This window comes from Lutjanus erythropterus, chromosome 4 (genome assembly GCF_056507025.1).
Source record: "Lutjanus erythropterus isolate fLutEry1 chromosome 4, fLutEry1.hap2, whole genome shotgun sequence".
NCBI lineage: Eukaryota > Metazoa > Chordata > Actinopteri > Lutjaniformes > Lutjanidae > Lutjanus > Lutjanus erythropterus.
The window spans coordinates 23,697,321-23,985,678 of record NC_139320.1 but is presented as its reverse complement, the minus strand read 5'-3'; the positions used below and the strand labels follow the sequence as shown (position 1 = coordinate 23,985,678).

Below are 288,358 nucleotides of genomic sequence, written 5' to 3'. Positions count from 1 at the left end.
GGAAACCAGACATTAATGACATTCAACATAAATGACAACCCCTTAAAATATGTATCTCCACAAATACTGAACATATTATCATGGTATTTTATTTACACCCGTTCTTGAGAACTGGAACAAAAAACTATCATAAATATAAAATGATAGCATAACATATCATAAAATAACTATCCTATCAAAAAACAACTTCAACCAATTTAAAAATGTGTTAAAACTAACAATACCTACTGATAATATAGGTATAAAAATGTGCATCATCTTGGTTTTAAAATCAATATTTTATGAAAATGTTGGCCCTTTAAAGTTGTGTCCCAGATTTCTTCAAACTCAGATTGAGTCAGATTTTTATTTTTAATCAGGCATATGAAGTTAAACCCTAAGCTTCTGTCTCACTTCCTGCCTTTAAAGAGGCAATACTTCTCAAGTAATGATAAGCTTTATATTTTTCAACCATTCATTAAATAATATTGCTATCAGATGCATCTCAACCATGACATGTCAACTCTTATGCTGTGAAATGAAAAAATTAAACATTCTGTCACTTCTGTAAGACGTCACTACTGTCAGACTTTGTTTATGTTCAGTAGTAAAAATCAGTCACTAGTTGTTTGCCGTGTTACAAAGTTTAATTGCCAAAGGTTTGACCTTTTGAAACATATTTTCTGAGCATGACTGAAGAGTAAAAATCAACACCCCCTAAAAAAAATATGGTTTTGTCCCAATTCTCAAGAATGAGTTGTAATATTTTTGATATCCACCATCTTATCATGGCATATTTTATAAATATTCACTGTCATTTAAGATGGTTGATTCCTCAGGATTTAGGAGACACCATGACCTTTATTTAAGCGACACTGTCAGGTTGAACTAACACATATGATGAAGGGGTGTGGTGGTGCATTTGCAGCTGATCTGAAAATAGAAGAGTGAACTCTCAGCCTCGTTTCAAAGAGGTGGATAAACTGACTTTACTGGGATTTACCCCCCACTACACCCCCACGTATCACGTATCAACAACTACAGCAGAAATATATATGTGCAGGAATTCATGGTCCCTATAGAGCGGTGGTTCTCAAACTGTGGGGCAAGCCCCCTTGGATGGACATAGAGCCACTGTCAACAGTTATTTATAAAACCTCATTTTATGTGGAAATGATCTCAGTCTGGATTTGAGTGTTTTTCCTGCTAGTTTAGTCGAGGTATTGCAGCCAGTGGTGAACTCTGCGTTAGCTTTATTTAACAATGTGATAAGAATTAACAATTAAAGGCGTGAGGAATTAATTGTGACACACTCCCAAGCAAGGTGTCTGTCTTTGTTTGTCAACCTGTTGATTAGTCCCCTGAGTAATATTGCCCCATCATTCTCTACACGTCAGAAAACATCTTTCTTTCTTTTTACAGAACCCTGAATAAAAATAAGAGACTGCTATCGTTTTAATGTTTTTCAATGAAAATATGACAATATGACAGTAATGATGTAAAAATGATCCTTTCCTCTAATATTGCAAATCATATCACAATTGCAATACCAGTCAGAATAATTGCAATTAGATATTTCTTCAAATGTGTTCAGCCCTTATCCTGACACCCCATTCTGGTGCCACAACCAGACAGTTTCCATTTTAAAACTATATGAAACGGATTTACGTTTTGTGAAAACTGGCTGACCACAGAGGACGGTCCCTTATGACTTTGGACACCATGTGAGTCTTTCACCTTCCAGCCAAAATGTCAGCTTCACACACAAGACTCCTCGCAATTTAAATTCCTTGACTACAATTACATTGAATTGCTACATGGCGTCTATGCGGACGACCCCTTTTGATTTGAACGACCCCTCGGCTGTTCATCTTGCGCTTCCCTCAGGACATTTTAAGCCCGTCTAGCCTCTAAAAATAATAATAAGAATAAAAAAAATCCTCAGTTTATTGTTTGTTCTGTCCTGCTTTTTTTCATAATGCGAGGCGTAATAAACAGCATAGCCTCTCGGGGCCACGACTGAGGCTTTAGACCTTTAGTCCTGTTGTGCTGAGATACTATAATGAGTCGCTGTCATTATTTTTGTGAGAGGCCTTTATCAGTGACATTTTATTCAATGTCAGTTGCAAAATGAACATGTTGCTTTGTACAAAAACAGTAAAAGTGAAACACCTTTACTTGAATGAATGAATGCATGCTGTATGCAAACATTTCTTGCAATGCTTCGAGCACAGTGGTCAAACTGAATTGATTTAAGTCAATTATTTTTCAGTAAAACGTACTTTGGTACAGTACATGAAGGGAGACAGACTTCATGAGGCAATATCGCATTGATCTGGGCAAAGTTTAATTTGGACAAAGTTTATTTCGTGTCAAGGCCCACTATCATGTAACTGGATGAAACCGCCTGCAGCACTGAAACACACTCCCAGACTCACAACAGTGTCAGTGTTTGTGTGTGTGTGTGTCTGTGGTGGTGGTGGGTGAGGAGGAGCTGATAGTTCATTGTAATGCTGCAAATATGTTTTTATACAAACTCAATTCCAAAAACGTTGAGCTGCTATGCAATACAAAGTTAAATACAAACAGAATGCAACAATTTGTGAATTATTTTCAACTTGCATTCAACTGAATATAGTAAAAATCCCAGATATTTAATGTTTAAACTGATTAAATTTATTTATTTATTTATTTTTGTAAATATACATTCATCCTGAATTTGATGCCAACAACATGTTTTTAAAAAAAGCTGGGACAGGAGCAACAAAAGCCTGAGAAATGGGAAAGTTCAAAACACACCTGTTTGGAACATTTGATAAGTAAACAGGTTAAGTGGTAACTGGTGACAAAATCAAGAGTTGGTATTAAAGGAAAGACTCAGTTGTTCAAATTTTTGTGAAAAACTCCGTGTGGAAACAGTGTAACAGTTTATGACGTCTCTCAAACTGCAGGAACGTAGTGATTTCACCATCTAATATCCATAACATCAAAGATTCAGAGAAAATTCTGCACTTAAGAGGCAAAGCTGAAAATCAACACTGAACACTCCTGACCTTTGACCCTTCAGCCAGCACTGCATTTTAAAACAACATAATTGTATAAAGGATATTACATGCACTCAGGAACACTTTGGAAAACCCTTGTCAGTAAACGCAGTTTGTCACTGCATCTGTAAATACAAGTTAACACTCGACCATGCAAAGTGAAAGTCATACAACATCAAATATCAACAACATCCAGAAATGCTGCAGACTTCTCATCTGAGATGGACTGATGGAGAGTGGAAAAGTGTCCACAAAATGAGTCCACAATTCAAACTGTTTTCAGAAATAATGGACGTTGTGTCTGCCAAGGTAAAGAGGAAAAGGACCATCCAGACTGTCCTCAGCACCGACTTGAAAAGACAGCATCTGTGATGGTATGGAGGTGTGTTAGTGCCCATGGCATCATGACTGTGTGACACTGTGAAGGCCCCATTAATGCTGAAAGGTACACACAGGTTTTGGAGCAACATATGCTGCCATCCAGACAACGTCCTTTGCAGAGATGTCCCTGCTTATTTCAGCAAGACAATACCGAGACATATTCTGCATGTGTTACAACAGACAGACCTGCCTGCAGTCCAGATCTGTCTCTCATTGAAAGTGTGTGGTACATCATAAGTGCAAAATACGACAACAGAGACTCCGGGCTGTTGAGCAGCTTAAGTATAACAAGCAAAACTGGGAAAGAATTTTGACTTTAACTTTGACAATTAGTGTCCTCAGATACCAAACACTTCCTGAGTGTTGTTAAAAGAAAAGTTGACGTGTTACAGTGGTAAACATGTTCCTTTCCCAACTTTTTAAAATCATGTTGCAGGCATCAAATTCAAAATCAGTGTATATTTACAAAAAACAATGAAGCCCATCAGTTTGAACGTTAAATGTCTTGTGTTTGTTCTTTATTCAACTGAATATAGGACAAAAAGTTATTGCAAATCACTGTATTCTGTTTTTATTCGTGTTCCCAACTTTTTTGGAAAAAGGGTGTGTATACAAATTTAACCTCCAATTCACTTCACCTGCACTTCCTTCTTTCCTTTTAACCTGCATGTCTTCCTCTAAATTCAGGGCTCACACTGTTTTGATCTTATTGTCTGTGGCCTCAATAAGTTTTGCCACAAACCACTTCACAGAAGTGGCAGGAGACCTAAGTTAATGGACTCAAGAAGGATAACCTTGCTATAATTCAGATTAACTCCCTCTCAGAAAAGGCTGATAAATATGCATGGTGACTGAAGAAATAGCGCAGCTCTTGAAAGTGTTGTCCTTGTCACAAAATAAAACTGTCCCAGCTAAAGGTCACAAAGGGAGTGTCAGTCTAAAGAGCCATCTGTTGGTAATAGATGAAACAAGTGTGTTACTGTCCACCCCAGAAGGTTATGCCAATAAATGTTGTCTCTGTGATTCACAGCTAAATAACAAATATTTACAGGGCTGTGTGGAAAGACACGGTTTCCAATGACAACAACAGACAAAAATATTAGATTTTATCTGAGAGATGTTGACTTGATGAGCTGAAGTAAGCAGCTGATTGATTTTATCTGGAAACAGAACGCCAAAATAAGCAGAAACTACAATCTATATTAGCCAGGCGATCTGTTTGCTTCAGTTAAACCATTTTCTCAGCTGTAATGGATAGATGTGCCATCCTACATGTAAAATCACAATAGTAAGAAGAGATATTTGTTTTCCCAGCAGACGTCACAGACAGAGCCATTATTTCAGACACAGCCTGTCTTTGATCACAGATGCAGACATACATCACCTGTTAGCTAGATTATTAATCTGCCCCCCAAAAATTCAGCTCACTCTGAGACTGAAGAGACTAAACAATAAAGAACTAATTAAGATGCACAAATAAAGAATAAAGACTTTTGGCTGAAATATTTTCCCACCAAAAACAAGAAAAAGCAGTTCAATCTACCGTTTATTTTTATGAAATGTATTTTGTTCCACAAAGTCTATAGAGACCTAAAGATCACTGCACTGATGATACAGGTCCTTTTTATACACTAAGACTGCAACAATAAAGATTAATTTAATCTAAGATTAGCTCTGATCAGAGTTTAGCAAAACTAGGTTTAAATCCAGAGTAAATTAAGCAGAGCTCTGTTGCAGAATTAAAAATTAATCTCAGTTTAGTGAATACAAATTTATTGATGTAAACTGAAATTAAATAAATTTGGCTTTTTTATGTTAGGCTTGCTTACCCAATTTCAAATGGCCATATAACCAGGAAGTAAACCCAGAGAGAACATTTCTAGCTTATATACCAGATAAGCAATTCTCATTGGACTGAATGGGCACCACCTGTGCGTACACTATCCAGTTCCTTACCATATATCTATGGTAAGAACTAAACCAAGGTTACATTTAATATTTCTTTAAGCTAGTTTGAAGTTAAACCATGATTTAATTGGGTTTAATCCTTGTTGGTGCTGATCTTCATGTTTCTAAACACAAGTTAGCTAACAGACCTCCGAAGGGACAAACACTGCAAAATTATCACTATATCAACAGGAACGGTCTCAAAAATAATAACACAGAAAATATGACTCACACAACAGGGATATCAGACACTGTATCACATTAAGAGCTGACAAATAACACTACTTGTCATGTGGACTAATGTAAGCCCACTTGAATCAGAATTTGCAGAGCTGTTGCTGTGGCTCTGCTTCACTTGTGTGGTTATTGTGCGGACTCCCACATTAGAGACACATTATGTTACTTTCTCTACCAAAGAAATACATTAACAACATGTGAAAAACAGAAGAAAAAACACAGTATATTGATATGTACATGTCCAGAAATAACATGTGAGATTATTCTGAAGTTGACAAGCTGTTGCTAATGTTTTTTTTTTTTTTTGCACTTCATATTTGTACACCATGTACTGGCCATGTTTCGAAGATGATCAGCCTGTCTGATATTATATGGTATATATCTGGTATATTTTCACCACTCTGTGAAAAACTGTGTGGGCAAACAGCGCAACAGTTTAAGAATGTTTCTCAACACAAAACTGCAGGAATTTCGCCATCTATGATCCACAATTTTATTAAAAGGTTCAGAGAGTCCAGAGAAATCTCATGCATGTAAGAGACAAGGCCAAAAAAGACAACAATGAATGCCAGCAGGTGGTAATGACACTTAGAAATGGCATTAAAAATCCTACAATTGTATAAAGGATACTACATGGGCCCAGGAACACAACAGCTCAGTTTGTTGCTGCAACTACAAATGCAAGTTAAGACTCGGCCGTGCAGAGTCTGCAAAGATGCAGGGCGACTTCTCTATGGCATGGCAGGGCTGACTGTCACATCTGTGAGGGTCCCCGAGAGGTTCAGACAGGTTTTGGAGCAACATATGCTGCCACCTGGACAGCATCTTCTTTTTCAGAGACGCCCCTGCTTAAATCAGCAAGACGATGCAAAGACACAAACTGCATGCGTCACAGCAGCGTGGCTTTGTAGTAAGAGTTCAGGTACTGGACTGACCCCGGACTGTTGAACACCTGTAATCAAATTTCACTTTCAAAACTATGAAGGTGATGTATCACAGCAGTAAACATGCTCCTGTTTGCAGACATCAAATTCAGAATGAGTATATTTACAAAAAACTATATTCAATTGAATATAGATCAAAAAGTGCAAAACTTTTATGGAACTGGGTTTGTATAAACACATATTAGTTATATACTGAAAGAATTCAGTTTTCTGAACAGGGGAACGTAGAATAGAAGTGAATAGGAGGTGAATATTTCCGTGTGTTAATTTCACACATGTATGACCGTGCCTTCAGACATTTTTTCATGACAATATTACAAAAGCATTCTGAATTTACAACCTGTCATAGGATTAAAGATCTCTGAACGAACCATGCCTCCATTCTTCCCATTCACCCGGATTTCACCCCAACAAAATTTTGTTTCCTTTTTCCCCAAGACACCATGGTTACAACCCTGGGTGTCTGTAATTTATTCGTTCAGAAGAATTCAGATTATGTTGATGATGAAGCGTTGAACATTCCCTCCCTGTGGTACTGGACTGTATGTCCCTGTGCACGGTCCCACTTTAGTAGGACAGAATATGTTAGATGCAAAACACAATTGAAATGCCAATTTTGATTGCGAGAGTGATTTTAATAGAAGCCAACGCAAACAAGCTTCTCGTTCGGCTAAATTGATGTGAATATACAAGCATGCTACACTGATATCATTTGTAATGAAAAAATACAATTAGTCTTTCAATACCTGTAATTATTCATCAAAGCATTATAATGCATCCAAGCTGAGAGAATTACTTCCCTGTGTTCAACCTCCATAAGACACCGCTAACGCAAAAGATTATAGCTGCTGGAAGCTGGAAGATTGAGCAGGGAAGCCTGTGAATATTAAAAATGTAACTCTAAATGTTTGCATAGGAGACATTAGTGTCATATGACTAGACAGACATCGTATAGTGGCTGCAGTGATTTATTTAACAATTCAAAATATTTAAAAAACACAGTGATGCAGGCATCTTAGCAGCAGGATCTCAGTGCTAATGAATTAATTTACTGATGTTGACAGCCTAGATAAATAAATAAAAGTTAAAGAAAAAAGAGATGAATCTCTGAAAGTATTAAGAGCATAATTTTACACATTCCTGAGGTGGAGCAATGCAACAGAGGTTTAAGAAAATGTTGAACTTGAGACATGAAAAAGCTGCCGCACTCCTTTGTTCCATATTTTTTGTTTGAAAGAGTCTGCAAGAGAAAATGTTTGATTAATTTTGAGGATTGCCATTCATGTATCATTCGCAGACAATGGCGCTATTTACATATAAGTAAAGAAAAACGGCTTTTCAAAATATCTTCACAAATGATAAGTTGACAGTTTGATGTGGAAATGAAATGCTAAATCATGTGCAATGTTTCTGAGGGTCATGAGAGGAAACTATAATAGGCAAATAAATGAGCACAGAAAATAAAAAGACAGTCACTACGCTTGGTTTTACTGATATTTGTTAGAATATTTAAATTTATATTACACCTTTTGTGTGTGTTACATGGCATATAAATGTATATTCACTGTGATGTTCACTTTGAATGTGTGTTTAATATTTAATGCTCATGTGCTGAGTTGTTTTCTCTCCTGTCAATGAACCAAAAAGGCATGAGGTTTATTTACGTGATTATTTTGTTTGTATATTTAGGTGGTTCAAAATATATTGCACATGTGAATGATACTTGCAGGATCCATTATATTTACTGTGTTCACCTTTTCATGCATTTCTTTTTTCCTTTTTTAAATTTGGTTTACCATTTTGTAGTCACATGACCAGGGTGAGAGGATGTCCCACTGGATATAAGATGCATCCCTGAATTTCTTATGCCTCGACACTGTCGTTTTTGGGCCATCCCATTTTCGTTAACGCAATACCTGGAAAACGCCTTGATAAAATTTCCTCAAACACAAATTTCCACTTGGACTCAAGAATGAACTGACTCAGTTAAAAATGTAGTTGTAATCCATAATAGTTACTGAGGAAAAAAAGGGCATATCGGCTGATAACAGCAAATTGACTGTAAAACTAACTGTTCAGAATAACTGTATTTTAAGAGTAAAATCATTTACTATCACGTCTCCAGACAATGTTTCAGTTGAAAACTGCATACACCCATATTTGTATAATTCTGTTGTGACAGTTTTTTGAAAAACCTTTATAAAACTGACATATAACTTACATATAATGGCCAGCAGAGGCTGCAAATCATCAACAACTGCTAGGCTAAAAACAAGAGACTAAGTGCAAGTAGTAACATATAACTAGTCCCATGTAATTAAATTACAAAATAAATGTAACTGTAATCCATTACAACTACCAACAATGTAAATTAATTACAGTTACCAATCAAAATATCAGTGATTACAAGGGTCTGCATCTAAATATTCTTTTTGGTTTGCCTGTGAAGATCTGCAGTCTACTGAGGAACCTTTTCTTGTTTTGTTTTGTTTTTTTTTTGTTTTTTTTAATATTCTTGTCTTTTATCTCATGCATGGTTTTGTAAACTTTAGGATATTTTTAGTAACAGATAGCAGAAAAAAGTGTAAAAAAAAAATGTACCTGAGACCCATTAATTGCAGAAGCAAATTAACACAATATTTCCAGATGCCAACCAAAAGGCAAAGAAAAGAGGATAGATCAATTCAGTGTCAATAAAGATAAATAGTGGACTCCTCTGCCTCTAATTTAATCCATATTTGGAGCCAATTTGATTAATTTTCATAAACAAGAAAAGCCTGTGTGTGTGCAGCACTTGATTAAGATTAAGATGATGTATTTTTGGTTGGGGAATAACCGTTTTTATGTGACCGAGTGTGTGTGGACACTGCGTCACAGCAGCAGCCTACGGAGGAGAGATATTTTCAGAGGAGCAGGTTGTCAAAACAACAGACATCTCCCAACTCTAGCTGTCAAGACAGGAGTAGAGTCAGCTCTTCTGTTTGTGAATCGGGGGGGGGGAGGGCTAATTTATTTGCATCAATGCAAAATGAATCAATCAAACTAAACAAAAGCATAAGGCAATGGTTTCTGGAACTGCATCCATCCAACAACATAATTAGTATACATTCTCTGTGTCTCAAATTACTGCTGATTTCAGAGTCGGTGGAACTGAATGTTACCTAATTCCTCATCAGACAATTAGCTTCAGACTGTTTTGTGGTTTATAGTCTATGAACACCTAAAAAAAGCTATGCACTTCATGATGCATTTTCTTTGCACTCTGACAAATAAGGGTTCCAAAATGGTTCTTCCTGAAGGTCTTAGATTCCATCCAGAACCATCTGCTTCTGAAGAACCCTTTTTTGAAGAAAGGGTTTATCAAAGGTTCTCTGTAATGGAACCCTTTTCATCCAAGAACCCTTCAAGTATTGTTGAAATCTCCTCGTCAAGTTCATCAAGGATGCCATAACATAAAAGGGTTCTCGGTCGTACCTCCAGAGTGGGTTCTGAAAAAAAAAAAAAAAACCCTGAAATATAAAAAGGCTAATTGTAGAACCTCCTGGGTGCGTTCTTGATAAAACCTTGGAATATAAAATTGTTCTTGTATGAACCCCTAAGGGTCTTCTAGATAAAATCCTTGGAATATAAAATGGTTCTCTGTATGACTCCTGGCGTGGGTCCTAGAAAAAACCTTTGGAATATAAAAGGGTTCCCAGAATAATCTCTAGAATATAGAAGATTAAAAAGGTTCTCTGCAGAACCCCCTGGGTGTATTCTAGATAAAACAATTGGAATATAAAAAATATTTAGGGTGTGTTCTAAATAAAACCATTAGAATATAAATATGTTCTTGGTAGAACATCTTGGTGGGTTCTTGTTAACACACCCTGGTTAGAATCATTATAACATAGAAGGGTTCTGTGCAGAACTTCTCATGGGGGCTTCAGGGTGAAACCTTTAACAGATGTTTTTTTAGGTGTAAACCTTTATATTTGGTTCTAGGTAGAACTCTCTGAAAGGGTTTCAAGTGGAACCTTTACAAAAGGCTGTAGCACAATCCAAAAAAGGGCCCTCCTATTGGGACAAGCCAAAGTCTTTATGGTTCTAGCTAGCACCTTTATTTCTAAGAGTGTGTCATTAAAAATGAAGCTATATGAATAGAAGTGCTCATATTGACCCACTGTAACAGTAAGACCAGATGGAACTATATGATAATTAAAATAAATTAAACTCAGTAAAGCAATATGATCCAGGCCCGACACAGACAATTTCTTGCTGCTGGGGATCAAATGTCAGGGATCAGTCTGCTAAAATATTGCAACTCATGTAATTCCTCAGACAGAAGGACACCACTTCTCCATGAATGCTAGTGAGTGAGAAGGTTAACACCGGGCAATAAAAAGGGAGCCAGAGAGGGAATGAAGCTAATGAGAGGCGATAAGATTCACCCCAGCCTTCAATTTCAAGTATGGAGGAGCCGGGATCTCAGTGAGGACCAGAGACTGACACAAGGAGAGAGATCTTTAATGAGAGACATTAGAGACGGTGGAAGGAAGCAGCGATATCAGTGTGTACGTGTGAGGCAGAACACAAAGCATGTGCTGACTGTGCCCACCAGGTACATGAATGTCTTTATGGAGCTGAGATTTCCACATGATATGTCTCTCTCATCTCACTCATATATGAAAAGACTCATTGTGTGCTACCTCTGAATAATTCACCAGACCGCTGAGGATATGGGCAGTGAATGCAGCAGAGTTTAATGTATGTGATTCAGAGTGGTTTCCTATGGTTGACGTCAGAGTTGCTGATGTAGGTTCAGGACATGAAAAGGTAAGCACATAAATGTTCAGGAAGGGTTCTTCTTGATGAATCATTTACTTCTGTAATCAATTACTCTTTTTTTGAAGACATGGTTTGTCAAAGGGGTTTCATTAAGAACCATTTATGTACAAAAAAAAAAACTCCTTTCAAGAGAAGAGTTCTTTAAGGATTGTTGGAAACTACATCTTTAGAAGACAGGTGGTTTAAAGCTTAATAAAATAATATATATAGACTCTTAGAAGATGGAAAGGTTCTCGATAGAAACCCCAGAGAGACAGAGTTCTGGCATCCATTACACTATAAGAGGGTTCTCTGTATAATCTCTTATAGGGGATTCTAGGTGGAACCTCTCACAGATGGTTCTGGGTATAATCCCTTAAATTGGGCTCTAGGTAGAACCCTCTGATAGCGTTCCAAGTGAAACCTTTACAAAGGTTCTACCAGAAACCAAAAAAAAGGTTCAATGGTAACAAACTGAAGAACCCTATATTGTTCTAGTTAGCACTTTTATTTCTAAGAGTAGTGAAAACCTTGTATTTGCTAAATGCCAACTTCAAATGACAAAAGGTTCTCAGAAGAGCCCCCTGAGTGGGTTCTATCTGAAATCTTTGGAATATAAATGGGTTCTTGGTAGAATCTCCTTTATAAACCCTTTATATTATATATATATTTATATGTTCTACTAGGAACCACAGAAGATTCTATGAGGACAAGCTAAAGAAGTCCATCTTGTCTGAGTTAGCACACTTATTTCAACAAAGGGTTCTCAGTAGAACTCCCTGGGTGGGTTGTATATGAAACCTTTGGAATATAAATGGACCCTCTGTAGAACACCTTGGGTGGGTTCTAGATGAGACCCTTGTAATATAAAGGGGTTCATGGTACAATCACCTGGGTGGGTTCTACTTAGCAGGTTCTGGATAGAAACCCCAGACAGGCTTCTGGGTAGAATTATTTAACCACAGAGGGGTTTTCTGTAGAACCTCTCATAGGAGGTTCTGGACAGAATCTTTTGCATATGGTTGTAGGTATAACCCATATGCTGGGTTCTAGGTAGAACCCTCTGAAAAGGTTCCAAGTTGAACCTCGACAAAAAGTTCAACCAGGAACTGCAAAAGGTTCTATGGGGATAGGCCAAGGAACCCTATATTGTTCTAGTTAGCACTTTTATTTCTAAAAGGGACAGTGAAAACGTGTGTCAACTTAAAACAACAAAGGGTTTTCAGTAGATTGTAGATGTAACCATTCATGTTGGGTTCTAGGTAGAACCCTCTAAAAGCATTCCATGTGAAACTTTCATAAAAGATTCTACCAGGAACGGGTTCTCCTATGGATAAGGAACCCAACATGGTTGTATCTGGCACTTGTATTTCTCAGAGTGCAGGGCTTGTTTCGCCACACTCAGGGTTTTCAGTAAAACTAATTTATGAATTTCAGACTAGTCAGCCCATTCAGAAGGAGTGAATTGTTAACACCTGACCTCACACTATAACGGGCCAAATGGTTTAAATCAAGCAGAGGGGCTCAGGGGACGGCGTCAAAGAAAGAGGGTGAAGAGGCCAAATTTCAGCCCAGGATTGGTGAACGGAAGTCAAGGTTTCTTTCAACAGAAACAAGGAGAAGACTGTCGAATGAGGTTAGAGAAAAAGAATTACACTGGCCTCTCAATATTAAAGAAAATATTTATCCTGATGACTAATTCAGTACCTGCTTTAGTCATTACCGGTTTGCATGTCACACCAAGAGAATACCACTTACCTCTTAGCTTCAATCCCTCAACAATCACAATCCTGCTGTGTCTAAAACTTGCAGAGTGATACGCTGTCTGATTATGTTGCAAATCAAAAAGAGGATCAGTCCATCTCCTGAAACAGTAAAGATGACAGGGGGATATTTTTCTGTGAAAATACTGCTTGAGATCAGGCTCAAGAACCAACATAACCCATATTTTTACTCAACAGCCAAACCTTAAACCCTCAAACAACAGTGCATTAGATCATACTGTACATGTTCCAATTTTCATTTTGTTGCGAAGATGAAAAGAGGCTTTCAAACAATGAATGAATGATCGGTATTCACATTTTGTTCACAGCGGGAGTTTGTGTCTCCACAACCTTTCAGGATCAAAACTTGAAACAAAAACAATAATTCTCAGTCAGGACAAGAGACAGAAGTGGATTCATGCCTGACCTGGGCAAAAGATCATTTTGTATTTTAGCTTAAGATGCAAAGCGAACCAAAATAAAAAAAAAAACATAAGTGAAACAAAACAAATATTCAGCCTGAGAGAGCTGCATATTTTTGTTTCTTTTTTGTCAAAAAGAAGACGTGAGCTCAAAAAACCTTGGTGTGGCGGGGAAGGATGAGAATTTGCAGCCTTCTGATCGTCTTATTTGAATATTGTGTGGAAATGGTGTTTTGACTGTAATGTGATAATGAAGTAAAATTTTCACATTAGGCTGTTCTCCTTTTAAGTTCCTTTCACAAGTCTTTAAACCCCAAAACAGTGATCAATTTGAACCAGTGAACATTTGCATTAAAATAATTAACTTAAGAGGCACATAATGTTCTTCATTAGCCTCAATGGATGCATGAATGCCTTGAAGATCTGAATTCAATTGAGTTTGTTAGAGTGCCTATAATTTCACTGAACATGTCCATTAATATATATAAGGTAGGCTACATCATAACCTGCTCAGTCAAGACCAACTGTCCCAGCTCAAATACTCCCATTAAAAGGCTACCTTAACATTTTCATATTTTATTTCATCTGGCACTTGTCACATAGAGAGAACACGTTGGTATTAACATGGCCTGAATGTATCATTAAAGGCAATTACAGAAAGAAAAAAGCTGTCCGGCGATGCAGAGGTACCCATCAGTTTTAATGAAGAATGTTGGAAATCAGACTAATTTTTTATGCGCATTATAAATGAACTTCAAATCTGCACTGATTCGGTCCACAATAACATATTTTCTGATATATTTACACACAACAAAGAACTCATTTGTGCTTTTCAAAATTTATTTTACCCCAAAAAACTGAAAACATCCCACAAATATTTGCTACAGTAATCCACACAGGCCTGGTTAAAGCCCTGTAGTGTACACTTCTAACTCATCTTGTTGTGTTCAACTGTGTACAAAGTGTTGGCTGCTTGCCAGGGATATAAAATCATATTCATTATTTTGTATATTCATTTACCTTTTTTATTTGAATTACAACTATTCTCTGTCACTGACATTGAAATACCACCTATTTTACAGTTAGGAGATATAATGGGAGGAAAATAAGTGAAAATGACTTCAAATTGTTCAATTATTTTGTCCTAAAGATATTCACAAATTATTAATTATTAATGTTAGACCTTAGTTTCATTTTTTCCCTAATGAGTTGAATTTAAGAGAACACTAAAGTGCATAAAATCCAAGGAAACCCAGACATTTACAAGAGAATATTGCTAAAATAATGACTCACAAGCAGATTTCATAAGAGTAGCTGGCTGATGTAAGCTAGTGCTAACTCAGTTCGAGTCAGCTGAGAAGCCTCCAGCTGATGTTTTAATGTTTCCATGAGACACGTTTTAAAATAAGAACCCTGTGAAAGTATTTATGTTAAGTTGCATAGCAGCTGCATAAATGACTTAATGTTAATGCTAAACAAGGCTAAAGCTAGCTTGCATCTCAGCAAACATTGGTCGGATGGTGAAACACGGTATATCATGATAGATGACAGAAATACACCCATTAATGTGGGAAAAGGAAGCACAGCGCACCATGGGCCGGGTCACCCTGCCAGACCAGCTGGACTGCAATCATGAAAGACAGCTGAGATAAGAGCTAAGCTAACCCAGCTTAGACCTGAGACAGCGAGCCAGGACAAGATGCATCGTCGTTGACCCACTTTGATTCTGCATCAGCTCATATCCTCCTCCTCAAACCCCCACAGAGCAAAAGCAGATGCAGCAATATCTCACAAGGTTGTTTGCAGGTAAAGTAACTGCAGCTAATAAGCTAGTGCTAGTTAGCCTGACATGCTAACGATCACAGCTTATGTTTGAGCAGTTGAAGATGGAGTTTAATCCATTCACCACACGTGTGCTCTTGTGTTTCATGTTTTTGAGAGACAACAGAAAAGACGTCACTGTCCAGACTCATGAAACACCTCATGTATCGCTGTCCTCAGAGCCTCCTGCAAACCACTTCACCATGTAGAAAAATGGAAAGCTTGACCTTGTTACAGTTGCTAACCTATGATTGGACAGGTACTGTTTGGGGCGGGGTTTAGCAAAGGGTCAATTCAATGGAACTACATGGCCCCCAGGTGACCCACAGTGGAAAAGCAGTAGAAAGTAGTTCTAGTAGATAAAATAGTTCCTACATTAAACTGCTCACAGCAAGGTCCGTGGATTATTTCCAGCAACCAGGTCATGATTTTTGGAAAGAGAAACTGGTTTTGAATTTTTCAAATATATTTTTTTGGTGCTTTGAGCACCACAAGCTGGGTGTCATTTAGTGACATACTGGAGAGAAGTTGGACATCTCTGCAGCTGGTATCTCCAAAACTCTGTAACTCACACCAAAAAAAAATCTAGATGGATAAACAGCACTACTGGTCGGAGGAAAATATGTATTTTTGATTTGGAGGTGAAGTGCCTCTTTAACTGCCTCATTAGCTTAACACACTTACCAAACTAAACAGAAACAAAATAAAGCTGTATTACCTGTGACTGCCTTCTCCTTCTTCTTGTCCCTGGAGTCAGTCCTGGTAAGAGCTGCTATAAATCCTCTATTCCCTGTCATCAAACTGGTATCTGTTAAGTCTTGTAGTCTTTGTTTGGTCCAAAGCTCCTGTGCTAGCGATGTAAACACGAAAACTGCTCGGGTGCTCGACTTCCCGAACAGTCCAGTCAGACTCCAGTCAGCTAGCTGCACAGCTAAGCTAAGCTAGCTCGCTAACCGACGGCAGTTAACCATAACTCCGCCCCCTGTTTGTTTAGAGAATTGGACAGGTGGCCATTTCTAACCCGTTACACCTTTATTTAACGGACGTTTTTCTAATTTATGGGCCGTGTAAACTTTTTCTGTCTAACCCTGGATGCATTTTAAAAAGCTGCCGTGTAACAAACTCTTTTCAAACACTTCCTGCCATCACCAGCGCTGCTGCTGCCGCTCCTGGTTTAAAAGCCAGCCTGCCTTTGGATATTTCAACCGTTTTGCTTCAGGACGACTTTTTGGAAGAATTATCCCAGTAGGAGCTCCATGCTGCTGGTGTTCCCTCCATTCATCAGGTGTTTGACTTCTGTCAGCAAGAAAGGTGAAGTCGAGGCCAGCAACATTAACTGGAGTTTTATGCCCTGCTGTCATCTGCTTCACTTCAACAAGGTAAGAGCTGCTCATGGTGCAATATTAGTATGCTAATGTTATGATGCTAACGACACTGTGGGTTGTTGAATGGGTTTGATATGGTGAAGTTAGCTGCTGTTGTTATGTAACATTTTGCAGTTTTTGGTTTTAATGGCTAAATTTCTTGTAAGCCACCTGCATTGTGATAATACTGCTATTATGTAGTCGTGAAATATGAAAACTCATTGAGTATGAAGCTTTATGGCCTGAAGGAACTTGTTTTGGGTTTTTTTGTTAGCTCACTATAATCCTGGGTTTCTGTTTGAAGCTGATATTATGTATAAGCACATGGCTGTTATAACCAGGCCTGGGACTAGTACTTTAAAAATGTACTCCCATACAGTTACTATCACTCTCCATTGATCAATTAGTTGTTTGGTCCATAAAATGGTGAAAATGTCAATCAGTGTTTCCCAAAGCCAAAGATGACTTTTAAGAATTAAGAATTTTGACTTTTTTTTTTATTCAAAAATGACTCAAAATTATGAATCAATTATCAAAACAGATGCAGATTGATGTAACAGTTAGTTAATAATAGATTTTTCATTGCAGCTGTAAATGTTTTATGTTTGCTGTAGATTTATTAGTTTGTCCAGCAATGCATTTGTTGTGTGTGAAGGATTTTTTTTACCTAGAGGCCATTGAATTGGCAATTGTATATGCAAACTGTGCATGATAGTATGACGTCTTTATTTTAAAATTGTAATCCTACTAATATCCCCATACTTAATGTATCTGTAATCTGATTACACCTGTTTATCTGTAAGTGTAATGGAATGCAGTTACTTTCTTTTTGTATCCGGATCATGTAATCCCCTTACATTTAGTCTGTTACTTCCCAAGCCTGGTTGTAACACAGTCATACTGTGTCCTTCATTATATACTCTGCAAAACTTTAACTTAAAAAATTGAAATAGTTCACTTCTGGTGATACACCATAATCTGTGACCCATCAGATTCTGTGACCTGAGTAGGATTTTAAGGGTTTTGCATATGGAAGTCATCTGCCGCTTGTCAAAATTTGACTGTCTGTGAAGTTTTGTGATTTTAGTAATTTATTGAATTAATAATTTTCTTAATCAGTTGCTTTAGATGTAGTGGTGGGATTAAGTTTATCCATCTTAATTCTGTAATATATTCCCTCATGGTTCCCACAGAGTCCAGGATCATCAAGCACAGGGAAAAAAGTCAATGGGAGTGGGATTCATAATAACAATGGGTCAGTTTTTTATGAAAACATTTGAGATACTAAGCCATTACTTTGAGATACGGAGCCATTAATTTGGGATAGTTTTTTCATTATAATGAATTATTATAATAGATTCTTTTTTCATCCCATTGGTGGAAATGGGCTTCCATAGTAGAGACAGTGCATGGACAGCACAGTGAAAATACAGACGGCTCATAGAGGAGAAGAGTGTATACAACACAGATCTGACTGTTTGTCACTGTTGCAGAGACCAGCTTGCAGTGTAAACCACAGAATTGTAGAGTAACACTAGAAAGTTTATATCACATGAACATTTCTGTTTGTATTTGCATTTGTCTGCTTGAGCACATTTTGTCTCTCTCGCTCTCTGCTACAAGTTTGTATCCCCCTTAAAAAAACAGATTGCATGTCATGGTTGTGGCCCTAAACAACTGAGCCTTTAGGGAAGAGTCTACATGGTGGTTGATTCCTTATAGTCTCTCCCCAGTCTCTGCTGCGGTGAGCTCAGTTTGCTGGTGTGGAGAGTGTAGAGGTCAGTGCCTGTATATCAGCAGATTTTAAGACTTCAGCACACAAGCTTAATAATAAAATAACACCGCATACTAAAATAAAAGAAATTCACTACATCACAGGAAACCAAAAATATTCTGAACAGTGAGTTAAAAGTGATAATGAGTCATGTCTAGCCCTCGGCCTTCTCACACGCTGTTCAGACGTCAAGGGATGTGAGAGCAAAAAATCCAACTGCCTTTTTGTTTGAGTCTATATTGCAGAACAATACACAGAACTGCAGAGAGGGCCATATTACAGCTTGTGCAGTTGTGAAAAACACTGCTCATAACAATGCTTCGTGCCTCTAAAAGTAATCAGTGTGTCCTTGTTAAGCACCAAATTCAAATTCTGAGAGAAAAGCAAACAAATCTGGTTTTGCAGAGACTAACAGCATTTTATTTCCGCTAATAGAAAGAAGCATGACTGTGCACTTTTTCTACCTTTTTAGCACATTTAATGTTGGTTTCTGTCAAACACCACTCCATAATGGCTGTCATTTCAAATCAAATTGAAATGCTAATTGAAAATGAAATTTGTGGAGATTGGAAGGCCAATCAGATCAGCTTTTTTGTGCAGCTTAAATTTAACCCATAATGCTTTTATTGATGATTTATCTGTCAGGCCATTTAAAAAACACCAGACAACAAGCTTTAACATGGGAAATACAAATAAGAAACCCTCAGAGAGAGAGCAGACTGGAGCATGCACATGATCAGGATTGACACCTCATCAAATCACAGTATTGTATCTCTAATCATCAATATTCTCACATAGTTTACAGAAGTTATAGCCAAGTGGGAACATATACGAGGAAAAGTAGATAGGACCTAAAATTGAACCCTGCGGGACTCCACAAGTTATGTCTGGCAAGGAGGATGATGAATTGCCTACAGTGAAAGAAAAGGTTCTATGGGAAATGTAGTAGCTGAGCCAGCACAGTGCTGTATCTCTGATACCCACCCAGTGCTGGAGGCAGTCAATTAAAATTGCATGATCTACAGTATCAAAAGCCTCACTGAGGTCTAAAAGGATTAAGATCGAACATTCCCCAGCATGCACTGTTAAAAGAAGGTCATTTGTTACTTTAAGAAGGCCTGTCTCAGCGCTATGTAGCACTTTAAAATCTTTTTGAGTTTTTTAAGAAAATGTTCAAAAGAGCAACTGGTTTAAAATTTCTGTTTTTAAAAATTATAAAAATTTGGAGAGAGAATTTAAAACCAAACTAAACAATAAAGTGCTCTACACTCTTTTAAATAAAGGTTCTCACTAGAGCCATATAGTCACCACAGAAGAGGGCTCTACCTAGAATGCAGCATAAATAGTTATATCTAGAGCCACCTAGAACTCCCTATGAGAAGTGCCATAGAGAACCCTATTAGAGGTGTCACATTTTCAATATTAAATCGAAAATTGATCAAAATCAGTTTTTGCCTTTCCAATTCGATTCTTGAAATCAAAGTCTGTGAGAATTCGGTTTTCTTTCCACCACCCGCCTGTTTGCAGCACTACACAGTGTAGCCTAACAGTTGTAGCACATTTGATTTAAAGGAGAATATTAAAGTGTAAACGACAGTTGTCAGGACATAAAACCAACAATATGTTAATCTAACTGAAGAACCTTTTCTTCCACTAAAGTTTCTTTGGATGAAAAGATTCTTATTTGAACTCAGAAGCAAATTCTTCTTGGTAGAACCTCAGGCCTTTGGGAACCTTAATTCTAAGAGTGTATATAAAGGTTGAGTACGAGGTAAATGAATAACACCACATACAGAAGGCTTTTGCAGGAGTCCAGGTTGTCAACCTTGTGCTCTATTCAATATAGTCTACTTTAAAAGCTGTTTTGAGATAAGGCCCAAACACCTGAAAAAAGAATAACCTTCTAAAATAGTAAAAAGCTCTGGTCAGGACTTTGAATCTCATGTTTTTGACATTTGGTTCTAAAAAAAAACAGTGAGCCATAAACACTGTGTCATAGCTGGCACAGTAGTTAACTATGAGGTTGTTTCTCTCAACAGGACTCCTGAAATGTGACAAGTCTTTCGTTATGCCATAAAAGACAGTTTAATAACCTTCCATTTAAGTTCAGCTTTTGCACTCATACTTTAAAGACCTCCCTCTGTGGCCTCATTCTACCATTCAAATTTGCTCGGCTGCTTTGAAAGAGGTATATTACAAAGAGTGATATATGATTATCTCCACCAGTCTCAAGTTCAGGTTTGCAGAAGGTGAATTAGTTGTCATTTCCTCTTTGCCCCCTGGACCAATGATTTGTTCGCAAGGCCTCTCTGACAAAAAAAAAAAAAATTAAAATGGTTGAGGTCACAGGAGTCAATGCCTAAGTGGTGCAATGAAAAGGCTTTACATTTTTGAGTTTTTATTTTGTGACAAAGAAAACAAGGTTGCACATGCATGGCAAAATAAGTGCTAGAAACAAGTGTGCAGGTCCTGATTGTGGTTTTCATTTGACTCCATAGTAGTACCGAGAAGTGCTATCAAGACTTCTGAGAATAGCGGCGTAATAGCAGAGGTACAGCTAAAAATAAGAATATGTGGCAGATGGTACGTGCTTAATTGTAGGGCTGAAGTGAAGCGGTAACAGGTGCAATTGATTTGTATTCAGATTCACAAATAATCTGTGGTTAAAAATGATTAGAACTATGGTCAAAACAAATCATAATGATATCGCTTTTTATAGTATACTCCTTTTTACAGAATAATAGAAGTATTAGGACTCTGCAAGGTGCAAAAAGAAAGAAAAGCAAAAGAAAGCAAAAGAGTGAACGCTCAGGGGTGTAAATACAGACAGTGCACCAGGTGCTCAGGAGCCTGTGGGTGTTGGGGGATCCATAGAAAAAACAGACCCTCCAACAGTGTGTTAGTTGGAGAGCGGGCTTGGAGTCTGTTTGCCACCTTGAAAATACACCTGTCTTCAAAGAAGAACTTCTGTTGAATTAAAAAATAGTACCATTTGTGGTGGTATTATTTGATCCATTTCACTTCACTGGCTTCACATAAAACAACAAATATATGCTCAAACTATCAGGCATATATTTCCTCTGATGTCTTATAATCAATCAATCGATTACTCTGGCTTCAACACTCCACACTGACCAGCTACAGCAACCTCAGAGGGTCAAAACTCAAACTCAGAATACAGCTTTGAAAGGACAGTTATCAAGTTCAACTTCACATGTGTAAAATGTTGTCTGACATTATGTTGCATTCCAACCATTTCAGAGCAACCGGTGGCGTCTACGGCTGCAAGCTATTAAATGTGTTGACTGAGTGAGGATGCAATCAAAACTGCTCATGTTTGCAGCGGCCCATTGACAAGCTGTTGTGGTCCGCTGTACTTTCGTTGTCAAAATGTGCATGCAACTTTCTCATTGTTTACAAACTGTAAAAGGGTCTATACACCTTAGGTGACAATTTGTGGGAAATATGAAGGAGGTCAGGGGGGTTTTCCCTTTTCTATTTTGATAACCCCCCTGTGGTTATCCTTTTTTTTTTTTTTTTTTTTTTAAATCCCCAGTAGGGATCCATGTTATTCCTGCTTCTGGTCAGGCGGAATAAATTAAATACTTCTCCTTTGCCCATCAGTAGAAGGTGCAAGTTGATAAACCATGCCAGCTATTACAACAAGGCATTATGGATATATGTTACATATGTTACAGTTACAATGATGACTACACATCACGCTCAGAATGACATGATAAATCCAGTTCTTTAGTTTGTCACTGCCATTGTCAAGTTAGTTTTTATTACAAACAATAATAACTACCTTAGTATTGATGTTCACTGTCTATGAAAAGTGAATATATGTACGACATGACAATGACAAACAAAAAAACAAAAATTTTTTGTGGGGAAAATTCAAAGAAAAAATGACAATTTGCCTATATTATAGCAAATAATAAATGACAATTGTATTTAGGAAAATGTCCCCCTCTCTGTTTTTCTCCCCAAATTGCACACTGTATACACCTAATGTTGTGTGTGTGTCTGCCCCCCCCCCCCCGAGGTGTGCGAAGAGGTAAAAGCCCATGACGACGCAGCACATTGTAGCCGACGCCACTAGTTAGCTAACTAGACTTGCACCAATTTCAACTTTCTTAGCCGATTCCGATTTCCGGTTTTTGTGGGGTCTGACCTACCGATTCCGATTTTGGCCGGTTCCGATTTTCAGTCTTTCTAAGAACTGTAATTGACAGCATTCACAAACATTTTTGCAACTTTTCTTGTAAATATGTTCATAATAAGACATTGACTATTAAATATTCATTTAATACTTTATCCAAAATCATCCAGATTACAACCAGGCCTTATTATAATTTTATATTAAGATTATGAATTGGGTGAACGTGATCTCACGGGATTTCGTGGGACGCGATTTCACGTGATCTTTTGTGGAAGTGGATGTAAACAAACCGGAGACTAATGCGGTGCAACAGTTTGAAGTAAAACTTTGCCGTGAGAAAAACAAACACAGAAGTTAAAGGAGTCTGGATGAGAAAATGTTTGAGGAGACGCATCAACACAGGTTGTTTATTCTTCAGCCAGAACAGGAGGTGAGATTTGAACTGTCCCTCTGTGAACTGCAGTCTGCTGCTAGCTTGCTAGCATTAGCCTGAAGTGCGAGAGAGTTTACGGCTGTTTTGCGACATTGTCAGCTGCTCTGTCTTGTTGTAGACTGTCTGTCTTCTCTTTATCCTGTTCTTGGAATCTGTCTCTGACACCATCTTAAAGCAGACGTGTGTCTGAGTGTGTAGCTGTTATCAGCGCTGTGTTGATGTCACGGTCAGTTTGTCTGCTGCGCGCATGACGTGACCATCGTGCAGAACATGTGTGTGACAATGACGGGCACAGAACCGGATTTGTGACGCTGACCGGCCGGTCACCGGTCAAGGCCAGTCACGTGAAAACCGGCCCAATTCCGAGCATTGCCGATTAATCGGTGCAAGTCTATAGCTAACCTGCAGTTTCTGACACCATGGCAAATGCAGATAAAGGAAACGCGGCACCGGAGCTTGAAGCCACTCCTGCTTCTCTTAAATCACCAGTTTGGAAATATTTTGTGTTCCCGGTGAGTAGAAGACCACAGTGTGTAAGATATGCTATGTGCGTGTACCATACCTGGCCACGGGAAACACTACGAACATGGCAGGACATATTCGCCGGCATCACAAAGATATACATTTGACAACTGGGAAAACACCATCACTGGTCCAGCCAACTATTCCATCCTCATTTGCAATAAAACTTCCACAGACCTCAGCTCGCGCAAAAGCTATAACTAACAGCTAACTAACTATAGCAGCAGACCTGCAGCCTTATTCGGTGATGGAAAACGCTGTATTTAAACATTTAATTAGCGTACTTGAGCCATGCTACAGTATGCCCAGCAGGTCGCATCTTACAACAAAAGTGTTGCCCTCCATGTATGAAGACATTAAAGAAAAAGTTTTGGGGGGTCTGAGCAATGCAGAATTAGTTGCCTTAACAACATATGGCTGGACCTCAGGAGCAACTGAGAGTTACATCACCGTCACAGCACACTACGTTAATAATGACAAATCAAAAATAACAGTTGTCTTGTCTGGCCATAAATATGTAAATAGTTAATATTTTGATAACTCAAAGAGCATCTCTCTCTCCAGATAAAGATAACAACATATCTTTGTTAAAGAAAAAAACTTGAAAGAAGAATGTAAAAATGACAAAGTCATTCTCAGGGGACAAAAAAGTCCAAAAAACTTATTAGGATATAGTTTGTTAAGGCTCTAATTGTTCCATGACTTTGGACATGACTGTTATATTTTTTATTTATTTATTTTGTTTTGTTGCACATCGTTATTTTATGAGTAGTGCACACTGCTGAAACCAAAGAGTCACTAATAAAACCAATGATTGTAGACTAGACTAGTCTAAAAATGGCATAGGCCTCTGTGCTGTAAGAAAAAGAAAAAAAAATCGAGAATTGAATCGAATCGTGACCCTGCAATCGAAAATCTAATCGAATCGAGGATTTGGAGAATCGTGACACCCCTAGTGTCTGCTTCGTAACTAGTAACTAGCGTGCACTAGGAACTGTCATAACAGCTTGCACTGTGGCATGTCATAACTACCTTATGCCACTGTGAGTGCTTGGAAAATTTAATCCAAGACTTAAGTTTTTTAAACAAATGTCACACAATTTCTGTACAGTTACAAAAGAAAAAGGGAAAAACTAAGTTCTGTGTATAGAAATTAGCTACTTGTTGTTGAAGGGAGCAGCAGTAGCTCAGTCTGTAAGAACTTGGTTTAGGAGGGTCGCTAGTTCAAGTCCAGTATGGACCCACGTACAGAACATGGACTGGTAGCTGGAGAGGTGCCAGTTCACTTCCTGGGCACTGCTGAGGTGAGCTTGAGCAAGGCACTGTACCCTGAACTGCTCAGGGTGTCTGATTATATGTATGTATATATGTGTGCAGCCCCCTCGCTCTTAGATCTCTCTGATGCCTGTCTATAGGTCCTGTTTGTGTGTGTGTGTGTGTGTGTGTGTGTGTGTGTGTGTGTGTGTGTGTGTGTGTGTGTGTGTGTGTGTGTATATTTTGGGCTTGTGTGTTTATATAAAAGAATTACAACAGAGTGAATTAAAAATAATATTTTCCACTGGGATTAATAAAGTATGTCTTCTTTTTCTTGTTCTTCTTCTTGAAGCGAGGATGTTACTCTTGTACCTGTCCATCCATACCTTTTCACCCTATGGAGGGATGCAGGGAAACCCTTGACAGGTCACCAGTCAGACTGATTCCTTCCATGTCTATGGACTGGCGAAAAAAAAACAAAAAACTGGAGCCAAAATCCACAATTTGATTCCCTCTTTCAATTTAGACTTTTTTTTTTTTTTGTATTTGCTCTGACAGCTATGCAATTGTTAGACTATCAAGTCTTGATTTGTAAAGATGAACAGATTATTGGTTCAAACTTGTTGGATCAAAAGATAGTCTTTGTGGTGATAAAACAACCGGTAAACTACACCATCATCAACTAAGTGTTGTTTTTTTTTTCCTCGGACACATGCCAGACACCACAAGTAGGTGATTGTGGAGAGGAAAAAAAAAAGGAGTACTGGGAGAATTGGAGACTCTGCCTTTGATTTTGATTGTTGAAGTGGAAAGTTCATTTCAATCAGTTTTCAATTTAACATTGAACTTAAAACACCCCTTCAAGTTAAATATATAGGTTTAATATTAGTTAATGTCGTAATCTTTACCTTGATAAATACCAGGAATCTAATTTGTTTCTGTCTTTTTCTTAGGCTTCACAGTTAAGGTTGCACAGTAGTAAACAAATAGTTACTGCTGATTGCACTGGGAATCACCTGGACTGTGTTTGTTGGTTAATTACTGTAGCTGTTTTTAGGGTCAGTGAGCTCAGCTGAGGGTTATAGCTCTTGGAGAAAAGGAGGTTATACTCGGATGACTCCAAGCATCCTTTTTATGCTTAGTTCTTGGCGTTAATACCAACTCAAATTAATGCAGGGCCATAGGTACATTTTGATGTCAGCAATAATTTTGTGCAGATTACTGATGGCATCATTGTTTACTTATGTGTGTCAGAGATGATTCTCAAAGACAACAATGTTACTGGCAGCAGCAGCGGCGTTAAGTATCTCTGTACCATTTATTCAAATGAACACCACTGGCGAGCAGTAATGTACAGCTGACAGATTTATTAACCAAAACAGACCTTTAAAAAGCTAGAATAAAAAAAATAATAAAAATCTTTGTTCTGGGAGAATACCACCAAACAAAGGAGGCTTTAAAATCTGATCTTTGTCTGTTATAAATATAGCACTAATAGTAGTTAAACATGATGTTAGATATATAGGAAGCTGTTATTTCATAATTTGTGAGAATACATGTAAGACAATTAAATATTCATATGGAGAGAATCATGCTCTGCAGAAGATTCAAATATTATGATTTTGCATATGTAGTTCAGTGTAGATCTATGTATGTAATGAAAAAAAGTCTCCGGGCTCTCATTAAAAAACTGTGTTTGCAACTGCTTTGCTCACAGAAACAACACACTGTAGTTAACTGAGGTGATTTTATGGCTAATTTTCTGTTTCTTAACCGTTTGAGCTACTGGAATGAGGTCATTGCTCTGAACTGCATGTTAGTCAAGGGTCAGAGAACTGTAGTAGATGGTGCTTTTAATGGTACATTAGCATTCCATTAATATGCGGGTTGTATATTAATGCATGCATACATCTGTAAACTTTGATTAAGGCCTAAAATTGAGCCAGAGGTTGGTTTTGATGCTCTGATGGCTGAGGTTTGTACCTGACTTGGGCACTGTTGTTGGAAAATGTTCTATTATTGTGAATGCTTTTAACATGTCACCAGATTTGTCACTATCAGATGTGTTGACAGTGTTTGTCAGTCATAAGGAGTCTGATTTGTTACAGCTGTCAATCAAAAGTCTATCAAGTTATTTTGTCGACTTATAAAAAGCCCCTTTTTTTCACAAATCACTACAAGATGATCTCTGTCTGATATGAAGCATTTTAATGCAGGAAGTATCCTGCAGTTTTTGTTGTTGTGCGTTGCGTTTTGTTTTGAAGTTCCTGCGGGTCACGGTTGTTTCAACAAAACAATTGTTTTTGATAAAATACACAACAGGGTTTTTGAAACATTTACAATGTTTTTTTTCTTCTTCTTGCTAACAATAGAATGCCACACAGCACAAGAATAAATCAAATTTCGTATTTTAAAGAAAAAATTGTAAAGAGAACGATGCAACTTTGTTTAAAAGAGGTATGAAATTTAAGGAACAGTTCACCCCCAAAATCAAAAATACATATTTTCCCTCTTACCTGTGGTGCTATTTATCCATCTAGATTGTTTTGCTGTGAGTTTCTGAGTTTTGAAGATATCAGCTGTAGAGATGTCTGCCTTCTCTACAATATAATGGGACTAAATGGCACTCGGCTTGTGGTGCTCAAAGTGCCCCCCCCCAAAAAAAAAATTCATTTGAAAAATTCAAAACGAGCATCTCTTTACATAAATCTTGACCTGGTTACTCAAGACAATCCACAGACCTTATTGTGAGCTGTTTCACGTAGGAACTATTTTCTGTCTTTGGTAGAATCTATAAATGTAGTGTAACACTTTTGTTCAGTTCAGATCCGATTCCAAAATATGAATTTGGATATCTGCCGATACCGATGCTATACTGATACTGACGCCAGGGCTCTTTTTTCTTAATGCACATGATGATGATGATGATGATGGTGTAGTAGGAGTAGTAGGAGTAGTAGTAGTAGTAGTAGTAGTAGTAGTAAGATTGCATGAGGCTGAAACTGAACTTGGTTGAAAAAAATCAATTTGAATTGATTTTCCCTTGCGTGGTCCTTGGATTGCATGGTGGTTGGATCATAAAATCTTAAAATCTTAACATACCTGCCTTTTCTCCTGTGGATGTGTGATACAGCCTGCAGGTTGACCACTATATGGCCCCAATCAGAGAAAGGACAAAACTGGTGCCTTAACTGAAATATCCCTAACCGAATCGATATATAATCGAATCAAGACCTTGTGAATTGCATGAATTTAGGAAATCTGAATTGATACTCAGCACGACTGAAAAGCTTGTGTAGTTTGTGTAATGTCACTTGTGTAATGGCATCCTTCAACCATTGTGGGGTGCTGCAGGGTTCTGGCTTCTGACATTCATGTGTGCAGCTGAGAGACGGCCCCCATTTGCATAATTTCCCTTGATGCATTACTGAGTTTAAGTTTGTGATTTTATGTTACAAAATGCAAACGCTACTGTTTGTAATGTGTTTGTTAAGAAGGTGATGGTTTGTGGTGTTTGTGTGGTGTTGGTTGTACATTTCTTCACTCTAGCTGTATTGCAAGCCTACAGTTTGGAACATTCATTCATTCATTTTCTTTAACCGCTTATTCTCTAAGGGTTGCGGGCTGCTGGAGCCTATCCCAGCTGACATTGGGCGAGAGGCGGTGTACACCCTGGACAAGTCACCAGTTCATTGCAGGGCTGACACATAGACAGACAACCACTCACACTCACACCTACGGGCAATTTAGAGTCACCAATTAACCTAGCATGCATGTGGGAGGAAGCCGGAGAACCCGGAGAGAACCCACGCAGACACAGGGAGAACATGCAAACCTCGAAAATCGAACTCAAGACCTTCTTGCTGTGAGGCGGCAGTGCTAACCGCTGCACCACCGTGCCGCCCCAGTTTGGAACATTTCTTCCTTTTATTACATGCGACTGCAGAGTGAAGTTGAAGTTGAGTTGAAGTTTTGGAGCTTCAAACTCAGCAAACACAGTGCCATCTGGTGGTTAGAAGAAGAAGTTACAGCAGTTCTTCAAGACTGGGGCCGACGCCAAATAATTATGCTTGTCCAAAAATCCTAGATGTAAAATATTTCTGCCTCTGTGGGCTCATGTTTTTAAACATCATCATCGAAATGTGCGTGACATTTCAAAATAAATTGCAGTGTGATCGTGGTTGTGATATTCATTAAATTAGCTGGTTACTTTTATTACCTCATCACTTGGTATCATCAGGAAACTACTCATGATTATGTCTTTCTAATGTTCTTTACCACCTTTCTCAGTTATTCTCCTCCCCTCCTGTCCCACTAATGTGCCAACCACAGAGTTTATCTGTAAAACCTTCAAAACTCTCAAACTGATGAAGCGCTTTCTGAAACACCTGTGATGTTTGGTGATGAACTGTCCCTTTAAACATAAAAGCTGTTTCTAAATGTAAAACTACGAGTTAAAATTTGTCCAAACCCCTCAGATACATATCCATATATAGACATGTATAGAGAGTGTGTGTGAATCTCTGCTAACAGCCCAATTAATGGCGACAGCATTGTTGTGCAGATGAGGTGAAAGCAGCCCATTATATGTCAGTCTGACTTTGCCTCCTCCTCTCAGTGCCCCAATAGGGCTCTTCTCTGTGCAGACCTGTTTTGGAGTAATGCCACAGATGGTGATGAGCCTGTGTAATCCCTGTAGATTTCCACGGTTTATAAACAGCAAGACAAGCAGCAGGTCTCTCCGATCTGAACAAACACTTCTAAATCAGGGGGTGTTTATCATGCCTGTTTGGGGTGGAGGTTGTAATTATTGCAAACAAGAGCAAACATGCAAAGAGAAATGGATTTCACAGATCTAATTGATTGGGGGAAGAGCAGCAGATTTAGATGCTGTAACTGGCTCCCCCTCCCTGCCACAGTGCTGCATGAGACTATTAGATTTATTATAGTTTATAGCACCTGAAGTATTCATCATTTCAAATGAGATGAGAGGCGATATGGGGTGCATTTCATTTCCTAGGGCTAAATCTGAAAAACTTAAGCACAGTTGGAAACGGCTCATTGCTATGTACCTCACAGAAAACAACAGATTTCCGGCTCATAATAGTCGAGACCATGAATCTAACCCTGCATGCACAGGCAGAGAGAGTGAATCGAGATAATTGACAAATTCCTTGGCGAAATGAAATGCTGTGCACGCTGAAAGTAACATCAGTGTTTGCTTTCTGTCTGGCAAAAGAATCACAGCATTTTGATGTATTGCCTCACCCCTGCACAAAAATACATTCTTTTTTGTCAGGTGAATTCCTTCCCAATTTTCCAGGCAACAATAGTAACATCAGGAAATTGGTTTGATCCATGACATGTTGACATTTCATTTGGAGAAATCAATCAAAATCTAGCAGCAAAAAAGGGCGCATGAGATGTGTCAAATGAAACTGCTGAAATCAAAAGTTTTATGGGAATGGTTTTGGAATATTTATCACGTAAATGAGATATATCAGAGCGCCACACAAATCACAGGAGAACTAATCAAGATTTTTTTTCCTTGCACTGTTAGTGAGAGGTAATACCCAGGGGAAATTATTATTATCTGCAAGGCTAGTTTTGTTTTCTGGTGCTTTAATGTGAGAAATTTAACTGTACGAAAATTACAAATTGGAAAACCTATTTTGATCGACAGCATGAGACATTACAAATCCTCCCATTGTCACTGTGTGCAGTGCAGAAATAACAGGCTTTACGTTAAGTATGCTTTTGTTTTTGTGGTTCACCTTGTTTTACATGTACAGCGACTAGAGAGTCATCTAAAATTAGCTGCACAGTTTGAGTAACAGCAGGTAGTGCACCCTACTAATAGACTCTAGAGGTGAATTAGCCATTAGCTGAAAAGGCTAATTCACCTCCAAAGCAGATGTCTTTGTGAAAGTGAAAAAAGTGAAATTGTAAATGGAGCACTGAGAGAAGTGCTGAGAGAAAAAAGGTGTTGATTGGACCAAAGTAAATGTACAACCGTGTAGTGCAGCCACTGTAAAATACTCCACTTTTGAGCCAGTGTAATATATTTGGTATCAAAAGGTTAATATCTTTACAGGTGATATAAAACGCGAATATGAGAGTAAATATATAGACTCATATAAACATAATCCCTCTCAGTCATATCTTATGACCCACTAGAAGTGTGTGTTGGTGTCTGTATCTGCAGAGACCCTGCAGCCCTCTGCCTGTATTTTATTATTTTCTCATATTTTGCTGTTCGGGACATTTCTGGGCTTCAGCCTTTGGGCAGTGGTGTGTAGCCCTCAGCCAAAACAGTATTCAAGTTTTGACGTCAAGGCTCTATGAAAACATAGTGACCAACACTTACATCATTGTGTCCATCTCTCGCCTCAGCTCTCTATCTGTGAGAGCTGCAGAGAGGTGTGATATGATTGTAATAAGATGCACAAGTGACCCTAAGTCCCGCCCCCTTTTTATCTGTGCTGCAGATGAGAAAACTTGGTACCGTGGTTGATTTTCTACTGTTCCTGTAAAAGCAACATGTAGGGTCACATCTTAAGATAGCTAATGTTAGCAAAATGATGATTGATGTAGATTATCTAGCTGGTTAGCAAGCATTTCGCTAACATGAGCTAATTCAGGAGAAAAATGTTTATAGACCAGGGCATTTCTGCAGCACTACAGCAGTTCATTATAATGCTGCTTTGTCACACACAATTTTAAAAAATTACAGCTCTAGAATATGATTTGTAGGGCAGGACATCTCTGCAGCATGAATATATTTAATTAAAAGTGGTATTTTGACACATTTTGTCTTTAACAAATATTGACCTCCTGTGATTTGAAATTTGCACTAAGCCATATTGCAATTTAAATTAAATTTCAATTAATAGTTCAGCGAGGGGCAAAGGAGGGGCAAATTTGAATGGTGTGTTTACAAACAGTCCTACATATTCCACATTTAAAGAAGCAATATGTAACAGTAACACAGCCAGAAATGTATACTGCAGTCCAAATAGTGAGTTGGAGCCCTAGATGGTATATTAAATAGTTTGAATACCTATTTAATATTCAGTCTATGGTTGAAGCTATGTACCCCCACCCCACCCCACATTAATGATTTTTACAACTCATAAAATCATTCAGTGAACATTCTGCATTAATTTTAACTCTAATTAATGTGAAACAGGCAAACAAAAACACAAGTTATGGACTGGAATAGAAATTTAAAAGGAGATCACTGTGGCTGTAGCACTGTTGTCAGAGAAGCAAGTATTTCAGCTTAGCATTTTTCCATGATATCTGACATATCATGGTGATGTTAGGATTTATTGGATTAAAAATATTACAGATTTCTCCTTTAAAGTTTATCATTTGAAGTCCAGATCATGTCTGTCACTTGATAATTCTCAGTGAGGCTTTCTCCTGGCAGAACGCCGCCTTGTCCTCTGGGGTCTGGCATCGCCACCCTGGCAGATTTGTTTTGACCAAAGAGGACATATCGAAACACTCTCTTTAGGGGAGAGGTGCAAATGCCTCCTAATGGGTCTGGCGTGGCACCTGTCAGGTCTGCACACGGAGCCACGATTAACACACAACACAGCCACACACTCTAATCACCCTGCTGCGGGCTGACAAGCTATTTGGGAGACACATCTTAAAGTTTGAAAAGATGAGTGCACTTTCACGTTCTGGTTAAGTGTGAAAATCCAAACATCAGCAGCCTGTTATATACTGTATTAATTTGTCAGTGGGGTAGTTTGCTTGACCAAAAACATCATTATACAGCTTAGCCTGAATGCATGTTTCCTTACGTACCATCACTTATTTATATCAGTTTATTTTACTTTGATGTGAGCAAAGCTTGTAATTGCGTGTACCTCAGTCATCATGTTTCCTTGATGAAATTTTTATCTGTGTATAAATTATGTATTAGTTATGCATAATGCACTGATGGAATTCCACTTTTTCTCCAAAACAAAACTTATGAAAGTAATTTTTTTCATTTTCACTTGGTAATAACTTCCAATATATGTGATGCTTGTATTTTAGCAAACTCTTTTTCTAAATCACCATAATATTATTTGCAAACAGTCCTGATCAGAATGTTCCAGAAGAAGCAGAACTGTGTGTTCAGCGTGGCGACTGCAGTGTATTACTGCACCCACATGCATCACTCTGTTTAGGTAGAGATGTTTTACAGTGGTCTTTCACTGGTTTGCAAAGAGTGTATTAGTCATTCCTTTAAAAGCCTGAGGCGAGCAGCAGAGTTCTTAATACACTGGAGTGGACGCCAAAAGAAGTGGTGAGTGTGGAGGCCTGTCAAGGAACAGGTACAGTAATGTGCTGTGGGAGAAAATAAGGCTGTGGTTTAAATCAGACAACATGCAATCTTCTTTTCCTCTCTGCAACACATGTAAATATTTGGCTAAAGATTATTAATTTTTTTTTACCTGCAGAGAGACACATCTGGTGATGAGTTGACACACATCAGAACTTGATAATGATTCTGAGTAACCTGATTAAAACGGCTCGCTTAGGGTTAGAATTTAGTTTTAACAAAACACTTGACAGAAAGCTGCACTTAGGCCTATTGGAACCACTGGAACCATAATTTATTTCCCTGAATTAGACGGCTGCTCAGTACAATGAAGTAGTTCCTGAGAGAAAGCCGGTGGCGGAATCTTTTTTATACTTTGTTGCACATTTGTGCCCACAGACAGAAAACCACAGACATGCCAAGTTAAAGGGCGTCAGATTCATGGATTAATGGTAAATGAAGGTGTCCAAAAGACAGGAATCAGGGGATGACATGCAGCAAAGGGCCGAAAGCTGGAATCAAACACAGGCTGCTGCAGAGGACTGATAGCCTCAGTATATCAGTTGCACGCTTCTACCAAGAGCTACTGGGAGCCCCAGCACCTTAAAGTAATTGCGATCATTGTTTTACCATATTCTTGCCTGCACAGTTATTAGGGCTGGGTATTGGTACTCAATATCTTTTGAGGTATCAACCAAAATAATACAGTATTAAGTACTATTGAAACTTCTCCGGTCAAATGATAGCCGCATTTAGTCCTTTGTCTGCCCAGATCTAGAAAAAAATGACTATCTGTATGGTTTTGCTCGCAGTCATGGACCTCAAGTGTTCTTCAAATTAATGTGACACTAATGCAGCATGTGGCTCTGCCACTGCAGCTACAGCTCACACTGTCTTTGGTGTAGTGAAGTTGCCGAGATATGGCCATACTACACACCTGAGGCGTCTAATAAAAATGCATGTATAAAATGTGGAATAACCGCTACTGAATGAAGAATAATGACAGGTATCAGTATTAGAAGTACTCTATCAGTACCTCTCAATTATAAGGTACTGGTATTGTCATTTTTTAAATGATACACAATTGAATTTAACTCTCGTTAAATTATTATTTATTGTGCATTCGATCTCTTTTTTTTGATGAATGAATTACATTCAAAATACAAGTGTACAGAGCATCTGCAACCATAACTTCACAAAAATGCACAAAAAATGCAATTACATTTGGATAATGAAAAGAACCTGATGAACTGTTACAAAAGCATACAGTAAGTTCAAAAGGCAGCAGATTATTTACACATTATTATTATTAGTAGTATTATTTTTATTATTATGTATGTATTATTGATGTGATACAACTGTTTCATTTTATAAATATCATGGTCAATACCAAAATCTCATAACTCCCCTAATAGCAATTTTTTTTTAATCATTCCACAAAACAAAAAAACAACAGTAGTTAACAAAACTGTGTGACTTTCTTTTAAATCACAAGGAAAACTGCTTTCAGTTTTCCTCATTTGCTTGAACACATTTGTCCATTGAGTGGCTGCATTTTCAAAACAAGCCTAAACTGAAAGATGCTCGCCAAAATTTCTCATTTTGGTTGCAAAATGCTCCAGCACTCGCAAAACGCTAAAAACATGCAACAAAGCAAGTACTTACATCAAACAGCACTCAGTCATTATTCAGTGGACAACAAAATACTAACTACAGCGATTGATATGAAGCCACTATTAACTTGTGCTTCATGTCTGTGCCATGTGTTGATACCTTACATCTTTATAGTATGTTCGAAAAAGACAAGCAAACAAATCACAGCCTGAATTATCACAGTATTCTTTTTTCCAAAGGTGATTTTATTAGAGATCAACAAACCCTGCTGCACTCTGCATATGCAATTTTTACACTTTTTTTGATATGACCTGTTGAAATACTTAAAATACTTTTTTACTTTTAAGAAATGTTTTCCTTATTCATCTTATCCTTGTGTGCAGCTCTGCCTGTATCCATGACTCAACAAATCTGGACATTTGGACATTCTAAAGTAATAGAACAGTTGGTGTCCATCTGTCCTTACTTTAAATGCTAATAAATTGTTGTTTTGTATTCTAAATTATCTTCCGTTCAGCGTTAATCCTTATTTATGTCAAATAATATTGGTTGTCATTTTTGCAGCACAGAGCCAGATGCCAATTTATAAAAAGTTCAAAATGTGTGACACAAACCAGAAACTGTGTGCGCCATACTGCACGCCATACTTATCAAGACTTCTGTTCTGCAGCTCTATTACACTTAGACTTGTGTGTCTGTGTGTGCGTGGAAGAGAGAAAGATGACAGAAATGGAGAGAGGAGGAGAGAGAGGGGGAGAATATGATATCAATACTAAGATTGACTCTGTGGGGGGAGGATGTAGAGGCAGAAGCTGGCACGCTCAGAAGATTGGCAGCAGGGAACAGATGGTCAGGAGGAGAAAGGAAACATGACCAGGATGTGTAGTTATGCAAAGATAAGCAAAGGAGGTGCTGGGAGTGCTGATGAGCTGTGAGACACAGGCATCATAATTCTGTGTATAACACAGAAATTCAAGTATCAAAACTTTTGGTAACGCTCACCGTGTCGGACTGCAAAAGACGCCGTGCAACGCCTCTAAAACTCGGTGCTTATTGTTCTTCATTTTGTGCATAATGAATAAAAGCTCATAGACACCAGATGTGGTGCTCTTTCTTCTTCTTTTGGATTGATAGAGCTGTTTTGGATTCATTCACTTGAATGTAGATCATCAATATATACAGCAGATATAATTATAATTTCAGTATCATTTAGATTCATGCTGTAGCTGCTAAATGTTTTCTTTTTTCATTTCTTTGATGAATGTGATGCAAAGACCTTCATGTTTGAAGTTACATCTTATTTTCTGCCTGATCATAACTAGAGCTGCAACGAATAATTATTTTCATTATCGATTAAACTTGTCGATTATTTTTCTCAACTAATCAATAAGTTGTTTGGTCCATAAAATATCAGAAAATGGTGAAAAATGCTGATCAGTATTTCTCAAAGCCCAAGATGTCGTCCTCCTGGGAGCAAAAACAGTTCACATTTGAGAAGCTGAAATCAGAGAATTTAGACATTTTTTCTTAAAAAAAATTACTCGATTATTAAAATAGTCGGAGCTTAATTTAGTAGTCAATTAATAATCAAGCAATCCATTAACTGTTGCATCTCTAATTGCACTCTAAGGATATCAAATGGGTTCTTCTGAAGTTCTACCCAGAACCATTTGCTTCTGAAGAATCCAGGTTTGTCAAGGGTTCTTTGTAGACTAGGGGTTAAGAACCATTTCCATCCAAAGAACCCTGTTTGGAAGGAAGAGTTCTTCAAGGATTGTTGAAATTCTTGAACTCTTTCATCAAGGGTTTTGTCAAGGGTTCTGTGTACCATAATACAAAAGGGTTCCCTGTAGAACAGCCTGGGTGGGTTCTAGATTAAACCCTTGGAATATAAATGGGTTTTCTGGAGAACCCCGTAGGTGGGTTATAGATATAACCCTGGTTCTTGGTTAGGGTTAGGGTTAGGGTTAACCCTTTTTTAGTTATAGTTATGTGTATTTCTTCAAGTGTGGAACTTGAATCATCAGTTCAAATGTAACATATAATAATAATATTAATAATAACTTTATACTAATGAGCAGCATAATAACTGTTAACAGGTAAACGGCAGCAGCAGTGAGCAGCACGTAACAAAACTGAAACCGGGGACCTAAAATCTTGCGCAAGTCCATATCAAAGTGATTCTGGCCCCAATAAGCAGCGAGTGAGAAATTCACCACGGGCAGCTAAATCCTGAAATCAGCCCATTTTCCATGCAGTGGTCTGTGAGAACACCAGCTGCTGTGGGCTATCGTGGACGTGAGCCCTAACACAAAGCACTTCGCTCTGCATAACCGGGGCGCCGGGTTCTGTTTGTGTCGGCGGGGACGGCGAGGTGGAGAGAGGAGCGTCTGCCTCCGTAGGGGTCCCAGGGGGCTGGCTTGTGCCCTTGAAAAGATGCTCGGTTTGTAAAGTTAAGACAAAAAAGCAGTATTGATTGAATTATTACAGCTCCACACTCCTGGTGCTGTGCATTAACGATACAGTAATTACCATGCACCTCTCCTTGGCCCACAGATGACTCATCTTTCTAGAGTAGTTCAGTAGAAAATAAGGTGGGGGGGGTCTGTTGTGTCACCATGTTTATTTAACATTTCATTTGTAATTAATGAGCCATACTATGGCTCAGCTCAGTAATTCTGTGATGTGAGTAATACAACAGTGCACTGTGCTACTGTGCTGGGAATCCTTGTAAGCACTTCTACATTAAATGATGCTGAAATATTTTACTCAAGCGCAAACGCTCTCACAGCCGGAGCTGTGATATATGTTGTGTTACTTGAAAACCGAGGGCAGCGTTGGATAATAGGGCTTTTAGGGAATATTGTGCAAATATTTTTACTCTGGTGTGGTCGAAGAAAAATCTCAACCCTCATTATATATTGAATAAATATAAATATAATATAAATAAATACTGTTTGAAGTTTTGACTTGTATTATTGTTGAGTTATATTTTCAATAATCTTGAGCGGCAGAGAGCACTGAAGGTTAATTGTTTGAATGGAGAATATGGCTGTCCTCTGGCCTTTCTCAGCACACCAAGTTACTCAGATAACTTTTCAGAGTAAAACGCAGAACAGGTGCTTTTAAGTCCATGTTGTCAGATGTGAGAGACTCAGCAAAAAAATGTTTTGGCTTTAGCTCAGGTTTTAAACACACTTCTTCTCAGCTGACTCCTGCCTCCTTTAAATCCTATATGGAAATTTGAGCTCATCTATAAATATAATTATTATTATTTTTAGATATTTAAAGACTTTTGCTCTGGTGTAGGGAAGACAATTGTGACTGAATCACATGTCACAAATGGACAGTGGTGGAAAGAGTTAGAGCTGCCCCTGACTAAAGATTTTCCCAGTCAACTATCATCCCAGGATTATGATATTATTTTAATTATTTGCTAACAACAAAAGCCATAATGTTTCACAGTGTGTTGGAACAACCAGCAACATTTTGTGAATTTATTTCAACACAGTATAACCTTGTTCAAAACACAGCAATAAGTAACTTCCAACTCCGCAAAAACAAATACTCTTATAAACATGATGAATGAAGTTATAAACTCGCTCAACCGCTTCAAGCCTTCTGTTCCTGTCTGAATCCACTGAGTTTTCATTGTCCTCAGAGTCTGAGTCCTGGACATCCGTACTTGCCAACCTTGAGACTTCAAAAATAGGAAGGATTTTAAAGAATAAAGAACAAAATATTAAGTACACTGCAGCAGGGCTTGACACACACTTGAAAAATAGGTCCCAATATTTGGAGTTTTCCTGTCTTTCCTGTAACGATTATTTTCAATATCGACCAGTCTGTCAGTCATTTTGATGATTAATCAATCAGTTGTTTGGTCCATAAAGTGTCAGAAAATGGTGGAAAATGTTGACCAGTGCTTCCCAAAGCCCAAGATGGCGCCCTCAAATGTTTTGTTTTGTCCACAACCCAAAAATGTTCAGAGAGAGGAGTAAAGAAATCAAAAAATATTCACACTTATGAAGCTGGAATCAAACCGATTAATTGATTATCAAAATAGCTGGCGATTCATTTGATGATCGATTCATAATCAATTAATTGTTGCAGCTCGACAGTTCAACAGGATTTTTATGTCAAATACTTTTAATTCTACTTTTAATTCTCAGTAAAGAATACAGAATTATTTTTTCCTCTGCCGTGAACTTGCTTAAACTGATATTCATCATTTTTCTGTCATTCATTGTATTTTTACCCTGCCTCTGAAAGAAAATTGATGTGGCAGATTTTACAAAATGCATCTCCTTTTCTTTTAAAACGAAACGAAAAAAAAACAGAATTCTTCACAGGAAGTCTGGGTTGGTGTAGCTGTATTGTTGTCTGTGTGGACAGAGTAGTGTCTGTCATATAGGGCTTATACATGCTGCACAGTGTCAGGTTGTAATAATGACAAGGGAAAAAAAGGTGTGAAAATTTGTCAGAAATATGAGAGAATTGTGACCCTGGGAGGAAATAGGAAGAGGGCAATTAAAAAGTCTCCTGGGAAAATCGGGAGGGGTGGGGAGTATGTGTTCGTCACCATGGTAACGCTCCTGTATTCCCTGTTGTCAGACTGGCCTCCGTCATCTGTGAGGCTGGGTCCCAGTCTAATAGCTAATGGCAGCTACGGCACAGACATCAGCGCTGCACGGGTGACTTCAGGGGCCTAATGACAAGGTGCAGCTCCTGAAACAAATTTGAGTTTTTGGGGGGTTTTCTCGCAACTGACAAATAAATGAAAATGTGGTCAACTAAGACTGTGTCACCGACTATTGGGGGGCAGAAACTTTTGATGTTTAATGCATTATCAGTAGCAGGCATTCAATTTAAAGGAGGTTCTGTTTCTCTAAATCTTCCTATGTTGTTGATCAGTGGTCACCTTCACTGCTTCAGACCTGTGCCTGCTGCAGTGTTGTTGTTGTTGTTTTGTTTTGGGGTTTTTTGTCTGTATGTCATGGTTTTCATTGGCCTGTTTCTGATTGTATAGCCTCATTGGCAACAACATTGCAGATGAAAGTTTTGGATATTAGTTCAAGTTTTTAGGCCTGCTCAGTAGCAAATTATGATTTTAAAAGTAACCCGGTACATTAATGAGTGCAATACATGTTTAAATGTGAGTAAAATGACAGATTCGAAAAAAAAAAAAAAGTTACTTAATTATAGTAATCTGAGTAGTCATAATTTGGGTAACACTTCAGTTTCCAGGTCCCATAATTTAATGGTAAATAGGTGGTAATTACCAAGTTATATTTCATGGATAAGTATGTGATAGTACCATTTTCGTGTAGTCGATCGTAATTTCAAAGCAGCATATTTGAAATTTCTCTGAATTTACCTACAAATTATGCACAAATTTCATAGTAAGTGTGTGATAATTTGCAGATGTCGTTTTCATGCAAATAGGTGGTAATTACCATTTCACATATTTGACCTTTCTTTGAAATTAACCACAAATTTAGCCCGAATTTCATGGTAAATATGTGATAACATGATAACAAGTACTACTTGTAGTAAAACGACACTTACCGTGAAAATTGGGGATAACTTGTGAGTAAATTGGGAGAAATTTCAAATACATTGCTTTGTAATTACCACCAACTACATTAAATGGTATCTGCTAATTATCACATAATTAACCATTAAATGTGGGGGTAATTTAGAGGTAATTTTGGGGTAGTTTCTAAGAATTTTGATATATATTACTTGGTAATTCCCACCTGTTTACCATGAAATGATAGGACCTGGAAATTTAAGCGTTATCGTAATTCGTTACTTTCGCCCTCAGAACAGCTTGTTCCTCTGTAAAGTTAAAATTGTTCCTTTTTGTGGAGGATGAGGGATGATTTCTTGAAGTCTATTAATTTAGGGCACTACTGTGTGATGTTTTTGTCCTGCATTACATTATATTGCAAACCATATACATGATATTTTGTCCCTCTTTAGCAGCTCAAGATTCAGCTACACTAGTTTGAAGAATAGTAATAATGAAAGACAGGTAAACTACAAAATCAGAATTCACTCGGGGAGAATTTATTTTTAGCATTATTGTAGAAAAATGTGCATGAAATGATTTTCATGGCCGTCTGATGAAGCCTCTTTGTATAAACGCTGTTTAAGGTCTAATGTTTCCACAGAGGCTTTGGTTTCCTTTCATCTCTGTGACACCGCCACACAAAGCTGCTTCACTTTTGATTTGATTGTCACTCGTCCAGCTGACTGATGCGTCAGCTTGTTGGCAGCATATGGTCGATATGAAGAATGCATTTTTTAGGACAGATAGCTGATCAGATTAGACGAGCATATGGTTGCACTTTTATTGGAAAACCGTAAGCAGAACCTGGATGTTCAACAATCAGGACATGGCACACTGTGAATATTTGTGTATACTTAATGCTGGAATTACGTGAGGTGCATGAATCTCCAGACAACACATTTGAGTGGTTACTTTTAATTCTGCAGCATGTAATGACATCTATATAGTGCTGACTTGCATGTTCTTTGGTACAGAAAACTCATTATCAAATGTAGCAGCTCCCAATGTCCCATCAATAAGGCAATAAACAGATGGAATTGTATTCCCACCAGCCATCAATAGCAAATATTCTTACAGGGATAAGGAAAAGCACAGATGACATAAAACTCTTCTCAAAACACGTTGTTCAAGTTCAAGCTGTACCAAGCTTGGGAGAGCAGGTTTTATTTCCCAGTGGAGCGCCGACAAGAAAATAAGAACATGTATGTGTCAGATGCACCAGATTATTACAGGATCATATGGAGAATGGTATACAACGTGCGACTGTTGTAGTGTGAGCGTGAACCTCAGTTCAGTGGTGAAAACGCACCGTAGATCCATGAACAGCAGTGTTACTGTTTCTGTCACCTTTAGTTAAATGAGTACAACCTTTGGAAATAGTGAAAATAATAATTATGTGGGTCACATTTATTGTACTGTACACTAATAGGAGGCAACAAGTACTGTGTTTGTATTAAATTAGACAAAAACTAGAAACAATGTGTTCTTTATTAGACAATATTAGACCCTTTATTAGACTCTATTAGAGGGTAATTAGAGACACATTACAACAGAAGTGTACTGTGAACCAAGTGTATTATTTTCCACTGTCCCACTTTTGTCCTTTACGTGGTTGATCTGTTTTCTAATAAATAGTCTAATACTGTCTAATTCAGATCATATTATTTCTATTTTCTTGTCTAATTTGATACAGCATGACATGCTGTTAGTGTACTGTAAAATAAAGTGTGACCATTATGTGTTATTTTGATACAATATGGTCATTTAAATGTGCCTTTCATATATTGGCAGTGATACAGAGAAGCTGTGATACCGTTTACACATCATTCAGAGAAATAGTGTTAACTCTAAATGCTCCTCTTCATCTTCAGTCTTCAGCGGCGCATTGCAACACATCATTACACAGATGCATGATGCAGGATAATGAGAATGATTTACGCGTGGACAGAAATATTAGTGCTTATCTCATTGTGATAAAGTAGCTTAAGACTAATTAAAATACTCTGTCTTTCTTAAGCATGCTGATATTTGTTACCTTTTTTTTACATGATGATCAAGACCAGGGGAGCCCAAACATTTTCCATCGGAGGGACAAAGCTGAAACACTTTGGTGGGCCAGGGCCAAAAGGAAACACCTATTTTAATTAATTGTTAAGATGCAAATTGGTACCAGGATTCCAAGTTCCCTTCACTCTGCCCACTATACTTAGATTCTGGAAAATAACAACATATTTAAAGAGCATTTGTACCTTACAAAAACACATAAAAACTGCAAAAACATCTGGCAGGCCAGCTTGCTTGTGAGCCCAACTTTTTGCAGCCCTATCTATTATTATTATTATTATTATCATTATTATTATTATTATTATTTATTTATTTATTTTTAATCTATGCATACATAAACACTCATACACCCAAATAATTTCTACTAAAGTTCAGATGAAATATTTCATCCTATTGCAGGAAATAAAAGAAAATCAAAGGAAAAAGCCAGCTGACTAACCCCTGATATCATAGAAGTAAGTGTTAAATTATTGATGTATTATTAATTATTACTTTTGTTATCCATCTAATCTGGTAATTATTTTCTCAATTCATTGTTCCATCAAATCTCAGAAAGAATGGCCATCACAGTTCCCCAAAACCCAGAGTGATGCCTTCAAATAGTTTATTTTGTTTGATCAACTGCCCAAAATACACAGTACAGTTGCAGAAAATATCTGTTTCACAGTATATAGTATGACTCTATTATTAACAGTTAATTTATTGTTTTGCCACTGGAAGTACCTGGTGCGCCTTGTTGAATCTTATGACGGCCCACCTCTGGGCAGCCCTGATTAATAACGTATGAGGTGAATAACAAATTAAATTAATATATCACTAACACTGCTGTATATTCTCAAGTACAATATTCTGCATATGTCTGTTCCAGTTTTCTGAAATGTTGCACTACACTGACTCATTCTCATCCTCATTAAAAACTCCAGCATCTGAACTACATCCCAGAACAGTCAAACATGCCAGGAAACCTTTCAAAATAAAATAACTAACAACTGTCAACAGAGGGAGACAGAAGTGCTTGAAAATGTGTCTGATGAAAAACAGGATTAAAAGTCGTAATCTCAGTGACAACATTTGCATTATGTATTTAGCAGTCTGTTACAAAGGGACGAGAGGCTGGCGAGGCTTCCACACTCATACTCTTTGTATTCCTAATGTGTAAAACACAACTGTAAAACTCCCTCAAGGTAAGAACCAAACTGCGATGCTTTGGTGAGTGATACTTTTAATTGAATCTTATGAATTAATTAATTAAGGGTGTTTTGGGAGCTCATTAGTATGAAAACTGAACATTTTAATCTCAGTGCTTTTCAATGATATTTTGAAGTCAGAGCAAGACACATTCATACTGGGAACACACTGTTTAACACAGAATTTTCAATTATGCGCGTGGCTCTTCTGTGATTACTCATTGCGGAGTTTTATACATCTTGTTCAAAGCAGGTGGATTTACAGTGACCTTAAAATTTTAACAAATCAAATGCTGAGCTCGGTCAAGTTTAATCTAACAAGAACTCTTTAAGTATAAGTGGTCCACCTCTTTTTTTTTATTTGAATTTTTAGCTTAAAAATACATTTCTAATGTAATCAGCACTGTCCAGCTATCTTTGTTTGAAAATATGGGTTTGAAAGAGAATCAATGAGGATATCCCAGGCCTCTACAGTGGATGCTCGTACTTTATTACAGGTAATGATCTTTCGATGAGCGCAAAATCCCTAAAGTGATTGAACCATTCTTTTATTGCATTCATGCACTTTTTAAAAAACATTAACAACCATAGTTTTACAAAGAGTTTTACAAATAATCTGACAGTGTACAGCCTTGAAACGCTGTGTTTTCAACAACAATAAAAGATATGAAATAGCAACTTTCCTGACATGGAAGACAAATATCAAATGTGTAATTAATGGCACAGTGCAAAAAGGGAAAAAAAATATTTGTCTCTAACTGTTAACTACCGTACATTACAGATGTTCCTGACGACTAATTTCCTTGTCGATTAAACGCAAAATTTAATTCAGACTAGTCGACTAGTCTAATACTAAGAAGACACTCAGAAAGCAGGTAAAACTGAGCAGAATTTATATTAAACACTTTCCGACAGTGCTGTGTATTAAGAGCCATTTGAAGCTGTTAATCAGAGTCTACAATCGCCAAATCGTACTTTAAATGCCGCTGAAATGCACGCTATTGTGCGCTGCGCAATGCAAAACTTACACATTAATGTACAAAACATGACAACAACTCTCTAAATGGTTCACCTTTTCAGACTGAAGAAGATCACAGTGTCGGCGGGTAAATGACCCAGAGCTGACGTTAGCTGCCAACCCGCTACACAATGTCGCTAACATTAGCAGTGCTCGCCGCAGCAGCTGCTCTGCTAGCAGGTTAATGTCTGTGCTTAATGTGGTCACATGTTGCTCCAGTCGAGTGGTTATATACCAGTTTTTTCTGTCAGTCTACATTCAATGTAATTTCCATTGTCTAGATTAAAACACTACCAAACCGTGAAGGTTTTACAAGCTGTCATCTATCTGACTGTGCTGATATAAACATCCGGGGTTGCCTGGGCCATTGGGGCATATGTGCTTACGGCATACAGCGAGAGGGGTCGCCGTTTGATGGAGCCACAGCCCCAACTAGTGGCAGGCGGCTGCATAACATCTTAGAGGCAACAGATACCTGAGATTGTGCATGAATGAAATATTGATAAAATAGTTTAAACGACTAATATTTAAACGACTAGCGAGGGTGACAAAGTTTAATCATATAGTTGACTAATCACACAGATCCCTCCTGTACATATTTCTCTCTCCCATGGTGGACGCTGGAAGGGGAGGGACTTTGCCTCTCCATAGTGCACTCATGTTTTAATCAACAGGTCGCTGGTGAGCTTTCTGACCATAATATCTGTGCTTCCACCTGACTGCTTCCATCCACTGTAACTGTTGTTAAAAACACATCTCAAAAATACATCCCCTAAAAATAAAATGCTTAGACCAAGGCCAGGCCAATACCAATATCAATATTTGAGGGTTAAAAAGTCAAATAACTATATCAGTTGGTATTTTTATTATAAATGACAAACATTTTTGATATAAACCCCTTAAATGTGGGTATTAAAGGTCCAGTGTATACGATTCAGGGGATTTACTATTAGACTATGGCAGCAATGGAATATAATATTCATATGTATGTTTTCATTAGTGTATAATCACCTGAAAATAAGAATCATCACGTTTTTGTTACCTTAGAATGAGCCAAGAGCACAGATCCTCTTCTAAGGCACCACCATGTTGCACTGCCATCTTTCTACAGTAGCCCAGAATGGACAAACCAAACGCTGACTCTGGATACACCCTTTTGCATTTTTTGTGAAGAGGTGAAAAGACATAAAAATTTCATAGCTTAATTATAGTGACCAAACTTATCATAGTTATTATGTTTTATTGTGATGTTGTTAAAATGTGCTAAAAATGTACTGAGACACTGAAATCATTTCACCAAGGTTTATATTGAAAACCTCTCAGTGATATAAAATGGCTTCATGTCCTTTGTGATGCAAATATTTTCATCGATGCAAAATGAATCCACGTTACTGCCGCACCCACGTCTCAGCTTTAGTTGATGCAGGACAGTATTTACCATGAGTTCTTCAAAGGATGGTAATCAGACTCCGCTATCATGATTATTAAGACTTGAAACAGTTGTACTAATCTAATTTTCAATCAGAGTGTATTGTGAAACTTGTAAACACTCTCTGGTGGACCAACTAAATAATGGAGAGCCTGTTTATTACCTCAGATATCTTCAAACACGTCAACAAATGTACTGTACAATTTCTTGCAACTTACAAGCCGATATATTCTGCTACTGATGTATTGGCTATACTGTAAGCTCATATATGGCTGATTTATCAGTCAGGCTATAGAGGCTACGCTTCACAGTCTAACCAGAAGAAAATAGTGCTGCAGACCAGCTCTTTTCATTTACAACATACAGTATTTTACAATGCCAGCCTGTCATGCAGTGACCTCTATATCAGTGACTGTGGATTCAGTTTTTATGTAAGGTTTTGTAGGATGTATATGGTCATTTAATAAAGTAGAAAAGGTTCCAGTTTCACTTTGAAATCTTTATTTTTCAAAACTGTGTTATATTCAGGATGAGTGCATACCAAGGATATAAATCATAGTTGTTATGAAGCTCCTGTTTAGGTGCTGAAAAATGAAATATGAACTCAGTCACACTGAAGAAAAATCCAAAATGCAAAATCTTGTACCTGGATCCTGAAGTGTGTGGTACAGTATTTACTGCTCAAATGACAAAGAGATTGACGCAGCCCACATCCTGATCCTGTGTGCAACACTTCATCACCCAGAGTGGTCCATTTACATAAAGCGCTCAGCCTTCACGACTGCTGTCATTCAGGCCCATCCTGGAATGGATTGTGCACCTCGTGTGTCTGGATGAGTTGTTTTTCAATCAGTGAGGAGGATTAAATGCTATCTGTGACAGGTTAATGCATATTAATGTCATTCAGCTTAGATTAAACTTTTGTCTTTTGTCTTTGTTTTGATTCTCTCTGATGGGATTTGCAGGCTTGAAAATCTCATGTTCGAATTTTCGGTGGAAACTCAGTGTTGTCAAAGTTTAAAGGGATAGTTTGGTTTGTTTTTTTTTAAGCAGGGTTGTATGAGGTAATCAGTATCAGTAATCAGTGTATTCAGTGATAAAGGGCAGTGGTGGCCTAAAGGTTAGAGAAGCCAGCTAGTGACCGGAAGGTGGCCGGTTCAGTCCCCTGACCGGCAGGATAAATCTGGGTGGGGAAAGTGAAAGGTAGCACTTGCCCCTCCCTCATTACCATTACTGAGGTGCCCTGGAGCGAGGCACTTAACCCCAACCGCACCAGTAGAGCTGCTCAGTGGCTGGCAGATAAGACTGTGGTTATACTGGGCAGCTTCCAGAGGTGTGAATGTGTAACAGTGTGAATGTGATCACGGTGTTCCTGCAAAAGAGAGCATCGCTCTCAGCGTACCTACCCTGAATAAATAAAGGTTAAAAAAATATATAGCAAGGCTGTTACTTGACAACAAGAAACCTAACCTAACCTTTTTGAAACATTCTTTTTTTCTTGTTAGATCTGACCTTTATAAATAACAATTATCTAGTTAACTAATCTTGGAAATTAAGTAAAGTTAATAGAGTCTGTCAGAGAGAAGAGAGTGAGACAGTGCAGTTAGTACCAGTGTATCGATACTGTGGAAAACTATTTCAATTTTCCAGAATCGACATGCCTTGATAAATTGATAGTTTTGACCACTGCTGTGGACAGGATAAGGAGCAAATTGTATTTTAGCCACCTAAAAAATTGTCCATCTAAAAAGAAATATATTCGTTTTAGTCTATGCTATATTAAGATTATTTTCAACTCTTTACTTTGCTGTCAGACAGCCTTTTCTGATGGGAAACTGCTGTTATATATTCCAAATATCATTCTTTCTCGCTCAACCTGACTCCGTTGGCAATCAGTAATTTTACCTTGCAGAACATGGGGGTTGCTGGTCTACTGCTGTCTGGATCTTTTAGTGTGTTTGTGCTATTGTGTGATTCTGCTGAATCCAAACTAACCTTTTAAAACACAGAAGTCACACAATAACACAGACAAACGGCAGCAGTCAACCTGCAGCTCCTGTGTTCTGAGGTAAAATTAGTGATTTTGTTGGTTTGGAGAGAGGGATATTTATTTTGTTTAACAGTGGTTTCCCGCCATAAAGAAGCTGTCTGATTGCAGAAAATATTCCAAATATATGGTACACTTAAACTGATATTGACTTTTTTAGGTGGATTTTTTTTGGCTAAATACGTTTTGTTGCTGACCCTGTCCACAGCAGTACATCGCTTAGCTTCCTACACCGGTACTCCTGTTGCTTCTTCAAACTGGGGGTGTGCTTACTGCAATCTACTGTAGGAAATACATTCATTATGGATAAGTACCTCTTTCAATCCCACTTCAAAAAATCTGAAATATCTCTTAAAGGATCCAAACAGTATGAGATAAAGCCTTTTTGTATTGTGTTATAGTTTGACAGGTAGATTCTCAAGTGCAGCTGGTGACCTTGTTAAATCTGGTAATGCACACAATTGAGCATTTGAACTGATACAAAGCACAGAGGAGTAGTATACGCAGTCGAATAATGTCCCAGAGATAAATGCTGCTCTGCATTACAGATCTGTGTCAGCACCCGGCGCTTTTCCGCTGAACCCACATGGTCAATAAATTCTCACTGTTTAAAAGGTACATGAGTAGAATTCTACTCTCAAAGATCTAATGAAATGACGAGGAATTGACCTTCAGGACACATGGGATTGATTCTTTACCACCATCCTCATGGTAATTGGCTTTGTATAGTTCTGCTCTGAATTATAAGTGAGTTGTATCGGTAATGTATGTCACACAAGAGCGCTCAGTCCTTCAAGGTTTTACAGTTCAGGAAGGCAACAATGGTTCCGCAGGGAGTCGAGATGGTTCCAAGTTAAAAGGCTAAAACGCAGCATCAGCATACAAAAGTGAGTGAGTGCACATCTTAGTAAAAGGTCCCCATTCAACCCATTCTGATTAAAAGCCGTAATGGATGTGAACATGCTGAAAACTGCTGCATTAATTTCTTGTTTGGTGATGAAAATTAGTGATCCAGCTGACTGCTTGTTTAGATAACAAATGGCAGAGCTTCACATGTTATTTACATTTATCCCCACTGAGAGAAAAGCCTGTGATTTCTAAAACCCTGGAATATATTTTTGTAGCACCGCAGCTTTTTCTCAGGTGGTACGGCCAGGTCAGCAATTTGATTTGAAGTGGGAGTGGCGTGGAAGGCCACTGTGCAAAATTGAACCAAATTCGACCGGCAGCATGTTAAACCATGTGTAAAATCCTTGCGATGGGCTTAGAAAACGATCCCCGGCTGGAGCTGCCGCTTTCCCCCCACCTCTGTCTTTAGGGATGGTCACACTCATTTCTGTGCAGGAGCCTTTGAAGGAAGAGGGATGTCCAGGAGCCCATTAACCCACCCTGTGCCTGTGCACTGATTCCTGACACACACCCAGACACCAGGTCACAACCTCTGGGAAAGCAACCGCCTTTTCACGCGATGCAAGCAGGTCTGCCTTTGGCTGCTGCATGCTGTCCTTTTTATTCTATTTCCAAGACTCTGAGACAGATACAAAGTGTGCATGGTAAAAATTTAAAAGTAACAATGAGGGTCAGTTTTGCAGTGACTGTAATTGGGAATTAAAGGAGAAATCTGCAATATATTTACTGCATTAAATCATAAAATGACCATGATATCAGATATAAAGGAAACATGCTGAGTTGAAATTCTGTGACAACAATGCTACAGTTGCAGCTCCTTTGAAATGTCTATTCGGTTCTGTAATTTGTGCTATTGTTTGCCTGTTTCATGTTAATTAGAATTCAAATTGATGTTGAATATTTACCAAATGAGTTAGTGTCTGTTTATGAGTCGTAAGACATCATTAATAATCTTTTAGAAGGAGTAGATGTTTATAACTGTTCAATTGAGCAAAATGTAAATGGATTCTGGCAGGCAGTAAAGCAGACAGTCACTGAACTCAAACTCCAGAGTGTGTATTTTCAGAGCAGTGGGCTTTTGTTTTCAGGGTAACAGGCTTAGCTTTGCAGGGCATGAAAGACGGAGTGGTGGCAGAGTTATAAACAGCCGATCAACTTACAGTGTAGGACTTGTTTTGTATTACAATCACTGTAGTTTTTGTGTAACCAGTCAACCAACTCAAAGGCCTGTCCTTCTTCCACGCTATCTCTCAGCCAGCAGAATCTCTCTAGTAGAGTCTCTCTCTACCACTTTGTTTCTCTTTTTTCTTTTATTCACTTAATAAACATAACATTAGGTTTAACCAGCTTTGTTTTGTCCTTCATGTTGCTTCCTGAGAAAGGATAGCAACATATGGAGGCTCATCCGAGATCCGATCTGGGATCCATTTGCGCATTTTTTGAATATTTCTCTAGATTTTGTTAGTTTTCTGCTTTGTTTGGTTTCCTGGTGTTGTGTGAACGTAGATAAGAACGAGCCCCATATGTTACAACCCTGGCTCAGGGGAAGTAACGTGAAGGACAAAACAAAGCTGGTTAAACCTAGTGTTATTTCTATACAGTAAATAAAAGAGAAAGGATAAAAGAAGTTATGTGGAAGAATTCTAATCCTGCACAGTCTTCTGGCTGAGAGAGAATGTGGAAGGAGGAGGAGGAGGGGCCTTTTGTTGTGCATAGCTCAGGTGCAAATGATTAGAGGAATGACTTGGTTGATTGGAACCTCCTGAATAAAAAAAAAAAGGTAAAAGAAGCCAAGTAAGACTACAGTGGTTGAAACACTTGTTATTGTCAAATTACAGTGTTGCACTCATCTTGCACTCCTGCAGTTCCCCTGCAGCCTGCCTGAGATTCCTCAAGTCTTGGAGGAGGGGGCGGGGGCACAACTGGCTTTAAACATAGGTCGTATATTAAATAGTGCTTCTATGGTTCCGTTATTTGGATTTCAGTACTAATTTTTGGACGTGTAATTGTTTACCTGTTGCTCCTGTAATTAATCATTTTGAGTTTATTTCCCCATGTGGCATTTTACTTGCCCCAGGCAAATTATTGGCCAGGAACATCCCTAATCACAGCTTTCATATTAACTGAAAGAAACTACTGAAAATATGATGATGTGACATTTGTCATGGTCTGTACTGAACAAACATGTTTTCTTACATCTGAAGAACATGATGTGTAGACTAGGACACCTCTGCAGCACTACAGTACTTCACCATAATGCTGTTTTGTCACAGTTTCCCTTTTTCAAAAAATTGCAGCCTTGATAATTTTTCAATTAATTGTGCAGCTCTGGTGTGCAGCACAGTATTTATTGCTTAAATGACACAGCCCATATCCTGATCCAGTATGCAGCACTTCATGGTGCCAGGTCACCACCTCTGGGAGAGCAGCTGCCTTTCTGTGGTTGCTGCATGCTGTCCTTTTTATTGTATTTCCAGGACTCTGAGACAGATCCTCAGTGTGCATTGTAAAATTTTCGGAGTGATAATAAGTGTCAGTTTTGCAGTGACACTTATTTTGAGTTGTCTAGTGTTGACTGCAGGCTTGTTTGTCTGCTCATAAAGCTGTTATGACTGTGGGGCGGCTGTTCAAAACTGTCTAAAAGTGTTAAATTAACTCTGCTAGCTGTGGGCATATTTTAATACATTAAATCACTGGCGTGGTGATTTTTGCACTCTCACAGTTAAGACTCACACTGACAAAAACATAGAGCAGAGAGCATCATCATTACTCCCTTTCAAAGCCTCAGAGAGGGTCTGTGGGGGGACACAGTGGCCCCTTATGACCTTATTATATTTTATTATTATTTTTATGATGGGTCTAAACTATCATATTCCTGCAGAGACTTAGGGGAGAACAGGGACAAAATTATTGCCAGGACATCTGCATTATGGACCTTTTCTCTTGTGACGTAGAAGGTAGAGTGAAGGTAGAGTGAAGTCGACTCGAGGTACTTCCCCTGCAGCCGAAAATCAGCCTGATCTGAGCAGTAAAGTAGACTGGTTTTGCACACAAAAAAAATACAAAACAGAAGTGTTTTCAGCTCTGAGGGTAATGTTTGTTCGTTGAAGATTGTAAATGTATCATCTGTTAGACCTATCTGCAGGCTAAGAATCAGTCATGGTTTAATATATCACGTTAGCCTGTCTGGGGTACTAGCCAAAGCAAAGTAGACAAAAACGGGAGGGACGAAAGTAGCATGGTCTTACTTTTCTCTTGCTGTTATTAAAAATATATTTCTTTGCTCATTATATTTGCAGGGAATGCCCAGGGTTAGGTTGAGCAAGGTCAACAGAGGTCTCACCAGTCTAGATGTGATTGCTGGAGCACGTCAGGCTGTTTTATGTGAGAGACAGTCCTAAAGAGGTGATTATGCAATAAGCTGAGTTTGATGCATTGGAATCCCCCCCCCCCAAAAAAAAAGAGACACTGCATTTTGAGTACTGCTGTCCAAATAGTGAATTGGAGCCATTAACTGTATATTAAATAGACTGAATCTCTGTTTAATGTGATCTGTGGTTGAAACGAGGTGTTTCCCTCAGCCTCTCCGACACAGACTCAAAGCTCGGGACAGGAGACACAGGTTGAGGAAAATCATTTTGACAATAACAAGCAATGACAAGTCCTACACAGTTAGTTGATCAGCTGTTTATAACTGTCAATTTTCCATTGTTGTAAAGTTCAGCCTGTTATCCTGAAAACAAAATCCCATGGCTCTGAAAACACACTCTGGAGTTTAAGTTCAGTCACTGCCTGTCTCACTGCCCGCCAGACTCCATTAACATGCTGCTGAATTATATTGTTATAAACATCTAATCCCTCTAAAAGATTATTAATGATTTCTTATGACTCATAAACATAAACAGGAAAAATACATATAATATCAGACTCTCTGGCCCAGAATGGAAATTTCAGAGGAGAACTTGCTGGCTGTAGCGCCATGTTCTGAGAGGCCGGTATTTGACGGCATGTTTGCTTAATGTCTGATGACATATCATGGTCATCTGATGGTTTAGTGCAGTAAGTATATTACATATTCTCCTTCAAACTGATAAATTAAATTCAGAGTAGCATGGTCATTTGCTTGGGACCAACTGAAGCATGAATGGGATTATATGCCTGAAATATTAAATACTCGCTTGTTTTGTAGTCAGTTTGTTCAACCTTTCATCTTGCACCTGTGGTACTTTTGTCCCGACAGAGAGACGCAAAAGTGTGTCAGTGTCCGTTTCCAGTCTGAATGAATCTGACTCATTTATCCAAAATTCAAGATAAATGGTTGGGAGTGGTAGAGGACATTTGTAGGGTTCAACATTGATGTTCCTTTTTCACTTCCCTGGTAGGGCAAGTCAGTCAGAAATCTACCTTCCCGAGGTCAATTTTAACTTGTCCATGTACAAACTCTATGAACTGTTAACTTTATTAGCAGTTATAAAATAATAACAAAGACTAAATTTAAATGTCATGTTTTATTTAGAGCTGCAATGCCTGAAAAATGTCCATCACAGTTTTTAAAGTCAAGGTGATGTCTTAAAACGTCTCATTTTGTTTGTCTGATATCCGAGTCTGAAAACAGAATTTTCTGTCATTTTTGCATGAAAAAATACCTCACCAATTAACTGATTATGAAAATAGTTTCACTAATTTTTACCACTTGCCTGGTTGATGCAAGTGAACTGCCAGATTTACTGGCCCAACCTGGGAGTTTACTTGCCCAGGACAAGCTGGCAATCCTTATCATTGAGCCTTGGTGTGTATTTTGGTCACAGTAAAATATAGTTACTCTAAATAAATGCGTCTCTGTGCAAAAGGGGAAATTAAAAAAAAAAAGTTATAGGTTATTCTTGTCCCTGCTCTCCCCTATTTTTCTGCTCTGACATTGGCTAAATTCCCCTCCTAAAATTGGTCACATGATTTCAAACGTACCCCACTGAATTGTATGTAAGAAAGTCACCTTAATGTCAGCCGGTGTAATTGTTTTGACAGTTTAGCAGAGATCAGAACTATTTCTAGGTGTTTTCCATTGGTGAAGCGTCTTCATTAGTCAAAAAGCGTGGGCGGGACTCTTGCTCGCTTGCTCTCTGCAGCGAGTCAAAGAGAAAGGCAATAAAGGGAGACAGGAGCAGCACTTTGCCGACGAGCATCTCTGCCGTCCTGCTACACTACAGTAACAGCACCACTGCCTGCCCCCGGAATCTGCGATATATACACAGGGACCCCTCTGGAAAAAAGGCAGAGTTCATCAATGTAACTCCGCTCAGTGCAAACTGCGCCGTTTACCTGGATAAGTCCGTGCATCCATCCCGACGAGAAGAGACAGACAGAGACAGAGGCGAGTGGAGTGTCGACGTGAAGCAGTGAAGGAAAAGAGAAGAATATGATCGTCAAGCAGCACCTGATCTTCATCCTCTCCAGCCTGTGTGCAGACGTGTTTAAAGGTGAGCGCTGCTGGATGTTGCTGTACAGACGGGCGTGGTGTGTGTGTGCGGGAAGGTGGTGCGTGGCTGCGCGAAGTGCAAAGATCATATGTGATCGTGTCACACGTGAGTTCAGCGCACACAGAGTAGATTTTCCCGTGGAGATGAGGTGTGTGTGCAGCAGTTGTGACCGGAGCTCGGCCGTCTCTGCTGCCAGACCGGGATCTCTCTGTGCTGGAATGCCTGGAAGTTGAATTGTGCGGCGCAATGAGAAGCAGAATGCGGCTGCACAAGTTTTAGTGTCGGAGACAACTTGGATGATGCCCTTTTCTGTGATAGAAGTGACAGATAAGACATGAGGCTGCAGATGAGTCTCCTGCAGCCTCCCCCTGTGTCCAGCTCTGTCCCCTGGAGCTGACACCGGGATGCACGAAAGGTTACTGGCGTGCGTCCTGCTTGTTGTGAGCTCGCTGTAATTGACTGGATCATGTTTATCTCACACTGTCAGGCTCTCTTACACTTTAAATCAGAGCATCTGCAGATGTGACTTGACGTGGCTGCATCTGAGTTAAGCTTTTGTCTCCTGTGCGGCCAGTTTGCGCACTGTGTGTAAGTGTGTGTGTACGTGTGTTTGTGTGTGTGTGTGTGTGTGTCGGTATGCATGTAGTCGCTCATTCAAAGTTGGTGCTGTTGGGATGAGACGCAGGTGAGGACGCCTGTGTGCAGCCTGTCTCTGCAGCCAGCCGAGCATCATCAGCGTCTCCTCATGACAACTCCCCTCAACTCCCCACAGACCGTCCCGCTCTTGGACATGCTTGCGCAGCCACCGCCCTGTAGGCGACCAGTGCGCAGATACATAACGCCTACAGCAGGAGGAGGAGGGGTGAAGGAGGAGAGGGGGGTGTCGGACGGTTTCATGTCAGGAACTCCCAAATCAAAGCAAAGAACAAGAATCCCCTCTGACCCCAATTTAACCAAGATTCTGTCCCACATGATCAGAAGGAGGATTTTTATTGTATTATTTATTAATAAATTATAAATATTATATATAAATATTATATTTATTTATTATTATTTTTTTTGTCTTTTCTGATTCAGTTCACTGTAGAAAGGAAATAATAGTGAGTGAGTGTAGTGAGAGTGACCTATTGTTCAGGCTGATAATTCTACTGATCTGGAGTTAATCTAACTAGAATCATAACAAATTGCCATTGTTAACTCAGAGACATCTGAAATGTGACTCAGACCACACTGCTTTCTGGTTTAATTTTGTTTGATAACATGTTGCATTTTAAAAGCTTGTTACATAACCCATTGTGCAAAATAATAAAAGTGAGTAAGCGCTCAAATAACTGTGGTGGAGTAAAAAGTACAATATTTCCTCTGAAATGTAGTGGAGTGGAATTATAAAGTAGCATAAAACAAAAGTATTCAAGTAAAGTACTTTTAAACACAAACAGCAAGAGCAGTTGCAGTCATGCACAAAACATATGATCACTTCCCTGACATGATGCTGCTGTTTCCTTACAATAGACAATAATGAAAACGCAAATGCTTGCAACCAAAATGGTATGAAAAAGGAGGGTATTTTAACTGACCAACTTATTACAAGCAGGGCTAACGTTGGCTAACTTAACATAGATGTCAATAAAAATGTCTGCCTGGTTTCTTGAGGTGGACAGTGGGTGGTTTGTGCACTTAAAGGTATAATATGCAACATTTTCCTAACAAAAAAAAAGTATACTCTCATAAACTTAATACCCGTCAATCATCATTGACATTCTCATTATTTAGTTGTGTTTGGGACAATTTGCCAACCAAAAACCTGAGTATTTGACATCCTGGCATCTACAGCTCAGACAAATCCTACTGATTTTAACTTTTAAAAGAAAAAGAGTATTTCTTTTAATTGTTTTGTAAGTTATTCCCCAAACAACCCAATAATCTTTCTGACATTCCCTAATTAATTTAAGGGTGGAGTAACTGATGTTAACTCTGAGTATTTATTAAAGTAAAGCACTAGTCAGTATCAATCATCTTCATCACATTACCTCTGTCTTTTCCTGTTTTTCCTTCCCTTATCTTTTTTTTTTCTTCTGTGGGCACCAGAGGACATGATATATTGCTTTTAACAACACCAGCATGTTGATGGCGCTGGGTTAGTTAGACAACGCAGCAATGGGCAAACAAGGTAGACACTGAATAAGTTGAGGGAGCGCTGAAAGAGAAAGCCAGTGAATCAGAGAAATTGCACATTTTCTGATTGTTTCACAGCGGCTATGTTCTCACAGATAAACACCTACCACCCCGCCATGAAATGATAGGGGTCTATAGGGTTGGGCAATGTCTACCAAACTTGCATATGATGATGAAACATCACAATAAATGATGATATTGTTTTATCGTTGTCTCACATGTCTGCCAGGCCAGCATCTGATTTTCATCTCTGTGCTTAAAAGGGTCTTCATCTCAGTATAACATATCTCCATAACTTAGTTATAGCTATAGTGAAGAAGCAGGCAACATTGGCACAATTGAACGATGGTCAATCACAGTGGCCCACAGAAAAGCAACACTGCTATGATGTAACTGAGCATTTTGGGTTCACCAAACTGGGCGGATTTAATAAGAAAATAATAAATGGAACATAGAAACGTAATATTAGTGCGATGACCAGCAGCATCAGTGTGTTAGGATGGTTGAGGGCTCAGCCAGCGTCAGTGGATGATAGCATCGTCCATCAGCCCTACCCTTGCAGCCTATTAAAGTAATATTAGTAAAAAACAGGCCTAAAAGTTAATTATTTTAATTTTTTTTCCTTCCCTTATTTTGGGTGCCCCAAGCATTTTCCTACACTGCGTATTTGCCCCAGGCTAGCCCTGTCGAAACTATTTCTCTTGAGGCGCCCCTCAAGGAACCAACACAAACCATCAAACCAGTAAGAAACCTATAGTGTGAGTCTATATAGGCTGCTCATGTAATTTCCTTGTTATATCATCACATCAAAAGTCACCTCTAAAATTTGTCATGTTTCAGTGTCAGATTTGTCCCGCCATGCGTCAAATATCTTTAGTCCAAGTGTCAGACCTTTACTGTTAAAGAAAATGCACAGCTGGGACTCAGTTTAACTCAAATCATAGGCAGCTTAATGGTGTTAAATCTTATGAGTCTGACTTGTAAATTTCTCTTTAAAATAAAATTACCATTTTTTTCTGCCTTGATATATGTTGCTGTTGGCAGTCTTGTCTTTCCCTTTGGCAAGTTTCCTCCCCACATGTTCGTTTCATCTCACTGAGTTGTCCAGCTCCAGATGCCATCAAGTGGTGTGTATATCCAGCTCCTCCACCTCGCGCCGTGCCCTCTAAAGACGTACCCCCTGCAGAGTGGTTCATCCATTAACCATGCAGCAGGAACACTGTAGACATTGCATAAGTGCTCCTCGTATGGTTTTCTACCATCCATGCAGCTACTACAGTGTCAGTCCATGTCAGTAATGTGTGGAATTTAACTTTCAGATACTTGGACCTGACTTTGAAAACCTTTCGATGCTGCATGCAAATATACTCCGTGTGCACTCACAGGCTATGTTGCAAGAAAAGCTATGCACTACAAAAAGTAAATATCAATGATGTTAAAAGGATGGGAATGTGAACTTTAAATAAAAGGTGAACGCAGACTGAACACCCCCAAAAGGGAGAGTTTTCCAGACAGTTCTTGCTTTCAAAGCATTATAAGACAAAAAGGGAAAAGGCATAGTTTGGGTTATTTGAAGTGAGATTGTATGAGGTACTTGGGGATGATCAGTGTATTACCTACAGTAAACGCCAGCTGACACACTTTCAGTTTGGCGAAGCAGAGAGGAGTACCAGCACGGAAGCTAATAAATGTGTTGCTTGTGAACAGGGTCAGCAACAAAAGGCATTTTAGCCACTTTGCAAAAGGTCTGCCTAAAAAAATCAATATTAGTTTAAGTCTACACTCTGTTTCGAATATTTTCACCGCTTTTTTTTTGCAGTCAAATAGATCTTTGTAACAGGAAACCACCATTATATAAGCCAAGTATCGCTCTTCAAACAAACCAAACTCCACAGATATAATCAGTAATTTTACCTCACAGAACACAGGAGTTGCTTGTCTACCACTGCTTCGATCTATGAGTTTGTCTGTGTTATTGTGTGACTTCGGTTAATCCAAACTAACCTTTTAAAGCACCAAAGTACTAATGTACAGATCTCGGCAGCATTAGACCAGCAACTCCCATGCCCTCCAATGTCAAATTAGTGATATCGCCTATAGAGTTTGGTTTATTTGGAGAGAGTGATATTTAGCTTATATAACGGTGATTTCCTGTCAAAAGGCTGCCTGACAGCAAAATTAAGAGGGGGAAATGTTCTAAATATAGCCTTCACTTAACCTGATATTATTTATTTATTTAATAAAACAAACTCCACAGGCAAAATCAGTAATTTTACCTTGTAGAACATGGGAGTTGTTGGTGTATGAATGCTTCAATCTGTTAGTTTGTTTGTGTTATTCTGTGACTTAATGGTTCAGATTCATCAAAGTCACACAATAACAAAGTTGGCTAAAATACCTTTTGTTGCCGACGCTGCTCACAGCAATTTGTTGCTTTGCTTCCTACACCTGGACTCCTGCTGCTCCTCCAAACTGGGGCGTGTGGACTGGCATCTACTCTAGCTGATACACTGACTATCGATAAGTACTTAATTCGACCCCACATCAAATAATCTGCACTATCACTTCAAGCACGTTGAAGTCTCTGCAGGACGATTTTAAAGCTGTGCGGAAATGAAGGGAAACAGCTTTGGAGAATGGTAGGAAGTTGTATACTGCATGTGAGTTAATGGACTATATGGAAAGCCTCCGGTCTGGTTCTTTAAGGTTGGTGTGGGCCCGCCTGGACGCTCCATCTCAGTTCCATCTAGACTGAAGTATAAGTATTCATAATAATGAATAAAATATTGAAACATGTTTATATTCAAATGTCAGATGCAAATCATGGCTTTAAAATTAGGGTAGAAATACCAACAGTCTAACTTAGAGTTTTCCATTATTGCAGGCTTGAGGTGGTTTGCTCTTAGAAAGGACAGCATAGTTAATGTCTGCTTTTTCCCCTTTATTGGACATTATTAGTGTGAATAGAAATGATCTTTTTCCTGCTCTATAATCTATCTATAAATACTGTACAATGAGCTCAAAAGTTGCAAGGATGAGCATATGATTTTGTTGCTATAAATCTATTAGCATCAGTAGCTAACAGAGCAGTGGTATCAGTGTCAGATGGACAGCAGAAAGCTAGCCCATTTTGCAGCAGATTTGGGTTCATGACATCCTGCCAGCGAGAACAAGGCACAGAGATTTATCATCGTGTCCAAGAGCTCTGCTAAGATAGTGCCCACTTCAAGGGCTCCTTAAAATATTTATGCTATGTGCCTTAAGTTTGAACACATGAAGTAGGAGTGCCTGGGGCAGTGCCCCAAAAGTCTGGGTGGAAAAGCACCACACATCTCCAATGAGGCTGCACAATCCTACAAAATGTGATGTAAAAATGATCAGATATTTATTATCTGCATTGGAATCAGGATATACCCAAGGGCTGGGAGACATGGCTGATACAGAATATCTCAATATACAATATATATATCTTGATATATACATTTTCTCTAAAATAACACACTGTAAATTCTCAAATAGTTCAAACAGATGATGATCTTGTAGAATATGGTGCAGTGATGAAACTACTCAGCAGTATGTGGCGGGGATTGGGCAATATGGACAAAACCAAATATCACAATTAGAGCAGCAACAATTAACTGATTAGTTGTAAACTCTTAAATTGATGGCCAACAATTTTGATAGTCAGTTGATCAGTTTGAGTAGGGATTTCAACTTCTTTAATGTGAAGATTTTATGGTTTATTTAGTCTTCTGTGACAGTTAACTAAATATATTTGGGTAATCACAATATTTTTGACCAAATACTTTGATATCTATCGATTTTGATCATCCGAATCATCAGTAATGTAAATATAATGACTAAGAGGGTAAAGACAAAGAACAGCACAGATAGAACAGGCAATTGCATCATTTTACAGTAATGCAGCCTTTAAAACCAGGAAAAGACACTTCTGTCATATCATTATATAACCATATCCAAAATTAAGACTATGTACTCTCATTTCACAATATGGATGGAATATTGATAAATTGCCTATGATAAAAGGGCTCAACAATAAGGATCACTTGCAAGTTAAACACCATGTCAGGGAAGTAAATCTGGCTGCTCATTTGCTTGACCGTGCAAGTGGTAAAAAAACAACAACAACACATCTATTCAAGTATTTTGATTATTGATTAATTGTTAAAGTAATCTTTCATGCAAAATGGCAGAATGCTGTTTTTAGCCTCTCAAATATGGAGATTTCAAAATTTTCTCAGTTTACTGCCATGTTAAACTCAATATCTTTAGGTTTCAGACTGACAAAATGAGGCATTTGGGGACATCACCTGAGACTGAGTTGGACATTTTTCATAGTTTTCTGAGACTTTCTGAGATTTTTTGAGATGTTGCAGCTCTAGATTGAACATCACACTTTACTGTAGTCTTTGTTGTTATGTGATAACCACTAATAAAATAATATGTACAGGGGAAAGTAATAATTGACTTTTTATAACACAGTGATGATTTTTGATAATCATCAGTAAGATGGATGGAATGACTAAGTGAGTAAAGACAAATAATAGAACAGCTACAACAGTCTTGTTAGTTACATGACTTTACTGTACTGCAGCTTTTTAAACAAGGAAAAGACATTTATGTCATATCAAGATATAACAACATCCAAAATCTAAGACAATATCTAGTCTTAGCCCCACATAATGAGCTAGATTCTTCCTTTCAAATAAGAGCAGTGTTTTGTGGCAAATATTCAAAGAAGCTCCTCTCCTGCAGTGCTAACAAGTCCTTTTAATAAACTGCTGACGTGCATCTCGATCTGGCTCTGCACCAGGCCGCGACTTAACCTTTCACAAGATTTCATTGAAACGTGTAAACAGTTTTTGTGCTTGCTAACAGACAAACAAACCAACAGACAGGACTGAAAACATCACCTCCTCTACGAAGGTAATAAGGTGCATGCATCTTGTGTGCGATCACAGCTTAATCGACAGTTAAATTGCTGCGCGCCGCATCGCACACACTGCAGCGATACTGTAGACAAGACTTCAGTCTCAGCAGCTCTGTTCATGCTCCATAATGCCCAGAGTCATTTCATGCAGCCTCATCCTTCTTAGAACAACTACACTATTAGTATTTTGCTTAAATGCATTGCTGGACTCTTATCTGCTGCTGCAGCCTATGGAGAGCTACAGCGGCTAAATGTTTAATATGCTGTAGTGACAGAAAAGATTAATTCTCATGTTCAGTTACTGTATATCTCTCCTCTCCTCTCTGTTGTGCTCCTGCTCTGAGTAGGAGGTCCTGTTGTGTCCGTCTGTGCACCAGTGGGAACTTATGTCACCCTGTGAGGTGTTGCTGTATCACTGCATCACGGTCATCACAATATATTTCACCAAAGGCAGCTTAATGCAGACACCTGACAGACTTGTCACAGCCGGTTAGCAGGTTAGCAGGCGGGCAGGCTAGTAATGCTAATTAGCCATGTGCTGCGTCTCTTTGCAGACCTGTGGGTTTTATGATATATGCATTTGCTTTGTCGGCCGCAGCTCCTCTGGTTCACTCTGACATTCTTTCTACTCAAGTGTTTCATCACTTTTTCTTCTTACGGAGTCCAGAAAAGCTCCCATTCCTCCAAGGGAACTTTTCTTTTGTTTGAGCACGGAGCCTTTCATCATTTCTTATCTCGTCAGACATTTTGGCAAGTACAACCTGCAGGTGACATTTGAGCGTTGGTGTGTGTGTTTGACCATAACGTGTGGGGGCAGTAATGAGGAGGGCAAAGCGAAGGATAAATGAAAGTGGCTCTCTTTCTTATACAGCATTTAATCTGGTATCAAACCCGCAGACATCAAAACTACAGACAAAAGGAGACAAGGAGGTTGACGATGAATAATTCCCTCATAATGTAAATGAAAAATTTCATCCCTGATTGGGGAGGGAATTGAGGCATGTCATTAAAAATGCAAAGTGTCTGAAAAATATTTGATATTTCCTTTAAACACTGGCCTCAGAGAAGCCCCTTCCACTGTTGAGGGTTAAGACCCCAACTTTTATTATTAATGGAGAAAGCTGTAATATATTTACTCTACTAAAACATAAAATGACCATGATACTTCATCAAAGATTAAAGAAGCATAACAAGTTCCACTTCCAGTGCAGAACGACGGTTTTTGTTTGCCATTGTTTCACATTTATTAGAGTTCAAATTAATACCAAATATTTACAGAATGTGGCCTTTACATTGACAGACAACTGACATTTATAAACAGTTAATCAACTCACAGCGTAGGACTTGTCATTGTCAAAATATAATGTTGAGCTCGTCTTACGCTCCTTTTTTAGTGTTCCTGCAGCCTGCCTGAGCTTCCTCGATTCTGGGGAGGAGGGGGCGGGGGAAACAGCTCGCTTCAATCATAGGTCGTACATTAAATAGGGATTCAGTCTATGTAATATACATTCTATGGCTCGTACTTGGACTGCTGTACTCATTTTTGAATGCCAGGCTGTTGAAATTGAATTTATAAAAAATGCTGTAATCATCAAAACATGTCAGAAAAATATCCAATCAAGTAAAACTACATGTGACAGAACACCGAACTAATTGACAATACTTAAGGTCTCATAAAGCTCTCAAAATGACTGTCAGTGACAGTAATCTTCTGACATGTTATGAACCAAAAAACGAATCGATTAATTGAGAAAACAGTCAACGGATTGATCAACTAAAAGTAATTGTTAGATGCAGCCCTAAGAATGATATTCATACAGTATTACAGTACAGTATCAGTTACAGTATTACAGTTACAGTATTAGTTTTCATTTGTGTCTTTCTGCAGGAAGGCCACACTGTATTTGAAACACATACTGTACTGTACATAGTGTTTGTCCTGGAATTCCAATCAAAGCTTCATGCTCTGTACAATACATGCATACATACATATTAATGCATACAATATGTATTATAAGATGCTTTGAATTATTTAAATGTTTTCATTTGCAGTCACTAGGATGGAAATTCCATCAGATAAGTAAAATAAACTGAATGTATATGAATTTCAACAAGGTCTGGATACATACTGTGTGGTTAGGATTCTGTGTAGGATGTCACAAAATCCAATCATCTTTCAGACTAACAATAGTGTAAAATATTCATTATGTATAAAAACAAAATTAAACACAGCAGCAGCGTTTCAGAGGATCAGGATTAAAATCAAGAGTGTCTCCTTTTAGCTTATTTTTTAAATTTGTCTGGAGCAGAAACCACATTGCTGCAGTGAAGAGCAGCCATTTCTAGCAGGGCTGCACACGCACACAAAAAAAAAATATATATATTGTGATTATTCTGACAGATATTGCAGTTGTAATATGATTCAGGATTATTAGGAATGATCGCTTTTGAATAACAGTTTGAAAAATATGAAAAATATGAAAAAACACAATTATGTGACATTTGTTGGTGTTGAATGAACACATTTTCTTACTTTTTATCATAACAATTTCAGCTTCTGTGATTTAATTATTATTATTATTATTATTATTATTATTATTATTATTATTATTATTATTATTATTATGCAGGAAAATTACATATGGTAAAATCAGTTACAGTCTTGACTCAGTTAAAACTGGTTTACAGCAGGCTCCTGTTTTGCAGAAAATATAAGACAAAATCACAAAATAGAAACGGAAACAGAAACAAAAACAGAAACATGACATAAACAGCGACCCAGACACTCAGACGGACTTAAATTAAGTGAGTAGATAGTCTGGGTTAAATCAGTGGTTGCAATTGTATCCTTCCACCAGGTAGTGGTTGTATCTGCCTGTTTGTGTAACACAGGTTATTGTTCTAACATAATATGGGATCTCATTCCAGTGTTTGGTGCATGTGTGAAAAAAATATCTCAGACCGTAGCTGTTTTTGTAAGCTTGTGCTTGGATAAGTGCATGGGAGACTGATCTAGTGATGCGTTAGTTTTGTGCGTTTTGTCTCGACTACAGCAGCAAGTGTTGAAGAGGAGTTATTGTTTTGGATTTTGAGAAATCCTGGCGTTCGAATGTGAAAGTGCAGTGATGCGTCCAGGTGGGAAAGTTGCCATGGATCTTATAAGTCAGGGATACTCGACTTGCTTTGCCTGGGGGCCACTTTCACAAAATGACAGAAGGCCAGGGGCCAGTTAATAAACAAACAGTAAACATGTTATTTATCAGATAAAATGATCTAGAAAATCTTCATGCTACCAGGTGGGCCACAAGATGAGTATTACAGGCTCTATTTTATAGTCTTTACTATTGGTTAAATGATTTCCTTTGTGGTGAAGGATATTGAAATTGACCATATTGCAATTTCAATAATATTTTGATTAATTGTGCAGCCCTGGAGCTCTGAGCCCAGCGGCAGCTTCCACAGCACTCAGACAGCGAACACAGACGAGAATAACTGTCCTACCTGCACAGTGGATTTGTCATGTAGTGAACTATAGGAGACAGTTGGTGGATCTCCTCTCAGCTCTTTTATGTGAAAATGGAGTTCTGTTTCAGCTCTTGAATTGAATACATATTGGGCCCAAGCGAAAGTGAACCCCAAAATGTCACATATTGTGAGACGCGGGGAGCCTGGGAGATGTATGCATGGGCGCATCTCCTGTGGGTTGGAATAATCAGGCGGCGGGAAATAATCTGGCCGAGCTGAAGGCTAGGTATGGCAGAGGGAGGTGGTTTACATTCAAGGATACCCGTTTCCTCGCACTGAGGGTTAGCTTATCCCTGCACAATGTCTCCCAGCTGCCAAGTGCCAACTCTGGTGCGGCGCCGTCTACCACTGCAAATGAATAATCCAGTAAAGGGGACAAATGTGCTCCAAAAGAGCCACTGCTGCCCTGCCTGCGTTCTGTTGACAGATATACATCTGTAGGGATAAGCTTCGAGCCAGAGGCAAATGTGCTCAGACAAGTGGGGAACGGGCTTAAAGATTAGCTGCTCGCTGCCCCAACGCCGCCGCGTGCTGTCAGTCTCCCTTTGCCACGCTCTTTGTCACAGCACTGTTACACGCCATGCCCCTTCTGAGCGGGTATAAGCTCAGCAATGAAGATGATAGACTGTGAGGGCAATTACACCATTAAAGATTATTTTTACCCATATTTGAGCTAAAGAGGTTAAGAGATGTTTCTGCTCGCCACCGAGGCCGTCTCAAGATACTTGTGATAAGTTGAATGCCACAATTGGTCACGCAGGAAAGTGGTTAAAGCAGTGCTTACATCCATCTCACCGGCTCCTGAAGAGCCACCTGTGTTCACACATCTTAAAGGGGAAATCCGCTGTAAAACATAATTTAAATGTGTTTTAATCTCGGAGAGCCGAGTCAATATTTCGGCGGCGAAGCTGAAAGCCATCGAGCCGAGTGTTTCATTTATCATGTCGTCAGGTAGCAGCAGATACCGAGTTAACAACACGGGCAGAGCTTCTGTGTGTTTCAAGTTTTATATCTGTGTGAGATGGACGTCACAGTTTATATTCTCATTTGTAATTACTTTGATTCAAACCTCCTCTGAATGGAGGCTGATTGTTAAAACAGTTGGAAATTTGTGATGCAGCTCATTGTGAGTCTGTTCGGAATGCACATGTATTTCACAACACCCTCTGAAGCCCCTTGAGGCAAATTGTGTTTTGTGAGTCTGGGCTACATACATGAAATTGACTTTGATTAATGCTCAAACATATGGAGAAAAAAAGCAAAAGCAAATAATAAACAATAATATAACTTTTTTTTTAATATAATAATGGATAAACCTTCTTTATTAACAATCGAAATAAACAACCAAGATGAACTTTCTGTTAACCATAAAAACATATTTTGAACTATTGCAGCTCTAAGTCATTGTGTTTACACTGTGGCTGTCAAACAAGTAATAGAAATAGAAAATAAATAAATACTTTTTCAGACAGCAATGCAAACTGGAGTGACTCAAAGCTTGAATATTTCAGCATTGAACCCTGTAGGCTATACTTTATCTTTTTAGACAGTGTTTGATTTAAAACAGCCGGATGTCAAAACACACTGTGTTTACTAATGTGATAATGTCTTAAAGGGATAGTCTGGATTATTTTAAGTGGGGTTGTATGAGGTACTTATCAGTGTATTGGCGGCAGTAGATGGCGGTTAGCATGCTCCTAGTTTGGAGAAACAGAGACGTGTACTGGGACAGAAGCTAAGCAATGGACTGCTCTGGACAGGGTCAGGTCTACCTAAAAAAAACTGTACGCTATTTTTTCCCTTTTTTCCTTTAGCTTGCAGAACAAGCTAAAGTTGCTGGTCTACCGCTGACTCAATCTGTTAGTTTGCTTGTGTTTCTGTGTCACTTTGGTAGATTCCAGTTACCCTTTAAAACACCAAAGTTGCACAATAACAAACAAACTCACAGACTGAGGCAGCAGTAGACCGATAACTCCTGTGTCCTGTGAACTAAAATGACCTATTTTGCCTGTGGAATTTGGTTGGTTCAGAGTGATATTTGGATCATATTATGGAACTATCCTGTTGGAAAAGTCTATCTGACGGCGTATGTCAGATATGTACCCACGTATTCAAAATATAGTGTGCTTAAACAAGTATATATATATATATATATGTGTGTTTATATATATATATATATATATATATTTATACACATATATATACATATATATATGTATAGGCCCCCTTTTAAATGGCATAAGTAATATTTTGTTGCTGACCCTGTCTACAGCAGTTCATTGCTTAGCTTCCGTGCTGGTGCTTCTCTCTGCTTCTCCAATCGTATAACCCCACTTAATATAAACTATCCTGTAAACACTGCAGAATTTTCACTATTTTTATGATGCAAATATATTTTGTCTTAGTCTTAAAACTCCTCAACATAAAACAATATTCTCTAAAAAAAAGCAGCTGGATGTATACTGTAAACAGACCTGAAAAAAAAAAATCTAAAAATGGACTCCTACCTTATGTGAATCTGCAGAGAATGTAATAAAGCACATTTCTCATTGAAGTTTTGATGAATGAGACTTGGCTCTACTGTTGGAAAGGTGGTAGGCGTCTGCTCTGTGAGAGCTTTATGCATTCCCTACATTTTAGTATTGTTCCCGAAATGAAGCCTATGCTTCATTTTATGCCCGTTTGCAGTGTTGACCTTTACCAATCTCTCTTGGCCCTCATCTCTGTTGAAGTGGGCTTTGTGCCCGACTATGGATGAGCCTCTGAATCTCATTTAGCCCGTGTGATGATCTCGCTTTTCTCCTCATGCTGCAGTCTTTATGAACAAAGTTAATATTTTTTGTTCAGAAATGACAGCCATGCACCATTCCACGACCCAGCGGGCATGTAATCTGTTTTTGTCTTTTTTTTTTTCACCAGTTATGTCACCTTTGTTTTTTATCATATGTTCATTGGCCTTTCTGATGATTATCACAATAGTGGAAGACGCCCTCACAAAAGTAGTCCTCATTCCGCTAAGAAAAAAAATAATAAATAAACAAAGTGTGTATGTCAGGGAGGTGTTGAGTGCAGAGTGTTAACCATGAAATATTGGGAGCATCATTATGTGGTTGCCATAATAGATGTCCTTCTCTGCTTCTGCTGTGCATGTTTGGGAGGCTTCCAGAAAGAGTGATTGACTATCAGAGGTATCACACTGCAACCAAACACCTGGCAGCCTGACCAGAAGTGACCATGCTTGTTTTGAGTTATGTCAGGCTCTTTTGCCAGAGCACAAACAAAGCTGCAGGAGGAACGATGAGCTGGACAGTCTTTGTTAAGTATCGGCCTGTCCATATTTTATTCAGATGTGGTGACTGATGTATGTTCTATTCACATAACATTTCCTTTCTGCGGTTTCATTTGTAAGTAGCATTCTGATCCTCTGAATGTTTGTTTTAAAGCACATGTCCTTTCTGCCGCTCTCTCAATCTAAACAATAACAAAAAATGATATTTGATGACGTTTGTGAAGCAGCGTGGGATCATGGGAGTTTTTGTCTTCATTGTTTGTAAATGCATCATTCAAAGTTGGCCCATCCTCCCTGATTCATCCAGCTACAGAGATGGAAAGAGACATAGTGAGTGAATTAAGTGAGTGCCATTAGCGAGAACAAAGCAAACAACAAACAATGCGATTCTCAGTCTGCTCTGCCTGTGTGTGTGTGTGTGTGTGTGTGTGTGTGTGTGTGTGTGTGTGTGTGTGTGTGTGTGTGTGAGTGTGTGTCTCTTTTCCTGGAGCTCTCACAGACAGAGAGCACAGGAGAGAGATGGAGAATGGGATGTAACCATGTGCTGTATTGGCTCGGGGCTACCAGGCTTAAAGGTGTTATGATATATCAGGGTATTAAAGGCGTCATAACATGGAAACCAGAGTGCTATTTATTTCCACATGTCGACATGTTTCCTGGAAAAATAGGCAACTAGGGAGGGACTTGTTGCATCAGTTAACACCCCAGCCCCACAGTTACTGCAGCAGCTGTATGGCTGCTGTCTCCTCCCAGACAGGGAGGCTGCGAGGCTGGAACCAAACACTGACAGAGGTTTAACTAATTGGAATGCAGGTCAAAGGTGGTTTTCTTGCCAGATTTGGCTCCTGGTGCTCTTGTGCTTAGTCAGCCAACTCGGTGTTAGCTGCACGCCTCACCAAGCTTAAAGTGGTTAACAGTTAACTACTTTAGCAACAAGAACATGTATTGGGATGACATCTTAGAAGACACACCGCTGTGTCATACTTTTGCTCGTACACTGACTAATAAATTGGCTTTGGTGCTTTACGCTGCTGAGAGTTGATTGCTGATTGACTGATCGACAGCTGCCTGTCATGATATAAATAATATAAAGCAATGGATTTTAAAAAAGGCAGATTTTTTTAATTAGGTGCTTGGGGATATGATGTAAAAAAAAATGCATTTTTCATTTCAGCTCAACTTTAAGAAATCCCAATGGTATTATTTTCAGTACCATCAAAAATACAGACACTCCTCTTTCTGTTAAACTTACTGAGATGCAGTATTGAAGTGATGTATTGAAATGCAAGGACTCAATGAAAAATGGCTGTGGGGTGAACTCCCCATGATAAACCTTGCAAACACTGCAGACTACAGATTGGTCATTGGAGCATAGCATAGTGAGTTATGTTGTCAAAAATATTTGAAATGATTTCAATGCTGATTTCTTTGTGAGTGGGCCACTGTTGTGGTGCCCATATGATCGCCTCTCCTCCTCCTTTCTCACAGTAATGTAATTTTCTTTTTTCTTTTAATGAAAAACAAAAAATGTATGCCCTAAATTTTGAGACAGTTTTTCCCATGGTATCAATATCTTTCAAAGTGTTGTATCAAAATTATAATTCTAGTATCATGACAATATTAGTAGTGAGCTCGTAGCTATAGCGAGCGTGAGAGAGGGCGAGTGGCAGACTCTTAACAGTCTGTTATGGCAGAGAGTGACAGTGAATGTGCGATGAGTGAAGGAAATGTGAGCAGTTGTACAGTTTAGGTTTGAGTTTGTCAGCAAATAAAGGCAGCAGAAGCTCCTAAGTGTGTGTTATTTCCTCACCGCAGGAATAGCGTCTCTTTGACAGTCATCTCCACCTAGAGAGAGGATCTGCAGTGGAGTCGAGTTGTTTTACACGACTTTTACACAATACTGCCACAATACTGTAATAATACCCTGGTAAAATGTCAGGAAGGCACATAGTGTGTGATTTCTGTTCCTACGGGTCTCTCAATCAAAATAATAAGAAACAATAGTGTTTGATGACAACAAGAAGTCGTGTGGAATCATGGAAGTTGTTGTCCTCATTGTTAAACAGAACAAAGCACAAACAGCAATGAATAAATGTGTTAACAAGTCTTTTTTTTTTTACATTTTAATGTTCAGATGTGACGTATTATACCTTTAAAATATAACTGATTGTTGTTGATATTAGTCCATTTGTTGTAATTTGTTTATACTTTCACTGGCTGCTGGTTTTAAATGTTTCTATTTTTATGTGTCAACACAGAATTCCATCAGTCTCACACAGTCAATAGGATTTTGCATCTCTGGGTTGCTGTGCTCATAAAGCCCCTTCAGTCGAGCAGTCAGGCTGGACGTCTGAGCTCCAGATAAAGGAGGCTCTGTTGCACTATCTTTGGAAATTTGATAGCTTGCTGGAATAAGTCATGCATTTTCATAGACTTGTAAGCAGCAAATCACGGCAAATGTAGTTATTTATTCCAGGGTAATGTTTGGCATTTTATGGCTATATGATTGGATATGCTTTGTGCACAATACAAAATTAAAGACCCTGAAAATAAATAAAAACGATGGGAAAGAAAACCTGCTAAGAACAGGTTGTTGACTCGCGAGAAAGGCTTGTAAATGATTTGTTGGAGCAAAAATGAAAACATTCACATTCTCAGCTCACTGAGTTCTTCTCAGGGTCACGAGGAGCTGCAGTCTTTCCCTGCATTCATTTTGCAGGATTCAGGACAAGGATGGACAGACACTAACCTTCATGTTGCCTGACAATTCAGTGCCTCCAGTCCACTTCAGACTTTAATGTCTGCAAATTTGTGAGGAAACCCGCAGGAACCTGGGGAAAACATGCCAACTTAAAGAGCACGCACTGTAAAACTTAACAAAGAGGAGGCTAATTAAAAGTGTCTTCAAGTCTGGCAGTATTTCAGAGTATTTCCTGACATTTTCCCATGTGCTTTTGGTTTTTCTTTTTTCCCCAGTGTTGTTATCACTGCAAAATAAGTAAAGTGACTGTTTATGTGCCTGAGAGCATCCTAGAAAAAAAAAAAAATATCGCAGCAGTCCAACCTATTTATTTCTTACAGCAATTAAATTTGACAATTTTATTGAGCAAACTTGCTTGTAGTTATCAGTAGACTAATTCCCACTGCATATGCTGTCTGAAGGCAGCAGAAACATGCAACAGCATCTTCAGTCACATTATAGAAGCAGTCCTCGTCGGTTTTTAAAGGAAGCTAACAGCTGCATCTGTGAGAAATAATGGTGTATGACTGTCAATGAGGAGCATCCTACACATGAAACACAGCTATTCATGATAGTTCTCTCCTGTCCATGGTAATATATCACAGTATATGGACAGACGAAAGATCCATATGATGCTGTGTAGCCTTTATGTAATGCTGCATTAAAATGTGCACTGCTTTAAAGAATGAAAGTCGCAGATAAGTCTGCCCTGTATAAAATGTCCAACATAATATACGTAATCGCATTTTTATCAAAATCACAATATAATATCACAAGAGTTGCAATATTTGTTAAAGTCAAAATGTGCCTCAGAATTAGAGCGCTCATATTTATTCATATTTATTCATAATTATTAAAAATACCAGTGAAAGTTTACTGTTTCACTGTAAACTGTAAATGATCCTGTCTACATTACACACACCACTTCTGAGGGATCATTACAAACAAATGTTTATATGTGTATGTTATACACTGTATAAAGTGAAAAGTCCAGTGTTGGTTGGACTCTAGTCAAAACACCATTGTAAAATTAAATTAGAGATGCACCGATAGCAATTTTCTTGACTGATCCCAATTTTCTTTCATTGTAAGAACAAGAAATAACAAAATAGGCAAACATTTTTGTAACTGTTCCTTAATGAAATAAAGTTAAATCATATGTTCCTAATAAAATGTTATCATAAAGAGCAAGAAACATTTAATGTATTTGGCTCAGTTGTTTCTGTCTCTTTCTGGTTCTTTGAGGTTACTGATCCTCTTTAACACTGATGACATGCTGCATGTGACCAGTGTTGTTTAATAAGACAGTGACGTTACTGTCTGTGTTGTCGTGCACATGACATGGCTCCTGTGCAGAGCATGCATGTAAATATGACCAGTACAGAACTGGATATCTGACGTTGATCAGGCTTATTCTACAGACCAGGGAAAACATCTTTATTTGGTACAGACACTATAATCATAATGTTTTTTAATGAAAATGAGAATAATGATGCAAAAATGATCATACTCTATATCGCAACTGCAGTATCAATTAAAATAATTGCAATTAAATATTTCTTCAAAACCGTTCAACCAGACATACACTCTGTGCAGATCAGTTTTTAATTGCGTATTCCCACTGATGGTATTCTGTTAACCAGTTCTGCTCAAGCTTATACAAATGTTAAATTTAAAATTTCATCACAAGGGTAATGTGGTGAATTCATTTAAACAGGTAATTAATGTCACTGCTCAGAGGATCCTTAATTTTAAAAATGAGCAACAGTTTTATCGCAATTTTTTTTTTTCTCCCAACTAGTGAAGAAAGTTTGTTTTATAGAGGCAATGAAAAAACAGAAATATTAAAAATCTGCATCTGCTTCAGTGTAACAACTTGAAAATGATTTTGTTCTCCATCACTATCCCAAAAATCTAACTTTGGAATAAAGACACGAAAAGCACAAACTTAAGCTCATGCATGTTTATACCCTTTTATTGACTTCCTCTTTAAAGGCTTCCCACGGGTCTCTAAAGCTGGAGTGTAGATACTGAATGCAGGCATATTTGCAAGTGAAGGTGGGGGATAAAAGCATTGAAACTCATGTCCTCATAAAGAGGGATCAGCAGTCTGTACGGGAGCTGCATACCGATGCAAGAGATGCCAGTGCTCAGAGCCAGAGAGCATGCTTTGCTGGAAAAAAAAGAGCCTTAAAGCTGCTAAGCTGAGAGCAAGAAGGGGAAAGGAAGAGAAGGTGTGAAGCAGGAAGGCACACAAACTGCAAATAGCAGAGAGAAGTGTCATGGTGTAATGTAAGATGCTGTTTCCTTCACCTGCCACGACTGGGAAATTTAAAAGGAGTTGCAGTTTTTAAATAAAGGTTAAAGCATTACTTGTGAGAACACACTGTTAGTTCATAGATTAACTCCGATTCAGTTGGTTTGTGCCTTCTTTTTTTTTAAGAAAAAAAAACATGCTTTTCTTTACAGATTTGTGTGAGCTTAAGATTTGTAAGGTAATTAAACATAAAGCTAAGTTTCACCGAGCTCACCGTCTTCAGACGAGCATTAAAATGAGTAAAGATAGATGACCTCCTCTTCAAAGAGACTGCATTACATTGGGAGTTGTCTTTTATGGAAAGTGTTTCACCACCTGCTGACTGCTGCATGAGCGTGGCATTCTGAGGGTGTGTTCGAGCGTGTTTGGAGCAGTTTATTCCAACCCTGAGGCATTATTATTTCAGTTTGGTTTGTTTTGGCAGGCATGAACTGTGCCTCCACTCTGCAAGTAAAGTAACCACTCAGAGAATGAAGATGCCGTTATTGTGCGACAATCTCGCACATTTTTTTATTTATTTTTTTCATGTTAGTGAAAGTGGAGCAAACAGCTTCTTAAAATTACTTTTCATTATGCACAAGGACTAACTGTTTGACAGTTTGTGTCTTCAGTAGAGTCAAAATGACAGAGTATAAATCCATAAGCGTCATATAATTGGTCCTAGACGGGGGTAGGGAACCAATTTAAGGCTCCAGACTGTGACCGTTTGGTCACATTTTACGACCATTTTTGGAGACTGTACGACTAAATTTTATAACTAGGAGCACCAGTGTGACTGTTTTATTTTTTAAAATCACCATCTTATATCAGAAGGGGATCAAGATCTGGCCTGGTGTGTGTAAACAGTTTCTTATTTATGCTGATGACATTATTAATGTGTCTCAGTCTGTTCTGTATAGGTGGAACAAACTGTTTAAAAGGAGGGAGGACTGTAGTGGGAGCACTGGGAGTCAGGTGTGAATGTGCGGCACTGACCTCTGGTTTACATGTCAGGTAGGAGAATTTTGCTTAGGGCCTTGGTGAGTTGCATGTCGATTGAAGCGGTGATCCTAAATTTTGTGCTGGTACTCCTAAAATTTTCAGTAGGTAGCAGCAGTGGTAAAAGTTAGTCTGGAGCCCTGCAATGGTATTAAGCCAAATACAAAATTTATAGCATCTCTACTCTAAGTGTTGGGAGGAAGGCTGTTTTGCAATATATAGTATCTATCTCGATATACACAGTTTCTCTAAAATAATACACCATAAATTCTCAAATAGTGCAAACATATAATGATCTAATAGTAGGGCTGGGCGGTGTGGACAAAACCAACCTCTTTAGAGGTATAACAGACATTACCTACAGAAAACTAGAGATGCCAAGCTCCTCACTGAGTCAGAAAATGCTGAAAATGAGAATCCAGGCGAGTTTGTTTACAATGTCATCTATAGGAGGAAGATTTTATTTTCCTCAATCCACTAAAATTCACTGCAGCAGAGGAGAGATTTGCCCGACTATACCGTTCGTTGTCAGCTGTGGTGTTGTGAGCTGCAGCATCCTGTTCAACAGTCTTGATCTTTCAGGAAAGATGTGGTGTGACTAACACAAATTATTCCACATGGTTCTTTCAACATATACAAAACACGACTGGTGTTAATTGGAAAGTGATTCAATGTTTTTGCCTGAGCATGGATGAAAAATGCCAACTTCAAGCTCCATTTGCTGTTGGAGCTGCAAACACGACGTCCATATGTACAGTGTAAAAATAACCTACAGCAGGATTAGGCCAGCAGGGAGCTTTAGGAAACGTTTCTCTAATTTGGCTTCTATTGATCTATAGACTTCTTAAAAGAGGGAAGAGGAGGGAGACTTTCTGCAGTATTTTATTTTTTATAAATAGTTATGATCTTACATGAAATGGTAGACAGCTGTGTGGACCATACGTGATGATACATTGATTTTACTGTGTGCACTGAAATAAAGGATTAAATGTGCAGTTTATTTTATACAGACCACTGTAGTGAAACTATACATTCTGTGCAGTTCAGTTAATTCAGTTAATTTGCATATGTTTAACTATACCTGCTGGTGTTTAAACAAATGTTGGACTTAAGTACATGCATTCATTAATTTATATCATTAGAGGGGTTTGCTGTATAATTGTTGAACAGCCAATTATCACCAATGTGTCACAAGGTCCTTCAATTTAAAATTGGGTCACTGACCTTCTGGTCTGAATATCTAAATCAAACACCCGCAGATGTGCCTAGTTATAGCAGGGTCATTATCTCTCTAAAAAATGGCAAATTAGGACACTTGTTTTTGCAATTATTCCTTCAAAGTGACTGTGAGCAGAGCTTGAAGTCAAAATTACTGAAGATGTTCCAAACTCAAGCACATATGGAGAGTAAAGAAGGAAACGAGAAGGTCAAAGTCAGACCTGCACACACAGGTGACACTAGATGCTGTAGTGCCAACACTGATGGTGTTGAAACAGAAAAACCTACTTGCTTTCAGAAAGTCAATCCATCTTTTTTCACATAATGTTGCAGTGTCAAAAGCTTGAAATAGGCTCTAATCCAAAGGCGTCACAGCCTGCGGTGGTTTCTGTAGTTTCGTTGCGCCACCTTAACTTTACCCACAAATTTGTAAGTCTTGACCACTGGCCATAAATAAAGATGGACGACGCGCCTCTACTTCCTCCCACTGTACAAAAATGAAACCCAAAATAGCCCGTATACGAGCGTTGCCATCTTGTCTTGCCGTCTTGTTACGTCATTTGGAGTGCGGAGTAGTGATCCGGGTGGAGCTGCGGCCGACTCAATCGTCAGCTTAGCTGTCAGTCATAACATGAAACCCCATTTTTATATCATCAAATAACTAACTGAAACCAAATTGATCAGAAAAATGAACAGTTGAACAAACATGAGCAGGATAAGAACTACCTAAAATGATGGAAACCATCTTTGGGAAATATTTATTTGAGGTGTACTTTGATGTTTTAGTATCCAATCAGTTTAGATGAATAGGGCAGGATTTATGACCTGTACTGCAGCCCGCCACCAGGGGGCGATCAAGATGTTTTACCATCATTTCTAGGGAGCTGTCATGTCATCCATTGTTAGAAACTGAAATAGTCTTGACCTAAGCAGCTGACAAAGATGATGGTGAGCACTGACTGATATATGATGTCATGTCAGTGTTTGCTTTATTGAGATGACATTATGATGTTATTAAGCTCAGTGTGTTGTGCAAAACGGGATCTCTCCTGTATTCACCAATGTTTGTTAGAAAAGCACTTAATTTTATCAACTGTCACCCCATCCCTCAGCCAGGGTTTCTGTCCCCTGCTGGCCAACATATAAAAATCTAAAATGCTGTTATTAAGGACAGTATAGTGCAGAATATTGTAATTTCTGCTAGTCAGGGCTGCAGTTAACAATTATTTTCATTAAAGTTTAATCTGCAGATTATTTTCTAAATTAACTGATTAAGAAATGTCAAAAAATAGTGAAATTATGTCCATTAGGATTCTTCAAATGTCTTCTTTTGTCTGACCAACATTCCAAAACTTGCAGTCTGCAGTGATATAGAACAGAAAAGCACAAATCCTCACAACCTAAATGCAGATAATGATTGAAGCTTTTGCTTGAAAAATGACTAATTATCTCAGCTCTAGTGCAAACCTTTGGTTGCTTTTCTTGATCTACCTTTGAGGTAGAGCTGCAAATAACAGTTATTTTTCTTATCAAATAAACTGCATATTATTTTCATGATAATCATTAGTCTATAAAATGCCTTAAAATTGTGAAAAATGCTCATCACAATTTCCCGGAACCCAAAGTAATGTCTTCAAATTGCTTCTTTTTTTCCAACCAGTCTAAAACACAAACACAAACCCAAATCTTTCCATTTAAGAAGCTGCAAATGTGTGACCTTCTTACTCAAAAACAAAACAAAAAAAATTACTAAAACGATTAATGAATTATCAAAATAAAATAGGTGAATAATTTTCTTTTGATCGACTATCTTGACCAATCTTGACCAATCATTGCAGCTCTAATTTGAACAGCATTGTGTGTAATAACACACACTGTTGACATGTTTACTCCAGATGCATTTGATCTGTAAAATAAGACACAGAAAAAAAGAGCATTGCTTCAGCACCAACTGGTCGGGGAAGTACTGGTTTGAAGAACAGGAAACAGTGGAACCAGTGGGACCAGTGATGAGAGCCGACACGAGCTTTGCTCTCAGTCTGAAGTTTGAGCCCGATGAGAGTCCTGCCTTCACCGTGGTCAGCTATACCCGTTCTCTGTTCTAATACCACAGGAAAGATGTACTATTTTGGATTGTGCTGCTGAAATAGCAGGATATAAAGCCAGGATGGACCCTACAATAAGCTCTTCTAATGGCCAGTCTGGACAGACCCTTCCTTTTGTGGGCTCAGAGATGATTACACATTTAGTATCCTCCTATACTGCTGAGTGTGAGGACATCCGGCGTGTACCAGGTGACCTTAACTACTGGAGCTGTAACATCCCCCAGATAATGACCACTCTGAACCCCAGGAGCAGGCCTCATCACCCCATAAATACAGGGACCATATGGACTCGCGGTGGAAAGCTGCAGACAGTCACTTTTCAAATGGACGCATACTTGTAGGAGGCTTTTGTGCCGGGAAAAAAGACTTGGTTGGCATTTTCACAGGTTCATGAAGACTGTGTTTTGTGGAGGCCGTAGTTCAGTTCGACTGGCCAAATGGCAGATGTCTCTGAAAGTGTAATGCAGTTTCTCTGTTGTGTCAACCTGAAGAAAACGATATGGTCAGATATACAGTACTGTCTAAATGTGTGCTTGTGGAAAAAGTGTTTAAGTGCCTCGTTCAGGGCAAAGTCAGGGTCACTGTGAAGCAGATAATGCAGAATTTCTGTTTTCCAACTCGGTAAGTTTACCAAAATAGCAACTGATTGGAGTTTTAGCACATAAAATATATTTTAGATTTTTAGATTTTAGATTTTCTTTGACAAAACATTAAAACAAAACAATCAAAAGTAACAAATGAACATAAACAGAAAGCATTCAGAAGAAATAAATAATTCATGTCCATAAAGGAGCAGGAAGAAGTGGATACTTATCATGCCCTACCAGTGTTTTTTAGATTTCATTGATAAACTTAGCACTATAACTAACAATTATTTTATCATTGTCAATTAAACTGATGATTATTTCCTCAATTAATCAATTAAATAATCCTTTTAATCCTAATCTGCCCGTGTGCTCCTCATGTTTTGACTTATTTTTCAAGCCCTTTCTGTAATGATCATTTTCATTGTCAGTTAATCTGTCAATCATTTTCTCATTTAATCAACTTGTTGTTTTGTCCATAAATTGTCAGAAAATAGTGAAAATTGTTGATTGGTGATTCCCAGAGTCCAAGATGACGTCCTCAAATGTCTTATTTTGTCCACATCCCAAAGATATTCAGTTTACTGTCAGAGAGGAGTAAAGAAAACTGCAATCAAAAAAATGACTCTTAATGATTAATCGGTTATCAAAATAGGTGGCGATTAATTTAATAGTCAATTCTGAAATGTCTGAGTATTCCTATTTTTTGCCCTTATTTTCACCAAACACAACTCAATCAAATGTTAACATTCATAACACAGCAAGAGCAAATAATCAGAATAAAACAAGACAAAACAAAATACAAAAAGGAGGCGTTCTGAAACCCAAAACGTGGCAGCACAGGCGCCGTCAGGAGCTCACACACGCTCAGCACGCAGATATTTGTCGACGGCACAGCAGCAGCACACGGCCCACAGGTCAGTGAGCCTCGGACATGATGCTTGGAAAGAACAAATTCATCACTATCAAACCATTCAATTTTCAGAGCTTGGAGATGATTAAAAATTCAGATGCTTTTTCTTTCTAAAGGGCAGCGAGGTCTACGCAGTTCTTTCTTTTTTCAGTACGTAGTTTCAGGCCTGGCTGAAGGATCACTGTGGGAGGCGCAGCTTCATGTAGAAGGAGACTCTCTGGACAGAATTGCTTTTTGTGGCGCAGACCAACCAATTCTGTGAGGCTTGAAGCACTGATATGAGTCAACCAGGGATTCCAATCTAAAATCTGAAGGTTTGTTTCATATCTGTAAAGAACCCAAAGACACAGAGTTCTTTATTACACCAAGTGAATTATAAGGTGGTACTTGGATAACATTTGGTTGCATTTTTTTTACCTGCATTGGTATCTGCATCAGGAATATAAGAAAATAATAAGGAAAATATTGTTACAACCATGACATCATAGTATCATGTCACAATGATCAAATAAACATTTCAGAACATTTGAGATTCCTCTATAATAGTTTTAGAATACTTTTAGCACCATACAACCCTGTCTCCTAGAAATTATGCTTGTATATTATTAATTGCTTGTCATAATTACTTTGGTGACAATGTGAATCCTGGATTATGTTCATGTTCAAGTTTCTTTGAAATTATATATATAAGCTAAATAATATGCTGGATTCACTCGGAGCTGGTTGGGGTACAAATATGAGGACTTAACACCACAGTCTGGGGTTTGTTTCAATTAATGTAAAGAAATATCATAATTTTTGCTAGGTTTACAGAATAAAAGCACTTAATTTCGATTCAAGGAGAAACGTGTAATATACTTATTGTGCTTAATCATAAAATGACCATGATATACTGAAACACTGGCTTCTCTGACTACAATGCTCCAGCCAGCATGTCCTCTTTCTTCTCCTGCTTTAACCTATTTTAATACAGTCGATGGCTCCAGATCACTATTTGAGCTGCAGTATTCATTTTTGAACGCTTTGAGTCTTACACGTTTCCCCTCTGCATATTAATAGATACATTTCTTGAATATTGCAGTCACAACAAGTGGACAGTGTATTGCTAAGTTGCAGTTTTGTCAGAAAAGCAAAAAATATGTTGTTAGTGAACATTTCAGTGAAAAGCTCAGTATTAACATTTTTGTGACTTGCCTTATTTGAGCTGTCAATCAACAATTCCTTGTTATGTTAATAGAAAACGTATTTCGATTGGTTTTTTTACGTTTGCCTCAAAATCTATTCGCTGTTGCAAATTACAGTAGTTGTAAAGAAATGTCATTTATAAGAGACGGGCTGCACCATAGCAAAAAAAAAAAAAAAAAAATCCAACTGATACTAATTTTATAGGACGAAAACATATTTGCACTTGTTGCTTTGCTGATAGAATGAGCTCGTGATCAACAGAGAGAGGAGACAGTGTGTGTTTGCGTGTGAGCATTTGCATTGGCACCGTCTGTAATGTGTGTGTGTGTGTGTGTGTGTGTGTGTGTGTCTGTCGTAGTCTGTGCATGTGTGGGTAACCTGGATAACATCACAGCGACTGTAGTCAGGCTTACATCATTGATGCAATCTTGTGCTCGACCGAACATAATGCAAACTGGATGCAACAGTCCCACGACTAAACTCTGTCTGACCTCATTTACAGCTGTATTAACATCTGCCTCTGGATACATTATCAGGGTAACAACATCTGATCACAGGTCTCTGCAGCTCACCTCTCCGTTAGCGATCAGCTTATCTTGATTTTGCCCACACTGTGATCGGATCTCGGAGTGCAAATAAGGTGGGTGGAGCTAGGTGACAATAGGGGAGACCAGGGGCAATTGTAACATTTTTTTTCTGACTATTTGAAATACACTACTCATCTTTTGATGTAAGAAACATAATTATGTGCAGTAATTAATAATACAATTGATATTTTTTTTACTAATAAGGACAGTGAGTCATATTAACCTACTACATCTTAAATAAAAGCACACATTGTAGTAATCGGATTACTGCTGTAGTACCTAATAATGTTACTGAAGATTATTTTGGTATGTGGTTCAAACTCTTAATGTAGATGTCAGGCATCATATCCATTCAGTAAAAAAGATTTGATCTTTTTGCAGAAGTTGAGGCAACTGTTCTAGTACTAACTAGATTTTAATTATTGTTATTGAGTTTTATTAAATTATTTTTATTATTTTATTGAGTTAAAAGTAATTTTACACTTAAATATAAAAATTGTGTCATCACAGACAAAAACAAAAAAGGTGCTTACAGTGGGTCATGCTGCAGGGGAACAACCGTGACAATGTTACAACTGACCCCTCCTAGGTCCTGCGCCTTTACGCTCTGTGCTCCAATGACGGCTGAACAAGCTTGGTACCTCGGCCAGCTGTCTCCTTTTCTGTTTTTTTGGACTTCAGTATGCTATGTGCTAGGCTCATCTATGTGGAAAAGACAGCAACATTTAAAAAACATTGCTGGGGAACCTGTAAAAGTGCTCCAAGTGCCATATTTGTGCTTTGAACAAAATCACTGTATGTCTGTTACACTTGCTCCCGGTCTCCCCTACACTAACATGGTGCTTTCCAGGCCAAGTGAAGCGGTGCTGCTTCACTCAACGCACTGCTTGTTTTTCCTGGGGGGTGGGGGCATTTCTATGTGGTTATCTGTATGTCCTCATGACTACAGTTCGCCATCCTTGTTCACACTCAGCAAAAAAAATCCATCCCAGTATACCCAGAACATGGAGTAAACTCCTTCTGAGGGTGGATAAAGTCTGTCTCTCTCAGAATATTTTTTTTTACTTGTTGGCAAAGAGTGAGCCGAGTTGTTGGAACTTGAGGATGTCCTGCTTCCTGCTGAGTGTTTATGTCAGAGTATAAAAAGGAGATGGAGAAACAGAGCAGGGAGACTATTATATCTAGTGAAATATAGGCCATTAATACAGTTTAGTGAGTTCTAAGAGTGAACGTTTACTATGCTTTCATATTATTACAACTGGAAAATATCACAATATTTCTATAAAGTCTTTTAAATACCATGACAATTACGAAAACAAATCCAAAGTGATTCTTGACACATCATCAATACGATCACAAAGAGCACAAGACAAAAAGGACTGCAGCACTGAGAGGACAGGATTCAGGTCAGTTTCAGTACCGACCTTTAATGTATCCAAAGAGTAACACAAAAATGGAAAGCAATATGTTTCATCACTGGGATTTATCACGTGAAAAAAAAGTAATAATGTGCACAGTGCGAGTGTAACTGATGATTCTTGTAATTGTCTCTGACTTTAAACCGTTCTCGGTGCTCCACTTTTCCCAGTTTCCAAACACAATCAGTGAAACACAATCAGGATATTTTAAGATATTCTTCTCGAACACTCTGCACTGGGCTGATCCTGAATTACTTACACTTTTGCCAATGGCAACACAGGAGCACTAATAGGAAATGTGGGTTTTCAAGATATTCTTAGCTCCGCAGAGGCTTTGTCGAATTTATCCCAGATTGACAGACTCCAGTGGGATTTTCACATTCACTGAGACTATACCTGAAACTATAACCCACTGTCATTTCTTCACTTTGAGGCCAGATTTAACACCGAAAACGGCGTAAAGTCGATACACATTTGATCAGCTGCCAACGCCTCGCTGAGGATCATGGAAGAGAAGTTCAACATTCAAACTCTTCTACAGACTTGATGAGTCTGAGTCTGGATCTTTAACCGAGTTTTACCATGATGTTAAGGTTGTACAGGGTAATGTTAGCTAGCTAGTTAGCAGTACACAAAATTCAGGTTACAGAACATTTGCAACAGCGTTCATGGAAGAAAATGAAACAAAATGAAACTGCACGTCCTAAGCTTTCATTAGACATTTTAGTGACGCTTACAAGTGTTTAGAATTATTCCAGAGACTTGCCAGAGTTTTGCACTTGAGGTTTTTCAGGTGGTCTCAAAAACAAACCCAAAGATTTTTCAAGCATCCATCAGCTTTTGGAAGTCATGGCACCTCTTTCCTCTTTTCTAGTCCTGACCATAACAGCTGAAGGCCACGCTTTTTGAGAAAAAGGTGTGGCGTGAGAGATCTTCTGGTTACTGAGTTGGACATTTGGACAGGATGTCAGCTTGCTTAATTGTAGCAACAGGATCTTGGCATGCTCATCAGTCTTAACTTTTTATTTAGGATTGCTACTTGGACAGTATCTTGACTGTTGTCACATTCAATGATAAGTAAATATATAATACAAATATAAAACGTTAATAAGGGACTAATCCAAATGTCACCTGGGTCAGCTTCATCATTTTGTATACTCCAGCTTTGCTTTTAAATTATCTGATGAATTAATGGAACAAAACCAAATGCCTAATCATTAGTAGAGTCAGGTACTTCTTCATTTCCAGAGTGACTGTCATCAAAACACTTCAAATATTAAAGAAACCACTGCTCCGCACTAAACTTAAGGTCTCTGGTGAGCCTATAAACTTTTTAGAGAAAGACATGATAAAAACAATGCTTTTATCATTTTGACATTTTGACTCCAGCAGCACATTTTTCTAACAGATAGTTTGAGGAGTTGAGTACTTAATTGAATTAAATGAATTAATTATACAGATCGTAATGTAGTCCCTGAATGGGGGGTTAACCTGATATGTTAAGATATTTTACGTGATAGTATTTATTTATGTAGCGTTTAAATAAAAGTTTTATGACAGAAAGAAAATTGTGATTATTTCCTGCAGTGATAAATAAGCTCCACACTGAGAAAGTTCAGTTTTTAACTCAAGTTAAGTCAGCTTTATTTATGTAGTAAGCTTCACATGGTGGGCGTAAACTCAGCGTGTTTTACAAAGTGCTTTTCTGCAAAGTATGTCAAGTTATTCTTCTTATTGATTACATTACAGCACAGGGATGAATGGGAAACATGTCCCAGAGTAGAAAGTACACACGTCACGGCATTGACCTCACCCTGCCGTGCACACACGCACACACACACACACCCTGCTGTTTGATATGCCTGGTAATGATGTGACATTTCGTGAGGGAACATTACATTTATTGCATGAAAAGTAACACGTTTTTGACCCACAGTCTTCAGCAGCAGATGCTGTGCTGAATGGCTTCCATACAGTATTTTGGCCTTTGCAAATTATTAATAGCTGAGGAATTCTTTGCTTTTAGAGGGAAATAAGTTAATGCATTATTGCTGTGAATTAACAGAAACCATGGAAACAGCAAGATTCTGTCATGAAGTCAAAGAGCAGCTCTTCAGAATCATTTCCATTCATTGACTTAGTGCTTAAACATTTTAACAGATCTCTCCAAAGAACAGATCAGCCACAAGCAGCAGCGTACTGTAGTTTGCTTTAATTACTGACTGTACCATTATTTTGACTTAATGATTTTCTTACCTTTATGTTATACTGACCCAGTTATTTGCACGAGCTCAGTATTTCAGTAATTGAAGCTGTAAAGACTGGTTCGACTGCTAATTTGCATTAAAATGAAATTTACTTTTAAGTGAACCTCTAATGGTTGAAAGGTTTGAAAATACAGTATAAAGTATGCAGATCGCTGATTATATCAAACAGTGCAGAGCTGCAGCGAATCCTCAGAGGTCGTTCAGAACAGGGAGGATGAGAAAAATACAACTGTGCTGTTTTTTCCTCCCATATTTTACTTGTATAGCATTAATGAAAGTGATGGGTGTGGGAGAATATAAAGGCAAAAGTAGTTAAGATGATAGATTGTTTAATCATTGCTAACATTTAATGTACCCTACAACACCTTGAAAAACAGCAGATTGAGGCTGTCGGATGATATGAAACCACAAACATTAAGCGATGGTGTTTTTTTGTTTTTTTTACACTCTGCTTCAAATTGACAGAATCTGCATCTAATGTCAGTGTAATTCATGTAAATTAATTTCTTGTAAGTACAGTATGATCTGTAAATTTATACACCACATTGAGTTAAGTGTAGCAGCAGTGGGTCTGCTGGGCGCTGGGTTGTACATAATGACACCGCAACAGATTAATACCAAAATGCATCTCTGAATTTAGAGGCGAGCAGTCAACCTTTTCATTTACTATCAAAACAATTCATTTTATGTATGGCATTAATCAGGACTTTAAGGTCCTGCCTCAGAATATGTGGCGGTCTTATGGAAATATGTTGCACGTACAGTGTAAATGTTTAAGTCCTGCACAGAGGAGGACACGTCGTGCATGAATACTCATCACTTTTTTTGTGATGTTGCATTTCTTGCTTTTTGGTGAATATGAATTGCATGGGATCATCACTTTTGAATGAATTAATAGAGAGACACTAATGAATCAGGGACTTTGTATGCATTAACAGATGCCTTGTGGGTGTGCCTTTTCCTGATATATTTTTTGAAAGTTTTAAATAAAGGCTTTGAGCAAAAAAAAAAACGAAAAAAAAAAACAATCCCCTGAATGCTTAGTCAGTAGCACACAGCCCATGATGCGTTTCTTCATGTTTTTGATTTCACATTAAGAAAAATGCGGCATTTTAATCTTCTTAAAGAGTGACTACAAGTCTCCTCTCTAAAGCCTTATTTAAACCACCAGGGTTTTCTTCTGTGGGTGTTTTCACACCTGTAGTTTGGTTCATTTTGTACAGAGCAGTGGGAAAAAAAACAGCATCAGTGCATCATCAGGACTCGCGTGAGGAAATCAAACCTGTGACTGACAAGCAGCTGTTGTTGCATCTGATCAGGTAGAAATAAAAAGGAGGCGTCTTGTACAGTGATGATTGAGGACTTATTACAGTGGGATCACTGTCACACGCTTTTTAATGAACTTAATGAATGCACAGAATACACAGAAGAGGATACAAGCACAGCAGTGATTTCTAAAGGAACCGTCAAGTACCGGCACTCAAAAAGTGGCTACTGAGGTTCAGAATCCAGTCATGTTTGCTTCTGTAACATAAGCTAACTTTGCTTTCATTACAAACACAATTTCATTTTCTTCACAATTTCGTTGATCTTGCTGAAACTGAATGCATAATTCCCTTTCTGCATCCACACTTGAGTGCCGTGTGTAAGATACATGTGCTTGGTTTAGGTGCATCACTAGTTTTGATGCAAGAAAAGCCTTTCGGATATGATTTTGTCAGAATTTTTAAGGAAATGCAGTGACAAAAATACAAAGGCGGTCCACCTCTGAGTTACATTGGGACAGTGGGTCGCTATTATTGCTATTATTTAAAAATGCCTGTTTGTGCAGGACTTCCTGTGTCACCCAACCAATCAGTGGTCAATCGCTGATTTTTTAGTATCGACTCAGCTTACTTGTGGGGCTTTTCTATTGTCGTTTTTTGCCGTGTCAATTCAAACCATGTTGCGCTGAGTAGAGTCGTGCCTGAGATGGACCCTCTTTGGAGTGGGACCAAAGCTGTGCAACTAGAGCTAAGCTCATCTTCAGTTAAAAGACACACCTTTAAAGCGGGTAGCCCTGTTGTAATGGAGATACAAACCAAGCCACCAACGTGTGATGGGGTATTGGAATCTCAACAGAGGTACCAGGTACTATCCCTAATGGAAAAAAAAGTGAGTACAGTCGAGAGAAGCCATACTGTGCAGTGTAAATGTGGTTTTAGCAGATGTAATACAGTAACAAAGTTTGGGTGTGTCCAAGTCGAAGTCCAAGCAACACGTTAAACTGCTAATTAATCAATTTATGATATCATATTCATTCTCAAAGCTATTTTTTACAGCTTTTTTTTTCTTTATTATATTAATTCACACTTATTTCTCCTGCCCGCACCAAACCCCCATCAGAGCTGCAGTCTGCTGCTTTTGTCTCCTCTGATTGTGTGTACACACACACACACACACACACACACACACTGTAGCTGTTGAAGATTCCAGCAATCTTTTGTCCTGCGTTATTCAAAAGAAATTGTTTCTGTTTTTATTCTATATACATTTATAATCTTAAGACCATAAGAAAAGAACTGGGACATTTGTTTAGATAGAAACGTAGTCTGTCTGAATGACATATATCAGAACTGATGGAAGATGTCTCTTGCATTAAAGCAAACAAGCCCTCTTCTTTTCCCCATTTGTAGCAGATGAGCGGCTCCTCTGTGAGATGAGTAGACCTCGTCATTCTGTGGTGCACACTCAAATTCTTCTTCATATTACATTATAATCAAATCGAGCATGTATTTCCTTTGCTATATCCTTAAGGACACGGACAGGAAGGATCTATTTTCATAATCTCTCAGCAGGTGATCATGTTACACCTTCACTTCCATCTTTCTTCCATCAGAAGCCTTAAAGATAAATTGATTTACCTGAAAGCGCCCCACATTTTTTAAAATACATTTACAGTAACGCACCTTCCAGCGACTTTTGTTTCATTCATCTGTCACTGTAGGGGTTTTGTCATTTCAGTAAAGATAAAAATACTTGCTTGAGAATTTCTTCCCAAATTAGAGTTGACACCATTGCAGAAATGTAAATACTGAACTTGGAGGTCACGTAGCCTCGTTTGTGCACACAGTAGATGTTTGACTGTGAAAACAAAACCTCTGGAAGTGCTAATGACTGCAACTTCTGGTGAAGTTTTCAATAACTTCCCGATTCTGACTCTTCTGTTACCTTTAGACTGGCCACCCACATGGTGCTTGAGGGAAATTTAGTTTCTTATTGGTTTGTTTGGGGAGCTATCTTACAGTCAAGTGAGAAACCCTGAACACACAGCAAGGAAAAACAGTCTCTTTGTTAGATTTGGTGGCAAACAGATCCACAGAAATGGTGATAGTGGGTCATAAAAACTGAACCTTCAACAATTGTTACATTATTCCTAAAAATCAGGGTGCTTAAGTGCTCTTCGCTCTGACTTGCTCCGTTTGAAAAGCTGCACACTAGCAGCCTTACAGGCCTGTTTGTGTTCATCAGTTACATAATTGGCCTGCATTCACCAGAGGTTACAGTGGGGTGCCTGTTGCTTCAGGTTTTCCTTCAAGATCCATATAAAATGTATGTTAGGCCTACATGTGGGGATCTGAAGTAACACCACTCACAGTAAAAATAATTATGTATGTACTAGGGACGCCATGGTGAGGAAATTTCCCCACTGGTTGAGAAACTAGACATTTTACATGAATCAGAAGCAGAGTTTATTATGTAGGTTTTTACATACCAGGAATTTGCTTTGGGTGTATATCAGGCATGTCCAAATTTTCATTAAGGGCCGAGTGGCTGCAAGTTTTTGTTCTAACCAATCAACAGCACATCTGATTTGACTGCTCAGCCATTTGAAGACTTAAATCTGTTGATTAAATGAGTCGAGCCTGATGTGCTCTGTAGGGTTGGGCGATTGGGCAACTATATCGCAGATGGACTGAATCCATCACCGATTGCTTTTTTTGGCTGATTTTTTAGGGCGATATTTGCCATTTTATTCTGCTATTTCGAGGAGTTAATGAGCCAATTAAGGTCGTCTTAGTTCTGTAAAAGAGAGAAACTTGAATTCAAAAGGTATACAGTTGTATTTCTCTTTGTAAAATGCAAAATAAGTGTGAGAACGTGTAATTTCTAGACACTTTGTGAGTTTATTTTGAGTACTGGGTGTAGTGAACGTACGTGGCATGTGTAACATAGTGAATTCGTCACATGCGCACATCTCTCAGCTGAGATGGGAGGAGTGGGGGGATACTGATGGATGGGTTGACAATGATCATTTGGAAAATTTTAGCATTTCACCCAAGGAATGAAAACCTGCAGCAACATGGCCCTTTATGGAATAGTTTGGACATGTCTGGTGTATAACAAGTCAGGAAGTATAAATAGAAAATAGAATTAAATAACAAAAAATAAAGTAAAATAAAGCAAAATAAATAAAAACTAACAAAAAAAGAAAAAGACAATATGTACAATATGGCGCAACACGTTCTCACTCCTGCCCCATCAAATACAGCTGCTTGGACAAGTGGCCCTGCAGCTTCCTCTGTGATGCTGTAGTTACGGCTCTAGTGTCAGTTTTGCGCGTTCAGGGCTCCGCGGTCAAGTTAGCAATAATAAATATGTAACGTTTGGGTAGACTTTCAAAGTAAAAGGCTTGGTGAGGTTAAGGAAGAGATTATGGTTTGGGTTCAAATACATACCCTTTAATAAAGCAAGTTGGGTAATGTGTAACTTCATGTAATGTAATCTAGCATAATGTAACGTAACACACTCAAGTTCCATAAAGTGCCTAAGTGATGTTACCTAACTTAGACTTAACTAACTAACTTAGAAAGAGAAATGTTGACTTCAGGGGACACAAAGGTCCAGGTCTCCTGTGTTTGTTCCTATCCATCCACTCCACCTCCTCCCAACCTAGACTCTCTCACTCTTTATACTGCTGCTATACTAAAACGTAACTCTGGAGGGGCACCTCCAGAAATGACGCTACCTACAGTGTCTTTCTTTGAAGCACAGGCAGAGAAATCTGACTCCTGTCGCTCTAACTTCATTCAGACTAACTTTTAGTTCATAATTGCAGCATTTGTCAAACTAAGTATTGATAACACACTTAGTATTTTCCAAGTAGAGCTTTTTTAATTCAAAGAATGTGGGCGCTTATGTGTAAAATTGAACTAAATGGGTTTTATTACTATAAAAGAAATCAAAACAATGGTGGGGGCGGTGGGCAAACACACTAATGCAGTTGTGTATGCCCTAATACTGTATAACACTGTGGTAAACCACTCAAATAAATATACTTATCCTTTGAAGGCAGCTATAATCCAGTTATATGCTTTATTAATTGTGTCCTAGAATAATGAAAGATGCTTTTTGGATATAACTATTAGATCTTAACATTAATATGATCCACCCTAAGCCAGTTAAATCTGAAAAAACAGATCTTTTTTCTCTTCAAAGTCCACATTCTTCAGACCTCAATTTTATTTGGACAGTTCTTTCCGCAGTGGATCAGTCTTATACTGGCTGCATGTTTAGTGTGAATGGGCAAACAGTGTTTTTAGGAAAAACAGATATAAGCCTCCTCGGTCAGGTGCTCTGTGTCAGTTCATTTGAGATGCCAACCGTCTGTCTCCTTTAACCGGCTCTGTGGTCACTCATATCAACTCATGTCAGAACAGGAGTTGTCATCAAGCTGTTTTTACATTTCTTTTGTCAGAGGATGGATGAAAAAACAGTGATTTGAATGATGTCTCTGTGCAGCAGCGCAGGAAACGCTGTTTACCTCAGTCCCGTTTCCCAAAAAAAAAAAAAAAAAAAGTGAGCACTGCTGCGTACCTCCAGACTGCAAACAATGTCAGTGTCACGTTTCTAAAATGACTGTCACTTGTAAATTGCAGACAAACTCCCTACAGGCCTCTCGTATACTCATGCCTGTATCGCACATGTGACGTTTGTTTAGATTAGTGAGATGTGTGAAAATGAAACCATCTCATGTTGCAGATCGCAGCCTGCATGTTGAAAAATTGGTGAAAGAGGCCCCCGGTCGACAGCCGAACAGAGAATGTCAGAATCAAAATCAGAACAATCTTAATTGTCAGAGTATCCGGCTACAATGAAATTTCGCTTCTGTCTTTGCAGCCAGAATTACAGAAACAAATAAAAGAAAAGCAGAACAAGACAAACAGCAGTAATAGCAGCAGTATTTATATAAAAAGATTAATTTTCTTTTACAAAATTGCAGGGAGGTGACTGGTAAAACTGGTGAATGAGTCGAGGTGCAGGTGACACTAAAAAGCAGGGGGGGACAGAGTGGACATTTAACCAGCTGAGACACAGCAGATCCTGTATGACTGGATGATATTTGTTCATCACAGCCCTGTTTCCTACAAATTATGTTACACAACTAATTTGCAACAGGGAATACTATTTGATGAAAAACATGATGTCTACCAAAATATGTTTTCTATTTACAGGATGAGGAAATGTTGTTAATTAATCTACTCGGCAAGTTGCAAAGATGTTGATACTGAACATAACAGTGAAATATTATCTGACAATGTTTTTCATTTGTTTCCTGCTAAAACAGGTGATCTTGCAGCACACTTTCCAGTCATCGTGACTACAGCGTTATTCAAAAGTCAGCAGTGATTTGAGACGTGAGTTTTCTTACATATAACCTTTAAATAAACTCAGAAATCATCGAGGGCTCATTTAAAATGATTTTAAAAATACAATATAAAAGCAAAGACACAAATAATAATAGATAAAAGGTAAAAGGAAGCCGTTAGAACAAACATATGAATACTGCTCATAAGAGTGCAAAATACTAAATACTAAAACAATTCAAGTAACACAACTACAAACAGAAGCGGTGTGGTTATTGATCATGGATTTGATTTCACCTAAAATTCATACCAGAATATTGATTTTTAGAGTGTTTGTTGTAAAAAAAAAAAAAGTTCCAGATGGTCAGGGCACAGAGACCTTTTTTTTACTTTAAATTTATTAACTAAATTGCCTTTGTTGGCTAAACTTGGCCAAAATCACAATATTTCCTTACCGTAACCAAAGCACTTAATCTGTGCAGGACTTGTGTTCTCACAACATAACTAATATACAAATATAATTTCTAGTAGTCAGGGTTGTGCTGATACCAATATGTGATAAGCAAGCATGTTAATATAACAAATATTGATCTATATATGCATCTAATTTTATTAAACAATATTAATGATGTTATCTGCTTTAAAACCTCTGTGGAGTCAAATTCACAATAGGCCTCTAAATATGGTACAGTTACATCATAGGAAGCATCTGAAAAGTATTAGAAATTAGTTGAACCCAAAATTGAAATATTTCCTGCGTGGGGTTTGAATTGGGTGTGCTTGTGCTCAGACATTTATTATGAAAATTACATAATTAATTCCATGAACTGATCATAAAAAGTAAAAAAATCCACATCAGTTGCTAAGTCTCTGTAACAAATGTTTGCTGCTGCTGCTGCTTTCTGAGTCTGAGCCAAGTCGACACCAAGGAGCTGAAGCCGCTTCGTCACTCCAGACTCCTTTGACACAAACAGTAATTTTACCTCACAGAAATCAATATCAGTTGCAGCGTACACTGTATTTAGAACATTTTGCCGCTTTACTTTCCCGTCCGACAAGCCTTTCCAACAGGGAACTGAAGCCGCCGACTACACTCTCCTCACAGCCGCAAGACCCCTTTGAAATAGAAACAGTAATTTTACCTCACAGAACAGAAGAGTTGCTGCTGTACCACAGCCTCGACCCACTGAGTGTAATAAAAACTAACATGTTAAAACACAATAACACAAATTAACTGATCAATGGAGGCAACAGTAATCCAGTAACTCCTGCAGTAAAACTGCTGTTTCTGTCGAAGGAGTCTGGTGGCGTTGAAAAGAGCAAAGACGGCCGCTTCAGTTCCCTGTTGAAAAAGGCTGTCTGCCGCCAAGGAGCTGTGAAAATGTTACAAATGGAGCATACACTTAAACTGATATTGATTTGAAAAATGTTTTGCTGCTGACTGACATCTACAGCAGTCCACACACAGCGGTACGTTGCCTACATAGTCTTGAGAAAAGGTCTAAACAGGTGTCTTTTGAACTAGATTTTCTAATAGCTATGAATGCCTATTTTCGCTCAGATCCTCGTGGATGCTTAATGACAAACCAAACTTTATCAGATATGTATTTTTACTATTTAAATGCACATTTCCAGAAACTTGGGTCAATCTGTGATGTTTCATTGTGGACATTTTAACCAAAGTGATCTAAACGCTCATTTTATAAACACACACATAAACAGTGTTTTCAAATCCGCAGTACAAAAAAAAAAAAGACTCTGGTCATTTTTAGAAGTACTCTGTGTGTGTACTGTGTGTGTACTGTGTACGGCGAGATGCAGACAGTCCTAAGATGTAAACCAGCTCACATTCAGCGCTGCATTGAGGGTCGTAGAAAAGCTCCAAGCAATATCCATGTTGGTATGCTCATTATTGCCACTGCTCTGAGTTTCAAGAGGGTGCTTATGCTTATCAAAGAGTGAATTATCAAGCATGACATAAACAGGCATAATTAGACCATCAATCAAGTAAATTAGTTATGGATTATCTCTCTGTAATTGACCCTTTTGTATCAAGGGTTCAAAGTGAAACTTAGCTGAAGGTTTTAAAAGTAGGCTGCGTGGCTGTGATTTATGTTTTCCTTCCTGCCTCTTATTAATACAGTGGAGGGTATCCTTTTGTATATGCTCATCAGATCCCAGCAATTACAATCTCTCCGGGCTACGCAGCTGTTGTTATTTTGTCCCCGCTGTATTCCCGATGACGGATCTCCTTGAAATGTGTCTGAAGGCTTGCAGAATCACGCAGGAAAAGGGGATGGATGTATGCTGGCTTTTTAAAGCTGAATTATTTGATCATGAAATGGGGCTGGAGTCGGGTTTAAGTGATGAATCACGGGCTAATACTCAAAGGCAACGCTTGGCTGTGAGCAGTCAACGCCAATATGGCACTTTCAGGATCCTGGAATGCTTTCTGGCCGGGCTTCTCTGAGATCTCTAAATGAACTTGACGTACTGTATCAGAGGAGATAACAACAAAAGAGCTGCCAATGTGCCGAGGTGATTTGCATCGAGGCACTGCTGGGCTTTCTGCTATACCTGAGTGAGCTCTCAGACAGGTTTCTAGACACTCTTTGGTAAAGCAAGCAGCAAGCCGGTGATTGTGACGTCTTGAGATGTTTACTGCAGAGCCGAGCAAGAGGAGGAGGCGTGGGGGGGGGGCAGTCGTGTGTCTCATCCTCTGTGTAGCCCCACGAGTCTGTGACTGTTGCTCGAAAAATCACTTGACCAGAAAGTAGAATGAGAGGAGAGTTGAGTGAGCACTTTGAGATCTGGGTGACATTTATTCAAATTGAAATGTGTTTCCTGGTGTAGCGGTTGTTGTGTTGACTGTGTACATGTATATTTGCTCAGAGACGGGTAAAAATGCATTTAAAAAAAAGTAGATTGTTACAAATACTCATCAAATTAATCAAAATAAAATACAAAATACTGTTGTGAGATTGTGTAAAAAATAAAATAAAATAAAAGTAATTTTTAATTTTAAAGCACAAAAATACATTCTTCTAGAAAGATAAGGTGATAAAGATTGTGATTTCATTGATCTGAAGTGGCCAGTCAGAATAATATGGTGATGGTGGGAGGTTGCAAATTCAGGATGCATGCTGGTTAGTTGTTGTACAGTTTTGTTTCATTTTAAAACTGTCTAATTTCAGAATAAATTGACATTAAATAATATATTTTAAGTATAAACACTCAAATAAGAGCTGCAAAGATTAATCAATTATTAATCTATTATCCATCGATTACTAAATGAATTGTCAGAGTTTGAGTAATTCAAGCTTCTTAAATGTGACATTTTCTGATTTATTTACTGCTTTATGACAGTGAACTGAATATCTTTGGATTTGGACAAAACAACACATTTGCTGACATCATCCTGGTCTTCGGGAATCACTGATCAACATTTTTCACAGTTTTTTGACATTTTATGGAACAAAACAACTAATCAATTAATGGAGAAAATAATCAACTGATTAATCAGCAGTGAAAATTTTGTCAGTTGCACCTCTGACACAATTACAAGTATTTTGTTAGAAATAACACCAATTTACTGCCCAGCAAAATACCAATCACTAAATAGTAACTGAATATGTATATTTGATCAATTTCATTGAATTACTGCCCATCCCTGTGTTGTGTGCGAAGCATATATATAAATAAAGTCTGATTGATTAATTTAAACACATCACATTATTAAAACACTGACAGGACCATTTAACTGCACAATGAGCAGCAGAAACATGATTCTCCAAAACCACAGTTCAATTTTAATGTCATGATTCAATTACATTTTTAGATTAAAACTTTTTTTTTTTTTTTTTTTGCACTGATATCTTTCTCATAGTTAAATTATCAAGTCTTGATTTGTTTATGCCCTGACATCTGTCATTTATGTTTTTTCTACATGATATCAAGTGGGAAGCTACATTGTGTCGTCTTCGAAATGTTGCTTGGAGAGAAGAAAAAATATACTGGGAGAATTGTGGGTTTTGATTGTTGACATTGAAAGCTCATTTTGATTTCAGTTTAATATTGAAATTGTGACGCCCCTAATAAACCAGTTTTAATTAGGGCTGCACAATTAATTGCAACATGATTGAAATTGCACTATGACCAAGTGCAGTATCCAAACCACAGCATTATAACATAATGTTGTCATAACAACAGAACCAGGACCAAATCCCTTAAAAAAAAAAAAGGTAAAATGTGTGAGAAAACAGTATTATAATGAAGCACTGTTGTGTTTCAGAGATGCTCCTGCCTAAAAATCTTTTTCTCCAGATAAAAGAAAAAAACATGTTTGATTTAGACCCCAACAAATGTCACAACATCTCGATTTTAATAGCTTTTTTTTTCAAGTAAAAATGAAAATTGTGATCATTTTCCCCAATTGTATCACATATCAGAATCAGTTTTAGTCGTAATAATTGCATTTTTTTTTTGTTTTTTTTTTAAAACCACAGTCTTGTAGCCCATAGTTTTCATCTATGTTGGCTCACTATTTTGCAAGATCCAGTTACTGCTTTCTGGTAGTTAATCTTACTGGTTAAATGCTCGTGACATGTTAACAAATATGTGATGAACCTTACATGTAAACATACAGCTGACGGAGAAGACGAAGTACGTTCTATAAGGAATGAAAGCTGAGGCTTAACAGTACAGTGGGCTCACTATTTGGCAAGCAACAGGTCACTCATGCCCTTTTTATCTAATGTCTTGTAACAGATAATTTCTGATTTATAAAGTATTTACAACCTAGTTAATAACCTGATTATAAATTAATAATTTGTAAAGGTAACTTTATGGTAAAGTGGTAATTAATCAGCTGATCAAAATATTTTTAAATCCTCAAATTGAATGTATAGTACACCGCTCAATGACATTTTTTCATAGAGCAAAAGAAATCCAAAAATCTGGACGACAGAGGTCAGGAATGGGAGGTATCGGTGGACCAGCAACCATCACAGCTGAGTGTAATAGCACGAGACGGCTGTCAGTCAAGCAAACACCACCACAAACACTCCACTCTAGATGCATTATTATCCTGTGAGCAGAAAAAGAGACACATTAGAAGAAGTGGCATTAGCTATTCAGAGCCGAGCTTCTGCGGGGAAAAAAAAGAAAAAAACAGTTGACTTTGTATTTCTAGAGAGAAGCTGGAAGTTTTCCCATTCACTTCAAAACAGTTTTATTCAGAGCCAGCATCTAGCAGCCATCAGGGAGCTGCATCTTAAGGCACTTCCACATTAATTTCAACATTCAGCCGTGGTTGTTGGCACTCTAGGCTCGGTATGGCATCTGTGGACCTTGGCATTTCTTCTTGTCCTTTCACGATTACCGAAAGCTTCCAAAGTTTGGGGTTTAAAAGTTCAGCTGCAAGACTTTTGACTAAATTTTGTCTTTTGTTTTAATTTTTGAATTTTAGTTGCATTATATAATTTTTTACCAAGCATACTCTGCCATCTTTGTTGTTGCATAAAGCCAGATTTCGATTGCTTGATGAAGTCCTGGTGTGTGAGCCCACAGTAACACATACTGTAAGACAACAGATTGTCATTGCACAGGAAAGTTTTCATCCCTCAGGCTGCTAGTAGGGCTGGAACTACAGATTATTTTTTATTAAAGATTAATTTATTAGTCATTAGTTGTTTGGTCTATAAAATGTCAGAAAATGTCTTGTTTTGTCCACAATCCAAATATGTTCAGTTTACTATCAGGGAGGACTAAAGAAACCAGAAAATATTCACATTTAAGAGGTTAAAATCAGTGAACTTGGAGTTTATCTCTCAGTGCCCAAGACAGCTGTGGCCAGAGGCATCATGTCTTCTGGTTGTCCGTCTGTCCGTCCGAAATCTCAAGAATTCTCGACAGAATTTCTTCAAACTTGGCACAAGCGTCCACATGAACTCAAGGATGGACTGATTAGAAATTGGGGTCAAAGGTCAAAGTCACTGTGACCTCACAGAACAAGTCAAAGAATTCATAAGCAAAACTAGAAGGCAGGCAACACATGGTGAAGCACTGACTGCCACCACAACTGTCAGATGCAACCAGCAGAGATTTGTTAAGTTCCACCAACATTTACATGACCATCTCATAAGCTGTTCTGAGCTGCAACAAGATTTCAAACTGAAGCAGTTGTTGATCACTTGCAGCCCCCAGTGGCCAGTTAAGAAGAGTGAGAAGTCAGCTGCCAATATAAAACAGAGGAGTCAGAAAATAGAACTGCTGCCTCGCAGTTGTGTGTCTCCAACCAGTCAAGCTGCAGTTTACATCCATGTCTGTTCAAACTCATATAATGTTTGTAGTGAAGACTCTGAAGGGATTTAATATGGAACGTACCACTGACCACTTGAAGAAACTTAATAAAAGGAATTAGGCTTTTTTTTTTTTTTTTTAGCAAAATGAAAGTTATCACTATACATGTGTGTTTCCAGTGAATAATGTCCAGTGAGAAACATGTTGTCTTCACTTAGAGATTATTTTTACAGAGGAGTACAGAGGACTGACAGAGAGCTGAACATTTTCATGTCACAGTAAACTTGACCTTTGACGTTTTTGGATGTAAAATGTCATCACCTTGTAATTGTATGCTATTAAATATTTGTGTGTGACTTTGTCATAATGAGCACATGAATTCCTGAGTTATGGCCAAAATGGGTTACTGTTACTTTGACCATCAAAATCTAATAAGTTCATCCTTGAGTCCAAGTGGATGCTTGAAAGTTTTGTTTTTCTCTGAGATCCTGCCTTCATGAGAACGAGATGGACATGAGGTTATCGTGACCTTTCACCTTTTACCTTTCACCTTTGACTTTTGAACCAGCAAAATGGAATCAGTTCATCCTCGAGTCCAAGTGATCATTTGTGTCAAGAAGTTCTCTTAAAACGTTCTTGATATTTGGTGCTCACAAACAGGGTTTCCAAAAATTCTGAATCACAGATGTCCTTCAGTGTGTAGTCATGAATGTGCACAAAAAAAATTAGGCCGATCGGTCCAGTAGTATTAGAGATTAGCGGCAGACAAGCTGCAGGTCCGTTGATCACTTACACACACACACACACACACGCACGCAATTGCATTTATTTGCAGCCCTCATTGCAGTGAAAAGTAGTCATTCTGGTTGTTTTTAATACATTACACTAGAAGATTTTCTCTTTTTATTAGTCTGTGGCCTCTTGCTGTTAATTGTGTTACCAAAAAATCTACAAATCATATCTAAGCATAACAGCAGACAGTAGCAGCAGGAGCCAAATAAGAAGTAGTGCAAGACTTCAGTCGTTTTTTACAGAAGTCTTCTCAGTGTCTTAATTAATTTTGTTTATTCTGCTTTTTATTAATGCATCCAGAAAGTGAAGTATTCCTCTGTCAAATCAGAACTCTTCAGCCCTATCAGCTCTAACAGACGCGATCGAGCACTTTTTATATATCCGAGACAGGCTGACATTCAAATCTAAATGGCATGATGATAAAACTCGGTATTTGTTTGTCTGTCATCATGATGCATCTGTTTTAGAAAAGTGATCCCACGCATAGATCAAAACTTCTGCTTTAAAAAACCCCACACTGAACACATTCCACATCTGTTGACTGACTTAGAATTATGTTCCCTTCAGATAAAAACAGATAATGACAAGCACGTCCGGTGACACATCAGGAACCGAAACACAAAACCCGTCATTTCAGACTTTCTTGTTTTAAAAGCGCTAATTTCATGGTGTGACCTATTTTCCGTTTTTACCGTTTTTACATTCAGTGTAGCATGAGGTAATTGTGGAGTGCCAGTGTCTTCAGTATTGGATAACTGCTGTCCTGTGTTCCAGTTGTCAGAGTGGTGACGGTGTGTGTGTGTGTGTGTGTGTGTGTGTGCAGGAGCCTGCAGGGAAGGCCCATGCTGCGGATATCTGTCACTCACATTTTCCAAAGAGCTTATCACAGAGGGAACATTTTCTGCTTCACCAGTTATTTGAATTGAGATTTTTTCTGTGTGTCTACGTAATACAGATTCTTACAGGATGAAATTGGCAGTTTTAATATGCAACTTTATACTGTGGAGATATTAAATACCAGATGTGCTGTCATTTGATGTGGAAATATTAACCTGTTATAAATTCTTCTCACACTGCTTAAAAGCATGAATGAATGGATGATGTCAGCTGACAAGTGTTTCTAATTTTACACCAATATGAATCTGGAACTTTTCAAAGGTTACATTATTCTGCAAGCTAAATGCGTTTTCTTTCTTTCTTTTTTTTTTTTTTTTGTTCCTTCGGTGTATTTGTGTCATATCTGCGAGGGAAGTGCTGTCTACGTGGCGCTTCAGTGTTCTCACAGTAGGCATTAATGTCAAAGCCATGAAGCAGCAGATGGCGAGGAGATGCCTCAAGTGAAAGTCCCTTAAAGGCATCTGTTAATTGTTTTTGAAGACGAACACGAGTTGCCGCTGTGTGCAGGAGCTGTTACTGAGCGTGACATCTTTCAGAGTTTGATTGCATTATCACATCAGATGACCAGCTGCACTTTTTTTATCAGCATTAAGCATGATACGGGTGTCGTGACACTCTGGTATTAACGATTACCGTGATATCTTAAAAAATAAAATGTTGATATCATGTTTGCAGTCTTTGTACAGTTATGGAGTTTCTGTTACACACTCTCTCTCTCCACCTCCTTACTCCTTATTTATTTGCCAAATAACAAAGCACACATTGAGTTAAAGATGAATTTGACTAAAAGCTTTTTTTCTTTTCAAAAAATCCCATAGAAATCACAGTAATATTGTTATTGTCTTGTAGTGAAAATCTGATATTGTGTGCTTTAAATGGTTAAAGGATGCTGGTAATAATCTGTAGTTTTTACAGCCTTAACTTAATCTGTAACGACATAGTAAAGTCGTAATCACTATCTGCTACTCAGCTTTTCTTAAACAGAAATATTTTTAATTAACAAATTATCATGGCTGTATTGTGGCATTCATGGTCCACTTGACAAATAGGGGATGCAGATTTCACTACAACTTGCTTAATTCTGAGACAATTTTCGTGACATTTGATTCGTGATATGATGCATGTGTGTGTGACCAACGGGGCTGGAGGTTGTCTGCAGCTTATCTCGTATGTTAGTGGACCCACCAGCCTGATATTTTTTGTGCGCATTCATGACTGTATGTTCAAGGACCTCTCATGGTTGCAGTGACTCACAATTTTTGAAAAAACCTTGAAAAATCTCTTAATAATAATAATAATAATAAGCTTTATTTATATAGCACCTTTCATACAAAGCATGCAGCTCAAAGTGCTTCACATAATAGAGACTATGAAGAATAGGAGTAAAAAGTACAAATATATATATATATACATACAATAAAAATTAAGCAAGAATAGCACAATTTAAAGAAGATTAAAAAGAATATATATGTGCATATATATATATATATGTATATATATATATGTATATGTATGTATATATATATATATATATATATATATATATATATATATATACACACATATATATATATATATATATATATATATATATATATATATATATATATACACATATACATATATACACACACATACACACATATGCAATACACATAATGATGATACTAAAGATAGTATAAAATGACAATTTAGAAAAAGCCATTGGGCATGGAGTAAAAATAAAATTAAAAAAATAATAAATAAAAAAAGTAGAGGAACTAACTAACTTAGCCTTTCTACTATTTTCAAACTACTGTGAAGGCTCGGTTGAAAAGATGTGTCTTGTACAGCCGCTCTTCACTCCAGGAGAGGTCAAAAATTGCTACACCAAAAGCAAGGCTTGACCAGTCTTTTGCAGACCATATTTTGGCCTGAATGAGTTGAGGCTCAAGAACTAACATCTGTAGAGACGTTTTGTTTTGTCTTAAACCAGAACATCTACAGATTAATTCTACATCCAGTATGCTAAAGTTAGGCATGATACCAGATGAATAAAATCTGCGTTCTCTGCTATGTATCTGTGCAGTCGCCATATTGAAGCATTCTATGTATGAGAAGAGGCAGATTTCATGTCTAAAATTTACTCGAACTCACTTAATTCTGAACTGATTCTCATGAAATTTGGTTTGTTATAACCCTGAAAAAATTATCATGACAGTGGTGGAATTACATTTAGTTACTGGAGGTGATTTAATCAGCACTATGTCAAAAAAAAAAAAAACCTTCTGGGCAGCCACAACTTCCACTGGGACAAACAGGCTCCAACCTCTGAACAAACAGCTTCAAGTGAAAATTATTTAGAAATTCAGCTTTTGTGACTTTCACCAAAAATGTGGATTTGTATATCTATAATATTGTTGCTCAGCTGCCTGGTCACTTGTAATCTTCTAAAAAACAACAACAATAAAATAGTAATAAAAGAAGTTTGGTTACAATTTAAAAAACCCCCTACTATTCTGTGCATCCTAAAGAAACCTGAGATGGCACTAACACTATTGAAATCTCAATCTGATTGCATCTGGCAGTTGTGGTGGCATTGCAGTAGGTGCTTCGCCCTTGGTTGCCTGGCAGAGATCTGCACTGTACTGAGTGACCTCTTCTAGTGCGAATTGTATTCGCAGGATGTGCTAAGTTCCATTGGCAGTGGCTTAACAGCGGCTGAAAATAACGGCAAATGGAAGCAAGTAGAAATAATTGCTGAATAAAACAGTATTTCTGTTGAAGAGAAACTCAGCGCAGCAGAAGACGACATTAATATCATGTTGTACTTATAGTTGTACTCTGGAACAGGTGTGATTCTTCACTCACAGTTTGCACATATAAATCACTTTTCTTCCGCCTGTGTGCTGCTCCCTGTGATCCTCTCTCTGAGCTGATACAGTATGTCTGTCAGCTCGCTCGTCAGATAATCACAGCTCTAGTTAGTCCCTTCTCAACTTCAAACGCACTCAAAATAATCTTAAAATAAATCTTTAATATTTATGGGAGTTCAGCTGATTTCCTCAAACGCGTCTTAGCAGTGATGAAATGAACTGCCTGCAGATCATCTCACCCCACAACTGCATGGAGGAGGTTAAATGGTACTGATGTGCAAAGTTCATCGGGTCTGGACTTTTGAAGAAATATCAGATTTAATGTCTGTCAATGCAGTGGCAACCCTTACTCGTGATAGATGTTAAGCAAATAAAATAAGAGGCACATCAAATTATATCCTGACGTTCGTGATATTTGTATTTTACGTCCCACCACTGCTCAAATTCATTGCCTGCCACACATCGATTTAGCCTCTGTATGCACCGGCAAACCCCATACTAATTCCTCAAGTAAGATATTCAGCCATTGCCCTTTTTAACAGCCCAAAGTTTCCTGACCAACTTCGCGTTAATAACCAATCGGCCCCAGAGCCCGTCGTCGTGTTGTTGCCTGGAATTTATTTGTCCTCCTATAAATTATTCAGTATTTTGCATCGACTAACTGCCATACCTTTAAGGTTGCGGATCCAAGACCTTGGCACACCTTGCATGTTAATATGGCCGGACTCACAAGGTGAAAGACACTCCCAAAATGACCACAGCTTTAGTGGAGTTACCCTGAGAGGTAGAAGTTTTGTCGTGCTTCCTTATGGTTCGTCACAGAGATATGTACGTTAATGTTCCAGCCCTGTGTGTCACACTCACAGCCTGTTGTGTAACAGCTTGTTGGGCAGAACGTCAGATTATTACACTGTGGAATGCTCCTTTGTTGTCGGGCCAGCATAGTGTGAGGTATCACGGCCTGTCACCATCAGGATGTCAATGCAGATCCTCAGTCCATCTGTCTATACACATCTACTGTGAGGGCACATCCCATCCCCTCTGACACTCAATGTAATTACAGGCGCCTGGTGGAGGCATGGCAGCCTGCGGCCCAGATAGAACGAGCTCACTGCGAACCATATTGCTTACATTCGATCTCGCTGCTTGTCAGGAAATGAAGTTGAACCCGTGCATGGCAGTTGTCATGTTGTTGTGGGCCCCTCAGATAACCATCAGCTAAACTTGTTTCAGAGGAGACAGGCTGCTATAGTTTGTCAAGAAACCCAAATGCTCTGTTCTGAGGAGGAGGTGGACATGAAATAATTTACTAAGATTATAGATTGTCGCAATTCTCATGTGCAGCGTGATTTTTCACGGTTAAAATGAGAAGCATCTACGGTACCAAAATTAAGTTTTATTAAAGGTCCAGTGTGGAAGACTTTGACAGAATATGGCTGAAACTGAATAATTTTTATCTTTTGATTAGTGTTGATGCGCCATTTATCTCTATGGAGGGCACAGGTCTTCATCTGTGGAGGTCGCCGTGTTGCACCGTCATGTTTCTACAGTAGCCCAGAACAGACAATCCAAACACCTGCTCTAATTACAGCCTTGTGCATTTTGTACAAATGTTTGTCCTCGCCATAGGTTCTCCTACACGCTCAGAAGAGGATGGTTTGATAAGTTGTTTGCAGTCTGCCAGCTCATGGCGAGACAGAGGTCATGAAAATTTAAGATTTATTTATTTATTATAATGAAAACTGTTGCAGACTGCATACACCTCTCTAATCTTACTGATATTTGACATTTTATGGTGATCAATAACAAGCCAAGATTCCAGAGCATGCAGTTGTTACCGAGTAACATATCTGCATAGTTTAACTGGTTATATCACATTAACATAACTTTTTTTTTTATTGGTTTTGTAGCAATAGATGACTTGTGGTGGTCGTGACAGACCTTGCATGCTGCTGTGGTTTTCTTACTACTATCACCAACAACATAATACTTGAATCCAAACTATTATTAATTAACTATTATTTAGACTAGTCTCCTCCATGCGTTGGTCTCTGCTGGTTTGCAGTGACCTCATATTTTACCAGATTTACATGCATTGCACTTTAAATCACCCAGTCACGTTTCAAGACAAAACATAACTTTTCGAGTCATCTGTCAAGTCTCAGGTCATAAATACCAAGTCAAAGTCTAGTCAGTGTTTGTCAAACAAGTCTCAGGTCCTCAAATTTGAGATATACAAATATTTTCATTATCTTATGTTGCTGTTTGGACAGTGCAATCTAAATGATTGAATTACCATCAGTAACCTTTAGCTTTAAAATCCAACTCATTCTGTCATGGACTAATGTAATAAAATTTTCTCACTGGCTCTGACAATAAACAAAACCATTTCATCAACACCTTAACTGTCGATCAGATCCTGAAGATACAACTAATCTGTTTACTATTTACTGTTACTGAAGTCAAGGCGTGATGTGGTGTGATAATTTACATGTAAAATAAACCCATCCTAGCGGTCACCGTTACAACTTGGAGATGAAATGGTGGACATGAACATCCCTTCCACATCATCAATTAGATCCTCTTAACTTGACCTGTTAGCTTAAACTTAGAAATCAAGTTGAATCTCTGGTGCTGCTCCAAGCAGCAGCTGCAAGGATCTTATTGAGAGAAAGCTGGACACTCCGGCTAAAATATTCCTCTTTCACCATCTCCTCTACCACCTGCCACGAAGAGGAAATATTCTAGGTCAGAGTAATCTGCCGTTTACTGAGGTCATGTTAGATAGCGGGTAATGAAGACCTTCAAACTTTCAAAAATTGAAATGGCTATCTCCTGCCGCCACCTGGGGCTACCAGAGTGCCAAGTTTCCTGCTGCAGGTCTTAAGTGATGTAAAGACCTACTGATCAGCAGGTAATAAGTGCTCAGGAGAAGTATTTGCACCTAAGCCTTAGCTGTGAACGTATGGTGATGATTGAATAATTGCCCTCGTGTGTATGTGCTGTAGCTGCTTATGTGTTACAGGAAGGTGAGGTGATAAGACATCACAAGTCTGAGGAAATACTGGCTGCTGTAGGTGCGACTGCAGAAGTCAGAGTGCTCAGAACAGAGAACATACAGCACACGTTAAATCCAGATTTACCCTGATGAGCATCGGTCATGAACAGAATTCATGAACATCTTGTTTATTTTCCCACATTTTTTTCGATTACCATGTTGGGTGGCTGCGCCGTAAGAAGTCTGACTTGTTCTTCTTTAAACCTGTGAAATTTTGCTGTCCAGTCCTGAACAATGTGTACTCAAATATGGGAATGAGTCCTCTAATTATAGCACCGTAGCACCAGTTAATTATTACATAATTACATAATATTTCCTCTCAGTCAATATCCATGATTTTTAATAACCTATTTTTAATAAATACCAAAGGAAAAAGGTTGATTTTAACCACTTTATTTATCAAGGCACACAGGTCATAGACTTAATAAACATTAAAGGGATAATTTATCTGATTTATCTGTAGTCCTGTTCATCCACCTAGATAGTTGTTGCACAGTGAGGCGCAGGGAAGCATGATGAGACTTGAAGAGGACAAAAACATGACGCAGGCAGGGAGTTAAGGCCAAAACGTACTAAAGGCGTCTGACCCTCGCGATTTGAAACGCACCCATTGTTCTAAATGGCAGAACACGCACTGAAAGCATCTTGACGTGCGTCAAAGTGACTTGACGCTCGCACTCCGAACTTGTTTCGATTTTTGGAGCATCAAATGAGGACCAGGGCTTTTTTATCTGCAGCTGCATTTCGAGTTTGGGGAGAGTTACATGGAATAAAAAAAGGCATGGACATGAGGAGCGGGTGCTGATGGAGCTTTAGCTCCACCTGAAACCAGGTAAAAGAAAAAAGGGAAAAAAAAATAAAAATAACCCGCAGGAGAGAGGGAGGGAGGGAGAGAGCGTGTGAATATGGACAGATGCGCCAACTTGATATAAAAACTTTTTATGATCATGAAACATAATATTGAACACTTTTCTTTTGTGGCGTGTGAGTTTTTTGCTCTAAGTCCGATTTGTTTACTTAATACTTAATTACTCCCCGCCGATTGATCATAACTGCGCAGGAGGAGAGAGAGGGACAGCAGAGAGGAGGGAGAGGGAGCGTGTGTGACGTGCTGACTGATATAAAACTTTTTTGATGATAAATCCTGATGTTACTGTACAATTCCCTGACTAAAATATCTGTCTCAGTAACAGACAGACGCTCGTCTCCTCCATGAAAGCTTTGTCACTTCGCAACATTATTTTAAATCATTATGAAGTGTCCACACTCTGTGTCTCCCTCTTCATCTCCTCTGTGTGTGTCGGTGTGCAGTTTGCTGTCTGCTGTGGTCTAAAACATCCTCACAGGTGTAAACTGGGCGAAACTGATGTAAATTATCCTGCTTTCTTAATACAAAAACATTAATATCGTGCACCGTTTAGTCATTATATAGACGGACCTGAAAAAAGATGAGGATTTTTTTCCCTCAGAGGACAATATTTTATTAAAGACATAAACTATTATTAATAGTTATACTAAATAATTAAACAGATGCATATAAATAACGACCTTTTCCTAAAATACTGCTGGTTTTATGGTGATGGGATGTTAAATCTGACGCCTGCAGTGCGCTATAGAAGCTTCATTTGACGTGCGTCAAATGAAGATTGCAGTGCGTTTTGGCCTTTATGCTGAAAAAACTAGGCAGACTTTTATTGTCAGTCTCAAAAAAACAAAAACAAATTAACACTACACTTTTGCTCTCATTACTCAGCTTAGAACGAATCTGGTGCTGATCTTCTTAAGCCAGTCCAGTCTCTCTCTCAGTGCTCTCACATATGTATCATGAAAGCCCGTCTTGCCAGTTCAAACTGGCCTATCAGGTCAGCTCTGAGGAAGGAGGGTTGACAAGATTAACCACAAATATACCTGGTTTTTCTTAGCTTGCCCATACCAACAAAGCCTCATTTCATTCTTCAATGTGTTATCATGAATACCATATGTTCAAAATAAGCAAATCATTTGAGTATCACACAGTATTTGTCTTAATTACCTGTCATTTCATCACTCATCCTTTGGCCAATCAAATCTGAGAATCCGCCTACTCCTACAGCACATAAAAGGGCTATTGTTCAGGCGTGCTTCCTCTTTAAACACCAGCACAAGATGGCCTCCACAAGGACTCAAACTTTGACAGGTTATGGCTTTGATTACAGCATGACTTTAACACATTCTTAAGAAAAGTGTGCTTCTAATGCTGAGTGCAATATTTTATATTTCTCAGTTAATATTGAACTAAAAATTTAATAAAGAAAACAAAGAAGTTGTGTGAGAGAATCTGTCCACCTTGCTAAACAGAAAACAAGGGTTTAGCAAGTAGAGAGGGAATTGAGGCTTCCTCACAATAGTTTTGGTGCGAGTTGCAGAATTTTGGAAAAATCAACCCAAGAGATGTCTCGTCAATTTAATTACACAAGCATGTAGGAACTGTTTTCCTTCTTTGATAGAATCTACTAGAAATACTTTCTTTCTACTAGAAAGAAAATAGCTCCTACACAAAACTGCTCACAAGAAGGTGTGTGGGTCATGAAGAGACACTGGTGTTGCATTTTTCAAATGTAGTTTGTCGGCTCTTTGAACACCACAGACTCAGTGCCATCTACTCCCATGACACTGGAGAGAAGGCAGACATCTCTACAGCAGCTCACGCCAAAACAATCTAAATAAGGTGATCCAGCATGGTGAGCTGACCTTTCTTTTTTTATTAATAATTTCCTCACGGTCTGCACTCATATTGTAACTCCACACTGTTTGTGTTAATGTGTGTGCAATGGTGCAACTGAACAGCACACTTGTTAAATGACTGGCTGTTTGCGTATCACTTGTTGTGCACTGTTTATGAGCAAGGACGTGTTTGTTGTTAGTTTAATAGCGATTTGCATTAGATGCATTTAAGTGCATAAGTGTAACATTTTATTGAACAATTTTTCTGACGTGTCTGCTAATCCCTATTGTTTTATTGCCCAGGCCTAGCACCTCTCTGTAAAACTCATGAGACTTCATTAAAAATAAGTTGTACTTTTTTTGCCGAGTTGAAACTTTAATCATAAACTCAGCTCAACTAAGTAGAATCTTAAATACACAGCAGAACTCTGAGTGGTACTTATTAAAATATTCAACTCTTTTATAGCTTCATTAAAATGACCCTTTTATTCTTGTGAAAATGAATAAGATTTCAGCATGTAGTGTGCATAAAAGTCTGATTTTTTAAAATATTGTTCTTAATAGTTGAGACAGTTTTAACAAGTATATTTGAAACTAAGTTTGCAGACATAGTGCATGTGGTTATTGTGGCAAAATATTTTTATCATTATGCAACGGATTTGTATAGATTTTGATGTAGTTCCATCTTTGATACTCATAAAAACACAACATCTAAAATTAGAGACGGATTGGCTGAAGAGATTTGAAAACTGTATAGGACAAATTATTCTACATGGAGATGAGGATGAACTGAGAGAGGAAGCTGCTCTTCAGTCTGATGTTACAACAGTGGATACTTCTGTATCTCTTGGCAGATGGCAGCAGGGTGAACATGCTGTGACTGAGGTGGGTGTTGTCTGTTTTCTCTGGTCTGTGAAGGCACCTCACCTCCCCAGTATCGCTGGTATTCGTTGATGGATACCAAAGATGTCGATGACGTTTGTCTGTTCTGGGACGTGGCACAGGATTTTTGCCTTCTTATGTTTCTTAGAAATACAGCCATTTCTGAGCCGTCCTTTCCAGGATGGAGATGTGTGATGTCCATGACAAGTTCTCTGTGATGTTGGTTCCCAGGAACCTAAAACTGTTCACCTGCTCCACCTCAGCTCCACTGATGCAGATAGGGGTGTGTGTCTTTGCTTCTTTTTTCCAAAAATTAACAATGAGTTTCTTTTTTTGGCAGATCTTGAGCAGTAGGTTGTTTTCTGTTCACCACTCCGCAAGACTCTTCATTTCGTCCCAATATGAAGTCAAACTGCAAGTTGCAATATTATTGAAATCACAGTATAGCCAAGTGCAATATCCAAATAGAGAGCCCTACAATTTTTTGACACTGTTGTGCTACAGAGATGCCCTGACCTACAAATCTTGTTCAACTGCTTTTTCTTAAGTTAAAATCAAAATTATGAAGCAAAACATTAACGTTCCCTCTAATTGTATCTGTATTTGTATTGTACTGTTGAACACTAAAGTCTATTTGTGGACAGTTTTAACACAATTTAGTGAAGGTATCAAATTTTTTTTAATGATTCAGGATTAATTACGAGTACAGTTTTCCTGTTGGTGGATCTAAGAGCCATTTGATTTTTTCAAATTCTGATCAACATTAATATTCAAGTTTATAATCACCTTTTCCCCTTCATGATTAATGAAGACTTGTCACAGTATTTCTGTCTGCAGCTGTAGTTTTGCTTTGATTTTTGCTCTGTGAAGTTTGTTAAACTGTACAGGCTGTTTTTGTCTTTGTCAGTGGCCATCACTGCCGAGGCTAACAGGTCAGCTCTTGTAATAATCCCAGACAAATCACTGCTCCTACATCTGTAATGTAAAACATTTAATGCCTTACATCTCACAGGATTCTTCCTGGAAAGACCTACCTGACACTTGCTGGGTGTTCAGAAAATGTAAATATAAGAGTTCATCTGCACAGGATGATTCACCGTTGTTTGAGATCACAGAGTGGTAAAGCAGGGATGTATTCATGTGTAAATATTATGGATTATCACTTTAGACTGTCTCTCAGTCCCTCATTGAATGAGAAAACAAGTGAGTCTTTGTGTTTGAAGCACACAAACACTTTACTCAGATCCCATCAGTCTTGAGGATAATAAAAGTTTCCACTGCTGCAGGTAACTGTGTGAAGATCCTGCTGGAAAAGAAATCTGCAAACTTTCAGAGCATTTGTATTGAACTAGCGAGCGAGTACCCGTCTGACCACTTGCAGCCTCGATGTGCTGACATCAGCCTTCTCGCTTCTTTAAACTGCCTTTTAGCTTAGCTACAGTAGTGCTGATGTGGTGGCTGCGAGCAGACCCGTTTTTCCCTGATCTAAATTTATGCAGGCTGCTCACCTCCAGTCGCTCCACACCTCAGATTCACAACACAGCCACACCTGGGAGCTGCCCAGTACAACTACAGTCTTACACTGCTGATCACTGAGCAGCTTCTCTGAGCAGCTGAAGGTTACGTGCCTTGCTTAAGGGCAGCTTTAAGGTGATCATTCAGCAGACTTTCTCAGATGACATGTGGATTTGAACCAGTGACCCTCTGCTTATAATTCTGTTGCCTTTTCTGCTGCCTCTAGTATAAACTTATAGGATTATATTTACTGTATATTAATGTATGTGTTCTCATCACGAAGCTTGACAAAGTACATTAATCAGCTTAGTGAATCTGGATGTGATTAACTTGAGACCTGTTTAAAATGCTCGTTCTGATCTGTGGTGCATTCGTGCAAAGTTGTGTTTATGATGAACAAATGATAACAAGGGAGTCTCAAGCTAAGGCTGATGGGAGAGTTATTAGTTTGCAATAAAGGGTCATAAAGCAAAATATTAGGCAAACTGACTTTTCATGTAGTGCCTTCATCAGGTCTGAGTTACTGCAGTTTTTCCTGAGGGGATGATGAATATCTTTTTGAAATTTTACAACAATCCGACCCATGATTTTACTAAAATATTATCATCATGGTGGCACGAAGAGAAAAGCCAGGCATCACCAGAGTCGATAGGATTCATCCTCTCAAGACTTTTCATAATTGTCAAAATTTCATCCAACAGTTATCGAGAAATTTCACACAAAACCATAAATGGTAACCTCATGTTGGTGTTACAGGCTAGCATGGCTAAAAACAATTTTATCATTCAGCCTGAAACTTGCTGAAAATGTTTGTTTGTCTAATGTCATCAAGAGTGTTAACTGAGCACAGTTGCAAATTTTGAATTTTGAACCTTTTCAGGGTGCTGTATTATGCAAAGTCAGTACTCACTCAAAATATATAAAGACTTACAGCATATTAAGGATAAGATAACTTTTATTGTACAAGGACAATGAAATGCCATTTGAAGCACGCCTGTAGATGCCAATTCAAGAATAAAGACAACAAGAAATATATAAGACACTGTACAATATAAGATATACAGGATAAAATATAAAATAGATAAGAATAAATCCTATATGTACACAGAGTTAAAATGACCAGTGCTGACAGCAAGTGAAGCCAGTAGTGTAGTAATTTCCACTTGGACTTGGGCTTATTGTCCTGAGGTTTTTAGATAAGATTCTTTTAGACTCCTGCTGTCACCCCAATATAGAGGAGGTGAATGAAGCTCAAGTCCAATATCAACTCATAAAATACCAAAATTGATCTTTTAATATGTCTTTTTTCCCGTGGATGTGTGATACAGCCTGCAGTTTTAACCCCATTAGTCATGTGACCAACCTTTGACGCGTGATCTTGTGGAGCGATCAAGCGCTGCGAGGAGGTAGGAGGAGGCTGACTACCACACGGCTCCGGTCAGAGAACAGAGTCAGGAGTTGTATTTCAGTTCTTTACGGCATATCTGTGACTTGTTACCGACAGCAACATTAACTAAACCATGTTAGCACATTGTGTGTTCACAGTAATATAGAGTAAATTAGTGCAGCTAGCCAGTTAGCTTATCACTTGGCAAGGCAGATTTTGAACGATCTTTACAGACATCACAGCGGTCCAGTAAATACACTGAGACAGAGCAACATCATGAACAACCGAGTTAATGAGCTACATGAGCCTGACAGCACACCGTCTGTGCCTTCTAGTCTGCGACAAAGCCTAAAACAACAGAAAGGAAAGAGGGAAACAAGTGCATTCTTTCAAAATAAAACTTCAAAATAAAGTCTCTGAAAAAAGTCTAAAAATGAAGAATTCACACCTTAAAATATCACTATATTCAAATATTTTGCTTCGTGCGAGCAGAGTGAGGGGTCCCGTAGGGCGAGTGGGCAGGCCACCACCTCGAAGCAAGAGTAGGGGAAACATTGTTAATGTAACAGCTTTGGTGACTCTTTTTAATGTAAACATGAATATTTTTAATAATGCATCAAGTTAGAGGGTTCCTTGTACAATTTACAGCATTAGTTCTCTGAGAATCGCTTTCATTTCCAAGCAAAATTGGTATTGTAACTGAAATACCCCTAACAGAATCAAATTGAATTGAGACCTTATGAGTCTAATCAAATCAATCTGGGAAATCTGAATCGATACCCAGTGCTAGTACTCATACAGTTAATTAATTTGTGGTTTGGGAACTACTACTCGCTAAAACTTTCTACTTGCAAGAATGGATGATTGCAAGGTTTTTGGATTATTCAGAGTACACAGGACATTGTTTTTGGGAAAGAACTTGTTTTTTTTTTGAGGAGCAGAAAATTACTTTCACCTCCGTTGTATCGGGGTGGCAGCAGAAGGTTTCACAGACAGGCGCCTCACAACTTTTCCACTTAATGTAAAAACAATCTTCCTGCCTGCATATTGCTGTTGATATATGAGACAGTATGTTTATTTTTTTGTAATATGAGTGAGCTGACCCTTAAAGATTTTTACTCTTACAGATTCATAAATCACTTGAGGCCTGGTGGTACAGAATTCACACAGTTCACAATCCATGTATCTGTGTTTGCTCACCTCTGTGTGCTCTGCCAGTTTGTTAAATGTGCTAAACAAGATAACCAACAAAATTTGCAAATAATCCCCATGTGGCACAAGAACTCGGCAAAGAAGAGCACTCACTCAGATAAAAAGGAGGTGTCAGAGGAGGCAAGAGGAGGGATTATCAATTCAATCTGATCTCACACACTCACTCATTACAGCAAAACTATGTAGTGTGTGCATCCTCCTGCACAGAGCTTTGTAAGAATCACTTAAATTCACGAAGATAATCATTCTTTGCCGGTTTTGGCGTTGAGGCTCTTATTATAAAAGATGATTATCCAGTAAAATGTGACATTTTCAGCAATTAGAAACATTGCAGCAGCTCTGGGGAACCAGGGATCGGCTGGTCTGACAAAGCAGGCCTGACAGTCGACTGTGACATTTATACATTAAGATTTAAGAACAATTCAGAGAGCTTGAGAAACGAAGTAAGTCTCTTTGTAAGTATTCAACAAGTTCAGCATTCATCTAAATACTTATCTGCGCAAGGTTAAAAGCTTGATGGATTCAAACTCAGACAAATCGCTGCTTTTATTTTGCTCAACTGTGAGTTTGTCTCCATTATGCAGCACTGGCTGGAGTTTGAGCTGAAGGCTGCCTGAGCAAAGTCCCGAACATATTCAAGCGAAGGACAGCTTTTCAACAAACTAGACAGGTAATTATGTATTATTTCTAACAACAATTATGCGTCTTTGAGTCAAACTGAACTCGAGACATACAGGGGCTGACTTAGCTCTTAAGTGTTAATTAGGCTTCCAGTATCAGGCTACTGTGAGCCCTTAATGGGTCTCACTGAGCAAAGAGAATACGCCTAATCTTTCTCTGTCAATATGCTCCAGCAGTGTGGGCTTTTCTGATTACAAACAGTACAAATTCTTCAAATTAATCTGTCATTATATCAGACTTTTATATATATTTTTTTATTTATTGTAAATCATCATGCTGGGGATTTTTACTGAAAAAGGTGGAAATGGAGGGAATTCACAGATACACAAAATTAACATTTGTTTAAAATCGGAGTCTGTGTAAAAGGGATTCAGAGGTCTTCTTCTAAACACATCATACGTTTGAAAATAATAGCAGAAAACATGAAAAGAATGGAAATCATGTTCTACTGGATTGGGGAGTGAGACGGCTAAACTGTTTCTGTGTTCAGAATTTTTGGGGGGGACCTGAAATCATAGCTTGATGACTCTCGTAGTCATCCTAACAGTAGGGATGTGCACAATTAGTCGACTACACGGTTATATGTGGGCACCAGAAATAACGTTTAAACTATTTATAAGAATTTCAGTCATGCACAATGCCAGTTAACTGTTGCCTCTATGATGTTATGCAGCCACCCGCCACTCGTCGGGGCTGTGGTCCCATCAGACGGCAGCCCCTCTCGCCATGCACCGCGAGCACGTATGCCTTGATGGCCCAGGCAACCCCAGATTTTTTTGTCAGTGAAGTTGGACAGATGGCAGCTCATAAAACCTGTGCGGTCTGGTCGTGTTTTAATCTAGAAAATGGAAATAATGTTGAACGTAGACTGCGACAGAATAAGCAGATATATACCCACTCAACTGGAGCGACATGTGAGCACATTCAGCACAGACATGGACGTTAACCTGCAAGCAGAGTTTGTAGGTTAATGTGTAATGTTTTTATTGTACATTGCAAAGACATTGTAGACTGTGATTAACAGCTTCAAATGGCTCTTAATACGCACAGCATTTTTTGGACAGTGTTTAACATTATCAGTTAGTAAATTGTGCTCAATTTTAACAGCTGTCTGAGTCCTTTCTTACTGTTAGACTAGTCGACAAGTCTAAATTAAATTTTGTATTTAATCAACAGAGAAATTAGTTGCCAGGAACATCCTTACCTAACACTATAACAATTAGAGTGCAACTCTAATACTCTACTCCCTACTTACTTTCGGCCTTCATCTCCAGGACCACATTTTGCCATGACACACACCCACACACACGCACACACAGACTCGCAAGGTGAAAGCAACACCAGCCACATGCTGTCACGGCTGGTAATAAATAGCATTTCATTAGGGCTACACAATAAATCACATTGTCATCAAATATTAAAAAGGAGTTATTCAATGAGTGCAAATGCATTCACAAATCCTGTTAGAGGCTCTAAACTGTTGGCAACATCAAATCAGCTCCCACACACATACTGCAGAGCGAACAGTCGATATGAAACTGTTCATAAAAGCCTGGTTCAGATGTCAGAGTGGGAATTATACTGAGATTTATGTCATCAGATGTCAGCTCCGGTGACACGCATCAGTTTGAAATCATTAAAAACACATGAATGATTATAAAGCTTAAAAATTGTTTCGTTGATGACAATATTTTTAGGTTTATGTTTTATATTGTCGTCAGTGTTGGGTGGATGGTATCAGAGAATTATTTTTAATTAAAAAAACATATTGTAGTCGTTTGTGTTTCAGAAGTAAAGCTTTGAATATTATGAAGCAAAGAAACTGTGTATGAAGTGTTGTTTGTTTGTGCTGGAAACGCAGGTGAGCTTTTAGTATTTATGCTAAAAACTACACTGCTGTGCAATTAGGTCTCATTAGCATTTTGATGTAATGTAAATTGTATTATTTCCACAGCTTCCTGTGCATTATACATATCATAATGTAATCAAAATAAGTTTACTTCAGTGCTGATGATGACTGACAGCACTGAATTAAAAAGAAAGTTTGTATGTCTCTGAAGACATAGTTACAGCAGTGTGATAGTCAGTGTTGAGTTGCTCATTTGTTTTATGTGTCAAAGTAGCATGTTAAATGCAAAAGCAGTCAAAGCCAAGAGAAAAACAGGAGAGTTTCTAAAGTTACAATCCCATGTGTCCATATTCTCCTCAGTTTTTACAAGGATAACATGAAAAAGAACTACAAGAAATCCAGATGAAAAATAAAATAGGAAGGAAAAACTGTTTTAAAGTGTAGCTCCAAATAATGTATACACGGCATTAAAACAGCTCCCATAAGCATTTTCTGACCTCATTTTCAATAAATTGCAACAACAAAACCCTCTTATGTGCTCACTCTGTAAAATGTAAACAGACCAGGACTGGATGCATGGTAATCAGTTTCAGGGTAGAGAAGAAGGTGGCTGCATTTGCAAAAGAAAATAAGATTTTTTGTCATTTTTTTATTTTATTTTTTTTACAGTTTCCAGGATCCAGAAGGTGTTTCAAAGTTGTGTGCCACGGAGAGAGGAAAAAAAAATGCACTGTTGTGTTTGTGATTATACAAAATTTTTGTAGATTTCGCTCTCTGGGCTGCAGAGTTTGTGTGGAAGTTTGTTTTTTTTTTTTGAACAAAACTTTTCACATTGCTCTTTAATATTAAACAGTGATGTGTACTGGGAGCTTCAACAATTTCAAATGAAACAGTCCCTGAGCAGCAGGGAGTCGCAAAATAACCACAAACTTATTTGAATTTTTCACTGTAAGAATGTAAATATAGCACTGTCAGTAATAATCAGGATGTGGGTACAGTGGGTACATAGGCACAGACAAATAATGCTAAAAGAGCTCCTGAAGATCAATCTTTAATGTGTACGACTGTAAACATCTGCTGGAGAAGAAAATCTTTTGTTATTCTGAATGCAGAAGTGTTGAAGATTACACATCGGAGCCCCGTCTCTCGATTTATAATTCCCCTGTTCAGCTATCAGATAATTGGTTAGTAAACTAGATGCTAATAAACAAGATATTTTTTTCTTCAATTCGTCATGCTTCCTTCTGGTCAAAGTCAACTGAACTGTCAGGAACCTATGAGCTCATTTCCATATTGTTTGCAGTTGTATAATGACTCAAAATTAGCTTCTAATTAAATCTGAGGAATTCACACTTGAGTGCAGACAGTGTGTGTCTGTATGTGTGCACATCTTGAGTGTCTGTCTGTGTGTGTGTGTGTGTGTGTGTGTGTGTGTGTGTGTGTGTGTGTGTGTGTGTGTGTGTGTGTGTGTGGCGTCCGCGTCCGCTGAAAATCATTTAGAAGTTCTTCACAGAGGAGGCAGAAAATAACGGGAGATACTCTCATGCGAGAACACATCATCAGGGATCAAGTTTACTTTGAGCAAAGTTAAATGTTGTTCAGATGTCAGATGAAGATTTAAAGGTACAGAATCCGACTTTTCTCAACAGAAAACAAATGTACGTTTCTTTTACGGAGTAGGAAAAAGTGTCATCTGAACTCACGCTGCTCACAAAACTCAGATCAAACTGCGAAACTGGGCAGTGCTGATCAAATATGGATCAGGTTTATGTTATAACATTGCTTATATCTCACTTAAAATGTTTTCTGAGACATATTTTAGTGCACTGTTTAGCTGTAATTACAGATATATTACCAGGCACCTGCCATTTTGGCTCTGGTTTCCAACTGAGACTCCTGAAACTTCAGTCAAACTGTCAAACTAGACGGTGCTGATGAAATATTGTTCAAGATTCTGTTGCTTTTTTCTCACCAAAAATGTTTTCAGAAACATATTTTAGTGCACTGTAGTATGAGAAAGACTTAAATCAGACAGTTCCAAAACTCAAATCAGACTGTGAAACTAGTCAGTGCTGATCAAATATGAATTAAGAATAATGTACTACATTTCCCATTTCTCACATAAAATGTTGTCACAAACTTGTTTTAGTGTACTTCTTAGCTGTAATACAAGAAATATTGTGACCAGGTGGCCACCATTTTGGCTCTGGCTTCCAAAAGAAACTCCAGGCATTGCTGATCAAATATGAACCAAGATTATGTTACAACATGTATGTAACTAGTTCTCACCTAAAATGTTTTCAAAAACATGTTTTATTGCACTGGTTAGCCGTAATACAATGTATAGTGTGCCTCAGCGGCTGCCATTTTGGCTCTGGTTTCCAATGGAGATCCCCAAAATTCAAATGAAAATGAGAAACACGGCAGTTCTGATCAAACATGGATCAGGATTATGTTTCTGCATTACTCACTTGTGCATAAAATATTTTCAGAAACATATTTCAGTGTGCTTTTTAGCTGTCATACAAGAATCATTGTAACCAGGTGGCCGCCATTTTGGCTCTGGTTTTCAACTGAGGCTCAAGAAACATTGTCAATTTAGGCAGTGCTGACCAAACATGAATCAGGATTGTGTTAATACATTACCTATTTCTTGCCAAAAATGTTTTCAGAAACATATTTTAGTGCAACGTTTCATTGTAATAAGAGATATATTGTGACCAGGCAGCCGCCATTTTTGGCTCTGGCTTTCAGCAGATATTCCTGAAACTCAAATCAAACCAGGCAGCGCTGATCAAAGATAGCTCAAGATCCTGTTACTACATCGCCCTTTTCTTACATAAAATATTTTCAGAAACTGATTTTAGTGTAGCGTTTAGTTCTAATGCAAGAAGACAGAAAGAAAGAAAGAGAAAATGTTGTTGCTGGGTGGCCACCATTTTGGCTCTGCTTCCAGTGGAGACTCCTGAAACTCAGGTCAAATTGTCAAAATAGGCAGCGCTGCTCAAATATAAATGAAGGTTATGTTACTTTGTTGCTTATTTCTTTCTTAATATGTTTTCACAAAACATATTTTAGTGAACGCTGAGCTTTAATACAAGAAACATTGTAATTATTGCAGGGTGGCAGCCATTTTGGCTCTGCTGCCAATAAGGATGCCAGGAATTCAGATGAAACTGAAACCAGCAGTGTTCATCAAATATGGTTCCTAATTATGTTATTATGTCACTTATTTCTCACTTTAAATGTTTTCAGAAACACATTTTAGTGCATTGTTTATGAGATATATTGTGATGAGGCAACCGCCATTTTGGCTCTGGTTTCCAAATGTTAAACTATATCTGTACTCCACTATATATTTACAGAGGAAGTAGGCTTCATTGTTTGCTGACATTTGATGAGGCTGAATGTTGTCTATTTCACCTTTAAGGTACAAGAATGATAGTATTTGTTTTGTCATTTTTTTGTTGTGATTACAATAAATGTAGAAGTAACTGAATGAAAACTTGTGTAAGTTGCCCAAAGCTGCCTGTGTATGACATGGTGGAATATGTCTTCTACATATTTGACAGGTCTGTTCTCAAAAAGCCTTTAACAAGTTTGACACAAAGAAATTGTAGCCTGGTTTTAGTCGTATCGATTCCGTTATCCATGTTTCTACACCCCCAGCATTTCAAATGTGGTTTTCCTTCACTTTGTCTTATCCTGCCAGCTACTGCGTGGTGCCTGGCCTGAAAAATCACTTATCAATAAACGCTATGTGTTGGCGCCTGCTATCAATCAACAAACATGTAGGATGCAGCAAAGTAAATACAGCAATAGTTGGTGTTTTTCCTCTCCTTGCAGGGTTCTGTGGCAAACTCAAAATTGCATTTATCACTATTCAACCAGCTTCTGTTGTCCCTTTTACATGAGTATCACTTCTTGATGTTCGGTAATTGCACTGTAAGCTCATCTAGGCAATTTGCTAATTTACTGCACAATGTAAGTGCATTCCTGTAAAACTATTCAGCTACTTTGGCTATACGGAGGCAGATGGTTTCATTTGTATGTGGTCGCTAAACCACATGTCCTCCTCGCTGATCGGTTATTTGAATTTGCATTTAAATGTGTTTGACCTTGAGACTTTGCACACGCTGCCTCCTCTTTGTTGCTTCACACCTTTAATTGGCTAATTATTTTGGGTTTTGTGCTCAGCCTGCTTCATTATACTTTGTTTGTTTTTGCTTTCTCATGTGTTGCTGGTGAGAGGTGATTAGGCAGGAGATTTGTAAGTGTCGGGATTTTCCCAGTAATTTTGTTTTCAAGGATTCGGTGGAACATCTTAGAATTTGGGGTCTGAGATTTGTGATAAAGCTGTAGGTCCGGTCTGGCCTGTCCTGCTGGAAAAGATGGCCAGATTAGAAGATTAAAGGGGTAGTTTGGATTATTTGAAGCAGGACTGTATGAGGTACTTGTCTGAGTCAGTGTATTACCTTCAGTTGATGGTGGTTGGCAGACAAGCAGTTAGAAGAAGCAGAGAGGAGCACCAGCACGGAAGCTAAGCGATGAACTGCTGTGGAAAGGATTAGCAACAAAAGACATTTAAAAAGGCCCACTTAAAAAATCAATATCAGATAAAGTGTACATTATATTTAGAATATTTTCACTGCTTTACCTCTCTGTCAGACAGCCTTTTCTGATGGGAAACAAATAAGGATGCACTGATCGACCAGCCAGAGACTGGAACCGGCTGGTTTTCACCGTGACTGGCCCTTAACGGTGACCGGCTGGTCAGCGTCACATATCCAGTTCTGTGCCCGTCATTGTCATACACATGTTCTGCATGATGGTCACATCGTGCGTGCAACATACAAACTGACCGTGATATCACACCCACCACAGCACTGATCACAGCTACACACACTCAGACATATGCTAGCATGAAGTTGGTGTCAGCGACAGATTCCAAGAACAGGATAAAGAGAAGACAGACAGTTACAATGAGCAGCTGACAATGTTGTAGAACAGCCGTAAACTTTGTTGCTCTTCAGGCTAATGTTAGCCAGCAGCAGACTGCTGTTCACAGAGGGACAGATAAAATCTCGTTGATGTGTCTCTAATGTTTTCTCATCTAGACTTGTCTGACTTCTGCGTCTGATTTTCTCATGGCAAAGTTTTTCTGCAGCAACCGCATCTGTCTCTGGTTTGTTTGCATCTGCTTCCACATGAGATCACGTGAAATCGCGTCCTGCGAAATCCCGCAAGATTCTATGATCTCGTGATATCGCATTTCCCTATTCATAATCTTGATATAAAAATATATATAATAAGGCCTGGCTGTTTCCTGGAGGACTTTGGAGACAATGTAAAATAGTATTTAATGAATATTTAATAGTCAGTGTTTTATTATGAGCATCCACAGTGTTTCCTCTACATTCATTTAGGAGTGGCGGCCCGCCACTCCTAAATCCTAGCCGCCACTCCTTCAAATTTCTTTCTTTTTTTTTTTTTTTTTATTGTTGACGCAAATACACCACCGCCGCATCTCTCCACCTTCAAAACAGACTCCTGTCGGGTACTTACGAGCACTAAGGTACTGCAGATAACTATCTTGCTCAGTATGGAAATATACTTGCGCGTGCTCATTTGCATGATGCTAGCGTTGTTTGGGGGGCGCGGTCGTCAAGCACGTCAAGCACCTAGGCGACAGGGCAGAGTCAGAGGAGCAAATCCCCGAATTACAAATAAACAATAAAGCAGCGAATTACCGGCCGGAGAAGAGGTAGATGTAAGTTATTAGCTTGAGATAACTCGACATAGATTTTACAAGTTAAACAGACGTTCACAATATGTTGATGACCAGCTAACGTTACGTAACTTATCAGTAGTTTAAGTTAATTTGGCCCGGTGCCAACTCAGTGTCGCTAACGTGAGTAAACTAATTGATAGTATTAGGCTAACGTTAATATCTACACACCATTATGTAACAACTGACTGCATTTTTCAGATGAGTATATTGAAAGATTTCTCTAAGAAGAGAAACGGAACGCCTGCCCCCGCTGCTGAAAAAAAATCCTAGAGGAAACACTGATCCAATTAAAGTTTTACAAGAAAAGTTGCGAAAATTTTTGTGAATGCTGTCAATTGTAGTTCTTAGACTGAAAATCAGAATCGGACAAATTTGGAATTGGCAGATCAGACCCTTCAAAAAATCGGAATCGGTCAAGGAAATTGGAATCGGTGCATATCTAGAAACAAAGCCAAATATCGCTCCCTCCAAACCAACCAAACTCCACAGGAGAAGTTATTAAAAATTACTGATTTTGCTTGTGGAGTTTGAGGAGAGCGATATTTGGAATATAACAGTGCTTTTCTGTCCGAAAAGGCTGTCTGTTTCCACCATAATAACCACAGAATCTAATGGCAGAAATAAAATTATATAAATAAAAAAATCCTCCTCCCTCTTTGTAACTGACTAAGGTACAACTCATTGCAAGTTTGGCTGTAAAAATGTAAATACGGGCTTGTTTCATCTGATTTCAGGGAAAATCTGAGCCGGTGGCAGACATAAAGAATAACTATGGAATGTCTCATTAACTCAATAAGATAAAATAAGTACAACATGCAACTTCACATCAAATAATCCAAACTGTCCCTTTAACATGATCTAAACTGATAAGCTGACTGTGAGGCCTGTAGCTCAGTCTGTCAGAATAAAAGAAACGTGATAAATAGTCTCTCAGACAGTCTGTGCAGGGGCCACGGTAGATGAGTTTGTGCAGCAGGCCCAGTGATTGCAGCACAAACAGAGTACAGGTGGCAGGTAACAATGTGAGCCAAGACTGAAAATGCTGTGTGAAATTAAACAAATATTGGAGTGTTGTCGTCTGTGTTAACATAGGCTTTTGAAGCTTTGGAGGCTTTAGAGGCTCTCAGAGGCAGAGGTGCTTTGCTTGCTCATCAACAACACAATAATTTTAAAGATTCTCAAACCTGTCAAGTGTTAGTCATAGTAATTGACAGTTACTGACACACACTCTATTCATTTTGCCGTATAGCTCACCTGTAGCTGACGGATGATGGCATTTGTCTTGTGCATTAGATAGAATTGCACATGACAAATCCTGCAGGAGGAGCCTGTGATGACAGAAGCTTTGCGATGCTGCAGAAAAACAGAGAAAAAATGCCTCTTAACCTTAAAGCTCAGCGTTACAGCATATCTGTCTGAGTAACAAAGATGAAGCCATTTTGAAAGAGAACAAAGGGGCTTTTTTAATCTAAGGCTCAGGGATGCTGTGCTGAATATCTGAGATTTCGTCTGATAAAACTTGCAATTCTATTTTCCAGGTTTAGATTGTATGTTGTTCGACTGTCACTGATGAAGGCCGACTAAACCACTGAATGAACAAATGTTAATTTAGCTGAAAAACACTCAGGCCTGCCAAAAAAAACCATGTAAATGATTAGCTTGTTGATGCATCTCTGTTTTCTGCAACAAATTACATTTTAATTTGACATCACACGAGGCTTTTCAGTCACCTTGGAAGCACTCTGCTCCTCCCCGTCAGGAGCATTAGCCTGCCGTGATGATCCCTGCAGCCTTATAATGCCTAATGCCAAAGAGCTGTCACATCACAAAAACAGATTGTCATTTTGCTCAGCCATCCACCTGGGCACAAAACGACGGCCACAATGAGGAGTGTTTACATCCCAGTAAGCCGATGACACTGATAGGCAAAAAGTTGTTTGATGAGGAGGCGCGTAAACAATCGGGTTCGTTTTAGGTAACATAAATATTCGGAGCAGATGGAAATTGGCCTCTTGAGGATCAGTGATGAAAGCCGTTGCAATGGCTAAGTGCAGTTCAGGAGGAACTGGTCTCTGTCAGATATCGGCGCACGTCTCTTTTCACGCCCGTCATATCTGGCTGTCTCTGTAGATAAGATCCAAACAGAGATTGCAGTTTTGAGGAGCTTCTCAAGCTTCCTGCCTGCTTTTATTGAAGCTAATTGGTGCTTGATAGACGGAAATACAAACTGGTTTTGTGGAATGCGTTCACATGCATGCAGTGTTCGGAATATTATAGGGTCCCTGCGCAGAATGGGAAAGTATGGGATTTAATTTTAGTAATTTACAAGCCTGGATGGAAAAAAGAAAAGACTATGGAAAAATATTTGTGTTTCCAGATTATTGCTGCTACAATAAAACAAGTTGAGGAGTTGGAATATATTCAGTTGCAGCAATTTATTTTTCAAGCACCAAAATAATGACAAATTAGGTTCACAGTTTTTGAAATACAGATTTTTGGGGGGTTTATAAAATTCAAAGTTCAACGTTTATCTAAAGAAGAATGGTAATGTAGTAGTTACAGGTCGACAAAACTTGTTTTAGTTTATTTGAAAAAAGAGTTTGACTGAAAAGTCAAACATTTAGTGAAGCTAGGTGCCCTGAAATTATGAGTTTTCTCAACTTTTTACAGGGTTTTCCAAAAAGTTATAGCAAAGTATAAAGTTCTAATCTGTAAAAATATCCAAAACTAAAACTAATCATATAAGCATTGTGTTTTTCATGGTGTTTGGAGCAGGCAGCCATGCAGCCAAAAATGTTTACCACTCTGTGAGAGAGTGCATACCAGAGTGAGCTTGATGCTGTCAAAAGCAAAGACAGCGTGTGACTGAATGCACACTCAGAGCATACAGAGCTGCTTCTACGACTGAATGTCACAGCCTGTAAAACAACTCTGCCCAAACAGCCTTACAAGTGCTCTGAATCCAGACATCTGCTACCAAATTACTTTGGAAAACAATGCGTCAATATCTGAGATTTACTGATATACATAGCAGCACAATTAACCAAATATTTGGTTTGTTGTCTGAACATTTGAGTTATGCAGTGACGTAGTTCTCAGAAAAGTAAACTGACTGTATTTTAAAGAAACTTTTGTCAGTTCCATGGACACAGTGAATAAACAAGGCTACACAGACCCCGTGAAAATTAAATTATTTAACTTTTCAACTCATTTTTGGTTCTTCTTTATAAAAGAGACTACGAAATATGGAGAGAATGGTAATAAAATATTTTTTATTCACTAAAGGGAAAACTAAGAGTGCACTCAGTAGAGTGCAGATCTCTGCCAGAAAACCTGAAAAGAATATTTGGATGTAACCACTTTATAATCACAAACATTACTAACTGTAGTTTAAGTACATATTTTCTCAGTAACTGTAAATGATTAGAAATACTACTTACATCTGAGTCTTTACTTTTCAGCGCCGCTTGTGTGAAATTATCATAATTTGTGTATGAATTCTTGAGATATTGTCAAAAACATGTTGTTTGAGGTCAAAGTGACATTTGACCATCAAAATCGAAGCAGTTCATCCAATGAGTCCAAGTGGATGTCTGGACCAAATTTAAAGAAAGAGATATATTTACGTGGGTGCAATGGATGTGAGGTCACAGTAACCTTTGACCTTTGACCACAAAAATCTAATCAGTCCGCAAGAAGATGATCCAAAAACATGGTGCCTCTCTTATGCCTCTCATGGAGGCATGAGAAATCAGTTTTTAAGGAAATCAAAAATTCTGAAATGCAGAGGTCCTTTAGCAAACAGTCATGAATGTCTTCAAGTAAAATAGGCTGATGGGTCCAGTTGTATGTGAGTTTAGCTGCTGACAAACTTTAGGTCTGTTGATCACACGCACACATACGCACACACAAGTACATGCATGTGATCACAGGATAATAATAGGAGTATAGGTTGCCATATGCAAGCATTAAAACACTGTTAGAGCACCTCTTCAGAGTCACGTTTTTGGCTTAACTCAAGGTGACACCAAGACCAACCACAACATCTAGGTACCAAAAAGTCTGTAATATTGAAACTGAACATGTGTGGGACCTCTGACATTAGCTTATGGACTGTTTCGTGTTCCGGTTCAGGTGTTAGTTTGGGTGTTCTAGAACAAGACAACACAATCCAGATAAGGTGCTTACATGCCACAGTCTTGGGAGTAATGCAGACAAAACCAAACGGCTTTTGTATTCAGGGTTTAGAAAAAGATGGCTGGAGGCTAATCCCTGCCGCTGTAAACTGGATGTGCTCCTTTGAGGCGGCAGCAGTTAAACAGAGCTCTCCTTGTGTTACACGCAAGGGTCAGACTTGACCATCAAAAAGATATCAGCACATAATATGAATTTAAATACAGTATGTTCATTTAGAAATAAAAATGCTAATAAGCGGTCTTTATGGTGGCTAAAGGACAAATGTTAAAACCTCTCCCCATTATGTGATGCAGGCCTGGTGAAGAATAACTAAAATTTAAAATGTCAAGGCACCTCTTCATCTTATTTCAGCTTTTATTAGACTTTTATTAGAAATCCATCTCCTGCAGGATGGCAATTTCAAGCTGCATGAAGAGTGCTCTTGATGTTCTTTTTAAGTTTGCTTTGGGTTTATTATTCTGATTGTGCAGCACATTGTTGCTTTGCCTTTTTAAGGTTTTATGCAATACAGGCAATATTTTATAATCAAGCTTAAGGATCCCTTTGATAGATTGGTAGATGCCTCTTCATCTTGTTTACTCTCAGTCCCTCTCAGTATTGCAGTTGCGAGCAAAGACCATCTGGTTGTGTGGAAACAGTAACCGGCTTACATTTCAGCAATACGGGAAGATTCCAGGAGAAAATAATTACATCTTTCTGAAATGAGTTTCCACAGACAGCTTTCAAAAGTCTCTGTTTGTGCTCCTAATTACACCAAAGTTTCGGGCCTAATTGATGTTTTTACATCCTGAAATCCAATATTTGAGGTACATGACCTTACAAACTTATAATAACTTCACAGTTAGGGTGCAGCAGTTAAAGTAGCACAGCGGAGGATGGCATTTAGTGGCTTTAATGGTGAGTCTTCAGATGAGTAGCAGTGTGATCACACTAAGTTAAACAGAAGAGGTGGAACATCAGATATAATTAGATTCACCGTTTGACTTAAAAGGTGTCTGAATTTTGATTTTGTTCTGCATTCATGATTGTTTTTCTTAATACTTATTCGGGGATATTAATCATTACAGCTGCTGGGCCCTGGAGCTGTCATGTTTAATATCATCAGAAGTGGTGAATTTCTCTCAAAACAGACATCAGATCACCAAAATGTTCCACACTTAGAACAAGCACTGTAAGAAAATGCAATAACAAATGAAAGATAGATGTGTGAGACAAAGCCGACAGATAATTTTGTCACATTTCCATATTTCCATGGAGGCGATGCTCTGTTCCTCCTTCAGCACAAAGCCGTGAAGGGGAATCACGTTTTTGTCGCAACATCTGATGGTACGAAGAAAACAATATTCTCCTCCATCTCACTAATCTGTGCTCCACCTGATTTTGGTTTTGTGTTGTTCCAGTATTGTAACAATGGAAGGCGCAGGCTGTTTAACACAACTAATGGAGAAGAGCATGACCCTATTCTCAGGGGGCCGTGAAGTCCCAAGATCAACAACATGAAAAAATAATGAGTTCAGCCTCTAAAAAGGCAACCACAGCAGAGTAACATAATGATACAGGAAGCTGGGGCCACTGTGCATACTGGCTGCTCTTTATGGCCAGCATCACTCCCTCCCCTGCACCCTGCATCCCACCACAGCTCTTTATTAAAATGACCGTGAATGATTAGCAGATGTACAGAGCAATATACTACTGTAATGCTGATACACATGGAGGACTCCAGAGTATGAGATGAGCTGGTTGTATATATTATAACAGGATCCCTGTAATAGAAATCTGATCATTTTGCTGCTGAAACATTTGATTGATTTTTCTGTGTGATGTGAAGTTGCTGGTTAGCAAATAATAGTGTCAAGTCAGGATGTCAGCTCTGCTCTCATGGTTGCAATTTCCTCTGGGGACACTCAGGGGTTATATCGCTCATGCTCTCACAAATCCAATTTTTACTCTGAACTTAAAACTTTAGATACAACTAGAAAATGTCACTCAGTAGAGTGTGGATCACCGCCGGGCAAACCACAGAGAATATTTGCATGTAGCCTCTTTTGCAACCACCGACCTTTTGATTAGTAAGTGTCATTTAAAGGTGGGAAATGCGATTCTGGAGAAAGATTGTTTATATTTGAACTCAACAGCCAAACAAATCCGCCTTCAGTGCTCCTTCAGAAGATTTACCGTCACTTTCACTCCCCCCTCCCCTTCCTCTTGTCCTGTGCACCGGCACAAACGCGACCTGTCGCTGATCGGCTTGAATAGTGTTGTGTGGCTCACAGGTCTGAGCCACAATTTTGTTTCCCATTTACAGAGCCAGGGCTGTGTGGAAACATCTGATTTCTTTTCAGCGCACACACACAGGAGGAGGAACCGTGAGGAATATAGCTGAATATCACACCCCACCTTTCATTACATATTTTTCCACTGAAACTGTCACAGATTACAGGTACATTTATTTGGTATTTAATTTGCTCATGTATTCTTGAGTTATGGCCAAAAATGTTTTTTTATTTTATAATTGTGGTACCATTGTGACGTGACCAAGATGAATAGTAAAGAGTGGAATTAACAAAATGGATAGAAAAGATGTAAAGAAAGGAAAAAGCAAACAAAACAAACACAGTCATACGTGAACCCTAAGCAAAGTTGCTAATATTATATAGAAAATAATAAAAAGTGACATACTAAATTCTCACATTTATAAACCCCTGCACACCCAAACTGATTCACCCCCAGATCCACACAACATTCAGTCCATGTTTACATCTAACTTCATGTTATTCACCTTCCTGATATGGAGATATCTCATTCACAAGACTGGGATGACTCAAAAACATAATGTCTGTGTCTGTCGCTGGGGTGGACCCATAAAAAAGGTTTTTCCAAAATTCTGAATCACAGAAGTCCTTCAGTATGCAGTTATGGATGCACACAAAAAACTGGCTAATCACTCCAGTAGTGAGCGAAATTAGCTGTGGACAAACTCCAGGTCCCATGATCACTAACACACACACACACACACACACACATAATCGCATGGTAATAATAATAATAAAATGCAGTGAAAGGACATTTTTCAATGCACACAGTGGCACTAGATTTGCTGCATGAATTGTGGTAGTAACTCATACTCTTTAACTACTACAAAGTGTGTTTATCATTATTCTGTATATAGAAATGCATGAAGCCACATTTTGATAACTGTGTTTTGGGGTTTTTGCCTGGCATGTAGGACACATCGACATGTCTAAATGTGTTTTCCACTCCTGAAACAAACCGTGCATGTTTGACTCTCTTGTTAGTGCATTAGAGTCGATGTAGCACCACTACAGCCGCTAACAAATCTAGTGTGAGTGTCAAAAAGCAATTAATTGCATTTGAAGTAAATCCAGTAGAGTTTGATAGAGTTTCAAAAGGTGAAGGGCTCAGAGGTTTTTTTTTCACCCAAATTAAATACTGTTGAAAAGTATGAAAATTACACAAAATTTGAAATGATATTTTCACTTAACAACAGTGTTAAACATTACTGAAGCTATTCATTAGAGATGCACAAGATGGACTTCTTTCAGCTAATGCCTATAGCTGATGATTACCTGCTTTTACCTGCTTGTATGTTAAAAAGATGTTGATATAATCTGCAGTTAATGGGTAAGAAAGGCTAAAATGTAGTGAGAAAGATAGATGATTATATCCTACAGCTCTGCCTGCACCGAATCTAACTGACATCACTATGACAACAAAAGAAGAACAGAGGAACAAATTTAGTTTCGCTTTTATTTAGCATTTCATCTTAGATTTCAAATGTAATACTTTGACATGATCTGTGACAACAGATAGCTGATATTTATTGGTTATAATTTCATTAGGAGAATATTAAATAATAATAATAAAATTCCCATTATCAACTGATGATATATTGGAACAGATATTTACTGTGCATCCCTACTACTTACACTCTGTGGGGGGTTATATGAGTCCCTGCAGCTCACAATGAAAGGATGATTAGACAGTCTGACTATGACTTGTTTAATTACAAAGTGTGTTTATTATTATGATGCATGAAGCCACATTCTAGCACCTTTGTTTTTGGCTTCTGTCAGGCCCATAAGACACTTTAACGTGTCTAAATGTGCTCTCCACTTCTGCATGTTTGCATGCTAAGTCTCGTCAGAGCATCAGAGTCTGTGTAGCACCACTACAGCAGCTAACGAATCTAGTCTCAAAGTGTGTCAAAATGCAATTAATTGTGTTTGAAGTAAATCCAGTAGTTTTCAGAAGGTGAAGAGCTCAGATCTCTTTTTTCTTTACACAAATACTGTTAAAACATGAAAATTACCCAGAATTCAAAAATGATATTTTCATTCCACAGTAGTGTTAAATCTTACTGAAGCACAAATTCACACACATTTTTTTTCCATCTCTGGTATCTCACATTTTCTAGCCAACTTGTTTTACTTTGGTATAATTCGATTATGAGATGATGGATGATAAGCGTTGGAGATTTAAGGGTAAGGCAACTGCAAATTCTTGATCAGAGTTGTAGAGCAGTCAAAGCCTTATTAGCCATATTATCAGTAATTTGGTAGGATTAGAACGACACTTGCCTTTTTGCCGATATTTTCCAACTTATTTTGGCTGATTGCCAGCACTGATATATGCACATATTTCTTCACCTAATTGCAGAAAACATCGAGTCTCTCTTGTAGTGGATTTAATATATTATTCTGCCTACTCTTATCATGATCGCCCACTGGCAGATGCAGATGTAAAACACAATGCTTTTTAAAATGGACACTTTCACTGGGCAGGACAAGACAACTACTGCTGACAGGATTTTTTTTCACTGGTGCCTGTTTCTCTTTGTTCTTCACAAATAAGTCATGGTGATAAGGATGACGGCTCTTAAAATGGGCAATAACATTTGTAGTTGTAATTCATTGAAGGAATGTGACTTGGCTCCTCTGACGACTGACAGAGAAATAATTGTAAATTGCAACTATTTATTTCGGACAATTCAGAAAACCTCCACACTGCAGAGATTCTTGCGTCATGTGAGCATATTTAAAGCTTAATTTTAAGCAGAAATGTTCATTTTGGGCTGCTGATTTTACAGCACATCCTTCCTCTATAATGCATCAGGTCATGCAGCAGCGCTACAGTAGCTAACAAATCTAGCACGAGCGTCAAAAAGCAGTTATATTTTAAGTCAATCCAGTAGGTTGCGATAGAGTTTCAAAAGGTGAAGGGCTCTGAGATTTTTTTTTTCTCACCCAAACTGAGTACTGTTAAAACATGAAAATAAAAATTTGAGCATGATATTTTCGCCTCACAACAGTGTTAAACATTAACTCTAAGCTATTCGCACGCTATTTTTCCAGCATCTCACATTTTCTGCCAACTTGTTTTACTTTAGCATAATTTGTTTGACACCCAGTTCTCTTCATGAGATGATGGATGATAAGATCAGAGATTTCAACGGCAACTGCAAACTCTTCATCAGAGTTGTAGAGCAGTTAATTACCACTTCTAGCAGCATTATTAGCCATAATACCAGTAATTTTGATAAGATTATAAATGTCTTGATCCTGTGGTTCTCCGTTTCTTATCACAGTGTAGTATCAAAAGTATTGATGTATTGATAAATACTAATACTGAATGTTTGACATGCTTTTAAAAACTCTTTTTATTGATACCTCAGTTGCACTTTCTCGCTTTTTCTTCTCTCCAACAGCAAGTTGACACACACACACACACAACTGCAGTGGCCACATAGTCCCGCCTCCTCTCATTTACCCACAGTGCTGTCTTCTTCTCGTCACTCGTCTCATTTGCCCTATCTGTTGTTATGTTATAGCCATGTTATATTTATCTTTTAATAAAAATATAACTATTGAATATATTACAGTTATCAGTCAAAACAGAATTAGATGTTTTTTCTCGCTCAGCCCTTGATTAACTGAAATTTTCTAAATAATCTGATGACTGAAAATGAATAAAATGTTTGCATTGACTAACATGAGAGTAAAAAGCTCAGACTGTTAGTCAACTAAAATTGATCAAAGAAAACAGGGTGTGTTTGACTAAATATGATAAAGGACATTTGACACAAGAGTAAGACTAAATAAAAAAATTGCAATTTGTACTTTTTTTTTCCTGATACAGAGCTGCTGAAAACAGCTGGTGGTGAATATAAATTTCTTTGTATGATCTGTGTCAAAGGTTGATGTCTAGCAGAGTCAGAGCGGGAAAAAAGTGTTCTGAGAAATAAATCTGTTGTAGGGAAGTGAAATAGTGCTGAACAAAATGCCTGTAAATTGTTCCTTTGAGCAATTTTTCTTTAAAAACGTTCTAAAGTGACTTTTATGTCAAATGGTTCAAAGACAGAAATGCCCGCCTCCATCCCCTCTTGAATTATTCCCTGTTGCAGTGGATATTTTTGCACAACGCTCGCACGTAATTGTATCCTTACAGCTTTGATGGATGAGACTCAAGAGTTAAAGTCTTATGGATTTTGTAGGTTTGTGTAGTGTTATTTTAGCAGTCTCTTCCGGCTTTCCCTGTTCTTTTGAGTAGACGGATGAAGGTAGGTATGGGCACAGTGAGGGCAATGGAGTGTGGCTTGCCTCAACCCTGTCACTTTGATAGAGTGAATACATTGTGAGAGATAATGGAAACTTTCTATTCAGCGAGGGCTGGAATAAAGAGAGCCTTCCTACTCATTCATCAACATTGATTACTGTACTGCTCATGGCCTGGAAAGAGCATGGGAGCACTACTTCTCACAAAGACTCTGCTGAATTGCAGGTAGAGGAATCAGAAAACAACAAAAGTGCAATACTGGCCTTTTAAGAAACATCACCCCAATTTGTTTTAAGGTGAAGCTGTACAAGTTCTGAAGCACTGAGCTTTAGGGTTATAAGGAAGGCTGTACTGTATACAGCACTGCACAAACAACCTGCAATAATGTGGCTCCTGCTATTGATACAGTAAAAAAAAAAAATGTTTAAATTATATTACCTTTATTTAAACTAAAAAAAAAATCATTGAGGGCTGGCTGTCATTTTCAGCGGTGTCTGATAAACAATAATTACAAAGATACAATGTAAAAACAAAGAAAAGACAATAAAAGATCCGAGGTGAAATGAAAACAAACAAACGTGAATACTGTTCATAAAAATACAAGATACAAATTACTAAAACAATTAACATTAAACAGAGGCCGTGTGGTTATTGATCATTGAATCCATCAAGGGATACCAAAATATGGATGTAGGGTACTTTGTTAGTGTCCAGACTGTGTTAAAAAGTTCAGTTGACTGAATATGAAAAGATATTACAGTAGTTGAGGTTTTTTTTGGTAATGATTTAAAACAAACTTTACTGTCAAATAAACTTGACATTAATTCAGTTGTACCTGAGAACATTAAGTTATTAATTAAGAAACAACAAAAGTTAGATTAACTTAAATAAAACTTCTATATTTATGTTAAGTCTACAAGAAAAGATTAGACAAAAAACTAGAGATTTTAACATAAAAATGTTTGTGTCTGAGCTGCCTTAAAATTTAAGTTGAATTTAACTCGTTAGTTATTCAGTTGTACTTGATAAAATACATTCAGTCACTTAAAGATAATACATTGAACCAACAACTGTTAAGTCTCACTGTTTCAAGAGTCAGTTTAGACTTATCTTAGAATGAATTAGAGACAAACAGGAAGTTTCCATCATATATGTTTTATTCAAACTATAGAAAATAATGTCTCAGTGAAGTTTTAACTCTCACAATATGCATGCTGGGAAGTCTGCTTTTATGCTGATCGTTTGTTCGTTTGTTGAAACTTTATTAAATTAGTTGATTCTGACCTCTATAAAGTACATTCTTTGAATTGATCATTTCCATTACTTAAAGTTAGAAGAACTCATTTTTATATGTTCTGAAGTGTTCTGAAAGTTGAATTAATTCACTTAATTTCTGTTAAGTCAGTGAGAAAAGTTGATTCCACTAAAGTCTTGTGTGATCTTTGTACAGTGTAGTCTGCAGTAGCTAATATTTTATTAAATGCACATTTAGCAAAAATAAAAAACAAAGTTAATGGTGCATTTAGTGAAATTTAACATGTGAGAGGTGCTGTCTCACATTTTCACTGAATCTTTAACGTCTACTCTTGCCTGTAGGAACACCATTAACTCATCATGTATGTATGTTATGTTAATAAAGTCTCAGTGAACACATTACATGATATTAGCACTTCACCCCACAGTGATAGTCTGATAGCAGCTCTGCTTCCTCTCACTTTGGCATCTTGATAGTAGTATTCATATTGAGTTGTTAAGACAGCTGGCCCCTGAGGACATTTTACCATGTCACTCCGTCTTTTCTCTGTGGTAGATTTTCACACGTTACTGATCAAGGTCAGTGCTTAATATCATCATTTGGGAATTTTTAATTTTAAAGTAGAAAAAAGCTCGAAAGAAACATTTTTGTATTTGTACATATATAAGATAAGCTTGAATTATCTTTTTTGACTAACCTTTTCAGAATTAAGTGACATTAAACTTAAAGAAGCTGTTATAACATTGCATTAAAATGTCATATATGGTCGGTTTGGACACTGGCCATCATAAGACCATTGTAATGCCATTATGTCATTATAGTGACATGAATAGTTTTCTTAACCTCGAGTTAAATGGCACAGTTTGGGCTTGTCATAAACATGTAATTAAATTTTATTACACTGGCAAATGTTTTTGTAACAGTGTCATGAATAATTTCCTGGACTTTAAGTAAAGTGGTACATTGTGGAGTTGTCATAAAGATGTCATTAAATGTTATAAGGCCCGTCTGACAAAGTGCTGCACCATTCAGGCCCGTTCTGGCTAGATGAAATAATGTCAACTTTACATAAACATTTACATAAATAAATGATTGACAATTTAAGACAACCATCATAACCATTCATAAAGACTCCTTCATGACAGGTGTCATAACATAGTTATGACAGTGTAATGACAGTCCTATGCACACCCCTTCAAATAAAGCACTACAGACTTTTTCATTATCTGTTTTGTTTTTGATTTAACTGTAAAATCACGTTCCCAGAGCTCTAGCTAACATCTTCAAATGTCTTGTTTTTTTTTCTGACCAACAGCCCAAAACTCAAAGATAATACATTTACAATAATAGAAAACACAGAAAAGCAGAAAATCCAAACAACATTTGAGAAGCGTGAACCAACAAATATTGATTTGATACATGACCTTGGTTTATCTGAGTTGTTGTGTTTTTTTCTGGTGAATAGTTAATTGTTGCAGCACTATTTTCAGCTGCAGGTGACACAGTTTAGAGAACAGTTTTTAATGTCGCTCTGGTGTTGGTGGCCCTTGTGAAAGGCGCTCCACAGTCGCCGCACCCCCCCATTTTTTTCCCTTCAGTTGGAGTCCTTTCAAGCAAATCGGATAAGACGGGTGGTATTCAACATCTGTAGTGTTGTGTGTGGAGGGTTTGCAGTCTGAGCTGCTGAATGTGAAGCACTTCAAGTTTCAAGTGACAATCAGAAACAATCCTAAAACAGTTTTTTTTTTTTCCCCTCTGCTGCTTGATGAGGCCGAGGCAGCAGCGATAATTGTTATTATATTATGAGCTGCTCAGTTTGCTTCGACACACTCCAGTGGTGCTTGCTTGTCAATATTTTCCCTCCTCCACCTCCCTGGAGCAGGTACTGTATATCGCTCACCTTTTGGTTGAGCACCTTGTGTTCCGCACCTCATTTAGAATCTGTTCCGTCAGCATTACTCAGGTGTCGTGTCATATCACACAGCGAGTTGGCTATCACCTTAAAACTGTTTAAGCTTAACAGACCTTGTTTCCTTATTCATTTGTTTGGGCCCCAGAGTGAGAGCAGCTGACTGCTGGCAAAGTCTGCATCGGTGACTCGCCTTCTCAACTCCCCCGGGGTGATGTTTTTCAGTCCATATCCAGTGGAAGTGAAACTCTGGTATGATTAAAGAACAGATTATCAGGGTTTTCCCTGGATGTTTTTTGAGACAAAGGTGGCAAAGGCTGGAGAACAACATGTGAAAAGACTGAGAACTGTGTAGTACTGAATTCTGGAGTTAGATCATTAAACAGTTGCTCACAGTTTCTGTGTTCAGGATTTTTTTTTGTGCAGACCTGAATCATGGCTCGGTGGCTTGCCGGAGCCACTGTTCCCCCAAAACTATATGAGCCCTGTGAACTGACACATGAACGACACCGCCTCCACCTCTCCTCACCCTCCGTAAAGGTCAGTTATGAACGTACCTTCAGCCACTCTCAGTCCATTTCAGCCCAGCAGTTCACTTCAGCTCACTTCAGTTCCAACAACCCAACACAGAAGAAAAAAATGTCTTCGTCCTCTGGCTCTGGCGGCTCAAACTAGACAGAGCGTCCACGTCTCAGGTCATAGTGGTGTTTGACTCCGAGACAGCGGAGTGGACATTCCCTCAGCATTTTAGATCAGAGAAAACTGCTTTTTCCTGATGTTGAGACATCATTTTATATACATATCGATTTGGCTGGGTGGTTAATAACACTGTCTGTGATGTAATAAACTGAGACCAAAATTAGTTTTGCTTTACATGCCTTTTATGTGACAAGAACCAAATTTGACAAATAAAAGTGTCCACTGGCATTTAAGTTTCACGCAAAAAATAAAAAAACAAAGATTGTGTCAAATGACGCTGTTAACTTCAGCACAGGAACCAACACAAAACACACAGAGCACACTGTGATATCTCTCTGTGCACATTTCACTCTCCTGGCTCTGTTGTTGTGATAAAAGACGAGAATAATGAAGGAAAAGAACTTCCCAATGTGAGCAGTGAACAGGTACGAACAATGGGTCAAACAGATGCTGAATTTTAATAAAACATTTTAATATAAACTAGAAGAATCTCCAAAATCCAATAAAAAGAGGCGTGTCTAATGTGTCCAGTGTTGTGTGCCTAATAATGTTTGGTATGAATTTGGAGTCACTGGGTCACAATTTGAAAAATCTTTAAGGGCATATTTATGCAAAATAAATTAATTACACATTATTAATCAAAATAGGTGTGCTACATGAGACCAATTTAGTCAATTTTTTTAATCATAATTTTCACTAACAGAAGAGGATCAGCACAGTGGTATTAATATAAAAATTTAAGTTTTGCATTTTTGTATTATTGTTTGAATTTATAACATAGGTGGCAGCCAGTAATACAAAGGTGGCCCACATTTAAGTTAGATAGGCAGTGAAACCCTGATTATGTTGTAAAACATGAAAAAAGAAAGATAATAGAATGTTGATTCACACATTTACACCACTGAAGCCCTTGGCACACAAGGACTCTAAATTAAAGTAGTTTGTAGCGAGCTACAGTCTTAGGAATAGCTATTTTCTATCAAGTGGCAGTTAGCTTGATAACAAGCCTGGCGTGTTAGCTTAATATCATTTCAGCACAGTTGTCTGGAGCATAGTAAAGGCTCTGCTCTGCCACGGCTCTGTGGCCAGAGGCCTGTGATGCATACTGAACGATTTAGAGAGCAGCGCTATGAAAATACAAACAGAGATTCTGGCAGTGCTGTGAATTAAAACAAAAGACAGAAACAGCATCGCTCCAGACTCTTCAGCAGTGTGTGATAAAGGACGGCTGTAAAAACAGACATCAGACATGAAAAGTGTCACATATTTCACATGCACATGGTCCAGTTTGATAAAGCAAAAATGCATCATTATTACTCCTGCAGGCTTTGTTTGTGCTGACATTGTTTTTCTCACTCACTTGTTCTTGAACAAATTGAGGTACAGTACTCGTGTTATCAGTATGTAAAGGCCTGTTTACTCTGCATTTACTGTGCGACGCTCGCCTTGACAGATATAATTACACACAGCAGACGCGGACAGGAATGGATGAAAGTTAGCAAAATGCATCTCTCCCCTCACGATTCACTGCGTGCTGCTAAATTTCAAGTTTTCAGTCTCTGTGAGGGGGAAAGCTCTCCCGGTGACATGTCTCGGCGGCAGTGCAATAGCTTAGAATCAGAACAATAAGAAATCCTGCTGAATAAGCTGTCGTGTGTTCATATGAGAGCAAGACCCGTCTGCTCTCCCTGTTCAGCTGGAGTCTTAGCATGAAGCTGACCCACTGAAAAACCTTTTCAGCTCAATCCAGGCGAGCTTCTGAGGTGCTTTTGTTGATTATTCAGTTGATAGGTATGGCAATCTCACAGCAGCAAAGTTATAAATAACAAAGGCAGCTGCATAGAGCAGATTATTTTTAGTACAGCAGTCAGTTTGTTTAATAAGACCAAATGATTGCACAGATTAGTCTTACAATTATTTTCATGATGGAAAAATCAGACGATTATATTGCCATTAATTATTTAGTCCATACTGTTCATACTGTCTTAAAGGGGTGAGGTTCCCAAAGCACCGTTTGCTTCTGAAGAACCCTCTTTTGGAGAGAGGGTCCATCAAAGGTTCTTTTTAAACCTAAGGGTTCCATTAAGAACCCTTCTGGATTGTTGAAGACATGGGTGTTAAAAGATCCTTACCCTAAAATATTAAAATATTTATCCATGTTTCAAATCATATTTTTAAATGTAGATTTATCTAGAATTCCCTTAAGGAGTTCATTTTACATGTGCTCTCATATTTTCGCCTCATATAAAATATGCTTCTTTGTAGAACCCGTCAGAAGACAAGAGGATTTTAGGTGAAACCCTTATTGAAAAAAACAAAAAAAAAAAAACAATTTTTAAATTGCAGTGCTCATTGCAATTTCCCAGAGCCCAAAGTAACGTTTTCAAATTGCTTCTTTTGTCAAACAAACACTCCAAAATCCAAAGACTCTTCATTTACTGTCAGAAATGACCGAAAAAAGCAGCAAATCCTGACATTTAAGAAGTTGGAACCAGCAAATGTTTGACATTTGTGCTTGAAAAATGAATGAAACCAATTAATTGAATATCAAATAGTTGCCAGCTAATTTTCTTTCAATTGGCTAATCTTTGCAGGTCTAAACTGATATGTTGGTGAAATTTCTGTACTAAATACAAGATAGGACACAAGTGCAATCCAGCAGCCAGAGCCCTCGGCAGGTAAACAAAGATGTGATATGAAAATGAAGACTGATCCCTGTTACAACAGCCGGTACTTGCATACAGTACATGCATCGGCCTGATTGGTTTGACTGTTTAGCATAATGCAAGTATTGCAAGGTGGCAATTCCCCGGGGTGAAATTGTTTTAGAGGAGATGGCGGCCAGATGTGTCTCACCAAGCATGGTGTGTATGCAAAAGATTCAAATGTGGTTGTCTGCAAAGTGGGTGTCAGCTCACTTGCATAAATACTTCCAAACAAACAGTGAAATGGGAACAGAAAAGTCCCAACATAACAAGCGCTCTGGCACAGTTTTTGCGAAAGTTTTTAATCCCAACATACCTTTAGTTTAAGAACGCCAGAAGCACTCTCAGCTGGTGAGCGGTTAAGCCAGATCACCCAAATGTTCCCTTCAGCACCAGAAATCTATAGAGCGGGAGTTTTTCCTGCCATCCATGTGATGATGCTGTGATATGAAGACACAGGACCAGAGTGAGATATCGTGCTTCCATACAGCTCACGCTGTGATGAACTTATGAAGTCTTATCTGGCTTACCAGGATATAGAGATCGACTTCCAGGCTCGGGTACTGTGACATAAAGAATTGTATTTGACCTTGAAGGCAGGGGAATGTGGCTCAATATAACAGAGTCAAATCCATTTTAAACCAGTCTTCAGAGCTGATACATGTCCTGTATATCACACAGCAAAAATGAGCATTATTTACACTAATTATATAGTTATTTGTTTCATATTGGTCTTTATCTTTGTTTGGCAATAATGTACACTCTTAAAAGTGCAAGTGCTAACTAGAACCATAAAGGGTTCTTTGGCTTGTCCTCATAGGAGAACCCTTTTTGGTTCCTTGTAGAAGCTTTTATTAAAGTTTACACTTGGATCCCCTGTGGGCCCTTTTCCTCCAAATTAGTGCTGGTTCTTGAACAGGTTCCATTGAAGATTCTTTGAAACCTTGGTGCTACCTGAAGCTATCTTTGTAGAATGATCTGTAGAATATAACACACCTGCTAACTGGCAACCAACTTTTGTGGTTCTGGACCAGTTTGTTTTAATGTTAACGCTCAGAACGGCTCAAAATTAATTGCAGGAACCAGGATGAGCTTGTTCCAGGCTGGTGAAAAAGGCCAATCAGAGAGTTCTACCTAGAACTGACTGGGTATGGTTTCACCCAGAACCCCTATGGGCCCTTCTCCACCAAATAAGCTCTGGTTCTTTAACCGGTTCTGTACAGATTGTGCACTGTGAGTGCCCTCTGTTGTTGAGTGTCTTTTATTACAATGCTTTTGCTCAAAACTGGTGAAAATTTGGGCTGGTTTCAAGGTTCCAAGAATTTTGAACAGAACCAGTACAAGAATTAGAGCCAATTTGGTGGAAAAGGGCTTACAGGTAAACCTTCTATGGTGTAATGTTTCCACCCAGAAAGGCCTTTTCCATCAACATGGAAGTTCTCTCATCTAATTTTGAACCAAAACAGTTGGCTGCAAGCTGCAACCAGAAGATAGGTTTTTCTTGGGAACCAAATTGGGCGTGTCACATTCTATAGGTAGCTCTGCATTGTGGAGCATCCTTGATCACAATGGTTCCACTCAAAATTGGTAGAAACCCACCCCTGGGGACTCCAAGAACCCTTTTATATTCCAAGAGTTTTATCCAACAACCTTTTAATATTACGGCAGAAAGAACCCCTAACAAACCCTTCACTTCCAGAAGGGGTTCTTTGGATGTAGAGGGATCTGAACGGAACCCTTAGTCTAACAAAGAACCCTCGACAGACCCTTTCTTCAATAAAGGGTTTTTAGGAAGCAAATGTTTCCGAGTGTATATGAATCCTTTTTATTATCTCTAATGATTCATGTTTAAAAGGCAAAGAGAAGCTGCGTGTTTTTCACTGCAGCCTGTAAATGCTGCAGTCAGATTCCAGCAGGCTACTGTGGGTTTATTAAACATGTTGGATACTGGGTGGGAAGACAAATATGTCCTTCACACAGAGGATTAGATATTATCAGCTTGTGTTTCCCACAGCGAGCCCGGCCCACTCAGTGTACACCTCAGGACTGCATAGTTAAGCAAACAGAGAAGCCTGGAGTCAGGCGTGGTCGCTGGCACGCTGATGAGGATGAGCAGAGGAAGGCAGGGAGGGCAGGAATATACCTGTTTATCAAGGCATCAAGGTCATTTTATTAACATTACACAACAGGGTTGTACGTCCTTCATGCTATACAGACGTATAACATATATACAGATAATTAATCCATTAATAACTAACAATTGTATTTAATATTTATTTGTGGAAATATAAGAATCACTGTGGAATCTTTGTCACACTATTCTTAGTCTTTGTCACACAGGGCTACTCATTTTATTATTCTTCACAAAAACTCAAGTGAAAATACAGGTTCTCATGATCCCCTGTGACTAAGGACTAAAATAGAGGCTCATACTTTAATAAATTTGAAAACATTCAGTGGATTTCTGCTTAGTTTCACTGGTGCTTAAGCACTGTAAAATAAATTAAAATTAAAAGTCAACTGTGGATGTGTTAATTAAATTCAGAGTAGAATAGGATAACATATAAAATGAAATATAATAAAACATTCAAGTATATACAGTTATTTACTATACACTATACTATACATATACATGTATACACCAAGGAAATAATACTGTAGTGTATTTTTTAAATTTTTGTCAGGTTGAATGTAAATGGCAACAGCAAAATAGTGATGATAATATGGTGGATGTCTTCACATGAAAAGTTTGACATATGGGAAACACTGTCCATCGAGTTTGACTGTGTTTGCACACAAAGTAGTAGTAGTAAACACAGAGTCCTCCTCCCTTCGTCCTGCTGGAGTCTTGCATGTTGTGTCCTATCAGCTCACAGCTGGTTTTCCTGTCGAGCGCAACTCCTTCGTCTGCCATCCGACCCTGTGAAGCGGGCCTCTTAGTCCAGTCTGAGTTAGCATGGCTCTTACCTGCTCACTTCCACTCTTCCTGGGCTGGTCCGCGGTGGTGTGTCCAGCTGATCTGACAGGGTGGTTGAAGGATGCTGTATGCACTGTTAATTTTCTTTAGATTATGCTCCCTTTTCCCCACACCTACAAGTGTATTTCTTCTCTACATGTGCCACTAATAGTCTGTTGTGATTAGGTCTTGCATGAATCTCCATTTTGTGTGTGTCTTTGTGTGTGTGTGTCTGCATGTGTAAAAGGAGAAAACACTCAGATCATAGCTGTTTTATTGATTTACTTTTACTTTCAGTGAATCACTGTTTAATTATTCAGTCAGACTGCCACCTTCATTTTTGTCAATATCATTATGCACATGCTGCTGTCATGGATTTCTGTTGGTTTCTCACTCAAGTAAAATGCTTAAAAGAAAAAAATACTAACACTACTAACTACTTGCAGTACATTAGTTAGGTATTTTATTGCTTTCTACCTGAAGCCTCACTGCCTGTGAATTAAACCGGATACACACAGAATGTGTCACTTATCGTAATTTGTGAGGAAATGCATAAGAACAATCCTGCTGTTATGAACTCTTAACATTTATTGCAAGCTAATTTCTATCATTTGTCAACAAAGCCACACCAGAGGCAACCTCACAGAAGATTTTCTGGTATGTGGTTGGCCAGGAAACAAGGAGCTATAATTGATAGTGCAGGTCAGCCTATCCTGGTTGCAAGCTAGGCTGGTCTCCATAGATAGCAGCAGCATACGTTAAGCTCTCTGCAGACTCTGCAGAGTCGCTAATGGCATGTATTATGTGTAAAAAGAGAATTGTGGGGCCTGGTGGAGTATTGTTACTGTCATTCTCTCAAGGCTTACAGAATACCCTCCTTATATTTCCAACGTAATGATTGAATTAATGATTTTCTTTTCTGCGAAGAGGAAAAAAAGCCAAGAATTCGGATTACCAAACCTGGAACTGCCAGATTTCACACATTGGTTCCACATCTTCAGCCAGACACTTAATATAATGTCAAAAATAATAACAGTAATAATAAAATAATCATCCAGCATTTAAAAATACTGCCTAATGAGCAATTTGCAAGAGGATGGGAGTGATTAGTTCTTCTGGACCTTAAGATGATTTGAAAACTGCTTTATAACAAGAATAATAGTAACACTAATTGCATGCCAGTCAGAATCAGAAATACTTTTTTTGAGGGAAAATTGGGTTGAGTCACAGTTAGCTTCATTCAACAATAGTTCAATCAGGACAGACTTCATTCTGAGTGTACGAAATATATTTATTTGACATGTGCACAGTCTGAATGAGAAATGTGGAAACTTTGGAGACTAGACTCCATCGTGACATCATCACGTATAAGGGGGTAGTGAAGCCGCGAGGTTTGCAATAATTCTGCACTGACGTACTGAAATGACAGCTGACAACAGCAGAGAGGAGAACAGATTTCAAAGTTTGTCTGCGACGACATAATTGGCTGATGGAGACAGTAGCTACATCCGATTGGGTAACTGACAAGTGAAGACCCATAATCAGCTGATTGAGAGAGTAAGAGAGCGCTGTGAATGAATGAAGCATAAAGATAGTCTTCCTGATTGAACTTGTGCTGAGCTTCATAAATATATATTCAGGGAGACATGATAAGAAAATAGAAATAAAGTATGTAAAATGATGTGTAATAACAATCATTCAGAAATGTGTAAAAATATGTATACAATTAACACATGCATAGTTGAATTATTGCACAGATTTGCTGTATTCTTAGCTCAACATTGAACTTTTTTATAGCACATTTCAAAGGCCCCTTTACACACGTGGACCTCACCAAATACATTTTTGTTCATTTGTTCATCATTTTGAATTTCTGGTTCTTGCTATGATTTCCATTTGATTGAGGGTTCTGAGATCAATTTAAGGCAATATCATATGCTCATTTAGCACATTCAGTTACATGGGGACTTGGAAAGCTGAGTGTAACAGCTGATCATCACAAATATGAGCAGTCAGTAACAGGTTTGAGTGGCGAAAGTCAGGGAAAGGAAGGAGGACAGTGATACAGTTGGTTTCCTGCCATCAGACAGGGCTGTCTGTGTGAAACAGAAAATCATCCCTCGCTCTCTTGCTTCCTGGTTGATCACTACCTCCCTTCACATAAAACAAACAGTAAAATTATTGTGCTTTATTGATTCACATGCAATCCCTGCTGTGTGATTTTTAACAAGAGTTTTGTTGAGAGATGAGATTAACTATCACTTGGTTCCAGCAGCAGCACAGCCCTACAGGAAGCTGTAATTTATACCTGTAACTCTTAACTTGCTTTACGAACGTCAGACTAGGAGCTAATAGGGCTACAATGTGGTGATAGAAAACTTAAGTCGCAGGTAAAAAATGGCCAGCTACATTGTCACTGAGTCGCCACTGAAGTGTTGCTGGGCACTTGTTTAAGTCAATGATTGCTTGAGTGTAAAGTCAGTGAACATGTAACGTCAAGCTGCATTTTTTTGTTGATGTTGGCGTACAAAAAACTGTAGGGTTAAATAAAGCTGGAAAACTGATTAAGGCAAGTATAGTTTTTACCCCATTGTTTACACAACACAGGAATTTTGGAGAAACAGGAAGTGGAAGTGGTGAAACAAAAACATATGATTGGTTGATGCATCATCACATCATTTGAGCACTGAAAAAAGTTGAGGTCAGCAGCTGAGGCTTGTCAGTTTCTGGCTTCATGTCATCAGCTTCTATTGAAAATGACTTGTAACCCGATGGTTTGTCGTCTGTAATGCAAACATACCGGCAGCAACACAATATCCACCTGATCTCATGCCGGTAACACAACTCGGGATGAGGAGAAAAAAAAAAGAGTTGCTGCAGCAACACAGTTGTTTCCACAAAGAAATTCAGTTGTCAGAAAAATCTTTACATCTTGATAAAAAAAAAAAAAACTGAAACAGACGTGGCAACATACAAAAGATGTAAGTGTACTGTATGCTGTTTGAATGTTTACATGAGCTTTAACAGAAAGGGTGACACAGTTGCGCAGCATTAGAATTTCACAATAAAAACTATCTTAAAGATGATGATAAAGATTGACGTTTTCACTTTGAATTGATTGTATAGGATCATTGATCATTAAATCGATGTATCAATCCAGAATGATGGATTGATGGAAGTACAACATGTATCAAGATACAGGGGTTACAATTCAATATATTGCATGTATTGCAAAACCGTAAGCAAGGTGATATATTACTATTTCATTATCTATTCACTATCTAACTGTCATTGCATGAAGAACACACCACCATATGCATAAAATCTTAGTTATAAAACTTACTTTTTGTGAAATCAGAACACTGAAGATAGATAATGCTGCAGCAGAGGAGGACAAAATGAACCGCTGCCAAGAATCTTTGCATTTATGCACGTTTTTGAGAATTGACACAGCATCACAAAACATAATATTGTGATACTCAAGTGTATCCTTTTTTTTCACCCCTATTAATTAGGGAACGCAATTGCCTGAATGATGATGTGAGTGACACAGGTGAGGACGAGGCTAAACCTTGTAAGTTTACTATACTAAATCTTTGTGTCTGCAGGCGTAGCAGCAGGTACACCGCAGCGCTTTCTTCCTTTCTAATTAAGTTTGTTTGTTGCGTTGGGATCTGGGGCTCGCCTGTCATGACCACCCACTGGAAATGAAACTTGTCATACTTTCTTCAATGCCACATTCACTTGATGAGACAGAAAATGGAGCGAACATAGGTGCAAAGACTTACTAAAATAAATCTGTCTGAACTCTCCCATTATGTGCCAAGTGGGACGGAGATTAAATCTGCTGTTGACTCATGGGTTTATCAGCAGTCACATTGCCCTTGGCGAGGCCTCCTGTTGCTTGACTTAAGCACCGCTTGTGGCCATGTTTGTCTTTCTTGAAAAGATATTAGCCTTTATAATTGAGATGGGAGAGCTGGCATCCAGGCCTTGATGTCCTATTTCAAGGCTATTTCTCCTCACTCCGCTGAGCAAATTAAGTTAATTTTCTGAATGTAAGATTGCAGCCATAAGCATTATGAGCACTTAGCTCTCAATCTTTGTGTAAATATATAATCAAGTTGTCATACATATGAAAAGCTTGCAGAAAAAAAACAGCTTATTACATACTAATTTATTACAGAATGACAATTGTCACATAATTTAAAAGGTTATGGGTTTGTCAGCAGCTGCAAGTTCTCACAGTTTGTCTTCTGTCAAGTTTATGAAACCTCATCCTGACTGCTATAGTGTTTGTGTCAACAGTCATTAGATAAATATGGACACTGACAGAGTCGTTGCATCTCAGGGAAAAAAAAATATCTTGAGCAGATTTTACATGATCAAGTTTTTCATATTCTGTTTTTAGCTGCAGCGGTCATTTAATCGCAGAAATGATTGTCGTTGATTAGAGTCAAACGCTGATATTAGTCAGTGGCGGCAGACAACAGACGATCTCTGCCTTACCTGATTGTGGGAGGCTTATATAAACGACCCCATTATAATCAGGGAGATTGAGCAAACTTTAGATTTGTGTTGAAGTTGGAAGCTCCGTCTCCATTAAGTGTGCATTTTGACCTGAAAATCACCAAAAAATCACGCTTGGAGGGCTCTCAGAAAACGCTGCATAACATCTTATGCAATTTAAGGAAGGCAGCTCCTCTGCAGCTCAGGTGGAGGCGCAGATCTTTATCAACACAACTGAAATTAATACGACTGTAGTCAGACAAGGTGAGCCGCTCTGTTTTCTGATTGTCATTAAAACATCTAACACTTCACACCGATGGACACACACCACAAAACACTGTTGAGTACCTTTAATTGAACCAGTGAGCATTTCAGTAAATTATTTTGACTTGAATTGTTTATGAAATCGGAGCGCCAGAGGAATGCAGTGCTTAAATGATGACTGTCTCAACATAACTGACTCCATGATGTTTCATGAAGACTGTTGGTAATTAAGGGTGTTTTTTTGTTTCCTTTTTTGTTATGTTTTTGTTCACAGTATCCCCTCAGTTGTTAAGTACGTTGGAATAACTTGCTTACTGCCAAAGAATTCTGCACTATGCAAGTTAAGCAAGTGTGAGAAAGAAAAATTGAGATGGGAGAAAGGAAAGGAAGAAAAGGAGCACGCTCAGCCAAGTTTGGTCAGTTATTTTACAGGTGTCATAATTAACATTTTCCAGTATGTGGTGAATTTAAGAACAGGAATATGTTGTATTATAATGCCCTACAGTGTTGTGCAAGTTCACACTTCACAAGGCGGAGCTCAAAGTTCACCTCATATTTATTAAAATGAACTAAGTTCACATTCATGTTTTACAATTTTGAATTTTGTTCACAGCCCCAAAAAATGAACGAGTTCATGTTCATTTCTTTCATTTTCTCCTACAGTGTAGTCAAGTACAACTCCGTCTACTTGTTCATGGGAAACAAAGGTAAGGTTACACTGAAAAAAGGAGAATTGTTGGACCAACTTAAAAAAATATATATGTCACTTAACTTATACTTAAAATTAGTAATATGCAAATTTAAGTTTTTTAAAATCAAGTTAACAAGTTAGGTGAACACAATTATTTTAGGTCAGAAAAACTTAATCTGATTGCTTTCAAACTAACAGTTTTCTTCATTAATTAATTAATTCATTCATTCATTCATCCATTCATTCAGTTTGCATTTATGCATCTTAAATTTAAAGCATGTCAACTTAGAAGTTACCAATTTTCCAACTCAGTTATTTGTTTTACCCAAAAGTTTAATACTTCTCCTTTACTGTGTATAGTATGGTTTCAGGGGAAGTAAACTTTTCTTGTAACTTCAGTGTTTTATTTTAGATAATTTTAAGTTAAATAAAGTTATAAATAATTAATTAAGTCGTTGAATAATTAATAATCAATAAACATAATTGGTAACATTAGCCTGATTGAATGTGACAAACACACTTTAGTCAGTTCAGGTGGACCATCTTATATCTGACATAATGCATTATTATTCACGAAATATGATTTTGTCTTGCATTAGGCTTAACCTTCTTTCCAAGCCTTCAAGAGAAAATGGCGGCTCAGTTGCAGGAGTGAAAATCTGAAAAAGACGTGGACGTCATGATGTCACATGCAAACATGCATATTAAGATTAATCTCACAAACTCACGTGTACTGAAATAATAAGAGCACATGAAGGGAACAGGATGTAATTTCAAGTTGTTATAATCCACAAAAACAGACTGACATTACTAAAGCAGAGATCTGAATGAGACTCAGTCAGAACAATACATTACTTCAACAACTACATTTTGGGTTGGATTTGGGTGATTTTTAAATTTTATTTTTGTGATCATTATTCACTCGCAGATATTGTCTAAGACTGGTAGGATGCTTTAACTCGATGTGTCGTTTCCAATTTGTTGTCAGCGTGGCTGACATTCGCACTTGTGGTGCCTAAACCAAAATAGTCTGGGATGTGTTCATGTAGTAGATGCATCCTCTCGTTAGTGTGAGTCTGCAGATAGACCTGCTTTGGCTGGCATGCAGGCTGTCGTAACACACAGTCAACATAAGTGTCGTTAAGGATTTTAAATCCGCATTCGCATCCATACACATCATGGCTGCCTCCCGTTTCCTGCGTTTGTGTGGAGGGCTGGTTGTGCACATCCTCAGAAGTTAACATTCATGTTCATTAGTTGCAAACATATGTTTAGTTCCCAGGTCATAAAAAAGAAAAGCCTGCTCAGTGGACATGTTCTTTCAACACTTTCACACTCACAATTATGACTTATATTTAAATGTGAAGATACAGTTGTAATAAACTTTATTTACATAGCACTTTACTTAACAAGGTTACAAAGTGATTTACAGAAAAAACAGTAGACAAAACAAATGAACACAATAAACGGATCATTAAACACTCAGAAAGTTAAAGTTAAAAAATTAATTAGAATTTAAAAGATGTGAATATGTAGCCTGGCAGTGTCACCTTTTGTCACAAGCCAGGATCTAAGAACAACCAGCAAAGCTGCGTCTGAGGGAGCGTACTTTTAATGAGCTACACACTTAGTTATTACAGTGTCATAACCTCTTCATGAGGGATTAATGATGCATTATTTTTAATTTTTGCCGTGCTCGCGATGCTCTTATGTGTCATGCTGTTAATTGAAGCACAGTGTTGTTCAGCACAGTGTTAGTTAAAATGCTCTCTCAAACATCTAAAGAAGTGAGAAACTGAACTGTAAATCATTTATTTACCAAAATAATTTAAGGCTCCTCTGAAGGAGGAATAAAGTCAATATTTTCACTGGCACTGATACAATCTTCCAGATTGTAGAATTGAACATTCTCATTCATTAATGGATGCTAAAAGATAAATAAACATTTAGTAAAACACTGAAGGAAACAGACCACAGACTTGTTGCGGTCTGAAGTGATTGATGGATATTAGATCACAGCACAAACTGTGGAGCCACATGAATCTTCTTTTGACCCTGTAAAGACTTTAAGGTCACGTCTGTTGTTCTTAAATGAGTTAAAGTGTCTTACTGAAGTTGCCGGACAGTTTACTGGAAGCCCAGTGAATAAAAGCAGACAGATCTGAGATGAAATCATGGCGCAGAACACCACTTTATATTTTGAATTTATTAAAGACTTTGAGTTATCCAGTTTTGACAACGTGACATTATCAAGGAGTTCAGGGAGTTCATCCTGTAAGACTTTTAAAGTGTTTTACTATCTGTTTTTATCTCTGTGTATTTTTTTGTTTTGTTTTTTCCAGTGTCTAACGCACGTGCCAGAGACAGCATCTGTCTGTACCATTTCAGATTCGGTGCCAGTGGCTGGCAGTTTAGTTACAAGGGCACTGAAGCTGGCCAGAGTATCACTGCAGTCCTTTTCAGACTAGACAGATGGATGTGAGTCATAAGCCGGAGATTACGCCAACCAGTGGTCGATGAAATGGCAGAAGGGTGGGAACTTGTGAAGCATCCCATTAGCTATGTGGTATAACTGTTATCTTCCTAATTACTTTTTCACTTTGGGATCGTTAGGCCTGGATGTCACCATTTTTAGCTGAAGAGGTTGCAGGAAAAAAAAAAAGACTTCTGGGATCAGTGTTTCTGTAATGCAACTCTATTCATTTAGCTACCATCTGAAAGAAATCCATCAGTAAGTTGCTTATGTCCTGATGTACATTACATTCTCTTAAATGAGACTATTCATATAAATGAAATAAATAAATAGGATAATACAGCTCGAATACTCAAATTATCAGCATTTAACTGATGTATGTTTAAAAACCTTTTGTGCTCCTTATTCAATTAAAGCTGAATTGTCAGGGGTATGTGGAAATGATAGTCCACTGATGTTGAATAATTAGATTAGGACAATAATAGGATTCAATATATTTCTTTGTCCTCTGTGGCAGATATTTTAATAGGAGTTGAGACCCTACCAGGCCATTAGCCAGATGGGTCAGAGCAACTTAATCTCCAAACAATGTCTTCAATGGAGCAGATGACCTAATTAGCTTCATAATACAGGACATACCACACAGCAAGTCGCAAATGAAGAAATTGAATTGTAGTTCTCTATTAAGTGCAATTATACATGTTTTAAGTGACAGCAGTAGAAGAGACAAGTTGAAGAGACACACACGCTGTCAAACCAAATACTCTAAAATATAATGAAATTGCTCTTAGTTAGGAGGAATATTCTGATTGATAATTATTTTTCTCTTTTCACAACTGTTGACCCTTTTGACAAACTCAGAGACAGTCGAGGATAAAAGCCTCTAAAATAAAACCTTTCCTCTCCAATCTTCTCACAGATTTGAATAGAGGAAGACTGATTAAGAGGTGGTAATCTGCTCAGTTAACCTCTCTTCTTCGTTAAGTGATTTCCTAAAAGGAGTCTTCTCCGTAAAGTGTCTCAAACCCCTGCGGGTGCCACAGCGGAGTTCTGCTCATCTGGCGATGTAACATGGATCATTTGTTTTGAGATACAACTGATTAGCTTTTATTTACTGGAATTCAGTCTGCTTTGACAAGCTGCTCTGTTGATACAGGAAGTACAGTGTGGCGGGCTCGACGCATGGCGGGCGACACGAGACGAAGCCTGGCGGTTTGCGCCGCTCTGTGCGATGAGTCGGCTGGTGATGGATGCTGGTCCAGAGCAGGTCAAGTTGTGTTTGTTAAACGGTTCACTTTGAAGAAGAAATAAAGATATTGCCATGTATTTGTGAAGAGTCTTCAATTAATTAGAGTTAATAGACTGCTTTTCCATTGCAAGAAGACGTTTGCCTTTTTTTCTGGTGTGTGTTACATTTGACCTGATGAGCAGGCCTGAAAACAGGGTTATTAAACAGTAGAAAGCAGCATGGAGCCCAGTGACAAAATTCTACTCTGGTTACTTCATTATATCTTTTACTGCAGTCGAAGTCAGCGCTGACTAATTTGGAACATTGTTCAAGTGCTGCATGAATGGAGAGGAATGGAATTTGTGGCTGTAATGAAAAAGAGCCACAGAAGGCAGGTGACTCACAGGTGACACCTTCATAGCATCGGGCTGAAAGGAGGATTTCTGCAGGTTTAAATTTAACACTCTTTTAGACCTTTTTAGAGCCATTATGAATGTAATTTGCAATCTATTTTATGCTCGTAGTCTCAAAAACAGGGCAGCAAGGTGGTGCAGTGGTTAGCACTGTCGCCTCACGGCAAGAAGGTCCTGAGTTTGAATCTCACAGCCGGCTCGGGGGCTGGGGAGTTTGTGGCCAGGGCAGGGTCTTTCTGTGTGGAGTTTGCATGGACCTGTAGAAACCTTGGTGAAAAGGGCTAAAATTGTAAAACTGTGTATAGATGGAAACCTGAGACTTGGTTAAGATCTGCGTAGGTTTCGGAACAAAAAACTCGGGGAAAAGATAATGATTACAAAGATCACTCCCACTGCTGATCGGAGCTGGAGCTGGTAAATAAATAACTGTGAGCACTGCAGAGTCGTTTGATCCGGGAACAAATGCTGATTGTACCCTTTCCCACTGAGGACAAAAGCCTGATGTTTGTGGGTTTGTTGTCCGGTGTAACAGGGACTTCCCGTCAGTCAATGTAACCTCTACTGATGGGTCAATATCAGGTGCAAATTGTCAGAAGTTGAAAAGATTTCTACTGTGATAGGTTTTTTTGCAAACCTAGACGTTATGTGTTCCAGAGCTTTGAGCAAATGACTATTATTTTTGTCCTTTTTGGAGACATTGTTGCCTTTTTTGATAGTATATAATGGCAGCACACTGGAAACACGGGGAGAGACAGACGGGTTAATATGCAGCAGGTCCCTGGCTGCATGCAGACTGGGGAAGATGCAATTACCTGCTATCTTTGCCGTTGTTTTACTGAAACGAACACAGGAGAAGAGGCTTTGCCTACTGTGTCTTAATCCCCCCCTGAATTATATGCACCACACACACATTGTGCTCAAAAAGCTTTTTGAAGGGAACATCCACAACCAATAAACATTTCCATTCAAACACAGACAAAAGAGTGAACTTTTTTCCAGATTGAAGACGAAGTGATTTACCATCAGCTGTCGTCCAAATGAGGTCAGCTGTAATTCAACTGCAGTTATCCAATTATAACACTGGAGGTGCTGCAGTGTGCACCTGTTCTGTAAATCTTCAGAATGCACATAACCATAAAAATAAGCACTGAGGAAGAGAAAGTGTGTGTGTGTGTGTGTGTGTGTGTGTGTGTGTGTGTGTGTGTGTGTGTGTGTGTGTGTGTGTGTGTGTGTGTGTTTTCATGACCGAATATATGTGTGTTTGCAGCTAATAATCCAGCGGCACACAATGGCTGTGATACTGACTGACAGTGGCTATCAGTCCCATTTATGAGCACAGGGGATTGTGGGAATTACACATCTTTACACTCAACTAACAACCACCCACAGCCTTGTTTGACATCACCTCATGCGGCCTGCTGTTAGTTATGAATGAATTGTGTTTAACTGGGGAAATGGCGGCTACGTTTGTGCAACATTTGTGAAGAGACATTATTGGGCCTTGCAGGCAACCTGGATGTTCACAGAGTAGGTGTCATTTCCAGTTGAAGTGGCTATTGTGAGATGGCTTTATTGTGTCCCTGTGGCTGCCTTTGTGGTTTGCCTCTCTGTTTCTTTGAAAGACCAGAACAGCAGCCAAAAAAAAAAAAAAATCATACAAAAATCAAGAGATGTTTCTTGTTTTAGGTGCTACATACTTGTGCAGTAGAAGAGACAAAATTAACAAACAGTTAAATGTGAAATTATTGAATCATTAGTCAGATTTTAGGGAAGTCATGTTCAATACGTCAGACTTTAGTGCTGGTTATTTTTTGAAGTAATTGGTCAAATTCTGAAAAAGAAAAAAACAGCAATACATGTTTTGAGGGGGTGTGTCATAAGACTTTAACTATACTGTTATAACCATGTTATGAATTGAAGGAGACTTTATGAGTGTTTATGACTTTCAGTCAGTTATGTCATTTTTAATGCAAAATTGACATTGTTTTAGGTCTTGGTGATGGAAGTATTAACCAAGACAACATAACCTGTCAGAGTCTTGTTATGACAACTTGATATTATCAAACTTAAAGAGACTGTTTAGCTTATACTGTCATATATGGTTGGTTTTGACACTGGCTGTCATGAGACCATTATAAGTGTGTTATGAATATTTTCCTCTACCTCAACTGAAGTGGTACATATTGGACTTGTCGTAACAATGTCATTAAGTTTTATTACACTGTCAAAAGCTTTTGTAACTGTGTCATGAATAATTTTCCAGACTTCAACTAAAGTTGTGCCATTCTGACCTGTCATAAGGATGTCATTGCATGTTATAAGGTGAGTCTGGTAACAGAGCAGTACCGAGGTGATTTAACTTACAGAGTTAGCTGATGGTCAGATAGCAGTTAGCTATTTTACTTGTTGCTAAAAAAGGCTAACCGCTGTCTGATGGCATTAGCTAGTTAGCTTGGTTAGCCATCAAGCTAGCCACTAAATTAGCTGAATCAGACAAATTATGTTGTCTTGGTTAATGTCAAGTTGTTATAACAAAGACATTATTGGCTTGATTGATGTCAACAATGTCATAGTAAAAAAATATGTAACTGACCAAATGACACTTAATGACAAGAGTCAAAAATATTCATAAAGGCTCCTTCATGTTCCTTCAAGCATCATGACATAGTTATGACAGTGTAATGACTAGTCTTATTGACTCACAAGGAGAATACATTTGAGCTATAAATGCTTGAGTGAACTGTAATTAAAATAAATGTGTTGTTTCATAGCGTTTTCTCATGAATAACTTACAGGTAATAGACATAGTGACGTCATGCCCTGGTATTTCTGGTATTTCTTTCATATATTAAATGTACATGCGAGTCACGTCCATTGTCCTGAGGCATAAATCTAAGTGTGAATGATTGTGTGTTGAAGCCTTATGATTAACTGTTGAGCTGTCTGTTGTGTTTCCTTGCCTTTTGCTCAATGTGTGCTGGGATTGTCTCTGTGACCCTGAATATCAATAAGGGGGTGAATGAATTATTTATTATATATTGTTCATTTTCCCATCTGATTGAAGCAGCTACGTACAGACCAGAGCGTATTTTGGCTGTGATGCATCGTCCTCGCAGTGAATGATGGGGCTTCCCTCTCAGTCCCATTAGACAGACTCCATGTCTGATGTGTCCTCGGTTGACAAGGAAACTTCTGGGACTTTTGTCTTTACTTTCTTTGTCTTTTTTGTACTTCAGCCATTGGACAGCATGCCAAGTCTGCTGTTGGTACTGCGTGCAATGCCAAAAAACAAGCTGTAGAGGTTTGACCTCTTTCACACTAAACAGAGCAGAGTTTCAGCCCTGACTTTGATCAGGGTCATTCTGAGAGTCCACTTACTTCCAACAAGTCCTCATATTTAAACCACAGAAGAGGTCGAATGCCAAAGACTCCCAAAACAACATTCTGGAGAGAACCAGTGACAGGCATACCATATGCATTATTTTTTGCAGGATGGCGAAGGCATGATCAAAGTATGTCTCTGATTGGCCAATCTCACTCCTCATGCCTAAACCTGACCAACCCAAACCAACAAAGACAATGAGTACTAGCCAATCAGAATTGCAGTAGGGCAGGTAATGACTTTGCCATCCTGGAAAAAAATAAGACGTACTTTATGTTATGTACTACATTATATAAGTTATGTGACCTTAAACTTGGTTAAGAGGAGTTTGGTTGGATTTAATCATGCTACTTGGTTAGGATTAAGAAAAGATTGTGGTTTGAGTTAAAATTAGTATGTTGCGTATGTGTGATGGAAGTCACAGAAGTCACATATGTAACATAAGTAACTTAGTGACTTGACCGTTGATTAGTACCGGCAGAAACAGTCGTACCAGACCTTCAGTACGTTATACCTTAAATCACATCCCATTAAACACATACGTAATGTTGTTTGCAGTTTGGTTAGGTTTAAGCACCAAAACTACTTATTATATCAGCATGCTACGTTTCATAAGTCCTCTGACATTAGTCACAATGTTGATGTAAGTCATGTACATAACATTATGAAAATTAAAGCTTAAATATGTAAATGTTGATATTTTGGTTTCACTTGGGACTTAAACACCAGTCTCCTGATTGAAAGTCCTGTGTTTGTTTAAGCCAGCCATCCACCCCACCTCCTTACACAGACTTTCTCGCTCTTTATACTACATCACCTGACTTCCTCCTTTGCTACTGTCATAATTACTACAGCCACTAGAGGTCACTAAGTTTCAATAAATGTAAGTTTGGGTTGTAATAAGCTGTTTATTAGAGTTACAGTATATGAGGTTTATTTCACTGTTTGAGTTGCTTGAACATCAGCATCCTTAAAGGTTATTTTAGTTTCTACATAATGTAATGTTGCAGTTTGGTATAATGCCATTATTTCTGCTGCCAAAAGCCATTGATGTATTTTTTCCTTTTTTTTTAAATCCAAAAGTAAAATTGCTTTGATTGTCACGCTTATGTCTGTTGAGATTCCACAGTTCTTTGTCAGTGTTCCCTTTTTTTCATTTCATCCATGGATCATAAGTTGTTTGTTTTTTTTTTGTTTTTTTTTTAGATATTTTGAAAACAAGATCCATTTGTTTTGACAGATGCTTGTTCTGGGGCAGCGGCCAAAGCTCAGCTTGATTTTCTGGATTGTCACGCAAGACTTGTGGTTTATACTTTGTTGTCAGACAAACAAAATTGTTCATTTGGCACATTGGTGAATAATTATCTCCCTTCAAAGAGATGTAATTGTTGAACTTGTTTTGGTTGGGGGGGGGAATGCAGGACATTGATTTTTGTCCGGAACAGCCAAACAAACAAGTAGGCCAAAGCACTGTCGTATAAAGCCCAGATGCAGCTCTAGTGCCGTTTTTAAAATACCGCAGGAAGATGAATTGAGGATGGATTCCAGGGGCGTTTGTGTGGTGTAATCACAAGAATAAAAGCAGACATATTTTGAAAGATTGAGGAAGTTTTCATTTGCTTGAGGCGCGCTGCTTTAGTTTATGTGTCTGTGTTTGCAGCAGAAGAATTACTTGTGGGAGATTCAGGCCGGCCGATCAGGAATCCCTTGAGATTTGACAAGTCATGCCCTTCATGCAGTAGCTGTTAATTATGTGTTTAATCATTTAGGATGTCTTTACTTTCAATCTTAATAACTCACCCTTTCCCCTCAAGCACTTAGCAAACGCAGTAGATTAGCACTCATGTTTGAAGGTATATCTCTAAAGGTGACGGCAATGTCATTTTTCACGGGGCATAAAAATTGGCGGCAGGCAGAGATTTTATGTGGGTTTATAATAGAATCAAAATGCATGTGATTTACAAAGTGGAAAGGGGAAGTAGAAACACATCTATTTACTGTTGCTGCGGCAGCCCCGAGTGATCAGATTTAATCCTCGTAGGTAGCTAATAAGCTTTTATCACAGAGGAGGTTTGTTCCTCTCTTTCTTTGTGTGGGGATGGAGCTGTTAACGAACACACTGCTCTCCTCGCTGACAGGGGTGTGTTTATTCAACTGTTTAACATCAATTCAAAGGTCCTGCCTGCTCTAAAAACCTCTTAACCGAACAACAACACACAATTGATGCTGGGGTTGGATAAGCTTTGAAATCAGACAACCACTTCGTAATAATTTCTTGTTTGCACCGTTTTTCTACAGTCAGTGTTTCCCTTTCTTTTTTTTTTCCACGCCTGGTGGTACACACCTAAAAACCCCTTGACAGACGAGGGGCGTGGGGTGACATGTTGCAGTTGGCCTTGGTCAGATGGTGCGTCATGTGACCTGTGGTTTTGTTGTTCACTGGTATATTCAAGTGATCAGAACGAACCTCCTTGGCTTGTAGAAAGAAATGATCCTGGCATCACGATATGGAGATATTGCTTTACATAATAAAACTTGATTACAGTCATTTCAGGAAGTTGCAATGTTGCAGGTTCAACCTGTCCTGATGAATTCTGCATGACCTTGCAATTTTGTTTAATCACTGCAACACAATCTTCTAAGCTTCGTGTGAGTTCCACCAATCATAGCAGTCCCCCGCACATACGTGATACATGTACGTCTGCATGACCTGACTCAATGTTTTATTATTTATCATGTTTTTGTGGGTTTTTTTGTTTGTTTTGTCACAAGTACTGAAAAGGACACAAGGCTTGTTATTGACATTTATCGATGATCTGTGCACTTTCATATTTTATAATTTTGTGCTTTCTGTTTTGATTTTGCTACTTCATGAAATTACCCCCCCAGGTGCAACGCTTTTTTAATCCTGAGCCTTTTAGTCAAAGTTACATGGAACACTCAGAACAGAGGGTGGTTCAATTCTCCATGGAAGAAGTGTCTTTTGATTTTTAATGAAAGTAAACAAAAAAAATCTAAACTTTTTTGTTGTTTTCTGTTTGTTTTTTGTGCAATTTTCACTTGCCCCTGTGATTTCATTGCTAAAAACATTGCAACATGCATCACAGCTGTTTAGAAAAGCTACTATGAAATCAGGCATTTTAGGCCACAACGATCCTCAAACAATGCTCATGAAATCCTTGAGGTACTGCAGTTAGAACAAAAAAATGTGAGCTTAACACATTTCCAATTGTTTCAAAATGATATGAGAGTTCTGTTAGTTCTGATACCGTACAACCACGGGCTAGCTTATATTTGGGGTTCTTCAGCTGCTGGTTCCCAGCCAGATTTTTGGTGTTTGCCTTTATTTATTCCGACTGGCTCTCACACTTCTTCCCCATCTCTACTGTTTTTGGGCTCCAGAGTTTTGGAGAAAAACATAAATATATCTGGTTGTCTGTCCCCACAGTCAGACCTCATGCTCACGTTAGCTAACCTGCATTCTATATGCGCGTGTTCCCCAGTAATTTAAAGGTACAAATAATGTAGGTTACTGCTTCTAATTTAAACTATCCAGTCATGACGTGCACCCTATATCAATTGCACTTATTTTTTTTTTGTAGGCGACTGGACTAGATAATAATATGCATAGAATATGAGATGAGTTTACAACGTATTTATTGTGTGTCAATACTCTGTGTGAAGCAGAACATAATGCACCACCCCTGGGCGACATACCAAATTTTTACGGAGTCCCAGTAGCTGTGGCACTGACATCCAAGAAATCCCCAGGCAACAACACCGAGGTCGACTCCCGCTGACTGTTGGTGGCCCACCAGGCCTGTACACTTAGGGGAAACATTGCTGCAAGCAATAATATTCCCCAGTTTCTCAAAAGTAAAATCTTCTTTATTTAGTCAGGGGGTTTATTTTTCTCCACAGTTTACAGCCTAAACAAAAATTCAACATTACCTCAGAGAGCATCGGGAAAATGTGTCGCAGCCACAGTTCTTTTCCCACCAGTTTTGGATTGAACGCCGCTTCATCGTTTGAGCTTTATTTCTTCGGCTTTGATAACGCTGAATTGTAGCAAATGTTTTCATCCACACAGATGTTTGCAGCAGCAGTCAGTAGTTAACAGTTCACACAGCCCTGCTCCGGCAGCTGGCGTTACCTCTGAGGACTGTTTCAATCACAGGAGGCTTTCATGTGTCAAAGAATTTGAATAGTGACCTCTGTGACTGGGTGGCACGCCGGAGATGTGTTCTGCAGGTTGCAACGCTAATCTTGGCTGAAGTCTAAACAGGGAATTTATTAGCACTGCTGCGTACACGCATAACAAATTCCCATCTCAGCCACATTTTAAAAGCTTTTGAGTATTCTGGAGGTGTCGGCAAGGATATTTGGAGGTGAGTTTAATTAGAGCACAACTCCCCTCTGCAGTGCTGGCAAAAGAATGCATAATAGCTTGAAGACACAAGAAAGCCGCTTTATAAGCTTGTCATGGTTTTGATTTCTTTACTCCTTACTTTATTTCTTTACTGTCCTAGAGGGTGGGTGTAGAAACTAAATAACTTTCTGTTACAGGCAAGACAAGTATTATGGCAGACATTAAATAACCTTTTTCACTTTAGATTCTGATGTAGTGTAAGTTAACCTCGGGCACTCAAAGTGTTCCTTACAAAAAAAAAGGATGTCTCTTTCTGTGTGTGGCTTGTATGTAAATGCAGTGCTCAAATATGAAGCAAAAACAATTGATTCTTGGTCTCCCCTGGGAATGAGCCGGCAAGAGTCTGCAGCATGACAACTCAAAGGAAGGGTAATTGTTGGTCACGTATATCTTGGCCAAACGTTGGCTCTTCAAACATCGCACTAAGTCATGGAAGTGGGCCAAAGAATAATTCATTGTCATGCAGCTGCCAAAGTCATTGCAGACATGGCCTTTAATAATATAGGAACAAATATGTTACATTTAGTATTATGGGGTCGCACTTTATTTTACAGTACATGAATAAGACGTAACGAGCCGTACTTTGTATTAAATTAGACAAAAACTAGAAATAATATGTTATTTATTACACAGTATTAGAGCATGTGTTAGACCCTTATTGGACTTTATTAGAGGGTAATTAAGACTCATGTTTGAAGGTATATTCATTACTGAACTGTAAACTGTAAACTAAAGTTTATTATTTCCCACTGTTAGATTGTTGTTAGACTGTTGTTAGAGTCTACCTTGGGGCACTTAACAGCAGATCTGCACTGTAAACTAAAGTGTATTATTCCCCCATGTTAGAATTAGAATTAGAATTAGAGGGTACATAGGGACACAGGACAATAGAGATGCACTGTAAGCCGAAGTGGATTGTTCCCATTTGTTAAACGCTTATTATAATTTATTAGGGGATAATTACGGGCATATTAAAACTGAATTGTACTGTAAACTGAAGTGTATTATTTCCCACTTTTAGAGTGTTGCTAGACTTTATTATAGTCTAATTTTGGGCACATAATAACAGAACTGTACTGTAAACTAAAGTGAAATATTTCCCATTGTTAGACCATTATTAGAATTTATTAGAGGGTGATTAGGGACACATTTCAGCAGTACTGTACTGTAAAATAAAGTGAAATTACATATCTGCCAAAATTATAGAGGTAGTGGAATAAGAGGATGCATCTCAAGTAGTAGTCATTTGACTTCAGTTTTGTTTACAGTTCACTTCTGTTATAATGTGTCCCTGGGTACCCTCTAATAAAGTCTAATAAGGGTCTATAAAAGATGAAATACTGACTAATAAAGAACATATTATTTCTAATTTTTGTCTGATTTGATACAAAGTACAGCTTGATACGTCTTATTAGTGTACTGTAAAACAAAGTGCCACCAAATTATTTATGTCTTGGTGTTCAGTGTGTAAATAGGTGATGATAGATGATTGTGTTCACGCCTCTTTTTAGTTACATTCATTTCCCCCCGACCTTACAGCGCTCCACCAAAAGCAGAAAACTGGGTTAATGGAGTTTTAACACGATCAGGAAGAAGATTTCCCCTGTTAAAGACTTTGTGTGGATTGAGCATACCTGTGAGAGACAGTTTTTAGTGTGAATGACAATCTTATTCTCAGATTAGTCAGTGAGGATTAGCAGCAATGAGCTCTTCCTCTCAGCTCAAATAAGGAGACGGCAGCGTGTCGGTTAGTGAGAACAGCCCGTTTCTGAGCACCTTTTATCCTGATTCAGGGCAGCGTGTGTAAGCGCTTTGACAACGCCCTGATGTTATTCACCTTTTGAGGATCTGTTTTAAAAAGCATTGCAGTGAGAAGTGTAAGAATCAAGGTTTAGTGATACTTTGCAGGTTAATAAAATGTTACAGTCAAGGACATCAGTTTGGTTCTGCCACCAGCCCTATTTTAGCATATTAAAGGTACAATAAGTACTATTTTTACTGTCCCATGGCACAAAAAATGGCCTTAATACTGTATGTCTGCAGGGTAGCTAACCCAGTCTTACCAGTGACTTTGCTACAGCCTGGGATTCCTTATTTTCAAACCTAATTCTTCAGCTCACACTTTCTGAAGGCAGAAATGCAAATGGAAGCAGTATTTGCATCATAAAATATGTATATTTCTTGCAAGTGTCTTGCAAGTGATATACAGCAGACATACAGTGGCTCCACTGCAAACTGTAAGCATCTGATGGTGGTTCAAACTGTGAACCATCAGTGCAGAGATACTGGCATGTTAAAGGGTCTGTTCACACAAATCACAAGAAAACATGATCCATAACTTAGGTAAGATTTATCTGAGATTTTGACTTTTTTTTCTCTTACATGTCTGCCTCTTCTCCAGTACAATGAATGGTTAATTACATTGTGATAAAAACTGTGATTTTAGTGGATCGTTCTGGGATGTTGTTTGTTGTAAGACACTTTGCAGTTTAAGAGTCAAAGTACAGCCAAAAATGCATTCCCCTCCATTGTATTGGTTTGGCTTTAAAAAATCAACTTCAAAAATCTTGCATCTACAAGGTCAGGTTTACATTTCTTAATGATTTAAGTGAACTGTTCCTTTAAGTGGAGGTGCATGGTATACTGAACTATTGGTGATACTTTTTTGTTGAAATCGGTTTGATATTAGAATTTCTCAGCGTTTGGTACTTGTGGGTCTATACTGGTGTGTTGACGCAGAAAGTGAAACAAATCTTCATGTGGTTCTGTGTTCGGTTCAGCCTCTGACTGAGCTGCGCGCCGAGACTCTGCTTCTTTCTCTAATGTCCCTCCAGTCTCTGTTTTTCTCCTCTCTCCTCTCTGTATGTCTGTGTGGTCATGAAGTAAAGTACGTCAGATCAGAACAGAATCTGATGTGACTCGGGGTGTTTTAGAGAAGCTCCGACTCCCTCTATCCCATGGCTCCCCAAAGCTCAGTGGTTGTCTGTCAGTGAACGGCGCCTCTGTCCCTCCGCCCTGCCTGGTCCACCCCCCCACCGCACAAAGCAAAACCCAGCCGTACATTAAGATTTTTAGCCCAAGTTAAATATTTTCAACTCGCGCTTAAAACAATGTCGCAAGCACTAATTAATTGCAGTTTTTTCAGGGTCTCATTTAGATGCTTTTAAAAACTGCTAATAGCTAAATAGCATAGGGTTACTAGCACCAGGTGTCTGTGGTGTCTCTGCAGTGTCAGACAGAACAGCCCGTAAAACAAGGCACACCGACTCCCACAGTACATTTAGCAAACATAACAGTGCACATAACGGGGTGTTAAAGTGCAAATGGCCTGTTGGTAAAATCACGGTGTGCAGTTTTGGAACTATTCATGCAATAATACATGAGCACTGTGCAGGATAGGTCTGTCATACATAATATATAAACATGAATAATAAATATAATCATAGATTAGCAATCGCCCTCATATCTGTGAAATTAAAATGAAACAGTTCAGATTTTATTAAGTGTGTTTTGTACCCTCTGTAGGTCTCACTGTTTTGCAGCAGCATGCTGTATGTCCAGGGTTAATGTCCCTTCTGTTTTTGATCTGTTACGTATTAAATATCGCACCAGTATCGATTCAGTCTGAAGAATCATTTTGGTATTGAGTATCATGATACTAAACTTGTTACTGGTATTAGTCAAAGTTTTAGTATTGTGAGAATACCTTTAATATCGCTGTTTATTTGGCATGCGAGGCCTACATTGTACAACTTAACTTTATACTGTATAGAAAAATAAAATGCCTCACAGCTTGTGTTTTTCAGCATTCCTTGTTTGCTCCCCAGGAAATTAAAAGGGAACAAAAATGAAACGGTGACCAGCAGGCCAGTCCTTTACTGAACCACATGAGGTGAATATAAAACCAGAGGTTCCATTATTCTCTTGTGTTTGTTCCAAGTCTCTGCCTTGCTCGACAGCGTCTTTATTTCACATGTAAGTCATGGAGTTAGGAAGGACTTTGAAGGGGGATTGAGGGCGCCGCTGTTCTCTGTAGTGAGCACTCAACATGGAAGCAGAGCAGAAGGGTGACCTCTCTCTCTGCCTCTCTCTTGATGTGGCGTTCAGGTATGAATCAGACAGCCAGCTGTGACGGCTGATCATGGAAGCTGTCAGCCAGAGAACTTTTCAAGGCAGTCCAGGTTCATCGCCAACTGCTTCCAAGCAAGATTGATGCCAGGGCTGCGCTGAAGGATTGCTCCGTGGTGCAGTCATTGGGCACGGAGATTGAGGCTCACCCACGGCAGAGCAATGGTGACATGACTCATCACCGGAGAATTATATGGAGAGAAGGGAGATGGAAAACACAAGGCCCCTATTCAATCAATCCTGTTTACTGGAAATTCAGAATGAGCACCAAATTGGAGGATCAGAGTACAGTAAACAGGCAGCCCGGAGCTGACTTGCTTTTTATTCACAGTGCTGCCGTTTGTTCGACAGTAGATTTTGTTTTTTTTTTACTGACTGTTGCTTGATGTGCTGAATAGCACAGCATCCCAGTGGTTCACAAACAAACCAGCAAAAATAATGGCTTAAACAAACAACGGCAAAGCCCAAATTCCCCATGCATTTCTCTATTTAGTCCAACGATGGACGATAGAAAACCCCAGTTAGATTCTCTCGATGGAGGAAAACAAGGAACAGGGGCCTGAAAAAGTGCATTTCAGCAGAAATCTCACAGTTTAGCTGAAGCAGGATTCTGAGTGCACAGTTGAGTCCACAACAGGCTTGTTTAACAGTGCACGGCGTGGGGGTGGAGTGCTGCAATGTCATGGTGCTGCACAGAAATGTCAAATGCTGTGTTAATATTTGGTGATGGTGCATCCATAATGTGGCTCTTGATAAGGAAGGCATTTGTATTCTCAGTCTCAGGCTGATACAGAGTTTGTTGTGCGACTTTTATTCAATAACAGTTTTTCATGAAAGATAAAAGCGTTGTCATTCTGCACCGGCACAGTTTAAAAAATGGCACACACCCATATTTCTTGCTTCATTTATTTTTTTTATGGTCTATCATTCATTACTTTCATCCCCTCATCGTTTTATTTGACTTCACAAAAGTGACTCGTGCCCAATGATTTTTTTTGAAGTATAGATGGGCTTTTCCAGACAATTATTTTACTGGTGTGAATGATTAGCTTTCTAAACAAATTCATCTACCTATTCCCACCAAGGAGGACTGAAGGTCATCCATCTGTCTGCCTCTATTTTTCCTGCGCTTTGTTGTTGAGTTGCTTTTCCAATATGTGAGGAGAGTCATTCCGTTCAATACACCGCCTGCCCCGGCACTACTGCTCGGCACAGTGATAAATCACAACACAGAGAAACAGAACTTTATTTGCATTCAGCTTCCATCCACTTTTGAAGCCGCAGATTTGGAATTGAATTTTTTCCCCTCCCAGCTCTCTCTTTCTCTTCAGTAAGAGGCTATGATCTCAGAGCTCTGAGCTATCTACCTTGTTTTTCCGTGGAAACCTGATTCAGCTTGAATCTGTTAAAGCACAGCAAACATTTGCATACCCATATAAATGCCACTCGCAGGTCGCGTGTTCTTGGCTCAATGGCAGGAAATCCATACGGGAAAAAATCAGTTTCAGTGCAGTCGCCTTTCAATCGAGCACAAACATTAGAAAGCGCCTGGTCATTTATGTCACCATAAGTTATGGTGATTACGGTGAGAGGAGGGCGACTGGGGCAGGCCCAGAGGATGCAACCCGCCACCAGATTTTGGAAGATAAACAGCAGGGCATGTGGCAGGATGTTGACTGGCTCCCTCCTGGCTTTGCAGGCTGCAAAGGGAATCTATCACGTCAAAGAGGCCGTAGCCTCCAGCACACTCCAGATTGCTCCCTCTGCATACATACGCACACACACACATACACACTCACACAAGCGTGCCTGCTCAAGGGCTGGCCCCTTCCACTTGACCGCTCTCGGTGGCAGAGAGGGTATATACTCCCCGTGACAGTGGCACTCTGTTGTCCTCCTGGAGACGGAGCTCAGCCCCTCCAACCTGCCTGACTGCCGAGAGCTGGCCCACGCCGCGCCTCCTGTGCTGTGACCTTCATGTCCTACAAGCGGAGGTGAAACGCTGAGCGATCCTGGAGCGACACCTTCCATCCAGCCTCGCGCCGGACGACGCTTCCTCTATTTGTGTTTGTTCCGAACGAATTAGAGTTAATTTTGTATTCATCTGTGAGTCAAATGAGTCGCCGGTGTAGAGCCAGGCTAATCTGCTTTGCTCCATCCTGTTTGAAAATGACTGACAGCGAGCTGATAAAGCCCAGACAAATTCAGAGCTCCGGCCTTTGGTTCATCTGAAGAGGCCAGGAGATTGTTCCTCCTGGACCATTGTTAGGAAACACAGAGAAACACTGTGACCTCTCAGTGTGTCTTCAGCTTTATTTATCTTATTTTGGCTGTTCAATCTTTAACCACACTGTACAGCACATTCATTTAACTCATCATTTCAAGTCAAAACATTTCAAGTCTGAAGAACTCGTGTTTATAAATGTTCTGGAAAAAAAAATGAAAGTTTAATTAGCTTGAATAAATAAAATTTGCATATTTATGTTAAGTTACTGAGGAAAGATTAGTTGATTCTGCTAAATTCCTGTATGATTATTTACAGTGCAGGGAGTCACTAAAGGCATGATGTCCATTTATAGAAAAAAAAATCAATAATTAATGAATTAATAATTGAACATATTAACATAGTATATAATCACCATGGAAATATGTAAAACCCCAACAAGAACAATCATGTATTTTCTAAAACTGTGGATATAAACTAATGCTGTGACAGAACTGAGTTTCAGTTTTTGCTGCACATGTGCCATTTGTAAGTCGCATGAAAAATAAGGGATTTCCTCAAATCTCAAGAGACATCAGGCTTCTAAAACTACACACTATTGTGGTGGGACTGCCTGTTGCTGCTGCTGCTGCTGCTGCATGGATTTACATTGTATTACCATAGTCAAGCACACAAAGTTTTACTGGAACAACTTTTTCCCTTTTCAAGAGTTCAGTTTTTTTCAGAATACAGTGAGAATGAAAGTTTAAAGCAGATACCAAACTTCAATATACCTTAATGCTTGTATATCTGTTTCAGTGCAGGTTTTTCTAACAGATTTTCCCATATTTATATACTAAAAGTTCATGTCATCAAATACTGTAGCATGATATTATGATTGGGATTATGTATATGTGTTCAGTGTGCAGTCCCCTGAGAGGCAAAGTAAAATTTGCAGTAGATTCAAAACTGACTGACCATATGGTGTTATTTGTGTTACTGACTTTACAGCCAATAACAGCTAATTAGCACACATAACATACCAAACAACTACTTTCCCTGTGACAGAGAATACAAACATGAGAACTTTCTGATTAAGATTTGGGTCAAGTAAAAGTAATCAATCAGTATCAGATTACAGTTATCATAGTGTAGTATTGCTGTAAGAGCATTGTTGTGATGGGATGGTTTCCCTGTTCTTTTTTTTTTTTTATATATATATCTTATGGATGCACGTGAGGATGCAGTGCAGTGATACATCCTCCCATCAATGGTTTCACACTATTCCATTGATCAGCAGTAGTGCTGCAAAGTGCCATACAATGGAGCAACGCACCAAGAGGAAAGAAGAAAGTTGCTCGTCAATGACGCATAAATGTAAAGCTCTGAGCTTTTTTGCTCTTCATCACTATTGGAGGTGGAAAGTTATTTGAGAACACAAATGTTAATGGCAGGGGCAGGTCTACTGGGGTGGCAGGTTATGGCAGCTGCCACCCCTAAAAGATGCCTTGCCTCTCCAGCTGCCACCCAGGTTTTGGACAATCTAATTTAAAAATACATGTGTAATGTGGGTATCAAATTTAATGCATTAATTTAGATTAATTTAAAAATCTAATTTAATTTAAAAAGGCACTATGTAGGTAGCTAGAAATCAAAATCATGTCATCTGAGATATCAGACAAGAGCGAGACACTCTACCCACCCCCAAAAAAGTTAGCACACCAGTGTGAGTTTCCTGGATTATGCAAAAGGACAAAAACGCACAATAAACAAAATTAACGATGAATTTGTCAGATTCGGACAGCATTATTTTTTTTCTCAAGTTTTCTATAGATATTGTGATAATATTGTTGTCTTGAATTCTTTTGTAGTGAAATGACAGGAAGTAAGATTTGAAATAAAATTGATTTATAATGCCACTTTTAGATATTTCTATAGAGTACTTTACTCAAGTGCTACAATAATGTGTTAGAGTTGAATTCATTTGTGGGCTTTTCCAAGCAAATATTGAAATATATGATTGATTGCATTTAAATTGGCATTTCTATATATTCTGCCACTCATAAAAGTCTCCACGCCACCATCTTGCCACCTCATGAATATTTCTCTACCTGCCACCTGAGTAAAAGGGATATTCCCACAAACTGTCAAATTAACAACTTAATGAAGACATTTCTTTCCTTTCTCTAATAGCAGTGTTAATTTATGCTTTAAGCTGAAAGATGTCAGAATCATGAGATCATTATAAAGGACATGTAATCCTATAGAACAATATTGATTTAACACGATGCTGCATGGTAGCAGACCTGTGACAGAAATGACTGTTCAGAGTAATTAGAACTCTGAAAAGTTTCTTGATAGGATTCCACTGTGTCAGCACAGCAGCTCTGGTTATAGGGTTTACTGAGGAGTCACAAGTTACTTAAGTCATTAACATCACCACCTCCACATACATGGTTTTATGCACTGCTGGCCTTAGCACCATTAAATACATTAAGCATGCCGTGATTAGATCTTGAGTGAAGGCATTATGTGAGGAATTGATTTGATCCTTTGAATAATCATTCTAGCCCTCTTTAATATAGTCAATACAGTGGGCAGTAATGAGTAGCATGCAGGATTGCATTAGAGGTCCTTCGACACTTCGCTGGGTCCCAGATTGCTCCAGGCGCAGACATCCCTCCTTGCTAGGCCTAATGAAGCATTGTGCACTCCTGTGGCAGCCTACTTAATCTCCCCACCATGGCTGCATTGTTTGAGGAGAAACCCTGTGTTGGAAGGTTGGAGGTGTGAGCCCAACTTCCCATCAGGAGTCCGCCGAGTCGACACAAGGTGCCATCTGTTTAGGTGTGACAACTGAGGTTCAGTCGGAGCTGAATGTCGTCGGATTAGTTGTTTCTTTGTTTCCAGACTTTGTTTGATTGTTGATGAGTGTGATTCACTGATTTGTGTCTGCTGTCTCTCAAATAAGTGCAGTTGTAAGGTCTGTGGAATGTGTGTCTTTGTTCTCTGCTGTCTTCATTCTTAGAAAAACAGGGTTCTTCCTGTGGGGCTGAGGTTCTACCCAAAACTAACTGGTTTTGAAGAAGGGTTTGTCAAAGGTTCTTTGTAAGACTAGGGGTTCCAATAAGAATCCTTTTCATCCAATGACCCCCTTTTGGAAGAAAGTTCTTCAAGGATTGTTGAAAGCATGGGTGGTACAGTTTTTTTTCTCAATTTAAACTTTGGTATCTGTAACACTGATTGTTGGATGATGGATTAACACAATAACTGAGTAAGTTTTTGCCTCATCTGCAGAATAGAATATGGTTCTTTGTAGAACCTTCAGAGGACAAGAGAGTTGTATGTGAAACCCTTATAATGTGTTATTTTTAGATCCTCCTGGGTGGGTTCTACATGAAACCCATGGAATATAAAAGGTCTTTCATTGCATTCTATATGAAACCCTTGGAATATAAACAGGGTTCTTCATGTCCGTACCCTGGACCTGTGGAAAGGTTCTGAATAAGAACCACCAGAGAGGGTTCTTTGTGAAACCATTACCCCGTAGAACCTGGAGAACCTCTTACAAGGGGTTCTGGGTAGAACCTTTCACAGACAATTCTAAGTATAACCCTATGTCAAGGTTGGGTAGTAATGGATTACATGTAATCAAATATCAGGACATAATCAGACTACAAAAAATAAGTAAATGTAATTATCTTTGATTATTATTATTGTTGTTGTTGTTTTTATGTTTATTATATAGTATATTATTGCCAAGTACTACTTGATTACATTTTTATTACATCTTTAAAATATACTGGCACTGAAAAGGTTTTGAGTTGTTTACAAACAAACAAACAAACAAACAAAAAAGAATATTTGTGGAATTCAATTATTTACTGTAAGGTGTAATACTTTCACTGTTAGATTTTGAAGTTATCCAAAAGTAATCCAAAGTATTAAGATTAGGTTACATATTTTTGTATTCCAATGGATTACATTACTTGTTACAAAAACTTGTAAAAGGTCATTTGTATCAGTAACTGATTACATTTCAAAGTAATCTAAGCCAACCCTGCCCTTTTTCTTGGGTTCTAGGTAGAACCCACTTAAAGGGTTTCAGGGTTAGCTGTTATAAAAGGTTGTACCAGAAACCAAAAAGGATTGTCCTGTGGGGACAAACTGAAGAACCCTGCATGGTTCTACTTTCCCTTTAATATCTCTCTGTTGCTGCATTGTTGCTCTCTTTCTGACTGGTACGATTTGGAGAATTAAAATTAGCTTCCCTGTTTGGGCACCAGCATATAATGAGCTGGCACGAGCGGCAGTTCTTTGAAAGACTTCGGTTTTGACGGACAAAATAACCATTTACTTCCCTCTAATCTACAATAGTTAAGAGGGTTAGAGAGGAAGCTGCAGTTCCAGTCGCAGCACTGCTTGGATGATACAGAAGATGAGATACAGAAAAGAAGAGGGAATTTTGGTTGATGGCTACCACTGTAGGTTGGATCGGCTCACTTGTCACAGTTTGCCACACTGGAAGCCAGCAGCGCGCATCCAGAAAAAAAAAGTTTGACAGCTTCTTTGTCTGTGAAAATGCCGGCGCCCTGACACCGCTGAACGACGACTCGCCTTTCTTCTTTATGATTATAGAGTCAGCGAGCGCTGCACCAGATGTCATCACACTGTTCTGTTTATGTTGGCATGTTGAGGGGTGAAACATTGTTATAGAAATGCATTACCACCCTTCATTAAACTGAGACCAATCGCAGGCAGGATTATGTAAATGAACCCTGATATGAGAATCAGTATGCCCAGGACAGAGAGCCGGCAGTGCCAAGAAGAGCTGGCTGGGAAGCTCTCACTCAGAGCCAAGAGTCTCTGGCTCCAGCAGTGGAGAGCATGTGTTGGTCTCGATGTTGGAGTTACTTTGCATTTTTGCTCCTGACAGTCTTCATCATCCGTTTGGAAATCGTGGAGGTAATTGGGGAATATGTCAGCGCCGAGATAAAAAGGTAGTCATTAACTCTTCTTGGAGAAAGCTTTCTTTCCTTATTGTTCTACAAATTCAGTGTAATGGTCCATTTATAAGAACAATCACATTGCAAATCAATCAAGTAATGACCTTAGCCATCTGTGCATCTCCCTGTTCTTTTATCACATCAGACTGCCTGGTTACAATCTGGCACGGGCACATAGGCGCATACATACAGCCACAGAGGAGGAGGGTGACACCCAGTCATTAGCAGCATATTTTGGGAGAAATCGCTTCTGTTCTGTTGCTGGAACTGTTGCAATTAATCTACACTACTTGTTACTTCACAAAGAAATCTGAGCCTCCATGATAAGCCGGCCGCAGACTCTGTTGAAACAAAGGAAGGGATAAATTAAACACATATTCTTAGATGCGACTGTAGACAATTGAAACAGTCCGGTTCAGCGTTTTACAAAAACATTACGTGGTCTCCGCGGAGTGAGACTAATCCTGTCAGCTCGGGGAGGGAGTGGTACCTGCGCAGTGTCTGCTCAAGTCCCCGCACAATAAAGATGGACATCTTCCCAAGTGGGCACCAACAGGCACATTTTTAATATTCTCACCGTAAGGAAGAGCCTTCATAAGGAGCATCAGCATCTCTGAGTGTGTGGCTGTCCCGGGAAGTAAACCTCCACAGGGCTGAAGGTAATGGCCATATCGCCTGCAGCTCTACCAGGGGAGGGATGAGTGTTGCCGGAGGCCACTGTCAGGAGAGGAGGGCTGAGCGCGGCACTTGTCACGGCACCTGTATAAGCACCACTTTGAGATCCCTGCTACAACTGAGAGTTTCCCCAAGTATTGGTGGAGGAAAATCCCCCCGATATTAACTGTCGTCACCGCAACAAAGCTGTGATGTCTTCAGCGTGAAATGATGATCAGATGACAGCAGCTGGAGACACGCTCTGGTTTGAAAATTAGACCGTATCAATTATTCAAAGATTCACCTGGCTTCTTTGCTCACTTCCTTGCCCTAAGATTCGGTGACGCTCCTGTCAAATCTCCCTGGGACGTTCACGACGTGGCAGAGGCAGCTTGTATGGATGGCTGTGTAAAACAAGAACAACATTAACTTTGACTGATGTCCCGTGTATCCATAATTAAACCGAACATCATCCCCAGGGCTAGATATATATCAGAAAAGATGAGTCAGGCTATGGGCCTGTGGAACAGCATGAAATAATGCCCTTGGCTTTTAGCACTTTGTCATGGAGCCGCAGATCACAATGTGCAGACCCCATGGCACCACAGACCACCACTGGGCAGTGGACATTATTACAGAATGGCCTGTGGTTCTGATGTGATATAGAGTTTACCCTGAGGATGTGCTATACAGACACAAGAGCTATTTTTCTTTTGTGGTCAGTCTGTCAGTGATGTATTGTACATAATTCAGAATGAGTGGAAATGTGTGGCTTTCTTTAATAGCCTTTAGCATCTCACAGTGCAGACTGTTGGTTTACTGATGTCTTTTTAAGTGCGCAGGCTCTCTCAGTTTCTTTGATATCAAATTGTGTGTTTGCAGGATTGTGATGAAAGCCAAAATGGATCACAGCACATTTCTAGTCTTTTTTCCCCCCATGCACCATGTTCAATATATTTAGGTTGTTTGCAGGTAGTATTTACAGTCTGTCTTCCCCAGCTGGTGACAAACACCTTGCCTATAGCATAAGGAGAGAGGAAGGAGAGAAAATGGTTTTGACGGACGCATCACTTAGCGCTCCAGAGGACCGTCTGAGCTCTCTGTGAGGGATTATACTGAGGTTAGTGTAAGAGGTGCTTCTCACGTCAGCTAAGCACTTATGAGACCAGGCAAATGTTGTAAGATAGTGTATGTACAGTACAGAACCAGTTAGGGTTGTCACTATACCGGAATTTCAAACTTTGATACAATACTATTATAAAAAAAACATTCCTTTGTTTTCAATACCACAGCAAAAGGAAAAAGAGTCCTAGGCACACATAATAGGATATTTTTTTTGCCTTATTTAAAATTAACAACCTGCACACAGTGCTGGTACAGAAAAAGTCCCTGAATACTGTCTGGATTTTCTGAAAACCAAATAATTTCAAGGAGGAAAATAAAGACTGAACTGAACTGATGTTTTGAATGAGCACTCAGATCTATTCTTTTTTTTATAGCTTTGGTACTTTTGATATTATTGAATGTTAGTACTGCAGGATTTCTCCAAGCAAAGCTGTTGGCCTGGCTGTAGGTAGGGTGGGCGGTGTGGCCCTGAAATAATATCACAATGTCAGGATCTCTGCAATAGTAATATTCTTGATGATGAAGTTCTAATAGATGGTACTAGGCTTGCACAATACACAGGGGAAAGTATTGATTCTTTTGACATTGCATTATGTTTTCTGTTTGTTCGTCCATCACATTCTTGTGAATGCAGTATCTCAAAAACACCTTGATGGACTCGAGAATGAACTGATTAGATTTTGGTGGTCAAAGGTCACTGTGACCTCACCTCTGGCCCCATTCTCAGGAAAGATAAGCGATATCTCAGGAACGCCTGGATGGAATCTCTTGGTACAATCGTCCAATTGGACTCAATGATGAACTGATTAGAATCTGGAGGTCAAAGGTCAAGGTCATTGGGACCTCACAAGACATGTTTTTGGCCATAACTCAGTAATTCATACGCTGATTCTGACAAACTTTTGCAAAAAAAAAGTCTAATAGGATAAAATCATGAGGTGATGATATTTTATATCCAAAAGGTCAAAGGTCAACTTCACTGTGACATCATAATGTTCAGATTTCTGTACTCCTCTGTAAAAAAAAAAATAGCCTGTATGTGAAAACAGCATGTTTCTCACTGGAAATTATTCACTAGAATCACACGTGCATCGCAACATAGAGACAACTTTGATTTTGTACTTAATACACTTTTTCATTAAATTGCTACAAAAACTGGGACAAACAAAACTTGACTAGTTGGTGGAGGTGTTAGTTCTTTTTTATTGTTGTTGTCCACCGTTGACTATCAAACCACCGGTCCTTACATTCTAAAGAAAAATGTAAAACTTTAGGAAAGCCCAAGGGTTGTACCATTTATAGATATCTCATCCCTGGCATAATCAGTTAACAGAGGCGTTTGGCTTTGAGAATGACAGTTAAATCTAAGGTCAAAGAGAAGAAGGAGAGGAAGCTGTGAATTCGGTGCAGCTGAACACTCCACGATGCCAACATATTGGGCAGCTCTGGTTGCTCTTTCTGGAAGCCTCCTGGGCCCCTCCGGGAGCAGAAACATGATCAGATTTATAGGGCAACAGCTGCCACCCTGCTTTCTTCAAGCTACTTGGCTGCAGGGAGATTTGTTAGTATTCATTCTCATCACTGATAATCTGATACCCATTTCTGACCGAGCAGTATAATGATGATAATTCTTAAGAGTGTCAGCTTATCCTTGACTGCTTCAGTAGACCAGTTAATTTAAGAGTGTGGCTTCCTACACTCGTACAATAGAGGCGCATGGTGTGTGTGGGTGTGTGTGTCTGTATGGATATTCTTGACGCAGCTGCAGGATTTGAGTATAGGGAGGTGCTGAAGTGGGGTCATGCGCCGTAGCCATCCTGATGCACATTGATCTGTCTGCACAAGGTTCATTGACTGTACAGTCTGCGGTTTTTCAAATGCTCACGGCGCACAAGTCTGTTGTAGATTTGGTAAACCTGGGTGGTATTTTGTTTCAATCAATCCATACGCTGATTTGTCTGTGAGAGGTGATGAGACATTTTCCATCAAGCTTTGGGACGACTTGCTGGAGCGATCAGGCTTGTCAAATCCTATAACTCCGCTTCAAAAACCCTCACTGCTCCAGTCTTACTTTTTAAAATGTCTGTTCCTCCTTCCTTTAAGGGCTCTTGTTTGTCTCTGTACTGTATTTTATTTAATTCCGTTCCCCTCGGTTTTTGTCTCGTATGGCTGAAGTGAGACATTATCACTTAGTTTCATAAGCGGTGGCAGACTGTGGTGAAATGTAGCCAAGGACATTTATTTAAGTGCCGTGCATGGGGACTATTTTAAGATACTTGTACTTTACGATGCCACCATGTGCACACAATTTCAGAAAGAATATGGAACTTTATTAATCCAGAAAGTTTATTTGACAGCTAAAAATACTTGTTTCTGCCAAACAAAATATGATGCAACACTTCATACAGTAGTTAAAATCGACCAATTGACCAATTTTAAGATTAAAATACTATGGGAACATTATTTCAAAATAAGCTAATAAAATAATTATCTAATGCAACCACAACCTTTTTCAGCTCAGGACCCAAAAGAGATATTTGGTGTCTCCATGAGACCCAAACTTACAAAAATACATCATGAATTCCTATAATATCTACATATGAAACTGTCTAAAAAAACACAACAAGCTGTGAATTTAAATGAAATGTAACTGTCTCATTGTGAAAGTACATCACAGCAATACTCTTATTTGCTGAGAGCTTTTAATTTGAAACAAATACAGGAAGTGTCGCAGTGTAACAGCGTAATGCTGTAATTTTAACAGAGCAAATGGTAGCGGATCAAAAAGATGTTTTCTTCTAAAATATTACAGTGACTGCCCATATTTCCCATCATGCCTGGATCAAATAGTCTCCATTTTATGTTCCAAATTGCAAATATTACTTTTTGTTCATGTTTACTCCAACATGGTTGTTTATGTTGGCAGCCTATTTGTCATTTTTGTTCTGGTTTGTAGTTTTAAGTGGCTGTTACATTTCTTGAACCCAGCTGTATTTTGCCTCTGTGTTTCAGTTCTTGTCTTCTGCGCTGGATGCCCTTAATGGTTTGACGTTGCTGAAAGCTGCTTTCTGTCGCTATTTGAGAAAATATTGTGTACATTTTACTTTGCCAATTGACAAAACAATACAAACAGGACCTCAGCTCTCTTTGGGTAGCAACCTCAAGTTTGGGAAATGCTCATCTTATAATATAACGCCTTGAAAGATGGGATTCCTATGACAGATCAGGACTTGATTCACTCTCCAAGAAAAAGAGCGAAGAGAGGAAGAAAATTAAAAATTCTGCATTTCACCCGATTTTTGTTTCATGTCTGTGACATATTCTACAGATGTAGAAACACATGTGAAAGGCAGCATGCTGCTAAGATGATGTCAATATGATTCATAACAGATAATTTTAACTGTCTATTTTTGCTGAGAACTGTGCGCATCATGTGGAAAAAGTAGGTGAGATATAGAATCTGTAGCCGAAGCATTGCTGTAGTCATGTGTGACACACGTGTGAGCCTCGCTGCATGGCCGTTGAGCTGCTATAACCTATTAATATATGCGCCAAAATGAAAAGCAACAGATTTCATGCAGCCAGTGTGGCCCGGGCATTAGAGGCCTGAGGAGTAGTTCATGTATCTCCTGCACCTCAGATATATCATGCTACACTGTGGAGGTCCCACTCTAAGGGTGACTTTTTCCTCCACTTATGGTTAAAGAAGTCACATTTGTAGCAATAATAGGACAAGGAGCTGCAGTTGTACCATTAGAAATTATAACTAATCCCTCCAAATAGCAGCAACTACATGGAGAAGGAGATCTGAGTGTGGTGCCATACTGGCTCCATCGTGTCAGTCATCTGAGTGGTGCGTTTGGCTGGAGAGTTGGAGGAGTTGTTGTAGAGAGTTACTGCTGTGAATCCTGGAAAGCCAAGGCTCGATAGTTCCAGTGAAAGTGAACGTTCATGCTGAGCCGATGATACAGTCTACTGGAACTCAAGCGATTTTTGTGCCCCTGTCTTCTGCCTGTGCTTCCTCGCCAAAATTGGATACCGTCCTTCTGTCATGAGTCATTGGTTCTTTTCAGAGATGTTAAACCTGTTCAATCTGGCTCCTTCTTGTGTGCCGATGAAATTGAATGAACAGACCGCTTGTAGAAACAGAATAATGTGTTACTATTCATGAAACAAGTGATAGCTTTACCCCAAGTTACGTTTTTTTTAACTTGTAAACAGAAACTTGTAAGCTGGGAGCCAAATTTAGCTGGTTGATGTTTGAAAAATGAACCACACTTTTACCTCGCCTTGACCCTCCTTAAACACACACACACACACACACACACACACACACACACACACACTGGCACACACAGAGGAACTGATCTGGTGTTTCCCCAGTCCAGTATAACTGAGACACTCATTAGTTCTCTTTTTCGGCATGTATTCTGGCCCAGATGCTTATGCTGTAGTGGTTCTGTCAGGCCAAGCTGCTGGTGTCAGAAATAATGGTACTGTAGGTGTATGGCTAAGAAAAGTGCGACGAGTGCACTTTCTTTCTCTCTCCAAAAGAGGAATAATGAAGTACATGGTCCGTGTTCCCCATGGGAGGTGTAATTTCGTTTGCACACCTGACAGTCTGTGATGTGCATTCCGTTCTCAGGAGCAGAGAACATGATTTATTTGCTCTGCTATTTTTGTTTGACCTAATTGGACATTATTCTCACATTCACATCAATGACAAGTGTAAATGTACCAGAGGAATATCAAAGTTAAATATTATTCCCCAAAGGCTGGAAATATAGACATTCAGGCTTCGCTGCTGAAATACCTTGTGCTGGCTGTCCTTGGTTAGTGTTATATTTCCAAATTCTGTCAGCTAAACCCCCGAACACAGCATCATGAATTAACTGCTAGACAACACAAACAGCCACAGAGAAATATTGTGACAAATCCAGTCTCATCTTTACACCTTTGTCGAGCTTGATTGCTTGATCGTAGCACCCTGGCTGTGACCACATGTGGCCAGATAAACTGATGTGCTGTCACCCGTGTCGACAAATCATTGTAAAACCTCGGTCCACTTTTGATGGTTCTGAAGCTGCTCCAACCTTCACTTTTACTGTAGTTCATGTGTAAAATGCTGTTTGGGCCGCAATCTGCCGTCCAATATCTGCTGCCCTGTAAAACCGGAGCAATCTCTCCTTGTGGCTCTGTTATGGGATGTTCATCTCACAACAGATGTGCCAGTAATGTGGCCCAGATACTGGAGCTGTTGGTATTATAGGCTGGTATAAACTGAGGCCTTGTAAGTCACGCTCAACTTCATTCGGGATATCATCTATGACCGGCCCATCTTGAGACGATGATTCAGTGCCACTTTAAAAAATTTCATCCTGATATACCATTGAACCAGTGCCGGACTATCAGTCATTAGTTTGCCTGGACGTATTTTTTAAGAGCCATTTTACCCTGCAAAAAGAAGCTGATTGTTTGATTTTTTTATAGAGAGGAACATCTTAAATGTTTTGCGATTGTCATGATTATTTGAGTGTTTGTTGGATGTGATGCAAAGCAGTAGCATGAGCATGCATCAGAGGTGCGTTTGGGCTCATTAGCTGCTGAGAGCAGAATAAAATTTTACAGGTTTCCTCTTCGCCAAAAGATATACTCTGCATGTTCACCACATGGCAAAGCTGCCACTGAATAAGCCTGTCTTAAGCTCCAAATCACGGCTGCTCCCAAAGTGCTACAAATTCCAACAAGGAGAAAGTGGCTATTTCATTTTTCCAAACAGATTTATGACCAGATTGGATGGTTAACATTACCTTACAGTTTGTGTTGCACTTTCATTTTTGTGGGTGGCTAGGTTACTTAAAGCCCCATTAATTATTTCATATTAACAGACTCAAATGACTTTGTGTAATGTGAAGGGGATTGCAGTTAGTGGTCAACCTGCTGAGAATTATCAACAGTCCACCTCTTTAAGTTCCCGCTATTGGTTTTACAGCACATTTACTAAATCAATCTCATCACACGTGTTTACTGTGAATTCCAACAGCAGCAGACATCTTTTTTCAGCAAACAAAATCTGACAGCTTTCACCATTTAGATGTGAAGCAGCTACAGAAAGCAGTTTTTATTGATACTCTTGAGTATCACAATATTATGTTTTGTGATACTGTATCAATTCTCCAAAACACATGCATTTATTGCTGTAAATGCAAAGATTCGTGGTGGTAGTTTGTATGTAAGGTTAATAGCTTTAGCTGATTCAAAGATGAGTCAGCCAAAGTTGTAGTCTATTAATAGAGAAGTGTTAGTGCTAACTCTCATTGCAGCTGCAGAGTTCAAATACTATTGCTCTGTAATCTCAGCTCATATTCCCATAATATTAATTTTTCATACTTTTATTTTCAAACAACTCTGTGTCTGAGGATATATAACCATAATCATCTTCTTGAATTTTTGCAAATTAAGATAGTAAACTTTGAACTGCCTTATTTAAATTCAGTTAATTTCTAAACCAGAACAACAATAATACTGAACGCTTTTGTTTGGCACAAAAACTTTGCTGATTTCCCAGTTCAAGTGCTTCAGACTGCTTGATTGCTGTTGCCAATTTGAAACTGTCAGTTAAAATTTACCTCTCTTATTATTAAGAATCATACGTAATGTATAAAAATAGAGAAATATGTGAGTTTCTTTGATGTGTGGCATTTAGAAACTACGTCTCCTGAATTTCCAGCTGTATGCGTTGGCACATGTTCAGGTTGTGACAGTGATTGCACCGCTGAGGATGTGAATCCATGCAGACCGCATCCATTATGAACATAACAGGCCATCATCAATGAGCCTATAATCAAGGATTGGTATTAATTATGTGATACAGATGACATGAATCTCAAGCAGGTGGAGTTTGGCTCGTTTGAGTGAAGCGAGATCAATAGTTAAACTGTGTAATAAAAAATGTAAGAGTGTCTCACGTCTGATATGTGAAATTTTTGTTTTTGTGATGCTCTGTTGAATTTCAGTGAAAATGACAGTTGTGACATTTGAAACATAGCAGGGATGAGCTCCTGTTTGACATTTTGTTGGGGTCAAAAGATAAAGGCAACTCTTAGTCTGCTGAAGTGCAAATAATCAAAAATCTGTGGCATGTAGTACCTAGAAATTAACATGTATCTCTGTGCTGTCAGTTATGTAGTTCATCACATGGTGCTTTTACAAGTCAAAAGGAAGCAGATCTTCACATCTCTCAAAGCCTTCAGAATAAAAACAAAAATAAATGTTTTGACTCAAACAAAATAAACTGGTTGAATTTAGTCACAATATTGTTGTTTGTATTTCTCTTGACTCATTAAGGGGTTTATACGCATGGAAAAAAATCACATTGGAAAAAAAACATGTTGAGGGACATTATTCAAAAGATGAGCATCAATTTAATTTGGCCCATTTTAATAATGAGCTTCATAATCACTTTGTATGTACATAAATAAATAGACACACAGTAAAAGATGAAATGACTGAATTATTAGCAGGTTTTAGTTTAGTCAGGTTTAGTAAGCCAGACTTTAGCTTTGGTTATTTTTTTGATTGATAAGATTGCTAATATACTGTCATATCCATGTCATAACATCTGTCATGAACAAGAACATTCTCAGTTATAAACACATTGATTTTCTGGAGGTGATGATAGAAGTAACAAAGAAGTGAATGGTTTTGTTTCTTTCTCACCTCTGTTTAGAGCTGCAAATGCGCAGTAACGATCGTCACTTTCTTCCGCCATGCTAGCATTGTCAACGTCCAGCTGAGGCTGACTGGACTGGAGATCCTGGCTGGACCGGGACTGAACACAACCTTCAAGACCGACAGTGACCAGACTGAGAACAGGGAATACAGTACTGAGGTGGTTTTCAGGCTTGGCTTGACTCCTGCAGCTGCATCAGCTAATTTGGTGGCTAGCTAAACGGCTAACCGAGCCAACTAGCTAAAGCCAAATACAGATACCTAGCTAACCGCGCTGTCTATCAGCTAAGTCTGTAAGTTAAATCACATTGGTATTGTATTTTGTCATCAAACTTTGCTTATAACATTTAATGACATCTTTACAACAAATCCAAAACGTACCGCTATAGTTTAGGTCAAGGAAAATATTAATGACACACTTATAATGTCTCATGACAGCCAATGTCAAAACCAAATACATATGACAGATTTATGTCATGTTAAAACATAAAGCTAAACACTTGATTTAATGTTGATAATGCCAAGTTGTTATAACAAAGACATTACTGGCTTGGTTAATGTCAAGCTATCATTACAAAGACATCTCAATATTCATAAAGATTCTTTCATTTTCATGACAGGTGTCATGATATGGTTATGACCGTGTAACCACAGTCTTATGCATACCCCTTTAAATAAAGTGTTACCCGCCATAAATGCATAGAGGGGTCAGGGGTGAGTGAAGCTGTATGTTAGTCAAACTGTAGAGAAGAAAAAGTCTTTATTACGTTAGCCTTGATAACCTAAACATTCTTATTACCCTGCTTATTAGATTTGATAGAAAAACGTATAAAGACGCAGGTAGAACCTTACGTTTCTAAGCTCACAAGGTTAATCCCTCCCGACAGCCGACTACGGCAATCAGTCTCTGCGAAGGAAGAGTATTCTCTCTGTCCATCTTGTGAGGAGTGTGATGGAGGGCTCAGCCAGGGACATCACTTAGCTGATACCCCACCTCGACTCTGCCCTCTCTCCAGGGGCTGAAATGATACTTCAGCAACGGTGTGTGAACAGCCGCTCCCCACACCACTCATCCATCACTGCAGACACACTGCAATCCAGACGCATTAGTCGGAGGTGATTTTATTTTAATTGCAGAGATGTTGCTTGGAGGGTGGGTTCATAAAAGTAGGGTGAACGCAGCCGCGAGTGGCGTGCCTTTTTCTTTGTGGCATGTAGTAAACAAACGCATGAGTAATAGCCTGCGCCGAGAAGCGTTTTGTAGTCAAGGGCGTTCGGTGTGGCTTGACTGGGATGACTGCTGAACTGACAACGCTGATAAAATTGAAGCTCTTGTTTTTCTGTCAACATGGGGACATGAGCAAATCTGATGATTGTTAGTCTATGAAGGAACTATCAGCACGACTGTCATAGATATCAGTTATGACAGTGCAAAATTACACATCGCACAGGAGGCAGAGCAGTGAGTGAAAGAGACACTTTTTTGGACAGCGGGCTGAGATCAGAACATGTTGAAGTTGTTGCGTTGAGAATGTGAGAAGCTTGCCTTGGAAACAGCAGTCAATCGTTATGTATTTCCTATTTCCTCTGGAGTGAAGAGTAAAGCCATGAATACATAATTGAACAAAGGCAAAATAGTCCAGTACAAACAACAACTCCTGCAAGACCCATTAGTATGAGCTGCTTGGGCTAAACAAAAAACTAATTCCACTTTCTCTTCAGTGTTGCTGCACGGGGAATACGAACGGGTGGCAACATGAAATGCTTTCAGAGCAGAAACTTGCCATTAATACACAATGGATCAACAGTTTCCATGTGATTGCAAAAAATCCCGAGCCATATCTTAAAGCAGTGTCTTCACCCTTAGACCCTGGCAATTGGTGGATTAGAGAGCTATAATTATCGAACATGGTGTGAGAAAATGGTATTTATTGGCATTATCTCAGTTCATGATGTCAGCCTGACTCGATTAACTCCTCCAGTGAAGAGTGAATGAGGTTATGAGCCTTATCAGGTGGGATTGTGCCTGTGAGCTGTTTGCTGTTTGCCTGTTTGCCTTTGTCAGTCATGAAGACCTTCTTATTGATGGCTGGGGTCTGGGAGGCTAAACCGATATTACAGTTTTTAATGGCAGCCGTGCAGATACTGTGCTCCCCGTGCAGCGCTGTGAAACCTTTGTTCTTCCTGCCTCCGAGCAAACATGCCTTTAATCAACTCCTAGACCCTGTGCTGGAGAGTAGCTTTAGAGATCTGTTAATGAAAGCAATGGAGAAACACATACCCCGCGTCCATATAGGCGAGGATTGACGGTTCAACACGTCGTGAAGGATGTTTGCAAAGCTATCATCCTAACAACTTATGTCTCCTTTCATACTCTGTGCCATCATCTGAGGTGGACAGACTGAAATGGTGCAACACAGGCCTGATGACAGATGAGGTGTTTGTTCTCAGCTGAAGATATCTGTGGCCATCTTGGCAAAAACAACAGTTTACTCATGATGGATGAACAGCGTTGACAGCCTCTTTGAGTGCAGCCTCCAAAAAGTCTAATAAGTAGAATGCTGACATCCATTTCTAGAGGGGTCAGTAAATCTCTTCTTATCATGGGTTGTTATGAAAAACCATAACATGTTGAATGCACCTTAAAGGGACAGTTCACCCCCAAAACAAAAATGTGTAATTTTCCTCTGGCCTGCAGTGCTGTTTATCCATCTAGATTCTTTTGGCATGAGTTTCCAAGTTTTGGAGATATCAGCTGTAGAGATTAGAGTGCGTGCAAGAACACTGGATTCATACTTTATCCACAACACTCCTGGGTTAAATACTGGCAGAGATGGCATCGAATGATGGATTTACCTTCAACAGCTGGCTGCAGAGAAATGCGCCTCTCACTTAAGAAAAGCGTCCAAAATCTCCCTAATCCAATCCAGCCTCACAGCAAGTGAGTGAGAGCTTTTTAACTTTGAGTGATCACTGTCTTTATCAGGCCAAATATCTCTAACACTGCAGAGTGCACGGTCACAACATTGTGCCGTAGTTGCAGCAGTCGTCTCTGAACGCAAACAGAGTATGGCATCTATCTTAACTTATTAGAATGACTTTGAAAATGCCAACTGACTTGCTTTAATTAATATAATTTTCAAGCCTTCATTTTATGCTTATAATATGAAGAACTGCTAAATATAATTTCCATGAGGCTGTTCAGACAGTGACAGATCACATGCATGAGCATGTTATGTTCACTCTAACATTGATTAATGTTGAAATGGTGTTCTTCAGCCTCAATAATTATTCATACCACCAGATCACACACTAAAGCCATCAGGTTTGAAACCTACATTTCTCTTCTCTGTTACATATAGTGTTTCCTGACATATAAATGTGTTTTGACAGAAGCTGAAATTATACCTTAATTAAAAACATTTCACAGGATTCCCATAATAGTGTGCTTCTATTTTTGGGACAAATATTAATCCCTAGTTGAGATGTCTGCCTTCTCTCAAATGTAATGGAACTAGAATGCACTGCTCAAGGTGCCATAAAATTTGAAAAACTCAGCAGCAGTGTCTCTTTCCAGAAATCATGACCCGGTTACTCAAGATAATCCACAGACCTTGTTGTGAGCAGTTTCATGTAGGAACTATTTTCTGTCTATTGTCCACCAACCGCATCACTGTGCAGAAGGAAGCGTGGATCTACTCATGGATGGAAGGCTCGTGTTCATCGCAGCACAGGATGTAAACATTCATGCGTCCCCCTGTCTTCTGTAATATGTTTCACTGCATCTGCCTGTGAAAAAAAAAAACTTTCTGAACCTCACAAGCATATAGCGGGGCTGATTGAACAGATTATAAGACACATCAAAAGGTGGGAGGAGAAGGCTACGGCACGATCTATCAATAATTCTGTCAAGCACAAATTAACTGAATGGAAATGGAAACAAAGGTGTTATAGCACATTTCACAATACAAACACCAGTAAAAACTGATGAGATGGTAATTCTGCTCGCTGCTTGTGTGTGCACTGTCAGCGAACTCGGGCTAGATGGATCTTTTAATTTCTGACTTGGAATTCTGGCTTAATTGGATGTTCCATTGCACTTTTCCATGTCAGAGGTCATTTTTTTCCAAGTTCTGAATACAATGGATTGCAGCATTAAGCCACTTTGACATAGTGGTCAAGCTGTGTAATGACAACATCCTGTTTTGTGCTGCAGTCCAACAAAAAGTATTTTTGACTCTGGGGTGAATTTTCCCTTTATACCAGACATGACCAGACAGGATGGATGCATGAAAGGAATGCTTAGCCGGTGACTCATTTCCAAGACTGTTCATTACAGAGAATGTGGGAATAATCATGAAGGCATGGCAGACGTGGCGAGCTCCTTATATGTCTGCTGTTTGGAGAGAAGTAAACAAGTGGACTCAGCTGTTTGATGCCACGGTTATCTTCATACATATGGATCTCTCAGCTGCTTCTGAGAGCATTGTTCTAGCCCATTTGAATCATTGTCAGCTGCTCCTTCCCATGATTGGGACGGTTTTGCTCCTGCTCGGAGATAAGAGGAAGTTTAGGTTAGCGTGCGAGGACGTGGTCTGAATAAATACATATTCTGTTAATCAACAAAATAAATGTGGATGTGCCCTTGCAGTTCGCCGAGGCAAATTCCCTTGCATTAGTTTCCCCGGTCGTGGGTTATTCAAAGTATATCCTGTTACTGAGACGCTTTACAACTGTGGATGGTGCAGTCTCAAGGTGAATGCATGTCATTTCTCTTTCTATTCGCTGTGACATGCTGCAGAAAGGCTGGATGCCCTCAGAGCACAACTTTGATGATAGCTTGTGATGGCCTGCCCAGGTGCGAGAATAACATTAGACCTGCTGGACAGGTGGCAATGCGAGAGAGGAGGGCTTGGAGGCTCAATAATGAGGGGTATGCCAGCTAGACCCCCATCTGTTGCCATGCACAGAACTCTGATCCATTAAATTGCGGCACACTCAAGTTTTGTCACAGACGAGAAAACGTCTACCCCTCCAAAGTGTGATCGCAGGGCTTCTAGCACCTTGAAGCCATTTTAAGTCACCTGTGAAAGCACATATTTTAATGGACCATCTTTTGTCTTCTGCTTGAATAATATTTGCATTGACAGCTTTGTTCTCCTGAAGAATACCTTCATTTGAAAGACAGAGACGCTAGATGTATTTTTTTTTCTCACAAAGGGCGTATCATATTCTTCTCCCTATACTGTACTGGCTCTGTACCTCTCCATGCTAATCTACAGGGAAGCTATTTTTAAAGAGCCCACTCAGCCTGTGTGCTCACTAATTAGAATATGTGGCAGTGCTCAGAGGAAGATGCCTCATAGGCAGTGAAATGCAGTAATGCCAGAGATAAGAACTCCTTAAAAACAGTTAATAAAACAGGTAGTCCTTCCTCTCAAACCCATTTTAATTCTTAGAGGATCAGCTCGGCCAAATTTCACAGATATATTTTGGATTGCTGACACCACTCCAGTACAGTGCAGGTGAATGCAATTTGATCAGTGGTGCTCAGAGCTACAAAAAAATAAATTAATCACATTTATGTTTTACTGTCATATTTATATTACATCTACAGAAATGCATTTAAATTCAGCAGAAATGTCTCTTTCAAGAATCAGTCAGTGTCTGTATTACTTTGGATAATCTACAGAACACACTGTCAATAGTTTTATAAGGACATGTAAGGCGTGTAAACCCCCTTTCTTTAAGGAACATTATTATGTTTTTGTGTGGGTGGAGCTTAGATGGAGGCTGAAACAATCTCTAACACTTACTGGCAAGTTTTGGTGGCTGAAGAGTGGAAGTGGCTGAGTTTTCTAAATATGCACGGTCACTCGTTCTCTGGACCCGCAGCGTCGCTCGAAAACCAGCAGGACCGGCTGGTCGACCTGTGCGCGCTCACTCAGTGGATGGACGAGCTTTCTGCAAGTGCCACAGGGTCAGGCAATCCAGTCCATCGCTGGTTATTGTTGGGGATTATTTAGGAAATTTCTGTCATTTTATTTAGCTTGTTTAATGGTCTGCTGAGTGACAAGCGCTGCTCTGGCTCAGGATGCTGCTGTTGGCCGGAGGAAGAGTGAAAGTAAAACTGCCTGCATGTGGAAGGATTTATTTTGACCCATCCCGAGTCTGTGATTTTTGGAACAGAGGAAAGACTGACGAATGCATTCTTGGTGACTTTTATTTTCTTGAGGCAATTAAAGCTCGCCTTAGTTTGGTCAAAAAGAAAATTTAGAAGGTGGTCGTTTGGATTTTTCTATTTCCTTTCTTGACATTTTGTGCGTTCATTTTATTTATTTTGTCACGCCTCGCACATATCTCCCAGCTTTCATTTTTATTGTGTTTAACCACAGTTGTCCTCATTTTTAAATTTGCTTTTGGCAGCTGGTATGTGATAAAATTTTGAGCTATGACTACCATTTGATTCTGGCACCCAGTATCCCAGCAAGATGAAGTTTTAGCCTGATTATGGGGATACTATTCTGTGTTCGCCTCTAATTTTTTCTTTGTTTCGTATTCACACCATGATGAAATCATGATGTCAGCCCAATGTCTAAACATCGCTGATTTCGCCAAGTGGGATGGAGGCAAAAATCAATAAATATTTCAAAACCTCAGCAGAACGTATGCTGTTTTGTTATTTGGATGAACTAGCCCTTTAAAAAATATAAAACACCTGATCTGTCCATGTTTCCTTGACTGGAAACCGGTACATCTTTCTGTAGATGCTTTGATGTCTTATGATTCTGTAATTTCTTCTTTGTTTTCATTTTATATTGTTTCATGTTTGTCTTATGTCTGCAACCGTGTTATCCGTGCTGCCGCTGGACGTCTTGGGCCAGGGGAAGGAGATTTTTAATCTCATCGAGTCTTTTACTCCTGCTTAAATAAATTTTAAAAAAAAGTAAAATTTAAAAAAAAGATGCTTGAAAGACATGCTGTGCTCATGTGAAATGTCCATCTGGGAAGGTACGGGGTGACGTGTTGAAGTCATGGCTGTGGGAGATTTTGCACATCTAAGTGCGTGTACATGCTCCGCGTTCTGCTTTTGTCACTCTGAAAATCTACTTTGACAATTACACAGAGGATGTGTCGTGAATAATCCATTGTATCCATAGGGATGACTGTGGATAAGTACGGCCTCATTTGAACCCAAACAGTCCCTTCCTGCTTTTCTCTCCCTCTCTTCTCTGTTTCTCTCTCAGACTGTGTCCTTTATTGCAGTAAATCCTGCAATACACATAATAAGGCTGCTGAACACGAGGCTTGTGTTTTGTCTCTATTCTCAACGCTAAGATATTATGCATTGTTTTAGAAGGGAAAGAGAGAGTCTTTTAGGGATTTAGAGTAAATTATGGCACTGGGAACTGAGCTACTGGGAATGACCCTGTCGACGGGGATGTTTGCGAGGCGAGCGGTTTCCTTGGATTTTTCCACTGTCGGCCAAGTGGCGGCTGTGTTGCCAGAACCTGCGGTGTGCCTGGTGTCAAAGGAAAGTGAATTCCCACACACTCTGCCTCAGACCCAGTCTGGGGGCTTCAATCAGTGGGTCTTTTGGCTCATTTCCAGCAGACACATCGTCTCATCCGCAGCAGGGCGCGTCTCTGGTCACGGTGGTCATTGCTTTCACCCCGTCTCCTTTCATCCCACAGCTGACTTTACTCAGGTCCAGCTGGACTGGACTAGGACTGAACCATTTTGAAAATATATCTAACGGTGATTTATTTATTTATTTATTTTTTTTTACTGATGTGGTATAATTTGCAGTTTTAGAGGGATTGGGTATCATAGGATTTTATTGGAACAGATGCTGATACTGATTATCAATATAGATCAATACTTTATTGATATATACTGGCCATTAAACTACTTTCCATGTTTTGCCTTTAACAAATCTTGCACCTACTGCGATTTGAAAAATGTGATAGGCTTTATTGCAATTGTGATTGTGATTAAAAATTTTAATTAATTGTTCGCCCCAGTCTTGTGTGGACTGGTCTTTACCAGCATGGAGGTTTCTCTGAAGACAGGTCGCGGTAAACATTTGATCAGTATGTTTTCAAAACAGTGATATTATGCCATCATCTCATTCAAGTATTGATCATACTGCTGGATTGTGTGTCCAGTAGTGTCACAACAATAAGTGCCAGTTCTGAATGAAGCTGATTTCTCATAGGTACAGTTGCACGGACAGTGACACTGGCAATAAAAATAAAAACAGTAAAATGCGTCTTCGTCTATTGCACACATTGCTTTTTGTCAGTTTAACTTTGCGACTGCTTCAGATATTGTAAATTGTGTTCCCTAACCCAGATCATTATTATGCGTGGGGTAAAAAGTAGATATTAGTTTGCATTTCATGATTAAATTGCTTTTTCTCATTCACAAAAATAATAGTTCCTTTGTAACCTGCTTATTTGCAGTCATTTTAAGGGAAGAGTGCAAGAAAGGTAACAATGATTAAGAAAAAAGAAAGGAAAAGAAAAAAAAACTCAACTTCTGACTACAATAATAATGAAAGGGTTTTTCACTAACTGGCTAAAATTAATTTTACATTCCCATTAAAGACAAGAAAAGGCTGCTGAATGCCCAAATCATATGACTGTTATTTTCAGAGTGCATAGGGAGACTCTGACCAGCTGGCACTGAGTCTTGCCATGAGCCAACAAAATAAAAGCTCTGTTTATTCATGCTGATTCACTTTTATCAGTGAACAATTACATATCTGTAACATCACCCAGCAGGAAATATTCAGACATAAACTCAAAATCTGTCCGAAGATGGCCATAAAAAAAGATGCACTGCCTTGGTGTCCCCTTATAAAATCGTCTTACCACACCAATTTTAAGTTCTTCTTTTAAATGCACAGTTTTAAATGCTCTTTAGTCATCACATCTAAATTACTAAATTAAGCATTTTTCTGTAATTGACCATCCTTAAGTCCCAGCCCTTTTTGCTCTGTGCTCTAGTAATAGTTGAGCAAGCTTGGTACATAACTAGCTAGCTAGTGATTGATGTAGGTTATCCAGTTATTTATTAATTTATGGTTTATTTGATGGGGATGGCTATCTGATTCAGGCATCATACTCTTTATACTGAATGCTAATTTGCAACACCCATCCTTAAAAGGGCTTCGAGGAAAATAAGAGATTGGAACAATGTGTTAAATAGATAGGACATTGAATCCAGCAGAACTAAGAAAAACTGAGTGCAGTGCAAAGTATTTACACATTTAAAGGCATTTAAAAACTAGACATGAGCATGTTTGTCGCTGAATTAACCAGGATGTGGTAGCTCCCTTAAAAGTATTGACGTTTGCAGCTGATATCAAATGATCAGGTAGTGAGTTCCAAGACTTTCTCCCTTTCACAGAAAAAGCTCTCTGAACAAAACATTGTTAGCTGGTTAGCTAGAGTCTGCTAACATAAACTATGAGATGTAACTAGCTAACAATTGATGTAGATTAGCTAGCATTTTGCTAACATCAGCTAACTTAGCATGTGAGTACATACAGTATATGTTGCTTTTACACGTCCCCCAGCAACATCTTTTTAACCATCTTCAAAATCTGGTTTTGCTTTTAAGCATACTGGTGCATATCTATATACAGGAACCAGGACGGGAGAAAGTTGACCGAGGTTCTGCTGAGTACCATGATTGCTCAACTGTTACTTAGGAAGGGTCATTTGTGAGTCTCAAACTCTCTGACCTGTGCAGAACTGTCACGAGGGGAAGAAATGTATACTCACTGCTTCTCTACTGCATCAACGTACTTGTTATTCACCAATAGTTTATGGAAATATCGTGCACTAACATTCAATTATAATAATATCAAAATAGATGGTTGCACCATATGCATGACTAATGGATTTTCGACTGGGGCCACAGTAGCTGTCAATTGCATTACTTAGCCTAATGCTATAAAGCACTGACTGAATGACGTTATTAGTTTCACTAGGTTAATTTGTTGTGATGGTCTTCAGCAGCATCATCTTTACAACAAGAAGAAACATGGTTTATTAGAAATGTCTTAATGCGGAGACACCTCGCAGTGACTTCCTGAGGATATTCTTCAGGATCCAAAGTATCCTCAATAGTGTGTGTATTAATCATCACACATGTTTAGAATTAGTAAAGTTTTTAGTTTCAAGAAAAAAAACAGCAAAAAGAACTTGATCATGAGGTGCAAAACCTTCCTTTTACTGAAGATTGATTGTCAGAAGTGCCAACACACAAATGCACAGGAGAAAATATCTCAGAAACACCTCTGACCGATTCATAACACTGAACGCCATTAACAGGCTGTACTCTGCAGTGACAAGTGTTCGGCATTGAAAATAAAATGCCATTAAACAACAGGACATTGGCATTGAAACCAAAACATTAACTAAAAGGACACTTGTTTTGCAAAAAACAAGCCATGTGGATAAAAATATGAACTTGGAACAGTTGCTCAGTTTTTCAGCTTGCACTTTTGCACTCTTTGGAGCGTTTTGTCTTATAGTGAGTCCTGTGGCATTGATAGGAGAAGGGGGTTAATTTCCATATAATCTCTATTATCAGGAGGGGGCGTCTGTATGGCAGACGTGCCATCTGCTCTGAGGTCAAGTGCATTTTGACTATCTTATAGAGGAAAAGGTAACAATCATTTTACGTGTTAAAAGCTTCCAGGTGAGTTGACATGTAAATTCTGCAGATGCACTAAGTTATACCACAAAGAACGATGACAATAACTATAAATACGTCGCTTTAAAATAATTCTGTGGATAGTGGAGTCCACACCACTACTATAATAACAACAACAACTGTGACGATATCCGTGGGATCACTTTCAGAGCAATTTAATGAATGATAGAAACTCTGGCAGCCAATCAAAATCCACCTGAATTTTCAGGTTATAGCATGCAGCATATTAAACACTGATATAACATGATATTAGGCTGCAAGTTAAAGAACTGTCATTTTACCTGAGACATATTGCTAAATGGTATTTTACTCTGATGTTTGTTTGGTCCTTACTGATGTCCTCTTTGACGATCATCATGTAATCATACGTGACAGAGTGTCGGATGACACCTCTCGTCTTTGAAGATTTTCATGTCCTTACAGTTTCTCTGCACAGCCTTCAGCTGTAACAGGTCATAAATGTCAGTTTTCCTAAGGTGCCCACACAACTGGAGCGAACAGCATGTGTTTAACATCAGTGTTTACAGAAAATAACCATTATTGTTATAGTTATCCTTCTTGGTTGGGGGCGGCACTTTTGCTAGTATTGTATTATAGTAAAGACTTTTAAACTAGTTAGAGGAATTTCACAGTGATTATAAGTTCTGTAGATAGCTGTATATAATGATGTAGTACATTAAATTTTTATGCCTCCAGCCACAGCTGTCGCCAGTATGGAGTCATTTTGTTCACAGGTTGTCTGTCCGTCCGTGTCTCGCCATACTGTGAACATGATATTTCTTCAAATTTGGTACAAATGTCCACTTGGACTTGAGGATGAACTGATTCATAAAACATTTTTTGGCCTCAGGAATTAATAAATTGTCACACAAAAATGTCTAACAGGATGAAATGATGAAGTGATGATATTTTATATCCAAAGATCAAATTCAATTTAGCATCATAATGCTCATCTCTCTATCAGTCCTCTGCACTCCTGTGTAAAAAATAGTCTCTAAATGAAGACAGCATATTTCTCACTGCAATGACAAAAAAATACACTGAATACCTTTTATAAAATTCCTTCAAAATCTTCAGTACATATATTATGAGTCTGGACAGACATGGATGAAAACTGCAACTTGACTGTTTGATAGAGGCTTCTTCTTCTGCATCATTCTAGTTAAAATGATGCAGTATTGTTTAAAAAGTGTAGAGAGCGTGAGACATTTCATCATGTCATGTTGCTCAGACGTAGCAACAGATACCCATCTCTACCGTGGACTCTGTGTCTGTTTATACTGCTGCAGTCCTCTGACCAGCTACTATAGTTCAGCTGCAGCTGCACCTTGTTGTCGTCATGTGAGGCTACATACCAAGATCCAACCAGCCTCCTAATTTCCTCCAGCAGCAGCTCTTGTGCTTGTGTAGAAGGACTCCAAACAGGCACAAGATGAGGCGAATGATGGAGCTGGACTGTTTGCCAAAAGCCTGGTGCCAAATCTTAAAGTGTTTTCACTGCTAAAGAAAGCGAGTGTGAAGCTGAAGATTTACCAACTCTTCTACAATCCTCTTGTGTGCTGTTTTTGTTTGTGTGTTTTTTTCTCTTAGAGTTCAGTTAACTATGGAGGCATACTCAGATGTTTGGTTTGGCCTGCCTGTCACCTTGAGTAGACAAAATAATCTTAAATCAAGGGCTACTTATCAGCTTCAAATTCCATTTGCCTATGAAGAAAAGAGATTTAGATTAATGCAGTTAAAAAGTCTATAGAAGCTGGTAAATTGACCTCAAGTTCAGGTTTTCATTAAACCTTTGGTGCTTGTTTGTCATCCAGTTCACCTGTGAAGATTTCAGCCTGTTACAAAAGAGATCCTTTAATCAAACACATTTGCAAAGTTTTGTGATTTGTGTATTTTAGTTATTAAACTTAGGACAGTAGGTAATGAATTAATATTTCCTTCCAAGTATCGTGGATGAGTATTTGTTGTGATCTGTTATCTCACAATAACTTTTTTAGTTCTTGGTTTTGTGCACTCTTGTTCTTTTGGACCTGGAGAGCAGAGAGCTCAGAATACAGATTATGGATATAAAGGAGAGATAAGAGATTAATGTAGCCTGATAAATATTTTTCCACTCCTTGAGTTTTATACCCATTACTATAAAATAAAACAAATAGAGAAAATGTAGTAGTAATAAAAATCTGGAATTGTTTTGTTTCAATGGTGCCGGGTCCATAAAAGGGCCGCTGGGTAGAAAGAAATTTCGACGGGAGAATCTGCGGAGTATTTTATTCTATTTTGCTAAGAGACTGCTCCTGGTCACCTGGTTAGCTTCCCTCTTGCCTCGAGCACCTGCCTCGTGGTACTGTTGGCCCCTGCGCTGCTTAATTTCTTTTCCAGGAGGCTCTCGGGATGTCCTCCTGCAGTCACTGCAGATGACATGTGGCTATGTCATGTAGAAATGTGATCTTGAAAGGTGGAAACCAAACACTCTTTGAAAAGCACTCCATGAAGATGCTATAATCCCAAAGGTGGAGTCACTTGTGCCCTGGAAAATGCAAAGGGGTCTTGGAAGATGATGTTTTGTGTAGGGAGTCAGCAGGGCAGTCCTCAAGAAGAAGGCATCATCATTGATTAACAGGGTCCAACTCTCAAACTCCGAGAACAGCGGTGGGTGGTTAAATTCCCATGTAGCCCTGCTGGAGTCTCTGTCCAAAGGCAGATTCACAGAGTGTACCAGAATCACTCCCCTTGCCACAGGCACCCCAACATCAGTGAGTTAGAAACAGAAGTTTGCACCTGCATCTGCTGAGAGCACCATGGATACTCTATTTGAGCAAGAGCACCATGACCCTGAGTATGGTGGAGCCTGGGTGACACAGTCCCTCACAGTCAATAGAGCCTACACAGCATGAAAACTTTAATAACTGCAAAAACTCAGTTGAGATGTTTTTTTTTTTTTTAAAGGCATGAATGAGATTCCATTGGCTTGTCTAAAGAAGTTAGCTACTTCCTCTCTAGCAAAAGTAGCTAAAAGTGCTAGTTAACAGTGTTTTATGAGGCAAAAGTAGATGAAGAACTCACCTGGGAGTCTCACAGTTGATACAACCTTCAATTATACAGTTTTTACACTAAAATTAGTGTCTATATGCAGGTTTTAAAGATTAACCCGTTTCCCGTTGCTTGTAGATGTGTGCTGGAACTGGTGACTCAACTCATGTCAGTGCAGGAGAGCAGAGAATAAGATGTCTCTGTGTGTTCAGCTTTCAGTACTTTTGTAGCCGCTAACTGAGTCTCTGTGGTTTGATGTTTAGTGTCGCTCCTGCGTTGCTGTTTGTACTTTCAATCCGCTTTACTTTACAGTCTCACTTCAAGCTGTATAGGGGTCGTGAGAAGTTGCTGCTGACGAAAATTAATTTTCTCAAATTTCCTGATTTTTCTACTTCAGAATAAAAGCTTTTAGATACACAAATAACATGGCACTTTTATTGTCAAGAATTCATAGGAAATAAAAAGTTAATGAACTGTTTTGCAGCCAATTAACTGAAGATGAGCGTGGATCAGTAAATATACACCTGAAAGCGTGTGCAAACTCTGCTGTGCTGGACTAAACACAGAGTCAAACTGAGCCTAGGCAAGCACATAAGCTATATAAAAGGTGGAACCAGCAATGATTATGAGCTTTTCCTCTGTGAAAAAGCAAGTCGGCCACACTGATGTTCCCTCCTCATTATATAAAGTATTTGGAAATCACCTCTCCTGACCATGCCCTCAAACTCCTCCTCTCCTCGCCAAGAGTGACAGAAGATTCTTGCTGAAAAACACCCAAAAAAGCCCTAAAAGAAAGTTGAATATCATTAGGAAAATAATCCAAAAAAGAAAGTGCATGCTGAAAATCTAAGTGATCATCAAGGTGTTTTTGAGGCAAATAAAACTTTTAAATTCAATAAAAGTTTTTCAATGCCAATGTTTGCTTTAGGTTTCAATGTCAACAACATTCTGTTGTTTCATGCAACATTTTATTGCCAAATAACAGAGTCAGTATTTTGGCCTGCTGTGTTAGTCTGAATGTTGTTCCTACGCCGCTGAGAATGTTAAGTGCCCCTCATTGTAGCGTCAACAACACGTTGTCATTCTCAACAAGTTTTCAATTCAGGCCGATGTGTCGTAAAGCGCCATGAGTGTTTTCGAGCTGCTGTGATTTATGAAGCATCTATTTCATATCAAGGTGGAAGTCGAAGCCTCCAAAAGGCTTTGAGGATGACACTTTGAGAATGTGAACAGATTCATCAAAGTGGATTATCTTTGCGGCCGAAAGTACTCTCCAGAGGTTGACCTTCTTTAGAATTCCATCACTGGGACATGGAACACAACTGTGAGTGTGTTTTGAAAGATAAGGGACTGATATGCCAGGAGGGTGATAAAGTGAGTGTGTGTGCGAGTGCGTCTCACATGTGGTCACGTATAGCACAGCACTAGCCACAGTTTCGCCACAGAACATTTGTATGAATTACATTTAGTTGAGAGGGTCTGTTGTCAATGACAATCTGCTCTCTCCTCATGTTTCTGGCACGTTGTGACCTTGAACGCCACTCTTATTTCAGCCTCCATTTCCATCCGTTTTTAGTAACACTTATTTTACAATAAATTAATCAGACCTGACAGGCTTCAGTTTGCATTAGATTATGCAAAAAATAGAAATAATAGGTTATTTATTAGTCAATAAACAAACAGTGATACCTTAATTGGACACCATACACCTAACAGTACACTAATAAAATGTAACAAGCTGTGAATCAGACAAAAACTGGAATAATATGTTCTTTATTGGACAGTTTTCAACCCTTTATCAGACCCCAAACTGTACTGTAATCTAAAGTGTATTCCTTTCCTCTGTTAGACCCTTAATAATTACAATAAATCCATGCAGTCACTGCTGACAAAATATTCCTCTACCTCTATAATTTTGGCCTTTAATTGATAGATCTGGTTTGCATCTTGTTTTTAACTGGGGAAGTAGCAGATATGTCATTTAATTTTATTTTACGGTACAGTTGTGTTGTAATATTTCCCTCTAATAAAGTTTTATGAGGGAATAACAGTGAGTGAGATGAAAACTAAAAATACGTTCTTTATTAGATAGTAGTTATACCCTTTATTAGACCCTTATTAGCCTTTATTAAAGGGCACTTTATAACATAACTGTACTATATTCTAAAGTGCATTATGTGCCAATATTAGATCTTTATTAGACTTAGATATGATATGTAAGTTCAACCTTTACTTGGTAGTTTTTTTTACTGTAGTTTACAGTACCTTTCTGTTTTAATGTGTACCTAATTACTCTCTTAGAAAGTCAAATAAGGGTCTAACAGTGGGAAAAAATACACTTTAGTTTCCCTAATTACCCTCTAATTAAGTCAAATTTGAGTCTAATACCGTCTAATAAAAAACACAGCTTGTTATGCCTTATTACTGTACTGTAAAATAAAGTGCAGGCTGTTTTTTTGTTTGTTTGTTTGTTTTTTACCTTCGAGGCAGGAGTTTGAATGCAGGCCTGACATGACAGACCACTGATGAATCAAAGTAAAGAAGCTTGACCCAGCTGTCCATTCAATTATTCATTTAACTTCACCCAACATGATTTCCATAAATAGCGTCAAAACTCATTTTTACTTGGCGAGAAACACTTTATTCAATAGATGTGACATGTATTTGCTCCAAGTGAACAGCATTATCAGCGTCTCACAGCTTGAAATCCTCTTTGCAGAAAACAAGGGCAGAGAGTCTGTTTTACCTTTTAAACATTTTCCATGACAACACATTACAGGGCAAAATATCTAAAAAAACAAACAAACAAAAAAAAAACAAAACAAAAAAACAACAACTTGGAACTGGGCCCAAGATAGCTGCCAGGCGTCATGCAGGGTTTTAACTCCATGTAAATATATCCAAAACTGATTTTCACTCACAGGACAACTGAAAACACTGTCAAGTTTGTGTCAGTCCTTTATTTGTCAGAACAACACACAGTGATGAGAAGATGTAATACAGCAGAGCACAGTATTTTTGCATGTGTCCCTCCCTCCTGCTGTTCATCTCTTCTGTTTGAAGATTGCCTTCCTAAACTTTAGGTTACATTTTGAACATAAACACTCTCCTGTGAAACCAATATCTGACACCACACTCTTTTTTTCCCCCGAAGATGCTCATGAGAGTGTCATTTCTGCAACATTAAAGTCTTGTACTTGTAGTCATCCTGCAAATACTGTAAAGCACCTTGCATATTACCATCTTAGGGCCCAATTCAGACCGCATTAACTCACACAGCTCTGTGCATCCCAACTGCGCAGTGCTTTAGTCAAGGTATAAATCTGGTGCTTAGCGAGCAAAGGGGGGGGGAAAAAAGCAAATTCTCATCTCAGAAATGATTTGAATATTATTGTTTTATCAAATCAAATGTGAAAATGTCAGCATAATGTGCAGGTATTTCTCATTTAAACTTCATTTGCAACATTATTGTTCCACATTGATTGTAAAATTGGGGCTTGGAATTATGCATTTCCCTTGTGTGCTATACGCAGATATGAAGTCTGACAGTGTCACCATCATGCCAGACTGAAGTCAGAGGAGGGGAGGTTGTGTGTGTGTGTGTGTGTGTGTGTGTGTGTGTGTGTGTGTGTGTGTGCGTGCAGGCCTGCCATTATCCTGGGGCTTGGCAGATAAAGACTTAGGAGGTTTGAGTCCTGGATTGCCTTAAGCGGGGACCCTCATCTGCATGCACGGGGCTTCTGCGAGGCATTGGTGCAGCCACATAATGTCAAGCAATTTTCTGTAACACAAGGAAATTTGATTTCTAGTAGAGCGTAGAGAGTAGAGATGGACACTCCAAAATCACTTTGAAACATCTCAGTTTATATCAAATACAGCTCAGCTGGACTGAAACGTATCCTCATGGCATGGTGTCGTGCATCCCGCGGTGTGCACACCATAAACCATCTAGCAGGTAATGCTGAGTGATAGAGGACCTGCAGGCACTGTGCTTGTCTTTGTTGTGGTGTGTTTCCCTTATCATGACTGCCATAAAAACAGGGGTTTTACTTGCACAACTCAATATTTTGGTCTATTAAAGTTGTAATATGTAACATTTTCCGCATTTAAATGTATAAACATGCAAGACATTATGTTATATATTTGTTGAATTATGTACTTGGGTTATCATAAATGTTTCAAATAATGTTCAAACCCAGAGAAAAGTCATTTATTCAAGGTAATGCCCTCTTTTAGAACCACGGGCAAATTTCTCCAGTTTTCTGTACATGCTTTATGCTAGGCTCATTTATGTTGAAAAGAAAACAAGATTTTGAAGATCATCAAAAGATTTTGCTGGGGGACCTGTAAATGCTGCATACAGTCACATCTTAAGTCTTAACTCTCCTCGAGCTGAAATCAGCTATCTGTAACGTCATCACAATGTAAAGTGTACGGGCTGACGGGGAACTCGCGGGTGAGGGCAAAGGATTAAACCAGGAAGTAAACCCAGAGGCTAGAAAACATTTTCGGTTTATGCACTAGGTGAGCAACTCTCATTGGACTGAATGGGCGCCATTTTTGCATTCACTGTCTAGTTCATTATAATATATCTGTGGCTAATCTAAATTATTCATTAGCTAGCTAGTTAGCTAGTCTTTCGCACAGCAGTAAAATGCTAGGTAACTAGCGAGCTAATTTACATTAAATGTTATTTAGCTAGCTAGCTGTTACTGTAACTTCTAGGAAAACAGGGGATACGTCAGAGAAGTTAGGAGGAAGTTGGCACATCTGACTTAAAGTAACACAAATAAAACTTGAATATTACCTTCTCCAGGAACATTTTTTTCTGCCTGAGTCGTGTCAGATAGTTTTAATCAGTTATGGTGTTTGCATAAAAGTGAAGATATCAAGTCCCATGATCCCACGCCACTTCACAATATCACCAAACTACGTCTTTTGTTAGTGTTTGAATGTGAGAGACTAGCATCAGAATTGCATTTAATAATTTCTGCTACACAACTGATTTGTTTGGAGGGTGCAGACAGTACAAGTAACCAACAGAAGTAAGCATGTGCCTTTTCATATTAAATTGCAGGTCTGAATCTTTCATGTTGCTGTATCGAAAACATCTTATTACAACCTCTGTTGAAAAGGCAATTTTGTGTCTAATGGGCTACTGAAATCGTAAACCTTAAAATGTTGTGCCTGAAGCAAAAACAAAGATTTGATTTAGGTGTCATGGTAAAGTTCAAGGCTGCTGTGGCCAGAAGAAAACAAAAAGAAAAGTGAAGCAATAACCATCACAGTCCACATCACCGCGTCATGGCAAAGACTTGAGCTTCATCTTGGCATCAATCTGTCTCCTGTCTGAAAGCCACGACTCCTGTTCTTGCCAGCATGATTAATTGCTGCTTACAAGCTACTACTTCAAAACTCTGCTCATGAATTAAACAAAGGGCAGGTTTTCCTCCATAGCTGAGAGGTCTTTAGATATGATCAGGTCAGTGGCACCATGTTTAAAGTGGCATTTATATTGGCAGTTCGACTTTAAACTTACGAGCGCCTTTTGAGCCTGCTGCCGTTAAAATGGTGGTGCTGCCAGTTAAGAAGCCTCATTGTATATTAGGTGATTAATTCTAACTTAAATGTTTATACCAGCACAGACAAATTGAACTGAACTTAAGGTATTAAATAAAGTGCAGTTTTTTATATTTTTTATATATTTTACGAATTTTCTGAAGCCCATGTGTGATTGTGACCAATTTGGAAATCCCTCCTTACTTCTGGTTTTCCAGAGGTGGATTAGTAGTTAATATTCATCTCTGGTCTATTATTAATCTCAGAATCGTGCAGGTGTTGTATAGCTGTAGATGGATGTGAAAGGAACTGAAAAAACCAAGGTGAAATGAGCTGACAAAAATTGCAAAAAAAAGAAGAAAATCAGTTCAGCTTCACAGGTATACATATAATATATACCCTGTCAGTGATAGATGCACATATTTTTATTATATTTTTAAGCAAGTCCCTAAATTTGGTGGCCCAAGTTCATTTTTGGCCCAAATGTACCTTCATAAAAACAATACAGAATAGGCAGTTTAACGCAACATGTGTTCATGTGTTCAACATCTATGACACTTGATGTGGTGTTTCCTAAAAGCATCATCTCAGCTGAAAAACAAGCTGGACTTCCTGGCAGCACACACTGCAGTACACTACGCCCTTAGATGTGTCACATTCTCACAACTTACACTCCTAAATCTTTGTTCACATTTTTTTTCCATGGTCGCTGTTCGCTGTTTTGAGTGTTGGACTTGAAGACGAGAAGGATTCAGGATGTTTGTGAATTTGTAGTTTGCGTTTGTCAGACTTTGGCTTCCTTCCTTTTTTAACAGCAGCCGGTTTAACACAGATGATACCAGTGACACTAATTCAGGTCAAACAGAGTCAGGATTTAGTTATTGTGTGTCTTGGCTCACTGGAAAGGCTCTGCAACACTAAATGAAATCAGACCATATTAGTATGTTGGGTAACACCTGTGTTTACACTGTTTGACTTATAGCAGTTATACTGAGCGTTGAACTGTTTGTTTTTAGAAATTGTAAAATGGCAAAACAATAGTTTTTATAGATCGCATTTTCTTTTCTTTTCTTTTCTTCTCTTCACAATGCAGAAGTATTGAGGTTTTTTAAAGCGAGACAATTAAATGACTTCTTCTGCGTGTTGTTTTAAAATTGCACTTGTCTGATACCAGAAAACGACTGAAAGAAAATGAGAAAACTAAACATCTGCATTACTGTCTAGATATTAGTGCAGCTGAGGTTTTACTGACAGCCTCCATTACCGTGGACAAGGTTTGCATGTTGATTTTTTTTTTTTTTTATAATACCAGCATGACATGAGAAGAGGAGTCGGTCTTATTCATCACACAGTGGCTACACCATGACACTGCTGTGCGAAAACAGCTTTTCTCAATTACTCTGGCTCGCCTTCTCATGCTTGTGTAGCTCTAACTGGAGGGACACTCGCAGGCTTTCGTTACATGTAGCGCTCCGATGGAAACACAGTAGAGACAAGATGAGAAAATTGAAGAAGGAATTGGTTCGGGGCGTCTTCGGGAGGTACACTATGTGTGCCTGTAATGCTACCTTTCACAGTGCTCTGGAAGTGTGTTTAAGCTGTGGTGTTTTCATTGGAGCAGCAGCAGAGAGACAAGCCTCTGCAGCAGCGTGTGCTTCCCGCCCGGAGAGAAAGGAGAACACGGCTGCGTTGCTCTGAAGGGAGCAGTGCTGTTTATGGAGGGGCTGGCTCTTTTAATCGGGTAATTCATTCGGTATTATCGCTGTAAAAAGCTGGAGGCGCTGACCATTTCTTACAGCTCAGCCTCATCAATAATCCACTAAACACTAAATTATTCACACGACTCTGGACACAGGTGAGAGGATATTACAGCTGTTGAACTTTACCAGCTGTGTCACCTCATGTTCAATAGATTGCTCTTCCAAAATTTCACCTTGTCTGTGACCACGCACAGCTTTGTGTTGATCTCTTGTGACTGGCCGAAAGAAAAGAGGAAGCCAAGAGTCGAGGCTCACAGCTTTTTGATAGTTTGACACAGAATTTTTATTTACTTTTAGTTAAAATTTTTGTTAGTTATCTGAATGTTTCTGTTTTCATCTTGTTTTAATTGACTAAATCTACAGTACATTTTATTAAATGTTTCTCTTGAAATTATATATTTATATTCTCCTACATGTTTCAATTTGGGGACAGTGAAACTGTACTGCACTTTTATAAGCACTGTGTCTTGGCAAGAATCCTGAGATACAAAACCTGTCACAATCCAGGTTTTACAGATCAATAAGCAAGGTGATGTGTTGATTTTTCATCTTTTTTTAAAGAAAACTTTCAGAGAATATTCAACACACAACTGTATGCATAAAATCTGAGTTAAAAGTTTACTTTTTTATTCAATCATAACAGTGAAGATAGTATCATGCATCACAATACAGTTTCCCAGAGCATAATATTGTAATACTCAAGTGTATCAAGATTTTCTTATAGCCCTACTAATTTTTAGTGGTGTAGTGGGAGGCCAAAATACAGAGGTGGGTAAACTGTAGTTTACCTTGTTTCCCTTTATTTGGTGTTACAGTTGTGAGTAGTGTACTTGGGTTTATCCTGCACTACTCTGGGTCAATCACTTCTCTGATCAAAACAGGACAGTGTTAGTTTCTATATGCTTAAAAAACAGGATGTATTTGAAGTTTAGCAAAAACACAACAGCTCGAGTTGGCTGGTGAAATAACTTTGGCTTAGAAAACTAAAACATTCAAGTGTATTTACCTTTGCATGAATTTGAGGATGACTCGTCTGCAAACGTTGCTTCAGGATGTTGTATTTTTAATGGCGACTGTTTTCCTTGATATCAAATGTGAAATGTATCCCTGTCTGTTTTTCTATTTCTTTCAAACACTCACTTTTCTGCACAGTTTGAACTTCCTCACGTACAGCTGTACATCCACATCTCCCTGCAAAACAAAGAGATATTATCTCTTTCTCATGTTCGTCAGTGAAAAAATATTGTTCCCTAAAACATTTATAAAAATTATCAGTCAGAGAGATTAACACTGGTTAATGGTTGTATAAGCAGTGAAGCATAACACTAATACTGCAATGATTAAATAATTAATTAGTCGATCAAATGAAATTTAATAAACACTTATTATAATCCACTGATCATTAAGTCAAAGCAAGCATTTTGAATTTTTTGGTAAATTGTGATGTGCAGTGTTTTAAGGCTAAACAATGACAAGAATTATAATTGACAGATTAACTGATAATAAAAAAATAATTGTTATGCAGCCCTAAGACATTAGATTAAGGTATAAAACTTTCTCCATCTAGAGAGAGAGAGCAAATAATGGATTTTTATCTCAAACATTTCTGCCTTTTGAAGCCCAAATTCTCAGTTACCTGATGCTGCAGCTGTTTAAGAGCCACCAACATGCACAGCTGCCCAGAGCAGCCATTAAAACTGCCTTGTGATTCCACTTGTGAGTGTATGTCTGTGTGTGTGTGTGTGAGCTGAATATGATGAAGTGCTTCACTGTCAAAGGGTTACTTACAGCCGCGTTGTCCCAGGAGAGTTTGTTGTGTGACACTGGCAGAGGGAGAGCAGTGACCCCCATGATGGCCAGCCGAGGGACAGAGGCCAGCTCTCACTGTGTTAGAGAACAAACCTCTCCGCGGTCGGTTAAACTAATCACCACGGGGACCGGCCACTATTGCTTCGTTACATCGCCACTTCAGAAATAAGTCTGACAGATAAATGAATTGACTTCATTCTGTTGCACAATGCAAATGCAGCTAACAAGCAGGCAACAGATTTATACCTCTGGTGGCCAAACTGGCTAAAGTCCCATCTTTCTGCCTCGTTGTGTTCCTCTTTTTCTTATTGCTTTCTTATCTCATTGTCATTGATACGCTATTATCCATTTTATTGTTTTGTTCTGGTACATATTGCACTCATCCGTCTCATGTGGGATCCCTGTTTATCCTGCAAATGGTTTGGTCCATTTTTGTCCTCTCAAGGTGCTCTCCCTGTCTTCACTCAGGTTGTGCAGTTGTGCTTTGTTTTGTTCATATTTGGGTTTCTAAATGTTTTGCATTGCCGTCATTTGCGGGTCACTAATTGATCTTATTTGAGGCAAGGTTTGCGATGTGAATAGCTGCATCTCTCTCATTTTCATAGTGATTTTATCCTGAAAGCAAACTCTTGTTATTTCAAGAGTTATTTTCTGAACCAACATTATGTTTTTCCTACTCAGGTCATAATGACAAGTGCAGTTTTAAACCTCAGTGATGAGACAGTGAGGCTGTATTGTTTAAAAAAAATATATTATTCATGCCAACTTAATCAGTAATGATGAACTATTTTCCAGGAAACAAATTAACACAATGTTGTCAAAACTACAGCAAAATGACAATGTTTTTGGGCTTAATGTTCTAAACTTTAGTGGAGGGGATGAAAACTTTGGTAGGTACAGGTGCATTGCTTTACAAAAAAACAACTGAAATAGACCAAAATAATAACTATAACTTGACTTTGCACTCGTAAGCTACTCTTAAACATTGTTTTATCCTCCTTTATGTTTCATTGTGGAACATCTAATGAGGATTTATTTAGCATTTAGCACATATTATTCTAAAAAAAAAAAAGAACCCTATACCTACAGAAATCTGTAGGAGGTTTTCCGTGATGAACAGTGGTAATTAGCAACTGCTCTCTGGATGCTGCTTGTCCAAGCTATTATAACTGAATGAATGTCCCTGATTTTATTTTCACACTGCCTCAGAGTCACTTATATAGTATAATGTTGCTGATTATGATTTGAAAAAAAAAAGTGTGTGTGTGCAAAGTCGTTTCAGGTTAAAGCAGCATTATGTAAGACCCTTGCATTAAAGAAAAGAGTACTGCAGTCCAAATAGCAAGTTGGAACCATAGATGGTGCATTAAACAGGTTGAATCCCTATTTAAAGTACGATCTATGGTTGAAGTGAGTTGTTTCTCCCCGCCCCCTCCTTGCCTGACTGGAAGTTCAGACAGGTTGTCAGCAGGCTGCAAGGACAGCAGCTACACCAGTGCAAGAGCCTAACCTGATCAGCTGTTTAAAAATCTCAATGATCTGTCAATCCTGAAAACAAAACCCCACTGCTCTGAAAAGTTCAGTGACTGCCTGTCTCACTACCCGCCAGACTCCATTAATGTTTTTCTCAACTTCACTGTTACGAACCTCTGCTCCCTCTAAAAGATTATTAATGATTTCAACATTCCGCCTTAAATATTGTGAAATGGGCAAACAATAACAAAGGAGAACATCCTGGCTGTAGTGTTGGTCGGAGAAGCCAGTATTTCAATTTAGCATTTTTTCTTAATGCCTGATGACATATCATAGTTATTTTATGATTCTGTACAGTAAATATATTACATATTGCTGAAAATCCATTAGTGACTTCAATTAATAAGATATATGAGATCCTTAAATGTTATCAGCAAATTGCAAAACTCCAGGTAATACTCTGAAGCTTCTCTCTCTTTTGATTATGTTTTTGAGAAAGTTGTTTTTTAATAAACGAAAAACATAGATTTTTTTGTTTTATTAAATAGCTGTAACTTACTGTATTGCAGAAAAACAGGTTGGTGTTTGGATTTAATAAGTATACTCATGCATTCAGCCGTGCGTTAAACACATTGACATTCTTCCAGAGAAGTGTGTTGTTGTTGTTGTTGTTGATGTTGTTGTTGTTGTTGTGTGTCTTGCTATTGATTTTCAGTGAAAGTCCTCTTAGGAATGTCAAAGCGTTATACTTTTCAGATAGAATATATTGATATGCTCGCCTTGTGCTCGCAAACATTTCCAGTTCACAGCAAGGAGAATCTTATCATGGTGTCTGACTTTGTCAACACTATTAAATTTAGAGGGAGTCAGAGATTAATAACTTCCACGTAAGGAGAAAATAGGAAGAGGCGCCGGCTTGGGAGCATACAGAAAGATTAATGAGTGTCAAAAACAATGAATTTTCCATTAGATAGAAGAATGGCATACGTTACTTGTTTGGTCTTCCCAGTTTCCTCATCAGATAAGAGCTTGTTCAAGGATCACCAAGAAATGACCTATTTTTATAGATAAACATTTTGTCCTTTCTGCAGACTTCAGATTAACACTGACCTATTTTTAAGTGCTTTTTTTCCACAAGGATTCATTTCACCCTCAGCCATGGGTGTTGTAATGAGCAAAATGATCACTATTTCTATTGAATATTTGGACTGGCCTGGTAAAAGAAATGTTAAGAAATGTGTAAAATTGGAGTCGTGGACTCTGGTTAAAAAAATGCAGATTGCAGGACTTCTTTTAGCTTCAGCTTACCTAATACTGAAAACACGTAAACACATAAACACAGACATACAGCTATGCCTCTCAAATAGCCTTCTCTGCAAACATGTCATTATTGTTATGATGGATGCCCAGCAGTTCTCAAATATCAGCGGCGGGGAAACACATGAATGCAGCATTGATGAGCATGTCGAATACAGATTCAACTTTGAAAGATGGTAAGAAGCCAAAAATTATCCATGACAACAGCGGAAACAAATGAGGTGTGCACAGTGTGAACAATGACACCGGCACCTCCAGCTGGAGGGGAACGGCGGCCTGTTAGCCGCTAGATGTTTCCCCATAATAGACAGGGTGTGTCAGCACACGATGCATTTGCAGACCAGAGGTGGAAGAGAGGTAAATACTACGAGGGGAGCTGATTTCTTGAGGACCTCAGAAGTGCTCTTGTCAGTCAACCTCTGCATCCATGAGAAACAACACACTGTGTGACCCCCAGTCAGTGCAGATTCGGTCAGAGTTTTTTAAGGAAAACCTCCAGTCCTGCATCACCTGCAGTTCTGTCAGAAGCTTCATTCAGGGGGAACAAAAGAAATGCAGGAAGGAAATAGCTAAATGCACAGGTTGACTCAAGAGGGGGGAAGTGGGGTGATTGCCTGCCTGCTGCCCCCAGATTCGAAAAAAAGCAGCAGAAGTCCCCTCATGCCTCTGTGGTAGATAAAACGTGATATATCCCCTCTAGAGAGGCCCAATGTCCTCGACACAAAGTGGCCTCTACAGGTCCTTTCCTGTGGACAAAATGTGGTACAACGCCGTACAGCACCTTTCCAATGTGATGGGGTGCCCTCTGGAGTGGCCGTCCAGTGGAGACAACATGATAAAGTGCCCACTAGGGTGTCCCTTAAGTGGACAAAATATGATAATGTGCATCACAGTTTTCAGCGCACTGGTGCACTTTTTTACTTTTTCGTCCCTGCCGCTCAGACAGCCTGAATCCACCACTGGCAAAATGTCGGTACACTTTTTCTGACGGGTGTCTTTGTGATTTACAGATTGGATGAAAACATTTATCAAATGCCCAAATCTCTTTTTATTACTGAAAAGCAAGGCACATAAAAATTTGATGAAATAAAGTAAATAATGCAAGCAGAAAGTACAACTTATGGAAGTGCAAAAACATGAGTATGAAAAATTTGTTAGAACTTAATTTCAGAACCACCTTAACTGTAGACCCGACAAGCAAAATCTCATCAACTTTCCCAGAGAAATCAGATGTGAGCCGTGAATTAATCTAACCTCCTGCCTTACAAGCGGACTGTAACGGGCAAGATCTTACAGGAAGACCAGCAGTGAGTTACCTTCAGGGTCCTGTGGTTCCTCATGCAGGATTTTCTGTTGTGCTGATGTGTGCTGTGAATGTGTAACGGGTGGGGCGAAATGTTGTCCGTTGTGAATACAGTCCTCGAGAGGCTTGTCATGAAGTCTGCAGCGTTTCTATGGTTTGTTTTGTTTGTGTGTGTACAAAGACAGAGAGACGAACACGTCACAATCTCTTTTTTTTAAGCACTTGAAGATCAAATCATAACCAAAGTGTATGGTCCCAATATGACAGACAGCCGTTTTTTTTTTTACAGTAAGAGGCGTCTTTTTCCACTTGTTTTAATGAGACAAGTGTGATGCAGATTCACAGTCACAGCAGAGAGAAAGAGAGAGATCAAGACAGAAAGTGCTCATGTGGACTGATTGCTGCGTAATATTCTAAATGTGATTCAATTATTTTAACATTTAATTGTGGGGTCAGTTATAGTTGACTAATTTACGTAAACCTGCTACGGTAGGAACAATGAAGCAAAAAAAAAAAATTAATAAATTACTCAAACTACAAGTTACTTTCCTTTTTAATACTTTTTCAGGTATACTCCAATGACGAAAGTAATGTAATGTTGAAGTTAACCTTACGTGAAATTAACAGCTTTCAAAAGAACAACATTTTAAAATCCTGATGGACTAGCTATAAGATTAGTTCATATCAGTAACATTTGATAGCAACCTACATATCACCCAAAAATAAAAATTCAGTCATTATCTATTCACTGTCATGCTGATTGAAGGTCAGGTTTAGGAAAACAGCGCTGCAGAATCTCCCAGTGATGTGCACATGCACATGAACTCCAAGCTCAGGATCTGCAGTAAAGATTCAGGCTAAAAACTTGGTGTAAATGACATTTTTGAAGTCAACCTGACATGTTGGGGCTTTAGGAGACTTGGATTACACCAGACGAGCAGTATGAAGGCTTCTTTTACATTTGAAAACATCACGATTCACTTAAACACTTTGGGAGATTCTGCAATGCTGTGTTCCTGTGAAACTCCAGTTCCTTAAAAAAACAAAAAAAACAAAAAAAACAACAACAACAAGCAATACTAATGTTCCCTCTGGGGACACAGGTGAAAGGTTTTACAAGCTTTAATTCTTCTTTAAATCTCAACAATGTTTTTTACCACCACAGACAGTGTGGTAAATTAGTTTTGAGGGTTGTAACGTGTCTGGATCTTAATCTTCTCTGTGTTGTGTGCTGCTTTGTCATTTGTTGGCCACACAGTTTTACTTCTGATTCACGTTCACTGCTTATTTAGCAGTTTATGCAGTGAGTCCTTTTCAGAAATATGAGATTCACCAGCAGATCTGCTGTTAATCTCTTCTGCTCTGAAGCCTTTGGTAACAACGTTCTGTCCTCATTACACCTAACTGTCTCCACCTAAAAGACGGCTCAGCACCTTCCTTTATGTAACCGTGGGAGACAAACAAAGTGGCCGTCTCTACACTGATGATGAAAGGAAATTGTTTACCAATCTGCCGTGTTACCCTGAGCAGCATGTAATTTGCGCAGGAGGTGAAAGTTGAAAATTATTGAGCAGAATTCTTCCCAGACAGATTAGGCCACAAGAAGAAAGGTTTACAAATTTTGTCACGATTTACAGCACTTAATTGTTTGGATTATTTGCTATATCCCATGATCCTTTAGGTATATGTATATGTGTGGTGATAATAGATATTCTTTATCCAAAAAGGAAGCATATTTAACATAATTACCCATGAGACATCTTACACAAGGAAGGACAGAGACATATTCTGTCCTCTCTGTAATGCCTGATGGTAAAAGTTCACTTATCAGCATCACTGTAGGACAGCCCTGTTCAATAGGCGGCCTGTGGACTGAATCCGGCCCTTAAATGACCTCAGTCCGGCCCTTTGATCATCTATAAATATGAGAAAAAGTGTATCATCGTGATTTTATTTAAATAACCTGCCAACATTACAAGTTTATATTACTTAACCAGTTAAAGTGAGAGAGTAGAAGGTCATTGCCCAGATGAAAGGAAGTGTTCAAAATAAGATCTCGTCTTTGTCTAGCCTGCGTCTCTGAAACATAAATGAACTCAATTTAAGACCAATAAGAGAGTTTGACCATTTTCTCATACTTCTTAAATTCTGCTCCTGAGAAAAAGCCTTTGTCTCATCTCAGCCCGAAAACCAATTTGAGCTCAATTAAAGATCTTAAAATGTTTTTTTTTTTGTCTCACTGCACTGATTTTAAGTTTGTCTTAAATAATCATCTCTTGAGATGACAGCGAGATCTAAAAGAAAGCTCATTTGTCTTAGATGTGATCTTAAATTTGTCTCAGTGGTCAAATTAAAGTCTTGTTGCTCCAGACACTCATCAAGGAGAAACATCTCAGACACCTGTGAGTTCAGCAAAATATCTCCCGCTTTTCGTTTAGGAGAAACAGATGAGACTCCAGTAAGCTCAAAATAAGAGTCTCATTTATTTCTCATAAGATGAAGAAAAGAGAAACAAATTTTTCCCCTGGGTGGTTTTATGCATAGTCAGGCATAGGTTAAGTTAAGCTCCAAATTGTCCCCCCAAAAGACACTTATTCTATCCATCATCTGTGACATCAGTGGCTTAAATATCACTTGTTGAACCTGTTTGTGGCTGGTGTTAAATTGTTCCAATAGATGCTGCAGTAAAGCGTTGCAGTGCCCCTGTCCTAAAGTTTCACAGTGTGTACGTGTTATCATAACTGATGAGCATGACTCCAAAAAAAAAATACATTAAAAAGTGTAAAGAATGCCTCAGCCTCAGTTTTGGAGGTGTTCCTACTATAAATATAGCAAACATTTCACCTTAGTGTCGTGTTTGACAGCCAGCTCTCATTTGTGTCACACATTAATAACATCACCACAACTTTTTTTCCATAATATTTTAAAACTAAAATCGTTCCTGCCACCACCTGCTGCTGGAAAATTGGTACACACATTTGTTCGGTCTAGATCAGATTGCTGTAACGCTCTGCTTTATTGTCTCCCATCATTCATCACTAATAAACCTCAACATGTTTAAAACTGTGCTGCCCGTATTCTCACACACACCTCTTCACATCAACTTATAACTCCAGTTCTGTTAATATTACACTGGCATCTCGTTCACGCTTGTATTAACTGCAAAATCCTCACGTTAACGCATAAAGCTGCTCATGGATTTTTGCCTCATTCCCTCTGTGAACGCCTTCAGACGTACACGCCCTCCTGCTCTCTATGCTTTTGAAGGCTACACATTCTCCATCAACACCGCTCTAACCCGAAAACTACGTGTGCAGAGTCTTCTCTTGCACGGCCCCCTGCCCCTGGATCGCTCTGATGTTTTTTGGGGTCTAGAAAAGTACTTTACAAATAAAATTTAGCATTATTATTATTAATTCACCATGTGAACTCGAAATTTCTCTGTCTATAACCATTATGACTCTTTATGTTCATCCATTTATGGTTCAGTTTTATCACAGAGTAAAGAGTGTCCATCGGAGAAAAAGTGTGAAAGAATGTGCAGAATGGTTGTGTTGTGTCTTTTGCAAGTTGTGTGTAAATAATTATAATTCTGTTCTGTGGAGCTCCAGTTACTGATATCTGTCTTAAAGAATTAATGACTAATTTTGTTATGGGGTTTATTTTATTAAACTGAATTCATGTTTTGTTGTGTCTTGTAACATTTGACATGTCATGACAGGATTTGGTAGAGATAAATCCTGACTATACTACTCACACTTCCACATTCACAACATTTAATCTTGCACTCCCTGTCACTGTGTGCAGAGTGAATAATCATCATGCTATCAATGTTACTCCGTCATACTACCAATCTAACCTGCTGTTTCCTTGCTTTACCCCCTCATGCTATCAGTGGCTGGGACAAAAAGCAAAGCGAAAGGTGAGTTATTGCCTCCATTTTCTTGCTACATGATTTATGTTGCACACAGTTCCCAATAAACAATGTTTGGATCGCCCTTTTATCTCCCCCAAGAGCCCGGGAAGCATTAACATACACTGCTTGCAGCAAAGCTTTCTGGGCATTTTTTTTAAACCTTTATTTCTCCAGGAGAGGTTTGCTGAACATGCTTGCTCTTCATGGAATGAGATAGCTCTCGATTAATGAATGCATACAGAGGGATTCACAAATGTATTTTGTGATTTAAATGACTCTCTCTACAAGAATATTTTTCAATGCACTCAAAAATATTTTTCATTGTATATCAATGTGAAAAATCTACTTATTAAAAAAGAGGGGTCACAAGTATATTTCTGATGCGCACACAAGCATTTCTTGTTTTAAATAAAAAAAATTAAAATCCACAAATATATAAAATATATCTGTCAGTTTTCCTCAAAAACATGTATGGATGTTATGTTTATATACAGACTTGCATTGTGTGAACTTCACTGCATATTTATGTGGGGCAGCTGGCTCAGTTCACAAATACATTTTTAGAGATCATCAAATGTTTCCTTCCATTTCAGCCAATTATGAGTGTAAATTTGAAAATTATGATTTAATGTGGTCACGCAAAATTATATTTGAGCAGTTTGCAATCATTAATTGTAATACATGGAGAGCACAAATGTCAAACAGCTCATGATGATGCTTGTTTATTATTTATTTATTATTAAGTTAATAGTGTGGCATTTAGCACTAGCATTAGCAAACAAGTTTGCTATGTAGGGGATAATGTACAGCTCAGCCGGGTTGAGGTTGACCTCCGGGCAGCTGTTTCATGTCCACCCTTGTTTTAATTGCGTAAATGTAACGCAGTGCGCCTTGGAAGTAGGTGAGCATGTAGGTGCCAGAAAGTCTTATTCTGCTGGATTCTGTTTGTGGCTGTGCAGAAAATTCAGCTCGGAAGTAGCTATAGGACGTATTTGTTGCTGCAGCATTTTAGACAGACTCATGGGCATTTAGGGGGTTGTTTTGTTGAGCTTTTGTTGCTTTCATTTCCTGCTCAGTCTGTTTTTTGATATTTGATATGTGAAACCATAAAGAAATATATATGTTTTTGACCATGCTGAACCTGAGCATTTTCAATGAAAAAAAACAAACAAACAAAAAAAAAAAACTCCTCAGCCAGGTTTTTTCTGATGTGTGTCTTGGAAAGAACTAAAGAGAATTTAAAGAATTTTATATGTTATTTCCAATTAATTACATAAGTTTCACTTAGTTAATGTAATGCATTTTACTTTAGCTGTGTTTGATAAAAATGAATTTGAGTTATATAAATCATCTATTATTGCTGTGTCTGATACAAATTAGAGTTGGACTTCCTCAATTAAATTGTATTCAATTTCATGATGGTACTTAGTCTGAGTTGGGTCCACATATATTTATAGGATGGAAATCCTGCCCACGATTTAATTGAGTTCCTCCAACTGTGATCCCATTAAATCATATCCGTTTGACTGAAAATAAAAGAGCCCTTGGAGTGGCTACTGTTATTCCCTTTTGGAACAAAAACATTTGTAAATCGAGCTGCAGCAGGGGGATCTCAAGAAGCCCCACCACCACACAGACAAATGTTTGTTTGCATCACACTTACATACAGCGATAAATGTTTTTGTGTGCATTGTATATTTTCATGCAGAAGGTAATTTATATATAAATCACTGAATACATGTGAATGCTTCTGTGTACATTCAGAGCATATCGACACCCATCTGATGCTGCTGCTCCCTCTCAGATACAACCTGCTTCACATATGTATAGATTCGCATGTTCACACCAGGGAGCTGCCCGCCTCACCCAGTCATGCTTTGCCTCTATTTGGCCACTGTGCAGCTCCACTGGAGCAGCTGGGGGGTTGTTCCTGGTTCAAGGACACCTCAGCGGTAGATGAGGGAGGAAAGTGTTTCTCATTTGCTTTCCCAACCCAGATTTTCCCAGACATACTGTGCAGTCAAACTGGAGACCTTCTGCTCACAGGTCTGCTCCTCATTCTTTTATTTCACCGCTGTCCTTCACTAGTTAATGCTTTGTCCCCATATTTGCTGGTGTAGGTATTCACTTCATTGCTGCTGAGCCTGATCTATTGCCTAATAAATTGTCATTTTCAGATTCATTATGCACTGAGCGGAGAAATCCAGCACTTGCAGTGCTTTTTTCTCTTTCTTTCTTGCTCCTCACCCACAAATTACTTCTACCTTTTGATGAAAAAAATCCTGCTACAGTATATTTGATGATTTACAGACCATTTCTTTTCCTTTCATATTGGATATACATTTTCTGTTATTGCTCATGTTCTTGCTGGTTGATGCTTCTTTAGCATCTTCACATCAATACCCCGGTATCTCAGTGACTCTGCCTGTATGGTTATTGATGCTACTGTTAGTGCTGTTACTGATGGATTCTGTAAAAAAAAAAGAAAAAAAGTATAAATTAGTTGTTCTGGCTTGTTTGTTTGACCAGCTTGGAACTTGAAGAACACTACCGCTATCTTTTTTTCTTGTGTAGTGAAATGAAATCTAGCTTTCTGATATGCCTTTTTGATGTCACACACTCTAAAAACAAATGTTTTGGCTCCACAAAAAAATATGACAACTTCTAGTGAAATTGAATTCAACCAAAAGAACGACTTTGATTCAGGGGAATTAGCTTTTCCTCAATCAAAGGTATTTTTAATTACTGCCTACTTAAAGGACCATTATGTAAAAACAGTATATTAAGTGGGATGAAATCCTATTTTTTGTTGAAGTGAGTTGTTTCTCTGCAGCTCCTCCTCCTCCTCAGAGTTGAGAAAGCTCAGGCAGGCTGCAGGAACACTGCAGGAGTGCAAGACAAGCACAACATTATAATTTGACAATAACAAGTGACGATGAGTCCTCCACGGTAAGTTGATCAGCTGTTGATAACTGTCAGTGTAAAGCTGAGCTTGTTATCCTGAAAAAAAAAGGATACTGCTCTGAAAATACACACTCTGGAGTTTGAGTTCAGTCGCTGCCTGCCAGTCTCCATCAACATATCGTTCAATTTAATAATTATAAACATCAACTCCTTCTAGATCATCCATTCAGCTCAACATTGAGTATTAATTTGAACTCTAATTAACATGAAACTGCACAAAACAAGCAGTCTTGACTATCTGAATCATGTTTCATGAGCGGGGGAGGGGACTTGAAATCCTGAACTCAACCAAGTTATCAAGCCAATTTAATTAAGTTTCTACAACTTGACTTTAGTCCAGAAACTTACATTTAAATTACACACATTATTAGGGTGCTGCAATTAGAAACAACTCTTCAAAATTATGTTTGCAACTGAAAAGGTTTATCTAAATCAGTAAATTGGAATTTTTATCTTGCACCAATGAATTTCATTAAGTGGTGGCAGTAGGTCCCCTGAATTATTTTTAGACTGTATCTTTGGCCAGTGATTTTGTTTGTTTTGTTTGTTTGTTTGTGTTTCTCTCGTTGTTATTTCCTTTGTTTTTTTTACATGACTTCAACCAACCCCACTGATTAATGTCATTAATGTTCATGAAAAAACACTCTTTTTTTTCCTCCCCTTTTGAAAATGCAGTGTTTTCTAATTACAGAAGTAATTAGGGTGCTAGTTTTTAATTAACAGAAGATACAGATTCAGCATCCGTACCTCTGGAATCTAGTTCAACATTGGGAAGCCGTTTTCAACAGCACTTTCAGCACTCTAATTACAGTTAATAACTTGTATTAATAACATGAAGATAATAAGTATAACCGCATGTATCGGCCTCGAATATTGATAAATGTATTTTGTCGTGTTACATGGTAACAATTGCGGTATGATTTGTGGAGTAACTTGAAAAATATGTAAGGCCTGGGAGTAAGGATAATCATCATCCTGGCAGTTGTCATTTTAATGGAAAACATAACTCTGTATTTATTTACTGAGTCCTTCTGAATAGATTTATTTGCTCAGGGTGGACTCACCTGAGTGTGTGCTTAGACCAGTGCCAGTGCAGAGAAAAGGAGAATCATTTATTAAAGTGTAGACACTGTGTGAAGAGAGTAAATTGAGGGTAAACTGCTTCATGAGAGAGCATTTTCATGGCCATCCCAAACTCATGTTTTTCAGCCAGAAGCAGCAAGGCAACTTGCTATTGGGGATTTTTTTTTTTTTGCCAAGCAAATGGGAGAAAAGTGCAGCAACTCTACCAGTACTAAACCATATGGCAACAGAGGTAAAACATTAAGCTGAAATAATAGAGGTTGTTTGGACCAATTCTGTTATGTAACCATTACGAAGGGCATGTTCAGGCAGGCTGAATGTGAATTTAACAGCATTTCAAGTAAAGCGTTTCTGATGGAGGTTATGTTACATTTAAAAAGACAGGATTCTCAGCGTGATAACGTTTTATTGAACATCTAAAAGAGCAACACATTTCCGACCACATTATTCAGTGGGCTCGGTGTGGATGTGAGATGAATGCGTGTATCTCGCACAGACAGTCCTTGTAAGTAATATTTCAAGAGCATGTGGTAACTAGTCTTATTCATTCCCACCTTTTTGTTTCTTCAACATTTTAAAGGAAATCCATACTCGTGGTTATTGCGAAAATATGCAGCATAAATCATAATCAAGCTTGTGTTCCAGCTGTATTCCCATTAATTAAAACATTTATCAGTCTGTTAGCAGTCTCTTGAGTTGCCTTGATCAGTATTAGGATTAAATGTACTTGTTGTTGTTGTCTCATTGTTGCTGTTTGTTTGTCACTAAAGAGACTCTTTTAAAGGGAAACTGTATGAGGTAGTTATCTGTAGTCAGTGTATTTTGTACAGTGGATGGTGGTTGACATTACCCCAGTTTGGAGAAGCAGAAAGGAGCAGCTAAGTAATTTACTGTTGTGGACAGACACAGCAACAGAAGGTATTTTAGCCAAATTAAAATATATATATATATATCTTAGTTTCAGTGTACACTATATTTAAAATATTTTCACCGCTTTACTTTGCCATCGGACAGCTTTTTCTGGTGGGAAACTGCTAATATTTTAGCCAAACCAACCAAACCCCACAGCCAAAATCAGAAATTTAACCTCAGTGAACATGGGCATTGCTGGTCCACCACTGCCTCAATCGGCTAGTTTGTTTGTGTTATTGTGTGATTTTGGTAAATTTTAATTATCGCAGACAAACTAACAGATCAAGGATTAGACCAGAAACTCCTGGGTTCTCTGAAAATTACTAAACATTACTTTTGCTAAAGGAGTCTGGTTGGTTTGGAGTTGGGTTGCACATTTTGTGCGTTTTCCTTAACTGATAGTTAAATACATTAACAACTGATTAATAGATTAAACATTAATAATAAATAAGGTACAAAACAGGTATTTTTCTCTTTTTATGTAACTATTATCCAAGCAGCTCTAGTGGCACATTATATGAAACATTATTTAATGAGGCACAAACAAAAAGACATTCACCAAAAACAGCTGCTCTTGTCTTTTTGTCTTTACTTATTCACCAAATAGCTCAAAACAGCATCAAATACAGCACAGTTACTGTATTATTTCAGACCAAACCAAACTATGAGCAAACCTGTGTGCTCTGGGTAAAACAGTCTTTATCAAAATAATGTAAATATAGCATACACTTACAGAGATAATGATTTTTTTTTTTTTTAGGTGGACCTTTTTTAAGTGGCTTTTAAATACCTTTTGTCCACAGCAGTACATTGTGTAACGTCTGTGTTGGTGCTCTTCTCTGCTTCCTCAAACTGAGGGTGGGCCAACCGCCATCTACTGTAGCTAATACACTGACAACCTCACCTTAAATAATCCCGACTACCCCTTTAAAATACTGTTGGTTGATCGGTTTTATTTCTCTGTGTGTTGAAGAATGCTTACAAGCCCCGGAATTTGACAGAGAAAAAAAAACAATCCCAAAGTTCATTTGAGGCAAATCACATGTACAGTCTCGTAAGTGACACCGGTTGAACGTGTAATTTCCTGTTTCACCTGGAGACAGTACAGTATTTCTGACCCACTTTCTGAAGCTGATGTATTGCCACTTTCCTCTCTCCTTTTTTTCCTGCACAGCAGAGAGAAAAAAAAACACTGCTAAGAGTTTCCCCCAGCTGGGATATTTATTGTCAGTCCTGTGGATTGTCCACCCCCTACCTTCCCCCCTGCCTCCCCCACTGTGGCAAATCACAGGGGAGGACTGCGCTCAGTACCACCTCTGAGTCAAGGGAGGTTCGCTTTTGCTCAGGTGCTACTCAGTAACAGGCACCAAATGTCCTTTTTGATGGAGGGTAAAGCTGACAGACAGCTCACTCCGTCTTGGTTATGTCCTTTCTAACAGGCTTCATCGGGCTCTGTTACAGCTCAATCAACTGACTGCATCATTTAAGATCACGTTATCGGTGGCGACTGCGGACACAATGACGGTGGTCGGTCATTGCAACATATGCATTGTGCCTGTCTGATCTACTGTGAACTGTTCTTGTTTACAGCTGATGGAAGCATTGTAGGAAACCACTATCATCCCAGTGCAGATAATGCACAGGCGAGTGTGTCTCGATAAGGAAACACATTTAATGCAGAAAAGATTAACATTTGATTTTACGAAAAGCATCCAGGAGCCATTTGCAGCTGGAATTAAAACAGCAGTTGAGATAGAAACTGCAGCTGAATCCATTTTTGTTCATGAGTGACCTCCACGTATATCGTGTCCTGTAGCCCTTTTTGCATTTCTACTTTATTGCCAGATGCAAACGCAGGAGAGAGTGACATAGAATACATTACTAATCTGGGCAAAAGTAATCACAGCCTTTGCTTTTACCATAATTACATATGGATTTTCTATGACTGAATGAATTGCATATTAGAAGGCCTGCATAGTAAGATTTCAAATTTTTCCCTGCTGATTTTAAATTGTGACATTATCTAAAGCGGACCAAAGTTCCAACCAGTAGTCGAACAGTTTTCAAACATGGATCACTTTGGACAGGTAATTTACAGATTAGCTCCAGTTAATGGATCAGATTTAGTGCTAATTAGCTGCTGCCCTTAAATAGTTGCTTAAATCTCTCCAATCAACCAGGCTGATAGCTTTTAAAATGGCACAGCTTATTGAGTGCCTCAGATCATCAGGTTCGCCGTAAACATAATAAGCGTTTGTGCTCGAATTACACTGTCAGCGTAAATGGTTGTTTTTGGTGACAGATATGACCTTTCAGTCATTAGAGAAATAAACGACATGAAGCATGTTTTTCCTCTTAAGATTAAGAAAAGGTCACTGTAGGTGAAAACCATCAGATATGATGGGGTTACTTCAGGGGCCAATTGATAAAAGCAGCCTGTCTTATCTCTCCTCATAACCATTCAATTTCAAAGCATTTGCTTTATCAACACTTACACTTTAAGGTAGTTAATGAATGTGTCAGCCAGCAAATTATATCCAGATATTATTCAAATGGCGAGTGGGTCACATTCATCATGGTGTTTGTGTTACCTCTTGTCTTTTAATGTGGTATGCATATAGTTTATATACTGAGCTTAGCTTTTTAATGTTTTATTTGAAATTCGGGCAACTAGTGATTATTTTCATTAGCAATTAATCTATCAGTCTTGAAAACGATAATCAAAATAGTTGGCAACTAATTTTATTTTGATCAGCTAATCAATTAATTAACTAATCATTGCAGCTCTGATGTACTGTGTTTACCTTTTTAATGTGTCGTTGAAATTACGGCTGCAACTATCAATTATTTTCATTATCGGTTAATTTGCTGATTATTGTCACAATTAATCAATGAATTGTCGAGGCTTCACAATGTCAAAAAACTGTGCAAAATTTCCCAGAGCCCAAAGCAACATCTTTAAATTCATTCTTTTGTCCAACCAACAGTCAAAAACCCAAAGACTCTACATTTACATAAATAACAAAAAAAGCAGCAAATCCTCACATTTAAGAAGCCGGGAGCAGCAAATGTTTGACATTTTTGCTTCAAATATGACCGAAACCAATTTCATTCGATTCTACTAATTGTTGCAGCTTTACTTGAAATCTGCAGTTTTGCATCACACGCTTTGTGTCTTCTTGTCTTCTGTTAAGATAAACACATATATTTCGTCATTTTTACATAATTTCCCCACTTTCCCTATTCACATGAGCTCCATATGTTCTATTACACGTCCCAAATAAAGTAGCAATTAGTACCCGCCACTAACAAAACTGTCGCAATCTCCAGGCTGTTTAAAGTTGCGACAGACAGGAACCACAGAAGGGCTCTGCATGCATTACTATTCTGCATACTGGCAACATCTCCAGTCTGAATTTTCCGAAGTGGTCTTATTTGGACTCTAGTGAATGGAACATGTTGTTTACATGATATGCTTCAAAGGGAGTGTTGGTGCACTCCAGTAACACGCAGTATGGAATATTAATGTGCTGAGAAATTCACAGTTTTCCTATCTGTTCCTAACCAGCAGATAAACTACAAGCAGGGCTTCCATTAATACCAGATGCTGTTCTTGCATTTTGTCAGATATACTCACTATATACTCATTATTATAGTGATTTACACATTAATTTATATTAGAATTAGACCTTTTGCGCACTACAGGCTCAAAATGGATATGTTTAGAGAGTAGCGATGGCTTAGTTTGGTGGATTTCTTGAACCATTGTGTGAACTGTTTAAAGTGTTTTTGAATGGAGGGTTGCATGTATTCATTTTCAGTAGTCCTCCACAGAAGGGTCAGCATTAATCTAATCCACTTCAGTCCCTGTGAGGGAGAGGTGTTGTTAGTGTTGGCAGGAAGACCACACAAATGGTACACTGAGCGATAATATCAATACCGCTGTGGAGAATCATGTGACAGGCGGCCATTATCTGGACAGGCCGAGAAAGACACTCTCAGGCCTGATTATGGGTCTCTCTGAGCCGCTGCATCAAGTTTGGGGTTCAGAACTACTCTGTTTTAATCAATTTCTGATTAATCTTTCATGTGCACAGATTATCCTAACCTCCTTTGAAATTCGTGTGAGTGAGTTTAAGGTGTGAGAGGAATCAGACAAATCACACTTAGTCATTTTAGATATGAACATAAAGCTGCACATTAACAGGCTTTAAAATAACATAGGAGCAGACTGAGGCTATCACTGTCGAATCCAGCCAGGCTCTGTGGTAACACTCATGTCTGACAAGGCCCCGTTAATGGTGCTGAATCAAAGTGTGGGGCTCAGGGGACCTGCTTGTTCATTTTTTAATTTCATGTCAGCGAGTAATTGTTAAGTTCAAATGAACAAAATAGTGCTGTAGAGCAGCGTACACCAATGCTCAGTCTGACTCACAGGAAGTAGGCTGTTCGAATAGACTGCCGCAGGGATGATGTATTTTTGTAGGCCAACCCGGAAGTTAACGTCGCTCTGGTTCCCTTCACAAAAAGCCCATGGGACTTTGGGCATTTATGATACTGACACTTCTATGATTTTTGAAGGGTAAATGCAATCACCAGAAGTAAAAGGCTAACCTTAAGCTATAAATGGACTACACCATGGTCGCATGACTCAAGCGTCACCCCCATAAATGACTAGTGTTCAGGGTGATGATGTGTAATGTACATGACAACCTCTGTGGTCTCATTTATTCACTTGTTAGCAACCACCTTCTTAAAGGCACATAAAACCTTAGGAATTCATGACATTTTATGTCATAGAACAAAAATGAAAATGAAAATCTGCTCACCTTGTGTTACCACAGACATTGTTTCTGGCAAATAATGAAAAAAAGGTTAAAAAAAAACATTTGACTTTAGACGAGGGAACTAGATGTGCTAATATTTGTGGGTTTTAGAACTCGTTCCTGCAGAACTCTATGAGCCTAACATTGACCAAGTCTTTCAGTCGACTAAGCTAGCAAGCTACAGGCTGAAAATAGCAAGTTACCCTAACCTTAATCTGCTCGCTAGCAGTACGAAGAAAACAAGCTAGCAGCTGTTACCTTTTATTTTGTAGCTGTTTTGCCATTTTAATGCCAGGGCTCACCTCCCCACCAGCAAATGTTCCACTTAAAGAAGTTCCTCACAACACTATCGCAGCATCTTGGCCGCATAACACAGCCTGAGAACGTTGTGACTGATACAAAGCAGGGGTCAGCAACGTCTACTGTCAAAAGATACTTTTGAACAAAAATGGAAACTAAAATCTGTCTATTAAAAAGAAAATTGGAGGAAAAGTGTGTTGCAACACACATTTTAGATGAGAAAATATTAAGACATTTTATTATTATTTATCATTTTTATTATTATTTTTTTGACAACTTATTCATTTCCATATAATTATTTGTCAAAGCCACAAAGAGCCACGGGACAGGAGCAACAGAACTGGTTTAAAGGAATCCAAACAAGCGGGAATATTTTCCCCCCTTATTCAAGAATGATAACAGGTTCGGACAAAACTCCACATCACCATGGAGATCTGTCCAGCTGTGCGAGACTAACCCACGGTTGATCTGTTCAAATCAAGTTCATAACAAGTGATATATCTAATCCTAATTTCCGGGTGAGTTAGTGATTTATAATGGCAGCAGTGTCCTTGGAAGTGCTGGTTTTATTTATTACAGACAATAAAATGACAAAAGAATACAAAAAAACAACTATAGCGACCTACAGAAACTAACATGCATATTGCAAAGGCAATACTGAAGTGGTGCCACATCACCAGTACCTTCTTTCATATTAAAAAAATAAACATTTAATTTACAAGAACATATTGCATTTAAACGTGCACACAAATTCAGAGCTACACTACCTGTACAGTTGGAAAGCATTTGGGCTGACAGAAACATCAGCCCAGGAGAATACTAAAACCAGTCCGATGGCACCATTAAAATAAAGATGTTTTTCAACTATGCTGCACCATAAGCATGATAATATTCTCAGAGGTATGCTTTCATTACATGAATACAGCTACTATGGAATAGTTTGTCCCAATTAGATGGTCCTGGGGAAAACAAAACGAGAGGCTGCCAATTTTCAGCTCACGCTACTGTTTTGAATTTGTCTTTGATTAGATTTAAAGTTAAAGTTGAAGCTGTTAAATCGAACTGTTAGTGAGAGAGATTTCCTTCAAACTGAAAGAAAGTCTCGGACTCCAGCGTTTGTGAGTTAAATCCAGCACCTTCGCACTGTTACAGCTCCTGAGGCGCCGAAGAGAAGGATTTTATCGCAGAGGCCAGTTTGATTGATACAGATTTTCACCTGGATTTCATTATCACTTCAGAATATTGTTGTTGCAATGCGACAATATAAAAGATGAAAACTGAAATGTGCTGGTATGTTTGTAATAAACGGACATCTGAGAATAATTGTGAAGCCATTTGTACACTGGCTTCACAGATTTATATTTGTCTCATGTTAAGTTTTCACCGCTCCCTCTGCTCACTCACATGCCCCTCTTCAATAACCTTATCGGAATATAAAATTAGAAAAATAAAAAATGAATTAATGCATTAATTAGGAATTATTTCCCTTGACATATCTGCTATTGTCAGAGTGGATATATAGTCTACTCTACCTCACACTGTTGATTTTACCGCACGTAACACTTTGTGTAACTCTGTACAGACATCTGTTGTTTCCTACAGTGGAATTCGAAGAAGTACTTAAAATATTTCTACTGATGCAGTAACCATTATTTCTCCTAACAGAAGTTAAAAAGTGCCTGTCAAGCAAGCAATCAAAACAACTTTGAATTTGAATTTGACTGTGAAAAGGTGTCTTTGTTCAGAGGTGATCTTAAAGGATGATACTGATTTAGCAGTCGGAGCTCGTCTGGCAGGACATTTCACAGCCTAGGTGTCCTCCTGACAGTGAAATCCAGTCATCTTTCATCTTGAGCCTAGACTTAGCAACTGCCAAGGGCCCTGCCTGTGGTGTTAAAGCTGCACTCTGACTCATGAAGGGCCAAAAGGTCAGAGACATAGCTGAGGGCAAGTCCTTGACAGGCCATAAAAGTTATCAATAAAATCTTGACAATCGTTAAAAAAAAAAAAAATGGTTGCCAAACGTGGGTGTAATACGGCTGCTTCACTTAGTCCTGGATTTTCCAATTTTTTGCTAAAACAGATAGACAATTTGTGCAGCATACAACACTTTCTATCCTAAGACCCCCGATCGAAGGCATGACAGTCATAAGACAAGAAGATTTAAAAGCATGTGACTCTCTGCTTTAGCACAGCAATCTAATTTTTTCAGGTTTCCCAACACTTAAGCTTGTATTGAAGGTCATAAGCAGTTTTGAAAAGCATTCGGATGAAATGATGAGAAATTCTAATTTGTCAGGATTGAACAAAAGGATATTCTGAAATTTCCAGGCACCTTGTTTTTTAAAAAATGTCCTTAGATTTATACTTGAACTCATTTGTAAGATCATGTCCAACAGTGTGGTCGCATTCAATTCATAAGAAAGAGACTGAGCATAAAAAACATTTGGTTGCACAGGTTCTAAGAAGCCCCTTTGTCACTCGCGCCTTTAACTGATAATTTAGGAAGCTTATGCAACTTTCTCCACAGGACGCATTTGTCTCCCAAACTGCAAAACCCCATGAGTAAACTCACTCATGTCAGCTCTAGACCTTTCTCAGAGATAAGATCATTTCTACGTCAGACAGAGAAAAGGCAGGGAAAATCTGGTTTGTTTTCAAAATAAAAGACCCTGTGCAGACTCACGATCATAAAGACAGAAAAGAAACTGTTCAACCACGTTGGCTGCTTATCCGTGGCAGAAGCACAAAGAGCAAGGAAAGACGACCTAATCAACAAAATCTGAGCAAGTAAACGTAATCAGGTGGACAAAACGCTCCGCTGCTGAAATGCCTCTGAAACGCTGCAGCTGTATGGAAGACGGATCAGAACCGTTGCGCGGACGTGGCGTGCTTGGTCAAATCAATCTGTTAGTTGTCTGATGCGTAAAGTGTCAGAAAATGACGTCTTTGAATCTCTTGTTTTGTCCACAACCCAAAGATGTTCAGTTTAATAAAGAAGCTAGAGAATTTGGACAATCAATTGATTATCAGAGTAACTTGCGTTTAATTTATTAATTGATTAATCGACAAATCATTGCAGCACTAGCAGGATGTTCTCAGTGCTGGAAAAATCTTTGAAACGTTTTAAAGCTGTTCTTTCTTTTCTCATGCCAAGAGTGGCTTTGAAATGATTTTCTCCAGAATCTTTTAGATAAGAAGTAATGAGTACATACTGTAAGTTTTTAGTTAGTAAGGAAGGTTGAATCAAGGTTGGGGTTCTTCACAGGAGGTTATATTGGATTGTAAAAAAGAGAGACATAACCATTAGTCCTGGAGTTATTTACAACAGAGAATGGAGTTGGTGTTATAACCTATGTGACCTCTTTGAAGAATTTAATGTCTGGTGTACTGGTGGCTGTGTCGTATGTGATAAAGTGTCTATTAGTTCTTAAGGAGAAAGTGACTGAGCCAAGCGAGGGCAAATTATCACAAGGAGTAACGCTGAGAAGCCGACAGGATGTTAAGAGCAAAATGTAAGCCACGTCTTTACAAAACTTCACACTGAGTTGGAACAGAGAGTTGTCTGTATTTGTCTCACATGGGAGACAGCAAGCTCCATTATTTCTTGTTCTCTCCACCAAGGAATGCACACCACAAGAGGCCTCAAGTTTTAATTAAATGGAATATTTATACACTGCGGATGTTCAACTTCCTTCTCTCTCAACATGCTGGCAAATAGGCCACACAGTTTAGAGTTAGCCAATTAATTACAATTTTGTCAAGTCACAGCAATTTCAGTGATTAATTACCATGTTCTCAAGAGTATATTGTCTGTTTAAATACCTTGTGAGTATTAATGCAAGATGTTTGATTTTCTTCGCCAAACTTTCAGTTTTCATCTTCACTGAGTTTACTGTTTGTTAAAAAAAAAAGAAAGAAAGAAAAGAAAGCTGTTTGTTTTTTTCTTTAGATTTGATAATCATTCAGACCCAGACATGAAAATAACAACATATTTGTCTTACTGGCTGAGATTCAAGGTAAATTCCTTCAAAAAAAAAAGTGTGTAGATAAAAGTAATTTTCATGTGTCTGTCAATCACAGATTACTTGAGAAAGGAATACCTTGAAATGTGTCATAAGTATTTGCAAAAAACAATAAAACAAGAACTTAAGACTTTCATCCATTCAGGCTTTTATCTTAAGTTTAGTTTTAGTGCCATAATTTAAATAACCCTTGAAATTATTTTCATATTTGTCTAAAGTGTCGTATCAACAATTTAGTCTTGATTAAAAGAGATAAGTTATGATATATGAAGTAGAGGAGCAGAGACACATTATTTGTATCTGTATCTGTTCAAACAACAAAATTATCTCTATCTGTATTCGTATATATTGTAAGTAATGTGAAAGTGAGCAAATGTTTTTATTCTAAGCTAATATTCATTGGCAATGCAATTGTGCCAAATCTATATAAATATCAAATAAGTAAAAATTGGCATATTATTGATTATGAAATATATTTCCACAGCCGATACTTTACTTTTTATCACTCTTTTTATTTTTAAACTAAACTAAGTTTTATGGACTGTCTGAAGCTCCTCCACCACCTTAACCTTAACTGAGGAATATAGAAGAATCAGATGAACAAGTGTATAAAAATATCCTTCAGTTGAAGGGAATAATCTTGATGCATTATATCAATGATTGATTAAGGTAGATGCAACTGTTTTTTAACTATATAAGGAGGAATATTCAGATAGAAAAATACTGGTTTGTGCTTTGCTGAATAATGTATTTGGATTCAGGTGCATCACTTACATGTAATCATTAATTAGATGAATGAAGTAGAGGAATGATGATTTAAAAGTACAGGCATCCTTTATGTTGTTACTCCAACAGATCCATTCAGTCTTCAGTGTGATTTGTAGAAACATGTTATTATATGACATTTTGTCATTGGCAGGAGCCATATGAAGTTGCCATGACTCATTAGCATGCAGAGCGGAGCTCAGCACCTCCAACATCTCTATTTGCAAAGAAGCCCTTGTAAAATCAAGCAGCAGAGGTGAACTTGCGGTTTGATAAACTGCTTGGAATTAATTTCATATGAAAATTAATACTTGTTATTATTCTGTAATGAATGGTGCATCGCCTATTTTCTTGAACTATTTTCTGAGTTATTTCTTTTCTTTTTATCCTGCCTGCAGTTTACAGCAGTGTGCTTGAACTGCTCTCCAGCCATTCATCAAGGCGCTGCTTTCCATCACAGATTACTTCTTTATTTGCCTGAGAACTTATCACACTTATCTTATGCTTGAGACAGGAATACCTTGAGATGTGTCACAAGTATTTTCATGAAACAGTGAAACAAGAATTTAAGGCTTTCATCCATTTATGCTTTTATCTTTAGTAGAGTCCAACGAATACTGATTTTAGGGAGTAAAATAATTCCAATATTGCAATATTGGCTGAGATTATAGTCAGTTAAATAATAAACTCAACTGTCCAAAATGATGTCATGGCACTGAACAGTAAAGTAATATTTTTAATGATTATATACTATATATTATAAATAATATGTCTACATATACTGTATATGTATATATTAAACCTGAATTAAGTAAAATGGATCAATATACATACATTTCTGCCTATTAAACTAACAAATGGAAAGCGTTAGCTCAGTTGGTGGAGCGTGCGCCCATGTGCTGAGGCTGCAGTACCTCTGCAGCAGCTGTTGGTTTAACTCCCACCTGCAGTCCTTTGTAATGTGTCATCCCCCATTTCCTGCCCTCAATTCAGCTGATTTAACTATTAAAGGCATAAAAGCCAAAAAAAAAAAATTGCCCATCAAACACTATACATAGGCCAATACCAAGATAGCCCAATTAGCTGTGAGGAGCCAAAATTGGTCAGGCTTTAATCTTTAGTTTTATTGGCATAATTCAAAAAAATTGTCTTTAAGCTATTTTCATATGTTGCAAACATTGTCACGTCTTGAATAAAAGCGAGAAATATTTGCATTTCTGTATACACAATATAAATATGTGTAATTATTGAGTAGATTAATGAAGGTGTTTTCTTTGTAGTAAATCACACAGTTCGCCTTGGGGCAAAAAGATTCATGATATTTCTGAGGAAGCTGAATTACACTATATGTATAGTTATACAGCATGAACACAATTAGAAGAAAGTCACTTGCTAGATTTGAGGCAAAATGGTTAAAAGATATTTTGTTGAAAACAAAATTACAAACATTCAAATCAAGCACAGTCATGCCAACGAGTGCTATGTTACAGAAAAGTTAACCAGGAGTCAAAGATGTTTATTTGCTCGGCTGAGAACAGGAATCCTTCCTCTGAACCTTGAAGTTGACAGATTTAAACACATCCAGGAGGACAACAGGCTGTGTGAGTTGAGAATGAGTCACATTTTCTTCTGTATTGTCCTTTTTTTATGTTGAGTTAAGAATACCTATATTAAATTAAATGTCTGTTCGAAGTCTAGAAATGATTTGGGGCACTGATGGCGACAGAATAGGACGGTTGTTTGATTTCAATGTTTATTAAGTGGCTATCTTTGTTTTTTCAGCTTGGAAAAAATGTCAGGATGGTTTATTTGTTTAGTGTTACTTGGAATTTTGTTTCTACTCAGTTTTTTCTAAATAATGTTTTTTTGTGAGCTGGCACATTGTTTGTACATTACACAATAATATAAATCAATGTATATGCCAATATTGATATAGACTGATATATCTGTAATCTCTTGCTCTCTTTTTTTAAAATTAGCATCAACAAGTTTACAGTCAGTTACAGATGTGACAGATGAGTAAGCCGATGGCGGTAAATTTAAAAAAAAGAAGAAATTTAAAACACAGTCAGGACACAATGAATTGAAAATAATACATCTACTGTCTCCACGCCAGACCACAGACCCCGCAGTTATCGTTTACAAACAATCAGCTCCCAACTAAGTTATGAAAGGATTTCAGACTTTAAAAAAGTGAAAAGGTTTGTCTCTTAAGTAAAAGATGAGGGCTTCTATAGGCATGAAAACATCACTTATCCACTGTGTGATGCTGGGGGGATCCTCTGACACATACTTCAATAAAATGCATCTTCTAGCACAGAAATAAAAAGGATTTTCAGGAGTTTAAAAAAAACTTGAAACTACTTTCATGTATTCCCTAAATTGTCACATTAACAATTTAGCCTTGATTAAAAGAGTGAAATATTTTTGTGCGTATCTGTTATACATAATATAAATATATATAATTATTGACCAGATTATTGAAGATACAGGCACTCTTTACAACACAGCACCAACAGATCCATTCAGTCTTCAGTGTGATTTGTAGAAACATGTTATTATATGACATTTTGTCATTGGCAGGAGCCATATGAAGTTGCCATGACTCATTAGCATGCAGAGCGGAGCTCAGCACCTCCAACATCTCTATTTGCAAAGAAGCCCTTGTAAAATCAAGCAGCAGAGGTGAACCTGCGGTTTGATAAACTGCTTGGAATTCATTTCATATGAAAATTAATAATTGTTATTATTCCGTAATGAATGGTGCATCGCCTATTTTCTTGAACTATTTTCTGAGTTATTTGTTTTCTTTTTATCCTGCCTGCAGTTTACAGTTTATTCTGCAGCGGTGTGCTTGACTGCTCTCCAGCCATTCATCAAGGCGCTGCTTTCCATTATTTGGTGCAGTCAGCTGAAACTGAGAAAGGCTTTTGGGGTGGTATGGCTCATTCTTCCTCCGCTAACTCTCTGTTCTCCTCAACAGAGATGTTCCTAGTATTTTTCACCTCGCGCCCCGGATCAGTGGTCATTAGACGAGTCGGTGAAATTATATATGCAACACGGCTCTCAAATGATCCGCTTTCAAGACCTGATTTCCCGGCATGCTTTGATTTTCCATGAGTATTATATCAAAACAGAACCAAAATATTTCCACATTATCAATAATAATAAAGTACTCCATTTGCATTCATCAGCTTACTCTATTAATCCTCCTTTTAAGTACAGTCATAAAGATTTCCATCTTCCTCATATTCACATTTTCTAGATCCCCACCCAGACCACAGGACTTGCAGAATCAATAACCTAAGTATCATATTCCTGACTTCTAATATTTGTCAGACTCAGATTCCATCAGGCTACGGTCTGAGCTGCATTCTGATAACAGCATGAAGAGAGGCTGCTTGAGATGAAATGAAATAGTTTATCGTTAATGCGCACTCAACAACCAGCCATTCTGAACATCTGTATTCATATTTATACTCCATATCTGCTGCAGAGACCTCATCTCCAAACGTATAGAGATGAAGAGCACGCACCTACGCCTGCTCTGTGCTCCGGCAGACATCTGTTTCTATGGTTCCCCTTTAAAATCTAATCATCAAATATTTGTGTTTACAATGAAGATGCTATCCTCGCCGCCCCATTTACATTTCTACCTAATTTCAGCTGTGCAGGTAAATATTTGATTCATGAGGCAGTGTCACTTGATTCTGTATGAGAGTTAATGTCACAGTGGAGAGATGTGTCAGCAGCATTCTGACTGTGTGAAGCACAGCAAACAACTTGACTAATCTCGTGTGTGCTGACATTGTGACTGATGATCAGTGTGCTGGTGGCCCACCTGAATGTGGACCATAATCTCCCAGCTCAGGGTGATATTGCCAGTTTCAGCTTTCACTGGAGTGGGCTCTTTGCTTTAGCGCTAAAAAAAAAAAAAAAAAAAGAAAAGAGCAGCAGCTCTCAGATCCATGTGACTGTCATAAAAAAACATTGTGAAAAGGGAAAGCACTGCCAAGGGACCAATTATAGCTTTAAGAGTTGGGCCCATAAGCAGGCTGATGTTGGAAATGTTTTGATTAAAAGCGCATGCATTCACACAAAAACAAAACAATGAAAAGCAGGGATTTTAATTGATTAAGTAAGATTTTAATGAAAAGATTAGTTAATTTTCAGTTCAGGGTTGATCATTCACAGAGATAAGCACGAGTACAACAAAAAGACACATACTTGCTCAAGTATATTTAAATTAAACACTGGTATGGAAAATATATTTAATTATAATAAAGGTATTTTGTATCTGAAATACAAAAGTACACTATATATAAACTGATACTGTCACATTTTAGTTATCCTCAATATGGATTTGACCTTAACCCCCCTATATTGAAAGGAGGAGTCCTGCTAATTTCTCACATCATAAATTTAAAGTGGCCAATCAGGATATCTTGGAGGTGGGAGGCTGCAAATTCAGGGGTGCATGCTGAGTGGTTTCAGCCCGTCCTCACCAGGAAAATGGTCAAATATGTCGTCTGTGCAGGCAGATTATTAATTTTTTATTGTTCAGCGATGACCTCAAGTGGACGTACTAATTATATCAGAGGCAGTATGAAGAGCGAGAACGGCCAGTAAAGGAGGGATGGGTCACTCAGGAAGCATTTTAAATTACTGAAGTTACATTTATACTGTAAGTGACATCGCTTTTGAAACATGTCATACTTATTTTAACCCAAACCACGATCTTTTCCTAAGCCTATCCAAGTAGTTTTGGTGCTGAAACCTATCCAAAGTGCAACTGTTTCATAACACTAATCGCATGTTAAACATGACTTACATCACGTTCTTCAGGTCTGGTGACGCTGGTTCTCTCTGACTGTCATGGGTGTTGTTTTAGGAGTCACTGACAATTGTCTTTGCGCTGTCGTCGAGGTGTGAGGACGTGTTTGTGGTTTCTATCTAGTATTATGTTTTCAAGTTCTAGAGCACGTTTGTTTGTGATTTGCTCTTTTCTGTTGTATTTTAGTGTCGTTGCCATAGCGTGCAACATCTGATCATATTTTGATTTCATACTTTTATCTGAGTGGAAATATGCACCAAAACAGCTTTTCTCAAGCTACTGGTCACAAGGTACACAAATGAAATCCAGTAGTTCACAATGAGTGCATTTTACATATGATCGGGTTTTTGGAGTTTCCTGGTTGTGTTTTGGGCGTATAAACATCATATCAGAAACCTGGATAAGACCTCATCCTGGTTTTGCGACACCTGGATATGCTCCCTGATATGTTGAAAGATCAAGATGCAACTGCACACAAATTATTAGAAATCCGTCCCAAATATGATTGAAACCAGGATGAGCCTCATAACCAGGATACTCATGCACACGTCAACACAGTCAGTGAGTTGCTGGACCCAACAGAACATGTCACATGATTCGCTTACAAAGATTGTGATTATGCAAATTGTTTTTTTCACAGTTTTATTTTAGACATATTAAATTATGTATTTTAAGTATTTCATATACACAAATACAAGCTAATAAAGTATTTTGTTCTTGATTACATATCATTTTTTCTGCCCAGCAACATACAAATTTCAAAATACTAATATAACACGTCAAAAAATAAAATAATTAAAATAAAAATAAAATCACGCTTCCTTACAACTCATTAATGTGTGTCTCATTGTAACCTTGGCTGGCAAAGTGTTAACACATTTCATCTCATCCTACCTGGTGGCAGGTATTAGGAATAAAAGCCAGTCTTCTTGCAGATGGTCTTGTTTACTTATGTAGATCATAAAGCAGCTGTTTAATAACAGTTAAAAATTCTTTGCAGTAGTTTTAAATACATATTTAAAATACATTTAAATGAAATACTGCCCGTCTCTGATCACTCTATGTTCAATCTTATCCTCCCTTTCTGAGAAGCTGCAGGGAGGCTGGATTGGAAAGAGGGAGGGAGACACAGCGATGTGACTTACGACATATTGAATTTTTTTCCTTTACCACAGCACTTCATGATATTCATGGGTTAAAGGAGGAGAGTTGCCAGCCTGAGAGAGAGCAAATGCTAATGGTATTCACGTGTTTGAGAGGGCGCCAGCTACTTTCATCAAGATATCTCAGGTTGCTCAATCCTCACCTCGCCTATTTGCTGTCATGGCAGGCAGGTTGCATGCTGTCTACTTTAAATATGTGCAAGCTGTCAATCTGCAGCTGGCCTTGGCTGAAAATAAGCAGTTCCCTCTCATTCGGCATAATACATCTAAGCACAGGGAAAAGAACACGGCGATGCCCGGTGTTGAAGTCATTTTGCCTGTAGAGCTGATATGTTTTGTGTTTAAGGGATGGTCTATCTTCCCCCGTGGCATATAGCAAAAGTGCAGGTTTATTCCTCATTCCATCACTGCACTTCACTGAGTCGTCTTGGATCATCAGTGGAGCAGACAACCTTCATACCTCCATTACTCCTCTCAGAGGTGTTTGTTCCCTTTCACTTGCTCCATCTTTATAGGAAAAACACAGCCATGGCTCAACATAATCTACACTTTTATCTAGAAGCTTTTACTGTTTCTTTCCTTACCCGCTGTAAACGTTGAGGTCTGGTTTTTATTCTGATGTCATATTTTTGTTGCTGCATAAATGAAACAATATAGTAAAAAAAAATAATTGGCAGTTGAAGAAAGAGGACTGTTTGATTTTAAATATTTCTATTTATCTTGTATTGATTTGATTTTTTTTTTTTTTTTTTTCATTTTGATCTCTTTTGGCCCAGCTGGGCTATTCTTCCAACATCCTCAAACATAAAAACATCACTTTAGTAGAAACAATCACAAACAGACAATATTTGTGCCAGTAGAATACTTAAAACCCACATTTAGACCCATACATTGTGCAGCCTTTAAAACATTAAAACACCAGAGTACATCAATTAAATCTATCAGGAAACCCACCTTATAAACAAACCGATTCTGTTATTGATGATAACTGTTATTTAAAACATTAAATATTGATATCATGTTTAGAGTATCATGTTTGTTTTTTTAAACTATTTCCTTAGTGGTGTCAGGTAGTTCATTCCACCCTTGACATGTCTGACAGGAGAATGCTCTTTTGGCAAGCTCTAATTTTGGCTTTGGGAAGATGTATTTTTTTTGCCTGTAGTTGTTCTGTTATTGACCAAGTGTCAAATGGAGTCGGTCATAAATAACTCAGTGAATAGGGTGTCATATACACACCTTAAGACAACTCTACCTGCCTTATGCTGTGTCTCTTGGAGCCTTCCTGTCTCTGCAATAGCTGCATTGCCCCAAATGGCTGATCAGTAGCTTACTTGACTGCTAATTGAGGCTAGAGTTAATTGTTTCTGTACCTCCATAGGCAAATAACCAGTTATCCGTTGTGTCACACATATTGTGATAATGCTCTTATTTGATAAGTGAGTCCCAACACGTTCTCATCCCTGCTCGTCGACTGTTGACACTGCTTTGTCACACCTCTCGGTGTCTCATACTGATGCACAAGGTACCCCTCAAGGCTGTATGTGAAGCTGCCAGAAAGCCTATTTAACAGGTGAATAACATTGTGAAACAGATGCAGTTTGGGCAGGTGTAGGCACCAAAATTACTTGGTTAGGTTTAGGATAGGTCATGTTTTGGTTTAAAATAAGTACATTACATTACATATGTGACGTCAGTGAAGCAAGACGAAAGTCACATGATCTACATCATTGTGACATACGTAATGTGATGTGCCTTAAAACTTTTAACAACAAAACGTTGGTATTTGATGACTTGAGAATGAGAACAGGCTTCGAGTCCACGATAAGCGATTATCTAAATGAATACCTAAAGGTTAAATATCTGAAATCTGTTCAATAAATTCCAATCAGAAAAAAACTTAACTGGGTCTATTCAAGCTGGTTTTTCCCAGCATATACTCTTCAGCAAATACTGAACCACTGGACTCATTAAGTATGTGTGGAAAGTCGTTTGTAGAAATTCGGTAGAGGAGTGGACCAAGGCAGCTGTCTTGTGGTACACCACACTTTAGAGGAAGACCCATTAATGAATGCAGACTGCATCATCTCTGCTAGGTAAGATTTCACTCATTTTAATTCAATTTCTTGGAACCCATAAAGCAAATGTGTCTGTGCACTTTGGATCTTAGAGACTTTTAGAGTCACTGATGAGCAGAAACCTTCTATGTGTAAAACTGTTACTTATTAATATTAAAAAATATATACAATTTTATAAAAAAAACTTTCTGCCAGAAATACTTTCTGGCAGAAAGTATTTCGATGGTGTGGAGCTATGGGATTTTGCAACCAGTTTGAGGACTTTTCAGAATACGCGGATAGACATAAAGGGTGACGAACAGCATTGACTTATAAATCTGTGTTATTGTACATTTATATTACAGTTCAGTAATACCATGGTAATAACAATAGATCATTCAATTATTAAAAATCCTTCTTCACAGCCACACAGATGTTTTCACTTAATCTATAATAATTAGAACTCTTTTCAGGTAGAAGTTGGGCAGACTGATGGATTATTAGATCACCAAACTCCATGAACCTTTGTACAAACCAAATTAATGTTTCCTTGTATTTTGTCAACTTTGTGAAATCACACATTGTGTTATATTTTATCTTGTTTCACTTACATTATGTACTGTTTTAATAATTTTAAAGAAAGGTGACAGAAGTTTAACTTTAACAGGTATAAAACTAATATTATCACAGCAAACGTGCTGTGATAACATTATGAAAGAACTTGTAATCACAGGAAAAGTAGGGGTGTTACTAATAATATTAATGATTTATTCAAGTGTCAGTGTGAGCCATGACAGTGTGACAGTGAGCCAGCATGTACAGGACCAGGACCCTGAAATCAACACAGCTAAATGGAATTCAGCCATCATTAGTGGTATAATTCACATGTCAAAATGTCTTCCGTGAAAAATGCCTATAGGAGGTCGAGACAGATGTCAGTCAAACAGTCTGCTCATGCCCACACAGTTTTTCAGAGGAGGTCTAATCAAGCAAAATAAGTGAAAGACACCTATGTGGGTGTACAATAGATGTGTAGGGCCTTTAATGCCACAGTATTACAGAGGTTCTTTGTGACTATTGCCCTCGTGTTTTTTTTTTACCCCTACTCTTTTATTGAAGTAAAACTCCAGCATTGCCGATATTCTCTTATTTACTAACATAGTAACTGATTCATAACGTTACCATTGACAGAGCTGCCATGTAAAGTGCTGCGGCATTTTTCTTTTTCCTAACAAAACGGACCGTAGGTTAATTCAGCACGTTGTGGAATACAGTATGCCTCATTGCCACACATTTGAACATATGCTTCTTTTAAAGTGAGGTCAGTGTATAGGGTCACACAGCACACTGTAGTGTCCTGAGAGCGGTTTGTGGTTCAGTGACTTTCTGGAATATTGTTTTGCACTGAACTGTAGAGGTAAGGCTGACTGCCCTCCAATCACCATCTCAAAAAAAAATGAAATGCACTCTGTAGTTGGCGCTGGGGATTATGTTTCCACAAAAAGGACAGCATTTGCCACACTCTACACTGCTACAGAATGTCAAGACAGTGGAATTTCATGAATGTATTAGGTGAAGCCCAGTTAGCTGCAGTGCACACTAACCTGCGCCGACACATCTTTTAAGACAACGCTCACGACACGGCCATACTTTTGATTATGCGAGGAGCCTTTATCGGCCTTGCAGACATAATTAAAAGGAATCTCAGCAACAGGTTTTTGCTAAAGCGATCTACCTGCTACCCCAACACCTGAGGGACTGAGAGTTCTATTCATCACTGTTGGGATTTCGCTTTTTTTTTTCCACAGCATTTCTCTGAATAGTGAGAAGTATACACTGGAGACAGACAGCAAAGACACCGGAGACATGGTGGGGTAGACGATATGACAAAAAAAAGTTGAAAGTTTTAGGAACTGACAACACCTCCACATGATACCCCCCACGCAATGCATCCACATCCATTTCCCTTTTTAAAATATGATATGCATTGCTGGTTTTGTTGGGGTACCAGCTGACACCCAGCCAACTGCATGTGAATTATTGCACTGGCGGTGTGTTTGTTGATGCGACTGGGTGTAATGAGCAGGTAAGTAATGTGCAGTGTTGGAATCATTTCCCCATTACTATTTATAGCCGGCCTCACCTTCAACTCTACCTGACAATGGTCTCCATCAGGACAATGGAGGTCAAGGAAGGTCCACAGACCTTTGGCTGTCCCAGCCTCCTCTGCTTCCCCATTCGAGCTGGACTAATGAGGCAGACAGCTGCTCCCTTAGTTGAGATGTCCCTGTGGTGAACTGTACCTGGGAGAGGCAGAGACAATGTCACCTTTACATTCAGACACGTTACGAGAGGAAAACAAAGCGGACCTGTGAAATCAAGAGAAAACACGCACAAACGTTTAGCCTGTGGACAGCAAAATGCTCCCGGGCAAATACACTCTTAGAAATGAAGGCTCCAAAATGGTTCTTCCTGTAGAGCTGAAGTTCTGCCCAGAACCAGTTGCCTCTGAGGAACCCTTTTTTGAAGAAATGGTTTGTCAAGGTTTCTTGGTAAGTGTTTGATTAAGAACCTGTTTCATCCAAAGAACTCCTCAACAAAAAAAAACTCTTTCATCAAGGGTTCTTTGTAACATAATGTAAAAGGGTTCTCAGTTGAACCCCCTGAGTGTGTTCTAGATAAAACCCTTGAAATACAAAAAAAAAAATGTTCTTGGTTGAACACCCAACTGTATTCTTGATAAAACTCTTAGATTATGTAAAGGTTCTCAGAAGAACCCCCTTGATTGGTTCCATTCCAACATAAAAAGGTTCTCAGTACAACCCCCTGAATGTGTTCTATATAAAACCCCTGGAATACAAAAATGTTTTCAGCAGAACCCTCAGGCTGTGTTCTAGATGAAACCTTTGGAATATAAAAGGTTCTCAGTAGAAAACCTTTGGTGGGTTCTAGTTAAAACCCTTGTGATATAAAAAGGTGCTTCGTATATCCCCCCGAAGTGTGTTCTTGATAAAACCCTTGGAATACAACATGTATTCTCAGCAACCCCCTGACTGTGTTCTAGATATGACTCTTGGAATATATAAAGGTTCTCAGAAGAACCCCCTTGGTGGGTTCTAGATAAAACCCATAGGATTTAAAAAAGTTCTCAGTAGAACCCTGGGTCGCTAGCATTTCTTAGAAGGTGGGAGGGTCCTGGATTGAATCCACAGAGAGGGTTCTGGGTGGAACCTCATCATAAAAGGGTTCTCTGTAGAACTTCTCATAGGGGGTTCTGTGTTTCACAGATGGTTCTAGGTATAACCCTTTATGTTTATGTTGGGTACTAGGTAGAACCTTTCTGAAGCGTTGTGTCAGGATCCAAAACCGGTTCTCCTGGGGGACAAGACAAGGAACCCTGCATGGTTCTAGTTAGCATCTGTATTTCTCAGAGTGTACAGCACATCCGGCTTCATGCATGACGTCTATGAGCTCTAACACAGTTAACGGTTTGCTGTTGTCGTCCTTAAAGGGGCCGCTGTGGTCAGGCTCATATTAGCCTCCACTTTGTCTTCTCACCGTTCCCCACAAAAAGAACATTGGTTTTTAGACATCTGTTTCAGAAGCTTGGCAGAGTTCAATAAAACACAGGCTGGATAGAAATGCTTCTGCAATGTAATTAGGGGACTTTGCTGAGACGACAAGTACAAATGTGGAATAAGAAGGTAAAATCCAGCAAGGCTGGGTGATTAGGCCTCATTTGGATGTCTTCTGCACACTGTGACGAGCGGCTGTTTCAGGGCAAGGCAGTCGCTCGGATCGAAGGCCCACAGTGTCTAGGATTATGTGTCAATTTACCACCCAGCTGCAGCTCTAGACTCTACAGCAGAACATGACTACCTCTAATTAGGCCATGCTACCAATTAGGGCCCTGCAATAAGGCAGTGAGGAAGCCGCTCTGGGAGAGTAAAACCTACCATTGTTTCTACCGTTGAAAAAATACTGTTTTCCAGCCCCAGCAGCTGTCCAGCACTGGAGTCCATGTCAGCTGGGCGTCCATTAAGCCATCTTTGGTTTAGTGTGATGTAATGAAGACATTAATGTAATTGGGCGATATGATGACAGAACATTAACTTTGAGAGGTGTCAAGCCTGAATGGTACATTAATGTTATCCAATGAAAAGACAGTAACAACCAGTCCAAAACAGCAATCTATTCATGTCACGGCCATGACCTCAAACTCTGTTTCATAATCCCACAGGTAGCCAAGGTCAGTTCCCCATAACTCAGAATGTGACGGTGGTGGAGGGGGCCACAGCCAACATGACCTGTCGTGTGGATTACAATGATAACACTTCCCTCCAGTGGTCAAACCCTGCACAACAGACCCTATTCTTTGGGGACAAGAAAGGTGAGTAATGTTCCTGAGGATAATGGCTGTAATGATTAAACGATGTGATATGATAAAGATGTCTTGGCCAGATTATATTACTACAGGAGTCGTCTTCATCAATTTTTCAAATTTGGAATGTAGAAAATTCTCCCCGCCTGCCTGCAAGCACACAATTTGACTGACTACAGGAAAAAGACAGGATAAGAAGGAAATACTCGTAATGTCGCAGCAGTCTTTTAATGAATTTATGTCTCCATTGATGTCCCAGGGCACAAACTAAACAGAAATAGACTGTCTCTGAATTGAGCTTTTGTAATCACGCAACACTGACAGTGTTGTTTACAGCACACTGACGCCTGTGGATTGTGAGATGATTGGGCTTAATTAGCATTAGCTGCCCTACATTTGTATAGCTGTTTGGATGTCACTGAAAAGGAAGCGCACTGTTGCAACCTTGTGAAACAAGGCCCGAGCCAGAGTGAATTATTATGTGCTCTCACCAGCCAAATCCAATTTAAAGGTGACAAAAGTCTGGAGTTGATAAATTGGAATGGGGGTGAAAGGGAGTCTAACAGTGGACTGGTCTTGTAAGGGGTTAGGGTGTTCATCTTTCAGTGTTTCTCACAGCATATTACCCATTTCATTTATGCTGTAGCTGCTAATACAATATCATTGGTTCAGTGATTGAAGATTAACTTTCTCTTTGAATAACAATTGATAGGAGAGAGAGACGCCAGAGTGAACCAGCAGAATGAGAGTCACAGTCTGGTTTGAAGAAATACTTTCTCCCCTCGCAAGTGATTGGATTTAGTAATGAGGTCTAAGGTGTTTTATTAGATGAAATTACTTCCAAATACAATTAAACGAAAGTTAACTGAATCTTAAATAGATACTCTTGTCTGAAAGGTGTGAATGTGCCTGAGGGATTTGAATTCAAGCGAAAGTCAGTGAACCAAAACCATTCTTTTATTATTGTTATTTTTTATGTATCCTCTGGTGTACAATAGATTGTAACATTTTAATGTTACACAACCAATTTTTCAAAATTTCTAAATTAGATCAGAAGAAACATCTCAAAAACCTTTGCTTCTTTGTTGATATAGCACAGGATGAATGATTAAAATCTTGCTTATTATATTTTGCCTAAATTAAACTAGTTAAATGAACCATATAGTATGTAACAATTACTGCAGTCCAAATAGTGAGTTGGAGCCACAGACTGTATATTATACAGGTGGAAATCCTATTTATAATATACAGTTTATGGCTGCACAAAGTTTTTCCCTCCCCGACCCCTCCTCACCAGACACGAGGAAGCTCAGGCAGGCTGCAGGAGCACAAAACGGGTGCAACATTGACAATAATTTGACAATAACAAGCAATGAGTCCTACACTGGACGTTGATCAGCTGTTTACTATTGACTATTGACTATTGACTATTAACTATTAACTGACTTTAAGCCCATTATCCCGAACACAAAAGCCCACTGCTTTGGAAACACACACTCTGGAGTTGGTATTCAGTGACTGTCTGCCTCACTTCCTGCCAGACTCCATTAAAATATTGCTCAGTTTAACCGTTATAAACATCTATGCCTTCTGAAAGATTATTAATGACTCATAAACAGATTCTTACTCATTCTGCAAACATTCAGCATTAATTCGAACTCTAATTAACATGAAACAAAAACACAAGTTAGGAATAGAAATTTCAAAGCAGAAGATTCTGGCTCTAGCATTGTTGTCAGAGAAGTGAGTATTTCAATTTAGCATGTTTCCTTAATCTCTGATGACATGTTGTGATGCTTTATGACAGTGAATCTTCTCTCTTTAACTTCTCATGTCCGAAATCAAAGCAATAATCTGTATCTGTGTGTAAATCCAGAATGCTGCTGTTAGAAGCATGTAAGGAGAGCTTGGAGAGCACAGTATGTATGAGCCACTTTGCCCTTCTTGGGCAGCTATTTATATTGCATGACAGAATCCTTTTCCCGAGCAATACGGATGACAAAATGAATGTAGTCCACTCAGCAGAGGTTGCCAGGGCTAAGTGTGGGAACACTTCCTCTCCATCTCCTTATAAACAGCCAAATGAAAAGCTTTATTGGCACAACTAATACGATGCCTGTGAGACCATCAGGAGAAACGGGAGGCGTGGAACAACACAGGCTTCATGCGAGGAAGAGGGTGGGACACCTGGGAAGAAATCTCTGCTGTGCCAAATCACCAGTTAATTGCTTGGCAGAGGGCTGCGACTGTCCTTCTTCTCCCGTTTGTTGTGCCTTCTTGTAGGAGCCAATGAAAAATGTTAGATTCAACCTTATGCTACCTTTCAGTCCAACAACTAACTGCAGACTGGCTGAGCTTGAGGCAGGCTGTTCTCTGCCTCTGATGAACAGCTGCTCATAGGCTGCTGTCACTAAGTAGATTAGATTAGTGCAGCTATGTTACATTTTCTTGTTGTCGGCGTTAAGATGTTTTGGTATCTTTTTTGCCTCCTGTTTAGATAAATCTCTCCTTTCCCCTGTGCTCTGTCCATTGTCTCTGTTGTCCATCTCTCTGCTCACTACAATCCCCCTGGGCATCCATGACAGCCTGGCCAAATGTTAGCATTTGATGCACATGCAAGTTTCCCCCACTCTCCCTTCACAAAGGTAGTTTGTCATTGTGCATGAGTAATCCAAAGGAGATTCAGTGTTTACAGCTTTCATGTGTGATTCCGGATGCTCAACACATACAAGTAATGATGATAAAAATACATCTGCTGCTCTGTCTTAAATTAGACAAAACGCTCTGTGAGGCGTTTTTTTGAAATCTACTCTCGCTGTTTCCCTCAAGCTCTGTATTAAAGATAAGGGCATTTGTCTGGATGTGTTTGGAGTTTGATATAAAACAGCGAGGGAGGAAAAAAGGAGTATTAAAATGACCTTTTAAATCCTTTTGAGCAGCTATAGCGGAGTAAAGAGAAACATCTGTAAAGAAGCTGAAGTTACGTATTATATCAATTGGGTTTGACAGCTGCTGGGTAAAAGTAAGACGAAATCTGATCTTTGCCCCGACTATAATTTGTTCCATTTTAATTCAGGTCTGACAAATGAGAATATATAAAAAAAGCCCCAATGAGAAGCTTTTACAGCCAAGGAGAAAGGGATTTCTGTGTCTTTCCAGAATCTTTAAGACGCTAAGTACAATAAGTCCAGTGTAACAGTACTCATGTACATATTTTACATCAAACATTATTCATACATGTGTGCCTGTAATGCAAGTCCCAATATGTAATGACAGAACAGGTTATTTTCTGATCTGCCACCTCTAAAATAAAGGTTTGTTTAAAGGGATAGTTCACCCAAAAATAAAAATTCAGTCACTGTCTACTCACCCTCATGCCGATTAAAGTTTTTTAGTCCACGAAACACTGCTGGAGTTTAAAAGGAAAACAGCGTTGCAAAATCTCCCAAACAATTGAAGTGAATGGTGACCAGTTTTCAAATGGATAAAACAACTGTAAAAAAAAAACAAAAAAAAAACAAAAACTTTCTTTAAAGATCTTTAGCTTGGAGCCACGTTCAAGAGCGCATGCACACCATGCACCCACACTGGGTGTGTGTGGGCTTTAGGAGACTTGGATTACACCAGACAAGCAGTATGGAGGGTTTTTTTTGAAAATGGGTCACCATTTACTTAAATTGCTTGGGAGATTCTGCATTACTGTTTTCTTGTGAAACTCCAGCAGTGTTTTGTGGACTAAAAAACTAAACTCGACCCTTAATCAGCATGAGAGTGAGTAGATAATGACTGATTTTTAGGTGAACTATCCCTTTAAAGGTAGAACGACAGATGATTGTTGGGTCTTGAACCAACCGAAATCCATGGGTGAAATATTTGTGAAATGTCCAGAACAGGCTGTAATGTTTTTTTTGCCTCTGCGCCGGAGGCAGCCATGGCCGAAGGCATTATGGTTTTGTCTCGTCCATCCGTCCGTAACTACAGTGTTCTTGTGAACACAATATGGACAGAGTTTCTTCAGACTTGGTACAGATGTTCACTTGCACACGAGGATGAACAAACTAACAGATCCCCATGTTCTGCAAGATTAAACTTATGATTTTGCCTATGGAGTTTGATTGGTTTGGAGAGAATGTTATTTCATTTACATAGAACGGTTTCCAGTCAGAAAAGCCAGTCTGAGGACAAAGTAAAGGGGTCAAAATATTCTAAATATGGGATATTCTTGTGTGGCTAAAATACCTTTTTCTGCCGACCCTGTTCACAGCTGTATATTGCTTAGCTTTCATGCTCCTCTCTGCTTCTTCAAACTGGAGGCATGCCGACAAGCATCTACTGTTGAAGCATTTTAACAAACAACTGACGCCGTCATTTTCCTGGTGAGGACAGTCTCTATTAATGACAAGACTGCTCCAATTAACCTTCTGTTAATTTAATTGCAACATGCAACAGAAGAGGGATCACAATGGCGCACTATTAGTTTATAAACCCATTGGGAGTCCTCAGTCAGGTAGGTGGGTAGAACATAATCCCAGCAGTGCATCCTACAAGTTGTGACCTACAATTTGTCTACACAGCAGTGTCTCGTCTCGTCACAGACCTGGAGCGAGGATAAAAGATGTGGGTGCGGGTGCGAAGGAAATAGTGACAGCTCAATAGCTTAATGTATCTGTGGTGAGAGTGTAAACGATAAGGAGGACCTCTATCTCATCCTCTCCCGTAAGAGGCTCAGTCAAACCTCACGGAGCTCCAAGAGAGTGTTAACCTTGCTGGATTCCCAAAGCCGATCCATATGGGTTGGACTGTCTCTGCACATTTGTCTAAAGCCGAACACAGCCCTCCTCTTATATCATGCCAGCTGGTTCCCTGGCACGCTCCTCCTCATCCATTATGTATATCTGAGTCTTGGTTGATTGTTGCCACCTCAGAGGCTTCAGACTACACTATGGCAGAGACCAGCATGCAGATTCCTACGACAGAGACCTGAGACGGAGATAGATCCCTTAATAAGCAGGCCAACACATCATTCATACATTAGGCCAATTAGTGGGGACCGTTGAAGGGAACGGCTCTGTGGTGGGCTGCCACGATGAAGAAATCGATTTGGACCATATGTCTTTTGTAGAATTATCCCCTTTATATGTTGCCCGGGTTATGAATTATTATTACTGAGCAGGACAAATGAGAGCAGAGCTGTCCTTTGCTGTCTTCATTATGATTTACTTCACTTTTGGCTTCTGTGGGAAAAGGATAAAACCTAAGTGGCGATGCTGTAGAGAATGGTAATGACATTCCTGGAGGCACGCAGGATGGAAGCAGAATCTTTTGTCAGATACGGTGAATATGAATAATGCAATTAATGGGAAGCTGCTGCAGGTTGCGTGTCAAAGGCAGATAACAAATTGCTCATTTGATCCACAGTATGTGTTTGCAGCAGAGATACGGAGACGTACACAGCACATACATACGTACTGTGGCAAATTGTACATCACTTCCCCTCATCTCAATCCCATCTCTGAGAAGTTTATGGTTCATCATTCATGACATTTAATTGGGGCATTCAGCCTGGATCATAAAGGTCACAAAGCAAAATTGATCTTAATTGGCTTGTAGTAATCAAAATGCTGTTATGTGCTAAATGAATGCTCTAATGTGAGCATTAAAACATTCATTAGCTTGAGAGAATGAAGGATAATTACCAAGGATGCAATTACTGGAGTGAGCACCAATGAAAGCACATTTAAACGTCCATTCTAGTAAACACACAAAATTTGATGGTGAGTCTGTTGTAAGCAAGTACAGTTAGCTCTGTCTCCTATAACTGTAGTCTATTCTCAGTCTGATATGGACATGGACTATGAAATTCACATTATTATTATTATTATTATTATTATTATTATTATTATTATTATTATTATTATTAAACCCTTAAAATGAGTTTCAATAAGTTTTAATAAAGGGTCTAATATTGTCTAATAGAAAAGCAAACATCAACATCTTTATATATAACATTATGTTGATGTTTTTACCTACATTAGATATGAATTCAGTTGTACTTAAGAAAATATGTTCAATAAGCTTAAGATATTAAGTTGAAATTTCAGGTTAGAAGAACTCATATTTATGAGTTTGGAAGTGTTATAAAAATGTATTTAATAAAGTTAATTAACTTTAATTAATTAAACTTGTAAATGATGAAATGAGAAAAGATTAGTTGATTCGCTAAATATGGAGAATTACTTCACTTTAATGTAATTCAGCCTTTAAAACCAAGAAAACCCTTGTGCCATAACACAGTATAACAATATCCAAAATCTAAGATGATCTTTCTAGTCTCATATCACAATATTGACGAAACATTTGCATACTCAGTACATGTATATGTAAACAAAAAAAGCAATGAAAAAATGGAGTTGATTTCATAAATGATTATATGCCAAGTTTCCCACTGTTCCTTCAGATCTGTTGAGGAAGGAATCTCACGCCAGAGTGACTCTGAGAAAAAATTTCACAAGCCGCTCTCAAGTCTGTTCTTACAAGTGTTTTGTTTACTTTTCAGTGACTGTTTCTTACTGGCGATAACATGCAGGCAGGGGCTCATGGCCACAGCTAATGTCTTTCTTCAGGGACTAATGGGCTTTTAAGTGTACTGGGTTACCTCCAGCTCCACTGAAATGTGAATCTACCATTATGGCAAAATACACCCGGCTATTATCACTAATGTGAAGAGGTGCTCTTCTATGTACTATACTGAGCTCTGTGCCACACTGCACTCTCATGTATAATGTATATTACAGTAGCTCTTTAGAATTAATGAAGACTATGTTGTATTTAAATTCGTTTAGAAGTTTTAGACCTGCTTGAAAAATGTGCAGATCCTTCTTAACAGGGCTAAATCATTGTTGTGTGCTGTACTGTGATATGTCTTATGTGTAAAACTGCATTGAAAACCAACAGAATTATGTAACCCCCACTGGCACTTGTTTTAATAAAAAATAAATTTAGACAGTTCATATGAAAAAAGAGACTCAAAGGCAGAAAAAAATCCCACAGTGTACAATCAAGCTTATGTCAGTGGGCTGAAAAATGGACAGACAAAAATATATTCAGTCTCATTATTCACCACTTGAAGAGGGGACGTAGTGTAGCTGCTGGGAGAATTCCTCCTTCTTTCCTTCCCTCCTTCAAGCGCTGAAAATGAGTCCAATTTGAGTAGCATCTGCTCTGTGGGATCTCTGAGAGCGCGGGCAGTAACAATGGCCCTCTGGAACAAGGCCCTTTCCTTCTCTTAATTGCAGCCACATGTGTGGTGGGAAAGAGCCCCCTGCCTGCACCACTAGCCCTGGAACTCGTCCAGAATCGCCCACACAGTCACTGAGCGAGCACAGCCAGCAGCAAACACACTCTAATTGCAAAGAGTGGAGCCCCTGGCTGGAGAGCGGGGGGGTGCGCCAGGACCCTGTGTTCTCGCTGAAGGACAGCTAGTGCTTTCACATTCCAGGACTGGCTCAAAGTGCTTACAGGCCATGCAAAAATGGCCAAATGGGGACGCTCGGCATTGCGGATGTAACATATTTTGGCTGAACCCGAGAGCCATCGGCTCATTTCCAAGACTAATGGATAGATGTAAAATGTCCTTTTCTATCTGGACTGTCAGGAGATACTTCATGGTTTTGGATTAGAAACATTGGTTAACATCTGTCCACTGCTCATTGGAGTACACAAGTGAATGCCATGTGATAAGTGCACTTCCAGTTCTTCTACTTTCAGTTTTATCTGAGGACAGAGTTAATGTAACCTTCAGAGTCAGCTCTTCTCACACACGTTTAAATACTTACACCTTATTGTTATAAGTAGGGATGCACCCAAACACATGTATGTTATTTGGGCCAGTACAAACAGTATGATGGAAACAGATATTTCTTCTATCTCAATATGCTATCCAAGTATATTTTACACATGCACTTAGTTTTATTAAAATAGCATTATAAAATATTATAATATTAGTATATGTATAATATTTTAGAACTGTGAATTAAATTAGCACATCAAGAAGCATGAGCACAGCAACACTGCAATTTAAGATTATTGCCTTCAAGTGAAGGATGTTTTTTATATCTTTATTGTTATGATTTCTTATTTCCTGATATTAAAACAGAATCATTAAATTTATAAAATGCTTTTTCAGTGATCATTCTGTGTCCCCTAGTCATAAAACTTGTTTAGCTAAAAATTAAAAGAAAACAGAGAGAGATGAAACGTACAGTATGAGGGTGTGGAAATAGATTTCATAATCCATTATATGCTGATATTAAATCAAGTTGATGCCTTGAAGGCGCAACAGTTGCATTGCCAATGTGTTAGATAATTACATTTGTCTGATTTAACTTCCGATGTAAACCATATCCACCTCTGATACTTCTATCCGAATACAGATACAGAGACAGATAATTTTGTTGGTCAAAGAGAAACCTGACAGATACAGATAATCTAGTAGTATAGTAATAGTAATGAGGCATTTTAACAGGTGTTTTACATGTTAAAGTTTCTTGGACATTGTACCTTTAGACACTGAATAAATTGACCAAGGCTGATAAAACTGAATCTGACAAACTACAGTCCTCTTGGGGGACGTCGGACGGGTCTTCCACTGACATGGTCGGTGGTGCGGCGGACTGTAAGGGAAACAAGGCAAACATTACTTTGCATCAAAGGGCCACAGCAACAGTATGCCCTGCCCTGAGGGGGAACCGGGGTGTCAGTTTTACTGATTTGAGACAGCCTTGGTAAGGCCTCCATCACAGGAGATGTACTGCGCATTAAGCTGCCATGCTGCAAGGCTGTAGCATACACAAGGTCAGGGTGCAGATTTATGCTTCCTCCTAAGCAGAATGAACAGCACAGGAGCTATCTAGGGTTTGGGGGAAATGAACCTTTTCATCACATTGATTTCCTAAAGCACCTGGAAAAAAGCTTTGTCAGCCGCTGGCATTTGGGTCTGATTGTGACGGATCTGCCCACAATCTGGGCCTCTAGCCTGGATTGGATTCTAGTAGTATGGTTTCCTGGCTATATGCTGTTTGAGTAATAGATAACACTTGTCTTTGGGTTATTCAAACCTTTGTACATCTCATTCTATCAATATGTCATTGATTCACGTGCTGTGTAGTGCCAGTGGCTGTCTAACAAAAATGCATCAGTCAAGGCCATCTTTTGTTTTAACTGTAAGTTGTTTCTCAGCCACTACTTGGGTTCAGACTATATGAATCAGTATTTCAGTAGCTGACATTTAGATTTAGTTGTGTTTTGATGGTAATGTGATAGTATTCAGTGGAAAAAATATTGTGTAGCTTATTTGGCACTTTAAATGTCACTTGAAATAATCAAAAGTTTGTTCTGTATTTGGTCACTGTTTTGTTTTTTAAAGTGATAGTTTATATCATCATCTGGCAACGCTAAAAGGCATTTTAAAGTTAGCTATTTCAGACAACAGCAGCTGGTATCAGCTTGAGTTCATGATCGTTTCAATGCTTTAGACAATAAGTCCAAAGAAATTTCTAAAAGCACTCTGCAGCATAATGCACTTCTCTGTTGTCCAACCATATGCTCAGTTTGCTCTAAATTTTCATATTTTAGGTGAAATAAGGCGAAATATGTTACTTTGGAGCAGAGCAGTGCAACACAGAATCTCCAGCCATTATTTCCAAAACGATAACTGACCATGTAGATCAGATTTTGGCAAAACACGAGCCGGATCCAGCCCACTGAAAGGTTTCATGAGGCCCGCAAGGCTACATGTCAAGTCCCTGTCTTGAGAACAACCACGTCCCACTTTGAGTGAAAACAAGCACTGTGAAAGTGGCCGGTCAGTATTTGTGTCTGTGGCTTCACTTCATCACAGGTTAGATAAGGATGTTATGTTATGTTTTTTCACACATATTTTTCTGATATTTATCGTAAACCTATTTGTGGGATGTTATGTGCGTTCCTTGAGGTCTCCCTTTTTTTTTAGGACCCTAGTCTGAGCCAGGGGTGTTTTTTGATTTTATCCTTATAAATAATTTTTGCCAGGTCTCTTTTAACACTGTACTGACAAAGCTGTAGACACTTTAGATATTTCTGGAGATGTTTTTGGCACATTACATAGCCTAATGTTTACCAAATGTATCATCATCCTTTTTCTAATGTTTTAGCCTTTTATTGATATTTATATGGAATGTTTTTGGTTGTAATGTACTTGCCAACAACCTGCTTTAAGAGGGGGTGATTTGGATATTTTTCTTGTTTAAAAATATTTTTTTTTTGGATCAAATCCTTAAACATCCTTGTCCCTAATGACCTAGATGTTTTTGCATGTAAAACCTTCTTTTTATGGCACCGTATTAGAGATTAGCATCTATAGTATACAGATATAAAGACATTTCTTCCCTTAACCCTATTTATTTCTGTTTTTTCTATGATTGTTTTCCTCAATGAAAAAATGTTTTTCCACACAGTTTATTTCTACATAAAAAAAAATTTTTCTAATACTTTTCAATATTTTTCAAACCTATTTCTAATATGTTCATTCTTGTCAATGTTTACATTCATTGATTCAAATTATACTTGTGGGATATCATGTTTACTCTTCTAAGTTTCTTCTCCAGAAAAGTCCGAGCCAGGGGTATTTTTAATATTTATTTACCTGATCTCCCTTTGCATTATAAGACAGTATCTTTTTTGAAACAAACTATTGAATGTTTTGTCATTTTTTAATGTTTAGCTCTTTGTCTGCAGTTGTTTTTGGACATAACCTAATCGACGGACTGAGCTGCTTTCTTAAGATGTTACTAATGAACCTCTCATAACATGTGGATGTACTTGAGGTGTTTCAATACCCTGAAGAAGACTGTCGTGTTGAAACAATGGTAAAACATTAAGATATTATTTTGCATCGTGTCTACAAGTGTGCAACTTTCTCCCTCCACAACCTAAACTTTTTCATGGTCAGCAGCTGTTCCTCTGTTCCACCTAACAAAAATAATTAGCCCACAATTCCATCATCACATGGCAATTCAAGGTGACCAACAGCTGAAGAGTGTTACTGTGTCAGCCAGAAATTTACGTGCAGTGCGCCCCATATAGAACAATCCTGACTCTTCCATTATTAGAGATTTGGTCATTATTAGAACCTTACATCACATTTGTGTCGGGCCCCCTGCAGCCTGATCAGTTTCTCATGCGGCCTCCCATGAAAAATAATTGCCCGCCATTTGATAGCAGAGAAGTGGATCATGCTTTGGATGATAAAGTTTTTAGTTTGTTCTTTTGGTCAATTTTATTTTTCTTGTAACAGACATAAATTCAAGCTGATCACAGCTCCTGGAGCCAACTACGAATTTTTCATATTTTTCGGCTACAGATTTAAGTTGGAATATCACTTGAACCAAAAGAAGTGTGTTTTCCTTAACCGGTCCCTCTTAGGAAACAGACGGAGCATTTATCAGCATCTCAGAGGTGTTTGTGCTTTGAGGAACAGGGGGTTAAGAAGAAGTAGAAAAGTCGGCCCGTCTTTTCTCTGTGCGTAGCAGAGATAGAGCAGTACGGGCCAGGGGAAGTACAGTATGTCATCTTGTCCAACACTTTGATCCTCTCAGCCTGTACTTCCATATCTTTTCAGTTCCTGTACGATGTTTGCTCAGACCCCATCACCTCTCCAATGCATCCATCCACCAAAGGGTTTGCTGTTTTCTGCCAGAGCCTCTGGGCATTCTCGAGCTCTGTGGTGAGGATGCTTAACTACAAAGAACATCAGGCAGCTTTGTTTCAGGATGCAGTTTGCTACAGTAAGACTATCAAATGTTTGTATTAAGCCCCGTAGCACATAATAAGCTGGCTCTCTGATGGCACAGCTTGTTATTAAATTTTAATTCTGGCTTGAAGATTGTTTTTATTTATGCTACTCTTTATTCTTGGATAACAAAGAGCCACTAATAAGAAACTTCTGAGGGCCATCAATATCTTTATAGCCAATCATTCCTTTTCTCCTTTTAGTATGTGTGTGATTATAAGATAATGATCATCAAATGATGTGGTGTAATTGAAGCTGAAGAACAGCATTGTTGATAATGACCTATGTGTCTCTAAATCTAATCATCGCTTCAGCCAATCTAATTTAACACATGTCTGCTGTGTATGTTTATCGCTGAAATCAAACAAATGGGAACAGAGCAGGTGATTAATGATTTTCATAGTGATGTCTCCTTTATCTGATGCCATCCTACGCTGGCCACGTTGATTAAATCCTAATCAACACCTACTTCTGCTGCATTTTGCCAGATTTGCCCCGTGCAGTACAATCCAATAGAGTTCAAATTACTTCAGATGAAAGAGTGTCCGGGGAGAGAGCTGGCCAGGCCTGAAGGGAGCGAGGATTAAGAATGTGTAATTTATTCAATAAAGAGCACTTTCCTTCCTGCCCTCTGTGGTTGGTCGCTTGTAGGAGCAGGTGATTCTGAATTTGAAATTGTATGAGAGATGACAGGTGCGAGATGACCTTTTCCAGCTTAGCGGCATGGTTTTCTCAGCTTTACGAGGGTGTAGTCACATGTGAATGAGCACTGGTAAAGGTGTCTGCTATCTTAAGAAAACACTGAAAGGTTTTGTTTCAAGCTGTGTGTTAAGGATGTTCATTATAATCATTATTGTATCATGAATTTCATTAGTAGTGGTTCATTGGTATGTAGCTGTTGCAGCTACTTTTAGCTGTAATGATGCTTTGTTTTAAGCTTCACACCATAGAGCTGGGCCACTTTTCTGGAGTCAACATCATAGTATTAACAAGTTTGAATATATCAAATATACTATAGTGATAGCAGTAACAAAAAGGCTCGAGCCCTGGAGGAATTGCAACTTTTCACACAGCTGAAGGTTGCGTGTGACATGCCTCCCTGGCTTTTGCCTTTATTTTATCTCACCTTACAGTCTTAATTAACTCTTAATTTAAAACAACACAGATAGGAAACAAATAAAAACAACAACAAAAATCTGAAAATATCTAAAAATTACAGCAACAAAACGATAAAATGTTTTTAAAAACAAGAAATAAAAGTCAGTAAAATGAAGTAAAAGAAACAACAAGTATATAAATAATGTAAAAGCTCATGATTGAAGCTTAAAAGACTAAGGTTATAACATTACTCCCTCTTAAAAATGATAAACCAGATTAAAAAGATAGGTCTTTAATTTCCTTTTTAAAAAATACAGAGTTTGACATTCTAATATCCAAAGGCAGTGACTTCCACAGTTTTAACGTGAAAGGACATTGTGCTACCCACACATTCCCAGTGGCTGAAGGATATATTGTCCTGCCTAAAACTGGAAAAGATTAGGTAAACAGCGCAAGGGTCAGAGAAAAAGTTTCAGAAGGTCTGTGGTCCATTTTTAGCCCTCTTTGAATGGAGTAGTAGTGTCTGAGTAGAGCAGAAGTCTGGTTCCTGAGATGTGCAGTGTTGACTAGTTTAAGCAAAGATTGTAAGAGGATGTGTCACTCTGTTATTTCTGATATGGGTCTGAGGCAGGGGAGTGCACTAATGTTGTCACCTATTGCAGATATTTTCTCATGCCTTAGCAAATTCCTATAAGGTATATATGGGAATGTATATATTTATGAAGTATTTATTAATGTATATGTATGTGGATTTGTGTATTTATGTACATGTGTATGTATATAATTTGCAGAGGCTTCATATTCCCAGTTATGTTTTTTCCCCTTTTTTTTCCAACATACACTTTTTATTCAGGCACCCCGTCCTAAATATAGCTGTTGAAATGAATGTTAATACAGTGTTATTGTTGCTATTTATATTATCTTTGTTTACACTTTGATTTTCGTCAATGGGGAGTGGAGGGTGGAATTTTATGTACTGTACTTTGAAATTGAAAATCTAATGCTCTTTTTTCTTCAACTATGAGAAAAAAAGTGTCTCTATACTGTACCAGATTGTGAAGATGTCTAAAATGTCTTATTTTATTTCATAATGGGACTGCTACTGACTGCTGCATTGTTTCTGTTTGGCACTTGTACATTCATAATTCAAACATTCATTGCCAAAAACAGTTCTTGCCAAATTTTTGCAGATGCTTAGGCTGGCATGGTGGGCTTCTTTTATTTTGTTTTATTAAAGAAGGAACAGGGAAGCAATTAGGAAGGGAAACTATTTTTTATAAGGATAAAAAGGCTGTACAGATCAGATTTATTAAATAACATTGGGCTGCCACAGCCATTTTGGTCTGTCTTGCTATTGGCATATCCATCAATCAGGTAAAGTGAGTAACACTGATTATCTCTACATCATGGCACCTGTTAACGGGTGGGATATATTAAGCTGCAAGTGAACATTTTGTCCTCAAAGTTAATGTGTTAGAAGCAGGAAAAATGGGCGAGTGTAATGATTTGAGCGAGTTTGACAAAGACCAAATTGTGATGGCTAGACGACTGGGTCAGAGCGTCTCCAAAACTGCAGGTCTTGTGAGGTGTTCCCGGTCTGCAGTGGTCGGTGTCTATCAAAAATGGTCCAAGGAAGGAACAGTGGCAAACCGGCGACAGGGTCAGACGAGCTGCTGTTGCTCAGATTGCTGAAGATGTTAATGCTGGTTCTGATAGAAAGGTGTCAGAATACACAGTGCATCACAGTTTGTTGTGTATGGGGCTGCATAGCTGCAGACCAGTCAGGGTGCCCATGTTGACCCCTGTGCACCGCCGTAAGTGCCAACAATGGGCACGTGAGCATCAGAACTGGACCACGGAGCAATGGAGGAAGGTGGCCTGGTCTGATGAATCACGTTTGCTTTTACATCACGTGGATGGCCGGCTGCGCGTGCGTCGCTTACCTGGGGAACACATGGTACCAGGATGCACTATGGGAAGAAGGCAAGCCGGTGGAGGCAGCGTGATGCTTTGGTCAATGTTCTGCTGGGAAACCTTTGGTCCTGCCATCCATGTGGATGTTACTTTGACACGTACCACCTACCTAAGCATTGTTGCAGACCATGTACACCCTTTCATGGAAATGGTATTCCCTGATGGCTGTGGCCTCTTTCAGCAGGACAGTACGCTGTGCCACAAAGCAAAAATGGTTCAGGAATGGTTTGAGGAGCACAACAACCAGTTTGAGGTGTTAACTTGGCCTCCAAATTCCCCAGATCTCAATCCAATCGAGCATCTGTAGGATGTACTGGACATACAAGTCCGGTCCATGGAGGCCCCACCAAAGGATCTGCTGCCAACATCTTGGTGCCAGATACCACAGCACAACTTCAGGGGTCTAGTGGAGTCCATGCCTCGACAGGTCAGGGCTGTTTTGGCAGCAAAAGGGGGACCAACACAATATTAGGCAGGTGGTCATGTATGTTGTCTGACACGCACCAATATGAAAACATCCTGCCTCTATTACATATCTTGGTCACAAGCATGTGAGACCACTTTTGAGAGATCATTGCAAAAAATGTGTGTTTATATTCCATATATTGTGTATTATATTCTACATAAAGGAGATCGTCTAATATATTGATATCAGATTTCTTTTTTACGACTTAATATCTGTATCAGCAAAACTCCTGTGTCCATCTGGCCCTATTTTTCATTACAATTTGCTTAAAATCATTAATTTGGACAATAGAAATTTGTAAAACAGTAACACAATGTAATTATCCCGATGCAATGCCACTGACATTTAAGAAACACTAAACTGAATTATTTGTCAGGCCTTATCTGCACTATATTCTGTTAGTACTGGTGTAATTATTTGTCATAGTCACTGTAAGTGGTCGTGCATGAGGCCAGGTTAAGGTTTTGGTATCAATGTTCAAAGGTAGAAATGTCACAGAGCCAGCTGCTAAAAGTGTTAAAGTGAGTGTAAATCAATACCAGGAGTGTAAGTGATTACCTAAATAGATATTGTAATCTAGGACTATGAGCTTTTTCTGCTGCTGCGCTTCAGTGCGTCCCGCTGATGCCTTCTGTATTCTCACTGACTGTGAATAAGACTGTCAGCCTAGAATGCAAATGTAAAGAAAATGTTTCAAACCATTGGCCATGGTTTGTGTTTGCAGCATTTGACTACTACTTGAAATAAGCGAAAGCACAGCGCCTTTGCTTTTGTTCTGCTAAAGGTCATCTGTGTTACAAATGGTGCTTGTACAAGTTAATTGGCATCACTGAATTCGGCGTGGATTTTTTTTTTTGCGCACACTGTGATTCTTTGTGTCATCCTTCGCCCCTGCAGCTCTGAGAGACCACAGAATCGAGCTGGTGCGAGCCTCGTGGCAGGAGCTCACCATCAGAATCAGTGACGTCAGCCTGTCAGATGAGGGCCAGTACACCTGCTCGCTCTTCACCATGCCTGTCAAGACCACCAAGGCCTTTCTCACTGTTCTGGGTGAGCACGTCTGTTTTGGCTCATTCTCCGCAGGCCAATTACTTGTGGCTAATTCTTCACACTCTGACAGCATGAATACCTGCACATTGTAAATTAAAGCCTGTTGTTTTCTTCACCACACACTTGTTGCTTTGCAGGAAAATGACATTTCTGCATTACATTTTACCCTTGACTGCTAGACTAAAGGATGACAGTTAAGCTTGCATGCTAGTAGTGTTATTTTCTGCAGGCAGGACAGCCTCAAAAAAACTTTTCACATCTGTGTAAGACAGCCAGGTGTGTTGAAGGATACGCAGAAATAGAAGAAAAATAAAAGTCAACTCCCACTCACTGTCAACATTTACAATACTTACCTAATTTATTTACACTCACGTTTCTGTATGATGACCCCTGTCTTCTCACAGCTGGACAGGAAGAAGGTACATGATAATCAGCCACAGTAATCCTGATCTGAGATTCAAGTAGATTATTTGGTAACACTCTGTGTTATAGGGGTGTGCATAAGACACATGTCATGGACATGAAGGAGTCTTTATGAATGTAAATGACTGTTGTCATTAAGTGTTATTTTGTCAGTTATGTAATTTTCAATGCAAAGTTGATATTGTTTGGAATGTCTTTGTTATGACAACTTAATATTAATCAAGCCAATAGTGTCTTGGTTATGACAACTTGACGTTAACTAAGACAAGCCTACTTTAGGAACAGCAAACTGGCTGAACGCTATCTGTCCATCAGCTAACCCTGTAAGCTAAATCACCTTGGTCCAGTACTCTGTCATCAAACTGGCCTTATAATATTTAATGACATCTTTATGACAAGTCCAAATGGTACAACATCACCTGAAGTTCAGGAAATCATTCATTACATCGTAACACAAGCATTTGACAGTGTAATAAAACTTAATGATATCTTTATGACAACTCCAAAATGTTCCACTTTAGTAGAGGTCAAGGAAAATATTCAGAACCAACTACATATGACAGTTTAACGTAATGTTATAACATAGAGCTAAACACTTTATTGAAGTTTTTGATTATGTCAAGTTGGCATAACAAAGGCACTGACAAGTCATACTGTCTTGTTAAGGTCACAACAAAGACATTTTTGTGTTTTATCTTAGTTAATGTCAAATTATCATTTCAAAAACATCTCGAATAATATAAGTTTTGTATTAAAATTGACTGAATGACATTCAGAAATAATTTATATTCATGACATGGTTATGACAGTGTAATGACAGTCTTATGCACACCTCTATTTAATTTTGTTTAATAAACCACACACTTAGATTTTATATATTTAGTTTCCAATTTAAGAAATCATCCACTTTACATAAGTCTTATTGTAGTGTTGTTTGTTGGTTATAATTCCTTTTGAATGTTAAATTTGTGATCTTGTCACTGAGAGAAGAAGGGAGCATGAATATCTGAAAGTGAATTAACTGTCAATCAGTAAATCATTTTGTATTGTCAGAGGAACACAGCCCATACCACCCACTGAGTTGTTTCTCAGCTCATCATGTACAAGTATTCAGTATCTTATTAGATTAGAATATTAATATAATTATTTTTTGTGCACTACAGGAGTGCCGGGACGACCAGAGATCACAGGATTCACCAAGCCTGCCATGGAGGGCGACGTAATCACCCTGACGTGCACCACATCAGGCAGCAAACCAGCTGCCAACATCCGGTGGTTCCGAAATGACAAGGAGGTCCAAGGTAGGCCTGCGGTGTGGATTTCACAGAGCACGGTATCCTCTGTTTCCACTTGTACCCTCTTGGAGACATCATTACTGTCAAGTCATTCAGCTGCTGCATTCCTATGTGCTCATATTCATGCATTGTTCCACTGGTCGGGGGTTTAGCCGTAGCATGATTCGCCTGGCTCGCAGCCAGTGGTGCTGCTGTCATTGGAGCCTGTCCAAATGCTGCTGGACTGTGGCATAGCTGTCCACATTTCACCACCTGACCAAGGTGAAGATATATCGGAGTGCCTCATATTGATTCTAATTATAAAGTTAAGTGTACATCAACAGTGAGTCCTGCACAGCATTTTGTTTTCACTGTTAGTGGCACTGAAGTAATGACGTACTCAGCTGCTTGATGAATAGAAACACAAATCAATCTGAAGGTGATTATCAGAAAATGGAGATCTAGGGTTTGCTCTTGGGCTCTAACTTGTTTTCAGTTCACAATAACCTAGAACAGAAAAGCAGCAAATCCTCACATTTTAAAAGCTGGAAAGAGCAAATGTTTTTATTTAGGTTGGAGTCTTTATGAATGTTTATGACTATTGTTATTAAGTGTTATTTAGTAATTTATGCCACCTATAATGTAAAGTTGACATTGTTTGAGATGTCTTTGTTATGACAACTTGACATTAACCAAGAAAACATAACCCGTCAATGGCTTTGTTATGACAACCTGACATTATCAAACTTAAAGAAACTTTTTAGCTTCATGTTTTAACATTTAACTGTCAGATGTGGTTGGTTTTGACACTGGCATCAGAAGACTGTTATAAGTGTAGTCATGAATATTTTCCATGACCTCAAGTAAAGACGCTGATTTTAGACTTGTCATAAGGATGTTATAAATTTTAATAATACTGTCAAATGCTTTTGTCACACTGTCATGAATAATAATTTCCTCAACCTCAAGTTAAGTGGTTACTGCTCATGGTTAGCCTACCTTTGCAACAAGTGAGCTAGTTAAATCACCTTGGTATTGTATTCTGTCGTCAAACTGACCTTATAGCATTTAATGACATCTTTATGACAAGTCCAAATGGTACCACTTTACATGAAGTTATGAAATTATTTATGACGCTGTTACAAAGAGTAGTGAAAACTTTTGCACAATTTATCTGGTGATACTTAATGAGAACAGTCGTAAGCATGGTCATGACGGTTGTCATGAAATGATTATGACAGTGGAATGACAGTCTTATGAACACCGCTTCAAATATGATGCATTTTTGCTCATATATATATATTTTTTAATCAAACAGTTGATTTCTAGTCAGATTAATTTCCTGTTGATTAACAAATTGACTTAAGGGTAAATTGACGAATCGTTTCAACACTGATCAAGAATGCTGTGGTGAAGAATCATGTTTTAGAGGAAGGTTATCCGTCCAAACCTGCCTTAGAGATGAACAGCCTCTTGAGATTATGAGCACAAAAATGACACGGTTACAGTGTGAGACCAGCTGTGTTCTTCATGTTTTGTGCTCACCTACAAAGACACACAGATGTTTATTTATCCCACGGTTTTAAATTCCCTGTTCTACATGTGATGAGCTGATCTTGCTGGGCCTCCCATTCGTTCCACAGGTGGCTCTGAGGCGCGTTATTTTATTCCAAAAGCAGCGATTAGATTAGTAAAACGAGTCAAGGAAGATGCAGGAATGCAAACTCAGAGAGGCCACATAACTAGCTTCACGGAGACTGAAAAAACCAGTGACAGAGACAATGCATTAGGCAGCAGATGGTGCAGTGTAATGTGTGCTGATCACACTAAACCGGCAGAAGTTTTCTGTGGTTTCACGCTGTGTGCCTTACAAGCTTTCACTTTCTTGTGTACCTCTTTCCAAACCGTGTGAAGCTCTGCACTTTGTATTTTCATAGCTTTTATCACTGTATTATTTCTGCTTTAAAAAAAAGACAAAAACATTAAAAAAAATAGGAATGGAATGTTTTCCTCAATTTGATGGCAGAGGTAAGCCGTGTGCAGCTCTTTAATGTAATGGAGCCTGCTGCGGAGACTCAGTGTGACAGTTGCTCTTTATTGAAGATTTGCACCAGAGAGCTTTTTCTTGGTGGTTCTGTCTGTGTCTGCCCAACATGGCAAGATGATTGATGGGAGAGGGGCTGGGATATGAAGTTTTCTTGTTGAAATGACATGCACGTAGATTCCTGAAAGGCCAGTGGAGAGCTGGCACGCAGCATCACAACCAGATTCGCTGTCCATCTCAAGAGGCACTGAGATGATCTCTTTTTTTGTTTTATATCTGGAGATATGCTTTAAAATAAATCTTTAAGGCCCAAAGTTTATATTCTTCAAATATATGGACATAAAATAAATGCCAAAATGTAATTTAACAGGGTTCAAGAGGTGCCACGATTTTACTCTTGGCTCCAAGTTCCGTCATATGTGGATAAATATAAAAATGTAATACCGTCATCCCATTCCCAGGGTAGCAGGGATCGCAAAGGAAAGTTAAAACAAAGAAGAATTCCCTACATTTAAATCTGATGTATGGCATGACATTCATGTGCAATGTGTGAATTGCACATGTGCCCCAAGTCTGCCCCGACCCGGTGTCTTGTATACAAATGTTCTTTTATTAGTTTTACCTGCGTTCGGTGGGTTTTATTAAGCCACTTGGGCAAACAGACCTGATGTGATGCATCTCCAAGTCAAAGAAAGATAAAGAACAAAGCAGAGACTGGAGGGCTCGACTTAAAAACTTCATTTCCATGTCAAAGTGTCAAAGAAGAGGAATGTCAATCAGTGCTCGGGATCGGAGTCTTTTATAGGTGCTGCTTTAAAGCCTTCTTCAGCGAATATGTGCTGGGAGCAGCATGTTTTGCCATTGGTTCTTCTGTGGTAGATCATTGCCGCCAGTGTCTGCTGTCAGTCAAGTCTATCCCCACTGGGGGACCAGTCTACAAAGCTCCAAGATGACAGCAGGTGTAATAGCAAAAACATGTCATATTTATTTCATGCTCTGATGATTTGTTTTTCAACAATTTATATTAGAAGCACACAGCATTACAAACCTCAAAATGCAACTGTCATCCAGTGTCAAATAATTTGTTTGCGGTGTATAGAGCCATACAAATTACTTGTGTCGCTGAATGACAGCTAGACTTCAAATTGTAATCTATTGAGAGAGAAATCCACCCACTGTCACTTTCTGTGCATACATAAAGTGGCCTATATATTTCTTTCACTGTGACACAAAGGCACATTCAAACACACAACAGCTCCAGCATGGTGACTAATTTTGTATTCAGTTAGGAAAGTCCTATACAACTGCTGTTTAAATTTTCACTTATAGCAGGTGAACGAGGGCTTCACCTCAGAGCAAAGCTTGGAAAAAAGCTTGACTTGAATTCCTGGACATCTAAGGGATCGTGATTATGTAATTTGATCCCATTCACGTTCAAAAATTGAGCCAAGACAGCCTAATATTGCTGTCTTATGTAACTTCAGACTCCACCAGATGAATCCTGACTCTGGGAAAGTGGGAAAAACTGTATCTCTACTATCTCTAAACCCAAATGACACATTTAGGCTGTTCTATGTGATTTCCTTTTCATAACTAATGTAATATTATTTTAATTTCTATTCACTGAGCCTACCCTGAAACGGTTTGGAGCCCTCCCCTGGGGAGACCCACCTCCCACTTTAAAAACCTCTGTCTCCTAGTAATCAAGTAGTCTGCTTACAGTGTTCCTTTTGGGTTTTTTTCATGCATAACTTATGGAAAAAAAATGAAAACCATGGGAATTCTTTTTCTTCCCTTTTTTTAAACTCCCATGATACTGTACTTTTCCATGCGGTAACCTCTCTGCTTCCAGCCTCTGCTTCCAGCTTGCAGGATGCACGTTGAGATCATAGTGGGGGGAAAAAAAGCCATTTTGTCTCAGTGAGAAATGTTGTCTCCTGGAAGCCTATGACAAACTGCCAAAAAAAGAGCCAATGAAGTGCAAAACTACAGTAACCTATATTTTATATAGTGTATTTACAGTGGTGAAAGCAGTGCTGAATATCTGTACTCAAGTAGAAATACCGTTACATTAGTGAAATATTGCATGCCTACAAGTAAAACTACTGGTGTTCGAAAATACTTGATTAAAAGTACACAGTATTCTTTTCAAAAATCACTTGTTAATTTTCAAACCATTGCTGTTTAATGCATTATCATTAGTAGGCATTCAATCCAAGTCTTCAGTATAAATTACCCTCAACTCCTGCACTGTTCTGGTCAGTGGTCACCTCTCCAAACCGGCGCCTGCAGCAGAGTTGATTCGTTTTTTGTCTGTATGTCATGGTGGAGTTGCTCACCCCTGTGTGTTTATATGATATAATCATCATTATTTTGGTGTGAAATCTGTGAGCTCCTTCATTTTGAGTTGGGCTCTCGTCCTGTTCTGAGCTTAGATATAATATCACAAAGGTTCAGTTTTATTTTCATCAACACCCTTGAGTTACTCAGCTATCTTGCTCCCTGCTGTTTGCAGATTTTCACATTATGTATTCCCAAAATGTCAGCTGTGTTGAAACTTTTAATTCTCAAACAGCAAGAAAACAACATCTACTATAATGAAGAGAGGGGGCTGTGGTAGATGTGTTCATATGCAAATCAGTGCATCAGGTTGTCAGACAATTTTTGGCTTTCATGTTTGAATATAGAACTGACATTATTATACTTACTTTACTTTAAATCAATAAAGCAGCTTCATATAACAAGTTCTATATATGCATGTGAATTTATTGTTCAAAATGTCAAAGGTCTTATTTAGTTTAATTAAAACCACGATGTTTCAATTAAATATCACAAGTTTCACTTTGTTAACTAACTGGAGAACTAGTGAAGTAAATGCACATAAACACATAAACACTATTCTAAAGTTTAACACTTCGATCTGTTTTACAGATGTTAGTGCTGATTGATAAAACCACAATATTACAACGTGAACGACCTCTTTGAATTTGATAAACTTGTAGAATAAAAGGGTCAGGGCCTTTTTATTTACTGTACATACAAATGTATGGCTCTGTTTTCATGGACCTGAGATGCAGTGTGTGATTTACGGTTAGAATGGGTGCTGATAACCACTTGAAAACACTTGAATTTAAAACATTTGAATTTTAATGTAACGTTTTTGAGGTTTAAAAAGTGCAAAGTGCTTGGATTTTGGATGAAGTGACTGTAACTGCTTGAGGGTTTAACTGCACTACTTTCATAAAAAATTGTTCTCAGCCTGAACAGTTTCAATTTATAACTTTGGAGCATATGTATAAAGTGTATATGTCATTTAACACAGCTATAAGGTGCAGGAAATGCTTGAAAAGTGCTTGAATCTGACTTTGGGAAAAGTGTAGGAACCTTGTGATAGTACGGCAGCAATGACCTGAATATAACTTCATTGTGACCAGGTTCCTTCTCATCATTTTTTGGATTTTTTTCAGAATTCGTAAACTGGATCACAGTTTTATGGACCATTTATTCTTTCCGTTGCCCTCTATTTATGACAAGTTTACCATATTTTTCAGGTGACATATTTTCCTTCATAATCAAGGCCATGATCCAAAATTAGATCAAATGCCTCATTCATACATTTTGGTGCTAAAGCAGAATGACAGGAGAGCAGGAATGACAGGTTATAGGCAGCACCTGTAGCTACCAGCAGCAGAAATAAACTACTGTAAGTGTTGCTACACATATTTACACATGTTTTTTTCAATTATGAGTCTAACATCTGTTAACCTACCTCTAAAAACACAATTCCCTGGCTCATAATGTTTTTATAGCTCCTTTGCTTACCCAAAATAATAGGGGGGAATATTCTGGGGAATATCTGAGAATTCTACAAATGAGCCACTTTAGAGGAATACACCAGCATATGTTGCTGTGTTAAGTGTTTTCTCACATTATTGTCTTACATTTTTTTTAGCTATTTTTAGACAGTGTATACACATTTTTCCAGAGCAATTCCAATTTAAGTGCAAAGTCATGCGTTTACCCCTTTTAACTTAGTTAAAGACATTTAGAAACCAATAAAGGGCCTGGACGCCAAGGAAGTTATATAAAGGGTGAAGGATTTTTACATGGTGGCCAAATATAATATAAAACTTGCTTCCACTGTAAAGATTAAGACACCAAAATATTGTAAAATCATTAAAAACAAACATTTTTTAAACAGATATGTATGGATGTACTTAGCCTTTTAAATTGTTCCATTCAATTTATTCCCTGTGTCCAGAGATTGCGTTGATATAAGCTGAGCATTGATCTTGTGCATCTTCATAACAGTGCTAGAGTGCTCCAGCATCATCTGCTCTATGTAAAGACAGACCTGAGCTCTGTGCACATCCCCACGTTGACTTTATTATGAGATGAGTTCACATTTTCTGCCTTTTGTAAGCCTTTTGTAAAAATGTCACCAACAGTTGGAGACCATTTGTCTGAAACAGTGTTAGCTGGCTATGAAACGTCTGTGCAGGAGTATGATACAGTCCTGATACATGAAAACCTGTGCTGGTTACCTTCTATTGTAGCTAAAACAAAATATTATTGTATTGTAAAACGCTATATCCATTTGTTGTGAAGAAATGGTCTTTGCCACGATGTTGACAACTCGTCAAAAATACAAGTAGTTATTTTTTCGAACCTGAACTTTTATTTTTTTTTTTTAGCTTTTCTTTTCATTTCATTTTTATTGATGTCAAATTAATTTCTTTCTGTGCCTTTTTTGTTTGCCCAGTGGTGTTGTGTTTGATGTTTAGTTTAAGTTAAGACTGAAAAAGCTTCTGGAGAAGAAACCAAGAAGTCATTTTAAACAGATATTGAGTTATAAAATAAATCTAGACACACCACCTTGTAGTTGTATGCCTCTGCCAACAGGTTGCAATTTACTATGTATTTTTGGCAAACATTAAAGTTATCAATTTACATGTAAGATTCCAGTACATAATTTTCACTGAGAAACATGCTGTCTTCAGTTAGAGACTATTTTTACAGAGGAGACATTAGACATTTTTGTTAAACCACAAATTTACCAGCAGATTACCAAACCATATGCCTCTTTAACCTCCAACTACTCAAACACCAAAGTACTAAATGTACAAGGTTGTTCATTAAGAAAAAACAAGTCCAAATGTAGAATTTAAAGACCTGAACAACCACTAAATGAGGCAGTTGTTTCTTGTGAATATGAGTTTTTACTTTAAGGGCTTTCAACAGCAAATTAAGAGGAGGCAAAAGGAGAAATTGGGTCACCGAGTTAGAGAGAAAAGAAAACATGAAATTACTCCAAACATTTTCATAATTTTGTGGTCAGCAGGCACTAGGCTGCAAACTGTGCTGAGCAGGAGGTTCTTGCATTAAAAGAAGCAGAGTTGAAATAGTTTAAAAGTTTAAAAAATGAATGCACTGTTAGAGAACGCCTCTGGTGCCTTCATGAAATAAACAAAGTCTTAAATTGTTATGCAGTTATTTCTTCAAGGCTGAGGACGACTTGACCCAATGAACATAAAACAATAATAATCTGACCAAACTTCATGTTACTCTTATTAAACTATAATAGGCTTTCACTTGTGGAAAAAATCGAATCCTGCCACCGTGTTAAAACAGACGCGGAGGTGCTGATTATAGGAGCGCCCCCAGTTGTCTGAATGTAGATCTGCTTGCCTCTCGGGGTTCTGGTTCAAAGCGGATGCACCTGGGCACATTCACATTCTTACGAAAGCTGCTCTGCGTGCTCTCTGGCGATGCTAGCAGCCGCCTTGAAACAGACTGACAGCTTCTCTATGGCAGTTCTGATGCTGCAGGCGACTTGATGAATGAGAGGGAAAGCTGGAGAGATTTGTGTTAGACGCCACAGAGGTACTTACTATCCCTCTTCTGTACTCCAGGGCAAAACGCAAGGCCTTTGACTCTCAAATGCAAGCCCTCTGACTTTCCTGTTTGCTCAGATGATATGTGATGTTTGAAATCAGGTCAAAATAATCTTATTTGTGATACATTCATTGATATGAACATGATGTCCTGGAGGCCTGTTAGGTTGAGGAGGTTAAATGGTGATTTTCTGTTGTATACTTTTTGAAGTTTTAAAGTTCGATGAGAAAGGACATCAGTAATTTAAGGAGAAATATGTAATATATTTACTTTACTAAATCATAAAATGACCATGATATCATCAGAGATGAGAGAAGTTGAAAAACTGCCTTCTCCAACAACAGTGCTACGGCCACATGTTCTCCTTTGACATTTACGGTGCAGAACATACGTTTTTGTTTTGGTCACACTGCCTGTTTCACATTTATTCACTTTACATGGAGCTAAAATTAATGCTGAATGTTCGGAGAATGACTTAGCGTCTGTTTATGAGTCGTAAGAAGTCATTGATAATCTTTTAGCAGGAGTAGATGTTCATAATGGTTAAAATGAGCAATATGTTAATGGAGTCTGTCAGGCAGTCACTGAACTACAACTACAGAGTGTATTTTCAGAGCAGTGGACTTTTATTTTCAGGATAACAGGTTTAACTTTACATTAACAGGCAGCTGATAAACAGCTGATCAACTTACAGTGAATGACTCATCATCCCTCTTCATTGTCAAAGTATAATGCTGCACTTGTGTAGGTTCACAGCTTGTATATGTAGTTTTATAGTAGTTTTATTATAATTAATAACTAATATAAATCACATCCAGAAGAAAACGCATTTTCAAAACTTGCTAAAACCAAAAACATATCTTTTCACATAATTTCCTATATAAAAATATGTTGAATATCACAATATCGCGATAAAAAAGTCTCAATACTGCATCTGATTGTGACAATTTCTGCAATGATATTACATGGTTGAATATTTGATGTACAATTCATGTCATTTTTTGCTTATGCTTAGGTCATGGCTGGCTACTTTTATTTTATTTTGTTTAAAATGCAAATCATAAGCACATGACATAAAGTGAAAAGGAAAAAATTATTTTTCTACAAACAAAAAAATGCAGTTTGTTTCAGATTATTATTTGATAAATGACATTTTTTCAAACTGTTGCTTTTTAATATCATAGTAAATATTGTATTGTGGACTTCTTTATTGTGGTATTATTGTATTGTGAGTTTTTGGTATTGTTACATCCCCAGTAATCAGATTTTCAAACTGTCATGTCTACAGCAAAATTCATAAATCACTAGCAAGGTCAATGTAATTGTCACTTAAAAGAGACGTCAAATTAAAGGCTAAATAATTAGTTTGCCCTCCCTTCTTTTCTAAGTTTTTTTGGCAGTTATTAAAAACACCAAAATTACATCTATACAACAGAATATTTCAAGGTTTTCTCAGTCTTATTGTCAAATCTGTCAACTTAAATATCAGCAGGAAACATGCAGGTATTAGTGGTTGTAGCAGCAGTGGTAGTAGCAGTCTTAGACGTAGTAGTCCTGGCTCCACTGGAAGGTCCAATAAAAAATTAATCCCCTGCACACGACAAAATCAAAGAGAATCAGTGGAGTGGAGCAAATGGGACGGATCAGCCCAAAATGATGATGATATGGGTGATCTGGGTTTCATTGTGAGGGGCTGTTAGCATTTAATAAACCAAGGGATTGAACAATGTGTGTGCTGTGCGTGTGTGTACTGTGATTGACGGAGTGGAGTGAGTACATACCTGTGTATTGATTGACTCGGGTTTGCACTGGATGGCAGAGAGTCCAAGGAGGAGGGGGGGTGTGGAGGATGTAGCGCGTGGAGGATCTAAGGGGGTGAAGGAGGGTAGCAGGAGCTGTAGAGAAAAGTCCGTCCGAGGCTTTCGTGAAGCGATGCCTTTGTCCTTTTTCCCTTGTTCAGGTGCCGTCGCCTCGTACAACTGCTTCCATGGAAAAGTGACACCACCGCACAAAGCGCTGACAGGAGAGCAGCAGCAAATTACAAAGAAACGTTTCCAATTATAAGTTAAGAGACATCTCTAAATGAAGACGACATCACAGGGCAGGAAAAAAAAAACAAACAAAACAAAGATCTGAAGCTGCGTAAAGGGTGAATGTTTGGGCATGAAACTAAGACAAAGGAAAAGGAAAGAAAGGAAAGGTGTGACTATAACTATTGAAATCCAGCCCGCACTGCCAGGGGTGTGTGTGTGTGTGTGTGTGTGTGTGTTGACTGGGATGTTTGAGAGATGGTCCTGGAGGAGCAAACACACCCAACCAACCGAGTCAGCGTTCATACTGCTCTCCCTTCACTATTCACTCTACTTTGACTTGACTTTCAAAGGCCAAAGATTCTCTCCCTCAAAGGAGATGCAGAAAAACAACAACAACAACAACAACAACAACAACAACAACACTGCAGCTGTCTGTGTCAGAAAGATCTTGAAATCAAATTTCATGTTTCTCACGTTTTAGATAACGTACAAGCTGGTTTCTGCTTTTCTCTGCTTCTTTTTTTTCAAAAGCAGTTTTATTTTATTTATTTATTTATTGCCAAGATTGGAAGAAAAAACACATATTGGAAACAACAACTGGAATCTGAATGGGATACGTGGCACTGGTGACATGTATGAGGAGGGCGTGTTCATGTCATATGCTGATATTGTGAGAAAGTACCACCTCAAGGGAAAGGGCCATTTTTGGAAATATCTACAAATTAAGTGACTGCATAATTTCAAAGATCTGAGGCAAAGCTGGAAATGTAATTCAGGAATATTTTTATCTACCTGTGGATCATCACCGAGCTCCTGTTTTCTATAGGACGAACAACAAGTCTTTAAACAATGACTGTTTAAATTTGAGAATGATGAAATATGAAGTGTATGATTGAAAGCCTTGGGAAGGGTCAAACTATGAAAAATACATAAGGGAAGCAAATGGGACATATATTCAGTTTAAGATACTACTGGACACCATCAAGGTTATGCAGAATGGGTTCATTAAATAGCCATTTAGTTGGAAATGCCAAAATGACAAATTGGCACATTCAGACATTGCACATGGGAGTTCAAAATGGTCTTACCTTTGTGGAAAAAGGTCCTACGATATTTGAGCAGCTGGGTTGGGACGATATTACCACGACCACCTCAGTTATGTCTGTCAGGTGGCAAAACAAGACCCCCAATTTTCAAATGATGAATTTATGGCTGTCATGGTTTCGTAACAGCTGCAGAGACAATTTTTGCACATTGGAAAACCACTAAGCCAGAGATACTTAAATTGCTTTGCCCAGGGGCCACTTTTGCAAAATGACAGAGGCCAGATGCCAAATAGAATAAACATTAAAAATCCCACATATTTTACTGCATCTACTAACTGCAACTGCATTTAAGTTGTAGATGCTTTGTTAACATTTGAAATAATTTGTACAAAATTAAGTGTAGCTGGAACCTCTTCCGTCATGCACATATGGAAATGTTGGAATGATTTGTAAACATAAACCATGAGCATAAACTGCTTCTATCAGGGACAGAATGAAGATACATATTTCTGGGATCATAGTTATTTTTACAGTTATTCTCCATAACTTTTGCTGCTCTTCAGCTAATAACTCATCGTCTTATCCTATTACAAAGAGCCTTCTCTGTCTCTAAAATATCTGTCCCTCCTTCATGGGAATGAATTTATTTTCATTGTGATTTAGAAAATGGTCACCCAGCTCCCTGTCAGGGGCCAGATTTGGCCTGCAGGCCACAAGTTGAGTATCGCTGCCCTAAGCCCATAAATTTTAATGAATGAGCTAATTTAATAGTGAAAACAGCTTCATATGAGTACATGCTCAGTATGATAGATGGAAGGAATAAATCAAAACTCCTGCCTGGGACAGTTTTTGAATACATATCACTCTGAACTGACAACTTTCCTGAACGACTGATGTTTAATCCTACTTTCCCTTTTTTTCTCTTTTATTTTCTATATTTTCTTTTATCTCACCATGTAACAGTGAACGACGAGTGACTGTTTTGCTACTGGTATTGAAGAACTGATAATGAAAATAAAAACTTTTCTTTTTGAATGAAGGGCTTACACACAATCCAGAACTGTTCCCCAGTGATAGTAGTGATTCACAAGTAACTATTCATTTTCTGTCTCTCTGCAGGCACTACAAAGGTGAACGCCACAGGAAAGTCATTCACAGTGAGGAGTAGCCTCCAGTTTCAGGTGGACAGACGGGACGATGGCGTGGCCTACACCTGCAGCGTGGAGCACGTGTCTCTGTCCAACCCCTACATGACAACCGAAGTCCTGGAGGTCCACTGTGAGTGCAGTCATACAGTGCACAGCGTGCAAAGCTGGATTACTTGCAAGATTAGCATTGAGAAGAAATACAAGGATTGAGATTACATTTATGTCTGCAGGTTTAGCTTTGCATTTGCTCAGGATTAGTGTAGGATTAGTTTGCAGGTAAGGGATTAGTACCAAAGCAGAACAGGGATATGGGCTAAAGCTAAGAGCTGCCCAATGGGTAAAGAACTAACTACTGTTGTACTTTGTCAGTGTTGAAGTTAAAGCCTCTAAGACGCAGTATTCTGTCATAGTGTTGGAATTTTTTGTCTCTTCCTCACAGATGCTCCCCATCTGGAGATCACACATTCACTGATTATTCCACAGGAAGGGCAGTACCTGAAACTGGAGTGTGTTTCCATAGGCAACCCCATGTAAGTTGGCATTTATTTACAGCTTCAATTTGGTGCCAGTTACTAGCGTGGAAATAGGCAAGAAATTGGACTTGAGATGTGATTCCTCTTCATTACAGAATGTCATTTTGAACAATAATTCTTCAGATTATTCATTATTTTTCTACATTTTAGAAATCATGGGCAGAAAAATAAAAAAGAAAATATTGTCTGTGTTTTCTTTCCCAGACCTGAACCAGTGCTGTGGTCTAAAGATGGAGGAGAGCTGCCAGACATCGAGCGTATGATTGTGGAGGGCAGAGAGCTAACCATCACCACGCTAAACAAAACAGACAATGGCACATACCGCTGCGAGGCCAGCAACCACCTGGGGACCAGCAGTGCTGAATATGTCCTGTTTGTATATGGTGGGTATCATAATGGCTGCTCTTGTTATGGATGGTCAGTTTTGCTGTTGCTTCATATTCCAGGCTGTAACTCAAAGATGGTTGGTGTTCATTACAAACGTACGATGTCAGCAGGGGGTTTGTCCGTCCAGCAGCTTAACAAAAAAGCATAACAAAGAAATAATAGCTGCCTTAAATATGAAATATGTTTTCAATAGAAGAAGATCAAATTCAACTTCTCCTGGAATAATGTCAGATTTGTGTCAGATAATCTGCTGATCATTAGGTGATACATTTCTGAAATAATCTCTGTTTTCATTCATCATTATTTTGACTTACAAAGTCAATTCAGCCAATTCAGTATTTGCAAACTTTAGCTCATCAACTACAAATCATGTGCACCGAACATTTTGAGAGCATGTTGTACATTTTTAGGATTCTTGATGTATCTTTCTTACCCTTCAAGGCTGCCATTAGTTTCTATCCATAATTTTAAATACAAAAAATAATGCACAGTAGTCACACACATCCAAAAACAAAAAACCTTAAGGCAGGTGCTGGACCAGAAGAAAACAGGAATAAAAATAGAACTGCTCACTTAAGTTTAATTCATTGGCACCTCCACAAGTGACATCTGAAGCTACTGCTTTTCTTCAGACTTAGGTCATATGTCAGTCAGTCAGTAATATCATCAGAAACATTTAAAAAAAATGATATTATATACAGATAAATGCTCAGAAAAACAACTTATATGCTCTGAGGATCTCATCTATATGTTGATGTATTATGTATCATGTGTCTTTGGTGTTTTTCTCACCATGTAGTCTATTTCTACAAATGAAAATTTGTTTTATACTTCACTGGTATCATCACCTGACTATCATATGATCGGGTCGCTCATATTTAAAGATGGCGTCTCTGTATGTGTGACTAATTCTGAAGAAGAGCAGTAGCTCAAAACGTCACTAGTGGATGTGCCAATGAATTGCACTTTAGGGGGCGGGAGTGTGCGGACCTTTTTCTGTATTTCTGTTGCTGAAAATAAATTCATCACCATAAACATTAAATCTACATCCATTTTTATCAGGACCAGATTATGGTTGTGTGATCATGCAGTTTAGGTCGAGATTCATTTGTCAAATTTACATTTCATAACCTCATAAAAACAGTGTAACACAAATTCAGTAAGTTAAAATAATCAGATAACTGATTTTTACATACAGCAGAGAAATGAATGGAGACCAGCAGGCACCTGGTACAGCAAAGCAAATGCAAAAAATAAAAAAATTAGCAAGACAATAAACGGAAGGCACTTATATCCATCACTTTTCAAGAGTAGTAGAACAAAGCACTTTACATTTTGCTCACTCATGGCAGCAGTCCATGTGGGTCAGTCGGTGCTCAGTGTCTTGCTCAAGAACACTTCAACACGTAGACTGAACCACCAACTTGTCTGTTAATGGTCGACCCGCTCTACCTCCTCAACCACAGCTGCCTCATTTTGTTTTGAAAAATGAGGCATCTGTGATGTGAAGTAAATGTGATTTGTAGTAAATGGGATAAAAATGATAAAACCTTATGGTCCTGTAATAGAAAAATGAGCTATGATGTATGCACCTTGCATTTTCTGCAAGCTGGTAATGCAGGATTGGATAAAATACAGTAAAAGGTGGCTTCCAACAGCTGCCCACGAATCTGAAAATAAGGATGATAAGTTCATTTCAAACTGTGATCAAATATGTGTAATTCTGTTACTCAGATATATAAAATTAAGGGCTTTTGGACCAGCACTGATAAGTGCAACAAAGTGATCTGTAGTCCTGCAGGTCACCAGTTTGCAGACCATTTCCTCGAGAATTCACATCCAAATCTCGCCTTTGCATTGTGCAGGATAACCCAGTTTTCCTCGCTGTACTGTACATATCGCTGCACAGGTTTAGCTTTTGGACTCCTCTTATGAGGAAACAGGAAGAAAGTGTTAAGGATGCAGAATTTAGCTTCCGAGTACCGCCTGGAGGAGAGATAAGTTAATCCCGAGACAGTGGAGCGGCTGAGAGAATAAAGACAGCATGGTGCAGGAAATGGATCATTAAGGCCTCTGCAGCACATGTTAATAACATTTATCAAATACAACCAAGTGAAAGTACAAAAAACAAGGACAGAATATTAAAATTCAACATGAGTTTATTTGTTTTAATTTTTGCCAATTAAACAGTCCCACACGAGAGTGGAGTTTGTTTGAGAGTGACTTATCAAAGCTTAGACGCTGAACTTATTCAAGCTCACAAGCAGTTAGTGGATGCACAGCAGCTTCTTTGTTCGATTTTAAAGGAAGAGGCTTTTGGGGACAGAAAGCCCTTCGTTGGGGAAAAAATGAACGGAATAAAGGACAACACATTCGTCCTTTCAGCTTTTGTTATGTCAGTCTCTTCTCATGGCGTTCTCATTGAACATAGGAAGGCAGTGATGTCAGGCTAGACCGTATCTTCCTGTCTGATCTAGGAAACACGTGCTAGACAAAAGTTTCAATCTTCACATTTCAGGAAGATTGTTACTGTTATTTCACATTACAAAAACAAACATTCAGATTTGTTGAATTAACCTAGATTGTTTATACATGTATATGCCAGAGAGCCGTTTCATTTTTTTTTTTTTTTTGTCAGATTAACAGAGGAAATAGCAGAGCTTATAACCCTCAGCAGCCCTCTCACACTAAACACAAAGGCTCTGGTTACTAGGGAAGGATGAAAAATTGAGCCGAGCAGGTAAAAGATGTGCGAGACGGGTTCATTTCCACTGATGATGACAGTCATTCTTCAGAGCTACACTGTGTCTGGCTGAATACTTACCAGGTCTCTTCGGATCATCTCAGCCTCTAAGCCTAATTTGCTAATGACAGGAGAGATGAGAAGCAATAAATGTCATCGCTCCGCTGCAATTTATCACCGTCTGCAATTACACTCCTAATACACTGTATTAAATAAAGCAAGGAAACAGTGTATATGATAATTACTCCAAGTGAGATGTTAGAGAGATGGTAAGAGATAGCAGTTTTGTTAAATACAGCTGAAGAATGACTGCATCTGTTTGTGCAGCCCCACTTCTCACCCCCTTCATATTTCACTCATTCACTGTACAACCCAGCTTCCAAAAACAATGGCACGCTGAGTAAAACATAAATAAAAACAGAATGCAATGATTAGAAAATAGTTTTTGACCTGTAGTCAGTTGAATAGAGTGCAAAGACAAGATATTTAATGGTCAAATGTTGAGAAATGTTGTTTTTCATACACTCATTTTGGATTTGACGCTTGCAATACATTCTAATAAAGTTGGAACAGAGGCATGGTTACCACTAGGGATGTTTCTGGTGACTAATTTCCCTGTCGATTAAACGCTAAGTGTAATTTAGACTAGTCAACTAGTCTAACGCTAAAAAATTAAGCAGAATTTATTAATGTACAATGTTAAACACTGTCTGAAAAACTGTCTACTTTAAATGGCGCTGAAATGCGTGCTACTTTGCACTGTGCAGTACAAACCTTACACATTAACATACAAAACATGACAACAAGATAGCAGTTAGAGTTAGCAGCAGCTGCTCTGCTTGCAGGTTCATGTCCGTGTCTGTTTCTTAATGTGGGCATGTTTCTCCAGTCGAGTGAATATGTACCAGCTTATTTTGTCACAGTCTACATTCAACATTATTTGCATCACCAAACTGTGCTGGTTTTACGAGCTGCCATCTGTCTGACTTTGCTGATATAAACATCCGGGGTTGCCAGGGCGATCGCTTCATACACGCTGGGCGAGAGGGGCTGCCATCTGACGGTGCTGCAGCCCCGACTGGCATTGTGCATGAATGAAATATTGATAAATAGTTTAAACGACTAGTATTTCTTGTGCTGACTAGCGAGGGTGGGGACGTTTAATCGTACAGTCGACTGATCACATGCATCCCTAGTTACCACTGTTAAATGTGACCTCTTCTTTTGACAATATTTAGTAAACATTTGGGCAGTTGAAATTCTGTTGAAGTTTTGAAAGCAAAATTCTTTCTCATTCTTGCTTGAAATACAGCTTAAGTTGCTCAATAGTCCGTTCATATTTTGCACTTCATAATGCGCCATACATTTTCAATGGGAGGCAGGTCTGGACTGCAGGCAGGTCAGAATAATACCTGCACTCTTTTAATATGAAGCCACACTGTTGTAACACCTGCAGACCGTGTCTTGGTCTTACTGAAGTAAACAGGGACATCTATGAAAAAGATGTCTGGATGGAAGCATATGTTGCTCCAAAACCCGTGTGTGTGTCCCAAGAACATCACTGATGCTGGCTTTGTGCTGTTAACAGTCTGGATGGTCCTTTTCCTCTTCAAGGTGGAGGACATGACGCCCGATTTCCAAAAGCAGTTTGAAATATGGACTTGTCGGATGACAGCACACTTTTCCACTTTGCATCAGTCCATCTGAAATGAGCTCAAGCTCAGAAAAGTCTGCAGCATTTCTGAATTACATTCCTTTAATTAGCATTTTCCACAAGGTCCCAACTTTATTGGAACCGGGGTTGTACATTTTCACCTCAACAAGCTTGATTCCTAATCAGTTTTACATTCTGTGTGGGTGGCTTATTTACCAACCAATCATCAGTTGCTTGAAATTTGAATAGATGTAAGAAATATGAGTCCTTCATGTATGACTCATCCTTTTCCCAGTAATATTGAGAAGAATTTAGTCAGCCAGAGCTTGAGTCATTATTTTATCATCTGTTCATTTTTTCATTATTCTGCGTTATTCACCGAGGTGAAAGACCAGAATTAACCCACTGCTCCAGCCACGTGCAGTACTTGATTTGTGCTGTTTGATTTCCCTGTATGTTTGCTCATGTTGAGCCTGTTCCCTGCGGAGAGGTTTGTTTTCGTTCCCCGTTGTTCCTGTTTTCATTTAGCAGACGTCATCACCTTAGTGCCTCCATCTTCAGCTCCCCTGCCTCCCTCTCTAGCCTCCGTTCCTCCAGTCTGCTAATGCTGACATTCCCACATCAGACCAAGGCAGTCACAGCTGTGTTTGCAGGTACACTTGCAACCCCTCCATGGCCCCGCCTCAACGCTCCACGCACTCACAAACATGACACTGAACACACAGTTGATGATTGATGAGCTAACAACCAGGCTTTCAGCTAGAAAATAGCTTTGTTTTACTGGATGAATTCAATAGTGTCTATTTCTTCCTCTTTCCTTTCTGCCTTATTCTTTATACACAGCACCGTTACCTCAGCAGCATTTTTATTACTGTTCCTGATTAGTTTTATTATTCGTAGCTGACAATATGTGTAGGAGGTGTAAGTTACCACATCAGGTAGTTACTGTTGTAAACCATTGCACAAATTTCCATCTTTGCAGAAGCAGAAAATGGAAAACACGAGAGTGTTTATACTGTGGCTGAATGGTTTCTACCATTACAACCAAACAATAAAAACACATGCAATTACATTTGAATAATGTTGATCAAAATCACATGCTCCGTGTGTTTGCCTCAGTTCATCTCCTAATGGAATTACCATTGTAGTGTTTGTCGTATTGAGCCACAAGAGCACTCTGCCGGTTGAAAATGCTGGATGGTTGCCTTAACAGTGGAAATAGCTTTGGTGTTGTGATGGAGAAAACACAAAGGTTACTTAGATTTGTGATGTGCTTATTTTTGACTCTCAGCTCATGAACCTTAAAGGTGCCCTGTGGAGTTTTCCTGTAAACAAACAAAGGTTTTGTTGTGTGTCTCTCATCAAATGTGTATCCTTGACTTTCCTTTTTTTTCCCTTCATCATAAAATATTTGCAAAGCCTTTTTGGTTGAATATTTTAAATTGTGTATTGTTTACCAGCATATTTTTCTAGCTTACAGTCTTTGTGCACTGTGGAACAGCAAAATAGCTTGAAACTGGTAGCATGACTGTGTATCACGTTGACTGTGTGCATGGGGGCACAATAGAAACAAAATATGAACACACTCATAAGAACATTGCTTCATAGTACCACTAGTGGTAAAAAACTAACTCTACGGGGCACCTTAAAAGGAAGGAATTGGCTTCTCAATCTCTGCAATTAAAGCAGTGACTTTAGTTTTCCAAGCTACTTTGCCATGTAGCTGTATATTTGTACTCTTACCTGTCTGTCATCATTGCCCTATAATGTCGAGCCGGTAAATAACAAGCTACCTGATACATGAATGTTTTGAAGTAGATGAAACGTCCTAAAGCACTATTACTACTGTATAGCTATAATGGGTCAATCCACACAAAATACAAAAAACATATTTTCTTGTTCACCTCTAGTGTTCTAGGCATGCAGATCACGTTGGTTTTATTCATCCTAGTTTTGAGGTGTTTGGCTCTAAGATCTGTGCCTCCACCCTAAAACAGGGATAGTTAATGGAATTCCATTTGAGATGCTCAAAGCATTAACAGAAATCAACAGCAACTTGTCTCTCAGACGAATTATCGGACGGATGCTAGGGATGCCCATATCTACTGGACGCAGATCGTTACCATCCGATATTCATAAAACATATGCAGTCAGGAGATGGGGATTAATGGTTTCTAGTGGCGGTGGAGGAGTCAGTCACTTTCTTCAGTCTAAGTTACTAACCTGTTTGTGTATCTGGAAAGTTAATACACACTCGCCCAATCATTTTAGGTTTTAAGTATAACACCAATACAACCCTGTCGCTGATAACCATCATGTTACTCATGCTCATCACGTCTGTTTGTTATGAGCTAGCCAGCTAGTTTGTCAGTAGTGGCAGCAGTATGAAGTCTCATTTTGATCGTCCCCCATTTGTTCTGTTGAAGTTACTGCATTACGCTCTTAACACAAACTCAACCCCTCCTGAAATCATTTGAAATTTAAAGCCCTTATTTCAGCAGATGGAAACTCTTCATTTCTTAGCAAGGCTTTTATTGTGAAACCTTTACAGGAACATGTGCCAAACTCATGGGTGCTTTTGTTCCTGTTGGGAGCAGCTGATTAATCTTCAACACCTAATGGTTGAATGCAGTACTACTGCCACAGTTTAGCTTAATATCAAACTGCTACACCAGCGGCTGTGTGTCGAGTGTTAGGGTTTACAGACCATCATCAATCAGGATTGGTGGCAAAAAACGTGAATGGGGCATCCATAACAAATATCTTTCACTCTGGGCAAATACTAAAACAGTCTGCATGGCTATACACCACTAGAGGTAAGTGAGAAATTATCTTTATTTGTAATTTTCAGTGAACTGACCCATTAAGGATGTACATTGCCAGTTACACCCCAAAAATCTCAGTATATGCACATTTGTTCTTCATTTTGTCCTTATTAATGTATCTTTGATGTGCTGCTCTCGCAGTGACCATTTCCAGTTAGTCCAGTTATTCCAGCATGCATTTGGCTCTGACAGCAACCTTTCCGTCACTGCTGCACACTGTCAAAGTAAAATCTCAGAGAAACAGGCCATGTTAATTTCTCATGTTTCCTTTGAACTTTGTGGTCACCTTTTTTATCACGGTGTTGTTCCCCTCGTCTTCCCTTACTGCTGTCACTGTCTGCAACCATGGCAACAGCCAAAGACTTTCCAGGGCCTACAACAGGTAAATATCCCACTAGACGATCATTGCAAGCCAGATTTACAGTGTGTGATGCTGGATCTGGATCTGGGTCAGGACACATCATGACCTCCACACAGCATGAGCCAAACCATCACCATGCATGGATGCTCAACTCTGCTGACGCCAGCTGCTTTCTCTCCAGCCATGTCACAGGCTGCATAAGTTATCACACAATATGTTTCTGCTGTGGTTTGTCTTTGCACAATGAAATAGACGGCTCTATCTGAGCGAGATTGTATCTGTGCCGGTGTGTAAATATTTGATTTCAGATCATGTCGTTGCAGCATAAATGGAAGGGGAAGTCCAAAATTATTTGTGGGAACTCTTTATCTTTCACATTTCTGATCGCATAGTTGTTTACCATATTTTTCTAGGTTCTACGTTCATGATTAAATCTATGTGAATAACGTGGTTGCAGCAGTTTAGTTTGTTATGGTATTTATTTGTCAGATATTTTTTGTAAGATTTGAAATACTTGGGAAACAGAATTCATGGCAAATTGAGTCACTGACGCCCCTGTGTGCTGCTGGAATATATGTAGTTTTCCTTTTCTGACAGTATGTCCTTTCTTAAGGGGACTCCCTAAAAACTTGGTAATTCACCTGGATGGGCGTGGTTTTACATGAGAACGTAGGAGTACACACTCCTGCAAGCATCTCAGCCCATGCTCTGAGCACACATTCAGTTTTATTCATGACTGATGGTGACTTAGTTAGTTTGGTACAAATAAGTAATTACTTTTAATTTGCGCTGTCCAGTCATGCTCATAACATGCACCTCATATCAACTGCACTTCTTTTTTCTGTAGGATACTTTCACGCACCTTTAATTTCTAATGCTTAGAAAAATCGGCAGACTAGAGTGAATAATACACACATACAATATTAGACCAGTTTATTCAATGCATGTCAAGTATGAAGGCATACAGAGTATATTATTTATGTTTTCCTATAGTGTGCAATGTAATTGAAATCAGAATACAGCCCCTCTATCTGAGCAGAATTTTTTTGTTACATAATTTAGTCCATCTAAATGTGAATATATTTTAGCACTGCTAAGTTGTACATATTTCCAGTAAAATGTTGTCATGATCAGTTTGAGAACTGATTGACAGTCAGGTAAAACTCATTTGAAAATCTGTAGCCACACCAACAGTAAATATCTAAATCTGCTTTGGTAAATAGATGATCATGAAATATAAAAAAAAAACATCACTGAAGTTACAGTTAGGCATGAGGTCTCTGCAGGTTAAATCTTGAGGTTAAGGCAAAGATTACGTTAAGAAACATTTTTTTAGGTTGCGGTTTTGCTAGCTTATCTACAAACTGATGAGATGACCCAATGTGAGCCAACAACAATACACATCAGGCGCACTGCACTCTGCATTATGCAGGAAGTAAGGTACAGCCCCCAGGTGAAATACCAAGGTTTTGGGGAATCCTGTTTCCAAGTGTTTTCTTAGTGTTTCAGGAGAGCTGTTCTCATATTTGCAAACATATTTTTAAAATGTTCTTAATGTTTTTGTAGTTTGTTCCAGGGCTGACAGAATAATCAGTGTATTTACTGCGAATTAAAGCTCAAAAATCCGGTTGGACAAGTATAAATACTTAATGGTCATTTACTGACACTTTAAGGCGAAAACATAAGTAGCAAGTTGTGTTGATATGACAAGTTCGGCTGCAGTTCAGCTTGTCTCATTCCTGTGAGCAGCGTGCAGCAGCCAAGTGTGATATGAAAATTGCTTATGCCCCGTGCTGACAGTGAAATCACCTGGACAGATCATTATATCCATCGACATGCAACCAGAGTTTTGTACCAAAACAGTTACTGCGTGAGAGTCTGAGGCGCCTGTTTGTGAGTCTCTGATGAAACAGTCGTGGTGGTTCTGTTCTGCATGGTGTTAAACAAACTGCATGTTCCACAACTTCATCTTTTTTTATTTTTAACGTCCCACACTTTGGGTCGCTGAAAATGAGGGTTGCATTCTGTTAACGGAGGAGTATAACGAGGTTTGTAGGAACATCCCCGCCGTCATTTCCCAGGGTCACTTTGCAAAACTGAGCACCAGCCATAGCCATTCATCAGCTTGAGATAATGAGAGCACACGAGGTGCACAGTAAAGACATAGCCACTTACAGTTTATTACAGGACAGACACAAAGGCATGCTCCTGCTTGGGAAACCTTCAGCTTGCTCTCTGCCCGGAGGACGCCTCATGTTAAATAACACTTATTTTAAAAACCTGATCCTGAGCAGCTGAATCTGGCAGTGAGCGCGGGGGAAAACACAAAAGACAGCATGTGTAGAGGCTTTTGGCGAAAAAAAACTAAAACATCACTCAGAGCTAAACTTCAGTTTTCTTGCTGTTGCTAATGCCACATTTCGAATTGTGCAGAGATTTGTGGTATTTCCTAGGATTACTTCTTTTATACCTCTATTCAAGCACTTCAAAGCAGCGATGTCGGGTTGCTCTAAATATGACAGAAGCTCATTTGGGACTCTTGTGCTCCGTGTGTAAAAGCTACATCTGGATTTTTTCAGAATAATTGCAGGAGTAAAAATATTTTCATCGCTGTTTTAATAAATGTTTACAGCTGAATTTGACAGCTTGCAGGTGTTAATAGTATCTCTCCACTTTTCCCTCCATCTCTGTCTTGTTTCAGATCCTAATGCTTTAGGACAACATGGACCTGACCACGCTTTAATCGGCGGTGTTGTTGCAGTCGTGGTCTTCATCACCTTGTGTCTGATAATAGTTCTCGGACGATATCTGGCCAGACATAAAGGTAAAAGAGGTCACTTGAGCTCCCTTGAATAACAATTTTCTTGCTCGTGTATATGTCTAGCGCCTTTCAGCAGGTGGATAAGTTGCTTTGGCTCTGTGTGTCTACAGGGACGTATCTAACACACGAGGCCAAAGGAGCAGAGGACGCCCCCGACGCAGACACAGCCATCATCAACGCTGAGGGAAACCATGTGCATGCAGAGGAAAAGAAAGAGTACTTCATTTAGACCTCTGTTACTCTTTTCCTTCGTTTCATGACAACTTTTGACAGCAGACATGCAATTTTAAGCTGCCTCAGCGTTACTACATGATCTGTTTTGCTTTACTTCTTATTCTTTTGTCTTTTCCAGAGAGCTCATGCTTGGATATGCTTGTTTTCAAAGCATCCGCTGACAATATAGCCTTCTCCTTTTGTAATCAATGTAAACCATGTACACTTGGATTCCATTTCAGTTTTACGGTGCCTAAATGCTGTACATTTTCCTGCGTTTTTCTTCTTTCATTGCTTGCATTCACTTTTTTCTCTACTTAGCTGTTATACAACTTTTTTTGCAGATTTTTTTAAAATTCAGAAGCAACAAGAAATGTGCTTCAACTCAAGTTAGAGTCAAGTCTCAGCTTTTCAAACGGTTTTACTTTAAGAGCAGAATATGTTAAGTACATCAGTTTATCAAACATTAACACCAGAAAAATCTTTTTAGGGATTAAACAGTCTTTTTGGATGTTGCCTGGAGTCTACCCCACCCCGGCCATATTGCATACATTCAAAAAATGGTCAAACAGACCAGACACTTTGACAAAACAAAACATAGAAGCACAATCTCTGTGATTGTCTCTAGATGAAATCCCCGCCCTTTTAGTAACGTCTGTATATTTCTGCTTTGATTTGTTTTCAGTTTTCACTCATGCTCTTGATTTGTACCAACAGAGAACAAGTTAGAAAATTAAAGCACAAAGTCTGAGGACTAACATGGAGGGAAAACACATCAACTGTTTCTTGTCTCAGGATTCAATATGAGTCTAGATGGAGAGATGGCGTCAGACACGTGATGAGGATTTCAGTACACTTGCAGATATCGTCATGGATGAGGAACTTTCATTTCGGTTGACGATTTGATGTTAGATCCAAACAGAATGAGTGGAACCTTTTGGGGTTCATTATTTATGTTGGATTTTATTGAACAACTATGCTCAATGTGTTGATATTGCTGTAACATACTTTGCTAACGTGAATATTGGTGAACAATATTGTTGAATCTTGGGATCCCTGACACATTACAATTTGTATATTAGCATATACAGTATTTAAATTACTCCACAAGTCTTAATTTTTTCCCCCCATTTATCTAACGAGAGTTTTTTGTTTAGTTTTTTTTGCCAGAAGGCGTGTAAATAATGTGTAATTATTCAACTTTAGTCAAAGATAAAACTCTGGTTATAGCTTTTAAGTTGAGGTCATATCAGTTCATGTCACTTTGAAGAGATTGTTTCACACTTACGAAGATGTTTTCAAACAGGGATTCTAATGAATTGCTTAAAATGTAAAAAAAAAAAAAAAAAAAAAAAAAAAAAAGAAAAAATCTGGTCAAAATGTATGTATTTATTATGATTGATTGACATTTATTATGTAATACTATATTGATTGATATTATTGCTGTTACTAAAGTAGTTGTCTGACATTAACTTTTTCCATTTTTTAATTCTGTAATTTATCATAAAAAAAAATACAAGGATCACCGTTATGGCCTTTGAGTTTGCTGCAAACAGTATACTAATGACATGTTTAGGCATTGGTGAATCAGACATCCCCTCACTGTATATAGTCACTGTATCAAAGACATTGAACCACATTGCCAATGCTCATACATGTTATTTTGTTAGTTCAATATGATGCTATAAATAACTCATTTTGTACAAAGTTTTAATCGCTGTAATTAATTTGCTTTTTATGGGGGATGTGTGAGGTTTGCTTTTTTCTCAGTATTGATATTCATTTTTCAACTATGCCACTGTAAAAAAAAAAAAAGAGAGACAAAGTGCGGATTAAAATATGAACAACTTAAAGACTGCCATTGTGTTGTGACTAGGTTTGTACGTCAAAATGCACTCAAGAGTAATACGCCAGTTACAATATCTACAGTGATATAAAAGGGAGGGAGCGTACGTTTATAGACAACGTTATGACCAAAGTTGCACTGCAATTGTTATTCCATGCAACTGTTGAGTATTACTCAGCCTTTAGTATTAATAATATATGCAAAGTGTTGAAGGATTAAAAAACCATGAAGCTCCTCAGGAAGATTGCCCGAGGCTCTCGGCTCCGCTCATGATTTGTGCATTAATACAGGGTGACAAAAGGAAGACTTGAGTCTCCCCGAATTCCTCCACGTCTCGCTGGAGCTGAGTTCGATATGCTTGAAGTGGTTTCATGGAACTACCCGCAGATGTCAGCGCAGCAGTCTGCTGTTCCCCTTGTTTTAACAAACTTCACAGAGGAATAGGATAGGCTCGATGAGGAAAACTGGAGATGAACCACTTTGTAATTTGACATTATGGTCAAAGATGTCAGGATGCAGCTGATGCTTTAATTGAAAGTGAAATGACAACACAAAGATGAACTTGAATTTGAAAAAAACTAAATGAGATTGTCCACAGGGTCTTTAAAAGTCTAAAATCCAATAATCCGAAGTTTAGGCCTTTAAATAACTTGAACTGTCTTAAATACGATCTTGGCAGGTCTTCAAAATTGATTGAATTAATGAAGTTAATGTTTCTTTTATAAAATTGCAGTGTTCTCACTTTTAAATGTGTTTTTTGGGAAAAAAAAATGTCTTGATCATGCTGTAACAGCTTCAAAACAAAACCAGCATGGAACCACTAACTGCTAATGTGCAGCTCTGTCAGAATTTATCAGAGCACACCCTGTAAGTGGACTTGCTTTACACAGTAAAGATCAGTCATATATATAAAAGCAATTAAAACAGGTGACCTGTTTCACACCGTGTTCACTGACTGAGACGTCACCAAAACCTTCATACTTTTTTACCAGCATGGATGTAAAATAGGTCTTAAACTGGATTTGTAATGACTTTAACAAGGTCTGAAAAAAATCTCAAGTTCAACTTGTTGAAAAGTGAAGAAACCCTGAAAAAGGACAAATGGAATAAATATACTAAACAAAGGAAAAAATAAGAAAAAAAACATAAATAAGACGAGTGAAGCAGAAGCAGCAGCAGAGTGAAAATAGTTGTGTAGTTAAAACGTGCAGATGTTGCCCTTGTAATGGTGTGAGATATAGAGGAGGAGTATGGATCACTGAGTTATAGATTGGTTCAGGTATTACTAGCATTCATGTTTTCTTAATTACTGTAAATAAGGATTACTGCAGGATAAATATGTGCTCTAGGTGAGGATTAGTATGAATAAAAATGCAGTCTGGGCAAAATCAAATTCTAGGGTTCTTATGAAAATGCCATAAATATATGAGGGACATATGGGAAGATTCAAAAAGTAGGGGAGACGGGGCAATTGCAACACTGGGCAATTGTAACACACTCAATTCCTCCGAACAAAAACATGCCAGAGTGATGACAGTGACTCTGTACGTGCTCTGTCTGCCTGTGGAGAAGGAGCAAGATTTGATTTTGAAGAATGGAAGTTACTTTCTATATGTACAATGCTTTTCTTCTGCTGTCTAAAATTTTAGATGACTGCAAAAACTTAAAATCAGTTTTATCTCCACATTATTGCTTAGCAATTAAGATGACCAAGCTATGCTAATATAGGTGTTGCTAGCTAGCATGCAAGATTTGATCATTACTGCAAGATCGGGGCAGTTGTAACACGGTGTTACAATGGCCCTCGTGGCCCACTGTAAGCCCATTGTTTAGTGTGTTGACATACAACTGTACATTTCTAAAAAAGAAAAAAGAAAATGAAAGTCTTCTGCAAAAATAGAAATAAACTTTTGCTTTGCATACAATGTCTGACATCAACAATTTGAACTATAGAGCTAAAATTACTTTGTTGTGTGCTTTTCATTGAGATATGTTGGGTTAATATAACTTTTTTTCAGTGTTACAGTTCCCCCCAAACACTGTCACAACTGCCCTAAAGAAGGGGCCGATTTTTATGTGGCAAACTAAGCTAAGCGGGTAGACAGCTTTGGTTTTTATCTTGTTTGTAACAGTACACTACAGTGCACACAACAAAGAGGAGGAGGAATTTGTAAAAAGACAGATGCAACTTCCATTACATGGACGTGGCTCGGGTTTGAAAAATTAGACAAAGAGCAGAAAACAATAATCTGCAAATCATGTTAGACAACAGCAGTGACAAGGGGTGGTAATACTTGATATATCTGAGAAAAGGTTTTGTATTTTTTTTTTTATTATTCCAGTTTTACACGTTAAGTGTTCTTAAAATGCCTCTGTACTATGTGAAATATGCCCTAGTGATACAGTTATGAGTGCAGTTATAGCTGAAATCTTAGGAAAAACAGATTGATTTTATATGCTGTTATCGTCCATACTCCAAATTATACCATCATAAAACTTTTAGGCCATATGGTCGCATATGTTTCTTCAAAAGAGGGATACTGTACTTTAGGTAGTCTGAGAGTTATGAAACAAAATATAAAAAACTTTACAACTGCCCCGAGTCTCCACTACTCCAAGAACATATGTGCAGATGTGCATTATATCCACATTATCTAAACAAGGCCATATGTGTGGACATAAAGTGTAATGATCTGTAGACAAGCATTATAAAACTGCACCTTATCAAACTTACAACTGACTAAAGCAAATCTTACATTTAGTAGTAATCTAGATACTAATGTAGATTAAACCCTACCAATTTATAAAGATAAAAGAAAGCACCTTTTGTAGCCCATTACTGCCGCTTCAGTGACACAGATGAACTTTCTGAAATTTGAGGACGGATATAATGGCCTCGTGCAGATTACTGAGCTCATATTAAATATCTCGACATCCTTAAAGGGAGATCTCGTTCCAGGACACGGGGCCCGAGTCATTATGATCCTCCATTCTTCAGCTCCCATTGACCTTGAGCATAATGTTGCTTCCCAGCAGACTAATGTTGCCATTATCAACACACTGTCCAGCCAACCATCTGCCTGCCTTGCACAACGCCTCGCCTCGCCCCCCCCCCCCCCCCCCCCCCCCCCCCACAGAGACAGTTCCCAATGCTCACTTCATAATCATTACTACCAAAAGCCCAGCCAGTTCAAATAAACATCAGCTCCAGCTATCACACTCCTTCGCGTTATTAAAAGCTCAGTGCTTCATTAAGCTATGTAAATTGAGATAGACTGTCTTGAATAATGCCTGGCAGAAAATAATGCTAAGAATTCATCATAATTTAGTAATTGGATATCGAAGGGGGGAAAACACTCGTGCAATCGTAAATACTGAGTTGGAAAATGGATTTTTCTCTTTACCCTTGAAATGTGAGAACCATACCGTGGGCAATGTAACAATCACAGCATGACCTCTGAGGAGGCCTTGTAAGTCTTACTAAACTGAAGAAACTGATCCCCACTGTACCCTGTAGGCAGGGTCCATATCTGTCCTCCAGCTCACAATAAGCTCTTATCATAGCAGAACAGAAGTCTCTGACAAAATCCTCCAGGAATGAATTGATATCATTTAAAAAATGATTATTACACTTAAACATATCAGGTCTACAGCACAATTCTGAATTTGCAATCTTGAACATTAATTCTTAAGTTAATACACTCTAAAAAAAAATACATATACATATATATATATATATATATATATATATATATATATATGTATATATATACAGGAATTTAGTGGAATCAACTAATCTTTTCTCATTAACTCAACAAGAATGTACAAGTTTTATTTTGTTCAAGTTAACTAACTTCAACAGGAGAAGTTGCAGCAAGACGTTTTTTGTGTGCAGAGGAGCTGGCTTTTCAGACTGAGAAAGAAAAAAGGGGAAAAAAAACTAGTAACTTATCTAAAGAATTAATTTAATTACTCTACCAATAACTGCTTTATAAAAGTAATTAGTTACATGGGAAAGTAATATTTATGTTACTTTTAAATGTTTGCTCTAATTCTTGTATTAAAACACACATAGCTAGTGTAGTTACATTATTTTAGTGTAGCTATATCATTTTAGTGACAACTGTCAAATTTGTCTTGTACCCATTATCAGTAACAGGAGTTAATATTCCCAACCACCAGAGGGCAGCAATGATCAGCATCGACCCCAAAGCTACACTTTTATTGTCTTAGGTTAGACAGGAGAATTTGGTTTTCCCACAAGAAGCTGGGTATTCATGTTAACCAGCATTGCTACAGTAGTTAATAAATAATTATATGATGAACAGCTAATATTATAGGTGATGAAAAATAAGCTCATATTCTCTGATTAACTATAGATGCACTTTGTGTAGGAACACACTCAGCCAAAGTTTTAGAGAGAAAAAGTGAGTGACGAGCTAAAACAAACTATTTACATGTTTAGATGCTACAAGAACAACTTCATCTCCTGCAGTGTCCTCCTCTGTCATGTCTAGACGGGAAACCTTGATCTGCAAAACTCTTGCGAGATCGTTTGGGTTAGAATAATCACTCTCACAAGATTTTTCCCGCCAACATTACCATCCTCCTGCCTGCCAGTGGCCCAAGGGAGGGAGAGGAAGAGAGAAACCCCAGCATTGTTTGCAGAATAAGACGCTAAATTCATCACTTCTTGCCTTTTGTAAGTATAGTATATAGTACTTATATATGTATATAGTATAGTCATTAAAAGGGTCTGAAAAGTTGATAGCAACACTGGTTGTGCTATGTGGACGAGCCTGCTTTCTGTCTCCTCCTCCTCCTCCACATCTCTGTGATGACGTTGCACTGAAACCCATCTACTGACCATGTCTTCTCAAATACACCTGAATTATATCAGGTTTGTTTGTTTGTGTTGAATCATTATAAATTACTTCAATTAAACTTTTCAAATTCAGTCGACTTCAAATTTTCAGGCAGCCTGGACATAAACTTTCATCATTTAAAGCAAATACTTTATTTTATACAGTGTGGTTCTGTGCAGTTAAATACGTTTGCCTTTTTTCTAGTGTCAACATCACGACTCCGCTGGAAAAGTAAAGTTCTTTGCAGTAACTCGGACCAGACTGTTATCGGCACAGTTTGTTTTTTTTCCTTTTCATCCCACAGTTCTGCTGTAGATTAGTGACAACTGGAGGAGCCTTAGCAAGACTGCGCATGAAAAGCCCTCCAACCCTGACACAAATAGCGGTCCTTCTTTTGGATTAACAGCACAACGTTTTATGCAGAAATAACAGTAATTCCACTTGTTTTCACTATCCAAGCATGTAAATTGCCTTGTGTAATTCACTGGGCGATTTGCTGAGGAAGTAAAAGGATAAAAGGATTTCAAAGATGGAGTGGGATTGCAAAGCGAATGCAGTATGCTAAACAGAGCTGATGAAGAAATGTTTGTCCTTTGGATCATGTTTTTAATTACAGATTTAACAGGTATTAGTGACACTGAAGTAACCCAGTGACTCCTCCAAACCTTGAGTCAGTACTGTATTTACCGATAACCATAATCACAACATTCCCGACTGAGGGGGGTAAAAAAATCAATCCAACTATCTTTTCTTTTTCTTTTTATTAATATTGTGTCATCTCTCATATTGCCTGCCAGGCAGAACAAATATTTTGGAAGAGTTTACTTGTAATCATTGCTCTGCACCCAAAGATGAGGTGCAAAGAGCAGACAGTCGAAGACAAAACTCACAGTTTTTCAATACCCTTCTTTTCATTTTCACAACTCTTGTGTTGGGAGTCTGTTATCATTGCTCTTAGAAGCCTGGGGTTGTATTGTTTATGTAAATGGTTTTGTCTTTGATTGACAGCTCATTCTAGTAGAGAATTGGGTAGAATAAATTGCATGTTTACAACACTGCTGCTACCTTGAAAAAGAGAGCCAAAAATCATGATGATGTCAACTAGCAGCAGGAACGTGGAACATCTTGTATTTGTCAAAATACCCACCGCTTAAGATTAGCTAAATATTTACTTTTATATATGTTCAAACAGCAGATTTTGGGGTCACACTTTATTTTACAGTAAGCGAATAAGACATAACAAGCTGTTTTTTTTTTTGTATTAAATTAGACAAACGCTGAGCCTTTTAGTAGTCAGCAAACAAACACAGCGATACCTGTAATTAGACGCCATACATGTGACGATAATAATATAGATAATATGTTATTTTTTAGATAGTATCAGACCTTTTTGATTAGAGGGTAGTTAGGGACACATTACAACAGAACTATACTCTAAACTAAAATGTATTATTTGACACTTTTAGAACCGTAGAGGGTAATTTGGGACACAAATCACATTATCTGCTTTCAGTATTACAATAATTCTGTGCTTTCACCCATAGACAAAATATTCCTCTACCTCTATAATATTGTCCTTTACTTGGTAGATCTGGTTCACATACTGTTTTTAAATGGAGGAGTAATATTTCACTTTAGTTTACTTGACAATTCTGTCGTAATGTGTCCCTAATTGCACTCTAAGAAAGTATATTAAGGGTCTAACAGTGGGAAGCAGTATATTTATATTACAGTACAGTTCTGTTTTACTGTCACTAATCAACCCCTAATCAAGTCTAATAAGGATCTAACAGTGGGAAATAAT

The 288,358-nt window shown here is 38.5% G+C and overlaps 1 protein-coding gene across 3 annotated transcripts; it reads left to right on the top strand.

Moving 5' to 3' along the window:
• The first annotated feature begins 54,143 nt into the window (after nt 1–54,143).
• On the top strand, nt 54,144–280,364 carry LOC146328383 (cell adhesion molecule 2-like). Of its 3 annotated transcripts, XM_084717390.1 has the most exons (11): nt 54,144–54,493; nt 210,698–210,724; nt 237,888–238,037; nt 254,291–254,443; nt 256,030–256,167; nt 268,278–268,436; nt 268,746–268,836; nt 269,044–269,222; nt 276,804–276,830; nt 279,511–279,633; nt 279,741–280,364. In XM_084717390.1, exons 1-11 carry the CDS (start codon nt 54,433–54,435, stop codon nt 279,857–279,859), a joined length of 1,227 nt encoding a protein of 408 aa, XP_084573516.1. In that variant the 5' UTR covers nt 54,144–54,432; the 3' UTR covers nt 279,860–280,364. The 3 variants fall into 3 exon arrangements, with proteins under 3 accessions (XP_084573516.1, XP_084573518.1, XP_084573517.1); XM_084717392.1 differs by lacking the exon at nt 210,698–210,724; XM_084717391.1 differs by lacking the exon at nt 276,804–276,830.
• The last annotated feature ends 7,994 nt before the right edge of the window (nt 280,365–288,358 follow it).

What these genes read in the sequence shown, in the direction of transcription:
- LOC146328383 (XM_084717390.1), top strand. Translation starts at nt 54,433, where the DNA reads ATGATCGTCAAGCAGCACCTGATCTTCATCCTCTCCAGCCTGTGTGCA. An exon ending in GACAAAAAGCAAAGCGAAAG is followed by an intron (nt 210,725 to 237,887) that starts GTGAGTTATTGC and finishes ATAATCCCACAG; the next exon opens with GTAGCCAAGGTCAGTTCCCC. An exon ending in ATATCTGGCCAGACATAAAG is followed by an intron (nt 279,634 to 279,740) that starts GTAAAAGAGGTC and finishes GTGTGTCTACAG; the next exon opens with GGACGTATCTAACACACGAG.